The 288,358-nt window shown below is 33.3% G+C and overlaps 6 protein-coding genes across 14 annotated transcripts; 4 read left to right on the forward strand and 2 right to left on the reverse strand.

Moving 5' to 3' along the window:
- Positions 1–34,628: 34,628 nt before the first annotated feature.
- Positions 34,629–49,254, reverse strand: LOC144850811 (uncharacterized). Of its 3 annotated transcripts, none has more exons than XM_078708265.1 (17): positions 49,107–49,254; positions 45,082–45,214; positions 44,803–44,916; positions 44,263–44,444; positions 43,391–44,134; positions 42,899–42,985; positions 42,655–42,796; positions 42,008–42,231; positions 41,289–41,534; positions 40,827–40,962; positions 40,353–40,529; positions 39,697–39,820; positions 39,014–39,149; positions 38,018–38,149; positions 36,893–37,087; positions 36,597–36,769; positions 34,629–36,161 (listed from the first exon to the last, which is right to left on the reverse strand). In XM_078708265.1, the coding sequence occupies exons 1-17, from the start codon at positions 49,122–49,124 to the stop codon at positions 36,020–36,022; spliced, it is 3,105 nt and encodes a 1,034-aa protein (XP_078564391.1). In that variant the 5' UTR covers positions 49,125–49,254; the 3' UTR covers positions 34,629–36,019. The 3 variants fall into 3 exon arrangements, with proteins under 3 accessions (XP_078564391.1, XP_078564392.1, XP_078564390.1); XM_078708266.1 differs by having other exon boundaries at positions 38,018–38,146; positions 39,697–39,823; XM_078708264.1 differs by having other exon boundaries at positions 39,697–39,823.
- A 41-nt stretch (positions 49,255–49,295) lies between these two features.
- On the forward strand, positions 49,296–52,329 carry LOC144850870 (DNA replication complex GINS protein PSF2-like). 2 transcript variants are annotated; one of them, XM_078708363.1, is made up of 5 exons: positions 49,296–49,398; positions 49,827–50,062; positions 50,528–50,627; positions 51,058–51,184; positions 51,797–52,329. In XM_078708363.1, exons 2-5 carry the CDS (start codon positions 49,858–49,860, stop codon positions 51,899–51,901), a joined length of 537 nt encoding a protein of 178 aa, XP_078564489.1. In that variant the 5' UTR covers positions 49,296–49,398; positions 49,827–49,857; the 3' UTR covers positions 51,902–52,329. The 2 variants fall into 2 exon arrangements, with proteins under 2 accessions (XP_078564489.1, XP_078564488.1); XM_078708362.1 differs by lacking the exon at positions 49,296–49,398 and adding an exon at positions 49,406–49,480.
- Positions 52,330–53,181: 852 nt separating this feature from the next.
- LOC144850801 (uncharacterized) lies at positions 53,182–215,964 on the reverse strand. 5 transcript variants are annotated; one of them, XM_078708247.1, is made up of 20 exons: positions 215,894–215,964; positions 213,825–215,769; positions 187,943–187,969; positions 132,332–132,578; positions 117,771–117,875; positions 106,176–106,400; positions 101,142–101,314; positions 88,660–88,811; positions 86,720–86,917; positions 68,002–68,205; positions 67,240–67,421; positions 65,208–65,422; positions 63,546–63,631; positions 60,445–61,157; positions 60,020–60,235; positions 58,762–58,887; positions 57,870–58,298; positions 57,146–57,358; positions 56,770–56,873; positions 53,182–56,362 (listed from the first exon to the last, which is right to left on the reverse strand). In XM_078708247.1, exons 2-20 carry the CDS (start codon positions 215,766–215,768, stop codon positions 56,255–56,257), a joined length of 5,667 nt encoding a protein of 1,888 aa, XP_078564373.1. In that variant the 5' UTR covers position 215,769; positions 215,894–215,964; the 3' UTR covers positions 53,182–56,254. The 5 variants fall into 5 exon arrangements, with proteins under 5 accessions (XP_078564373.1, XP_078564372.1, XP_078564371.1 ...); XM_078708246.1 differs by having other exon boundaries at positions 57,870–58,295; positions 88,648–88,811; XM_078708245.1 differs by having other exon boundaries at positions 88,648–88,811.
- LOC144850373 (uncharacterized) lies at positions 199,892–202,534 on the forward strand. Its single transcript, XM_078707649.1, has one exon. The coding sequence runs from the start codon at positions 199,943–199,945 to the stop codon at positions 202,532–202,534; it is 2,592 nt and encodes an 863-aa protein (XP_078563775.1). The 5' UTR covers positions 199,892–199,942.
- Positions 215,965–217,847: 1,883 nt separating the features above from the next.
- Positions 217,848–225,408, forward strand: LOC144850850 (cytochrome P450 27C1-like). 2 transcript variants are annotated; one of them, XM_078708329.1, is made up of 7 exons: positions 217,848–218,117; positions 218,830–219,020; positions 220,203–220,423; positions 220,955–221,158; positions 222,000–222,163; positions 224,578–224,656; positions 225,277–225,408. In XM_078708329.1, exons 1-6 carry the CDS (start codon positions 217,878–217,880, stop codon positions 224,602–224,604), a joined length of 1,047 nt encoding a protein of 348 aa, XP_078564455.1. In that variant the 5' UTR covers positions 217,848–217,877; the 3' UTR covers positions 224,605–224,656; positions 225,277–225,408. The 2 variants fall into 2 exon arrangements, with proteins under 2 accessions (XP_078564455.1, XP_078564454.1); XM_078708328.1 differs by lacking the exon at positions 225,277–225,408 and adding an exon at positions 222,776–222,938.
- Positions 225,304–226,162, forward strand: LOC144850500 (1,25-dihydroxyvitamin D(3) 24-hydroxylase, mitochondrial-like). The gene is made up of 3 exons (XM_078707781.1): positions 225,304–225,436; positions 225,647–225,690; positions 226,040–226,162. The coding sequence occupies exons 1-3, from the start codon at positions 225,304–225,306 to the stop codon at positions 226,160–226,162; spliced, it is 300 nt and encodes a 99-aa protein (XP_078563907.1).
- The last annotated feature ends 62,196 nt before the right edge of the window (positions 226,163–288,358 follow it).

The raw sequence follows: 288,358 nt of genomic DNA on the forward strand, positions 1-288,358 counted from the left end.
GCCAAAATTTCCACTTTTTAAAATTCAATAATTATGCTATAATATAGCCATTTATGTACATATATTGTGTTAACATCATCTTATAGACACATAGTAACTAGTTATGTCAACAAATAAAAGGGTTGAAATTTGTCCATTTTTCGAAAAATTCGCTGCGGGGGACCATAGGATTTTTTTTCAAAAAATGGCAAAAATTTCCACTTTTTAAAATTAGAAATTTATGCTATAATATTGCCATTTATGCAAATATATTGTGCTAACATCATCTTATAGAGCCATAGTAACTAATTATGCCAACAAATAAAAGTGTCGAAATTTGGCCGTTTTTCGAAAAATTTTCCTGAGGGGGACCATAGGATTTTTTTTTCGAAAAATGGCAAAAATTTACACTTTTTTAATTTCAATAATTATGCTATAATATTGCTATTGCCACACATATATTGTGCTAGCATCATCTTATAGAAGCATAGTAACTAGTTATGTCAAAAAATAAAAGGGTCGAAATTTTGCAATTTTTCGAACATTTCTCTGCGGCGGACCATAGGAGTTTTTTCGAAAAAAGGCCAAAATTTCCATTGTTTAAAATTCAAAACTTATGCTATAATATTGCCATTTATGCAAATTTATTGTGCTAACACCATCTTATAGAGCCATAGTAACTAGTTATGTCAAAAAATAAAAGGGTCAAAATTTGGCAATTTTTTGAAAATTTCCCTGAGGGGGACCATTGGAATTTTTTCAAAAAATTACTAAAATTTCAACTTTTTGAAATTCAAAAAATATCCTAAAATATTGCCATTTATGCACATATATTGTGCTAACATCATCTTATAGAGCCATAGCAACTACTTACGTCAAAAGATAAAAGGGTCGAAAATGGAAAAAATTTTCCACTTTTTAAAATTAAATAATTATGCTATAATATTGTCATTTATGCAAATATATTGTGCTAACATCATCTTATAGAGCCATAATAACTAGTTACGTCAAAAAACAAAAGGGTCGAAATTTGGCCATTTTTCGAAAATTTCCCTGCGAGGGACCATAGGAATTTTTTCGAAAAATGGCCAAAATTTCCACTTTTTAAAATTCAATAATTATGCTATAATATAGCCATTTATGTACATATATTGTGTTAACATCATCTTATAGACACATAGTAACTAGTTATGTCAACAAATAAAAGGGTTGAAATTTGTCCATTTTTCGAAAAATTCGCTGCGGGGGACCATAGGATTTTTTTTCAAAAAATGGCAAAAATTTCCACTTTTTAAAATTAGAAATTTATGCTATAATATTGCCATTTATGCAAATATATTGTGCTAACATCATCTTATAGAGCCATAGTAACTAATTATGCCAATAAATAAAAGTGTCGAAATTTGGCCGTTTTTCGAAAAATTTTCCTGAGGGGGACCATAGGATTTTTTTTTCGAAAAATGGCAAAAATTTACACTTTTTTAATTTCAATAATTATGCTATAATATTGCTATTGCCACACATATATTGTGCTAGCATCATCTTATAGAAGCATAGTAACTAGTTATGTCAAAAAATAAAAGGGTCGAAATTTTGCAATTTTTCGAACATTTCTCTGCGCCGGACCATAGGAATTTTTTCGAAAAAAGGCCAAAATTTCCATTGTTTAAAATTCAAAACTTATGCTATAATATTGCCATTTATGCAAATTTATTGTGCTAACACCATCTTATAGAGCCATAGTAACTAGTTATGTCAAAAAATAAAAGGGTCAAAATTTGGCAATTTTTTGAAAATTTCCCTGAGGGGGACCATTGGCATTTTTTCTAAAAATTGCAAAAATTTCAACTTTTTAAAATTCAATAATTATGCTATAATATTGGCATTTATGCAAATATATTGTGTTAACATCATCTTATAGAGCCATCGTAACTAGTTATGTCAACAAATAAAAGGGTAGAAATATGGCCATTTTTCGAAAAATTCGCTGCGGGGGACCATACGATTTTTTTTCAAAAAATGGCAAAAATTTCCACTTTTTAAAATTAGGAAATTATGCTATAATATTGCCATTTATGCAAATATATTGTGCTAACATCATGTTATAGAGCCATAGTAACTAATTATGTCAAAAAATAAAAGGGTGGAAATTTGACAATTTTTCGAAAATTTCGCTGAGGGGGACCATAGGAATTTTTTCGAAAAATGGCCAAAATTTCCACTTTTTAAAATTCAATAATTATGCTATAATATTGCCATTTATGCACATATATTGTGTTAACATCATCTTATAGAACCATAGTAACTAGTTATGTCAAAAAATAAAAGGGTTGAAATATGGCCATTTTTGCGAAAATTTCCCTGGGGGGGACCATAGGAATTTTTTCGAAAAATCGCCAAAATTTACACTTTTTAAAATTCAATAATTATGCTATAATATTGCCATTTATGCACATATATTGTGCTAACATCATCTTACATCGCCATAGTAACTAATCATGTCATAAAATAAAAGGGTCAAAATTTGACAATTTTTCGAAAATTTCACCGAGGGGGACCATAGGAATTTTTTCTAAAAATTGCAAAAATTTCAACTTTTTAAAATTCAATAATTATGCTATAATATTGGCATTTATGCAAATATATTGTGTTAACATCATCTTATAGAGTCATCGTAACTAGTTATGTAAAAAAAAAAAGGGCCGAAATTTGACAATTTTTCAAAAATTTCGCTGAGGGGGACCATAGGAATTTTTTCGAAAAATGGCCAAAATTTCCACTTTTTAAAATTCAATAATTATGCTATAATATTGCCATTAATGCACTTATATTGTGTTAACATCATCTTATAGAACCATAGTAACTAGTTATGTCAACAAATAAAAGGGTAGAAATATGGCCATTTTTCGAAAAATTCGCTGCGGGGGACCAAAGGATTTTTTTTCAAAAAATGGCAAAAATTTCCACTTTTTAAAATTAGAAAATTATGCTATAATATTGCCATTTATGCAAATATATTGTGCTAACATCATCTTATAGAGCCATAGTAACTAATTATGCCAAAAAATAAAAGTGTCGAAATTTGGCAATTTTTCGAAACATTTTCCTTAGGAGGACCATAGGATTTTTTTTTCGAAAAATGGCAAAAATTTACACTTTTTAAATTTCAATAATTATGCTATAATATTGCCATTGTCACACATATATTGTGCTAACATCATCTTATAGAGCTATAGTAACTAGTTATGTCAAAAAATAAAAGGGTTGAAATTTTGCCATTTTTCGAACATTTCGCTGCGGGGGACCATAGGATTTTTTTTCCAAAAATGACAAAAATTTACACTTTCTAAAATTCGAAAATTATGCTATAATATTGCCATTTATGCAAATATATTGTGCTAACATCATCTTATACAGCCAGAGTAACTAGTTATGTCAAAAAATAAAAGGGTCGAAATTTGGCCATTTTTCGAAAATTTTTCCTGCGGGGGACCACAGGAATTTTTTTGAAAAATGACCAAAATTTCCACCTTTTAAAATTCAATAATTAGACTATAATATTGCCATTTATGCATATATATTGTGTTAACATCATCTTATAGAGCCATAGTAACTAATTATGCCAAAAAATAAAAGTTTCAAAATTTGGCATAGGATTTTTTTTCGAAAAATGGTCAAAATTTCCATTGTTTAAAATTCACAAATTATACTATATATTGCCATTTATGCAAATATATTGTGCTAACATCATCTTATAGAGCCATAGTAACTAGTTATGTCAAAAAATAAAAGGGTCGAAATTTCGCCATTTTCCGAAAATTTCCCTGCGGGGGACCATAGGAATTTTTTTCGAAAAATCGCCAAAATTTCCACTTTTTAAAATTCAATAATTATGCTATAATATTGCCATTTATGCACATATATTGTGCTAACATCATCTTATACAGCCAGAGTAACTAGTTATGTCAAAAAATAAAAGTGTCGAAATTTGGCCATTTTTCGAAAAATTTTCCTGTGGGGGACCATAGGATTTTTTTTCGAAAAATGGTCAAAATTTCCATTGTTTAAAATTCAAAAATTATACTATAATATTGCCATTTATGCAAATATATTGTGCTAACATCATCTTATAGAGCCATAGTAACTAGTTATGTCAAAAAAGAAAAGGGTCGAAATTTGGCCATTTTTCGAAAAATTTCCCTGAGGAATCGGAATTTTTTCAAAAAATTGCAAAAATTTCAACTTTTTAAAATTCAATAATTATGCTATAATATTTGCATTTATGCAAATATATTGTGTTAACATCATCTTATAGAGCCATCGTAACTAGTTATGTAAAAAAAAAAAAGGGTCGAAATTTGACAATTTTACGAAAATTTCGCTGAGGGGGACCATAGGAATTTTTTCGAAAAATGGCCAAAATTTCCACTTTTTAAAATTCAATAATTATGCTATAATATTGCCATTTATGCACATATATTGTGTTAATATCATCTTATAGAACCATAGTAACTAGTTATGTCAACAAATAAAAGGGTAGAAATATGGCCATTTTTCGAAAAATTCGCTGCGGGGGACCAAAGGATTTTTTTTCAAAAAATGGCAAAAATTTCTACTTTTTAAAATTAGAAAATTATGCTATAATATTGCCATTTATGCAAATATATTGTGCTAACATCATCTTATAGAGCCATAGTAACTAATTATGCCAAAAAATAAAAGTGTCGAAATTTGGCAATTTTTCGAAACATTTTCCTTAGGAGGACCATAGGATTTTTTTTTCGAAAAATGGCAAAAATTTACACTTTTTAAATTTCAATAATTATGCTATAATATTGCCATTGTCACACATATATTGTGCTAACATCATCTTATAGAGCTATAGTAACTAGTTATGTCAAAAAATAAAAGGGTTGAAATTTTGCCATTTTTCGAACATTTCGCTGCGGGGGACCATAGGATTTTTTTTCCAAAAATGACAAAAATTTACACTTTCTAAAATTCGAAAATTATGCTATAATATTGCCATTTATGCAAATATATTGTGCTAACATCATCTTATACAGCCAGAGTAACTAGTTATGTCAAAAAATAAAAGGGTCGAAATTTGGCCATTTTTCGAAAATTTTTCCTGCGGGGGACCACAGGAATTTTTTTGAAAAATGACCAAAATTTCCACCTTTTAAAATTCAATAATTAGACTATAATATTGCCATTTATGCATATATATTGTGTTAACATCATCTTATAGAGCCATAGTAACTAATTATGCCAAAAAATAAAAGTTTCAAAATTTGGCATAGGATTTTTTTTCGAAAAATGGTCAAAATTTCCATTGTTTAAAATTCACAAATTATACTATATATTGCCATTTATGCAAATATATTGTGCTAACATCATCTTATAGAGCCATAGTAACTAGTTATGTCAAAAAATAAAAGGGTCGAAATTTCGCCATTTTCCGAAAATTTCCCTGCGGGGGACCATAGGAATTTTTTTCGAAAAATCGCCAAAATTTCCACTTTTTAAAATTCAATAATTATGCTATAATATTGCCATTTATGCACATATATTGTGCTAACATCATCTTATACAGCCAGAGTAACTAGTTATGTCAAAAAATAAAAGTGTCGAAATTTGGCCATTTTTCGAAAAATTTTCCTGTGGGGGACCATAGGATTTTTTTTCGAAAAATGGTCAAAATTTCCATTGTTTAAAATTCAAAAATTATACTATAATATTGCCATTTATGCAAATATATTGTGCTAACATCATCTTATAGAGCCATAGTAACTAGTTATGTCAAAAAAGAAAAGGGTCGAAATTTGGCCATTTTTCGAAAAATTTCCCTGAGGAATCGGAATTTTTTCAAAAAATTGCAAAAATTTCAACTTTTTAAAATTCAATAATTATGCTATAATATTTGCATTTATGCAAATATATTGTGTTAACATCATCTTATAGAGCCATCGTAACTAGTTATGTAAAAAAAAAAAAGGGTCGAAATTTGACAATTTTACGAAAATTTCGCTGAGGGGGACCATAGGAATTTTTTCGAAAAATGGCCAAAATTTCCACTTTTTAAAATTCAATAATTATGCTATAATATTGCCATTTATGCACATATATTGTGTTAATATCATCTTATAGAACCATAGTAACTAGTTATGTCAACAAATAAAAGGGTAGAAATATGGCCATTTTTCGAAAAATTCGCTGCGGGGGACCAAAGGATTTTTTTTCAAAAAATGGCAAAAATTTCTACTTTTTAAAATTAGAAAATTATGCTATAATATTGCCATTTATGCAAATATATTGTGCTAACATCATCTTATAGAGCCATAGTAACTAATTATGCCAAAAAATAAAAGTGTCGAAATTTGGCAATTTTTTGAAACATTTTCCTGAGGAGGACCATAGGATTTTTTTTTCGAAAAATGGCAAAAATTTACAATTTTTAAATTTCAATAATTATGCTATAATATTGCCATTGCCACACATATATTGTGCTAACATCATCTTATAGAGCTATAGTAACTAGTTATGTCAAAAAATAAAAGGGTCGAAATTTTGCCATTTTTTGAACATTTCGCTGCGGGGGACCATAGGATTTTTTTTCAAAAAATGGCAAAAATTTACACTTTCTAAAATTCGAAAATTATGCTATAATATTGCCATTTATGCAAATATATTGTGCTAACATCATCTTATAGAGCCATAGTAACTTATTATGTCAAAAAATAAAAGGGTCAAAAATTTGGCAATTTTTCGAAAATTTCCCTGAGGGGGACCATTGGAATTTTTTCTAAAAATTGCAAAAATTTCAAATTTTTATAATTCAATAATTATGCTATAATATTGGCATTTATGCAAATATATTGTGTTAACATCATCTTATAGAGCCATCGTAACTAGTTATGTAAAAAAAAAAAGTGTCGAAAATTGACAATTTTTTGAAAATTTCGCTGAGGGGGACCATAGGAATTTTTTCGAAAAATGGCCAAAATTTCCACCTTTTAAAATTCAATAATTATGCTATAATATTGCCATTTATGCATATATATTGTGTTAACATCATCTTATAGAACCATAGTAACTAGTTATGTCAAAAAATAAAAGGGTTGAAATATGGCCATTTTTGCGAAAATTTCCCTTGGGGGAACCATAGGAATTTTTCAAAAAATGACTAAAATTTCAACTTTTTGAAATTCAAAAAATATCCTAAAATATTGCCATTTATGCACATATATTGTGCTAACATCATCTTATAGAGCCATAGCAACTACTTACGTCAAAAGATAAAAGGGTCGAAAATGGAAAAAAATTTCCACTTTTTAAAATTAAATAATTATGCTATAATATTGCCATTTATGCAAATATATTGTGCTAACATCATCTTATAGAGCCAGAATAACTAGTTACGTCAAAAAACAAAAGGGTCGAAATTTGGCCATTTTTCGAAAATTTCCCTGCGAGGGACCATAGGAATTTTTTCGAAAAATGGCCAAAATTTCCACTTTTTAAAATTCAATAATTATGCTATAATATAGCCATTTATGTACATATATTGTGTTAACATCATCTTATAGACACATAGTAACTAGTTATGTCAACAAATAAAAGGGTTGAAATTTGTCCATTTTTCGAAAAATTCGCTGCGGGGGACCATAGGATTTTTTTTCAAAAAATGGCAAAAATTTCCACTTTTTAAAATTAGAAATTTATGCTATAATATTGCCATTTATGCAAATATATTGTGCTAACATCATCTTATAGAGCCATAGTAACTAATTATGCCAACAAATAAAAGTGTCGAAATTTGGCCGTTTTTCGAAAAATTTTCCTGAGGGGGACCATAGGATTTTTTTTTCGAAAAAAGGCAAAAATTTACACTTTTTTAATTTCAATAATTATGCTATAATATTGCTATTGCCACACATATATTGTGCTAGCATCATCTTATAGAAGCATAGTAACTAGTTATGTCAAAAAATAAAAGGGTCGAAATTTTGCAATTTTTCGAACATTTCTCTGCGGCGGACCATAGGAATTTTTTCGAAAAAGGCTAAAATTTCCATTGTTTAAAATTCAAAACTTATGCTATAATATTGCCATTTATGCAAATTTATTGTGCTAACACCATCTTATAGAGCCATAGTAACTAGTTATGTCAAAAAATAAAAGGGTCAAAATTTGGCAATTTTTTGAAAATTTCCCTGAGGGGGACCATAGGAATTTTTTCGAAAAATGACTAAAATTTCCACTTTTTGAAATTCAAAAAATATCCTATAATATTGCCATTTATGCACATATATTGTGCTAACATCATCTTATAGAGCCATAGCAACTACTTATGTCAAAATATAAAAGGGTCGAAAAATGGCAAAAATTTTCCACTTTTTAAAATTAAATAATTATGCTATAATATTGACATTTATGCAAATATATTGTGCTAACATCATCTTATAGAGCCATAGTAACTATTTATGCCAAAAAATAAAAGAGTTGAAATATGGCCATTTTTGCGAAAATTTCCCTGGGGGGACCCATAGGAATTTTTTCGAAAAATGACTAAAATTTCCACTTTTTGAAATTCAAAAAATATCCTATAAAATTGCCATTTATGCACATATATTGTGCTAACATCATCTTATAGAGCCATAGCAACTACTTATGTCAAAATATAAAAGGGTCGAAAATGGCAAAAATTTTCCACTTTTTAAAATTAAATAATTATGCTATAATATTGACATTTATGCAAATATATTTTGCTAACATCATCTTATAGAGCCATAGTAACTAGTTACGTCAAAAAACAAAAGGGTCGAAATTTGGCCATTTTTCGAAAATGTCCATGCGGGGGACAATAGGAATTTTCTCGAAAAAAGTTCAAAATTTCCACTTTTTAAAATTCAATAATTATGCTATACTATAGCCATTTATGTACATATATTGTTTTAACATCATCTTATAGAACCATAGTAACTAGTTATGTCAAAAAATAAAAGGGTTGAAATTTGTCAATTTTTCGAAAAATTCGCTGCGGGGGACCATAGGATTTTTTTTTCAAAAAATGGCAAAAATTTCCACTTTTTGAAATTAGAAAATTATGCTATAATATTGCCATTTATGCAAATATATTGTGCTAAAATGATCATATAGAGCCATAGTAACTAATTATGCCAAAAAATAAAAGTGTCGAAATTTTGCCATTTTTCGAAAAAATTTCCTTACGAGGACCATAGGATTTTTTTTTCGAAAAATGGCAAAAATTTACACTTTTTAAATTTCAATAATTATGCTATAATATTGCCATTGCCACACATATATTGTGCTAACATCATCTTATAGAGCCATAGTAACTAGTTATGTCAAAAAATAAAAGGGTCGAACTTTTGCCATTTTTCGAACATTTCTCTGCGGCGGACCATAGGAATTTTTTCGAAAAATGGCAAAAATTTCCATTGTTTAAAATTCAAAACTTATGCTATAATATTGCAATTTATGCAAATATATTGTGCTAACATCATCTTATAGAGCCATAATAACTAGTTACGTCAAAAAACAAAAGTGTCGAAATTTCGCCATTTTCCGAAATTTCCCAGCGGGGGACCATAGGAATTTTTTCGAAAAATCGCCAAAATTTCCACTTTTTAAAATTCAATAATTATGCTATAATATTGCCATGTATGCACATATATTGTGTTAACATCACCTTATAGAACCATAGTAACTAGTTATGTCAACAAATAAAAGGGTTGAAATATGGCCATTTTTACGAAAATTTCCCTGGGGGGGACCATAGAAATTTTTAAAAATAAAGGACTAAAATTTCCACTTTTTAAAATTCAATAATTATGCTATAATATTGCCATTAATGCACTTATATTGTGTTAACACCATCTTATAGAACCATAGTAACTAGTTATGTCAACAAATAAAAGGGTAGAAATATGGCCATTTTTCGAAAAATTCGCTGCGGGGGACCATAGGATTTTTTTTCAAAAAATGGCAAAAATTTCCACTTTTTAAAATTAAATAATTATGCTATAATATTGACATTTATGCAAATATATTGTGCTAACATCATCTTATAGAGCCATAGTAACTAGTTACGTAAAAAAACAAAAGGGTCGAAATTTGGCCATTTTTCGAAAATGTTCATGCGGGGGACCATAGGAATTTTCTCGAAAAAAGGCCAAAATTTCCACTTTTTAAAATTCAATAATTATGCTATAATATAGCCATTTAGGTACATATATTGTTTTAACATCATCTTATAGAACCATAGTAACTAGTTATGTCAACAAATAAAAGGGTTGAAATTTGTCAATTTTTCAAAAAATTCGCTGCGGGGGACCATAGGATTTTTTTTCAAAAAATGGCAAAAATTTCCACTTTTTAAAATTAGAAAATTATGCTATAATATTGCCATTTATGCAAATATATTGTGCTAACATCATCAGATAGAGCCATAGTAACTAATTATGCCAACAAATAAAAGTGTCGAAATTTGGCCGTTTTTGGAAAAAATTTTCCTGAGGGGGACCATAGGATTTTTTTTTCGAAAAATGGCAAAAATTTACACTTTTTAAAATTCAATAATTATGCTATAATATTGCCATTTATACACATATATTGTGTTAACATCATCTTATAGAACCATAGTAACTAGTTATGTCAACAAATAAAAGGGTTGAAATATGATGATCATATAGAGCCATAGTAACTAATTATGCCAAAAAATAAAAGTGTCGAAATTTTGCCATTTTTCGAAAAAATTTCCTTACGAGGACCATAGGATTTTTTTTTCGAAAAATGGCAAAAATTTACACCTTTTAAATTTCAATAATTATGCTATAATATTGCCATTGCCACACATATATTGTGCTAACATCATCTTATAGAGCCATAGTAACTAGTTATGTCAAAAAATAAAAGGGTCGAACTTTTGCCATTTTTCGAACATTTCTCTGCGGCGGACCATAGGAATTTTTTCGAAAAATGGCAAAAATTTCCATTGTTTAAAATTCAAAACTTATGCTATAATATTGCAATTTATGCAAATATATTGTGCTAACATCATCTTATAGAGCCATAATAACTAGTTACGTCAAAAAACAAAAGTGTTGAAATTTCGCCATTTTCCGAAATTTCCCTGCGGGGGACCATAGGAATTTTTTCGAAAAATCGCCAAAATTTCCACTTTTTAAAATTCAATAATTATGCTATAATATTGCCATGTATACACATATATTGTGTTAACATCACCTTATAGAACCATAGTAACTAGTTATGTCAACAAATAAAAGGGTTGAAATATGGCCATTTTTACGAAAATTTCCCTGGGGGGGACCATAGAAATTTAAAAAAAAAAAGGACTAAAATTTCCACTTTTTAAAATTCAATAATTATGCTATAATATTGCCATTAATGCACTTATATTGTGTTAACACCATCTTATAGAACCATAGTAACTAGTTATGTCAACAAATAAAAGGGTAGAAATATGGCCATTTTTCGAAAAATTCGCTGCGGGGGACCATAGGATTTTTTTTCAAAAAATGACAAAAATTTCCACTTTTTAAAATTAAATAATTATGCTATAATATTGACATTTATGCAAATATATTGTGCTAACATCATCTTATAGAGCCATAGCAACTACTTATGTCAAAATACAAAAGGGTCGAAAATGGCAAAAATTTTCCACTTTTTAAAATTAACTAATTATGCTATAATATTGACATTTATGCAAATATATTTTGCTAACATCATCTTATAGAGCCATAGTAACTAGTTACGTCAAAAAACAAAAGGGTCGAAATTTGGCCATTTTTCGAAAATGTCCATGCGGGGGACAATAGGAATTTTCTCGAAAAAAGGTCAAAATTTCCACTTTTTAAAATTCAATAATTATGCTATACTATAGCCATTTATGTACATATATTGTTTTAACATCATCTTATAGCACCATAGTAACTAGTTATGTCAACAAATAAAAGGGTTGAAATTTGTCAATTTTTCGAAAAATTCGCTGCGGGGGACCATAGGATTTTTTTTTCAAAAAATGGCAAAAATTTCCACTTTTTGAAATTAGAAAATTATGCTATAATATTGCCATTTATGCAAATATATTGTGCTAACATCATCATATAGAGCCATAGTAACTAATTATGCCAACAAATAAAAGTGTCGAAATTTTGCCATTTTTCGAAAAATTTTCCTTACGAGGACCATAGGATTTTTTTTTCGAAAAATGGCAAAAATTTACACTTTTTAAATTTCAATAATTATGCTATAATATTGCCATTGCTACACATATATTGTGCTAACATCATCTTATAGAGCCATAGTAACTAGTTATGTCAAAAAATAAAAGGGTCGAACTTTTGCCATTTTTCGAACATTTCTCTGCGGCGGACCATAGGAATTTTTTCGAAAAATGGCAAAAATTTCCATTGTTTAAAATTCCAAACTTATGCTATAATATTGCAATTTATGCAAATATATTGTGCTAACATCATCTTATAGAGCCATAACAACTAGTTACGTCAAAAAACAAAAGGGTAGAAATTTCGCCATTTTCCGAAATTTCCCTGCGGGGGACCATAGGAATTTTTTCGAAAAATCGCCAAAATTTCCACTTTTTAAAATTCAATAATTATGCTATAATATTGCCATGTATGCACATATATTGTGTTAACATCACCTTATAGAACCATAGTAACTAGTTATGTCAACAAATAAAAGGGTTGAAATATGGCCATTTTTGCGAAAATTTCCCTGGGGGGGACCATAGAAATTTTTTAGAAAAAGGACTAAAATTTCCACTTTTTGAAATTCAAAAAATATCCTATAATATTGCCATTTATGCACATATATTGTGCTAACATCATCTTATAGAGCCATAGGAATTTTTTCGAAAAATGGCCAAAATTTCCACTTTTTAAAATTCAATAATTATGCTATAATATTGCCATTAATGCACTTATATTGTGTTAACACCATCTTATAGAACCATAGTAACTAGTTATGTCAACAAATAAAAGGGTAGAAATATGGCCATTTTTCGAAAAATTCGCTGCGGGACCATAGGTTTTTTTTTCAAAAAATGGCAAAAATTTCCACTTTTTTAAATTAGAAAATTATGCTATAATATTGCCATTTATGCAAATATATTGTGCTAACATCATCTTATAGAGCCATAGCAACTACTTATGTCAAAATACAAAAGGGTCGAAAATGGCAAAAATTTTCCACTTTTTAAAATTAAATAATTATGCTATAATATTGACATTTATGCAAATATATTTTGCTAACATCATCTTATAGAGCCATAGTAACTAGTTACGTCAAAAAACAAAAGGGTCGAAATTTGGCCATTTTTCGAAAATGTCCATGCGGGGGACAATAGGAATTTTCTCGAAAAAAGGTCAAAATTTCCACTTTTTAAAATTCAATAATTATGCTATACTATAGCCATTTATGTACATATATTGTTTTAACATCATCTTATAGCACCATAGTAACTAGTTATGTCAACAAATAAAAGGGTTGAAATTTGTCAATTTTTCGAAAAATTCGCTGCGGGGGACCATAGGATTTTTTTTTCAAAAAATGGCAAAAATTTCCACTTTTTGAAATTAGAAAATTATGCTATAATATTGCCATTTATGCAAATATATTGTGCTAACATCATCATATAGAGCCATAGTAACTAATTATGCCAAAAAATAAAAGTGTCGAAATTTTGCCATTTTTCGAAAAATTTTCCTTACGAGGACCATAGGATTTTTTTTTCGAAAAATGGCAAAAATTTACACTTTTTAAATTTCAATAATTATGCTATAATATTGCCATTGCTACACATATATTGTGCTAACATCATCTTATAGAGCCATAGTAACTAGTTATGTCAAAAAATAAAAGGGTCGAACTTTTGCCATTTTTCGAACATTTCTCTGCGGCGGACCATAGGAATTTTTTCGAAAAATGGCAAAAATTTCCATTGTTTAAAATTCCAAACTTATGCTATAATATTGCAATTTATGCAAATATATTGTGCTAACATCATCTTATAGAGCCATAACAACTAGTTACGTCAAAAAACAAAAGGGTAGAAATTTCGCCATTTTCCGAAATTTCCCTGCGGGGGACCATAGGAATTTTTTCGAAAAATCGCCAAAATTTCCACTTTTTAAAATTCAATAATTATGCTATAATATTGCCATGTATGCACATATATTGTGTTAACATCACCTTATAGAACCATAGTAACTAGTTATGTCAACAAATAAAAGGGTTGAAATATGGCCATTTTTGCGAAAATTTCCCTGGGGGGGACCATAGAAATTTTTTAGAAAAAGGACTAAAATTTCCACTTTTTGAAATTCAAAAAATATCCTATAATATTGCCATTTATGCACATATATTGTGCTAACATCATCTTATAGAGCCATAGGAATTTTTTCGAAAAATGGCCAAAATTTCCACTTTTTAAAATTCAATAATTATGCTATAATATTGCCATTAATGCACTTATATTGTGTTAACACCATCTTATAGAACCATAGTAACTAGTTATGTCAACAAATAAAAGGGTAGAAATATGGCCATTTTTCGAAAAATTCGCTGCGGGACCATAGGTTTTTTTTTCAAAAAATGGCAAAAATTTCCACTTTTTTAAATTAGAAAATTATGCTATAATATTGCCATTTATGCAAATATATTGTGCTAACATCATCTTATAGAGCCATAGCAACTACTTATGTCAAAATACAAAAGGGTCGAAAATGGCAAAAATTTTCCACTTTTTAAAATTAAATAATTATGCTATAATATTGACATTTATGCAAATATATTTTGCTAACATCATCTTATAGAGCCATAGTAACTAGTTACGTCAAAAAACAAAAGGGTCGAAATTTGGCAATTTTTCGAAAATGTCCATGCGGGGGACAATAGGAATTTTCTCGAAAAAAGGTCAAAATTTCCACTTTTTAAAATTCAATAATTATGCTATACTATAGCCATTTATGTACATATATTGTTTTAACATCATCTTATAGCACCATAGTAACTAGTTATGTCAACAAATAAAAGGGTTGAAATTTGTCAATTTTTCGAAAAATTCGCTGCGGGGGACCATAGGATTTTTTTTTCAAAAAATGGCAAAAATTTCCACTTTTTGAAATTAGAAAATTATGCTATAATATTGCCATTTATGCAAATATATTGTGCTAACATCATCATATAGAGCCATAGTAACTAATTATGCCAAAAAATAAAAGTGTCGAAATTTTGCCATTTTTCGAAAAATTTTCCTTACGAGGACCATAGGATTTTTTTTTCGAAAAATGGCAAAAATTTACACTTTTTAAATTTCAATAATTATGCTATAATATTGCCATTGCTACACATATATTGTGCTAACATCATCTTATAGAGCCATAGTAACTAGTTATGTCAAAAAATAAAAGGGTCGAACTTTTGCCATTTTTCGAACATTTCTCTGCGGCGGACCATAGGAATTTTTTCGAAAAATGGCAAAAATTTCCATTGTTTAAAATTCCAAACTTATGCTATAATATTGCAATTTATGCAAATATATTGTGCTAACATCATCTTATAGAGCCATAACAACTAGTTACGTCAAAAAACAAAAGGGTAGAAATTTCGCCATTTTCCGAAATTTCCCTGCGGGGGACCATAGGAATTTTTTCGAAAAATCGCCAAAATTTCCACTTTTTAAAATTCAATAATTATGCTATAATATTGCCATGTATGCACATATATTGTGTTAACATCACCTTATAGAACCATAGTAACTAGTTATGTCAACAAATAAAAGGGTTGAAATATGGCCATTTTTGCGAAAATTTCCCTGGGGGGGACCATAGAAATTTTTTAGAAAAAGGACTAAAATTTCCACTTTTTGAAATTCAAAAAATATCCTATAATATTGCCATTTATGCACATATATTGTGCTAACATCATCTTATAGAGCCATAGGAATTTTTTCGAAAAATGGCCAAAATTTCCACTTTTTAAAATTCAATAATTATGCTATAATATTGCCATTAATGCACTTATATTGTGTTAACATCATCTTATAGAACCATAGTAACTAGTTATGTCAACAAATAAAAGGGTAGAAATATGGCCATTTTTCGAAAAATTCGCTGCGGGACCATAGGTTTTTTTTTCAAAAAATGGCAAAAATTTCCACTTTTTTAAATTAGAAAATTATGCTATAATATTGCCATTTATGCAAATATATTGTGCTAACATCATCTTATAGAGCCATAGTAACTAATTATGTCAAAAAATAAAAGGGTCAAAAATTTGGCAATTTTTCGAAAATTTCCCTGAGGGGGACCATTGGAATTTTTTCTAAAAATTGCAAAAATTTCAAATTTTTATAATTCAATAATTATGCTATAATATTGGCATTTATGCAAATATATTGTGTTAACATCATCTGATAGAGCCATCGTAACTAGTTATGTCAAAAAAAAAAGGGTCGAAATTTGACAATTTTTCGAAAATTTCGCTAAGGGGGACCATAGGAATGTTTTCGAAAAATGGCCAAAATTTCCACCTTTTAAAATTCAAAAACTATGCTATAATATTGCCATTTATGCACATATATTGTGCTAACATCATCTTATAGAGCCATAGTAACTAGTTATGTCAAAAAATAAAAGGGTCTAAATTTGGCCATTTTTTCGAAAATTTTCCTGCGGGGGACGATAGGATTTTTTTCGAAAAATAACTAAAATTTTCACTTTTTAAAATTCAAAAATTATTCTATAATATTGCCATTTATGCACATATATTGTGCTAACATCATCTTATAGAGCCATAGCAACTAGTTATGTCAAAAAATTAAAGGGTCGAAATTTGACACTTTTTCGAAAATTTCCCTGCCGGGGACCATAGGAATTTTTTCGAAAATTGGCCAAAATTTCCAATTTTTAAAATTCTATAATTAGGCTATAATATTGTCATTTATGCCCATATATTGTGCTAACATCATCTTATAGAGCCATAGCAACTACTTATGTCAAAATATAAAAGGGTCGAAAATTTATGCTATAATATTGCCATTTATGCAAATATATTGTGTTAACATCATCTTATAGAGCCATCGTAACTAGTTATGTCAAAAAATAAAAGGGTCAAAATTTGGCCATTTTTGCAAAAATTTCCCTGGGGGGGGGGGGGGCGGGGACCATAGGATTTTTTTCGAAAAATAACTAAAATTTTCACTTTTTAAAATTCAAAAATTATTCTATAATATTGCCATTTATGCACATATATTGTGCTAACATCATCTTATAGAGCCATAGCAACTACTTATGTCAAAAAATAAAGGGTCGAAAAATGGCAAAAAATTTTCCAATTTTTAAAATTAAATAATTATGCTATAATATTGCCATTTATGCACATAAATTATATTGTGTTAACATCATGTTATAGAGCCATCGTAACTAGTTATGTCAAAAAATAAAAGGGTTGAAATTTGGCCATTTTTGCGAAAATTTCCCTGGGGGGGGGGGGGACCATAGGATTTTTTTCGAAAAATAACTAAAATTTTCACTTTTTAAAATTCAAAAATTATTCTATAATATTGCCATTTATGCACATATATTGTGCTAACATCATCTTATAGAGCCATAGCAACTACTTATGTCAAAAAATAAAGGGTCGAAAAATGGCAAAAAATTTTCCAATTTTTAAAATTAAATAATTATGCTATAATATTGCCATTTATGCACATAAATTATATTGTGTTAACATCATGTTATAGAGCCATCGTAACTAGTTATGTCAAAAAATAAAAGGGTTGAAATTTGGCCATTTTTGCGAAAATTTTCCTGGGGGGGGGGGGGGGACCATAGGATTTTTGTCGAAAAATGACTAAAATTGCCACTTTTTAAAATTCAAAAATTATTCTATAATATTGCCATTTATGAACTTATATTGTGCTAATATCATCTTATAGAGACATAGCAACTTCTGAGGTCAAAAAATAAATGGTCGAAAAATGGCAAAAATTTTCCACTTTTTAAAATTAAATCATTATGCTATAATATTGCCATTTATGCACATATATTGTGTTAACATCATGTTATAGAGCCATCGTAACTAGTTATGTCAAAAAATAAAAGGGTCGAAATTTGGCCATTTTTCGAAAATTTCCCTGCGGGGGACCTTAGGAATTTTTTGCAAAAAATGGCCAAAATTTCCAATTTTTAAAATTCAATAATTAGGCTATAATATTGACATTTATGCACATATATTGTGTTAACATCATCTTATAGAGCCATAGTAACTAGTTATGTCAAAAAATAAAAGGGTTGAAATTTGGCCATTTTTACGAAAATTTCCCTGGGGGGGACCATAGGATTTTTTTCGAAAAATGACTAAAATTTCCACTTTTTAAAATTCAAAAATTATTCTATAATATTGCCATTTATGTACATATATCGTGTTAACATCATCTTATAGAGCCATTGTAACTAGTTATGTCACAAAATAAAAGGATCGAAATTTGGTCATTTTTCGAAAATTTCCCTGTGGGGGACCATAGGATTTTTTACGAAAAATGACTAAATTTTACACTTTTTTAAAATTCGAAATTATGCTATAATATTGCCATTTATGCACATATATTGTGCTAACATCATCTTATAGAGCCATAGCAACTACTTATGTAAAAAAATAAAGGGTCGAAAAATGGCAAAAATTTTCCACTTTTTAAAATGAAATAATTATGCTATAATATTGCCATTTATGCACATATATTGTGTTAACATCATGTGTTATAGAGCCATCGTCACTAGTTATGTCAGAAAATAAAAGGGTCGAAATTTGGCCATTTTTCAAAAATTTCCCATACAAATTTTTTTGAAAAATGACCAAAAATTCCACTTTTTAAAATTCAAAAATTATGCTATAATATTGCCATTTATGCACATATATTGTGTTAACATCATCTTATAGAGCCATAGTAACTAGTTATGTCAAAAAATAAAAGGGTTGAAATTTGGCCATTTTTCGAAAATTTCCCTGCGGGGGACCATAGGAATTTTTTCGAAAAATGGCCAAAATTTCCAATTTTTAAAATTCTATAATTAGGCTATAATATTGCCATTTATGCACATATATTGTGTTAACATCATCCTATAGAGCTATAGTAACTAGTATTGTCAAAAAATAAAATTGTCGAAAAATGGCAAAATTTTCCACTTTTTACAATTAAATAATTATGCTATAATATTGCCATTTATGCACATATATTGTGTTAACATCCTCTTATAGAGCCATCGTAACTAGTTATGTCAAAAAATAAAAAGGTCAACATTTTGCCATTTTTCGGAAATTTCCCTGCGGGGGACCACAGGAATTGTTTCGAAAAATGACCAAAAATTTCACTTTTTAAAATTCAAAAATTATGCTATAATATTGCCATTTATGCACATATATGGTGTTAACATCATCTTATAGAGCCATAGTAACTTGTGAAAAAATAAAAGTGTCGAAAAATGGCAAAATTGTCCACTTTTTAAAATTAAATAATTATGCTTTAATATTGCCATTTATGAAATATATTGTGTTAACATCATCTTATAGAGCCATTGTAACTAGTTATGTCAAAAAATAAAAGGGTCGAAATTTGGTCATTTTTCGAAAATTTCCCTGTGGGGGACCATAGGATTTTTTACGAAAAATGACTAAATTTTACACTTTTTTAAAATTCGAAATTATGCTATAATATTGCCATTTATGCACATATATTGTGCTAACATCATCTTTTAGAGCCATAGCAACTACTTATGTAAAAAAATAAAGGGTCGAAAAATGGCAAAAATTTTCCACTTTTTAAAATTAAATAATTATGCTATAATATTGCCATTTATGCACATATATTGTGTTAACATCATGTGTTATAGAGCCATCGTCACTAGTTATGTCAGAAAATAAAATGGTCGAAATTTGGCCATTTTTCAAAAATTTCCCATACAAATTTTTTTGAAAAATGGCCAAAATTTCCAATTTTTAAAATTCTATAATTAGGCTATAATATTGCCATTCATGCACATATATTGTGTTAACATCATCTTATAGAGCCATAGTAACTAGTTATGTCAAAAAATAAAAGGGTTGAAATTTGGCCATTTTTCGAAAATTTCCCTGCGGGGGACCATAGGAATTTTTTCGAAAAATGGCCAAAATGTCCAATTTTTAAAATTCTATAATTAGGCTATAATATTGCCATTTATGCACATATATTGTGTTAACATCATGTTATAGAGCCATCTTAACTGGTTATGTCAGAAAATAAAAGGGTCGAAATTTGGCCATTTTTCAAAAATTTCCCTACGGGGGACCATAGGAATTTTTTTGAAAAATGGCCAAAATTTCCAATTTTAAAAATTCTATAATTAGGCCATAATATTGCCATTTATGCACAAATATTGTGTTAACATCATCTTATAGAGCCATAGTAACTAGTTATGTCAAAAAATAAAAGTGTTGAAATTTGGCCATTTTTCGAAAATTTCCCTGCGGGGGACCATAGGAATTTTTTCGAAAATTGGCCAAAATTTCCAATTTTTAAAATTCTATAATTAGGCTATAATATTGCCATTTATGCACATATATTGTGTTAACATCATCCTATAGAGCTATAGTAACTAGTTTTGTCAAAAAATAAAATTGTCGAAAAATGGCAAAATTTTCCACTTTTTAAAATTAAATAATTATGCTATAATATTGCCAATTATGCTATAATATTGCCATTTATGCACATATATTGTGTTAACATCCTCTTATAGAGCCATCGTAACTAGTTATGTCAAAAAATAAAAGGTTCTAATTTTAGTGATTTTTCGAAAATTTCCTTGCGTGGGACAATGGGATTTTTTTTTTAAATGGCAAAAATTTCCACTTTTTAAAATTAAGTAATTATGCTATAATATTGCCATTTATGCACATATATTGTGTTAACATCATGTGTTATAGAGCCATCGTAACTAGTTATGTCAGAAAATAAAAGGGTCGAAATTTGGCCATTTTTCAAAAATTTCCCATACAAATTTTTTTGAAAAATGGCCAAAATTTCCAATTTTTAAAATTCTATAATTAGGCTATAATATTGCCATTTATGCACATATATTGTGTTAACATCATGTTATAGAGCCATCGTAACTGGTTATATCAGAAAATAAAAGGGTCGAAATTTGGCCATTTTTCAAAAATTTCCCTACGGGGGCCCATAGGAATTTTTTTGAAAAATGGCCAAAATGTCCAACTTTTAAAATTCTATAATTAGGCTATAATATTGCCATTTATGCACAAATATTGTGTTAACATCATCTTATAGAGCCATAGTAACTAGTTATGTCAAAAAATAAAAGGGTTGAAATTTGGCAATTTTTCGAAAATTTCCCTGCGGGGGACCATAGGAATTTTTTCGAAAATTGGCCAAAATTTCCAATTTTTAAAATTCTATAATTAGGCTATAATATTGCCATTTATGCACATATATTGTGTTAACATCATCCTATAGAGCTATAGTAACTAGTTTTGTCAAAAAATAAAATTGTCGAAAAATGGCAAAATTTTCCACTTTTTAAAATTAAATAATTATGCTATAATATTGCCAATTATGCTATAATATTGCCATTTATGCACATATATTGTGTTAACATCCTCTTATTGAGCCATCGTAACTAGTTATGTCAAAAAATAAAAGGTTCTAATTTTAGTGATTTTTCGAAAATTTCCTTGCGTGGGACAATGGGATTTTTTTTTTTAAATGGCAAAAATTTCCACTTTTTAAAATTAAGTAATTATGCTATAATATTGCCATTTATGCACATATATTGTGTTAACATCATCTTATAGAGCCATCGTAACTAGTTATGTCAAAAAATAAAAGGGTCGAAATTTGGCCATTTTTCGAAAATTTCCCTGTGGGGGACCATAGGAATTTTTTGGAAAAATGGCCAAAATTTCCAATTTTTTAAATTCTATAATTAGGCTATAATATTGCCATTTATGCACATATATTGTGTTAACATCATCTTATACAGGCATAGTAACTAGTTATGTCAAAAAATAAAAGGGTTGAAATTTGGCCATTTTTGCGAAAATTTCCCTGGGGGGACCATGGGATTTTTTTCGAAAAATGACTAAAATTTCCACTTTTTAAAATTCAAAAATTATTCTATAATATTGCCATTTATACACATATATTGTGCTAACATCATCTTATAGAGCCATAGCAACTACTTATGTAAAGAAATAAAGGGTCGAAAAATGGCAAAAATTTTCGACTTTTTAAAATTAAATAATTATGCTATAATATTGCCATTTATGCACATATATTGTGTTAACATCATCTTATAGAGCCATAGTAACTAGTTATGTCAAAAAATAAAAGGGTTGAAATTTGGCCATTTTTCAAAAATTTCCCTACGGGGGACCATAGGAATTTTTTTGAAAAATGGCCAAAATTTCCAATTTTTAAAATTCTATAATTAGGCTATGATATTGCCAATTATGCACATATATTGTGTTAACATCATCCTATAGAGCTATAGTAACTAGTTTTGTCAAAAAATAAAATTGTCGAAAAATGGCAACATTTTCCACTTTTTAAAATTAAATAATTATGCTATAATATTGCCATTTATGCACATATATTGTGTTAACATCCTCTTATAGAGCCATCGTAACTAGTTATGTCAAAAAATAAAAAGGTCAAAATTTTGCCATTTTTCGGAAATTTCCCTGTGGGGGACCACAGGAATTGTTTCGAAAAATGACCAAAAATTCCACTTTTTAAAATTCAAAAATTATGCTATAATATTGCCATTGATGCACATATATTGTGTTAACATCATCTTATAGAGCCATAGTAACTAGTTATGTCAAAAAATAAAAGGGTTGAAATTTGGCCATTTTTCGAAAATTTCCCTGCGGGGGACCATAGGATTTTTTTCGAAAAATGGCCAAAATTTCCAATTTTTAAAATTCTATAATTAGGCTATAATATTGCCATTTATGCACATATATTGTGTTAACATCATCCTATACAGCTATAGTAACTAGTATTGTCAAAAAAAAAAATTATCGAAAAATGGCAAAATTTTCCACTTTTTAAAATTAAATAATTATGCTATAATATTGCCATTTATGCACATATATTGTGTTAACATCCTCTTATAGAGCCATCGTAACTAGTTATGTCAAAAAATAAAAAGGTCAAAATTTTGCCATTTTTCGGAAATTTCCCTGTGGGGGACCACAGGAATTGTTTCGAAAAATGACCAAAAATTCCACTTTTTAAAATTCAAAAATTATGCTATAATATTGCCATTTATGCACATATATTGTGTTAACATCATCTTATAGAGCCATAGTAACTAGTTATGTCAAAAAATAAAAGCGTTGAAATTTGGCCATTTTTCGAAAATTTCCCTGCGGGGGACCATAGGAATTTTTTCGAAAAATGGCCAAAATTTCCAATTTTTAAAATTCTATAATTAGGCTATAATATTGCCATTTATGCACATATATTGTGTTAACATCATCCTATAGAGCTATAGTAACTAGTATTGTCAAAAAATAAAATTGTCGAAAAATGGCAAAATTTTCCACTTTTTACAATTAAATAATTTTGCTATAATATTGCCATTTATGCACATATATTGTGTTAACATCCTCTTATAGAGCCATCGTAACTAGTTATGTCAAAAAATAAAAAGGTCAACATTTTGCCATTTTTCGGAAATTTCCCTGCGGGGGACCACAGGAATTGTTTCGAAAAATGACCAAAAATTTCACTTTTTAAAATTCAAAAATTATGCTATAATATTGCCATTTATGCACATATATGGTGTTAACATCATCTTATAGAGCCATAGTAACTTGTGAAAAAATAAAAGTGTCGAAAAATGGCAAAAATTTTCCACTTTTTAAAATTAAATAATTATGCTATAATATTGCCATTTATGCACATATATTGTGTTAACATCATGTTATAGAGCCATCGTAACTAGTTATGTCAGAAAATAAAAGGGTCGAAATTTGGCCATTTTTCGAAAATTTCCCTACGGGGGACCATAGGAATTTTTTTGAAAAATGGCCAAAATTTCCAATTTTTAAAATTCTATAATTAGGCTATAATATTGCCATTTATGCACATATATTGTGTTAACATCATCTTATAGAGCCATAGTAACTAGTTATGTCAAAAAATAAAAGGGTTGAAATTTGGCCATTTTTCGAAAATTTCCCTGCGGGGGACCATAGGAATTTTTTTCGAAAATTGGCCAAAATTTTCAATTTTTAAAATTCTATAATTAGGCTATAATATTGCCATTTATGCACATATATTGTGTTAACATCATCCTATACAGCTATAGTAACTAGTTTTGTCAAAAAATAAAATTGTCGAAAAATGGCAAAATTTTCCACTTTTAAAAATTAAATAATTATGCTATAATATTGCCATTTATGCACATATATTGTGTTAACATCCTCTTATAGAGCCATCGTAACTAGTTATGTCAAAAAATAAAAGGTTCTAAATTTGGTGATTTTTCGAAAATTTCCTTGCGGGGGACCATGGGATTTTTTTTTTTAAATGGCAAAAATTTCCACTTTTTAAAATTAAGTAATTATGCTATAATATTGCCATTTATGCACATATATTGTGTTAACATCATCTTATAGAGCCATCGTAACTAGTTATGTCAAAAAATAAAAAGGTCGAAATTTGGCCATTTTTCGAAAAATTTCCCTGTGGGGGACCATAGGAATTTTTTTGAAAAATGGCCAAAATTTCCACTTTTTAAAATTCAAAAATTATTCTATAATATTGCCATTTTGCACATATATTGTGCTAACATCATCTTATAGAGCCATAGCAACTACTTTTGTAAAAAAATAAAGGGTCGAAAAATGGCAAAAATTTTCCACTTTTTAAAATTAAATAATTATGCTATAATATTGCCATTTATGCACATATATTGTGTTAACATCATGTTATAGAGCCATCGTAACTAGTTATGTCAGAAAATAAAAGGGTCGAAATTTGGCCATTTTTCAAAAATTTCCCTACGGGGGACCATAGGAATTTTTTTGAAAAATGGCCAAAATTTCCAATTTTTAAAATTCTATAATTAGGCTATAATATTGCCATTTATGCACATATATTGTGTTAACATCATCTTATAGAGCCATAGTAACTAGTTATGTCAAAAAATAAAAGGGTTGAAATTTGGCCATTTTTCGAAAATTTCCCTGCGGGGGACCATAGGAATTTTTTTTCGAAAATTGGCCAAAATTTTCAATTTTTAAAATTCTATAATTAGGCTATAATATTGCCATTTATGCACATATATTGTGTTAACATCATCCTATAGAGCTATAGTAACTAGTTTTGTCAAAAAATAAAATTGTCGAAAAATGGCAAAATTTTCCACTTTTAAAAATTAAATAATTATGCTATAATATTGCCATTTATGCACATATATTGTGTTAACATCCTCTTATAGAGCCATCGTAACTAGTTATGTCAAAAAATAAAAGGTTCTAAATTTGGTGATTTTTCGAAAATTTCTTTGCGGGGGACCATGGGATTTTTTTTTTAAATGGCAAAAATTTCCACTTTTTAAAATTAAGTAATTATGCTATAATATTGCCATTTATGCACATTATATTGTGTTAACATCATCTTATAGAGCCATCGTAACTAGTTATGTCAAAAAATAAAAAGGTCGAAATTTGGCCATTTTTCGAAAATTTCCCTGTGGGGGACCATAGGAATTTTTTTGAAAAATGGCCAAAATTTCCAATTTTTTAAATTCTATAATTAGGCTATAATATTGCCATTTATGCATATATATTGTGTTAACATCATCTTATACAGCCATAGTAACTAGTTATGTCAAAAAATAAAAGGGTTGAAATTTGGCCATTTTTGTGAAAATTTCCCTGGGGGGACCATGGGATTTTTTTTGAAAAATGACTAAAATTTCCACTTTTTAAAATTCAAAAATTATTCTATAATATTGCCATTTATACACATATATTGTGCTAACATCATCTTATAGAGCCATAGCAACTACTTATGTAAAAAAATAAAGGGTCGAAAAATGGCAAAAATTTTCCACTTTTTAAAATTAAATAATTATGCTATAATATTGCCATTTATGCACATATATTGTGTTAACATCATGTTATAGAGCCATCGTAACTAGTTATGTCAGAAAATAAAAGGGTCGAAATTTGGCCATTTTTCAAAAATTTCCCATACGAATTTTTTTGAAAAATGGCCAAAATTTCCAATTTTTAAAATTCTATAATTAGGCTATAATATTGCCATTCATGCACATATATTGTGTTAACATCATCTTATAGAGCCATAGTAACTAGTTATGTAAAAAAATAAAAGGGTTGAAATTTGGCCATTTTTCGAAAATTTCCCTGCGGGGACCATAGGAATTTTTTCGAAAAATGGCCAAAATTTCCAATTTTTAAAATTCTATAATTAGGCTATAATATTGCCATTTATGCACATATATTGTGTTAACATCATGTTATAGAGCCATCGTAACTGGTTATGTCAGAAAATAAAAGGGTCGAAATTTGGCCATTTTTCAAAAATTTCCCTACGGGGGACCATAGGAATTTTTTTGAAAAATGGCCAAAATTTCCAATTTTTAAAATTCTATAATTAGGCTATAATATTGCCATTTATGCACAAATATTGTGTTAACATCATCTTATAGAGCTATAGTAACTAGTTTTGTCAAAAAATAAAATTGGCGAAAAATAGCAAAATTTTCCACTTTTTAAAATTAAATAATTATGCTATAATATTGCCATTTATGCACATATTTTGTGTTAACATCCTCTTATAGAGCCATCGTAACTAGTTATGTCAAAAAATAAAAGGTTCTAATTTTGGTGATTTTTCGAAAATTTCCTTGCGTGGGACAATGGGATTTTTTTTTTTAAATGGCCAAAATTTCCAATTTTTTAAATTCTATAATTAGGCTATAATATTGCCATTTATGCACATATATTGTGTTAACATCATCTTATACAGGCATAGTAACTAGTTATGTCAAAAAATAAAAGGGTTGAAATTTGGCCATTTTTCGAAAATTTCCCTGTGGGGGACCATGGGATTTTTTTTGGAAAAATGACTAAAATTTCCACTTTTTAAAATTCAAAAATTATTCTATAATATTGCCATTTATACACATATATTGTGCTAACATCATCTTATAGAGCCATAGCAACTACTTATGTAAAAAAATAAAGGGCCGAAAAATGGCAAAAATTTTCGACTTTTTAAAATTAAATAATTATGCTATAATATTGCCATTTATGCACATATATTGTGTTAACATCATGTTATAGAGCCATCATAACTAGTTATGTCAGAAAATAAAAGGGTCGAAATTTGGCCATTTTTCAAAAATTTCCCTACGGGGGACCATAGGAATTTTTTTGAAAAATGGCCAAAATTTCCAATTTTTAAAATTCTATAATTAGGCTATAATATTGCCATTTATGCACATATATTGTGTTAACATCATCCTATAGAGCTATAGTAACTAGTTTTGTCAAAAAATAAAATTGTCGAAAAATGGCAAAATTTTCCACTTTTTAAAATTAAATAATTATGCTATAATATTGCCATTTATGCACATATATTGTGTTAACATCCTCTTATAGAGCCATCGTAACTAGTTATGTCAAAAAATAAAAAGGTCAAAATTTTGCCATTTTTCGGAAATTTCCCTGTGGGGGACCACAGGAATTGTTTCGAAAAATGACCAAAAATTCCACTTTTTAAAATTCAAAAATTATGCTATAATATTGCCATTTATGCACATATATTGTGTTAACATCATCTTATAGAGCCATAGTAACTAGTTATGTCAAAAAATAAAAGGGTTGAAATTTGGCCATTTTTCGAAAATTTCCCTGCGGGGGACCATAGGAATTTTTTCGAAAAACGGCCAAAATTTCCAATTTTTAAAATTCAATAATTAGGCTATAATATTGCCATTTATGCACATATATTGTGTTAACATCATCCTATAGAGCTATAGTAACTAGTATTGTCAAAAAATAAAATTGTCGAAAAATGGCAAAATTATCCACTTTTTAAAATTAAATAATTATGCTATAATATTGCCATTTATGCACATATATTGTGTTAACATCCTCTTATAGAGCCATCGTAACTAGTTATGTCAAAAAATAAAAAGGTCAAAATTTTGCCATTTTTCGGAAATTTCCCTGCGGGGGACCACAGGAATTGTTTCGAAAAATAACCAAAAATTCCACTTTTTAAAATTCAAAAATTATGCTATAATATTGCCATTTATGCACATATATGGTGTTAACATCATCTTATAGAGCCATAGTAACTTGTGAAAAAATAAAAGTGTCGAAAAATGGCAAAATTGGCCACATTTTAAAATTAAATAATTATGCTATAATATTGCCATTTATGAAATATATTGTGTTAACATTATCTTATAGAGCCATCGTAACTAGTTATGTCAAAAAATAAAAGGGTCAAAATTTGGCCATTTTTCGAAAATTTCCCTGCGGGGGACCATAGGAATTTTTTCGAAAAATTACCAACATTTACACCTTTTAAAATTCAATAATTAGGCTATAATATTGCCATTTATGTACATATATTGTGTTAACATCATCTTATACAGCCATAGTAACTAGTTATGTCAAAAAATAAAAGGGTTGAAATTTGGCCATTTTTGTGAAAATTTCCCTGGGGGGGTGGGGGACCATAGGATTTTTTCGAAAAATGGCTAAAATTTTCACTTTTTAAAATTCAAAAATTATTCTATAATATTGCCATTAATGCACATATATTGTGCTAACATCATCTTATAGAGCCATAGCAACTACTTATGTCAAAAAATAAAGGGTCGAAAAATGGCAAAAATTTTCCATTTTTTAAAATAAAATAATTATGCTATAATATTGCCATTTATGCACATATATTGTGTTAACATCGTGTTATAGAGCCATCGTAACTAGTTATGTCAAAAAATAAAAGGGTCGAAATTTGGCCATTTTTCGAAAATTTCCGGTTCCCATAGGAATTTTTTTGAAAAATGGCCAAAATTTCCAATTTTTAAAATTCTATAAATAGGCTATAATATTGCTATTATGCACATATATTGTGTTAACATCATCTTATAGAGCCATAGTAACTAGTTATGTCAAAAAATAAAAGGGTTGAAATTTGGCCATTTTTGCGAAAATTTCCCTGAGGGGGGACCATAGGATTTTTTTCGAAAAATGACTAAAATTTCCAGTTTTTAAAATTCAAAAATTATTCTATAACATTGCCATTTATGCACATATATTGTGCTAACATCATCTTATAGAGCCATAGCAACTACTTATGTCAAAAAATAAAGGGTCGAAAAATGGCCAAAATTTCCACTTTTTAAAATTCAAAAATTATGCTATAATATTGCCATTCATGCACATATATTGTGCTAACATCTTCTTATAGAGCCATAGTAACTAGTTATGTCAAAAAATAAAATGGTCGAAATTTGGCCATTCTTCGAAAATTTCCCTGCGGGTGACCATAGGAATTTCTTTTCGAAAATTTGCCAAAATTTCCAATTTTTAAAATTTGAAAATTATGCTATAATATTGCCATTTATAAACATATATTGTGCTAACATCTTCTTATAGAGCCATAGCAACTAGTAATGTCAAAAAATGGAAAAATTTTCCACCTTCTAAAATTAAATGATTATGCTATAATATTGCCATTTATGTACATATATTGTGTTTACAACATCTTATAGAGCCATCGTAACTAGTTATGTTAAAAAATAAAGGTGTCGAAACTTGAACATTTTTCGAAAATTTCCCTGCGGTGGACCATAATTTCCACTTTTTCAAATTCAAAAATTATGCTATAATATTGCCATTCATGCACATATATTTTGCTAACATCTTCTTATAGAGCCATAGTAACTAGTTATGTCAAAAAATAAAAGTGTCGAAATTTGGCAATTTTTCGAAAATTTTCCTGCGGGGGACCCATAGGAATTTTTTTTTTAAATGGCAAAAATTTCCACTTTTTAAAATTAAGTAATTATGCTATAATATTTCCATTTATGCACATATATTGTGTTAACATCATCTTATAGAGCCATCGTAACTAGTTAAATCAAAAAATAAAAGGGTCGAAATTTGGCAAAATTGTCCACTTTTTAAAATTAAATAATTATGCTATAATATTGCCATTTATGCAAATATATTGTGTTAACATCATCTTATAGAGCCATCGTAACTAGTTAAATCAAAAAATAAAATGGTCGAAATTTGGCAAAATTGTCCACTTTTTAAAATTAAATAATTATGCTATAATATTGCCATTTATGCAAATATATTGTGTTAACATTATCTTATAGAGCCATCGTAACTAGTTATGTCAAAAAATAAAAGGGTCAACATTAGCCCATTTTTCGAAAATTTCCCTGCGGGGGACTATAGGAATTTTTTCGAAAAATGGCCAAAATGTTCAATTTTTTAAATTCTATAAGTAGGCTATAATATTGCCATTTATGCACATATATTGTGTTAACATCATCCTATAGAGCCATAGTAACGAATTTTGTCAAAAAATAAAATTGTCGAAAAATGGAAAAATTTTCCGCTTTTTAAAATTAAATAATTATGCTATAATATTGCCATTTATGCACATATATTGTGTTAACATCATCTTATAGAGCCATCGTAACTAGTTATGTCAAAAAATAAAAAGGTCAAAATTTGGCCATTTTTCGAAAATTTCCCTGCGGGGGACCATAGGAATTTTGTCGAAAAATGACCAAAAATTCCACTTTTTAAAATTCAAAAATTATGCTATAATATTGCCATTTATGCACATATATTGTGTTAACATCATCTTATAGAGCCATAGTAACTAGTTTTGTCACGTCAAAAAATAAAAGTGTCGAAAAATGGCAAAATTGTCCACTTTTTAAAATTAAATAATTATGCTATAATATTGCCATTTATGCAAATATATTGTGTTAACATTATCTTATAGAGCCATCGTAACTATTTATGTCAAAGAAAAAAAAAGGGTCAAAATTTGTCCATTTTTCGAAAAATTTCCCTGCGGGGACCATAGGAATTTTTTCGAAAAATTACCAAAATTTACACCTTTTAAAATTCAATAATTAGGCTATAATATTGCCATTTATGCACATATATTGTGTTAACATAATCTTATAGAGCCATAGTAACTAGTTTTGTCACGTCAAAAAATAAAAGTGTCGAAAAATGGCAAAATTTTCCACTTTTTAAAATTAAATAATTATGCTACAATATTGCCATTTATGCAAATATATTGTGTTAACATTATCTTATAGAGCCATCGTAACTAGTTATGTCAAAAAATAAAAGGGTCGAAATTTGGCCATTTTTCGGAAATTTCCCTGTGGGGGACCATAGGAATTTTTTCGAAAAATGGCCAAATTTTCCGCTTTTTAAAATTCAATAATTATGCTATAATATTGCCATTTATGCACATGTGTTAACATCATCTTATAGAGCCATAGTAACTAGTTATGTTAAACAATTTAAGGGTCAAAATGTGGCCATATTTCGATAATTTCCCTGTGGGGGACGACAGGGATTTTTTTTCGAAAAATGTCCAAATTTTCCATATTTTAAAATTCAATAATTATGCTATAATATTGCAATTTATGCACATATATTGTGTTGACATCATCTTATTGAGCCATCGTAACTAGTTATGTCAAAAAATAAAAGGATCGAAATTTGGCCATTTTTCGAAAATGTACCTGTATAATTCTTGCTTTCTATTTGTATATCTAAAATAACAAATCTACCATGTTCATCCCGACAATGTTATCTACAATCAAATCTTGGTTATGTTTAAACAATACGGCAATCCCTGCACTTTTTTTTTACCATGATTAAAACAGATTTTAGACCCCCACTCTTTCACCCAGTAATTTTCACAGTTTACGTCACTATGCGTTTCTTGTAGAAAAATGTTCCATAGCCATGAGAAGAGTTCTATCCTTTTGTTATTGTCTTAATCCCCGTACATTTAAGAAACACATATGAATATTGGTATTATCATTGGTATTATTCATTATCTTGTATAAGGTTGATAAAGCTTCTAGATTTTAAATTGCAGAATTGACACAAAAAAAAGGTACATAATAAGCATTACAAATACCAAACTGCCAAAAAAAACATAATAAAATCAGTTATAGTCGGGATCCGACCCGATAGTCCGGAACAAATGATCATTGTAATCCGGAGAAAAAAAAACCCGGCGTGCAAATCGCACCACCTGGTTTAAGAAAAAAAACTATACAATATGCAAAATAACCAGCTCTCCCCGGCATCTCGACGCCGTAAACAAAATGCCTCGCATTCTTATCTTTTCAAATCAATTAGAGCCAAGTATAAAAAAACAAAAAAAGAGAATATACCTTTGAACCTGTCCACCAGTAAAAGGGGCTCTCTTTTTTCCAATCCAACACTACTGTAGATATAGAAGTGAGTTCAATAAAATCATTAAAAAAAATTACGTACCTCCTAATGGTAATTTCGTCTTTGGCGTTAGTTATTTCTCCTGGTAAAACAAGTTATTTCTCCTTGTAAAGCGTTCCAAAACGTTTAATTCAATGGCCTGCCTGAACACATCGACTCTTAATGTTTTATTTTCTTCAGTTAATGTCTCAACTCTTTTCTTTAAATTATTAATAGCTTTGTCATATGAATCAATCCGGTTTCATTGATATTCTATTGCCTCTCCCAAATGTTTCTCTATACATTTTTGTCCTTCCATTACGGCAGTAAGTGTGTTCCGAGCTGACTGAACTCTTATCCGCGTCATGCGTGGTGTCCGGGAATGTTCGCCATATTGCCGAATATCTTGGCCTAGGTTTTCTGTTTCATTTTCAACTATTTCTTCTGCCTTTTTGGGTGGCATTTTACTTCTATGCAATCTCGTAAATTTCCAGGAATTTTTTTGAAAAATGGCCAAAAATGTCCACTTTTTAAAATTCAATAATGCGACAATATTGCCATTTATGCACATATATTGTGTTAACATCATCTTATAGAGCCATAGTAACTATTTATGTCAAAAAATAAAAGGGTCGAAATTTGGCCATTTTTCGAAAATTTTCCTGCGGGGTACTACAGGGATTTGTTTTCGAAAAATGGCCAAAATTTCCACTTTTTAAAATTCAATAATTATGCTATAATATTGCCATTTATGCACATATATTGTGTTAACATCATCTTATAGAGCCATAGTAACTAGTTATGTCAAAAAATAAAAGGGTCGAAATTTTGCCATTTTTCGAAAATTTCCCTGAAGGGGACTACAGGGATTTTTTTCTCGAAAAATTGCCAAAATTTCCACTTTTTAAAATTCAATAATTATGCTATAATATTGCCATTTATGTACATATATTGTGTTAACATCATCTTATAGAGTCATAGTAACTAGTTATGTCAACAAATAATAGGGTCGAAAAACTACAGGAATTTTTTGTCGAAAAATTGCCAAAATGTCCACTTGTTTTAATTCAATAATTATGCAATAATACAGTACTGCCATTTATGCACATATACTGTGTTAACATCATCCTATAGAGCCATAGTAACTAGTTATGTCAAAAAATAAAAGGTTTGAAATTTGGCCATTTTCGTAAATTTCCCTGGACTACAGGAATTTTTTCGAAAAATTGCCAAAATTTCCACTTTTTAAAATTCAATAATTATGTGATAATATTGCCATTTATGCACATATATTGTGCTAACATCATCTTATAGAGCCATAGTAACTAGTTATGTCAAAAAATAAAAGGTTTGAAATTTGGCCATTTTCGTAAATTTCCCTGGACTACAGGAATTTTTTCGAAAAATTGCCAAAATTTCCACTTTTTAAAATTCAATAATTATGTGATAATATTACCATTTATGCACATATATTGTGTTAACATCATCTTATAGAGCCTAGAATAAAAGGAGGGTCCCGTAATTTCACCTATTCTACACTGTATGCTGTATGTATACAGTATACTGGGTATACCATATGACACACAATATACAGAATTCAGCACTAGCAACATATTCTTCAGATCATAATCTTTTTCTGTAGAGGGATTTTCTACTCTTTTATTTTTTGACATAAATGGTTACTATGTCTATAAGATGATAACGCAATATTATTGCATAATAATAGTATTTTGAAAAGTGCATATTTGGTCATTTTTCGAAAAAGATAATAACCCAATAATATGCGCATACTGTATATAGTAATTTATTTAATGATAGTATTTATGTGGCATTACAAAGTTTGATGGACCTAAAATTATGATTTTGGTAGCCAGGTTGTTTTCGTACCAAACCGGAGGCGAAAAACGTGAATATATATATTTTGACTAGAAATGTATCTAAAACTGTGGGATCACACTCTACAATGGCAACCAATTATATGTGGAAACATGGCATAACATAAATAATAATAAAACATTTTTTTTTAAATAAAAAAGTAGTGCATACATTGAAATTTAATTACTATGAAGAAGTAATACGATACAATGACAATGGGTAATAATTATTAACTATTTGATTAGATTCTGATCAGCTAATATGTACAAATATTTACAAATAATAATAATAATAATATTTATTCGGTCATCAATGTAAAAATAACCAGGAATGATTATTATGGCAAAACCCCTTCTTTTCTTTACTCTCTATAAACATTTCCGATATCCTGTATTGCACAGATGTCAACCAAACGTTTCAATTTTCCTACTATTCAAGATGTATTGTCTCCCAAGAACATGAAAAATGAAGATTAATTAAATCGGACTTTGAATATTTTATAGTTTTAATCAAGTTAATCACTTGAATAGAAAAAAACCCGAAAAAATCATGTTTTCACTTATAAAATGACAAAATAAATGGTAAAATTCAACCAAAAATCCATCGACTGGTAGCCAATTTCAAGACCATTTTTTGCTTTAAATTACATTCTTTTCAGGTAAATACATTTTTTTTCGATCCAATTTTTTTGTCAAAGTGGATAACTATTATGTTACATTAAAATGGAATATTAAAAAAAAAAATTTTAAGAATTATTTTTTCAGGGGACAATACATCTTTAACCTGTCATACTTCAATCTACCTAACAAATTAAACACAATTATTTTCATGACCTTTTCCATAGAATACATGATCATACAATGCAACAGCTAATTTTTTTGGGTACAGTATTACATTTTGAATGCAAAGAGATTACATAAAACTTTCTAAATTATTTGTAAATTAATGGTATTAAAATATTGAATATAAACCAATTTTATGGCTCATTGAGAAGGGAAGCCAAACACTACTACAAAGGTCACACTAATAATTTTGCTTTGCCTAATACTACAATTAATAAAATAAGAATGTTAAAATATTATATATTCATAAATGTACTATGATTATGCATTATTAATGTATTAAAATAAGCCCTGTAACTGATATAAATTAACGCTAGTTGTATAGATCACATACTACACTGTACAGGTGTTATTTGCCAACACTAGATAGACTATCACTATGCTGTATGTGGTGGTACTATCTAATTCAATTCAAACATACAGTATATTGTCTATTCTATAATATTAGTTCAAAGCAAATGTTCAGAAACTTATTAACCAACCCTAATGTTCAATAGCTAGGCCTACTACTAGAAAATTATATATTATGTTACATTTTTTTACACCATTTTAAATTAATTTTTGATATAAGGAATAACTGATATTGAAAGCTGATTTACTAACCATTGCTTAACATACTACGCGGTGATGTATACAATATAAAAACTTGCACTAATTAAGTATGACACCCACAAATATAGATAGTGTAAATTGTTAATGTGTAATAAAATCTATAAATCTGTTTCAGATGGCTTAGGCGCATCGAGTGGTTTAGCAGCATCACGATTCCAAGTTCGAAGGTCAATAAGTGACTTGTTTAATTTGCGGATCCATTTTTCACGTTCCTCTTTACTATCAGCTGATAACCAGAATCTAAAAGGGAAACAGAAATACATCAGAGAGGATAATCATAGTACTGTACGTTATAATAAGTATCAATTATAATTTTTACACAAAGCAAATGGTAATGCATTCGTGGTAACAACAATTGCTAGGCCACATACCCACAGGGCAGTATATGAAGTGAGTAAGTGGTTAAGACAGTGGAACCGTAGTCATAACATCAGCAAGGGTTCGAGGCTTACTCGCTTTATGGTAAAATGAGTCTTCTCGGATAAGGACTATAAACCGTAGGTCCAGTGTACACATCTGGCTCATGTGCACTTTAAAGAACCAAGTACATCTTTCGAGACAAGTAGGGGTTACCCCGGTGTACTAGTACACACACAGCCACAGATCATAACTGGTCACGCAGTATAAATACATATTGAATAAACAGGCTTACTGACCTAACATGTATTCACTTACTTAGTAATGACAGTGGAGCCTTGTTGACTTTCCACTAGAGATGACTTATCCGCGTTAGTTGCTCGTCTCTTGGTCATGAGCTCAAATGTGTTTGGTCTAGCGCACACTAAACGTGTCAACAAGCTCACCTCTCGTGTCACACATTTCTTCAAATCAATCACATTGATAGGCTCCTAAAAAATTATAGAATAAGGTAATTCAAAAGTGAATTGAAACAATAAATAAATGAAATATTCTGCAAATCTGGAAAATTGACTTGACGGCAACAAGAAACGCTAACTAGGCCTACTACCCACCTTGCGTTTTTCATCGTCTGGATACTTCCAGTAGGCGATCTTGCTGCCAGCCAACACCAACCAACGTCTATGCCATGATCCAAATCCACTGATGTCATCAAACATCGTAATGAATCCACGTTGTATGACGCGAGACTCAGAGTGGCAACTCATTCGCAGGTGGATGTTACCTTCAATGGGCGCACCAAATGGTACCTGTACAATAAGAGTGAGGGAGTGTATACAATAATTAATTTAATTACAGTGATCAACAAATTTACACCCTAATTATACATCAATTAAACCCCTAAAAAAAAAAAATGTATGCTGCAGTCACTTATTTTCGTAAATACTTTGGTGCGGATTTAGGCGGGAAATGCTTTATTTACCTCCCCCCCATCCCAACTAAAATTGAACAGCTTGTTGTTTTTACTCTTTTTAAATTAAAATAAGTTGTAAAAAACATGGTCACATGAATAAGATTGTTGTGTGATAAACCACACGTGTGGGGTCCGTTTTAGATCGAGAGAGATGATACTGAAAACCTGTAAATGATGAAAAGGCAGTCAATGATTGACTGAAATTGCTGTTTTTGTGTGGAAGATTGTAATTATCATTTATAAAAATAAACAATCCTTAAATATTTCTTGAAAATTTTGCTCAGTATGATATTAAAATTACTTCATGTATATTAGTTTATATTTTAGGATCCCCCACCCCTTCACCAATACGGGATCCCCATTAGTACGTGTTGTATAAAAAGCATAAACACATGAGTTAAAATAACGATTGTGAGGCATTTGATAAATAGGCAAACTGCCTTAAAATGGCTTGACATGTTTCGTCATCAGAACAGAAAACAACGCCTAGAGTCCTTATATACCAATAAGACAGGTTGTATGTAAATGAGAAAGTAATTAGCATCATAAAACAACAAGGAACGTATAAACACATGGTAATGACTGATCAAGCAACAAACCTAGGCCTGCCGTTATACAATAGGGCCCACCTGCGGGGTGTGTACCCTGAAGAGAGATTGGCCATAGTGTAAAAATATACATTGCCTCTCGTTGGTTGCATAGGAAAGTGTCTCCTTAATAATAAATAGGGATGTCCAAAATAAAACAACAGAAAATCCAATAGTACCTTTGACAGCATGAAGCGTTCTGTGTTAATGCTGTTGAGACTCAAGCGGATAGAACCAGCCAGAATAAAGTTGCTTGTTCTTACTGCACCGGGACCACCAGGACTTGTTAGGTGTTGAGCTCTTCCACCCTGCTATAAATAAACATATTATGAAATGATGAGGCCATTCAATTTTGTGACATTTAGTTTGTAAAGTTTGCAGTATAACCTGTACGTTGTGAATACCTTTACGCTTCAGTTGTATTAAGCTGTCTACACTATCATTATCAAAAAAAATTGAGATGTGCCCAAATATGGTAGTGATATGCCCAAATATGGTAGTGTTATGCCCAAATAAGGCAGTGATATGACTTCATCATGTCCATATATGGGCACATCACATTAGGTTTTATAGTGTAAACAGAGCTTTACATCCTCCTTCTGGAGTAACGTGTCTTTCACACCTGCTCTGGTCAATAAAATCAAACCTCAATGTTTCGTTTTCACAATGGTCCACACAGCTATGCGGAAATCTTTTTACTTGATAAGCACACAGGCGCATGATGCTTCATTAAAATGAAGTCTCTAATGCTGTATGCATAATATGACTCGAATATGAACTGGAGCCGGAGCCAGGCCTTAATGCAAGGCAGTGAAGTTAAGGAGAATTCATGCAACAACAAAATACAGTACTACATACTAAACTGGTCTTATGTGCCCACGTGAGACTAAAAAAGTTATTAATCAAATGATTTTGTTTGAAATTTAAATATTTTGTACTTTTTTTAGATAAATTCTCCTCTTCATTTCAACATCTATTTTAGGTAGTGAAATATTCAATTTTATAATTAATACAGTAATTCCAATTATTTTTCACATATCACATTAAAAATCTAAAATAAACAATTGGCTAAAAAAAAACCACATCTTTTTTATTGTGAGAATGTGTTTATTTGTTATCGTACGTTTATTTGTTTTTTGTTCTGAGAACTGTCTTATTATGCATTCATTACTTACCCTAACTGACTTTAATTTCTTTGGGGTAATGTTGGAGAAGAATCCTTTAGACTTCTCAGGCACATCATGTTTAATTCGCTTTAGATTCAGTTGGTACACTTCGACCTCCAACATGAAATTACCATCCAGATCATTACTAAAAACAAAAAAATATACTATTTTAATAATATTAATTTTACATACGGTACGGGACCAAAAGACGTACATAAAACATGGGATTCGTTGACCTTAAATTGACTGACGTGTTTGCCTACTTACTTACTATATTTAGGCTACATAGGCCTAGCTGTGAGGACTAACTCGTCCCGTCCCCTCCAGCCTAACACAGCAGGCCTACCCACCAAAGCAACAACTAAATTTCTGTAAGTCTTGTTTCATTTCTTTCCTACACACCTACAAATCTTTGACCCACTCCACCTACAATTTTCTACATCTTTATAATACAACTATTTATTACAAATAATAATTATTTTAAATAATACTACAGCATATTGGTGTTACTAACTGGAAAATGATATTTGCTCTTATAATCACCCTTACCAACATTACATTTATTATTATTATTTTGATATGATGGAATAAATTAATACTTTAAATTGAAAAATCTTATAATTTTCATTATTATTTTTGTTAATTTTTTTATTTAGCTCTGAAATGTGAATGAATTTAGTTTATATACTTACAAGGCCATCATGTTAGAGAAGGGCAAACAATCCCCAGACAAGCCTTTACGTGACGACAGAAGCTGACTGGCTATCACCTTAGCTCCATGCTTCACAAGTACAAAGAAAAAGTGATGAGGACGGTCTACTAAAAAAAAAACCAGAAATGAAAATACATTAAAATTCAAAACATGTACAATAAATCAGGGTCCAGTACATTTTTTTTAAAAACCTAAGTTGGGGACTCCTTATGTGAAAGTTAGCCGACCTACTACCTAACATAACTTAACGCTCTAAATAATCTTTCTCACTATGAGTAAAAAGCATTCGACTACAGACGGAAAGCATTTGCATTAGCGAATTGTAGTTAGGTCACTGGAAATTTTAAAATTCCTTTAACCTACTAAGCGCTGCAGATGTGTCTAGCCATACATCATATAAATTTAATTTTAGATAAATAAATTTAGATGTTTACATTCTGTGGGAGCAATAGAAAGCCAACAACAAGCCATTAACAAATTATTTTTTATCTAAACAATTATAAATGAATGATATTTATTTAAAGTTTATTAAAAAATATTACAGTCACAGTTAAAATGTATAACATGTCAATGAAGAAATCATGAACAAACATAACACAAATTATAAAAAGAATTTGATAAATAAATAAACAGTACCTTGGCCAGAGGTTACAGCTAAGATATACTCAGTCTTGAGAGGAAGACGGATGTCACGGACTGTAATTGAACCTTGACATGGTGTCAATCCTTCCTCTTCACTTGAAGACTTGTGTGCACGTGATCCTTGATTCTTTAGCCGTTGTATCTCAGACAAACAAGCAAGGCGTCTCTGAGCTAAAGATTAACAATTTAGTTTATCATATTATTACTAATCAGCTCAGTAACCTTGTGTTCAGCCAATTTTTTTAATCAACTCCTTTAGTGGTTGGACACCCAGTTGTAAGAACCCTGTCAGACCGAAGAGGAGATAAGCACCACTGGGAGATATGGCAATGCCTGTATTACTATTGTATCTCATCTGCTACGCCCCTACGATCATCTACGTCATGGGACAACTAGAAATAGATAACAGTTATTGATAAAAATGTGATGACAATGGCGACATTTTGACAGTCACCTCAAAGTACTTACTGGCAATAAGAAGAAGCCTTTCTGCTTCAACTTCTTCCATAGTGCCTTTGTAGTCTGGTTTAGCGTTTATCAGATTTAATGCTTGACTAGTCTGGTGAATAATGCTATGCTGGGTGGATACCTCTTCATTCAATGCCTAGAACAGTACAAAAGTACAACAAAACAAACCAGTCAGAAAAACAGATAACAAGAAAGAGAATTACAGTAGTTGGAGACAAAATAAACATTTATAGTTCTATCTACCTTTAAGACCTGTCTACACTATCAAACTTTATGTGACAAAAAATGTGATGTGCCCATATATGGACATGATGTCATATTACTACCATATTTGGGCATATCACTACCATATTTGGGCATATCGCCACCATATTTGGGCACATCACACTTTTTTGTCACAGTTTGATAGTGTAGAGCGCTTTCTATTTTATGCTACAAGTGCTAAATCCACAATCCACATACTTTAACCCTTTCTCTGGCACTAAGTTGTTTGACAACTGGTGTAGTCGGTTCTGGTTCCTCCTCCTCTTCTTCTTGTATGGCTTCTGGTGATTTCATCACCACAGTTCGAGAAGATGGTGGCAATGTAAGTGCCTTCTTGCGTTGATTACGGTAGGTACTCACGCTGTATGTGAGTGGTTTAGCTTGTCTCGGTGGTGGGGTAGGTTCATGGCTAACTTCCTCATCATCATCTTCCTCACTTTGTGACTGAAATAAATTGATGAAATAATTATAAAAACGATGCGCAATAAGCCCACGGTATTTTGCATTTGCTTTCTAAAGTATTTTAACTTTGCTATCAAACTTGAGTTTTAAGATTTTAAAGTCAATTAATCAAAATTAAATTATTAGAAAAAATGCATGTACAGTAATAATAATAATAGTTCATTTTTATATATTAACAAACCATTTATATTAGTGCAAGTCAATAAATTCATTCAGGGAATCTAAAAATATGGTCTAACCACCACAACCACTTCATTCCCACTAGGACGCAAGGGCAACAAAACTAATTTAGCTAATCATGTCGCGATAGATGATTCATCAGTCATGATTGGTCAAATTACTATGTTGCACATACATAGTTGTGTTCTAGTGGAAACCTGGCTTTTTTTGCAATACTCCTGCCTTAACCTATAGTCTGCTCAACTCAAAATGAAGCACAATCAATACATACATACCTGCATTTCTTCCTGAATAATTTGTTGTTCTGTTTGCACCTCCTGCAATGTATTCCTTGCTTCCTCCTCCTCTTCCATGGCTTGTTCCTCTTGATCTAGGATGTCATCAATATCTCCAAGTACATCACTCACATTTAGATCATCATCATCCACTTCACTCCCATCCTCTTCTTCCTCACCATCTTCATCAACATCATCTGTAGTTTTACTCTCCTCAATTTCTTCTGAAAACAACAAAAAAATCATTAAAGCAATTTCTCACTTGTTCATGAGCGGCAGAGCCTGTATTCATACAGGAATCGTTGCTCAAGTACAGCATTTCATTTCATTTATTTCGTCTCACATATAACAAAAAATAACAAACAAAAGAGAGAGACAGGATTCCCAAAAGCGAACTAAATCAAAATATTAAGCGAGTCTCCAAAAAGCATGCACTACAGCCAACTCTCTGAAACCTCTCCCAAAACCAATTTCCTTGAGCTTCAAAAAGTCCTCTTTTTTTTAGTTCCATTAAAACACACATTCTGAATACCAGAATTTTGAAAAACCAGACATATTAGGCAAGAAAATGTCTGGTATTGGGACCAAGAATGTGAAATATAATAATATATATAATTATTATTATAATTATACCAACAAAGGTGTACCTTCAATAACTTCCTCTGCTGACATGTTATTCTCATCAATTTCTTCCTCCGATACCGTTTCATCTTCCTCTTCTATTTCAATCTGGTTTTTCTCCTCAATAGTTGGCGTTGTTGGCTCAGTACCTTGTTCAGATTCACTCTCCTGCGAGACAAAACGAAAAACAAAGTTTCGAGTTTGAAAACTTATCAAGAAAAATTAACAAAAAGGATAGACAATACAAATATAACCTGAAATAAATCTCACCTGTGAATTAGCACTCATTGATCTAGATTTATTACATGAATCTGCCCAACGTTGGCGAATAATCTCTAGCTCTTTCTTCCTTTCGGCCTGTGATTAAAAAATGTGTACGTTAATAACTTAGTTTTTTGTTTTCAAATTTGTAGAAAGAAATTTGTCATAAAATGTTTTTAAATGTTGTAAGGTGTGTCGACAACACAACTCAAAGAAGCTAGTTGTGCTAGTGCACTCATGTCAACATGGAATTGATTTAACTGGTCGTGTTCCTGTTTACCCATACTGCACGCGTTTTCAGTCGTGCTTAGTTCCTTTCAGTTCTGGAAATCAGAACATATACAACTCAACTGCACAAAGATGAACATTATATTTAGTTTTGGTCAGTTTTTGAGAAGAGAATTGAGAAGATATGCTTTCAGTTCGTTTGTTGATATAAAATTTAAAAAAAAAGCTTTCTAAAGTATAGAATAAATGAGATACAATGCATATATAATGTACCTGTATTTTAGTATTAATCTCGTTTTTCTGCCAACTATTCTGATGTTCTAGCAGACGTGTACGTATGGACATGGCCATTTCGCCGACGTGATCACTCACATTCTCTGGTGATTTTAAACCCTTTTCTTTTGCCGATATTTGAGCAACCATACGTTGGATCTTAGAAGGACCTTGCTTCAAAGGCGTCTTAGAAGGACTTTTAGGTGCTGCAGGAGCTTGTCTTTTAATGGCTTCTTTCTTAGGAACAGGCAAAGTTGCTGTTCTTTCTCTCGAAACCTCAAAGGTACATTTATTGATGGCATTGTATTGGTTGTTTGTGGAATGAGACGCTTCTTTAGCTGCGATCTTCTTGGGTTTTTCAACCTCTTCGCATATCTGGCGCTCTGGTTGTGGAACCTGTCGCAATGTAGCTATTTGAAGACCAGTTCTTGGGGCAGGGTTCGGGGTTCCAGTGACTGCAAACGCAACTGCTCTCTTTTTAGGGGAGGCTTTAGCTGGACTTTTCTTATAGGAAGCCTTTGCTGGTGACTTATTTTTGCAAGGAGAACCTCCTTGAATGTTCCTCTTTTTTGGCGAAGGTGCCGATACATCTTTCCTAGGAGATGAGGTTGCTTTTTCTGACATAGTCCTCTTCTTTGGGGATGGAGAAGGAGATTTCTTCATAGGTGTGTTACTTCTTGGAGCTGGTTTCGGTTGATCATCAGTTTTTGGTTCTGTGAAAAATTTTCGTGTTGGCTTTTTTGTCTGTAAAAAAACACCAAATTAAAATATGAATTAAATTTTTAAATATAAATTAAAATACGATTTTCTATTTTGTGAAGTATTATTCATTTGAAGGAATAGTGAATTAAAAATATTGAAATGGTTCTTACTACCGTTTCTTCTGCCCTGTGTTTCGGATGATCTGTATCATCAACCCAATTATTAATATCGGCAGCTAACGCTGCAAAGCGGGCTTTACGGGTCACAGGTTGAGGGGGCAACGCATCCAAATTTATTTCTGGTGTTCTGCAACTCTTATGAGGTGATGGAACATCAGTACCATCTGCATTTTCTGTAATGAAAAAGGTGCAAAAACAAAGTTACTATACAAAGAAAAATCTTTAATAATAGGTTGCCAATTTATCTCTATATTTGGTCCCAATAAATAACAAAAATAAATAAGTTGAATCAGAAATTAAAAACAACTCAAGTAAATAACAGGTTAACTTGAATCAATCATCACTGCATATTTGTTGTAATAGTTTTCTATAAAAATGTGTATATAATTATTTCATATTCATAATGCCAGTGATTTATTTCATTTATGCAACTTTATTTTTTTCTAATTTTAGAAACGATATACAGTACTGTACGTTCTAGAATTATATATAAAGATATTTCAAAAAGAAGGAAAGACAATTATTACTTACCTGAATCCCACACGTCTCTCGCGTGGGCTAAATGCTGCAAACGAGAACGAACTGAACGAATTGCTGGTGTGTCTGGTTTTATATCCTGGCTTGTTACTTTCTTTGTTGGTGACCCTATTAGTATTAAAATCATATTTTTTTGATAATTTAATTAATTTGGATAAAAATTAATTGAAATAAAGGTCTGTATTTTAAGTACAAGTATTAAAACAAAAGATTCTTTTAAGAATAAAGTATTACACATCACATAAAATAGACCGAGTGTTCTGAAGTACTCACGAGATTTGGTATTATTAGGTAAGCGTTGCATGTTTTCTGCAAGTGGTGCTTTTCGTTTCACAGGTGACACCGAATTCTCATTCATTTTCTTTGCAAGAATCTCCTTCCTTGCTCTTGTACGTTCTAACAGTTTCTGTAACATAATACAGTAAATAAATACTACTAGGCTTTTTTTTTCTTTTTTAAAAATTCCATGCCTGTCTTTTTATTTTGGCTCAAAATGTGAGGTAGCAGAGGTAGACTGCACAGATAGACAGAAAGTTACACGACACATACGGATGATGAAGTCTACACAAACTGTCACATGCAGCCTATTTTTCGATAGCAAACAGTCGACTGGCTTAAAAAAAACAAACAAGAACACAACGAATGACGGTACAATCTTCTCCAGGAAATTCTGTTTGCAATGTGGTATTCAACTGGAATTGATTCAGAATGTGTTTAACGTAACTACTTTTTTGTGATTATGCAAATATGGCAACACCATCTTAATCTTGTACACTCAAACTGGAGAATCATCAACTTACTATCTATCTAGGCCTACTGTATACCACACACCACTAATAAAACCAGTCGAAATAATCGATGTTAAAAACTTTATACATAAGTTTAGAAAAATGTGCATTCAACGAGCGATTTTCAATTGACCAATCAATTCTTTCTGTTCGGATATAACAGAATCCAATTCACTTTTCGTTAATAAAATTCTTAATTTAAAAATGTATAGCCTATAGACTAGACCTAGTAGGGCTAGGCTAGTCTCTAGAGGCCTACTCTTGTTTATATTCCTAGGCCTGGTCTAAATGGATTACGGTCAAAGCGGCCGCTAGTTTAATAACGGTAATTTGTATGGAACGCTGTGTGCGCTTTGATTGTCGTTGTTTTGTAATCTTTGATTGTCATTGTTTCGACAGGTTTTCTTTTTCTCGGACGTAAATAACAATCTACATTATTATGTAATTTATTCTCTTTATTTACAGATTGAATGTGATACGTTCTTTTAAACGAAATGGCGAATCGATGATTACTTTAACTGTTCTAAATGATAATTGATATATGTTTAAAAAATAAAATACACTGTTGTGTTTGTATTGTATATTAATATAATATATAATAAGCCAATTATTAAGTATAATGTATATATTTTTTCAATAAAGTGTATCAAAATATATAAATTTGTTATTGTATATTAAATAATTAGTAAAGTAACTACTGTAGTACGTGTTCGCAATCATAATTTAATTACAATAACATGATGACATAAATTTATTTATTTAATATTCGATAGTACAGTGTAAACGAAATATAAAGATTCGGCAATACCGTACGTAAATTATTATTGCAATACTGTATAAAGATTCGATCGTATGTAAATGAGATAAAGATTCGGCAATACCGTACTTAAAGTATTATTGTCAATACTGTATAAAGATTCGATCGTATGTAAATGAGATATAAATATTCGGCAATACCGTACGTAAATTATTAATGCAATACTGTATAAAGATTCGATCGTATGTAAATGAGATATAAATATTCGGCAATACCGTACTTAAATTATTATAATACTGTATGAAGATTCCGTATGTAAATGAGATATAAATATTCGGCAATACCGTATGTAAATTATTATTATATTATTGCAATACTGTATAAAGATTCGATAGTATGTAAATGAGATATAAATAATCGGCAATACCGTACTTAAATTATTATTGCAATACTGTATGAAGATTCGATAGTATGACGTAAATGAGATATAAATATTCGGCAATACCGTATGTAAATTATTATTATATTAATGCAATACTGTATAAAGATTCGATAGTATGTAAATGAGATATAATTATTCGACAATATCGTACGTAAATAATGCAATACTGTATAAATTTCGATAGTATGTAAATGAGATATAAATATTCGGCAATACCGTACGTAAATAATGCAATACTGTATAAAGATTCGATAGTATGTAAATGAGATATAATTATTCGACAATATCGTACGTAAATAATGCAATACTGTATAAACATTCGATAGTATGTAAATGAGATATAAATATTCGGAAATACCGTATGTAAATAATGCAATACTGTATAAATATTCGATAGTATGTAAATGAGATATAAATATTCGGCAATACCGTACGTAAATAATGCAATACTGTATAAATATTCGATAGTATGTAAATGAGATATAAATATTCGGCAATACCGTACGTAAATAATGCAATACTGTATAAATATTCGATAGTATGTAAATGAGATATAAATATTCAGCAATGCCGTACGTAAATAATGCAATACTGTATAAATATTCGATAGTATGTAAATGAGATATAAATATTCGGCAATACCGTACGTAAATAATGCAATACTGTATAAATATTCGATAGTATGTAAATGAGATAAATATTCGGCAATACCGTACGTAAATAATGCAATACTGTATAAATATTCGATAGTACAGTATGTAAATGAGATATAAATATTCGGCAATACCGTACGTAAATAATGCAATACTGTATAAATATTCAATAGGAGAGTGCTCAAGAAACGTCGGGTCAGTTCAACGTTATTTTTTCCCTTCACTGCCAATGTATTTTTTTATAATAAATAATACGTAAATGAGACATAAAGGTTCAATAGTACTGTAGATTATGATGCAAACGTAAATTATAAAATGATTCGATAGTATATGTAAATATATTTAGGCTACAGTAGGCCTAGTTAGTTAATATTAAAATACAAATAAAATATAGGCCTTGATTTATCGGCAGGCAAACTTAATTATTATAGAAATATAAAGATTCGATAGTACATGATTTAGCTTATTTATTGGTTTGACCATACATACAGCTGTAACTCAACTCGCCATAGGCCATGGTGTTGACAACGACAATCAAACAAAGATTAAAGCGCACATGACATGGCGTTCCATACAAATGATGATATTAAACTGGCGGCCGCTTTGACCATACTCCGTCTAAATAAATCTCCTTAACCTAGGCCTTAGCTACCAGCATATCTAGGCCTAGCTAGGCTCTAGTAGGCCTAACCTCCCCTACCTTTAGCTAGGCTAAGCTAGCCTACTAGCTAGCTAGGGCGAGGCCCCTAGTTAGGTCTAACTAGGCCGGCATATGACCGTTTCGGCCACAGACAATTTCGGCCACAACAAATTTCTATGGCGCGCCATTCACGCATATATTAGACCGTGCTATTGTTTTTGCTATTAGTTATCGAACCAGTGTTCCATTTACATCTTACAACATATTAATTCTTAATAATTATATACTTTCTTCAATTGTTTCTTCCGATAAAATAAATCGTATTCTTAAAGCACTTTATTCTTCCGTTTCTTATTCCTTCAAAGTTATATTTATTGTACCTCGACACATTCAAATTAGTATATATCCCTACGTACTTCAATTCGTTTTATATTTATAGAAAAATGTAGGTCTACATGGCGTTAATAATTCGACTTTACCGAAAACATTTAATTATCACTTTAGTAAATCTTTGTTTCTTATATTATAAATCTATTGTACCCTGGCGCATAAAATTAGTATCACTTAGGCCTAATTCAATTCATTTCTTTTATTTGTAAAAACTATACATTTTAATTTTCACCGTATTGTATTTTTTGTACTCTGAAATATTCGTTTCTTATCTCATCATGCCACCTTAGCTACAAAATACGTGTTCGTATTTTATTTTCATTATTAATTAATTAATTAAGTTTGTCGGTGTCCGTGTTTTCCTGTGTAAAAACAAAAAACAAAAGTAAAACACAATGAAATCGATAATCCTGTATTACATTGTCGTGTCTCATTGTTCCCCTATCAATGGCACTATGGGCGTTCCATAGATATTGTAGTATTATTGTCTGTGGCCGAAATTGTCTGTGGCCGAAGTTGGCCTAATCCACTAGGCCTAGGGCCTAGGCCTATCTAAAAATAACTGAAAAGGAAGTGGGTTTTCAAAGACAAATAATTGATAGAAATGTAAATATAATCACCGACTAACCTCAGTAAAATCGTCCATGATAAATCAAAATTACAAAATAAACGTCTATATAAGCTAAAAATGACTGGATAATTGAAAAAAGCAGAATAAAACACGAACGGTTACTAACGACATTCACTGAACTGTGTTACACACCGCGGCCGCGCTGTTTTGAATTTTTAAAATTTTCCGGGCAGCCGCAATGAATGATGGGAATGGTTATACTAATTGCTCATACTGCGCAAATGCGGAAGAGAAATTCCCCGCGAAATTGAAAGAAAATAAAGGAAAACATAAAAAGGATCCGACCGGAGTAAATAAACATTTCTTGCTTTTGAAACAACTCATCATCTAGCTTATATATAGCACTGTTTTAGATAAGATGTACTGTAAATGTATGAGTAATAGAGGATAAGGCCTGTCCGCCTAGCTGCTACTATCCTCTATACTCTAGCTAGCTAGGTTAGGCATATATAGGCCTATACAAACTACTAATCTATCTAGAATTCTAGCTAGGCTAGTAGAGGGGCTACTAGAGCCTAGTACTACTAGCTAGGCCTACATCATTAGGCCTAGTTAGACTAGTTGAATGTTAGTATAAACCGGGGGGCTTTTTTAGCCTAGCAGTGGCCTAATTTTAACTAATAATAGATAATAATTTTAGTGAGTGTATACTATATATACTAGCCTAACTAGTGTTACTGTTTTTCTTTCTCAAAATTGATTTTGAATCAAACGTAGATTACCACTACCAGTATAAATAATAGCTGACATGGATGTCTCCGATGTAGAGTTCCAAGCTGTAGAAGAACTCATTAGTGTAGTGCCTAATTTTTCACATGATAAACTGTACCTAATTAGTGGTGAAATCGGGCCGTTTAACCCTGGTCTGCCTGTTAATGTACCGCTGTGGATGGCGATGAATCTAAAACAACGAAGAAAGTGTAGAATACAAGCACCAGAATGGATGGACATAGGTAGGTGTCCTAACTGACCACCGCCGACATCCATTAGACAGTGTATACCACTATCAGAAAACACCCCTATTTGGGGCAATTCGTTCAACCTAAATTCGTTTTAATTGTCAATAACTAATTATCTAACTCAATTTAATTAGTAAACAGGATTCCATCAGGTGGTTAAAATCAGTACTGAAAGTACGAACCAACTTTATATACTATCAAGTAAACATTCTAGAAATAATGCGCGATTTACCGAATTTTGCCCTTACGTAAATTTATATATATATGATGTTCATACTACAAGCCCTCCATTACCAGTTGTTGGAGTCTAATTGTACAGTGCCATGGTTAGGCCTATTTACCATAACTCTCACTTTTGTCCCCAGTTGGAAAAGGGCACTTCAGCAAAAAGGCTACAGGCTTGAGTACCATTAATACTACAAACATCAATTAATATTTATTTTATTGTTTTCTTTGTAGAAAAACTTGAACAACATAAACAAGAAGAAAAAGATTCTGCAGTGTTTCAAGCAATGCCAAACCCACATTATATGGAAATCACTAAAATATTACTTATTCAGTATGTCCATTTTATTAAAATATTTAATGGCTAACTTGAAAATGCAAATTGGTTACACAATATTATTACCGCACAAAGATCACCTATAATTCATCAAAGTGACAAAATAAATTCTGGTCACTGTATTTATTGTTGTACTGAAAAAAGTTTTCAAATTTTGTTGCTGAATATGCCATTTTGATATTCCATCCATAATAGTTATTCACTTTGAACAAAAACATTATTTACCTGAAAAACTGTAATTTAAATTTAAAAAATAGTCAAATTGGCTGCCAGCCAATGGGTTTTTTATTTTTTAATTTAACTGTTTGTCTTTTTATAAGTGTACACATTTTTTTTTGCAAAATCTGATTTATTAATCTTAATTAATTTTGTTGTGTTTTTGGAGGACAATGCATCTTTAATTATCATTATTTCATACTTTTTGTAGTGCGGCTGATGATATTCCCAATGCTGATGAAGTTCATACTCTTGTGAAGGATGTATGGGATCTGAGAGCAGCTAAGTTACGGCACAGTATTGACACATTTGTAGCAGAGCAACAAACACATGCTAGTGTAGGTATTACCCACGATATTTGATTGGATAATCTCATATCACATGCCGTTCAATATTAGTTATATTGCACTCCATGATAACATTTCTATTAAATGGTTCTATTACATGTCTGCCATTTGTAAACATTAGTTCCATCTACACTACATGGTAAAATAGAGCTGCAAACAAAAGCTAGTGTAGGTATTACCCACAATATTCGATTGGTTAATCTTGTGTCATATACCGTTCATTATTAGTTCTATTGCACTCCATGATAACATTTCTATTAAATGGTTCTATTACATGTCTGCCATTTGTAATCATTAGAGGCTAGTGCCATCTATAACTTTAACTCTGCGGTGAAAATCGGAGCGATGCCTTTTTTTTTTAATGCCCTAGTCTTTCGTCTAGCTTTTGACATTGATTAAAGAGAGAAACAGCGGATTCATTCAAAATTTGTTTTTGTTTTGTAGTTGTTGAGTTGTTGAATGAGGATAATATTCTATTAAACTAAGCGCTGCCTTCTTAAATGGAACAGTCCAACTGTCAATTCAAAACATTATTTGTATAAATAATAAAATAAAAATTATATGTATCTGCCATGGATTATTACCAATTTTCTTTATTGGCAGCTTGACAATTTATCACTTATGGAGATTAACACCATCAGACCATTCCTTACACAAGCTCTTGACCACATGCACACGTTGCTCGCCAACACACAAGGTGGACACTGACCAGTACATATCACCAATATGAACACTGACCAGTATATATTACTAAGGTGGACACTGACCAGTACACATCAATGTGAACACTGACCAATATATATTACTAAGGTGGAAAATGACCAGTACACATTACCAATGTGAAAACTGACCAGTATGCATTACCAATGTGGACACTGACCAGTACACATTTATACCAACAATGTGGACACTGACCAGTACATGTTGCAAACAAGGTGGACACTGACCAGTACACGTTTCCAACAAGGTGGACACTGAACAATGGATATTTTCCTAATACTGTATAATTTGTTTGATTTAGAGGGAGAAACAACTTTTTCCAACCCACCATGGCAGGTGGGGTAGAAAGTGGGGTTTTATCAAGCATCATTTTTATCAAATAAATTGTTTTTGGTGGCATAAATGTCTTCGATTTAAAGTCTGTTATATTAGTACTGTATTATTGTTAGTAAAAATGTTATTGAAGTACAGTACAACAATAGTTTTTAATGAATGAATGGTGCAGCTAGTTAGAAAGGTGCACTCTGGTTTTATTGCTAAATAAAGGACAATCTACACCCTAGGGCAAGTACCCAATTGGACAAGTACCCCCTTAGACAAGTACACCCTAGAGCAAGTACCACATTGGAAAACTACACTCTAGGGCAAGTACCCAATTGGACAAGTACCCACTTAGAAATCTACACCCTAAGGCAAGTACCACATTGGAAAACTACACCCTAGGGCAAGTACTCCATTGGACAACTACACCCTAGGGCAAGTGCCCAATTGGTGAACTACACCCTAGGGCAAGTACTCCATTGGACAACTACACCCTAGGGCAAGTGCCCAATTGGTGAACTACACCCTAGGGCAAGTACTCCATTGGACAACTACACCCTAGGGCAAGTGCCCAATTGGTGAACTACACCCTAGGGCAAGTGCCCAATTGGTGAACTACACCCTAGGGCAAGTACTCCATTGGATAAATACACCCTAGGACAAGTTCCTCTAGTTGGAGTCCTAGAGGGGTCATAGAAACCTTTAGTAAGCAATACAATTCTGGCTATGTTTGTTACAAGTGCTATGATATACACAATGTCACTAGATACAGCATACATTTTCAATTCTTTTTATTCCATTGTGAGCACCCGTTTAGTGCTGTGCAAAAAAGTGAACACAACTTTGAACATAATTTTACAACAAGTTGGATGAAAGTTGTACAGCATGATAGCACTCATAATCGAGTGGCAAGTGGACAAAATAAAAGGCGTTATCCGTTTTTCAACTACAGATTCTAAACAGTGCGATATTACACCGATTTATCACTACACGATCACATTTACAAACAAAAATTAGATACAACATTTACATCAAATTCAAGGAAATTATTTGTACAAAATTTATATCTGAACAACTTATTTTCAAGTACTATTGAAAAATAATTTTAAGCTAAAATGACTTAAATCCAAGAACATCAGTATTGATAAATTAACTGCACTTTTATGTTTATATAATTCCGTGAACTGAGTCTTTTTTAAATACCAAGAATAATTTTAAACTGAAAAATAAAAATTGCCAATGTCTATTTTACAAAAGGGGAACATCTTAAACTTCCCTAAAATAAATATAAATTAATCAATATATTCATATTAAATTGTACAACATATATAAAGCTGAAGATACTTCAAATTTTGACTCGGCAACCTTTTCTGATTGGTCAACAGTCATAACAATCATTGATTGGTCATAATTATTATATTGCTATTTTTAAAGGGAAGGGATACTGTAAATTATTTTTCTTAAAAAACTGTTAATCATGTTATAACAGTATAAATACTGAATTTCTTTTGCAATGTATTTAACTATATAATTGGTATTACAGTAGAACCCCTCCTAGTAAGAGGAAACCCCTATTAAGGGGACACTCCTATTAAGGGGACACACCTATTAAGGGGACACACCTATTAAGGGGACACACCTATTAAGGGGACACTCCTATTAAGGGGACACTCCTATTAAGGGGACATTCCTATTAAGAGGACACTCCTATTAAGGGGACACTCCTATTAAGGGGAAACCCCTATTAAGGGGACACTCCTATTAAGGGGACACTCCTATTAAGGGGACACTTTCTTAGGTCCTGAGTGTATCTACTTAATAGGGATTCTACTGTAACAAGGACGTGTTATCAATTGGTATTAGATATAGGACAATTTCAAGAGATTCTTTTGATCAACAAAAGAAAATAAATTCCATATTGGTACCAGTTGTGAGAACAAGGTAAACTTGTCTGCAAAAATGTACTGTTTTGCTGATATTTCAACACATACGTTTTGTAAATTTAAAATGTTTTATTTATATTTAGTATTCCGATTGATTAATGAGGTATTTTCTCAGGGGTTTTAAAACACAAAATGATGAAATCGTAGTACTTTTTAAAAAGTGATATTTACAAAATTACACAACAATATCTAACCCTGTTTAAGAGTATTAAAACCTACTTCTTAAGGACTGAATAAACGTTAATTCACCTTTTGAATAATTTAATTCAGATTTAATTTATATAGTTTAACTTGATTACATAGTTATTTATACAAATTCATTTAGCACACTTTATAAAGCAGATAATATTTATTAGATATTTTCCCTCAATTGATTGAGCCCTGAGTGAATTGTACCAACTACAAGTTTTACTAAGAAAGATTTCCACTTCTGTTTAGCACACAACGTATAAAACAAAATACATACATTTGTGAAAATATTTTTTTAAAGAGAACAAATATTACATTTAATTATTTACAAAAAGTAGAGTTAATTAAGTTTGGCGTTTGGGGTACTGTATATGAACCATGTCAATTTAAAATGAATAAACACATGGAAAGTTTAAATTGTTGGGCTCAATGTTGGGCGCGTATCAGGCACTTACGAAAATAATTGACGACATTCAATGACAACACAATATGCACCAATGGGATGATAAACAACCAAATAATTTTGAATGAGATTATATACTCATCAGGCCTGGTTATGTTTCCAAGCTTGTAACCTAAAATTTAAGTGAATTAACAGGAATCCAAAATATTGTTGTTGACCAATAACTATAAGTATCTAGTCAATTCTCAGTACTATATCTATAATGTGTTCAGTCAAATTCTGTAATACAGTGTCACACGTGAAATGCCACAACCCTAACCTAACATTGTATTACAGAATTTGATTATGGCACTGTACATATGTGGAAATACAATACAGAGAATCTGGTGTAAGACCAAACAATAAATCACAAAAGCTTGAAAGTTCATTCAGTCCATAGCTAGCTTCTCTACCTAAAATTGTTTCACTAAACTGTATAAAAGAGGAAGGTATATGTCTGTGCCTGGGCAGACAATAAATAAAATGGTAGAACTTCTCAAATGAATTTTTTAAGATTCAGATTTACAATTGATCAAAAAAACATGAGAAGAACATGAAGAAAAATAAAAGAATTAATGTGATCATGATTAGTGTGATCATGATGAGTGTGATCATGATTAGTGTGATCATGATTAGTGTGATCATGATTAGTGTGATCATGATGAGTGTGATCATGATTAGTGTGATCATGATTAGTGTGATCATGATTTTTGTGATCATGATTATTGTGATCATGATAATGATGATACAGTCCTCACTTTACTACCTGAGGTTATATAAATTGGGGTTTTTTCATACCCTTTGGGTTAAAAATAAATATTAACATTACACAATATTTCTGATTTACATAGATTGTTCAAACACTAAACTGTACAATACCAGATAAGAAATAATAGTGTATATAACTTGTTATAATGATGTGTACTTATAACACTATTGGCCTTAACAGCTTCAATTGCATCTAAAACGAAACCACACACTGGATAAAAAACTGGGAACGAACTCTTATACAAATAAATTACCAAATGCTGTGTAGAGTACTACAGTGTAATTTGTTGCAACTTCTTTTAAACTTATGAATACAAATGAAAGACGAAACATACGCGAAAGCATTCACAATCTTGACCCATAATAATCAGTTGTAATACCCACAATCCCTCCCTATCCTCGACCTAGAGTATTTATAATTCCATGTAAATACTGTAGTCAAAATATTTATCAATTTGGTCCATGAATAAAAAATTGATAAATTAAAGTTTAACACAGTCATAATTTAAATTATTATCTCAATGTTTATATTAAGTTTTTTTTTATTAACAAGATTTAATTTTTATAACTTGGCGTGATCAAATATAGTTCCTCAATTTACAGACAACAAAGATGTGTATGTCCATACAACAAGTTTAACACAATTCCATAAAAATATTATCACTGATATTTATTAGTTCAGCTGCGAGGGTCTGCGCATTCCCTGGTAGATCGTTTCAACTGGTGTAACTCTTGTAATTGTCTATACTGATCTCTTTCAAGTCTTCGATGCTCTCCCTCGACATCCTACATAAAATAAAATTAAACATGATAAATTCACAGATTTATGTAAAATGCACTGTATGTGATAAAGATACTTTTACGCAGTCAGCTGCAACTGACTGAATTCTGTTTGTGAGCAGTTCTTTCTTTCTTTCATTCTTTCTCTCAATTTTAAAAACTTCATCAATAATAAAAATCATTGAGTGTGTAAAGCTTAGGATTAAAGGTCACAAAACTCAGACAGGGTTCAGGTTCTATGGAACATGCATCTCTAATTATTTAAAACATAAAACATTTGTCTTAGCATCTCTTCTCGGCTTCGAGAGATGGGATTAAAGGGAAAATTGAATGTTACGAATGTACATTGGATTTTGTTCAGCATCCAAAAAAATGTTTCATATTTGTGGCAAAAGTAGCTATATCTGCCTTACCTGTTTTTTAGATTGGACTTGCCCTGCTATTTTAATTAGCTCCGAGTTTTGTGCTTGTAATTTAGAAATCTGTTCATGCAAAACAGCTTTTTCCATATTGTGTTCTAAAAAAAGTAAACATACCATATTGTTTCAAATAATATATAATATTTATTGATTACATTTGTAAAACATATTGTGTATTCCTTATGTTTAATATTATATGAATAAATCATCAAGTTTAAAAACTAAATTTGCCAACTGCAGACTTTTGCAAAACATATTTTTTGCAGTTTGCTGAAGTTTCCCAAAGTTTGTCAACATTAGAAAACTTTTCTTGGCCAATGCCAAATGTTTGCCAGTGTAGACTAGGCTTTAGGATATACTGTAGGCCTACCATTCACATGTTTCCTGTAGGCCTCCATCAGCACTTCCAACCCTGGCCATTTAAAGCCAGGATCCTCACTTCTACTGCACTCTTGCTCCTGGTCCTTTTTAAACGTTGTTTCAGCAGACGACGCAGATTGTTGTGAAGAAAGGTTGATCACAGTTTCCCGCCTTTTTGTCTTCGGAGACTCTGCTCTAGGATGATAAACTACCGAATTCTGGCCTGCAAAATGAGTTACTTAGATATTTAATGTGTAAAGACGGTCATTTATTGAAGTTACTGGATTCTAAAATCATTTTGCTTAAACCTTGCCAATAAAGGAACCTAATTGTGTGTGTATTTGAACAGGTCAACAAGGATCGATATCAAAGATCAGACATAAATCAACTTCATACAAAATTGCAGCTAATATAATTTTCTCTAGGTCAAGTGCATCATTGGAATACTGTACAAAATTCATTACTAAACAGCAAAATTCAAGTGTAGGATGAGCAGTGTCAGTTCCTATATGACCTAAGCAGGGTCACTTTATAGGGCGTGAACAGTGTCTAGACTACTTGACTGGGTATGCTTAGGCCTATGATGTACATCCAAGCTTTTAAAGGAAGTAAATGAATGTTTTGTATTTAGTAGTAGATATATTTCCACTTTGAACTCTGACCCTCAGAAACCTCCATTACAGTTATACATCTACTATTCAATTATTTTGATATTTGTTTGAATTATTATTTACCTGACTTTTGATTAGCAAGTGACTCCTGGGTTGTCCTTAATACAGATTGGTGAAATTCTTGCACAAATTGTTCGGCCAAAGTCTTTGGTTTTGTTGATGAAATTGAGGGCGAGTGTCTAAACATATCTGGACCATACTTTAACGTCGCCCTAGGCTCAGGATCATACTGTTCTTTCTTAATGTCTCGCATGATATTGTTCGATTTGTGTCGCATAGAAGGAATAATTTTATCGTGCAACATTTTGCCATGTTGGTATTGATTGCTTAAACCATTGTCATCTTTGTTATCTCTTGGTGGCGCTATTTGTAGAAGAGGGCTGGGGTTTGATAAAACTGGACTTGCTGTGGAATGAGGTGGACTTGAAGTGGGTCCGTCACTTTCACATTCATGTTTGTTTGATTGCACTGGTTGTGTAGCATCAGCTGCTACTGAAAAAAATATTTAAAAAATACAATGATGAGGTCTGTGGAAAAGTAAGTACTGACAACAGCAACATTGACAAACTCCCAAACCTGGATACGAGATACAGGAAATACGAACAGCTACACTGCAGATAATGTGTGTTGATGTAAGCCATGGAAAGCTGGAATAGATTACCTACTATAGAAACTGTGCATATAGTCAATATTTGGTGTAGTGCTATCGGCACAGTAGACCATTTGTGATATTCATTGTTTCCTATTGCTAAAGTAAACCATGCACCTAATACCTTATTTTCTATCGGTAAGGTTGTATGTGTTCCCTAATTATGTGGATGGTTATCAAGGCAATATCAACAGTAATACTACAAATAATGTTAGAATTGGGAATTTATAAACGTACATTATATTTAATTTGTTTATATTCAACAAGACTGTCGAGCAAGTCAGTTGGGAAAATAAATATTAATACCTGTAATATTCTGATCGGTTTTCTTTTGAGAAACATCTACATTATTATTCTGTTCCTTCGCCTTTAGTTCATTTTCTCTTCTCTTGGCCCTGTATGCTAAAATTATCGCTTGTTCTTTATCCATTGCTAAAAAAAATAAAAATACAAATCTAGAACTTTTTTTAAAATTCTTTTTTAAAGTAAATTTATAATGAACATGCTATCTTTTTATATAAAATTATAAAGCAGAAAATATATAAAATTATAACTGTACATTCAATCATAATCATGTACTAATACTATACATGACAATAGAATATAAATTATATAAGATTTACTGCAATACAATAAAAACGTTGTTAAGAAGAAATACCCTAGCTGAAGACAATACGAAATTAAGAATGATAGAATGCAAGTGGACACGATTTGAAAGGACGCGCAGTTGTAATGATACGTCAACAAGATCACGAATAAACTCCCTTGTGGTGTTGAATCAAATGTCGATGATGTATGCGGATGACAGATGATTGACATTTCACCACACCCTTTCTGCATAACCTCAATAATACCACATTGTGCTACATTAATATTTGCCTTTTATGTACAGTATTACAAAAAACAATCATTAAATAATAATCCATACAGCGCATTTATTGAAATATGTATATATATTTTAGAAGTTGTTTTACATTGGTATTCCATGCTAATTAATAGGTCAGTAGAATTCTTTCTAAAAATATTACTATTCACATTGTCTTTTGACCAAAGATAAATGAAAACAAATGGAAATTGTGTGAAAATCAAGGCAGAGGAAAACGAGAGAAACGTGTCACTCTATCCCAGTAATTCAAGGACAAGTGTCTTCATTTTGTTTACGCTTCCTGGAATACATGTTGGATGTATACCTACACTATTGATACCAACTGTTGTTTTTTCAGGGTAGCAGCTACACACTTTGTTAAGTCTACACCTAGCAGACATTACCAACGTTTTGGTTTGCCACTGTGTTTTGTTGCTGTCTACTATTTTGTTCATCTGCAGGATCACAGGCCTACAAAGGCTGTTCGGCAAATCAGTTTGTCTGAAAGGTGCGTGGCCAAATTTATGCTAAGTTTGTAGAAGTTTGACCACTGGTCACACAGCAAACATTTGGGAACTAAACTAAAGTTTCCTAGCATAGACTATGGAGAGAAACTTATCACAAGGAACATTTTTTTCTAACCATCCAACTGTCAGGTGTGATCCAGAATAGAATAATAACCAATAACCACAAACTAACCTTTCCTTCTTTCAGGTACAACTACTTCTAGCGACAAACCACCAAAGAAGTGACATTTGCTCCTGTAGTCTGGTTGACATTCAAATTCAGATGTCGTGATCGGTAGTGGAGATGGCAACTCTCCTTTTGGCTCTTCCATTTTAAGAGATTTTGCTGGTGGTAGGCAATCTTCTTGTAGCATTATCCGTCTTTTTAAGCGTTTTTGTGATTTAAGTGCTAAAAATAGAATAGTATAAAAATGTCCCAAAATCGCATGAACAAGAAAACTAGGTCATTGTGAACTACATATTTTTATTTTCAACTTTATCTCCATAACCCTTTTATCTCCATACTCTTAAAAGTTTAATATATGCATCCTTACTATTTATTTGCAAAATCCTATTCTACTCTTCAAATAAATGTATATAATGCACTGTATACAGTACCTTCTTTCTTTCTTTGTGTTACAAGTCCAACCGTTGAAAATAAATTCATTTTGTCTTTTGACCTATCCAACGGAAAGCACGACTTGGTAGATATTTTTTCCATTTTCATTCGGTATCGTTCCTTCTTTTCCTCCACATCTTCCTCACTATCTGATTCACTGTCACTTGTAAAATAAATTCCAATTTGTCTCGACTTTTGCCGTTTCTTTTCTTCCAAATCTAATTTACTTAAAACATTATTTTCAGGTATCATCCACGAACGCGTGAAATTATTAACAGGCTGTGGTACAAATTCATTGTTTCTTTGTTTACGGTAATCATATGGGTAGTCTGTAGCGTTCGGTCGCTCTGGTTTATAAGAATGCCTTACTTTATCAGCTGGTGCGCTGGTTCTATCAGAATCCGAGTTGTGCAAGTGAGGGCTACGTGATAAACTATCATGGTTATTTTGCACACGTTTATTTGAAAGTGTGGTTGGTTCAATGCTGTTTGGCGGTAACCTGTCATATTCATATTGATTAGCCACCTGATGCAGATGATTTACAGTCCTACGATCGTATAATTTTTGTCGTAAAAGTTCTTCCTGGTTCGATTTGCTAGGTGATATCAGAGGTGGTGGCTTAGAGCTTGGTATATCAACTCTAAGAACCTTTCGCATATGTTCTGAATTACTTTTTTCTCTTTCACGTTCACGTTCGCGTTCTCTTTCAAGCCTACAAGATTAAAAAAACATGTTCTCATATTACCGTAATACACAAATAAATGTTGTTCCCTTTTGATTGATTTGTAGAATTATAAAAACGTTAAAGATGTATTGTCCCTTTGACCAATTCCAAAAAAAAATTTTTTTTTTAATTTCGAAAAAAAGTGGGTCATTTTGAAGTATCATAATAGTTATTAACTTTCACCAAAAATTAGTAAAAAAAACAATTATTTAACCGAAATACAGACATTTTTTTGTTCAAAAAATAACTTTGACTTCCAGTCAAAGTTTTCGATCAAAACATATCTCATAATGCAACGCGCTTGTTTGGCTACTCTGTATGCATAATCATAAAATTTCCTCGCGATCTGTGTGAAAACACCTTCTCAACCGCGACGAGTTGTAAACAATCCTAATTAGCATCATGTATAATGCATACTCCTGGTTTGAAATCTTTGTTTACTTTCGCTTGTGATGATTTTCCAGACGAAATGTAATCAAATTAATTTACCTGTTAATTACGTAAACTTGTTTTTTTCGGCTCGAATTTTCGACCTCAAGTGAATACCTTTAATATTACTTTGATATGGCCAATTTAAATTTAGAATTTTTTTTTTTCATTTTTTGTGTTTCAAGGGACAATACATCTTTAATATAAAGACAAAATAAATCTTCATATTAATCATATTCAGTGGTCTAAATCAAATTATTTCTAAATTAGTAACTTATCTGATATTTATAAATATTGCTTTTGACATTATCATAAATATCTTGACAACTTTCAAGGTTGATAATTACGTGAGTACTAACTAACACTGCTTTCATAATATATAAAAAAAACCACTCATTTGATCTACAGTTATAGTTCATAGGATATGTTGCACTTTTGTAGTTCTGATCTTCATTTCTCATCATTCTATAACCGTTAATGTTCCCTATGTTACATATTAGGTAACCAATTACCCTAGTTAATGTTTTTATATTATGATGTTCCCGGTAGAGCGACACCGAGATCATTAATATCACATATTGTATGATTACTATACCTCATTTGACTATGTTTATGATTACTTTACTGTACATTTATATAGAAATGTCAATTGACTTTATTTTTTCATAATGCAGTCTTCATATTTAAAAAACAAAAGAGCAAAGGACAAAGAATTTTAGGTTAAAAACAAATTGAAATAACTTATATTCTCAAAAAATTATCAGAAAATATTTGCTCAAAATTTATTTTCCAGCAGGGAAGATTTCAAAAGAAGGACAAAAATGACGGAATGGATGACACTGCAGCGGTGAATGTGTTCTAAAAGTGTAACATCTAGTCTAGAGAAATGAATGGGCTGCCAAATCTTAGAGTTTTAAATATATCAAAAATATATAGAGGATATGATATTTACAAAAGTGTGTGAATATTTGGTGTATCTTATGATTTTTTAATTGATAAGGATTTAATACTAGAATGTTTATTTCATTTGGCTATAACCTAATCGGAAAAAAATCAATGAAAAGCTGAACAGTAGTTTTCCGATTCATCAGACAGCTTGATAACTTTTTAAGAAGTTGTTTTTATTAAGTGCTATGTAGTTTGTGATAGTTTTTACAAGAACTGTTGCTAGTTTTATCGAATATTTTGCTACTTATAGCTATTTAAATACCCTTGGCATTTGACCATGTGTGGACAAATTGTCGATAGTGGTCTAATGTTGAAAATTGTCCCCTGGACGCTATCTGATTCATTGCATCTGTTCCAAACAGGTTCACACAGGAAAACTATCGTTAACCCTTCCAGACCTACTGCTCTCCGCGTGCTGTGACTTTCAATTTGGACACTTAAATCGCGTGTCGACAGATTCGTACAAATAAAATCTTTTATTTCAATAATAGACTTCGGTCCTAGTTGCTGTGGGTTGTGATCTGGTATGGGTGTTGGGTGATAAGAAATGATTACCAAACTTGAAGGAAGACAGTAGTAAAAAATAATAGATTGTATAGCTATATGAGTAAAGGTCTATGAGTACGTTAGGTTTATATACTTGGAAAGAAATCACACAAAGATTGCTTGATTAATTTCCAGAATATTGAAGTTTTTCATACGCATCGAACAGCAACTAACTTGCCAATTACAGGGTGTATACAGTCTCATTTGAGGCTTAGGGAGTGGAGTTGAACGAGTAAAAATTCTGGCACTAGGTCATGATTGAACTTTGGACCTTAGGATTGGAAGGCAAGCACGTTAACCACTAATCCTACAGCTCCACTGTATTTTAGCACATATCCAAACATCAGATATAATCCTAGTATTGCTTTAGGATTCGAACCAGGTAACTGGAATATCACTCAGCTTCAGTGCTGTTAGCCAGCATACTACTATAACAAGTATTCCTGTGCATACCTTTTTGCCATATGTCGTTCTTGTCGTAGCAGATGCTCACGCATTGTCCTTTCTTCAGAATTACGATGTTCACTTTTTGAAGAAGACTGAAAAATAAAAAGAAAACATTATTGAGAATTGGCATGTTATAAAAAAATATAATCTCTAGCTTATAACCGTAAAAAAATGTAAATCTTGTTATTGTTTTTTAGTGGACATTGTTTTTAAGTGGACATCGTGCTAGTACTGTACTCAATTGACACCTGCCACAATATTTCACAAAGACATTCTATCAGTTATTGTGAAATTAATATTTGATACTACAAATATGTTGACTTCTGTACATAATTCTGTTTATAGTTAATTGTATAAGAAACACGTACTGACATCTTCCATGACTCATGTGCTAGGTAGGGATTAAATACATACGGCTCAAGGTTTCCAATCTGGAGCTACACCAAAAAGGGGAAAAAATGGGAATCCTACTATAAATTTTGACTGGTTTGCGAGAACTGTGTTTAGCTCCATGCTTTTTCTGCCTCTGGTCATACTAACCTTCAGAATGTTATTGATAAACATATTAAATGTTTCCACATTCATAATTTTAACAAATCAAGCTAACTTTTATGTGATATTTAAAATAATTTTATTTTTATTATTTTTTTTTTAACTTTAAGAATATTGAAAGTTTCTGTTGCAATTCTTATGCTATAATTGATATGATTTAATTACTAATACTATAGTCCAGTATACAAAATAATTAATGTCTATGAATTGAATGATGAGCATGTTTCAACAAATGACAATATCCACCCCATTCAACGAATACAACAACATTTATTTATTACACATCTACTGTTTCAGAGTAGATTTTTATTGAATTACTTCATACTTCCAAGCCATGTCCATTATGAATCAATGTCCAAGGCTAGGCCATGCAATATTTAGGCCTACCGCTTGGCACAAAAATTAATTTTATTTTACAAAAAACTGGTCATTGAAATGGGAGAAAATGATACGAAATAGCCTACATAGGGCGACTAATTGTACACTGTAAAACCTGAATAATCTTAAAATAGTGTTAATTTGCTACCTTAAGACAATTTTGGTTGTTGGACAGATTCCAGTTTTGACTGTATATACGTAAAAAATACATTATTCTAACAAAAATGAAATTGCTTTTATGAGAAGAAGGTCCTAGTGTAAGGGTAGGCGCTCATCAGTCAAGGGTGACAAGGATCATTCACCATCTGTTTAGAAAGGAAATTAGTTGAGCCTTTATCTGCGGGTGAAGTGTATTGGGATATGGCTGTTATAGTGTCTACTACATCTACACGTCAATTTTGTCAATGTTGCAAAGGTAAAACGAATAAAACAAAAAAACATGAATAACGTTAAAAGTGTTTTAAATTAAGTAGGTGAAAGAATATATATCCAGAATTGTGATGCAAGTTTTATGTACTAAACGGCCTTGCCCATATAATACTAATTACTCAAGTGGAGGAATAAGATTGTTTTATATTTTTAATTAAAATGATGATTGATGATAGTTAAGATGGGTTTCAGTATAATACTATAGATACGAGCAGCCAGTTTATCTACACAGTACTAGACTGAAGGCTGAGTTTTACCTCTACCTGAGGTGTTTCCAATCGAAAAGTCCACCCTTGTCGTTTAACTTACTTCTTGCGACATAATTGAATTCCTATAATGTGGTGATACGCTATGACCTTCAGTGACCTCTTTCCTGTAATCAGTTGGTTTACTCGACCACTTCTCTTCTTTGATTCTGTGATGTTGGTGCGCCATGTGCACATTCATGTCCGAGTTGTGATGCGAAACACGATGGTGATTGTGATGGTTAGAATGAGATTCTTTAAGATGAGCTGGTGGCGGCTCTGTATTGCAAAAAACACAAAATAAGTTATTGAAATATATTATTAGCAATAAACCAACTGAACCGTAGCAATTACCAAACCAAATAAATACAGATGTGAGTAAAGGCCAACTCAGACAGCGTTGTATGACTAGGCCTGACGAGCGGACTCTTCGGTGGAGAAGTTCTACTTGAAAACTACGACTGGTCTATCTAAAGGCAACTTGTCATATTGGGATTCGACGCATCAAGACATTTCTTCAGGCCTCGTCGTATGAGTCTGTCTGAGTTGGCATAACATATTATAATATGGTCATCTCTAGTTGCACACTAATTAATTAACTGAATCATTTAGTAGCTCATAGTCTGGTTTTGGTACTGAAGAAACAATAATGCTTGGTAATAACCAGTCCAGATTATGAGCTGCAACCTAAAGTATTGGTAGGCATACTAACAAGATTATGACCTCTTTGTACTAAACCAGTCTAGATCTGGTATGGTAAGTATCAAGAAGAACAGCCTGTTGGTACTATACCAGATCATGAGCTAGTTAGTAAGAAGAGGAACATTATTCTCTGCTACAAAACCAGTCAAGGTCTGGTAAGTATGAAGAGAAACAACCTATTGGTACTATTAACCAGATTATGAGCTAGTTAGTACCAAAAGGAACAATCTATTGGTACTACTAACCAGATTATGAGCTAGTTAGTACCACCAGAATACAATCTCTATACTAATTAAACTAGATTATGAGCAAGAGAACAACATTATTGGAGGTGAAAGTTTCATTAAAATTGGCTCACAAATGGCATGGTGAATAGATTTAAGTTTCATTTATAAATCATCATTCATATTAGCAGAACCTTTAACCTCACTAATAACCCGAAAAGTATAATTTCTGATGCATATCCAATCTTGTAATATGACACATCACAGACATAGGTTATCTTGAAACGAAACCTACAATTAAATAATCAAGTTATCAACATTCACCATTTATACAATTAAAGAGTATAATTATAACATCGTTTGGATGAAATTTCATAATTTAGGAAGCATGTTAAGAACAATATCTCTCCCAAGTGATGGCTAATGGAGGTGACAATGCTATTTATACTCTGAGACTTTGGATAAGATGATAATGCTATTTATACTAGATACTTCTAATAGGCGTGGATATTACAGAATACAATATTAAATTAAAAGAGACAAAGAAGAAACTGTACAGTAGGGAGAATATAAAATATGTACTGAAATCTGACAATAGCCAGACATTTCTTGGTGAAATGGATGCTGTATATTCGCAATTAAACCTCATGATAAACCTTTTGATTATCAATATCAGTTATGCTAACGTAAATAATATTGTAATATTAATCAGTGTAAATTAAAAATATGATATTTTTCTGTGATATATTTTAAAATTCCAGCATACAAAAAACAATTTTTGTGTTATGTTGTATGTTTTTAGGATGAAATAAACATTTGGTTAAAAACAGTCGTAACACTGTTAGAATCACAATAATGTGAATTAAAAATATGAATGCCCATTTTCTAGCAACTGAAGTATGTGAGAACAAGTGTTGATTCATCATACCATGGAGATGATGTTAAAGAGCCGCTATCCAAGCGAATTTGAACAAGTGGTCTAATGATCTGCATATCATGCAGAAGGTTCCGGGTTCAAATCTTGGTTGGGATGGCTTTTTCTCGTCCTCGCAGATTTCCACATCTTTATCGTTTCTTAATTAATTTATTTATTTTTAGTATACCACTGGGCAAAATTGTGCCTGCTAATTGAATTAGTACAATACGTTGTGAACATAGAATTAATTTCACCTTTTGAGGAATGGTAATGTCGGTCTTCATCTCTTGAGCGCGGTCTATGCCGGTCATGAGCAGCTGCTGATCGAATCCTCTCTGATTCTCGTTCATCTCTCTCGCGTTCCTTTTCACGCTCCCCTCGTCTTGCATCCTCTGCAAGTTTCTCTCTCTCCCTATGTTCCAATATCATTTTTTCTCTGTTAAAAATTTGAAATAAGCAGTTTGTAATTCATACAGTATAAGATCTTATATTTTTACATCTTTTTATATTAGAAAAGAAACCTCTATTTTTCAGTCTCCAATTTCGAGATTTTGCAGTACAGTACTTATATAACAACACTTACTAACACTTGAAATACATTGACACCTGTATCAACAGGTAAATATAACTGGACACCTGGCGTTTTAACAGGCATTGTTTGTTGGTAAATAAATACCAACTGTGCTTTTATACTATATTTGTTTACAATTTATAGATTTGTTTGTTGTTAGAAGTGGATAAACTAAATGTTCAATAGAATGCTACTAATGTAGACACACAGAACAAGATTGCAAATGTAACACTTCTGTTTTTTATTGTTTTGTATCTATAATGTATAATAATCCTGGGAAGAAGGGGTGTTTTACTGAACTGAACTATTCAAATTAGAGACTAGCAGTGGAAAGTGATGGTAAATAGGCCTAACTGTCTAGGCCTACTCATGACCATTTCCTCAATTCTAGAAAAGGGAACCCTCCCTACTTGCTACAGGCTTGATGCTTTTTATCAATACATACCTATCTATAGCTAACAGATGATGAGAGCCTAGAGAGGCTGCTTGCAGGTTAGATGATTGCAATGATAGGTCCATGGGATGTCGTACCCCAAGCAGATGATGCATCGATGGATGAGGCATTGTTGGTAAGCCCGGATGTGTTGAAAGAGGGATGAAATGAGGGCGAAGAGCTGGATAACCATAACGATCATAGTGTTCATCGAGTCTGTTGAAATACAAGAAAAATAATTACTTTTTAACTTGGATTGTGGACTTTTCAAAACTTGGATTTTGGACATTTCCAAACTTGGATTGTGGACTTTTCCAAACTTGGATTGTATACTTTTCCAAACTTGGATTGTAGACTTTTCCAAACTTGTTGATATAGCTCTTTGGTATACAATGCCGTAGCCACAAGGATTAAAATGGTGCAGTGGTCGAAAAAAAGTTAACAATCAAGGGTTTGGTGGCTACAGCCTTGGATTGAGTTGAATTAAATTTTTAAACTGTTGAAAAAAAATGTTAATGGCTATTACATAAATACTAAATACATAGTAAATGCATACCAACAATACACACAGTATCAAGATTCTAAATATAGAATTCAATCATGATCATAATTTTGGGCATGGTGGGAAACCTTTTTTTCAGCAAATTTTATATCTATCTTCTTTTGTACATTTAAATTTAATGCATTTATTTGATCTAGTTACAGTATTATTATTATAATACAAAAATAAATAAGATATATCTTATTTATTTTGTATATTTTGTTTTCTTTTTTGCTACTTGATGCAAATATATAGGATACACTGCACCAGTATAAATAAAACATGAACAATTGCAAATAATGTTCAATATTTTTCATATATTTCATATAGCCACAGCCCTCTGACTATCCATAGCAACATATGGTTTAGAAGGCCACATACAAGTCAAAAATGATTTATTTCATCATAAAAATATGATTATTCATAAACGAAAGTCAATTTACATAATAATCGGTAAACTCTATTATTTGACCCGAGGTAAAGGCGATATTGAGATTCACAAATTTTCAGGAAAAAAAACATTAAAAAGGACATAAAATAGTGCCCTAAAAGGAATTTTTAATTGGTGCTGACCTACTGTATGACCTAGAAGCTAATTATGTCATGCAAATTAATAATTATGTGAGTGCAGGAACATTGGGATGTGTTCCTTTACTCTTTTTCGACTTTTGGCAGATTCTAACCAAAGACACAATATGCGTATATCATAGGTCGTCGGAAATTGAAACTTTCCTATTGATTGCCTACTATGGCAAATTCCCGGAGTCACTAAAAATGCTTTACTATACTACAATAAAAATGATGGTTTCATTTTATTTTTCTAAATTATTATTCTGAAAACAGGCATATTGACTAGTGATTTCATTCACTGTGTTGCCAACATTACACAAGAATGGTCTTTGAAAGTGGAGTTGGTTTTTGTCATGAAAAAAACTGTGCCAGACACAGTATCCTGGAAAAAAAAAAAAAAAAGGCAGTGGCTATCAAAGATGATCAATTTCATCTGGCCTCTAGTATGTTCCAGTTGATGCGCAGCGGTCGGCGATTTCGTTCTATTATAAGGCACGATTTACAAATAGTTTCTTTCCAGGAGCAATTAAAGCCTTAACATCATGTAGACACTTTTTGTAATGTTTTTGTTTTGAGTACATGTTGTGTCCGTTTGATATTGTGTTCTGCCAACAGAGCAAACAGAATTTCTATGTTTTTTTCTTAAAACAAATGACAATAAATGATACTGGACTTAACCACAAAGCTCAATTCTTAAAAAATCACCTTCTTTGTCCCCAGTTCTATTTTCTCTTTTTTTAGTGTATTGCAACGGAAATGTAACAGTGCACTAACAGTGTAAAGTCACTCGTTAACTTATAATGATACTATAAATACACAATTTACAGTGTAAGATGTGCTCTAATGCTGGTACTATAAGGAATTGTTCAATATAGTTACAACATCGTAAAACACTTATTGTTCTGTCCTTCCGATTCTCTCCCATCATAAAAAGTCAATGTACGAAATCAAATGTTATTATTTGAAAAAAAAAAATTATGGATTTGTTGTGGGTTGATATATTTGTACTTTAACATTACAGTACTTGTCAAAATGCCAAGTACATTAATTGCTTGTTTGTTTGCACGACAACGTCCATAATTGTTTCATAAAAAAAAAATAGGTATACCAAACAGATTATGCCTAAATGATTTTCAAGAAATATTGATGCATGTGCCGATCCAGTTTCATTCTGCCCTAGTTATCTGTATCTTCAATAGAGTCGAAATATTAAATATCGCGCCCTTTGCCATGCCCTTAAAGCTCAGATACAGGCATAAATTTAAAGTTTAAATGTAAATAAATTCTGTAATATAAAACAGAAATTTCTCTTAAAATGGTTAAATATAGAAGTTGTCAAAATTCTGCTATAAAAACTTCACTAGTCAACTAACCAACCAGAACATAATTTGTTGGTATACAGTGGATAATTTTTGATATAGTGGGAAAATAAAATACCAACAATTTTGTTAAATGTCTCTCTATTTACAACATTAGTGTACAAAAGAATAGGGATTTTACTGGGAAATTTGAAATATGCCTCATATGTGCTTTTACATTTAAAAAAAAATTCCCAAAACTTATGAAATCAATAATTATTGGAATGAATAATCAACCAAATGTTTTTGTCTGCACTTGGCCTTTAATTTCTTTTTTTCCTGATATGATTTAGTTACTGTTTATATGAGTATAGCCATGCTTACAAATAACGAATGTAAGTAGTCCAACATTCAAGTGGCTTTTAAGTAGTCCAACATTCAAGTATCTATGAATTCAACTTCAAGGATAACTGATGTGTGATTTGAATATCAACAGCAAATTTAGGTACAAATTATCAAGCAGTATCATTGGCAATGAAATAAATCAAATTTGACACTGGGTGAAAATGATGTGAATATTCTGGCAACAGTTATGATTCAAAACATTGATAGAATGGATGTAATAGAATGATTGATTACGATGGTGCTGTTTTAGTACTGGAAACACAGCTTAACCCTTTTGAATCATCACGTAGTCAAATCAAGTCTGACATACCCCATCATAATTCATCAATCTTGCATGATATACTGACAGTAATATCTTTTAATCTATAAACACAGCGGAATAAAAATAATACATAGTAATTGAAAGGGAAAAATAGCAAGAAATCTAAAATGGCATTAAATTTAGGTAGGCATGTTTCATTTGTCTGTAAAACTGCTATATTGTGATAATGCATCTATACAAGATCTGTACTGAACAAAAACAAAAACATTCTCCATACCTCTCAACCATTTAAAAAAAGAACAATCAGACCAATTTGTCAAGATCCACCCAGTAGAAAAAGGTAGAGCTAATCTAAGTATGCAAATATTTGATAAATTTTCTATTTCAGGTAATATATTTACTGTACTGAACTTCAAAAAAACAAAAAACTCGTTACTCAAGGACATAAAATTTAATGATTAATTAGAACTACAGTGCAACCCTTCTTAGCACACCCCCATTCAGTGTACACTTTCCTGAGAAACAAACTAGGGAAAATATGATGTAGTTTTCAACCCATATTTCGGTAACGCCACTAGTTTTAAGGGGCACTTTATTGGGTCCCAATTATGTTCCTTAAAGGGTTCTACTGTATTTACTATTTATTTTAATATTATTTCTTTTTTATTGCATTTTTAAAAATTTATATTTTTATTTATGACCAAGTTTGGAGACGCCTGGAGAGGCTAGATTGCCACATACAGTAGCTGTTTTAAGGCTATTGGCTAATAAAGCAGCCTCTCCTATTAAATAATCACAAAGACAAACATACACAAGATGCTCTACACAAACATAGTCTCTGTCATGAGAACAAACTTGAACCCAGGACCCTGGGTCCAGTAGCCTGTAAACCACTTTTCTAAATGATTCGAGTTGTTATTAAATTCAAAACAAAAATTGCTTTTGAATTTAATAATTAAAATGGTTCATTAATATAAACAGACTAGTAGTATATTAGAGTATTATTTTTAATAAACATGAGTGTTATTTTACAGAGTCTATTAACTGACATTTAACATTAGTAATATTAGATTTAATTGAAAGCAAAAACATTATCAGAGTATATCAGTATTAATTTTCAAATTTCACATAAATGGTCTACTTTATTTGAAAACTCCTCCATTTCCTAAAGATAATCTTCTAAGTTGCCATCAAAAATTGTAATAACTTACAAGTTGTTATATGTATATAGCATTTCTGATTTCATATGGAAAATTATGTGACACACATTGAGCAAGTGAGGTAAAATTGTCTGATCTATGTAGTTAGCATGAAGCTACTAGTGAGAAATAAGACACTCTGGTTATTCAGTGTTTGATAGCAAAATCAATAAAAGGCTGCGGCCTTATGTCGCACTGGGCAATTCCACGGTGACGGAATTACACATTTTCCATAATTTTACATTTTAATTCCTTGTATCTTTTTTAGTTTAACTCAGATTTCAAAACAAGTTTAATAGTTTAATAGCTAGTGATTCTACTAATTATTTCCACAAAAAAAAAATTAAAAAACCAACCATATTTTTTTATAATATCATAAAACATATATCGTGACGGAATTTCGCAGAAAAACCACCTCATTTTTACCCCTAAACATTTCATTAAAACTCTGTGAATTGTACTGGAAATTTTAAAAATTAATACATTCAATTTAGCCATTATTTAATGTAGTATTGAACATAAGTTTTTGTTTTTAAAAAAAAGTTTCAGTTTTTGATATATAGTAATAATTTGACACACGGTCCTGTGACGGAATTACAGTGACGGAATTACCTCTGAAATTGAAATCTGCAGACCATCTTTAAATTTATTTAATAAGGGTTTCTGAATAATTTTAAAGGCAAAACACAATATATTAAGAAAAAACAGTCTTACAAAATTGTTGCAATGTTAAAAAAAAAACTTTATTTCATTTGAACTAATGGTTCTAAAAACAGATATTAATATCACAAAAATATCAACTTATTTTGTTTTAATATATGGATTATATTAGAGTATTTTGAATTAGAAATATTACTAAATATAATAATGAACACATACCAATATCTGATAAGAATAAAATTACATTTTCTATTGTGATATTTAGGTGAAATATGAATATGATTACGGAATTATACAGTTGAATTAATGTTATTTACATGTTTAAGTTAACAGTGACTATTGACCGTATTCCAAAAAACATTTTATCCCATAGTCTGTGGAAGTGGTTCTTTAAAGTGATACCTTTCTTTAGAGTCCATCAATGGTGCTGGGAGTACAGATACAATTTGATCTCTATTAATTATCCCATAAGTCCCAACCAAGTCTTTAACAACAAAAATCTTCCCTTCTTTATCAAACTTATATAAATGAATAATGTTAAGTTCTGGTTTGTCTTTAGGAATGTCATCAACTATTGCAACATAGTTAAAAATTTTCTTGCTTCTTTCTATGGTATATTTGATAAGAACAAAATCTCCTTTCTGTGCGTTTATAGGTTCATTTGTCGGTTCCTTTGTCGGTTCCTTTGTTACAGACGTTGGTGCAGATGATGAGTCAGCTACTGATGTTGTGGCAACTTCATGGTCTTTGCTTGAATCAACTACTAAAGTGAACTCTTTCTTGTCTTTAGAAGAAGTATGTTGTGCATAGTTCACAGTATGGAGTCCTGTAGGGACTACATGATGAGTGCTGTGTGTACTTGGGAGTGATCTAACATTCTCCCAACGACTATCCATCTTTGCTCTATCTTTTTGAATGTCTTCAGCCGAAATGTAGACGACATTTACCCCCTTCACAGCTTCACTTGCAACTTTTGCGAAAGATTCAGCATCACTCACGAATCGGCCAAGTTTTATCTTTGAATGAACCATGCTCTTAATGACACCACCTATGCCATCTACCGCACCTTTTCCATGCGATGTTGCAAAGAAATTCCATGCACATGTGATTCCATAATCATCTTTAAAATACGTTATATTTTCAAACAAATATTTTTGTTTGAACTGGCTGGCAGCCCCGTCACTGTAGAAATTGATATGCTGCAAACTTGGTAATTTCAGCTTCAAGTCCTGTATTATAAAGTCCAAGTATTTCGCAACTTCATATTTCCCATGATTGAGTTCATTGCTTACAATTGCATATGAATATACTTTATCTCCAGCATGAACACAGCAGGTGAAGATGGTAACCTGGCTATGATTCCAGTGCCCGCTTTGTATTTCATTTTGATGAATGATGGAAAAGTTTTCAGCAAAATCAATCTGCACAACAGCCATTTCAGTTGAAGAACTCTTCTTGTGCGCTTCAAATGCTGCACTCTGTAGTCGTTTCACAAATGTATGAATCAGAAAGGCAGGAACTTGTTCCCGAAGGAGATCAACACATTCTAACAGTGTTCCATGTTGTTGAACCTTTTCCATGTGGCCTTCGACAGAAATCCACTGATGCCATACGATAGACTTGTCATTCATGTTTGGGAAACAGAAAAGGTCATTGAATTTGGATGAACAGCCATCACAGCTCTGCAGCATGCAAGCTTTATTTTCTTGGTCACATGTTATTGATCCAATAAAATTGCGAAATTCTGTGCTAACGTGCTCACACTTTGTTGCAGTTTTCACGACTTGCAAAAGAAGCTTCACATTTTCATGATATTTGCAAACACATAACGTATGTGGGAAATCCTTTGATAGGTTTACAAAAGCTGGTCTTAGAGAACAGAACTTAGACAGTCCAATAGGTTTATCTGGATGACTTAATAGATATAGAGAATGACATTCTCTGAGCGACATCAGTAAAAATCTTTTTGGCACATGTCTTTTCTCACCATCTGTCTTTATAACCATAACATCTTTGCGATTTGGACTCTGCCAAGATATGTCGTCTTTGCAGAAATATGCTTCAACAGTTTCCTTAACTTCCTTGCCAATACCCTGACAGCCAGTATTAATGGGCGTAGTAAGCTCAACATTGCAAAATTCTCTTGATAAAACTTGTACAACTTTAAACCGGAAGTCCTTACGAGGAGTCCCAGGCAGATTTCTTTTAGCATGCTTCACTGCTTTTCCAAGACTTTGCGCAGAATATTTGGCTCCGTCTTGTTCTTCCATGGCTCTTTTTTTAGCTCTGTGGCGTCTTGTATTTTCTCGCTGAGAACATTTCAATTTCTGCAAACTTCTAGGTGTAAGAGCCTCTCTTTTTGATTGCTTTCTCTGTCGATCTTTCTGTTTGTAGTCATCATGTTTTCCATTTTCCTTTAGACGCTCTCTATACCTCCTGGATCTTTCTTTAGATGATAACGGCATGACTGGTTAAGTTTCTATTGATTGCTTTTCCGATAATTGGTTGATAAATGAAAACAATATTACTTCAATTGCCTAGATATACCTATAGGTAAGAAGTCAGGTGTCACCCACATTATTTGTCACCCAATAGAAACAATGCAAATAAGGTAGGCGTTGTCATGAATAGCCAATAGAAATTTTAAAAGAATAGTTTATTCCGTACTAATGGGAGTTGTTCTTTCTGTACAATGGGAATTATTCTGAGAGTGCAAGTGAGTCACATGAATTAGTTTTAATTATGAGAAAAGTCTGGAAGTTATGTAATAACTTATTCTGTACATTGGACATTGTTCGCATTTAATTAATGGCAGGTGTGGTAAATAACAAAATAACTTATTACAGTTCCTAGGCCTGAGAAAAAAATCGAACAAAAGAAGCCATAGATCCATACTAATAAACAACCACATAAACTTTGTACAAATTTTGCTGGTAGCTGTGTTCATGCTGAGAAAAAGTTGCTTAAAAAATGTTTTTGCATCAATACTATGTTAAATAATAGTGTTGTGGAATTACGTAATTCCGCAACCAATGATTTGTGACGGAATTTCAGTTTTAAAACTTCAATAACTTAAGAAATAAAAAAAATTAAAAACAATAATTATCATAATATAATGTCTATACTCTTGCTTGATTTGCATTAGTCTTGATTTTTTACAGAAGTTATTATTTTATTAGAAATCCTAAAAAAAAACACTTTTTTGTGTCGGAATTACAAAAAATGATACATTATTGTTGGGCCAAAATTAATTAATGTAAAATCAGAAATTAATTTTTTTTTTGTCTTGTGTCTAAAATGTAATGTACTAAACTGAAATAACATGGATTTTAACTTTTTACACCACTCTGATTATTTATTACTGAAGCTAAAAAAGGTCATACATTTCTCATTTTCATTACATTTTTAGGTATCAATTTTTGAATCAAATTTTCCATATCATATCAAGGCGCTAATTTTTTTTTTTTCATATAACCTAATTCTCTATAAAATAATCTTTAATTTGATACCAAATATAGTTTGATTGGTATAATTTGAAAAAATGGAAAAAAATCCTCTGCACTATGGAATTGCCCCACTGCAAACAAAGGAGCAAGCATACAGTAACTGGGTTGGATATGTCAGTAACATAAAATATTGTTTAGGACCCAATTTAATATCAATTAATGATGTAATTAAAGAGAACTAAATATTCAATTTTAATACAAAAATAATACAATTTGATGACAAAATTTACAATTTTTAAGCCCCTTTTTTTGTTAAGGCAACTAATTTCAACATATCATTTCATCATTGATTTTATTTTGCTATAAAAATAAAAGTATTTGTAAATTTATTTTATGGTACAAACATTGGTAGATGAATAATAATGCTGAATGGTGGATCGTGGAATGCATCTTTTGGGTGTCTCTCTTCCTCTTCATCTGTTCACAAACCTTAAACCACTCTATGCATTGGTCCATGTCTGGTTTTTTTTTTCCAAAATTGTTTATTTTGCAAAAACAATTTTGAAAAAAAAACAAAACCTGATAGTGACGGAGTGGGATATCTTCACTTTATTTATGATTTAAATCATTTAACTACAAGTATTATTGACACTGACCTTTACAAATGACAGAATTACAGATCAGTTGCATATTATCATCCTAAAGTAACTAATTCAATTATTTTCTAAAAGGTAAAATGATCCAAATACGTGTATTTACAGAGAATAAAATACCCCTTAAAAACATTTTGATTGTGTATTATTCTGCAACCCTTTTTTCACATTTTTAACCATAGATGAAAACATGATCGCAATATGCCATATAGTTAGTGACTTTAAATTAGACTAGATTAGATTAGGGCAAGTGTCTTTAATTAATAAAATGTTAATAATAATAGTAAGCAAAAGCGCTGAAGGAGCGGAAGAAAAAAAAAACCCTAAAACAACCAAAACACAGCTCTGTAATAATGCCAACAACCATTTGTGACATTGTTTTTTTTCCATAAATAATCAATGTTGGACATACATTATAAATTCTATTTATAATTTGATATTATTTCATGTGCAATATTGATTTTGATATAAAGAAGTGGCATGTGATTTTTTTGTTATTGTTGGAATATGATCATTCTTTTACATTATTATCACCAAGAGCGTGTCATATTCAAGTCTGGGTTATTTATAGAACATCATGTAAAATGCATTGGCAATCACCAATTTCCCATCAAATCGTAATCTAGTTCAGTCCCTAATAAATAAGGCGGTATAATGATAATAGGAGGTAAAACAATCCCGCAACGAATTGATACCAATACGCCATATAACCTCACTTCTCTACAACAAAGGTTAGATTTACCATTTATGGTTTAAAAAAAAATTATCTGATCCGCAAATTATACGTATGTAATCAGTGAGCGCATGACGTACGCGATAGTCCTCATTTGTTGATTTGTAAAAAGCTTTACCTATTCATTTGAATAATTCTTGCAGGCTTTTGTAATTATTCGTCTCAATTTGAGCTACATTACAAAGTAGGACTGTATATGTGTATTTATTCATTGCAATCTCTTTCAATGCTTGCGGTACATATACATTCATTAACTGATGGATTTCACGTTCAAAAATTACTTCTACTTTATTTGTTTCTCATTAGTAAACACTCAAAATGTTTATTTTCATTTTTCTAAATAGAATAATTTGACTACAAAAAGCGTAAGATAATTTTTTTTTTTAATGTGCAAGAAAAATTGCTAAAAATATATCTCAATGAGCTTATCTAAAGCTCTGTCTACACTATCAAACTAGTTTGACAAAAAAAAGTGTGATGTGCCCAAATATGGTAGTGATATGCTTAAATATGGTAGTGATATGACATCATCATGTCTATATATGGGCACATAACATTTTTCTGTCAATTAAAATTTGATAGTGTAGACAGAGTTTACAAATAACATGCAGTTATTGTAACTATTAAAATTTTAAAATCAGGGTTATTGTTTTTTTTAGCAGTGGTCTTAGAATCAGTTCAACTGCGCTATCTTTATTTTGTGTTCATGCATATTACAGACAGGTCTATATATACTTGGAAAGTGGTCTTTAATTAGAATCAGTTCAACTTGGCTATATTTATTTTGTGTTCATGCATATTACAGACAGGTCTATATATATTTGGAAAGTGGTCTTTAATTAGAATCAGTTCAACTTGGCTATATTTATTTCGTGTTCATGCATATAACAGACAGGTCTATATATATTTGGAAAGTGGTCTTTAATTAGGAAGTTTATGCAATCAACGACTATTGTAAGAATATCAATGGACAATTCCAACCAATAGGAATCTGCCATGTCATAGGATTGCTACAAACATTAACAACATTACGTATTACATGTCTAGAGGCTAATTGCATATATCGTGCTCAAAGCATGGCAGTGCAAACCGTCAGCGCAAAGGTCTTCATGTTCCGCGTATCAAAGATAATCAAATGGTACGTAGTTTGATGCAAGATAAATTGGAGGCAGACAAGAAAGTTAAACTATGTTCTTTTTAAAGATAAAGCAGATTCTATTTATACCATCCTCTAAAAGATGCATATTACAAAAAGAATAATCAATATTTTTATATATTTTTTGTAGACAATATTCCATAATAAGTATCATAATAGACTCTTCTGAGATTGATGGCTTATAGTATGTGGAAGTTTAATTACTATTCAAAATAGCGGGGTCAATTAAAATATAATGAAAAAACAAAAGCTACGCACCAACCTAATAAATTATAGAATAATTAATGAAAAATGCCAGCAATTTTTTCATCACTTTTCGATGAAGAATTGTAATTTTTGAACAGTATTTGATAAAATTTAGAAGAACTTGAACGATTAAAAATCACAAATTTTAGTAGCATTATACTTAAATGTCATTTGAGATTACATTTATATTAGAAGATATTTACTATTCATTGCATGCGTTCAGAGTTCCTCAAACCATGGAAATCAAACCAATACATGAATAAAACATTAGCAAAAACACCTACATTGGAAAGAGAAGAATAAAATGGTTCAACAAATACAATAAAGAATAATAATAATAAGGAATAACATTTTTTTTTCTTGAAATGGCGATATAATAACCAACCAATAATGTTCAAACAAATCCAGATTATATTACAACGGAAAATTTATAATTAATAAATAATGTAATAAATTTAAAGAGAAGAATAAAAATGGATCAACAAATACAAGGAATATAATTTTTTTTTTCTTGAAATTCATAGTTATGGCAATATAATAACCAACCAATAATGTTCAAACAAATCTAGATTATATTACAACGGCAAATTAATAATTAAAAAATAATGTAATAAATTTAAAAAGAAGAATAAAAATGGACAACAAATACAAGGAATGAATGTGTTTTTCTTGAAATTCATAGTTATGGCGATATACTGTAATATTTATGAACCAACCAATAATGTTAAAACAAATCCAGATTACATTACAATGGAAAATTATTAATTAATAAATAATGTAATAAATTTAATTATATAAATATTTAACTAGAAGCTCACACACTATCCTCAAGGTCTGTTGACACTGATTAAAAGCATGTAGTATAAATACAACACAGAAGAACTTATCTAATTTCTTACTTTTGTTCTGGACAAGTACTTTATATTTCTAATCTTCATCCCAAGTTTCTTTGTTTATTATGTATATTTTTATTTATTTGCTTTTCTTTTTATTTCCTTTATATATTATTCCTCTTTCTTGTTTAGCATTATTATAAACAATTTTGTTGTTATTGTTACCATTATTGTTACATTAGTGTTGAATAAATGTTATTGAACTTGACTACCTTCTTGGGATATCTTGTGAAAAATGGGTTTTACATTTCACACCTGATTGAACTACACGATTTATAACAATCAATGTACGATGTCCAAGATGCGTATAATTACGCGGCACATTACATGTACGAAAAGAACTTCAAAGGCATGCTAAACAACTTTTTCCCAAGAGCTAATAGCATTCTGCTCTACTGAATTTTTTTCAGGCTGTTGTGTTTTAAAAAAGCATGTTACTACACCCTAATTAAGGGCTTGTTTTTGCTGAGCAAATATTTTAATGCTGAAAAACGGTATTTTTTTGTTGCAGGAAGGAGTCGACTTATAAAGAATCAGTTTTAAAATCCGCGATTGAATTTTTAAAATGGTTTCCGTAGAGCAATTTTCAAACCTTGTCAAAGATCAGAAGAATGGACATTCTTGCAAAATTAAAAATATCAAAGTAATTAGATTGATAGTTTATTATTATTATTATTGAACGTTATTTACATTTTCAGAAGTACATCATAAGACCAATTACTTTCTAAAAATCTATATTTTAATCAATACCATAAAAACGAAGAAAGAGCCAAATCATGTAATGAAATAAAATTTAGCTTTTCTAAAAATATCTGGGTGTGATGCACATTATACTATGTAATAAAGAATGATGGTAATGCAATTATTGATTTATAATTTCAAATCTTTATAATTTATTCAAAATAATATTGTAAAACTGGAAATTTTAAAGCCAAATAACCTAAAGCTCTGTCTACACTATCAAACTAGTTTGACAAAGAAAGTGTAATGTGTCTAAATATGGTAGTGATATCTCCAAATATGGTAGTGATATGACATCATTATGTCCATATATGGACATACCAACATCAACTTTTATTTATAGCAAAAACAATTCTTTAAAAAAAAAAATTATTGGTTTGTGGAACTATTTCTAATTTTAATATAAACCTTTCATTTACTTTATAGACCAACAAAGTATGTACAATTGGGCGAGGGAAATGGAGCTATTAGTTGTGCGTAACATTCACGGGCATATTGTATCAAAATAGAGGGAAAAAAAAGTTTTACAATTGGGAATAACTGAGTGACTAAATTTATCAAAACAACTTCAACAACGATGATCCATCACAGTAAATTTAATTAACCTCATCAATATAAAATTAACTGAAACTAAAGAAAATGTGATTTTAATCTTTTTTAGTCATGCTATTTAAATGTTGAGTTTTAGGTGTGATGGCAGACATGTATATCAAATGTCAAAGGTATAGCATAATACTGTACATTCATTAATTCTGCATTTAATTGATTGCTATGATCAGAAATCTTCAGTAAAGTTGAGTTAGTCTGTCGTGCAATAACAATTAAGAAATAATGTTTCTTTTTAATACATCAAAAACAAAATATGATTTCTAATAACTGTAATTGTTATTGTTGTTTGTTATAACCATAGATAATTATTTCTTTACATTACAGCAAATGTGTCCTTGCTATTTGATTGGTTGATAATTTATCACATGTCATGCATTATTGGATCCATCCTAACAATTACAGTAGGTGAGTAAATTGCTCGTTTGAGTTTGTGATATATTTTGAGAATTTTCAACTTGAGGCCTTTGTGTATTTGAAAAAAAAAACCAAACGGCTGTAAAATTACGACCAAATTCTGAGGGTCAAATTCTTTCTATGAGCTTGCTTTCGACATTCACAGTCACCAAATACTGAATGTTTATTTGCAACGAGTGAAATGGAAAGAGAATGTTGAAAAATTATCTAATTACTTGTAATAAAACAGTCTGTCTTTTAACTGTGTGATGAATTATTACATAGAATAACAGAAAAAAAAAAATGTTGATATTTTTGATATCAAAATGATAGGATTAAAGAATATGAGAATTTAATATTGTAATAGCCATTTGAAAATACAGGTTTATTGCTTTTAAAAATTAATATAAAAAAATCGTAAAAATTAATCAAATCTTATTAACAAAAGCAATAATATAATGGATAAAACCAAGAAAGGCTCTTCAAATCACAACTGTGTCAATTCTAGTTTGAATGCTTAGCAATAAATAACTGTCCGAGTTAATATGGACTTTTACAAGGAGGAAGTGATCCCTGACCATTGGCTATTAGTTTGCAATTGAGGCAGAGAGCTGTTCACTGGTCATCACGAACATGGCCTGGTGTCTATGCTAACAGACAACTAACGTGGGAATTCAACATGAATGTTAATACTAGATCAGATTTTCTGTCATAATTTGTTACGACGCGTGGGAAACATTATAGACCTCTGGTGCCTACTTCTTAGAACATGAATGCACTAGTGGATAATGTGATGGATATTTTTAAATATGTCAATCTTAAAATTCAAATGTGTTATTTAATATTTTGTTTGATCACAAAATAATAATCTGAGACAAATTTATTCCCAATATAGGTATAAAAAAATTATAATATAATCAAATTATTGTGAATTGAATTATTATGGTACTTTATATCCGTATAATTTCATTTTTACCAAGCCAAAGAATTTACAGCATTTGATATCAAAAAACCATTTCAATTTTCTATATTACTGAATTAAAGACTCTTAGCTGATTCCAAAAGAAAGCATTTTGGTAGCGGTAGGTCAGTTTAGACAACACAGGCTGGTTACACATACCTAACTGCATCACACAAAATTCTAAAATGTTTACTCAAAGCTGGTTGTATAATATAATAATGGTATAGATCTTTACCATGTAATAGTATATAAATAATGAATGTTTATGAATGCGATGGTACAAATAATTTCATGAGGTGAAAGATGAAATTCTATTTTCATGAGGCAAAAAGCCTTAAGAAAATAAAAACCTTCATCTTTCACTAAATTAATTAATAAGTACGTCTATCAGTATCAGACACCATGTGACCCACAATCATCCAATCAAATGAAATCAAAATCAATTTAGGTGTGTTATAAACAAAAACCTGATGATGTGATACGAACCAGATATCAAGGATACAACTTATTCTCTCAAATAAAACATGGAAATCAAGTTAAAATAATCAAAAGTTACATAGCTCACCAAGTTTTTGAATATGCTTTATAGAGACTGAGAATATTATGTTTTTAGTAGGGACTACATAACAATGGCGTAAGATATTTAACCAATAATTCTTTAAGAGTAGATCAAGGAATAACCGATTTTTTATTACACACACGAGTTCCAAGAAGTCATTTGATTACAATCGAACAGTAATTAAATTGACAACAATGGTGATTGTAACAAATTGTAAATGATTAAAAAAATCGTTTCTTAGTTACATCATATTCCTCCGTGGTATACGTCATACCGCAAAATAAATTTGGTATAGTATATAATACACTTAATGTACTATTCTGTAATTCTGTCAATTTTAATTGGGTATTAAATGTGTTCAAATATAATGAGACAGACTAGAGTATAAAAATAACTATAGAGCTTATCGACCGCGTTAGAAATTTACAAGAAAAATTGCAATTATCACAGTAAAAATATTTTTTGGAGGCTATACCTTTTATTAAATTATTATAAATTTTTTTTCAAAGATGAATGAGTTTTGAAAATATTCTGTAAATTGGTTTATGAATTTTAATAAGTTAGATAATAATTGAATTAGTTAGATAATAATGGTTGGAGGTGACAGTGGCTTAGGCTGCTTTTGTGCTTTCCTGGCAGCTAGTGACTATGATTTTATATTTTCTTCTTGTGTGTTTGTTTAATTTGTTGATTTGTATTATATTTTGTAAAATGTATATTTTGCCTGAATAAATAATAATAATTAACTAATTTGGCATGGCTACATTTTACAATGTATGCTGTCGAAGTATGATCAGAAAAGGTTTGATAAATAATTGCACAAACTGGAATACAGAGTGAAAGAAATATAATTACTGTAGTAACTGCAGTAGAATGATTTTGACATGGACCCATTACTGTATGCGCAAAAGTGCAATTTTAATACTTTGAACTACTTTTTGAGGGCGTCATTCCTGCAACAGAATCGAGTATCACATCTTTTTAATTACAATTTTACTAACATTGATTGGCAATATTTAATAAAAAGAACAGTGCCTTTACCGGTAAACATAAATTATGCATGTGCATAGACAAAATGGATTATTAAAACATTTTGAAATTCATAGATCATACAAAACACATTCATAAACATTACTAGGATTTATATTTGGAACAAGTTCATGTTCTCTCATAATCAACATGAATTATAATCATAATATATAAATATTATGAAAAGAAGCATAAAATATAAATTTATTCACTCGTGATCATCTATACATTAAATGATCAGTCAAGAACCGCGGCGCCTTTGATTAAGGTTTCAATGTGCGACTATTAATTTCGTGTTTTTACACACTAATTAATAATAAAAATTCCATTTTTCTATACTACACCAGTTTGTGTCTAACTGTGCTAATTAAAATGGTGAATTAAATGCTGTATGTTGTATAGTATAATGACATCATCATTACCTAGAGATAGTCAAAATGCCATGTTTCAATAGGCAAGAAATTATGTTTAAAAAATATGATTTTAAATTAGTTATTTCTGTACTGCATAGAAATGGTCAACATTACTTTAATTCTTGAGTATAACATCAGGATCGCACATCTGGTAACCAGAGGGATTCTCACCTTTTTAAACTAGAGAGGAACATATGATAATTGGCCTAATTAGCCTAGTTCTAAATATTTTGCCCCTTTTGTAGAAAAAGAACTCCATCAAGTCTAAAGCACTGTCTACACTATCAAACTAGTTGGACAAAAAAGTGTGATGTGCCCAAATATGGTAGAGATATTCCCAAATATGGTAGTGATATGACATCATCATGTCCATATATGGGCACATCATATAAAGTTTCATAGTGTAGACAGATGAAATGTTTGCTGACATCATGGATATCTTTGAAATGTTTCAAAGTATAACTTTATTCTTCCCCATTTATCAAATCTTCACTGAATTTAATTTAATGATGTCATGCAATAAGGTAAAGCACAAACATTATTCAATTTCATATTGAAATATCTACCTAAAATAATATCGTAAATGTCTATCATCTGGCGCCAACCATTTCCCTACGGACGTATCACATTTTGATATTGTAAGTTTTCCGTTATAATATTCAGAATGTGTTTTTACATTGTTTACAGACTTGTAAATAAACATTTAATTAAAGATTTTTAAAGCGATGCAACAGCGAGGTATCAAATTACATAACAAACTGGTTAACTAAATTCAACTTTCAATATCGGTCGTTTTACACACATTTGACGTAGGTAGGATCTGTATTGAAGTCGTTTAATGTACTAGGGCTAGACCTTTTGATCTATGGATTGATATGGCCTACACACGTGATTACAAAACTGGCTATTAATACATTAAAAGGGATATTAATTACCTCAGTATAAAATCCCCTGAGTGCTTTTGTATATTAGGAGAAGCAATAACATGCCATGTACAATCATTTTATAGTTTATAATCAATCAACAGACAATACAGATCAGTGTATGCACTGCTTTGATTAGAACTACAGTACACATACATTAGTTTCTTCAAATATAAGGACTCCTACAACACACAAATTACAATGAAGATATTCACTGTGTTAATGCTTCCGTTGGCTTGAAATCTAACCTAAATACATAGTAATACGAGTCCGTTAAATTTGAATTAGACTTTGTGCAAATGATAGGTTCAGATTAATAATTAGAAATTAACGAATCATTAGGATTGGATAACCTATAAGTAATGAGAATTCTTCACTCGCATTAAGTTCTCATTATTATCTAATAATATTAGCGTAATTGTAGCAGTAACCCCTCAAATACAGTGCAGCCTAAACAATCATGTCCTAAGGCTAGCCATGACGTCCTTTCGCCTTCATGTCTATGCCTAAACAACTTCTCATTTTCTCTACACCAGTAGGACCGAACCTAGAACGAAAGATCTGTCTACGCTATCAAACACTAAAAAAATATGATGATGATATGCCCAAATATGGTAGTGATATGACATAATCATGTTCATATATGGGCACATCAAATTGTCACATAAAGTTTGATAGTGTAGACAGAGCTTAAGCAAGCCAACAGACTACTTTTGAAATGCTGATCTGTGGGTGTAGCCATACACAAGATGATCATTTGAAAGTTGAGGCCATTTATTGGCCAAGTGGTTGGTTACAAGGAGGAACAATAATTTTCACCTTTTAAATTTAGTGAGGCATTGTTGAATATAACTGTAATGAAGTGATTGGTCTAGACCAGGGATCCACTATCCTGTCTCTGTACCCCTCCTTTTCAAAATTATGGTAAACGGAAAATGATACTGTGTGGTAGATATTTGTTGAATAGATGACACTGTCAGGAAACAAATAGTCATATTATAATAATTAAACTTGAATTTGAAAAACAAATAGAAACTCACCTTAAATGAGGAAACTGCATATGAGTAGGGGGTAGAAAGGCAGGGTGATATGGGTACCCTGCTGAAAGTACCGATGCACTACTGGGGTCATACTGCATATGTGTAGGTGCCAAAACCTTATGAAGCTCATCGGCATGGCGATAAGGATGAAAACCTCTGTGTACATCTTCTGGCTTTGATGCAAGTTGAGCTACAGGCCTAAGAATCAAACGGAAAAAAAAGAAGAAATTTGCAAATAAGAAAATTGTAGGAAAACATTAATTAATATACGTAGACAATTACATGATACAGTTTAACCTCCATGTGCAGACATCTCTTGTAAGTAGACCTTAACAGCATTCAAAAGCCTGTTTGTTAATCATATTGGCATTTGTAAGCACACACGCGTACAATACCACAAAGGAGTCCAATCTGGTTTTTTCCCCGACCTAATGAGGTTTAACTGTATCATCCTTATTATCATTTGTCATTATTTTCATAGTTGGTGTTACAGTACCTTTGGGTTACCCATTTAGGGAAAACTTTTCCATAAAACAAATACGAACAAAATATGTTTTAAGCCTTATGGACACCTATTTAGAGGACACTTTGTTTGGTTCCGAAGATGCAGTAGGAGGCAACACAAGAACGTATTGCAATGCAAGTAATCTACTGTAGTATCAAATAATCCATGAAAAAAAAAGAGCATTTCAACTTTATATGTGTAGATTTTGCAAGTAACCTATGTATTTGTAAGAAAAAGCCTAAAGTCCTGTTACAATCCTTTAAAGTCTCATGTTATTTGTCAAACTTGAACATTAAAGTCCTACCTGCCATGCATACTAACCACCTATTTATAGTGTCAAAGGAATTAGCTTTATATAACATACCATTACATCTCATACTAGTCGCTATTAGCTTATTTTTAACTATACATTTTTATGTCATCTGAATATTAATAATTTCAATTGGGTTTTACAATATCTGTATAAAAATGCTAAGTAGAATGAATCATTTTTAATCATATTGGATGATATAATGCTGTTCCAACCTTTTCTTTCCGATTTTTATGGGAGCCTCTCGCAATTTCTCCTGATTTTGGTTTAAAATAAATGTTTTTCTCTCTGATTTTAGAAGGTTATTTGTCTTTAATCTTTAATAATCCATTAATTTCTAAGATAGCGCGACACAGCTCTGTACTAAACACTGAAATGCCAAGGTATTTTTTAATGATGTAAAGTACAATAACAGAGGGAAAAGATCAACAAAAATAGTGTGCGTCAACAAGTGCTGGAATATATGTAAAATCTGTATCAGATCATCTGTCTCTTCCCCTTCCCCATCCCAGTTAAAGAAAAATTAAATTATTTGTAAAGCTTGGTTCCCACTAGAACACAACGCAGCGACGTATCGACGCAAAGTGATGTATTGTATAATCACAAGTGGGAACCGACGACGCAATAGTGCTGCAAACATCGCAGGTTTGATTTCACGCAGGCGGGGGCAAACACAATGATTAGAAGAGGATTTTTTTACGTTGCGTAGATTGCGTTACCACGCTCTAACCGGTTGTGGGTTGGAACATCAGTTTTTATTCAATTTCGTTTGTGATGAAGTAATACAGTAATATAAAATGAAAGCCATGAATTAAAATGAAATTTAAAAAAATTATATATAGATAATTGTGTTTACAGCAGGGGGTACTGTGATGTTAATAATCTACAATTCTATAGTAAAAATGCTAGGATATGGGGTTAAAAAGCACTACATTCAACAGATCCTTGCATACTAATTTTCAAGTTTACAACATATGCTGCTAAAGGTGAATTAGAATTGTGTTAATGTACCCAAAGTAGAAGCAGAAAACTAGAATAAGTATAATTTATATAGATGACATGAAAAACATGCATGGACGACAAATGATTCTGATAAAGTTTAAAGCGACCAACTTTTCATCCCACCTATGCGGGGCTGCTCCAGGACTATCCTTGTTGTTCCACAGCGAGCTGTGGATAGCGTGCGATGAGCTGGAGTGCGACGATTCGGACGGTGGTCTCATGTGATGCCGGTCACTTGATGTTGGTCGCCGATGATGATGATGGTGATCATGCTCCTGTAAGACAAAATGCAAAATAATAAGATTTAAATATTATGATGAATTTGTAAATTAATAATATATATAATAAGTTTTGTAACATAATCATCTTAATATCTTTAATAATTATTAATTGCAATGTTATTGTATTAGTAATGCAATACTACTACAGTACATGTTGTGTACCCTTTAATTAATTATTTAGCAAACACTCTTAGGATAATCATAGAGATATTATAGTGAACTATATAATCATAGACTCTGTTTATTGCAGAAAAGTTCCTAACAATCTATAGTACTATTGAAACAAACTAAAATCATACATCATTGCAATAAAAAATGTCATTACTGCAGTAATTGAAGTAAAATAATTTTGGTATGGTTTCTAAACTGAAAACAGATTGCACAAACCATTTACTTTTTTTGATACAAAACTTAGACTGTTATTTTACGTGTATGTACCATTCTCTTAATGTAAGTGTTTGAGGGCCTGCTTGTAAGCCTTTGCTATTTTGATCACCCTCATTAAGCAAAATTACATAAAAATTAAATAAATACATTTTGTTTTCATACTGTAGATGAAAAATGTGCATAGGTGCATTGGAACGAACAATAAACAACTCAACTAAAAACAGTTCTTTGTTTGGAAAATACTCAAAATAATACAATTAAATGAATAAGAGATGAGGTGGATGTACAAGGTTTGCCACCTACAGATTAACTTAAGTGCTTTTCCCGTTATCAATCTACAGAAATTAACACCATTGCTTTACAACTGACAATGATACAAATCCCTGTTTTTATTATTACTGACCTCTTCAATTTAACAAAATATTATTTACGGTTTACAGTATTTAATTTCATAATTTTGAAAATTAAATGCAGAATGGTACAGTAAGACCACAATGTTAAAGCTAGCACTTTTTTGTGTTTTGTGAATAAAGTTAAATAACAAATAAAAATGAAGATATATTTATTTTTTTTTTTAAATCCCTGCAATAATAATAATTTGCTTCTTTTAAAATTCATATTTAAAATTTTATATTTAAAAAATCAATTATGTTGTTTATAATTAGAAAATTATATTATTGTGAAAGTGAACAATTAATATGTGACCATGAATGGAGATAAAAATAAAATAAAAATTGTTGTTAAAACTATCAATTAGTACTGTATATACTGTAGACATAATAATATTAAAACAAAATGTTTTTTTAATATTTGTTATGATCACTTGATGCATAGGTGGCTATAGTCAAATGACACGGTTCTGAGCATGTACAAAAAAATGTCTTGATGCTAAACTAATGCAATTCTTAATTTGAACTACAGAATTTGATATCAAAAAAATAACGAGAACACCTGATGCCAATGGAGAGCTATTAAACTATGCTACACGCCACGGCTTGTATGATTTGTACAACATCGCCGTTGTCGAGCCGTTAAATGAAGCCACACTTGACGCAGTATATGTTAGATTTTTATTTTCTATTTGATGTTGTTATTAAAGTTGGAGGGCAAGCATTAAGGCTTACAGCATTATCGTCTTCCCAGCGGTATGATTGTCACGCTATAACGAGTGCGCGTCTACCACATCATTACGATACTCGTTTAAACCGATACTCAAACAAAACTTGTCACAAGCAAACTTTGACAATCAAAGTTTAAAGATTTAATTGTATTCTTCAAGTTTATACTTAATCTGACTTTATTAAACGGGAAATGTTTTGTGATTTTTTACTAAAAATTAATCATTATCAATCAATAGAATATTGATTGATAATCATTATCAATCAATAATGCATATCAATCAATAAAATATTGATTGATAATCATTATCAATCAATAAAATATTGATTGATAATCATTATTAATCAATAATGCATATAAATCAATAAAATATTGATTGATAATCATTATTAATCAATAATGCATATCAATCAATAAAATATTGATTGATAATCATTATCGATCAATAAAATATTGATTGGTTGTTTAAAATTATCTAAGTGTTTGACTACAAAAAAGAATTGCAATTTTCAAAATATTTTGTGATTTAATACTTAAAATAATTGACTACAAATTAATCAATATCAATCAATAAGGTATTGATTAGGTGTTAAAAATGATCTAAGCATTCAACATACTGTAAATAAATTGAAAACTTGTAAAATGTACAAATGTTTCAATCTGAAAGAAAAATATTTTGTGATTTACTTTTAATTAATCAATCACTTTTGAAATAATCAATATCAATCAATAAGTTATTGATTAAGTAACTTTTAAAATTATCTAAGCATTGAAATGTATAACAAATGGTTTAATCTTAGAAAATCAGAATTTTTTTTATATTTAATTAAATTGAAAAAATAATCAAGTTAAAGAAAATTGAAAGATGAAATGATGATAAATATTCAAGCCATGTATACTACTAAAGTATAGGCCAATTACACGATTTTATACTAAAGTAGCAATATTCAAGAAAATGTAGGTCACATTCTACGAAAAAAAAACAATGATAGTTAGAAGATGATTTGCCTACAAATATTAAGGGAGGAATAAAAATGGCCAACTCTGCAGGATGACACCCTTATGAACGACACAGAATCAGCATCTCCCCTGTGTGTCAAAAAACTTGTTTCTTTCGTAATGGAAAGAAGACAAACATAAAGTTTTATGTCACAAAAAACCATGTCGTGTATGTTATCACAAATCACAGCAAGTCACAATTACATGACTTATAGTGTTGTCCTACAACATTTAAATTATTCTTTTTCATGAGATGAAAAATAATATCAAAAGCGTCTGTAGCAATCAAGACTGAAAGTTGTATTCTATACACGTCTGCGACTAAATAACTTGAAGTTAGAAGATGTAGATAAACGACTGATTCTGATATCTATTAAATTTCCTGACTGCTGGTACGTTCAGTTACAATAAAAAACAACATTTTTGATTTGCTATTGTTTATATGATACTCATGACTGTGAACAATTTATAAACTTTACTCTTTTATTTTATTAGCTAAAACTTTTCCCCCATTTATGTACAGTAATATTTTGATCTTATTCAAAATGTACTTTATTTGCAATATTGTAAAATGCACGCCTGCATAAAATATCCTAAAAATAAATTACAGGAGAAGTCCTATCCCTCATGGCACATGCTATTAAGTGGAAAATAAAGAGAAAATACATAATTACTGTATTTTAACAATATGGCCAATTCTTGTTTTGGGGATACTCCTATAAAGTGATCACTGTATTTGGTTCAAAAGTTACATACAAAAACTAGTCAGTTATCCCCCCATCCCACCAAAAAAAACAAAAAAAAAAACAAGACAACCAGATCGGAATGTAAGGAGACATCAATCCTTTATATATTACTATACTGTAAAATCAATTTTATCATTTAAATAAGATAAAATGTGAAAATTAAGCCATAATTCTACTTTGGATAAATGTTTTCATACACAAATTTTATGTTTTTACTGCAAATGCATGAATTTATCCCTGTCAAATTATTAATCAATCAATCAGTGAGTTATAAGAAACGGGTATTAACTGTATAATGCGCTGTCCAATATAAATCATTTTTCTTATCTATATATGAGCAGCCACCAAGGCCAAAATAGAAAAAGAAATTGTATACAGAATAGAATGTAAGACAAACAAATACATGATGTATTATTATCTCAGCTCTTTATTAAGTTAACTTGGTGTTACCAACATTTTCACAGAGTAAAAAACAATTGCGCTACCTTTCCACCATTTTTATTTCCATCGCGTATCTCCTAAAATTGTGTTCAAACAACTATTTGCGATCATCAGAGTAGGAGGTTTGAAAGATGAAAACAATATAGGCATGCAAACAGATTCTTGTAAACAAATTCGCCTAGTGGAAACAGGTTTATATTCTGACTTACAACAATACAGGATTTTGTTTTATGTCCAAGTTATTTTTGCCATAATGGCTGCCCATATTGACCTTGCTAGATCAATCACTATCAGTCAGCATTCATTTCCAGATTATCTGTATGTACATTCTTTACTAGATATATATACCATCATCAATTAAACTTCATTCTAATACATTGAAATTCATATTAATTAATCAAACGCTATATACTAGCCCATTAACGTAGTTCTGTTGAGAGATTCATATGGTCGTCACATTATAGCAACCTATAACAAGAGTCTGAGTCAAGTTCTCCGTGTTGTAATCGTGTAATTTGATTCCTAAAAATGAGTATCGATACGTAGTATTCGTTTTATGTATAAAGTATATTAGGGTTAGAAACCGTATTTTACAGTTATGTCTAAATAATAAAACATAATTGAATTTTAATATATAGTATACTACTGTATAATAAAATACTAATAATATAGAGATCATTTTTAATAGTGAATTTGGCTAAAACTGTATTTTTTAAAAATAGTTTTATTGCTCAATTGGACAATTGCTTTATAATTCATATTTATAATGTAATTACTGATATCTAATATTAATATTATTAATTGCTGTGTGATTTAATTTTAAACTGTTATTACTAATTTTTAATAATATATAATCATTTATGGACTATGTTAAAAAAAAAATTTAAGAGTAAATCTGACTATTTTGTAGTTTATTATAATTTATTATATTAGTCTGTGTATACAATTTACATAAATAATTTTTTTTTTGGGGTAAATTTCAATTCCTAGGGTAGGCCAAGTATTATTTTAAAAAATGTTGATGAATATTTTTAAAACATCATTAAATTTAGCTGTTCTTTCGTGATATGCTTGATTAAATGTTACCTTTTGTTATGAGAATTTTGAATATTGGTAAATATGGAAATTGATTAAAATTATAATTTTTTAAAAAGTCACTACAAAACATGTGATATATTAATATTATTGTAATTTAATCTAAAAGCATCATTACTATTATTACTTTGTAATTGTTTGTTTGTATACTCAGAGCAAACATAATTTCTATGTATACTTTATATGCAAATGACAATAAATGGAAGTAATTTTCCACTGATAAATGAATGAATTATTATACTATTTTTCTATTATTTTATAAACAACATTGTTTCATTTTAAATATGTTGATTAAACATATCTAAAATCAATAGCTAAATCATTGTATTCCAACTACATTTATTTTTTGTATGTGGAATAGGCTACCAGCTGATATTAAAAATTAATGTTTCTGTTAAAGTTAGACAGCCTGGAAAATTTAATTTTAAATACGAACTAACTTAATATTAATCCTATTTAATTGTACATGTTCTGGCTTTTTTTTTTATTACAGAAGCTGTTGGCCTCCTTTCAAGCTGTTTGTTTGTAGGCCTACTCGTGTTTGTCGAAATTATTAAAATGCAAAAATTCATAAATATAAAAAAAGCACATAATTTTAATGAGTAGAATGGTAAACCTAATATAATATCGACATTTAAGTGATTTAAATGCGATAACCAAAACAAAAATGATAAACATTTTATGTAATTACAGAATGCAGAGCAATCTTTACAATGGCTTATTATCATTGTGAAAATCTATTAAAGAAGAGTAATTTAGCTTTTAATGGCTGATCGAGCAACCCAAGACCTCATTACTCATTCTAATGTTAGTGTCTAATCATTGCAAAAATGAAAATACAAAAAAAATGTTTTAAAATAAACTAAATGCATCTAATTTGAACAGTGTGGCCTTCACTTGGGAATTATTTACTAATGTTGTATCCATTTGTCAACCAATTTCTGCTATGACAAAGGCCGCGTTCAAGTTGATTTGCATGCAATTACAGGACTTCATTTAGGAACTATTTTAAAGAAACGCACAATAAACATCTATGTGAGAAACTAATAAAAGGCATTAGTGTTAATGAGATTTCACAGGCAATTAAGAAAATGAGGTGTAGAGTTAATTAGCCTGTAGTTTTGTATCTCTTAGAAAATATAATGACATTTTTTGCATATTATTCAAGAAAAGAAACCCTGTATTTTACTGTGTATACACAAGTCTTTGTATAGCAAAATGCTGTACAGAACCCGAGCTGTGTTGGAAAGTAGTATCTTACCCTATTAAGCAAACTGAGATAAAAGCCCATTTACACACTTGGTAAAATTAACGAGTCTCTGAATTAGTATCATAGATTTATCTATAAACGTTCTGTGTAACATCGCACATAAATCATCATGGTTTTTGGAAAGTCTTACATTTAAAGCAAAATATTAAAGCTTTAAATTATAATTTATTAAATACAAAGTGAAAAAAAAAAAAAAAAAAATTCTTACAAAAAAAAATGTGCAAAAATAAAAAAACACAAACAAGCATTTCTTTGAAGAACTCCCGGACAAGCAATGCCATTTAGTATTCAAACTTGTGATTACAAATCCCACGTAAATCTTCCATTAAAATTAATCTTATAATAAATGTATTCATTGACTATGCTAAATAAAGATTGATGAATTTACTACCTTGGATGACAATATTTAACTGGTCAATTTTATCTTCTTAGGAAGCAAATTTTGCAATCCATCAGTCAGTAACCAGATTACACAGTTCAACCTGCTAACCTTTTCCAATAATTCATGCAATAAAGTGGACAGTCTTGAGTAACAACAAAGATGTTTACAGGCTCTTTTCCACCATTGGAGTTTAATTGCCAGCCATTGGAGTTTAATTGCAGGCTATTGGAGTTACAATAGTGTATGTTCAGATGGTCTTACAGTATGTCTGGTCATGTTACATCAAACATGAAATGCGCATGTTACTTTCGATGAGCGTCCACACGATGCTTGTCTATTACAAAGTGCATTTTACTTTGAACAGTAATTGTGTCTACACAATGCTGTCCACTATCGCGTATCCATACTTCCCATGTGTACACGGAAGTAGCACATTTACTCTTGAGACTTCTCAGGAGTAAATTGTCTGTAGTAAAGTTTGAAGAAACTTCAAATACAAAGAGTGTGTTCACACCACACAGGTTTAAAACAAACAAATTGTTATTTCAAGGCTTATTCCGACTCGTCTGAAATTCTTGTCTATTGTTACGTCACCTATCAGAGTTATATTAGGTACATTGGAGTTAACGACATGGAGGTATAAAAGTGTTAAAACTGATCACACAAGAACTTTCTGCGTATCAAAAGTGTGAAGAAATCAGTAACATTCAACTAATATTCAATTCATCAAGTATCTGGAAACCAACCAATATCAGTAGCGTACATTCTGAAACACTGTCTACAAATGTTTAAACCATATTTTGGATAAGACCATGCTAATGCCACATACACGGCATGTCCTAGAGCCTGGGCCAAATTTTCTTGGATGAGAATACCAAATATTATCGAATTCGATTTATGCAAAATTTATGTATCTTGTTCTATGATTCTGGAAACCGAAGTTAGGTTTGATGCCACAATCATACTGCACATCACCTCTTCCAATACCGGACACCCTTGGGCTGGGCTAATATGGACCTTATACCACGAGTGTGTTTCAGTTATTGAGATAGTCAACTGTATCTTGTAATTAACTAAAAATAAGCTTTCTATATTTTTTTATTTTCCAACTAGTTCTTTGTATAGTACTATGGTTGTACTTTACTGGAATATCCTTAAAAGTACACAGAATATAATGTTACTGATATTGTTACTAAAATGCTGTTATGATTGACTAGGAATAAATAGTTAACATGACAAAGTACACAGTTACACCACAGGTCACAGGTCGGGCTGCTGCTGGCTATTAATCATTCAAGCAGAATTCCAAACCTGTCACTCAACCTAACTTTAGTCTGACCTTTGACATAAAGGGTCAATTTAATCAAAACACCCTGCTGGATGGGAGTGAACCATATAACTTAACAGCTCCTGTTCCAAAATTACAACCAACACCAGAGAGGTTGAAAGAGATCAGTCAACAACATAAAGAAAAAAAGGAGCTATTTTAAGGGCTTGTCACTGTCAGTGAGTTATTCTACTCACTAATCTGCTAGCTTTACTACTGTAGCTTACAATACATGTCATTGTACAAGACCAAATTACCATTATTTGCTAGCCCGAACTGACAATACATGTTGTACTAGCCAAAACTGACAATTACATTATATTGTACTAGTCCAAAACTAACATAGCATGATATTGTACTAGCCCAAAATTCACATTACATGCCAACTAGCCCAAACTGACATATTGCTTGTCCAACCTAACATTAAATATCATTGTACTTGCTCAAACTAACATTACAACACTGTAGTCTCGCACAGATCATGTTTAAAATGAACTATGGTTCCTACAGATCAGTATGCTGATTTTCCACATTTCCGGAATGGGCTATAGTCCTAAATCAAGTACTTTGAATCAGCCATAAAGATTGCTTTTGGCATTGGGAGAAACTGTATAAAAAAGATCAGACAAATCATTGAAAAATGTCAAGTCACTAACCTGTGATCATGTTAACCCTAATATATTCAATAGAGAAAACACAATTAATCATGGCTAATAAAAAGAATTGTTCAAATCAAAGAAATAAATCAAACATAAACAACATACACTTAGTCCTAAATCCATTATCTCAACTATAAAACACATAAAAAGTACCATTACCATTACATTAATGTGTTATGACCATTGAAAAAGGTTACAAATTTTCTGTAGCCTGAAAATGTATCATGTACATGTTACATTGACTAGTAATGAACCATTGATAGAAAATTAACTATTTGAAAATGAGTATCCACGCACAAAACTACTTGTATCGTTATAAATCTAGCAACGTAAATAATGTAAAATAGTAAAAATAACAGATTAATTTGGGATCAGTACAAAATCAATTTCTTCTCCTGCAGTTACTGCAGTAACTAGATTTTTTACTGCAACAACGCAAAACTTTAGTTTATTAGGTAGTCACCAAAAATGATTATACCCCACTCAACACTGCCTCACCCTTGTTAATTGCTGGTTATAGTGCTAAGTACTGCAGTAAGTACAGTATAGTATCATTTTGACATGGTCCTGTTTAGGCCTAAAAGCTTCTGCCAGGCCAAGCCTCTTTTATTCATTTATGGGCCACTCAGGAATAAAACATACAGCTAATACCCCTCATTGGGAATGGCTTAATGGCAAGAACTTGTTGAAAATTCATTTTGGTAATGTGTCAAAAAAATGCTTTACATCAACAAATGTTTTTAAATTTGATATTACAGAAAAATTTAGAAATCATATAACCTTTCAAAAAATGAAATCCCACAATGCAATTGGTGAACAGGGACTAATTCACATACAATATTGTTTCCATAGCAAAATATGATTTGATTGAACCATTAGTAAAATCTATTTTATTGCCATAAATTTAAGATTTTTTTCTGAACATCAATATCAAATTCATGCCAAAACAAATGGAACAAACGAATATATAGGATGAATTAATTTGTAGAAAAACCAGACACGTTGACGGGGACCGAGGTTAGTTGCTTATTAACAGTAAAATGTGGTAGCGAGCAAGTAAATTTGTAGTAGGGAAACAAGATGGTTCAGATAGTTGATTGCATGGTTTAAAAATAGACAATTAGTGAATGTTTGCGAGTGCAATGGTACAAATAATTTCACGAGGTGAAAATAGAACATCATCTGTCACTGAATGAAATTATTTGTTACAAGGCACCTATTTTATTGTTCAATCAGGTAGTTGATTGCATGGTTTAAAAATAGATAATTAGTGAATGTTTGCAAGTGCAATGGTACAAATAATTTCATGAGGTGAAAATAGAACATCATCTGTCATTGAATGAAATTATTTGTTACAAGGCACCTACGTTTAGCGTGAAGATAGGCCTATAAACAAATTAAAAATGCAGCTGCTCCAATTTTGGATGTGGGGTAGAACAATGATCAACAGCCTAGCTAGCTCATGGCGTAACTAGGATGAACGCGCATTAACAAAATTCAACGGACAAAAAGGAGATTGCACTCGCATATAACAACATTTTCTCTGGATGACATACAAGTTCAATGGAGTAGTTATTGAAATCATGTGACCCACAATCCTTCAATCAAATGACAAGAATCTATAATATAGTAAATATAATGACTCTTCTATAGAAACTCCTACATAAAAGATTTAGATAATTTATGAGTTTGTTATTGTGAGGAGTCTCTTTTGATAGTTTTAATCATTACATTCAATATGTTCTAATTTTTTAGATATCTACGAATGATATATGACCTGACTAACTAAAATATTCATATTATATAGCACATTTTTTTTCCTTATGATCGATTAAAAAAATGTATCGTAGGAGTTGAGCCAAAGAATAAAATAACATAATAAATTAATATTAAACAAGACAATACACGAACCTCGCATTTATTTTGAAAACTAATAATATCTGTATCACAGGCTCTAAGCGATAATTTGCTAGATTGGCCTTTAGTAGGCTGTTGCTTCTCATAGTCTTTGTTCACCTATCAGACAATAATGTTTAAATGTCTAAACACAATAGCGCTATAAAACATCTACAGTACTCAGGGAGGTCAGAGTAGCTGTTGCATCAATAAAGAAAGCTTCAAACACAAAGACATTGAAATCAATAATTACATATAATAAAGTGATATGAATAATAACAGTAAAGTAATATGTAAAATGATTTGGTAGATGTATAAAAATATGGACTGGTAGATTAGGAAAATTACATTTAAAATATATAATACAGTGTAGTAGTATCAAAATGCAATAAAGAAGGCTAGTTGTTTCCCTCCAATCTAAAATACGTGATGAGATAAGATGGAGATTTTTCTTTCAATCGGAATGCATCTACTGCACAGTATACACAATACAGTACAATAATGTAATTACATAAACGAAACTTGTAGTCATTTTACTATTGGCTTGCCGTTGTTTTATTCTTGTTTATTTATTTTAATTAAGCATTGTTTAAGTTTTGCCTACTCATGCTGCTTCTACTTTGCTTTTGAAAAAAAAAAACCCTATTCCTCAATTAAATTGCTACAGTTCTAACGTGAAAAAATTAATATTTGCATGTCCATACTAAAATAGTTTTCTCAAAATCAAATTAAGAATACTTCGGTCCAATTAAATCGGACTACTTGATTCTCCGACTGAATTATTTACATAGTGACAACAAGTGTCATATTTAATTATCAATTTAATTATTAACATTTAATATATTTTCTATCATAGATTTTATCATTATAAAATGTGAGAATGTTTTATCACAATGATTTTTAATAGAACATTCCATTGATTATTGAAATGGAATTAAAACGATGTTTCTAATTTGTTGATTAAGTCCAGTTGAACAGCACAATTTGAAATATATTTTTATCGACGTGTATGGGAGATATTAAATGGCACTTAAGGTGGGTGTTTTATGTATGGTTTTTAAATTTAAAGTTTATAGGTTTAATACCGATCTGCTCCTTTCTACTAAACAAGCCACGAACAAATAACCACCTGGGGACAATAATCAAATTTTAATTATCTTTTATTAAATCCTTTCGGAAATTCATTATATAGATAATAACCTATAAGCATGGGGGGGGGGGCAGTTTTTTTTATGTAGCTTTTCAATAAAATAAGTTTACATTGTGAATTACAATCCTATTTAATGTTTAAAAAAGAACTCAAAACAATTTACTACAGAGAACAAAAAAAAATAGGTGTGATAACCTTTAAGTATCTTTTATTGACTCATTCAAACCAGTGTACTGTATTTTTAAGAAATCTTTTTCTTTAATTCCTTTTCTATGGTTTTCATGGACACACCCACACTGGATCTGGACGCTCAATGTGCTATCAATAAACAGAGATTTGTATATGGTACACTTGCCACTCATATCCAGTTTTTAATCAAGTGCCAAGAGTCTTTGCACCATTAAAACCTTGAATCTAATTTAATAACATTATTATATTAAAATCACAATGTTGTTTATGACATCACTGTTTCCCCTTCTTGTCATTGACTAACACATGCTAATGAGGATAATGTTTGCTAAATTAGAGACTGGTTTACAGTAGCAATTTATCAAATATTACACCTTTAGGTAACCAAATATATTTTTATTATAATTGACAGTTATAATTAGACTCTAATGACTTGTATGAGAGAAAGTCTGTATAGCTTTGGTTTATGAACCATTGCATTGCTTGTATGTTTGCCTCTCTCCACCCAGTTGTACAAATGGGTACCTGGTAAAACTGCGCTGATTACTAAAGCTGCAACATGGGAGTATGTTTCTATATGCATTTGGTAAAAAAATGACCATGGTAATAATGTGAAGGAGGTTTTGTGCATTAGCGTTACATTAGAATGTTAATTGATACGTACCCTTTTGCTGTCCAATCCATGGTTTGCAGTTTGTGTTGGGGCGATAGTAACAACAGGAGGTGTACTGGTAGGAATCATGTGTTGTGGTGGCACAATGTGCGATGACTTCACGCTATGGGAAGGGGTGGAATTACGGCTTGCTGCAGAGGGCGACGTATCACATGCAGGTTCATCTGAAAGATTATAACATTTTCAAAACTGTTATTAGGGGGAAAAAACTTCTATGAGACCTAGCCTGGCCAGATAACTGTATCAATTATTATTAGCCTGCTCAACTAAATCCGTCTTAACTAAAGTCTGTCAGCAAGTAATATTAGGACTACTATTTCAGGCACCTCTGGCTGCTCATAGTTTTAACCAGAAACTCCCAAGGCAAAGTATATATTTATATATTAATACTAAGCACGAAGTACAGTAGCATCAATGTACTGTTAACTAACCAGTTTGGTAGTTAACAATTAAAACATTTGGTTTTCCAACCAGTTAATAACACTTAACCTAGTTAATTACTCTGTTAACTAGTAGTTACCATGTAGTTACCTATACATTAAACTATTATATTCAGCTTTTACATTAATTTACAACACAGTACACACTGCATAAACAATAGTAGCATTGTGTTCTTTGTTTCCCCCATTGTGTTATGTATTTGTTATGCTAATGAACATTTGCCAATAAAAGTCTTATTTCCTCCATAATTGTATAAATATTTTAGATATGATCCAACATTTTTGTAATAAATAGGTTTATATACCAAAGTCTAATAGATAAATTTTAGGGATGTTGACATTGACCCACTTAAAAACAAAACAAATCCAGCATACCTTTAAAATAAATTATTATTGTCCAGAAAAAGGTTCCCTTTGCTTTTAATATTTAAATAGTTATTTAGACTTTTCTTCCTCAAACCATCCCTTTTAAATATACATTTTAAACGACTTAATATCGTTTATGTTTAAGTTAACTGCGTCATTGGATCTTTCTCATTCAAACGCTAGCCCGCTTCCCCACCTAGATTTTTCATCATGCACCTAGAATATGGGTCGATTATAGTACAGTACATTTCAATGTGTAAAATTGTTACCAGCACCCTTAAATAAGATAGGTATCAGTTGAATGTTGACCTGTGACCTCAGACTAGTTCAGATACTGATTAAAGGAAGTGAAAGGAGACTGACAGCATGGAAGGTCAAAGATCACAGAAGAGGTCATAGACCAATACCCTGTGTATGTGATTAGAACTGGCATAGGTCAGAGGTGGGTGATATGATCATATTAGGAAAAGAACAGATAAACATTAACAGGAAATAAATTACAAGTATAAGATCTAAACACAGCCTTTGTTTGCAAGAATATATAATTTATAGTGTTAGGTTGACTTGAAGTATAAGGTGAAACAATTGTAGATAATGGCCTGCTGTAACAACTATTTAGATTTATTACCGACATAATTTTTCTTAGCTTTAAAGTTATTAATCTCCTGAATTCTTATTTAAATGAATATTCAGCTTCTGTTAATGACTTTGTTATTTTAAGGTATGTCATTTTTATGATTGTTTGAGTCACATAGATTGCAGAGTGCACAGATTGTTAGCGATTAAGTTCATAAATCATTTTTTTACAATCTGGCTTTATTTTTTATCATTACAATAAATGATATATGGCTACTTTATTGTAGTATATTAGTCCATTGGTTGTTTTAATTTATATTCATAAAGTTAAAGTTCATTAATTTTGCAACACATAATTTATTCTGTGTAGTCTGAATGTATAGATGACATGACCCTATTTTTGTTTATTCAGTTACTGTGTATTCCATAACAATGGCACACTTTTGTTTAATAAAACCAAAGACTTTTCCAAATTTAATCTTTATGTTCTTATATTTTTTAAACACATACCATTAGCTTGTAATGTAATACCACATGATAAATTTTATTTAAAGTTCTGTCTGCACTATCAAACTTTATGCGACAAAAAATGTGATGTTCCCAAATATGGTAGTTATATGCCCAAATATGGTAGTGGTATGACATCAATGTCCATATTTGGGGACATCACTTTTTTGTCAAGTTTGATACTGTAGACAGAGCTTTTAATTCAATAATATGGTATTACAAGCTAATGGTAGTAATGTGTAAAATATAAGAACATAAAGATTCTTTCACCCATTTTTTATCGTTTTGTAAACGTAATCAAGAGCCTTCATGTGACAAATGTTTAGAGAAAATAAATAAAAACATTTATAAATTTCTGAAAATGGTCGCATTTTATATTCTTTGTAAAATTTAGTGTTTTTTTTTCCATTTACTGTTAGTGATCTTTCAGTTATGCAGGCTGTTCATTGTGTAATATTTGGTTTTAAATTTTAATTGTTGTATCTAACCAAACTACAATCAAGTGCAATCATAGGTCAAGTAATATATTTTTCTACAATATTTTTTTATGCCGTTCTTTATCGTTTGTATTATAAATATTAAAGGCCAGGTGGGGGGAAAAATTTCTATTGATCATACTGTACATTCCAATAATTATCGATCAATAGTTTCCCTATGTTTCATATTTTTTTCAAATGACACAGTAAAATCTCTATTATTTTGTACACAAACGTTGTAAATAGAGAGGTATTTAAAAAAAAACTATGAAAAATAAACGGTGTGGTAAAAAATGTTACCAGATGTGAATATAGGTAATTATAACATTAATTTTAAGTTTCTGGTATTTTTATTCAACTTCATTTTCATGGTATAGCAAAAATTATCCACCGTATATCCACCATTTTTTCCACCTTCTAGGGAGTCACCAGACATGTTATTACATTAGGTTAACTACTGAAAAAAAGTCTTCCTGGTTTTTATAGCAGAATTTTTCCTAATTTTGTAGTTCACCATTTTAAGGGAAATTCATGTTTTTTCGTCTTGATTTCTATTACAAATATTCGATTTATGTACAGTTAACCAGATGTTATACTTAAAGATTTATTGTCCCCCTGAAAAAATAATTCTGAAACATTTTTTTGTTGAATATTCCATTTTAATGTAACATAATAGTTATCCACTTTGACCAAAAATTGGATCGGAAAAAAAATGTATTTACCTGAAAAAATGTAATTTAAAGCAAAAAATGGTCAAATTGGCTGCCAGCCAATGGATTTTTTGTTGAATTTAACCATTTATTTTGTCATTTTATAAGTGAAAACATTATTTTTTTTCGTTTTTTTTCTATGAAATTGATTAACTTTATTAAAACTATAAAATAACATATTCAAAGTCTGATTTAATTAATCTTAATTTTTCATGTTTTTAGGGGACAATACATCTTTAAAATTTATGCCGCTACCTGAGCTTTAATATTAAGATTGTTTAAAGGGGGGTTCCGGGTTTAAAATGAATAGCAAAAAATGTAAAATATATTTGTTTGTCTCTTAAACGGTAAAAGTTTCAATTTATATAAGCGCCCAGTGAAGCAGAACGAAGGCTGTGAAATGAGGCCAGATTACAAGTGCAGCTACGGCAAAATCACACTGTGGTTACAGAATAGGAAATTCGTGAAATGGTCAATCTTCCGACGACTCGTTATCATTAACCATGTCAATTACTTTTGTAAAATTATACTTATCTGATGTAATTTTAGTCGGTCTTCCCATTTATAAAGTCAATTTTTTATGAAAATCCATCAAAACAGTGAAAAATTAGATATGTTTGCACTTTACGTTTGCCGATTTTCGCACTGACTTAGGGAAAGCTTTCAAAATCAATGAAGCGTAACGTATACATTCCTGAGCGAGGAGAGCGAGAGACGACGATACACGTGCGCACTCTCTGCCCATGCCTGGCATCGTCACGTGATAAGCAGATACAATATACAATACCAAACTGGTCGGGTCGAGTATACCCCGTCTATAATCACAACATGAACGATGTACAGTATTTGATTGAAGGTCGACTCGACCTACCGGAATGGTATAGATAATATAGCTCGAATGAGAGAGTTGGAATATTTGTAAACATAAGTATTGCTAATTTTAACAAGTGTAGCCTATAGTAAAAGGCCTGGTAGTATCAATTCGCATAGGGTCTACTACACTAGCTAGCTCAATTTTTAACTGGGCCGGATCGGCTAGGTCTCCTTCCTACTACCTGGTCTACTTGCTTGATGCAGTATCCGCTTTTTTGGAGAGTAAACTAGGCCTATTTTAGGCCTACTTATTAGACGATCGGGACACCATACGTGCGGAAGGCGATCGGACCTCGTTTTGCCTCAATATTTACAGCCGATTTTGTAGAACGTTTTAGGCTTAGATTGTTTAGGAGTTTGGTTGATAGGATGGGTGTGGAATCCACTGAGTTTTGTTATTTATGGGCCAATCGTTTAGTAGTAGGCTAGCTAGGCCCATGATGGCCCCAATGTTTTAACGTAGCCATCGTGGCATGGAATCCCTAGTCAGAAATGGCTCTCACCCATGAATAAAATGATTTAGGCTAGGCCTAGCCTAGTACGTGAAGCCGATATACGATCTGTACTATTATTCGAGGTATAAAAATACTGTAGTATAATTTATGACTCCGTAAATCTGTACTACTAGTAAATTTTGTATTTCATTAAATGTCAAATAAATATATTATATGCTACTACTGTTATTATTACACTTATTATTTCACAATGATCGGGTGGTCGTCGTTTGACAGGGGAGAGAGCTAGAGATGCAAGTTGACACAACGTGTAAGCTTGACGTCGCGAGTTTGGAAATCCACTGATGACGTGATTTTGTGAATATCTCATGAATATTAATGAGCTTCCCTAAGCTGCTGAAAAACAGACTTTCCATGAATTTACCCTAAAATGTATATAAAATTTAATTTTTTTAATTTCTCGTTATTACTTCTTCATTCTGACATGTCTATATTGTTATAATATTTTTTATTTAATAAATAAACGATATTTAAAAGCAATTTTAAACCCAGAATCCCCCTTTAAGTAATTAAATTTTTATACAATACAGTAGTTAGCAAATGAATATAATTTAATAAATACCATGGATATCAGTTGCTTTCTTAGCAAGTTTACGTAAGGCTGCTGCAAAACTTGAAGTCCTCGTTGTACTCATGGCATTGTTACCGGAACTGTTGCCGCTAGTAACTGTCATCGTACTTGCCGATTGACTGAGAGGAGTTACAGTTGCTGTGGTGCGTGTTGGTTTGTTTGATGAGGCAGGTACTACTGTGAGAGGTGGAGGTTTGGCTGTAAGTCCTGGTCCACCTGTAAAAACAGAAGAAGGAATAATTAAAAATAACAAATAAATACCAGTAAGCTCAAATTATAATAGATATTACTATCTATATATTACTATTGCACAAAGTCAGCACAATTACTTATGATAAAAAAATTTTTTTTTCTGAATAGAATATTGTGTTCACACACGCATGAGTTACTGTAAGCTGATCCAAATTAACTCCAATATAGTGCCAGTTGTGTGATCAGTTTAACAAATGTTAACTCTGTAATACTACTAGAGTAGTATTACAGAGTAAAACTTTTCACGCCCATAACCAGGATTGTTATACTGTAGTAGGAAGGTTCATTTTACTTCAAACGGGGCATAAATTGTCATGACCAAGGCTAGTTTATGCTTATTTACCTTTACATCTTCTGCTAGTCTCTAGTTTGAAAAGGGCACTTCAGAAAAAAAAGAGGGGTCAGTTTGAACCCTTGGATCCCCATTGGCTACAAACTTGATTTTATAACCAATTCTTAAGCTTTGTCTACAAAATGTGATATACCCATACAGTACAGTATAATATGGACATATCACTCCCATATTTGGGCATATCACTACCATATTTGGGCACATCACACTTTTTTTTGTCAAACTAGTTTCCATAAATATGCTATTGAAATATTATCCACAGTTAGTCCCACATTCATGTTTCTAAATTCCACATACATTTGATGTTGCATTCTTTCTTCAACATTAAAACACATAATAGTAAATCATAATGAGGCAGATGATGATGAATGATTTAAATTAAGAGCCATGTCAAGAGGTCATGAGTTAGGCCAGCAAAAGAATTTAGCAAAGACTTTTTGGTAGTATCTGAACAAAGAGGTCTGGAGATCACATGTTCGAGAAAAGAATATACCGACTTTCCAATACATCTTGTTCCTTCAAGATCAATTTAATTATCGTCTAAATAAACAAAACACTAATTAAGCTAATCATAACTAAGTACAAAACAAAGAGTATAAATAAAGTAATAAAAAAATAAATCAAAAAGTATATATTATAAAATAAAGTATAGCTTGTCCAAAATAAAAATCTGTAATAGTTCCAATTATTAAGATCTTTCTCAACATGATATTTCCATAAAGACCACAGAATCAACAGACAATTGTTTACTAGTGTGCGAGAAATGAATTCACATAGATACTGTACATCTTTTCAACGCAATTTCTGTGTACTCCTGGCTACATATCAAACAGTATACCAGTTGGCAGTGTTAACTTGGTAACTTCCAAATCTCCCGGTCAACAGAAACATAACTGGTACCAGTTGAAATAAATGTCTGTTTCAAGTCAATTACGAGAGGCCAGTCGTACAAAAGTGCTTAATTAAAACTTTGCCAAGAAATAGCAATGATGATTTAAGAGCAATATGTATAATATGGCATGAACAGCAATAAAGTAATATTTCACAAGTGATAAATTTTGTAATGGCAGAAATCTTTTCAAAGTGAGTAACAATTACTGCTTTTGAGGACCTGGTCAAACTAAGTAACATTGGGGGCGATATTTGTACCTGTACATTCCCAATGACTTCTAAACCTCTGTCTACACTATCAAACTTTACTTTATACAAAAAAAGTAATGGGCCCATACAGATTGACATGATGATTTGGGAAAATCACTACCATATTTGGGCACATCACACTTTTATTTGTCAAACTAGTTTTTGCAGACAGACTGGTTTTTAATTCATTCGTCCATGGTTTTTTAGCAACATATAAATGTAGATTCTACAATTGATGGTAGATGAAGACTTGTTTGGTTACTTTTGGGGTAATTTGCACTCTGGATGCTTTGTGACCTAGCCTAGCCTGGCATGGTCAACTTTGGCAAAAATGCCTGTATCAGTTCCATAGCATTGCAATATCATTTGCTGATCTGTATAGTATCTGCATGGACAAAATCGTGAACATTGACTTTTAGGGTCACTTTAGTGTGTACAGTACGTGCAATAAAGATGAAATAGTCAAGTTAAAAACTTGGCTAAGAAAAGAAGTCTTTATTCGTTATACCATATTGTACATTATTATAAAATTTAAAACAGGTCAATAGTCTTCATAACTATTTATGAGTTTATGAATAATATACATTTATGTATTGTGTACCATAAACCAATCTATATAAGGACACCAGTTGGTATACAGTACATGAAATTATTTGTACCATCGCACTCATAAACAATCTTTCTATTCACAATATATTAAATTCATTACATACTTACTTGGCCATATAAAGTAAATGATCTAACATTCTCAGGTATGGCATTTGCCACTTCAGATGGAAAAAAAAAACACAGGAACAAAGAAGTAGAGCAACAACAAACTCAACAAGATAAATTACACAACTTATGATCAAAGAACAAAACCTAACTAGAATGAATTGTGACTATTTATTAACAACCACACGTTTGAGAGTGTATCAAAGAGAAAAAACAATTGAACATATTCAACAGCCTACGACTCAATCAATCTTACCATTGTACCGGTGTCATTACCTGTTTATTTAATAAGGATATAAGGTTTTATCTGAATTTCATTAATATTGTGTGGTTATTAGGAATATTATTTTGAATGAAGGTGCTGTCATTATTAAACAAGATGAATTAATGTTACAACAACACTGATTTGGAAGTTGTTTTAAAATATAAAATATAATATAATAATAGATATTGCTATTATACAATTTGGTCAATAAACAACTGTACATAATTATCCTTTCATGTGTATAGTAAGTCAGGCTAAGCAAGGCTATAATTTACTTTTTGTTAGCCACTATCGATCAAACCTTTGTTAGTTGTAAAAAAATGAAAAAAAAAAACTTAACTTACTAATAAAAATAGTACCTCAGTAGTATGAATAAAAAAATAAGTATCACCCCCACCCCCTCCCCCATAAAACAAACACAGTCAGTCAGTTGTCTTTATATACTTTAATAGACAGGTGCATTTGTGTTTATTCATTAACATAATTTTTAATTAGATTTTTAATAAAAAGAGTCACTTTGGGTCAACCTTTGTATTTAATAGGATTTCTTGCATACTTTTTGCCAGGTGTTTTGGACAGTACAGCTATCTTTGTTCCTGATATTTACAAGATAAATTCCAAGCCAGATTTAATTGGCATTCCTAGTATAAAACATGGATGCATTTTACACTGAATTATCCATTGGACTGCAAGTATATTTAATGAGATGCTACAGTATTAATTTAAATATAATTATTGGGCAACTTATTTAAGGCTAAATGAAAACAACATTTTTTTGTTCTACTACCATCAAATTTTACGCTACAGTTCTGTGAAAACAGATGGAGAAAAAAACATACAAAAATCATTTAAATGGAGTTGTATGAAAACAATAAATCAAGAACAAAAATGTTGCTATAATTTATTTGCATCAAATTATCTAACCTTATGTTTAAATTTTGAATAATATTCATGATATAATATCAAAATGTGTATAATTTATATCATGAGCTGGTTTGCCATCAACACACGGAAATCATAATAATGCAGTTTAAAAAATAAAATAAAGTTAAATATTCGAAATCCATTAGCAATCAAAATGTACCGCACAGTGATGTAACAAATGATGTAAATCAATAAACTCATCATTAATCTGTGAGAATGAGAAAAGGGTACCCCAACTAGGATTCGAACCTAGCTTGATATTCAGACATTACAATCATGGTACAGGTATTAGTAAATAAGATTAAATTTAATAACTCTTTATATAGTAATTCAGTTTTTCATAGACAACATTTTTATACAAAGAGGAGTGCACTGTACTATATTACTATGGCTGTTTTCTATGGCAAGGTAAAGTCATAGCATAGTTTATCCATGCAAAATACCATCACTGTATTCATCACACATCATGTACAATAGCTAAGAGTGATAAATCATCTGACCTCTTGACCTTGGCATTGACATTTAACCTATTGCATTTAATGGCATGCTTGCTGACTGCTCAAACCTAAATAGTGGAACCCAGTTGATCAGACAAGCCACGCGACTGACAGATGTTTGCTAATAAATCAGCCACAATTTGACTTGGAAATTCTACCACCATTAATGGGTTGAGTACTTCACACTTGATATGCTAAATATGGTAAATTTAATATTAATACAATTACCATCATTCTGTAGAAACTCTTCTACTGTACCTTAGAAATGTGCCAATTCTATTTCCAATCTGTGAGTTATACTGTATACTTATATACAGTATATTTCATTTCATTTCATTATTTATTTGGTCTATTTAAGTATTACAAAACAAAAAAAACTGAAATTGGGGAGACCAGGGTCAACCTAAGTGAACTTAATCACTGTAGCTGAGCTGGTTGACCCAACCCCAAAGTATATGTGAAAAAGTAATTCTAGAGTTTTCATGTGGAGGGAAAAAAATTAGATTTTATGTAAAATACGAATTTAATACTGTTTAAAGCCAAAAATGTTGGTCGAGGTAATTTAATAATATATTTCGACCAAAAATAAAATGTGTGTGAGTTATTGAAATTCAAGCCAGAAATAGTTTTTAGGAAGTACTGTATTGAGTACTGTACACAAAATACAGTACTACTGTACAAGCATTTTCCAGTACATGTGCGCCTACTACTGATAAAGCGATAGGTGTTTTGTTTGCTTTATCGCGTACTGCCATAAAGTACAGTACTCTACAATGATGAAATATCGAGAAAATGACTGATGTAACTGATTCGCAAAATGTTTATGTTGTGAAAGTTTCTGGTTTTACAGTAAACAAATTTAAACAAATAAATATGTGAAACAAATACTAAAAAAAGCAGTTAAAAATAAATAAAACATGACTCTTAAGAATATAAATGCTGCTTTAATTTTGAGGCCAAAGTATAAACAATGAATTTAAGCAATTTGATGTCCAAAGTACTCCCTACAATTGTATGCCAAGCTTCAACTGCTATGAAGAAAAGATAATATTGTATTTGTGCATAATAGCTCATTAGTAAACCAATTTATTGACTTGCTTAAAAACCGAAAACAACGGCAATTTAATGGTTAAGTAATAGAAAATGTTACATAATACGTTTGATGATGTCTGATGTGAACGCCACTATACTGTCTAAATGCTCTTCAAGGCCAAATCAATAAGCTGATATTTGATTTTTAAAAAACAGAAAAACAAACATAAGAAGCTAATTTTTTAAGAAGCAATCCAATTTATACACTCACAATGATCATCACCGAAACCAAAACAGGTTAATGATGAAAACCAATTTAGCAATAACAATAAGAATAGAAATTAAGACTATATGCACTCAGAAAAGTCCATAAAACATCGCGAGTGATGCAACATCCAATCACCCCATCACACGACTGTCACCGCCATTATCAAATTCCACATTCTCTCATATTACTCAAAACATACTAACAAAATGAAGTTAAAAACGTATGCGTTATTAACAAAAGTAGACAATAGCAAAATATTTATAAACATGCGTGTAGAAATCAATATTGTTGCGTTATAGTCGAGGGAATAATCAATATGTGATAGCTGTTCATAGACGATAGTGAATGCACGGTGCATTTAACCGGTGATGACATAAACTGGTTTAATGCTGCTACCCGACTACTAATGTGTTGAAGACACATTAAGTTGGGTTACAATGAGCATGCTCTATAATGCTTTGCTACTACTGACTTGGATAATAAGCTATCACCTGTACAGTGAGGTTGTATAATATGTTGTATTTGTATCGCAACAAATATTACGGGATATAAATGCTATTATGCAACATATATTTGAATAATGTATTAAACTGTGCTTCTTTATCCGATACTAAAGCTGTATGTAAAAATATTCCGTTCAAATGATGTAATCCTATAATATATTTCTACAGTACCCAATTCTTAGTGCTGTACTGGTATCTCAACAATACTGTACAATACAATATTTGTCCCTGAGATAATAGCAATATTATGGTAATACAGCATCTCATTTGTATCACATGTGGTGCATGTGTATCCTGTTATATGTTACAGTACTGTATATAAGTTGGTACAGTCTAATACTGTAGGTCTACAGCAACTCATTTCAAGTACAGTATAACATGTGGTGCATGTGTATCCTGTAAGGGTTGGTTATATGACACGAGGAGATACTGTACATGTGAAACACATGTGATGTTGTATTACCAACAATTCCTGTGATACTGGAGACATCTAGATACTGTACAGGTGCTGAGAACCGTGTGTCTACAACATTCAATAAACACTATTTTACAAACCTATTTTAAAATATCTGCTGAGTTGTATTGTATATGTATGTTTTGTTACAGTAAATACTTAGATATTTATTTTCTTAAGTGAAATACTTTTAGGCTAATATCCCATTTAAGTGTAAGTGGTTTAAACTGGATCTCGGTTTAACACTTCTTTTATTGGGTAAACTTGTTATTTAATTGCTTGGGTTTTTTTTTTTTGTGATTTATAAACTAAACGGTGGTCACTATTCATACATGGCCATGGGTGGAGTCTTACAGTATATCCAGTACTGTACGCCAACAGTTAGTACACATGTACAGTAACACTGTATACATGTATAATGAAAATCATGATCTGCAATCTATACCACTGTGATAAGATTAGTTATTGCTGTAATCTTTTTGAACAGTCTACAGCATACTGACAATAAATCAATGAATACAGTTGAAATATATCATTAAAATGCCATCATAAATTTTCACATCTTGTACATGTGATGTATTATAGTGAACTAATTGAAACGTTCCTAGAAAACAATTGATAATTAATGTTTATCTTAAAACATTGATATATTCAAGGTTTTAACCTATAGTACGTAAGGAATCAGCTTCATTTGGTAAGTCACTATATTGAATCTCTATGAGTTTATTAATTTTTGTTTTAAATACCAAAATTACTAACTCAAAATAGCATGACTGGATGAGCCTTCAATCTCTATTAGCTGAGCATCAGCTAATAAAACTTGCACAGACAATATCATAAAATGCTTAAGTATGCAAATGAGACACAATCAATATAAAACAATATCATAAAGCAACTATGACATTAGCATGGTTTTAGCAAAAAGCCTATGCAGTAAATCACCATTTTAAAATACAGTAAAATATAAAAATGTTCCTAATAACAGTACAGTATTAGACAAATATTTGTATACCTGGAACATGCTGGTTGGCACTACTGTAAATAACCGGACATACTCTCCTCAAAACAAAATGGCACCAGACAACAAAAGTAGCATGGTTTCCATAGAATTCTCATAAAATCTTTTGACTTCAGTTGTACCTGAATGTACAGTCTCAATTGAACATTTGCTGGGTCAAGTCCAGCCACTGAAGCCACTCTAAATCCAGACAGATCCAACCATTAAAAACTTGTCCTAAAAGCCCTAAAACTTCCAGTTTCGTAATATGCATTAATAAATATCACTTAAGTAAAATCTTTAAATATTTATTGACTTAAGTGAAATAAAGAATATTTAAGGGAAATACTATCTCACGATTGGTGAATGCGGCCACATACAGTAAGTACAGAATAATTACAGATTAATCAAACAGAAACACGACTAAATGTATATCATAATTTTGTGTTCAATATGTCAAACTGCAATGATTTAATAGCTAAACATGTCAATCTTTAATTTTTATAGTGTTGATTTCTCATCTTTTCTCACGAATACCAGTACTTTATTACACGCAACAGAAGCCAACCATTAAACAAACATCATGCAGATTGTCTGATACAAACTTTCCAATTTTATGCGGTTACTGATCCACTTTTAAAATAACCAGGTTCGGATTATTAATATAAAGATTGAACTTTGATTCAGTGTTAAAAATACTTAGGCTTATCAATGTAAATAATACTTTAGGTATTTTTAGAGTTTTGGTTACTGTAAGTGTAAAAGTGTACATTGTAGGTTACTTGTACACCAATACAAAGTGGAATTAAAAACGATTCCCTTCATTTGCCTACAGTAATTCAAATTCTCTTGTACATTTATTTCCAAACATTTGTCTTTATAGTAGTTTGTGAAAGTTTGTGAATACTACACATGATTAACTGCGTTATTAAAATCAGTTCATCAGAATCATAAATTAAGACTATTATTCTCATATGTATATGGATGCCATTGTACTACAGCACATTTGATTCAAGCTCAACTAACCAAATTATACCTCATATATATTAACTACAGAGTCCTGTAATCAAACAAATTTCTCTATAAAATACTGTAAATTTAAAGGGGTATTTTTAAAATGCTGGCAGTTTAAACTTTTTTTTCTCTTTAAATTATGTTTTTTTTTCAGGTAAATATATTTTTTTTCGATCCAATTTTTGGTCAAAGTAAATTTACTATTACTGTATCTGAATTTAACTATATTAAAATTTTTATGTTGATATAAAGTTTGTGGTACACCACATATATTAGTTCTGAAAAGAACTGTTATGTTTCTCGACGTTTCGATCAATATTCTTTGATCATCCTCAGGATAGAGTTTATTAAAATTACTGTACTGTACTGTACATTCAAAACTTGATCTTATTCAATCTTCATTTTTTATGTTTTTGGTGACAATACAGTATATATCTTTAATTGTCATATTTAAAAGGTGACTAATAATTCAACACCCACATTCAGAATTTGTTGTTGATGGTGATGTACAGTAGGTGATCTTACACATCAAATTGTATTTGTTAAAAATTTCTAATTATGAGAATTAAGATTGGGAGAAAAGACATTAAACCTACATTACATAATCATAAATGTGAGGAGAAATTTGACACACAAAAGCATCATCCTTCGTCATCATCGTTGATTGTGCTTTGTTATGCAAATCACCTTGATTATACTGTAGTTATTGCCACTCATATGAAAACCAACGTCTTGGATTCAAATTGATTTTTAAATTAAAACGGAAACGTCTACAAAAGGGCAGCGAAGGTGCTGTTAGTTTTAACGAGTAGGTCATGTCATGTACGTTCAATCTGCTCAAATTTAGAATGAATGTGATGTTAATTAGTCCATTCGGATCGTTAAAATGCTAGCTACTTTAGAATATGGAGATTATTGCAAGCAGATAAAATATCCTTCATATAATTTGAACTTGAATCTACAGTAGAGTAGAGAATGTCAAAAATATCATCACCATTAAATATTCAATTTATATGATACAGCAGGTACAGTATTTATTCTACATTCCAAATCTTATCATTAACAAATCTTAAATGCTACTGTATTCAAGTTTTGAATATTTCCGTTTGTTTATTTAACAATTAACAATGCTACATCAGTTAATAATTGTTTTTTTTAAACTGTACAATAACTATTATTTTAATAAGTGAAGCTTTACTAGCCATCTATCAATCAATTCCAAATATCAACTAAAAATATTACCATTTACAACAAAGGGGCTCTTTTGTTTTTTCCTTTTTCAGTAGTGTACAGTAGCAAAATATGTTTTAACCTTTTACATTATTACACTAAAGGAACATTAGAACCTTCTGATCACAAATGATTTTGTCACCAACCCTTTCACACTGTCAACTCCCTCCTCACCAAATACTATTACCAGTTACTTCAATATCCAAGAGTGTGTCACCAACCTTATTCCACTGTGACATCCATCCTAAGAAAGCAGACTGTAAACTATAGTAGTTAAAGATTTTGTCAACAATTTTATTCTACTGATGGTATTACCATGGAGGTAAAAAATAATTTATTTATTTTTTACCTCCATGGTATACTGTAAACCTGTATACTCTACAGTACCTACTATTACTAAGTTCAAGATGTTGTCACCAACCTTATTCCACCTTATTACCAAGTAAACCTTTCACCGTGTTACTCAACAGAAAATCAGTAACTGTAAAACTAGTCCTAGATTTGTCACCAACCTTATTCAAATGACGTCTACATTACTCTAAGTAAGCATTGACTACAGTATAGGCCTATTTAAAAACATTGTCATCAACTGTTTATTCTTTAGTACCCTCACCCTAGGGAAGCTGTAGCTAATTCAAGATTTTCACAACCTTTTCCACTTTGGCATCCCAAGAAAGCTCTACTGAATCTCTTAGATCTTATCACCAACATTTTCTTTTTCGGTACCCATCCTAATCTTTTTGACACGTCATGAGTCGGATAATCATAAATTTTAATGAAATACATTTACCATATTTTCCTTGTTGCTACCAGTATATTAAAACAGTACAACCTCACAAATTTACCTCCATTCTCACAGATTGTATAGACAAGAGTACTGTATGTACACAGTACAGTACCTTGTAGATATGATATGTAATATGCCAATTACTGCTCTTAAATTAAAACTACTACTGTACAAGGTTAAAAGCAGGAATTCAAAGAATGTAAAGATATGTAAAGCTTATTAAAATATTATTCAATACATTTTTTCTACACAATTGCCATTCCATAATCATGAATTAATAAGAAATTATTTGGCACAGTTTGTACTCCATACAAATAGGTCACTATCAAATGAGATGCAATGGGATTAGTCAATCAATGACCACTATTTACACCTTATTAACAGGTAATTATAAAAAACACACACTATTGAGCAACAAATCTTTCTTTTATTCTATACAACACTTAGTACAATACATGCAGCTCTGGTCAAGTGAACATGGTGTTTGGATAGAAGGTAATTTAAATAACAACACTGCAGTAAATTTGCTGGTAGATTTAGTAACAGTTCAGTGCAAAAATGGCTAGATTAAAAGAAGGGCATATTTCATACCATGGATACCTACCACCATTTTGATTTAACATACTGTAGCTACGTATGCTATTACATAGTAATTCATTCTGGTAGTTTGTGCAGCTACCTCAATTATGATCCCTCAGTTTTTAGAATTAACTTAAAGCTGTTTTCGGTTGATTGCTCATGAATGATTTTCAATGGCTGCAGTTGTTCATCGATTGTTTATATTCACTTGTGAGCTTTGTTATAACAATGGCTTAAAACACCATCATATTATTACGTATGAACTATATCTACCTATTGCACGTACAATACATCCCATATCCTTGAATACTAAGCCTAAATAAGTCATCCTTTTCCTTAATAATAGACCAGCCGCGTAAACGCAATAGCTATTCAGTATACAAATTTATACTGTATTTACAACCATACAGTTTATTATTAATCATAAATGCTCTAACGTTTTACTGTAACATTATGAAAATAGACAAAGGCTCACAGCAGAAGGTCAGTAGCTTTGAGACACAGATAACCTTTCTAATTAACAACAGTAGTGTTGTAGTTGTAGCATTTGTAGCATACAGTATACACAATTAACTTACCTCCTAAAGGTAAAGGTGCAGGGAAATACATGTACGGCGACTCCATGCCTCTCACGGGAGAATAAATATTTCCGTTATTCATTGAGCTGGTGGCAGTAACATTCTCTGATGTATAAAAATAAAAGGTGATATAGCTTCTAACTCACAATAGGCCTTCAGGCTTGCCTTGTATAGCTTAGCTTGTTCAGTCAGATTATCACTGTTATGGCCTATTGAATAGCTGTTCTGTGTACACAATTTACATGGCAAAGGTTGGAATAGTCCACTATGACATAGGGAAGTCAAGGCTAAGATGATCAGGAAGGAAGAGTACTTATGTTACTCGGATGTGTCAAATATTAAATAGTTTAATTTTTTAAGGTCAAATACAGTTGTTGATCTCAGTTGGTGATTGATCAAGGAAGTTTAGACACAATATATATCAAACAAACTAGTTTTAAAATATGTGAAATACCAGCTACCATAGTGTTGAGATCCCTGAGGTGTGTATGGTCTAATCTGTCTGACCACTCAAGTGCAAAAGTGATGGGCAGATGGCTATGTTCCCAACAGGCGAATGAGGAGTGGGGTCAGAGGATAGTAAGCGTTAGCTAATCAGAAATGCTTATGATGTTCTCAGTGAAAACAGGAGGGCATTAATCGCAGTTAATGCTTAGGTTTCTTATCATAATTGATCGCTATTCTGCTAGTCAGTATGAAAATTGATACGCAATACATGTTCTTTATGCAAATTAAAGTCTTACCGCAACTAGCAATTGTTATACGATAAATTTGATTACTCTGACTGTATCATAAATGAATTGTGAAACCACAAAAAAAATGGCTAATTATTATTCAAATTATTCACATCATGGAATTATTGAATTGAATAAATTATTTTATTTAATCATTATTTTACAATATTAATTTTGTATAAATGTCATGGTACTCTTTAAGAAAAAAAAACCTGATTGATTTAAGTGTCTTAAAATTGAAAATAAATAATCTTGTGAGAAAGATTAGTGTTGAGTGATTAAACAGATAATGTTATCCAAAAACAAAAGTAGTATCTAGGTCATAATACTATTTAAAACAATACAGCTTTACGGATACATTCTGTCCATTATATATCCTATTACTTACACAATACAAAGTATATAGCAAAGTATAAACAATGAATACATTGTTTGCAATTCCCTATTGATGTAGTTGTTAGTAATAATAAATAAATAAATATTTAAACAAATAAGACATTTTGACCTGTTTTTTAATATTTTTTGTTTGTTTCTGCTGCATTTATAGTGCCTAATAAATCTGTTAAACTGGCGATTTAAAATATGTTTTTTAAAAACATGTGTTTAACCTTTATTTACAGGATTCCATTTAATCGGTTATTCCTGTTTCATGCTGCAAAATTAGGTGTGGATTTACTCTCAGTTTTTTTCCTCAGCAGAAACTGGACCTCTCGGCACAGTCAGGGCCGTAGCCAGGATCTGTCAAGGGGGGGTTCGGACGTATTTGGGACACTGAGGTGGCGAAGCGAATTTTGTTAAATGACACCCCTAGATGGCCGGAAATGGTACTCTCGCACATAACATTCATGATAAATGGCACCTCTAAAGCTTGGTTCCCACTAGCGACGCAACCTACGCAACGTAAGAAAATGCTATTCCAATAATTGTGTTTGCCGCCGCCTGCGTGAAATTAAACCTGCGATGTTTGCAGCGCTGTTGCGTCGTAGGTTCCCACCTGCTGTGATTACCCAATACAGCACTTTGTGTCAATACGTCACTGCGTTGCGTTCTAGTGGGAACCACGCTTTATACAGCGAAGAAGGTATCGAGTTATTCACAAACGAGTTTACGAATTTTTCAATTTAAGCGTGGTTCCCACTAGCGACGCAACCTACGCAACGTAAGAACATTCCCTTACAATAATTATGTTTGCCCCCGCCTGCGTGAAATCAAACCTGCGATGTTTGCAGCACTGTTGCATCGTCGGTTCCCACTTGTGATTACGCAATACAGCACTTTGCGTCGATACGTCGCTGCGTAGCGTTCTAATGGGAACCACGCTTTATATACAGTGAAGAATGTATCGAGTTAATCAAGAACAAGTTTACGAATTTTTCAATTTACGAATAACCTTTTGTACTGTGGGGCACGTATTTGGAGGATTTTCAGAGATGGGGTGAGGTATTGGGCATGTCAGGGATGGGGGTTCGCAGTCGGTTAAGGGGGATTCGCTGTAAAGGGGGGGTTCGCCCGAACCATAAAAACCCCCCCTGGCTACGGTTTTAAAATCCATCTTTTAAAATCAATTGTGGTTAGTTTTTTAGCAATATTGAAAATATGGTTTTTGATAAGTGCAAGCTGCAATGCAAAGTTATTCATTTCATGCCATTAAAAATAGATTAATTTTATTAACTGAATCTAAAAAATGTGTCATGATTTATTCGGTTCTACAGCGGCCATTTTAAAGAGCTCTTGATCACCTCACATCACTGTCGCCTAGATGTTCGCATGAATTATATAAACTCTTTGAGGTCCATATTAATCTGAATGTATGTATGCAAATGATTTAAAAACACAAACGTATTCTTGAACATATTCCATTTTAAACATGGCTGATGGTATATGAATACCTTATAAATATGCATTCAAATATGGATACTTCAACGCTATTCAATGTTTGTTTCAAAGAATCAGGTTTACTTAATTTGTACTGATATGTTGCGTAAAATGAATATAAAAAATACTTTAAACTGAACTGACGATGGAAAATGAATGTGGAAACTTTATAGGCATTTTAGAATATTTAACGAATAAAAAAGATTGCCTCATTGCATTGCCATTCAATAGCAAAAATGTTTTTTTTTTATTTTTTTGTATGTCCCTTTTAAATTTTTTTTTTTTTATTTAAATGTTCCGTTGATGTGCAAAAGTTAAAAAGGATGGTGCTAAAGAAATAAAAGTATACAATGATATTAAGGAGATAAGGTTTTTTTTCATACCATAAGCAAGGCTGGGACATGGTCACATTAGTCATTTTATCATTTTTCTTTTATTTCGGAAACAGACGTTCATAGTTACAAAATCAGTAGTATATTGTAACAAGTCTATAAACAGTAGCTTTCATTCCAAAAATTCAATGCGAAACTGTTATGTACGAATTTAGGGTATGTTCAGATCCAAGGAGATTCTTTCGTATCACAAGCAATATCATAATGTTATGATTAGCATCGTAACATCAAAGTGTTCAGACTACCACCTATTTGGCTAAACATCTGGCATGTAGGAGTAAATTTGATTTGAAATTGATCATCAATACATGACTTATGTATCGTAAGCATCGTTTACTAATCTTTTCCTGGTTCAGACCTACGGAATTGTATGCCATGTACGATACGAATAACTCCATACTGTAGGTCTGAACAGGCCCTTAGTTGGTTATGTTGATGATTTGACTCATTTTTTTTTTAATTCATTGATAGGTTACTAAAATATTAGTGAGGCATTGTTACATTTTATTTTTAATCATTTGTTGATTGATGTTTTTCCTTTGTACAGAAATTGTATTTGTTGCAAAAAAATATCCAGGTGTCCATTTACAGGACGTCATACAAAAATATACATCATATCAAAAATCAAATTTTATGGTCAAAAGTGTTTACATGTCCATGCCTATAAAAGATTTACTAAATTCACTATAATAACTAAACTGAAATATTTTTGTGTATTAATAATCATTAGTTTTAATTTAGCCAAATTGATTTGATGATTTGCAATTTGATAAAGATATATGTTTAATGTGAAACAAACCAAGCTGTAACTGTTTGAAATGGTTGATATCTAATTACAAATTTAAAATTGCTTATGTAGAAGCAGTACACAAATATTGAAGCTAAGATTATTTTCTTGTAATGCTTTAAATTTGTTTTTTATTACTATGCTGTTGGATTAAAATAACAGTGATTGATGTCATTAATAATTCTGAAGTCCGATAGAGAATGAATTGGAAATATTTTCAATTTGCTGTAATTTGATTTGTATCTTCTCTGAATAAAATGATGGAATTTATTATGTTACAGATATTGAAGTACAGTATTCAAATGTATTCCTCGGTACATGAATATAGTATAGTGAGTAAATAAGATATAAAACAATTAGTGTATTATATAAAAAAATCTTGGTAACATCATTATCGAAATAGAAAAACTCATAGTCTACATTCATACAGTACGGTCCTGACCCAGATAACTTTGAACATATTTTATCGAAAATCAAACGAATACAAGGAGGTGATTGGCTATTAAAGAATCAGAGGTCAAATTACTTTAGAATGGCAAAATATCAATGTCGGATGACCTAGGTTATGTCTGGTCCCGGAATCTGCTAAAACTGTGATAAAGTAATTGAGTGGAAGCACATTCAAATGTCCCTGGCTATATACAACAAATGATGTAACTAGTTGTACAGTAGGTCGTAGGTCGTGGAAAATCAAGAGCTCTATTATTATCAACAACAGATATCATGGAAGATGACTATGCTATTGATGACAATGATAAATGAAATACAGTAAACCTTAGGGACCCAACAAATTGTCCCGTCAATAGGTGTGTCCTCTCAATAGGGGGTTTGGCCATAGTATAATAATATATATTATTTTCTCTTGTTTAATTGTTTCATAGGAAAGTGTCCCCTTAATAGGGGTGTCCCCTTAGTAGGGGTTTCTCCTGAATATCAAGGGTTTTATTGTAATTAAAGGTGATCAAGAAACAAAATTTAAATTTTCACTTCCCAATTTAGATCAAAAATCTTCCAGCTGTCGGGCTTCCAAAATTAGAAAAACAATAAACAACAATATTAAATGTTAACACTGAAAGCGGTCTAGATGAGCACAGGTGAATGGGTCAAAATAATACTGCCTTCAGATGAAATAAATACAGTATTAAGACTATCAAACTACTACTTTCTTCTGTTTGTAATTTTGCATTCAAGTGCTAAACAATCGTTTGACACGGATCATTCAGCATAAACAGGGCAGGGAAACAAGTGTGAAATACGCCATAGGCAAGTTCACTGAGTGTAATCAACATGGGGGAAAAGTGCTACTTTTGCATCATTCAAATCTTATACTACTTTTCTTATTGTTGTGTATTTAATGAAGTGTAAACATTAAAAACTAGGGACTTTTTTGGGGTCATTCATCCTTTTTTGGAGTATCAGTGTCATCAGTCATTTACTTGTCTTTTTCAAATTCTTTTCTTAAAGCTCTAGCTGTCTACACTATCAAACTTTATGTGACAAAAAAATGTAATGTGCCCATATATGGACATGATGATGTCATATCACTACCATATTTGGGCACATCACACTGTTTTGTCAAACTAGTTTGATAGTGTAGACAGAGCTTTAGACTCTGCAGATTACCTAGATTATTTTATTCATTTATTGACTAATTGATGTTCTATTCTTTCAATTTACTTTTGACTTATTAATCCAAATCCTGATCTAAATTGTTCTTGATGTGGTTTTGTCATTTTTTTTATATATATTCCATTCTGGATTCTAAATACAAAATTTAATAAAAAAAATTAAATAATAATGAAGATTTTTTTATATAGTAATGAAGATTATTTTCATTTACTATTATTTTTTTTTCTAAGGTACTGCTGTAACAGTAAGTGCGTAAGTAAAATTTGTATGAACATTATTTAATTTTGTTGCATTAACCTTTTTGTTTTTGACCAATCTGAAATTTCAACACATTCCCGACAGAGATACTACCAAGTCCTAAAAAAGCCATATTGGTAAGTTTGGATTTTTTTTGCCTTGTATAAAATCTAAAATTAATAAAAATAGTGGGCCTTATAGAAAATTCACTCACGCATAACAATTTAAATTCACTCATGCATACAATTTAAAATTCACTCATGCATGCAATTTTAAATTTACCCATGCATGAAATTTCAAGCCAAGCTCAATTACCAAAAAAAACTTTGGTTGGGCTTAATAGGCAGCATAATTTTGTTAACACTGCAAAACAGCAATAACATAGTTTATGAAAAAAACAACGACTTTGCATCTTCAATATTCAATCAGCCCAGAATGTTTTTTTTATTCAATTTATTAGATTAACTACACTAAGAGGCTTTCTATTTCCCTGATACAGTAATTAATTTTATCACTTACAGACTTGATTACATCCAACACATTAAAATCCAAAATAGATGGAAGCTGATTGTAATAGAAAATTTATTATCAATATCAAATTAAGTGATTCTAATCATTTCTAGTATAATGAAGAAGGTCTTAGTATTATTACGCATTGAATCTCGAATTACAGACTAAACCCATGGGTTATTAAAACTGCACAGGAATCAATCAACGTGATAATTTTCCAGAATTTGCCACGAATGAGAATTATCGCACACAACATGAAAATCAACTTGAAATGAAACATGGTTAAATGCACATAAATTTATATTTCAAGATGGCAAATAGTATACTTAAACTGCAATTAGATTTAATGAATATTACATATCTTACAGAAAGGTCAATTCAATCATTAATAATTGATGAGCGAGTGACGTAATAAATTAGGATAATATATTCAATAAAAAAACAAATCAACTTTAGATGAAGCATATTAATGATGTTTGGATTTTTTTTTTTATAGAAAAACTGATTGTAGAGGGCTCAATACTGAAACGGCTGTAATACACAGAAACCTGAAGTGACTGAGACCACAATCTGCCGAGATAGATGGCTCACTCCATTGGAAGTCACATTTCATATACCAACATGCTGTGCATACTACGTTCATAAGCTTAAATTGATGTAAAGTATTGCTAGCGTAGTACAGTGGAATCTAAGATATCTGACAGCCCAAAACAATATTATAAATACTGTAGTCACATAAGACACCAAAATATATGTGTGCCATTTGATTGGTTGGTTTGTATCACATGGCATAGTAAACATTTAATGGTTCTGTTCAACAGTCAACACGTTGCCTGCATTTTGAGATTACCGTGCCAAAAAATAATGCGACCAAAATCCAATATGTCTCTATAATTGTCAGCATCCAATAAGTGCTGCCTTATGGGTAGCCCTGTTTGATAATCAAACCAGAAATAATTGATATATTTAATAGAATGTTAATTAGGTGTATATTAAAACAAATAATGAATGTTCAATAACTGCTCCATTCAACTCCTATTCTCTGCTTCAATTCAATAAATACGAAACATTTCATTATTTGTATAAGAAAAAAAAAATAGAATAAAATTCACTATTTTAATTTTGACGCATGGACAATTAGATTTATGATGTTACATACATACATGCTTCATCGCATTTGTTTTGTGTTAATTGTTTCTAATACACAAAATTTGTCATTTCAACTATTACTGTATAAGTTTATGAATATTAAATTTTGACTATTCACCATAGCTATTAAAGGGCAACATCAATTGATATTTTTTAAAAGAGTCTTAAACAACATCTTTTCTTCTTCTTATTTTGGTAGGATAGTACAGTCAGATGCCTTTTTTCACTCGATCTCCTGAAATACTGGCAGGCGAGCTCTCATATGGAAGATTCAATTGCTGAAGAATAGAGTGGCGTAAGTGGTTCCTCTGCTTTTCTTCTTTTTTTTTTTGGTTTTCCGCAACGAAGTTGCAGGAAAACCTCTTGTGATTGTACGAAATCATCATCATCATCTTCTTTTTAGTTATCCGCATTCAGCGGATAACTCCTTGTAACTGTCCTGTTTCATCATCTTTTTTTTTTTTTTCTGTATTCTTCTTTCTTTCTGTCATTTTTGTGTCACGCGTAACTCAAAAACGTGTAAACATAACATTTTATAACTTTGTCAACATGTGGGCATTCACGTGAAGTTGTGCACCCGCTATTGTGAATGACGTCAGAGTTGCGCAACGTGACTTACGCGCGTTTTTATGAATTTCGCGTATTTAACATAGATCAAAAACCATATAACATTTTAATTTGAAACTTAGAAAAAGTTTAAGTTATATCTTGCGCTAACTGACTGTGGGAAAAAAATGGCATCTTTCACACGAAGTTACGCGCGCACGCGCGTTTAAAATTTAAAAATGCGAAAAATCAATTTCTAATCAACTTTCTACGCGTTTTATGTCATTTTGAGCATGTCAAAAATTCCCACGCGCGCGCATATTTTTACGCGCGCGGTGCGCACGTAGCGTTGGAAACAATTTTTTCCGCATGATTTATGTTTTTCCAGCCTTTTCTAGTAATTTTACCAACTTTTAAACAATTTCGACTTAAAATTAACGTCATACGAGCACGTCGAATTGGATAATTTACGTACGTTTTTGATGAAAACGTTCAAAAAATCCTTAAAATTTGTCAAAATTATACCTTTTTTAAAACAGTCGTAGTTTCTAAACTAAACGGTAAAAGTTATTTTTATTACGCATTCTGGAAGATGATGAGTTATAGATATCGTATCATGCATCAATATTGCTAACAGGACATTGTGACGTCATCGTATGGCCATGCGAATATAAAATATAGGATTTTTGTATCTTTCGTCATAGAGTATCACATTTAATAGAGCGCATCTCCACTTATCCGTTTTTCATTTTAACCCAGATTTTGATATTATCTATGTCAATCAACTACCTTTCGCATGGGTTAAAAATATTTTAATTTTTTTGACGTCATCATGTCTAAAAATGTAAATAACGTGGGTCACTTATTTTCATCTTTACAGTAACTTTCAATCTGTTATAGCTCATCAGAATAAAAAGCGGTAATCATGATTAAAACGTTTTCTGGAAGCTATTGGATTGTAGATACGAATTCATGTAAACATTTTGCCAATCGGATGTTGTGACGTCATCATATGGCCAGTTGAATAAAAAAAGTCGTATTTTCATATTTTGCGTAATAGTTCATCACATTTAAAAGGGCGCGCATCTATATTTTACGTATTCAAATTTCTTCTACACGGTAATATGTTGTTGCTGAGATAATATCCTTCCGAAATTATTATTTTAGTGTTTCATTTTGATACCGTCGCCATGTTAAAAAATGGAATAAATGGCGGGTCCCGTAATTTCACCTATTCTACACTGTATGTAATATGTATACAGATTATACTGTTTATACTGTATATACTATATGACACAAAATTGACAGAATTCAGCACTAACAACATATCATATTCTTCAGATCAGGTCATAATGCCATAATCTTTTTCTGTGTGCAAAATTCTAACGTATGACGTGCACGTGGCGTTTGTCGTGCGGATAACTAACTCGTCAAAGTGACGAGTTTCATGTCTAGTTTTTCATCTTCTTTCTTTCTGTATGATTTTTGTGTAACGCTTTTCTCTAAAACTTGCAAACATAACATTTTTTTAACTATGTTGACATTTTGACATTTATGTAACGTCGTCAAGCGAAGCTTTTCATGATGCTTACAATTGCGCAACGTGACGTACGCGCGATTTAACGATTTTCTCGTATTTAACATAGCTCGACAACCAAATAACATTTCAACTTGAAACTTTGCAAAAGTTTAATTTATATTATGCGCTAACTTTCTGTGGAAAAAAAATTGCGTGTTTTACACAAAGTTACGCGCGCACGCGCATTTAAAATTTCAAAATGCGCAAAATTAATTTATAATCAACTTTCTACGCGTTTCATGTCGTTTTAAGCATGTCAAAAATTCCCACGCGTGCGCACATTTTTACGTGTGCGGTGCGCACGTAGCATTGAAAACATATTTTTTTCGCGTAATTTATGTTTTTCCAGCCTTTTCTAGTAATTTTACCAAATTTTAAACAATTTCGACTTAAAGATACGTCATACGAGCACGTCGAATTGGACAATTTGCGCGCGTTTTTTATGAAAAGGTTAAAAAATTCGTTTAAAATATGCCTTTTTTTAAACAGTCGTAATTTCTAAACTAGACGGTCAACTTTTTGTGGATGGCATATTCTGGAAGTAGATGAGTTGTAGATATCGTATCAGGTATTAATATGGCTAACCGGACATTGTGACGTCATCGTATGGCCACGCGAATATAAAATTTAGGATTTTTGTATCTTTCGTCATAGCTTACCACATTGAATAGAGCGCATCTCCACTTATCCGTTTTCCATTTTCACCCCGATTTTGATATTGTCTAGGTCAATCAACTGTCTTTCGCAGGAGTTAAAAATATTTTAATTTTTTTGACGTCATCATGCCTAAAAATTTAAATCACGTGTGGCATTAATTTCATCTTTACAGTAAATTTTAATCTGTTATAGCTCGTAAGAATAAAATGTGATAATCACGATTAAAACTTTTTCTGGAAGCTATTGGATTGTAGATACAAAACTATGTAAAAATGTTGCCAATCGGATTTTGTGACGTCATCATATGGCCAGTTAAATAAAAAAGGTCGTATTTTCATCTTTTGCGTCATAATTCATTACATTTAAAAGAGCGCGCATCAATATTTCACGTATTCAAATTTCTTCTACACGCTAATACGTTGTTGCTGAGATAATTTCCTTTCGGAAATGCTACCTTCGCGTTTCATTTTAAAACCGTCAACATGTTAAAAATTGCAATAAATATCGGGTCCCGTAATTTCACCTATTCTACACTGTATGTGATATGGATACAGATTATACTGTGTATACTATATATGAATTTAAATAATAAAATTCAGCAATAACAACATATCATATTCTTCAGTTCAGGTCATAATGCCAACGTGAACACTTCCTTTTGTCCTCAACCTATCCCCTTAATGTTAATGTTGCACCACTTGCGCGGCGGATAACCAAACTCGTCAAAGTGACGAGTTACATGTCTAGTTTACATTGTATTATTGTAGATTGTAGATGGAGTTTAGAGTTTACGATTTTTTTTTCTGTTTATAAGTTTATTAATATGGATGATATTTCCGAAATAAAAAGAAATTGAATTGAATTAGGCGCTATATAAGACGTCCCTACCAGTATTATTATTATAGAGTGTGGTGAAAAAAAAAGTTCACTATGTAAAAATGAGAAGGAATTCTTTCTGTAGAGTGCCAAAATCATACAAGATTAATTTCACCATAGAGGTGTATGTAATCGATTGCGTATGTTTGTCCGTCTGTTTTTTGTTTGTTAGGATTACTCAAAAAGTTATTGCAATATCTTTACCAAAATGAAAATACAGATAAATATGTCATCAAGGACCACTCCATTAAATGTTGGAGGCAATCCGGACGACGGTCCCAATTCTGGACCACTTTTTATTATTATTTTCAGACCTGCTAGTGTTAAAGATAGGACAGATTTTTCAAAAGCCGGTGAACGGTCTTAAAGTAACAAGTAAACTGAATTTGCATTTTCTTGAGAACTACTTGTCCAAAAAACCTCATTTTTGTGCAAGAGGCAAGAGTTATAATTTGTGATTTGTAATTTTAAAACATAATTTGATTTAATGTACAGGTTTTTTGAAACCTATTTCTTTTAAAATTCACCTGTTTGTTTTTGGCTTTCATGTTCTATTGTTAGTCAACTGATACTATTGTTAGTTGAAAGGCTGGTTACACCAAACATGTAATAGTGAAATTAGCCTAAATCACACACAGAATTAAGACAACAACAAAATATATATAGATATTTTTCCGGAGAAATCTTATGTAGGAGAATTTTACAGTAGGCGGAGGTATGCACTCTCAGAGTGGCTTTCTAGTTAAATAAGAAACTAATAGTCTGAAGTTAATGGGTAATATTTTTCCGTACTTGGTGAATCACTTATTGGTTATCACGGTAGATATTAAAAAAAAACATGCATATATTACAAAATCAATCTAACAAATCTGTAAAAAAATTGATGAAGTTTGATGATACAGACTTACAGAAAAAATAAATGTATTAAACAAGACTTGATAATTAATAGTAAGTGATGCATATTAATTATATCACCTAATTAGTTAATTGGGTGAAGAAGTAGGTCAAGAATTGCAATTAAATCAATATTGTTATTACTGTCTCACTGAGACGCCATTCTGTCAGCAACAAGCTGAAATGAAATAGCAATATCGCCCTCTGTCATCTCCAATTTCTATCTGCTACTTATAAATGCTGCCACCTATAATTTTCAATCTAGAAATATATTTTTCCTGGATCAATGACAGTGTTTTGTATTACTGTTAATTTGAGTATTTCAACAAAATTATCATTCATTAATTATTATAGATGGTAAAATAGTAACAAACAACATAACAATGCAGAAGAGTTCTAAAAATTATTTTTAGAAAAAAATAATATAATTTAATAATAACTACTTTATATTAAATGTTTATAACATCTAAATAAAAAACAAATTTTAATATCTAAATACTCAATTTAATTAAAATTCCATATACAGCAAAATTACATAAACCAAGTATGTTAGTAATTCTCAATAAAATTAAACATATTGTAGAAAACATTTTCATACATAGACAAACATCATTGAATGCACCATACAACAAGTACACAGTGATATGCGTCTACTGCCCACAACCATCGACCAATGATGCGTGCACAATGAGTTCACAGCATCATATTATTCTCTGCACATTAATTGTCATCCATGAGAGACAGGAGTGCTAATCCACAACCATAACAAAAAACAGAATCATCAATTTCACACTGAAAGGCATAGAGGTCAAGGTTGAGAAGGCTAAATTACTAGGGTCAGACAAAGGTCAGTGGGTAATCAAACTATTGACTACAGCCAGACTGATAATCAACCACAATAAAAACAAACAACTCAAATGGTTTCTGTCCTTTCCATTTAACTCAATGCAAGTCATAAATTATAAAATAAAAATCAAAGTAAACAGAGAATGTTTCTTTCCATTTCTAAATAATACTTATAAGGTCATAAATTATGAAGCATTCTGATTTATAGGAACTTTATTACAGGATGTGAAATGTATATTATGGGATGTAATAATCTTAAATGATTTAGTGAGCAACGTGCCAGAAATATAATCACATTTAGATGTACCACCATGGAGAGAAATAATAACTTATTTCTCCATGGATGTTATACTTATATCCTTATGGAGCTATTTTTAGGAACTGGAGACTGGTTAATGATCCCTCTAATAGTAAATACAGAATATGGGTGGTATTTCATAAAATATAATTAAAAACGCACCAAAACTGTGAATAACCACTAAAAGTGAACAGTATAGTAGGTGGTATTATAAGTTCTGGAAGGTAGCAATTAGAGCATTTATGAATATATGGGCCTATTGCGATAATTTGTTTCTTCTTTAAATGGTTAAAAATATAAAAAGATAAGCCGATTCTAATAATTTTAGGCAGCACGCTATAATTACCAGCATGCATTGCACATACTGTAGATTGATATTTTTTTCGTTTTGCTTCTGTGATGCATCCACTCACTACGTTTGATCGATCGTGAAGGGAACACAAATTGAAGAACCATAAATGAATTCTTCCAAAAAAAGGGAAGACAATTAATTTAGTAACGAGACAACGCCGGGCTAGCTATCGTATGGTGTTCGTACATTACCGCTGTTTACCAGCTAGGCCTACAAAACTGCCTACAGTAGGTAGGTTAGGGCTAATTAGGCTAATTATGTCTAAGATAGAACATTCGACACAAGCTACTTGTTATCATAATTAACCATAGAACGTACATTTAAAACAAGGAATGACCTGGTTAAAAAAAAAATTACTATGCATTATTTTGACAAAACATCAGCAATAATTAGAATAATTGTACTGTATATTTAAATTAAGAATGATTTCAAAGCATGTAAAGTTTTAGGTTGCTTCTTCCAAACTACATACTATCTCAATCCCTATCCCCTAACCTTCAACCTCTTAACATCCAGTGCCAAAACGTTGCTGGAAGTTGATGTTTATGTTTTCGTGGCCTAGCATTGGTGATTCCACCCTAACAAATGATAGAATTTCAAGTATTTTTTGTTTAAAGATGTATTGTCCCTTGAAACACAAAAAATGAAAAAAAAAATATTCTAAATTTAAATTGGCCATATCAAAGTAATATTAAAGGTATTCACTTTAAGTCGAAAATTTGAGCCAAAAACAACAAGTTTACGTAATTAACAGGTAAATTAATTTGATTACATTTCGTCTGGAAAATCATCACAAGCGAAAGTAAACAAAGATTTCAAACCATGAGTATGCATTATACATGATGCTAATTAGGATTGTTTACAACTCGTTGCGGTTGAGAAGGTGTTTTCACACAGATCGCGAGGAAGTTTTATGATTATGCATACAGAGTAGCCAAACAAGCGCGTTGCATTATGAGATATGTTTTGATCGAAAACTTTGACTGGAAGTCAAAGTTATTTTTTGAACAAAAAAATGTCTGTATTTCGGTTAAATAATTTTTTTTTTTACTAATTTTTGGTGAAAGTTAATAACTATTATGATACTTCAAAATGACCCACTTTTTTCGAAATTTAAAAAAAAAAATTTTTTTTGGAATTGGTCAAAGGGACAATACATCTTTAAAATAATTTAAAAAAACAAAGAAAATTGTTTCTTACCAGAAGACTGAGGGCGTCCAGCACTCCCAGGCCTAGTACCGCTGGTTGGTAAGCCAACACTCACTGGCCGGCCTACACTAGCAGGCCTTTGTGATGGACGAGCCTGAATCACGCTCTGAGGAACAGATGCCTGCAGATGAGCATGGCTACGACGCGCCGCAAGATCCTTCTCACTATCGCTATCACTGTCGATAACAATCACAGATTCGCCTTTTTCTTTGATCTTTGAATTTTCATTTACCGATGGCTGTGAAAATACAAACATCAATATGGTTATTAAATAAATTCAATTTAATGAAATTGTAACTAGTAAAAAATAAGATTAGGCAGAAAATGTTGCGGACAAAAAGTTAAAAAAAAAATCAATAAAATAATGCATGTTGTCACAATATAAAAGTATATATAGTGTAAAAACGAATGCACTTTTTGATGACATATTGAAATGTAATTTTACAGAGATGAAACAAGAAGTTCATCTGTTATGGGTCAGTTATAAATAAGTCAATAAACATAAAAGTACATGGAACTGGCAAAACATATTCTTTATTCAAAGTACATTGGTCAAAGGGTACAGTGGCACATTGGAATATGCCAAGTCTCCAGAGTAAAGTACAAGTCACAACCCCTGATTAACCGTCTCCAGGCCTGATGAACCTTGCTGACCCTGTCCCCTTCAGCAGCTCTGCAGTTTCCTGATTGAAGTGTGGTACCATTTCTTAGTTAATCTGGAGCCTATGTAACTAGAGACATGCGTTTTAAATGTACATATTGAATTCAAAAGTTTGTTTTCTATTTACTATCAGCAAGTAAAATTCTAGTTCATGATTTTAAAGATACTGTATGTATTTAACCACAAAAATGAGCAAAACTTAATTAATGTACCTGTCATTTTACGTTTTTAATATTTGTCATATTTATTGGGTTGTCGACACTTTAATGTTGACTGGAATAAATTGAAAATGCAGACATAGGCGATAAGTAGTTAATTTTCTTTGCGTTCATTATATTACAGGCAGGTTGAAAATATTGAGCAAATTCAAAAGTATTGTTTACAATTTATAGCCTTTATATCTACTGAACCAATGGAATAATAGGTCCATTCCTTCCAAACAAAATGTCAGTTGGAAATCGGAAAAAAATGCACATTTAACCCTGTTTTAATATGTTTTGGAGATTTTAAATGTGAATTTTACTTTTATTTCAACACAAAGAAATCATGGTTGAACACATTTATGTAATACATTTGACTTCATCCCCCACAAGTGGCTGGATAAGTGAATTCATCTCTACATCCTGAAAGGACTGTTAGAATTATCAAATGTCTATCGATCATCCATTTCAACTGACAATCGCAAGGGAAAAATATCCAAATAAGGAAACAGATCAATTGATTGACAAGGCTAGATAGAGGACATAGGATGACTAGACAAAGTTGATCACGTGCCTGTCAGGACCCACTTAACGAAGAAACTAGGATCGGTTTAAAGCAAAGCTAATCAGACTATGATACAGGAAAGTTTTCAATATCAACCAAGACGTCCTGTAGGCTGTGTAGCCAGAAATGTCATTGCTAGGCAAACATGACCTACTTCTAGTGCGTTTCTCAGCACACGGACACATCAAACACGCATCAAAATAGCCCTAAATGTTGATATCGTTGTATCCATCTAATCCTCTTTTAATGCCCCTTCCCATGGGGTAGCTCACTTAATCGTCCACCTCAGCAAAATTTACTCGTGCACGTAGTATGTGTTATACAGTAGTTAAGCTTGGCATGTGCCTGATCTCATATACATAGATTGAACTTTTAGCTGGTGATCTGATGTGACCCATGTTGACCTCAGTATACGCTGATTGGTCATTTCACTGTATACCTTTTTTTCTTAACCATTACATTGATTAAGCATGCTATTCATAAATAATCATTAACATAGACTACGGTTTTAACATTAAAAACGTTCTTTTGCCAAAAGAAAAATCCAAACACATATCATGTGACTTAATCATCCAATCAAATAAAGAATGGTATGTAAGTCTGAATGATACCTTTATTCTTTGAAGATTTCAGAGGTCAAAAGATCACTTGAGTAAAAGACTGAATTGTACATTATAAAGAAGTGAACTCGCAATTGAAAATAAAGAATATTGTAATATTAAGTGTAATCAAATATTTTTGTAGTGTTTTATGGCACAATGGTTATGAATCGGAGGGACATGCCAGTCCTAGACAAGTCTGACCTTCCTCGATTTTAGATTAAAAACTGAGGATGATTATATAACTAAAATAAAAGAGCATAAATACAAGACAATTTCAATTTTCGAATTTTTTAAAATGCTGATCAAAATAAATGAGTCAATGAATTGTTGAACAATACATTCACTGCTATACATACTAATAGTACTATTGCTGCACTTTTTGAATGTTGTAATACATTTGTTGTACAGTGTGAATCGGGTTTAAGCTAACATGGATATTGATGCACTTTTTGAATGTTGTAATACATTTGTTGTACGGTGTGAATTGGGTTTAAGCTAACATGGTTATTGCTGCACTTTTTGAATGTTGAAATACATTTGTTGTACAAGTGTGAATCGGGTTTAAGCTAACATGGTTATTGCTGCACTTTTTAAATGTTGTAATACATTTGTGTTGGACAGGTGTGAATAGAGTTTAAGCTAACATGGTTATTGCTACTGTACTTTTTAAAGTTATGAATGACAGTACTCACAGAGTTCATTACTGTAGACACCTCATTCAAATTCATACTGGTATATAAGATATCAGTAATGCCTACTTAATTACAGTAAACATGATACAAAGAAGAACATGATATTTTAAACACAAACTTTTATAACTACTGGAAAACTGACATAGTGTAATAAAAAACATTGATAAATTGTGAGGGTATGTTGTATGAATGTCGGTTAAAATAATTCATGATTATATGACCTAGAATATTGGCATCGGCAATTAATATACACCATGTATGTATGAATGAATGTGTGTTGGCCTATGTACATTAAAGTGGTTTCCTGACTGTTATAAGCCGCAATTCATGTGGAATTTAGAAAGATCAGATTCAAGAAAAATCTTTCTGCTGTCCCCAACACAAACATTCTTGGCTTGGTAAACTTCAACAGTAACTCAAGATTATTGCTATGTAGACGATTTAGAGCCAGAATTTTTTTATTTTTTTTTGTAGGTGAAATTGGCGGTCTCAGTGACAGTCAATGAGTGATTAAGTCTTTTCATGGTAGTTTATTTATGATTAACTTTTTCAAACAGAAGCCTTGTACAAAAAAAAAAGTCTAGTGCGAATGAGGCTTAAGAGATTATATGACATGGTGCTGACATTTAACATACCAGTATGTTGAATGTACATGATCAGATAACAGGTGTAAGGTTAATGTAACATTCATGACACCTTGTTAATTGCTAATAATGTGTAATTTGAAGACTACCTTTCTGTGATTGATGTATCTTTGTGGATACACAGTAGCACAATAAAACAACCTAGCTATGATATGGAAAGAAATATAATACTTAAGGTAGAATAAAGTTAAAGCTCGGTTCCCACTTGGATGCAACGCAATGACGTAAGCGCAATGCAAGTAATTTGACCAATCACAAATGATGGATCATTGAGATTGTGTGGTCAATTTACTTATGTATTTGCGTTGCATCCTAGTCGAAACCAAGCTGAAGAAATCATATGATGTTATCAATCATGATATAAGGCAAAACAGTAAAATTCTATATCAATATTACCTAGGCATGACAGTAAGCCAAAAAAAAGAGAACATTTATAAAGATATGATGGGTTATGACGTATGGTAAAAGCACATCTATCTTTGCTGGACCTTAATGGGAACCAAATCTTGGACAGATGAAGATCTCATGATTTGATCTTTGAAAGATAAAGTTCTCATGGCTTGTTATCGGAGAGACAAAGATTTTATGGTATGATCAGACTAGAAGATGATCTCAGACTGACATTAACCCCATACAGAGGTCAGAGGTCAATACTCAATAGATTATAAGCATGAACAGAGGCATATTTCGAACAGAGGCACATTATTCTGGCGCAAAAATCTTAAATCAAGCCACGCTAACCTAAACTGAGGCCTATAAAAAAGAAGTCAACCTTGCAAATAATAAGTTATTTCAAAAAGATCCTATCACACTGCCCTCTCTCATTTAAAAATTGCATACAATAATAATTTTCCTGCTTTTAAATCCGTACATACTTTGGTTCGGTCACTCCTTATATGGTTATGCTTTAACAGGTTCTTTTTGTTTAATCTGCAGCAATAATTATATTAACAAATTTAATTTGTACAAAGGTGAAGTATTTTATATGTTAATTTGAATTATAAAGTTAAACATTCTTCTCACTGTTAACACTAAATAAGGATTGATGAAAACCAGATTTTAGAGAGTTTAACATGAAGCTAACAAAATGTTTCATTTTCATATTACATGGCGTACCAACATAAGCAGTCAGACAAGTTCACTCGCAAAGTTGAAAAAAGTTACAGTTGAACCTCCCATAAGCGGCCACCCTCGGTACCGGGAAAAGTGGTCACTTACGGAAGGTGGCCGTTTACGGAAGGTGACTGCTTACGGGGAGGTTCTTTCGAAATAATATATGTTCAGCAACTTTCAGCTACCGTTTATGTTACACATTCAGATCACAGAAAGGTAAAAGAAATCTGTCTATTAGGTAAAATGTTTGTATTTTTTTTTCTGTAGACTATCATGTTTTGGAAATAACAATAGATCAAGTACTATTAATGTGGATAATGGTGACAAAAGAACAATGACTACTCATGACAATACAACTGAATAACATATAGTACAATACAATTACATCAACATAGTACATAACACATTCATATAAATATAAATACCTATTATGACTTATGATTTTAATTCCATATGGTAAAATATAGATAGAAATTATTATATTGTACACACCTGAGTAGATTCTTGTCATTTGCTTGGGAGGATTGTGGGTCACATGATATTAAAAAGTGCATCGGCAAGAGTGCAAATTTCTTTATGTGAGTGCAATTTCGTTATATGTGAATGCAATTTTGTTATAATTCAAGTGAAATTTTGTTTTATGAGAGTGCATTTTCGTTATATGCACATATATTCATGTTACACAATGAGCAACCATGTGTGACACAAGGCTTAACTGATTGCATAGAAAATCAACCTGGGGTGTGCTCGGTCTATAATAACTCTGCGTCCAAAATTGTAGCGCTGCCTTCTCGAATGGATAGGCCTTGACCTAACCTGCTATAAAACAAATGTTTTATATTCCTTCATACAAATGGAACAATAATTTCATTTGGTAAAAGATGAAATGTTCTATTTCACCTTATGAAATTATTTGTACCATGTACTCATATAACATTCATTATTTGTATATTATTCAATATCCTATATTGCAATCAAATAAATACAATAAATATAAAAATATGTTAATTTATGGAAAATATTTTAATTTTATAGTAATTTAATTATTATTAAGTGTCTTATATTTAGGTTGGATGCATTGTAGTGTGACATCAGTTGTAAAGGTCAGAGTATAAATTATGAATCATAAAAAAGATGAATAGAATGGAGCAGAGAAGCCAAGTAGATGTGTACTTATTGGAGAATATAGGCCAGTTGAAATGGCTGCCTGACTGAATACTGAAATTACAATTATTAACACTTTTACATAGAGTTCAGCTCAACTGCTAAAATTAATAAATTTCTAAAAAAACTATATGACAAACTCTGGCCAAGCATCTCCTGTTTAAAACAAATATTTGGATGGAGGATGGTTGGAAGTAGTGTTGTGTTGATGTTTTTGGTATAAATTATTAATTTATAGATCAGTATCAGTATTTTGAAAGCTAGGATGAAATGGGCGACAGCAAGAGTTGATTTTGGCATAGGAATCCTTTCATCTAAAGCTCTGTCTACATTGTCAAACTAGTTTGACAAAAAAAGTGTAATGTGCCTAAATATGGCAGTGATATTCCCAAATATGTGTAGTGATATGACATCATCATGTCCATGAGCACATCACATTTTGTTGTCACTTAATTTAAATATCTTAATTGATAATGGATTTCGTAAATGCATTTTATGGTTTGTTTTTTTTGCATTTTTATACAAGATCATCATGATAGGCAAATATAATAAGTTTTAATCACTCTCACAACATACAAACATGAACCAAATCACATATTCCCATAAGATTTCTTATATCTAACCACATATCAGTATAAACAGAGGTAACCCATCATTTTAAATGTATACACATTGTATAGGGTTTAATGGCCGGGGAAAAATGATTAATCAATTTTTTCACCTTAGTGAGTAATCATTGTTTTCTGATTAAGGGCCTGTTCAGACCTACTGTACAGAGTTGTGCTTCCGTATTGTACGCGGCGTACAACTCCATAGGTCTGAACCAGGAAAAGATTAGTGGAAGCCACCTCGTACGACAGTACTCTTTCGTTCGTTACGACAGCTCAAGGTACAATATTAGTGAACGCCACTTACGATATGAAAGTCGATTAATAAAAATGATAACCTAATTGTAAATAGTCATCACAGGTTTTTTAACAATGTTTTCAAGATAGCCACTTACATAATTGTAGTAAAGGCTGAAATAATCTGTTTAAAAAAAAACACAATCGTGTCCGTTGATGCAGGACTGACACATGGTTGCTGCTTGCTGGAGAGAGTAATCCATATACCGTTGAAATTGTCCCTAACTAAGTTAAATGGCGACCTTTCTTCCCTTTTGTAGAATAACAAACTCCATAGAATCCAGGCTTAGGTTTAATATACAGTATCAGCAATTTATGAAACAATTTATCAAGTTTATTTCTTCATGTACCTGTATTTAGCTGTCTAATCAAAACATCTATTAATTTTCCTTTTCAATTCTGATGATACGTAACCATGTGATACGGTATGCGACCATATCATCTTCAAAAAATTCTAGAATTCTCTCATTATTTCAATCATCGTTCTACGCTATTGGGTAAGCAATCCCAATGCATGTCAGAAAATAACTTCTATGAACAAAATTTAAAAAATACTATCATTATTGCCATTTTGAAATGAATAAGTCTTCAAAATAGCTAGTTGGTTTGTAAACTGACATTTAAAAAATGCTTCAAAATTATATTGAAAGTATTGTCTTTAGTAATTTTTCACTAGTAATTCCATTTTATTAATTTTATAAACACATCAGGCATAGAACATTAATTCTAAACCACCCGGTGATATACTGACATTTAATTAATTAATTTGAAACGATAAAGATGAGGAAATCTGTGAGAATGAGAAAAAGTCGCCCCAACCGAGACTCGAACCCGGAACCTTCTGCTTGATATGCAGATGTCCTAACCATTAGATCATATATATATATAATTTGGATTGATCTATTTAATGAGAGGGGTATTTGGAGGGATGAAAATGGAGGAAGTTTTATAATTATATTCAATAGGAGTCAAAAACATATAATATCATATACTTTACATACACTCAAATAAAATGAACATTCATCTTTTTTGTCTTGTGTGTAATAACCTTTTCACCTTTGTCTTGGATTCCTTCAAGTTCACAAGCTTGTTGTAATCCAAACATCATCATAAAACATATCAAACACCATCATCAAGATATTAATGCTGGGTTTCTTTATTCAAAAACACATTACATTAATATAAATGCTGGTAACATATATGCAAAGATGCCAGTAAATTCTACAGTTGTTAACAAACTTTTCTAACAAAGCAAACAGATAATTATCAATGTATAAAATTCAAAGTGTAATACTTTATATAGTATGTGATTTTAAACTTTTGACCTTTTGTTTCAAAACCCTTGGCGCTATCCACCAAGTAACGAAATACAATGCTTAATCTGAAATATTGAGAAGCTACAGGCGAGAATATAATCAATATTTTGTCAAGATACTATCATCTGTTAAGAGAGTTTAGACATTTATGCCAAATCTACCAAGTTGACAGTAATTGTATTTTGTAAGGTCATTCTAAGTGTGTAATTAACACTAGCACTAAAAGTAATAAGTAATAATATTAATGATATTAATTAATCATCATTACCTAGTGTATTATCACATTTAATATGCTATATGCTCACTGACGAGCATCATTGGTAATTGTAGGAATAATATAATGTAATTCATAACTTTCATACTATACAGTAGAAGGCCTGTTTCTACATTATTTAGTTTTAAAAGAAACTAGTTTTAGTACAGTAGTAGTAAATATGTTTACCAACAAAGATTGTGTTTTAAGACTACTTTTTATTAGTTAGGTTTTTTTTCAGTTTCGTGGTCAAGCAATGACATTAAACATAATATATACTGTTGAGTAAATGTATTAATTTTGAGGTCATGGAGACAAGGACAAGATTAATTATCATTAATGTATATGATTATTATGTATTTTGTATTCTAAATGTTTATCTAATTCTCATACAACCAGGATTGCATTGCATATTGTTTTTAAAAACGATTCTTTTAATCTCAATAGGAACATGTATTTTCAATATAAATTGTTTACCAACAGCTAAAGTATGTATAAATGGTTGTTTATGAACCTCTGTATTTTCATTCAATCTTTCATTTCGGAATCTGTTGTCCATAGAAAGTAACATTACATTATACTGACTGACTTCAAAATAAGACGCTCTCATATATCCATATTTGCAACGTATCATCAAGTTTGTCTATTTCTAATCAAACATAAATGGGCACCTGGGAGATGTGTAAACCCTAGGGTGGTGGTTATGACTGCAACTTTTTGCAAGGTGCACTCTCCAGGGTCCTACCATTCCGTTTTCCCGATGAAAGGGGTAATAACATTTTGCACCTAGAGGCTACAATTTGCACTCTATATTTATAATAATGACAAATCAATGAAACGGCTTAACACTAACTTAACCATGATACATCATTAACAATGTGACCTACTTATTTTCCCAGAAGAACAAATATTTACATATAGTACATGTCATTACCAATGATATGTTGCATCTTCACTCTTCTCTTCAATTCTGTAAATAATCAACAATGCTACTAGTGCATTTTACTGAGAATATAATAACACTTTAAGAAAGTATGATGCTGAATATATTATAGTGTTTGTCCGAATAAAAGGTTAATGGTTTTATACAATTCATGAAGCTTTAATGATAAATCATAAATGACAAAGATTTTCTCATTAAGTTTATTAACGATGTTCTTTCCACAGACTTTCTTAAAATGAAAGCAAAATCAACATAATTGCTGCAAATGCTTATGGGTAAAGAAGAAATGTATTTGTTTTATTTTCAGAGCCTGAGTGACACGGATTGCGGTCATTGACTTTATTTAATAATGCTGTTTGAATGTATTAGATACAGCACACACGTGGCATGGCATGTAAAGTGACCGGTCATTGAATGTACGGTCGGTCATTTACAGACATGTTCAAGTGGTCAGGTTTCAAGAGTTGTTACGTCAACGATTGCTTTGAAATATACATATTTTAACTAGACACTTGAAATGGAAATGATGACGGTATTCAGTAATCCATAAAAAATGTGGTGGTCTATGTAGACATACTCACAAACCACAACTACATATTTTTTTCTCTATCAATATAATATTGTGTATATGACATTACTTTTAAAATAGTTAAATATTAATACTCGGCTTGTTTATACAAATGAAAGAACTGATTTAATGCTGTAATTTTGCAAGAACGTATTTATTTATTACTATTTATTTCCTTTAGAAAGCAAATGGATCCCACAAAAACATTATTATGTAATATTGCCCTAATGTACAACCTATATCTTTACTCTTAAAAATTGTTTACTAAAATTTTTTATTATTTTATTTATGTTTCACTTTATGTACACGTCAACTAACGATCAAATAACAGTTTTCTCATCGCAACTTGTACAAATTAATTTAGAAAACTACAACCATTTTTCAATAGACATACACATCATACTACGTACATTTCTACCCTAACACAATTTTTCAAAACTTTCTATTATTTAAAAGTCGAAGATAGCCAGGTCTAGGGTCCATTCTATTGTCGCCACAGATTGATATCTTCATCAGTACTTCTAAGAATGGATGATTAGGTGGGAACACGAACGCTAGCTAGTTGATCATACCCAGTACCGTTTTGATTGTACGATTAATCGGGAAACCACCTCACGATGTTATACAGGCCTAGGTGCCGACATAGATTTCTAGTGGGAGTATGTCATTCCTCACATTCAAAATCTTTCCTGTAACTAACAACCCATTCCTTTTTTTTCTATACATCCCATACTACTTATTTATATCCTACCATTATACCTATGTTATATATATATAATCAAAGCCCACACTCTTATCTCATATAGAATATGTTATTAATAGTAAAACAATCTTTTGAGATTGACTTAGGGCATGTTTTTGCTGCAAAAAATAACCGGTTAAAAACCTTGGGAGCAGAAACGGGACAATTTTGTCGTAACCGGTTAAAAGGCATCGCAAAATAACCAGTTAAAAACTTTGAGTGAACTACACTGCAGGAACGTTTGAATTAACCGCCAGGACCAACGATTTTTGTCAACGACCACCCACTGATTTAAACGGTTATTTTGGAGCAAAATTGAACAGAAATGCAGTCAATATAAAAATTACATTTTTGAAATAATCGGTTTATTCGGCGCTCTGCAGCAGAAATTGACCGTATATATTAGATAAGCAAGATAAAACCAAATAGTTTTGATCTGTATTTGTTGTGCAGTCAGTAAGTACTGCATAGTACAATGCAAGAAGGTTATTCAAAATCTCTGCAGCAGCTTGTACATCAACTTCGTTACGCACAAATCACTGTACAACTCAAGTTGTTAAACATATTCAACAAGCTTTTTGTAAATCTAACGACATACATTTTCTATTGCATCTGCGTATCGATCACATTACCAGACAATACAAGTATATGGGGCAAGGCCACGCACTACTCTGTCTAAACCGAATGTTGCTTTTATGTCATCACTCCTCTTACAGGTTGTAAATTTGACATCAATCAGACTGCTAGAAGGTGTTTGACTTTTAAATTATCATGTTATAATGTTGTGCTTGCTTGCGACATTTGCAACAAGACACCCTTGCTGATTTTTACTTTTTTTTTAATAGATTGAATAATTCATACGAACGTTTAAAATCATGATTGAACATTTATATTAAATCTCAAATTGAAAAAAGAAACAATGGCATTTATGACATTTTAATGTCACTAGACTTTTTGGTGATAAATAATTTTCTGTCATTGGACCTAAGTTATGAAATAATTTATGTATTAATGTACGTATAGCTCCAAGTGTACAAGAAATTGTTAAAAAGTTTTCTTTTCCCTAAGGAATAATTTAGATGTTCTATTTGTCTTTTTATACTGCTCTAATTATTGTACAGCGCTTTGGTCTTCTTTCTTTTGTTTTGGAAAAGCGCTTTATAAATCTATATAGTATAGCATAGTATAAATAATATATACAATATTTATATAGATTATATAATATAGTGTGTCACTTTTCACCCATTTTTTAAAATATCCAATTCAGTAAAGATTAATATATTTCTTAAACGTTAAATTACATTTTACATATTATTCAAATTTTATTTGAAGATAACCCTGAAATGAGCAAGACATTTAAAATGTGTTGCAGATTATGATCAGTTTACACTAGAATTCCTAGAGGGATAGATACAGGGTCTGCAAGAACCCATGTTCAATTAAAGGGTCAAGTATGGATATATACCAGACCAGTATTACAGCCAAAAGTCCCCAGCCAGGCCATCTGAGGTCAGGTTTAGACATAGACCAGGCCCCTCGGATACAGCAGGGTCCAGAGCCAGGCCAGCGGTAGAAATGCAATCATTCATAAACTATGTAATAGTGATTTGAAGTGACATATATGATTGACAATTCATGACATAATGATTGACAATAATTATATAGGTATATAAATAGATGAAAATAAGTAAAGGATATATACTTCTGTGAAAAGTTCAGGCTATTATAGTAAACTTGCACAAATGCAGAATAAAAATATTGAAAGTTCAGAATAAAATTTAAATATCATCAATACTTGAAGTATTAAAATATAAATTCTATTTCAAAATAACTATTGTATAGGCCTATTAATTAACTTTAAATAAGGTGTTTTTTTAAACAAAACCTACAAAAAAAAAAGTAATTTTTGACAAAATGTAACAATAACCGTTTGTACCAGGTGAAAGTGTGTATGAGAAGGGACTGTACTGTATATACTTATACAATAATCCTTAAATAATTTGATTCCATTTACTTAAAGATGTATGTTCACCCAAAACATGAAATAAAACTTTGAAAAGGCCATTAAAAAGAAAAGGTTCAATTATTTAAAAAAAATGTTATTCACTTTTGGCGAAAAACCCCCCAATCAAAATGAACTTATTATGAAATATATAATGCTTTTTAATCAAATAAACTGAGAGAAACGAAAAGTTAAACAAACTTTTTTTTAATCAAATAAAACAAACATGATATCTTGTAATTTAGACAATTAGCTCTTAAAGAAAATTAAAGCATTTTTTCTTGGAAATTACCTATAAAATCTAAACAAAACTAGCTTATAACTTACTAACTGAAGCCCTTTATATAAAGCTTTAGTATATAATAGGTACTTATAGCAAACAAGAGCATTTTTACAACTTACAATCATAAAAACCTTTATACAAAGGTTTATAAAGTACTTATCTAACAAAATCTGTCTACAAACTGGCCATGCACAATCACCAAGCTTCTACAAAATGCCAAAAGATTTGTCAAAGCACTTAAGTTGAAAAAAAAAAGATTTAATGTAAATGCAAGTTAAGAGTTGCATAAGAAAAGAATTGAAAATCAACAATTAAATTTCAAGTGTTAACTTATCAAATTATACAAACTATATATAAACTGTCAATAAAGGATACTTTAGCATTGGATAGCAACAAAATAGCTATGCTATCAATAGAGCATACTGTAGCTTCAAAAATAGCTGTGTAGATACAAGTATTTAGTATTACATTTCACCTATCACTATATGCAATGTTACAACCGTTAATGTAGAAAACGCCAGCTAATGTCGAAATAACCATTATACAACAACCACCACTAATGTAGTAAAACCACCGCTAATGTAGTAAAACCTCCAGCCAATGTAGAAACACCAACAGCTTATGTAGTAAATAAAAAAATCAACAGCTAATGTAGTAATGAAATTTGTCTCACAGCTAATGTCCTATAGCCAGCAAATATAGAAAATGTTTTTTGTTTTTACAAACCTATGTCTAAATCATGTGCAAATGCATCTCTTCACTAATAGCTATCAGTGCTCTCGTAAGCGACCAACTTTCAAAAAGCTAAGGATGCAGTTTATAATAAGGACGCATGTATATTTACTGTAGATTGTTTTCCAAATTCCAAATAAAAATTGTCTAGGTTTTTTAATTTTTAGAGAGTTTTTAATTAGCTAAAACTAATGTGAATATCAACATGAGAATGAAAGTATTTTTCCACACCTCAATGGTTGGAGCAAGACACAGTATTGCGCCTTAGTGAATGCAATTAAAATGTTACTGCATACAGTACCTCCTCCTACCTACAGGAATATTACAGATGGTGATAGTTAATGACAGTTTCTATATCAATATTATAAATTAATAGAAGATTGTATTACGGCTACTGGACTTCTTATCATAAGAATGCGAGTTTCAATCCAATGCTTGGCGCATTGCTTATGTCCTTCGGCAAGACAGTTTTACTTACGTTTGCCTCTCTGCACCCAGGTGTACAAATGGGTACCTGGTATAAATGTACAAACTAGCACAAAATTGCTAGCTACAACATGGAAGTATATTTCCATACATGATTGAAATTGACTGGGGTAAGAATGTGAAGGGCTTAGAGGCTTTGAGCATTAAGCGGTAAGAACGACGTATTAATATTATTATTTATAGAATGAGCTAAAATATACAGCAGTGTTTTTGAATTAGCATTTTGCAATCTGCTAAATTGTATCCTTACTGACATTTGTCTCCATCCCACACATCACCCACTCTGTAATCACTTCATTAATCTTGATCTAACAAGTAGATAACAATATACTACTTTATAAGTGGGTCGATACCATTGCTCTCTTTATAAACACTACATCACTCAAACTGTATATTGATAATAATGATGATCAAAATAAATCACAGTACTATATGTAAAATCTATCAGCACAAAAACTATTTACATAAAATAAAATAATTAAGATTTAAAATATTTTGTTGAATTACAGCACTATATTATAAGAGTCTTATAGGGATATTTTATTCCTTTTTGACAATCCGCCAGAATGGTGTCCTGGGTTTTTGTGTATCCATCACATATACTTGTTTTTGTTGTTGTTGTTGTGTTAATAATGTTTTCTGGAAAATAAATGAATATGAATATACTGGGTTTACTATGGAACATTTATCTTCTTGGATAAGAAGGACTATAAATCGTAGGCCCAGTTAACACAAAGATTGTCTTGTGCACTTTAAAGAACCTAGTACATCTTTCGAGATGAGTACATACAAGGATACCCGTTGTGCTAGTTCACATACAGCCACTGTCATGGACAGAGGAGACAGCGCCGTAGTTGGCTGCTCCTACAGGATTATATGAGTAAACATCTAAGCCCACGTACAGCTCATTCATTATGTACCTTTGAGCATGTTTATTCATGAAAAGGGCACTATAAATGTGTTGAATTACTATTATTAATATCTCAGAACATGTGGTTCTATTACGGACATACGGAAATGGAGAGTATACTACAGAAATACATACAAAAGTATGTACTTTAAAAATACACTATGGACAAATCAATGACCCACATGAAAAAAAAGCTCTTATTCTAGGTTTTCCACAACAGCACGTCAAAACACCTTGGTGACCTTTGCTTTCATGACGTGAAAAGTTACAAAACTTTGAAATCGGAAAATCAGTCTGTGCATTCTAAGAAACATGTGCATTTAGTACGACGTGTACATTTTCTATTACAATGGAAATTTTACTACCGAAATTAAAAAGCAAATTCACAGAATTTGGTAATATCTGTCTCAGTCCCATGAAATGAAAGACCTTTAAAGTATGTATTCCATTGTTATGGATATTGTATAAGACTGATCTTCATAGCCAGCCTTAATCATCACACTATACAGTTTGCCTAAAGCACTAAAGTAAGGTACACTGTACTTTTTTATAGGCTGCAAATCATCAAATTTGTAAGATTGAAAACTGCTGCACCTGACCTAAGACCTAAACCTTGGCCCCTGTTCAAATTGCCCCAAGACATGTGACCCATATCTGACCCCGAAAAGCGCTCAAAATATGAGAACCTTCTGACAACAAGAACCATGGCATGATTATTGTATTCATAGTGAATTAAAATCTGGGCGTTATGTTTGAAATTTTGTGAAACTTGTTTTATTTTTCTATACTGTTTTAACTATATTTCATTTAAAATGTGTACATGAAACATGTACAACCAAAAATAATCTACTGTTTTCTTTTGCTTAGTAAAAAAAAAAAATGTGTATTTTAAAAATATTGTATTTTCCCAAAGGAAAATTATTTTGTATAGTTTTGTTCCTGTGTGAATCATCTGTATCCATGCATTTAAAATTTAATTCATAACATGAAAACATAAAAAACGGACAAATTATTAAAATTCATTTTTTTTTTGAGTAAATGAAAGTGTATGTTTTAGTTGTGACACTTGGGAATAACATGTTAATGGAATTCTGCCAAGTTTAAAAAAAAAACAGCAGGGTTATCTTAACATCTGAACCCGGGTAACTAAAGGTCTTTTCAATGTACCCTTAAGCACACTTTATCTATCTTTATAAAACAAAAAAGCCATGGGGATAAAATCATGTGGAGCTTCGCAAAAATAAACAGAGTTGGCAGAATTATTTTAATAAACTTGAATCCTAAAAGCATCAACCAAAAACAAGTTACTAGAATCACGTAATCGTTTCAACTGCCGTTCGTCAATTAGCGTTAACGAAACCCAGGTACACAATGTCAGGACAAATCTACATTTATGCCTCACAGGAATCCAGGCATTGCCTGACCTAGTCCCGGTTTGGATACCAGCCAAACTAAGCACTTATATAGTCTGCTTTACGTTCCATTTCATTCTCCACTGGCATATTAGACACCTGGAAAAATGTAAAAGAGAAGCTGAAACAAAAACCAGTTTGAACTTGAAGACACTAAAGAAGATCTAGCTGGTATTTATTTAAGCCAATAGTACGATGACCCTCACTTTGACCCACTGGCCTTTTCAGGTGGCAGTTTAGTATTTTGATTCCTAAGAAATTATGATAGCTTTTACAGGTGATAGGTCAAGGAAAGTCTTTTGGCCTTCAGGAGGTTTGACAGGAAAAATAAAACTGGTTTCTTTTTACACACAACATCTTAGAATATCACGTTTAGACATAGAAAACGAAAACCCAACTGTGGGGGAACTGGGGTTAGTGTGAGCTAGACACATCGACGCAACCATCTAATGGAACCGCCGCCATGTACGTTAATTTATATTTCTTCAGACATGATCAAGGAAAAATTTTGGAGAACTGACCTCACGTTTTCCCATTAAAAATAGATTCCTGATGGACAGTTTAGTCTTTGGAATGACTGATGCTAAATAGATTTGATTTTCTATAATCTCAGATTTGAAAACATGCTAATTTCACTAAAACAGGTTTTGCTGAACAGAGAAGACGATTTGTCTAAATAATGAATTGTTGCCTTATAAATATAGTTTTACAGCACTTCAACTGAACCCATTTTTTTGTAAAAAATATAGATTTTAGCATACAGGATTAGCATATTTTAGTAGTAGAAAATTTATTTGGGCATTTTCCTGAGTGAGGCAAAATATATATACATGTATAGTCAAGTTTCCCAATATCAGACTCTTTGAAAACTGGAAACTCCCCAAATGCCGGACTCTTTGAAAACCGGAAACTCACAAAACAATACCGGACTCTTTGAAAACCAGAAACTGTCCCAATACCATCATATAAAAAATCATATATAAAATTATTTAAAAATAGAATCATCAGCAGTCATCCCTTAAGGTTACTTTTTTAGGCCTGAAGATATAGTTCTATAATACCCAAATTCAATTTTACTTTTACAAAGTTAGATCAATATTAAATTAGCTTTTATATTGCTAAATGTTTCTCACGAGATGTACTGTAAGCTTAGAAAGTTGTCAACGGCTGATAAAAATCCTAAAATACAATTTTCATCTATTTTACAAAAACTTTCTGATGATTCCTCTTATATCACAAAAAGCTTTAATCATTCAGAAAAGACGTATTGGAAATCAACCAATAAGATAATTAAATAAATTCTACAGACTGTCGCTAATAACTTCATCAACAATCTGATGTACGTCAAATGGATTTTAACTGTCAAATTTCAGTTTAACAAAGATTAAATGACTCATGAACTCATCTTGTGAATCCAACTTCTAAACTTCATAACCTAATTTTTCTTTTTAAGCTCTGTTTACACTATCAAACTAGTTTGACAAAAATGTCACATGTGTACAAATATGGTAGTAATGTGCCCAAATATGGTAGTGATAATGTATGACATCATCATGTCTATATATGCTCTGTCTACACTATCAAACTGATTTGACAAAAAAAAGTGTGATGTGCCCAAATATGGTAGTGATATAACATCATCATGTCCATATATGGGCACATCACATTGTTTTGTCTCATCAAGTTTGATAGTGTAGACAAAGCATTAGATGTTAGTATTTAAGATCATAGTACTATACACTGGGCCCTCTTTGACTGAAGAGGCTACCCAGTATAGAGAATAAAATAATATTTATTATACAAATATATTATTCTTTCATAACAAATTATTTTTTTTTGTATCAAGAAAATTCAGAAAGTATACAGTAACTTTCCAACATCAAATTTTAATAAATTTATATAGAATGATGTTACCACATCTAAAGAAGCATAGATAAATAAATTCTTTTTCGGTGTAAAAGAAAACAAAAACAATTGATAGAATATTTGTCAATGTATTATCTAGTGTACGTCAGTACATAAGCCAGTTTGTTGTTAAAAACATTACATCTGAATTACACTAGGCGACACCAATAACATTCAATATTAATGTTTCTCCAGTCAACTGGTGATCTGGAGTCTGCCTTTTGCATCTCCAATATGTGATTTGAATAATATAGAATGATAACTTCTTGGCCTTTTCCTTACCTGACTATTAAATGTTAGAGGTCATTTCTGTGAGCTGTAATCAATACAGACTACAACCACACAACAACATCAATTAGTTCAGAAAATGACCTAGTTTGACAGTGGAGGACTTAGGCTCTGTCTACACTATCAAAAAAAAAGGTGATGTGCCCATTATAAGGATACGATAATATCACATGATTACCTACCATGGGCATATCACGATTTGATGGTGTAGACAGAGCGTTACAGCTCTATTGAGAAGAATTGTTCTATATAAAAAAAAATTTCTTTTAATAATGCTGACAAAAATTATATTGTTTAAACAAATGGTTTATTCAGTCAGGTAAAATAAAGAAGAGTACTAAAAGAAGAGTACTAAAAAAGAGTACTAGGTATTAAATGTTTTTCAAAACAAACCTTATTGAATTGAACTGGTGTTAATTTAATAACAAGGATTCTAATATTACACACTGATTTGCTAAAAGAAAACACCTCCAAATAACAATTGAAAAGGTGTAAGGAATTACATATTTCACCATATAAACAAAAAAGATCTAAAAAGAGTCCAGGAAACTTTCACCACTCACCAAACCACAAATTATTTAATTAGATAACTTGACTGAGAAACAGCACAGGATCCCAGTGGGCCTTTTATTCATTTCCTATTTTATTCAATTGAAGTAAAATAGTATTAAGTACATATGTATCAAAGGTGTATAGATTTATTCAAACGGGTTTTTTTTTGTTCACAAGTTACATTCTATTAATGGATGACTTAAAATAAAGTGAATGTTAACCAAATTCGCTTGACATAAATTTAAATTCTGCCATGTATGTTGTATGCTAGTTAAACAAGCACAAGACACTTTCTCTGTTTTCCCACAGGAAAAATATTACTTTATTCATGATGTCTATATTATGTACGTACTGCTGGACTCAACTATGATAACTCGCAGTTTCAAGATACATGATACTAATAAAATTAGTACTTTATATTACCTAAGAGGACATAGAAAAATATATGAATATACTTTATTTAACTATATTGAACTTTTTAAACCACTATATAGATATCAATTAACAGTACTTACATACAATAGACCCTGTTTCAGTTGTATGTAAAATACCAAATTTATTGAAACAGATTAAAAAATTAAATGGATATTGACTGATAAGTTTATGTTTTAAAAAAAATATATATTGAGATGCAGCTAGTTACAGAGTGCTAACTGCTTAAATGACGTTCGAACAACAATCAATGCTTTTAATGATTATTTTGAGAATGTGATTTATCCGGTTACGTATTTAGAATATTTCCCGTTTCTGCTGCGAAAAATTGGTAATTGGTATTGGTAATATTATTTGTAGGTCTCGGAGTACAAAAAGCCCTTTTATAATGATACTTTATTTTTCACTTGGCAAAATGTAATATTTCAGTTGACCATTATTGTAAATTTAAAATGTGACATTCACCAATGGTGTGTTGATTCAATAATGCTTTTCACTCTTTGCTCCTCATGTGTCATGCTATATTGCCAGGGGTCGTAGACTACATGATAATGACTCACCCCTGACATTTACTAGAAGCTAAGCTCAATAAAGCGCATTATAGCACTAACTCCCATATGATTGCCACTGGTTCAACTTATGATTTGCCAACTGTAGATAGAACATTGTCTGATCCGTTTATATCGCATACTACTGTACCCTAACATTAACACGGCGGATCCAGGATTTTAAAATGGGATGGAAGGCTTTTAAAAATAATAAATGACACATTGAACCCAATTTCTTGGACAATTTGCTACTCTCGGTAACATCTGTTTCTGCTGCATAGCGCCAAATAAACCGATTCAAAATATATTTAAATTATAAAATTTTTATATTGACTGCATTTCTGCTGAATTTGTGCTCCGAAATACATAACTGAGACGGAAAAGGTTAGCAATACCCAAAATGCAATGGGCCCTGGCGGTCAATTCAAACATTACTGCAGTGTAGTTGACATCAAGGTAAGCGGCTGTCAATAAAATAACCAATTTTTTTTTTTAACATATATAAATCTACAGCAGGCACAGAATAAATTCTAAATTTTCGGTGATATACTGAAAATATATTATACTGTACAATTTTGCTTGGCAGCAAAAAGTTGCACAGCAGTAAGTTAAATTGCATTCTAACACCGAATCAATTAGGTGTTTTTTTTAACCAGTTACTGAAATTTTTTATGCAAATAAATTGGGGTTAATTTCTTCACACAAATCGGTTATTTTTCACAGTAGAAACAGGAGCTATCGCTATTCTTACAAGAATAATTGATAAATTTAAGGTTAACAAATTATTGTAAGAAACAAAGAGGATACAAAATGGGTATTTGTTCATTTCATCTTTTTAAAGCTATAGTACAGTATGAGCCCAATAGCCGCATAAACAAATTAGGAAAATGGGAATGTTAATAGAACCATTCACAATAATTAATTTTGGATAAAACATACATGAGTGAAAAAAAAATCTATCTTTTTTCCCAAATTTTAACTTTTCCTACTAAAATGTTACTTTTGAATTAACGATTCCTAATTCTTGATCTTCTAGGAACCTAATTGTTGATCTTCTAGAAAATTGTAAAATAACCAGACACAGTATGCAGATGGTAGACACTTTTATAATGACTCTACAAATAACATGTTGCATGATCAGAATAGGTTGTTGTTGCATGATTAGAATAGGTTATTATTGCAATTAACTGGTCCTTCTTGGAAACGGTCATGCCTGAAAGGTAAGGTACTACATACAATGTTTTTTTATGGAATTTCCTCTATAAAGAAAAGGTCACATATGTTTTTTTTTTGTGAAAAAAACAGCAGACAGTATTCATTATAATAGTTGCATAATATTTTTTGTAAAAAAATATATTGAGTCAGGATTCATTTATTATTTATAAGTGAATCCTGACTCAATATATTTTTCAAGTTTTAAAGATGTATTGTCCCCCCAAAAACATGAAAAATGAAGATTAATAAAATCATACTTTAAATAGGACATTTTGTAGTTTTAACAAAGTTAATCACTTCCGTAGAAAAAAAATCATGTTTTAACTTATAAAATGACCAAACACACGGTTATATTCAACCAACAAATTTGAATATTTTTTGCTTTAAATTACAATTTTTTTATGTAAATAATTTTTTTTCTGATCCAATTTTTGGTCAAAGTGAATAATAATTAAAATGGCATATTAAAAAAAAAATTGTAAGAAATTATTGTTGGCATTCATGTCACTAAAATATGGATATATAGCGTACACTTATGAATATTATAGCAATCATACAATGGTCAATAACTGACCATCTACTGGACATAATTGATTTAAAGAGACTTGTAAACCTATCTATAGTTCAACAGATTGATGAGGGTTCATTTGTAAGTACAACAACACAAAGATGGTTTGTGTACAGATAACAAAACTATATTACTCAAGAATCGTAGGATAAAATTCAAAGATACAGACTATAAACTTAGAGCCACCAAAAAAAAAACAAAAACAAAATCAGTATGCAAGGCCTAATAATTGTTTATTTGTAAAGTATACTGTAGTTTACTTGATTAGGTTAGAGCTTGGATGGGAGACCATCTTGGTGCTGTATATGGCGCTGGGGGTCCCGTTAGGCATTTGAAATCAGCACTGTTGACTCTTATGGCAGTCCCTGCATCTAGTATCTGCCTCAGACGTATTGGCTTATGCCTTTCCTCTAGTCAAGGAAGGCACTGGACCAATGAAGGTGCTTTAAACAGTCCTGGCTTTGTTTGTATCAAACATGTTAGTGGCGGTAATTATTGCTGTTGGTTTCGATTGAATAAAATAAAAAAATTAAAATAAAAAAAAAAACTTACTTTCTACACTTTATAGAGAAATGAAGTAGGGACAATTATATGTTTAAAACTAGATCCAACCACTAGTCAGGTGACACTTATCATATTGTTGATTCCAAAGGTGTCCTCTTAATAGAGGTTCTACTGTATAATTTAAAGATGTATTGTCACATAGTTATTCACTTTGACTAAAAATTGGATTAGAACATTTTTTTACCTTAAAAATACTAATTTAAATTTAAAAAATAGTCAAATTGGCTGCCAGCCAATGGATTTTTGGTTGATTTTGTTTTTTAAGTGAAAACATTATTTTTTCTGAATTTTTTTCTACGGAAGTGAGTAACTTCGTTAAAACTACAAAATTGCATGTTCAAAGTCTGATTTTATTAATCTTTATTTTTCCTGTTTTAGGGGGACAATACATCTTTAACTTTAATTTTACTTTAATTAACTTTTAATTTATTTAATATTATTAGGTTTATCTAGTTGGCAATTTAGCCAAGTTTATATTACATCATGTACATAGCCACTTTTGCCTAGATTAAGAATATCTATAATAGTTCAAAATAAATTGGCAGATGAGATGACTTTCTTGGCCAGACAATTTCCATTTCCATTAATTTTATCAATGATATTTATGAATTTTTATTACTGTCCCCTAGACGCACTGATGACCCATCTTAAACACGATAAGTTTCTTTAATTCAAGTGTCAGTAATGAAGTCCATTGTATGGCTGGCATTATCATTATATCGCTAAGTCAGATAAAACCTGCGTCATTAAAAATCCCCTAATGTAGTTCTTTTACCCAAGGGCTATTATAGCGATAAAGAAATTGTAATGAAATTCATAATACAAAGAAATATATAAGAATATACCTTGTTCACAAACTAATAAAAAAAACAAATTGTAAATATCACAAATATCATTACTTGCATTAAAAATTCCACGAAAAACTATGTGACTATAATAAAGCCTCATAAATACAAGCATTTAAAATTTTAAACTAACTCAATTCAATTCAATTTAATATTTTTGAATTGACTAAAAAAATAAATACTATATTGCACAGGTAGATAGATTCATGACGTTTGATGTACACCTTTATGGTCCTGTAGGCCCTACAGTATTTCATTAAAAAATAATTCCAAATTTTGAAAGTATTATTCATGAATGGAGTATCTAAGTTTATGCAGAAATGTAGAATTATCTATCGATCATTAAGATGACTTCTAGGATTCAAGTCATTTGCATTCTGCTTAATTGCCTCTAGTATTATGATCTTGTCTACCACAACAAAGCTGTGCTATAGTCCGGTCTATGCATGCTTATACTGATCTAAATCATATCCGAGGCGAGTTACATCCAAAGTACAGTAAGTGGGTGTGTGTGCGTTAATGGCAATATTCAAGACAATTACACCCCCTACTATTTTTGACGTTTTGTTAAAATAATGCATACACTTTAAAAACATTAAACCAGGTCATTCCAATTGTCTTAAATGTACGTTTTTGGTTGATTACTGTATGATAAAAAGAGAGAAACAATGCACTCCTACACAACTTTAAATGTCCTCTTGTGTGGATGTCATGGTCCTGGCCTAGCCTAGTTATTCTTAGTTCTGTAGGCCTACCTGGTAAATAGTGGTAATGTATGAATATTGTATGCTTGCTATGGCCTAGTCTGGTGTTGTCTAGTTGTTGCTGTTTTTGGCATAATCCGTTGATTAGGGAAGACCCGGTATTTTCATTGAAAAGTAATGATTCTTCCATTTGTTTTGGTCTTCACGATTGATCAAAGGTGGGTGCAACACAGAAGAAAAACTAAAATACCAATCCACCTGCAATGCATGCTGGTCTTTATAGCTTAAATTATTAGAATAAACTTATATTTTAAATTGTTAAGAAAACACTTATCACAACAAGCCCATATACTGTAAGTACTGTATTAATTTTTACATTTACAAATGCAGTATGTGACCTTAAAATAGATCGAAAATATGCAGGGAACATGTCTTTCAGAGGTACACTCCAATGAATTTAACAAGTATTGTAATGTATTGATACATTCCATTGGGGTATATCGGCATTTTAACAGGGAACAAGCTAAAACGACTATGTATAGAGAAAAGATGGTGTGAACATAAAACTACAGTACAAACAAATCTAAAAATCCATATTTTACTGATCCAGTTTGGAGTAAGAAAATTTATGTGTATCAAGATCAGAGTTACACATTAAATCCAAGTTTCAAGTTAAATGTCCAAACAATTATCATTTCAACATGAGAGTGAGCCAAAGAGTTCATGCTATGTCCTATATTCAAATGAATTGTTTATGATACTCGAAAGAAATTAATGTCTATATTTCAACTGGAGACGATTAAATCTTGGCGGCCATGACTCAAAATAACATATGATAAGATTTAGAACATAATATCACATATGCAAATTATTTTAAATATAATCTGATCTAAATGTGTAATGTTTTTTATCACCATTTGACCAAGATTTAAAATATTGATTATCAATCATCACCATTATTATTTATTAATTATTTATGATTTTGATTAATAGAAAATTGATGTTTATTGTATATATGCTTCTTTTAAACTGAGAAAATATAATTTAATCCATGTATGTATACATGATTCAAAATTGACTAATTAAACTGTATTAACTTTATCTGACCTCCATGGTTCAACAAAATTATAAAATCAATCACTGCAGTTTATCACCAATTCAAATATTTATTTTTATTTATCACAATTACATTAATCGAGAATCAATAGAATAAAGAAGTTTAAAATTTAATGTAATGTCATAATCACAAAACATTATTTAAGTAAAATTAACATTAACATTTATTCAAACTAAACCTTTTATGAGATTTGGCCAACTGTCTTAGAAAATCATGCCACATTTAAATTAAATACATTATTAAATGTCATGACCTTTAACCTTTGACTCAAATGAGCTTATTTACCTTTACAATCAATAATAACTTAAATGCTGTGATGTCAGGCACTAAACATTAAGCATAACAGATAATGTGTTAGATTAATTTGCTAATATGATTGCATATGTGACACTTGCTCACTTGAAGCAAAATCCAATTATTCAAAATCAAAGGCTACACGTAGTCCAACTGAATTTAAAGTATATTTAAATTAATCAGGGAGTATGCAAATTATAAAATATATGTTTTTATACCTCCTTAATTTAATAATTGGTAGAAAAGATTATACATTAAACTCATTAACGTTTGCCTCCCTCCACCCAGCTGTATAATTGGGTACCCGGTTAGATCAAGACACAACTTTGCGCTGATTACTAGCTGCATTATGGGAGTATGTTTCCATACGTGTTTGATGCAAAAATGACCGGGGTAATAATGTTCAGCGCCTATAGGTTTCACAACATTAGGCACTATATAAATCCAGGATATTATATTATTAAATCATATTTTTCAGTATTTAAACACTGTAGGATGTCAAAATGATTCTACTGCAATTACTGCAGTAACTAATGTGTTGTACTCATGCAACTTTGTTTAAAGTTTATTAATCAGTCACTGTAGTGTAATAACATTGTGTATGATGACCTCCCGAAAAAGGTTGCTTAAAAATATACAGTATTGCATAACAGGTCAAAGAGTAAAAAAAACATAGTTTACTTCAGTATGATTTTAACATGGTATCTTATGATAAAGGGAAATTAGCATGAGATTCATTAAAACACCTTTTTAATATTACATTCTTTTTTGCAAAACTCTATTCATATTTTTAACACTGGTGTCGCTAGAATGTAATTTGTAACTACAGTAGAACCTTCGTTTTACGTACCCTGATTATACGTTCCCTTGATTTTACGTACGCTTAAAATGACCGATGACGTCATCATTTTCTTACATTGAGGACGCAATTTAACAACAACAAAGCCATGGCTGTGTGAGGAACTCATGTGCATTCCCCTACAGCAGCGACTGTTTTTATTGATAGAAAATACAAGAACATGGATATTTTATTTATAACACTTTATTTAAACTAAATCCCACAGCCTGTATATACTATACTTTTCTAGGCCTCACATCTTGCTAGGCCTGCTAGCCTGGCCTAGATTAGTCTAGGCCTAGGAAGGGCCTAGCTAATCTAGTGACCACCTACATGCTGTAGGCAAACACGGCAGCCTTTTTAGCTACGATCTACGTATTTGGGGGTCAATTTAAGGTCAACCTGGATTTTACGAATCCCTTGTTTTACGTACGCCTTTCGGTCCCGTACCGTACGTAAAATGGAGGTTCTACTGTATATGTTATTAACCTTTTTAAAGATTTTTAATGTTACTATTTTATACAGTAATGTCATTTTTAGTCCGTTTATATGTATCTTTTAATCGGATTTGCTGACAACCGACATTTTTTTGTTTTTTCACGAAGACAACTAAAGTTTCTTGTATCTTGTATAATCCTGTATTAAAAATTGAATTTCTTATTTTATTTGTCCTCCATCTCAAGATTTTCTTTATATTTTCCTTTGTGATCTTTATCTTCAAACTTATAATAGTTTACTGTATTGTATAATATTTACTTATTAATATGTTACCAGTGAAAAATGTGTATATAGATGAAGCCTGAAGAAAAACGATATTCATCTATCTTTCTGTTTTCAGTGAATTTTGAAAAACAAATATAAATATTAATTTAATACAGTAAAACCCATCTCATGATGAGATTTTCAGATAACATATTATAATTAAGTTGACTGTAACTTATTTGTTAATTTTCTTCATTCCCAGATCATTTTTCATGTCAGAAAAAAAATAAATGAAATGTTATGTAATTACTCATGATTTCACCTTTTCAAAGAAAGGTGGTTTTATTACTAATCATCAATTAATGTGCATTGATACTTGTGTACCCATTTGAGTGCGAACCTGAGGCGATGTCAGCATGCGTAGCTGTTAGGAAAAAATGATTTATGAAGTCACAATGTCTACTATATTCACCAGGTTTACAGTCAAAAGACTACAAATGTCCTTGAACTACTTGTACATTATACCATAATGATCAAAATAATAATATTCTCCCAGTACCAAAGACGACCACGCACAAACAACGACAGCCTTACGTTTGATTGATTCTACGCTTGTCTGTCCATTTCTCCATTTCTCGCAATTCATCTTCAACAACGTACATTTTCATATGTGAAAACATGGTCTTTTATCATTTTCCTCACTTGGAATTGAAAGTAACAACCATTAGTCTAGACACTAGTTGAATAGTATAGCATTTAATGTATACATTTTAGTCAAATGTGATTAAAGAACACTGATAAATATAAATGTTTAAAATGTTTTTTTATAGGCAACATAATATTAATAGTAGTAATTTATCATTGCTAACTTTAAACCTTTGCTGTCAAGAACATTAACTATATTTTTTTATGAAGTGATAAACAAAATGTATACACAAAGTTCACCTGCGGAATTTAGTTCTCTGGCCTCAACCATGAAGAATGTGAATCCCCATCTCTGAATAAACTGTTAAGTTAAAAAATATAATGTTCAGACAGATCGCATTTCTGCTAAATTTGTGCTCCCAAATAACCGTCGAAATTAGCAGTTTGTCGTTGACAAAAATGTTAATATTACCCAAAATGCAATGCGAGGAAACTACAGCTGTCAATCAAATAACCATTATTTTGTGATTGATGGATAAATGGTGTTCTAACCTAACCTCAATCATTGGGTGTTTTTAATTGTTATTTTCATGCTGTCATTTAATTGGTTATTTAACATTTTGTCCTGTTTCTGCTGTCAACAAATTGTGGGTAAATATATTCACAGTTAATGTTAATCAGTTATTTTTTATATAACTTTCTTTAAATGAAATTGCATAGTCCAAGCCACTCTAAAATGTTTAGATCTAATTTTGGCATAACAATAATAAATCATAAAGAATTTTCATTCTAAATGATATGTGAAATAAATTTAAATCTAATACTACAATATCAGATATCACAACTCATTGTAAACATAATATCTTTGAATTTGGAAAGAAATACTCTTACAATTACATTTTTGTATATCATTTGCCCTAAATTTTGTTTAAAAACTAAATAATAAATTCTACAATATCAACACTCTGAACTGTATATTTTCCTTTGTTCTAAGAAATGCTTTTTCCCTTTCAGTGTCAATTTTAGCTATAGAATCATGACAAATGACTTGTTTCTTGGTGTGATGCAGAGCCTATGCTAAATAATGCTAATTGCCCTGCAGGATATATATACACTAATCTCTGTCTCTTGATTTTTCTTAGATTCTATCTATATTACTGATGCTGATTTCAGATCACAGTATCAGCTAGCCAAATATTAATGGCTTCATTTAAAATTGTAATTATATTTTAGTAGGCCTAAATATATAATCTATAATGGCATATTATTTATATATTGATTATAATTGTTATCAATCATTTAATGATTTAGTAGTAAAAGCACTGATATCAATAACTTTAAACCACAGAGGCAAAGATCAACTCATAGAGCCATCATGAATTACAACAATTTTAACAATCGTTATGTACCAGAACAATGTTATACAGTTGAAGAGAGCTGACCAATTAAACTTTGGTTCTCAGTCATCACAAACTGCCAATCTGATCACAATTTTTTAAGAGTGTGGGACCAATATCACTAAATTTAGATTATGAATGAGGCAAAAGTCCTACATACAGTAACAACATTCAGTATAGCCATGCCATACAATATAACGCACAACAATAAAAAATAGCACCACCATACTGCTTAAATGTCATAAAAACATTGGAATAGACTACTACTGTACAGGCACTTCAAAGCAAAAGTTCTAAATAGATACAATACAATATACAAAGAATGTGCTAATTTATTTATAGATCAAAATACTTGACTAAAAATAGTACAATTCACAAAAGATTATTTTATTGGTACACTTCCCATAGGATACCAGACAGAGTTCACATAGCAGTCAAATGAATTGAGGACAGAGATATGGCTATGAATAACACTGTAAATGATTTGTTGTGGATTTAATTCAGTTAGAAGTCTAGCTCTACCTAAATATTTTGGTAACACCTTACCATTCACAGTCAGGGGGAAAATGGCAAAATGTTTCTTACTTTCTAGGATTTTTATCAGAGAATCTATATTGTTTTAACTACTCTTGTAAGATAACATGCTCTATGTACTTTTATTGTCCAGTACTTATGGGATAGTTTGACGAACTGGTTGAGTTTGGACTAAAACATGTACCGATTAATGATGGTATACTACAAAACATAAGATAACATTAAAACCGTTTGGTATTGTTACATTGCGTCTTAATATGTCAAAAAGGGTTTTGCGATTGCAATCTTTCAATTTCGTAGCTAGGCTTTCAAAAATATCCGCATAAACTCAAACCAATGTACTTCTTAGTCACTTCCAGATTTGCAATATAGTCAGGCCAATTGTAATTTGCTATCAAATCATAAAACAATTACCTGTAAACATACATTGTACATTATATTTATTAACATGTATTTACATGTTACTACACTCCATACAATCACACTCATACCTATCACTTAATTTTACCAGCATTTACTGTTACTGTAGCTAACTTGAGGGTAACCAGGCAAATCAAGTACACCATCTAGTTATTATATAAGTTCTAGTTAAATAAGGTAAAAGACGAGAAGAAAGGCGTGTCCGTGGGTGCTTCAACCTAAATGTTGATGTTCAAAAGAGTGTGTGTTCAGTACAGTAATTTTCATTTGAAATCTATTATTGTTCTATAACTATATACTGTAAGTGTATAATGTTTGACAATTAAAATCACAAAAGTCCAAAGAAATTAAATAACAACACAAAAGTAAAACAACTATATTCAGATACAAATATTAGAGATGACATAATAAACAATACTGCACTATATATAAAAAATGTAAAATAAATTCTTTAAAAACCCTATTCAAATGTTTATTACAGAATCAACAATTATGAAAAATGTATTTTAAACTATAAATATTACAGACAGAATAAAGCCGCTATGGGCTTCGTAGGTTTACAGGTAAATGTCACAGTAAAATAACATAGGTTCAAACTGTCAACTCTAGGTCAACTACAAGCTACATTTTCATATGTAAAGCTTGGCTGGTTTTAAAGCAATATTCATTGCTGTGTGCCACAAGGGATAAAGCATAACATCGCTATGTTAATACAAATGTGTTTCATGAGGTTATATGTGTATTGTGTTAATAACATATTTTAACCAAATCTGTTTTTTACTCTTCTGTTTCGTAGATCACTATTTATGTAATGTGATCTTATAGAAATTGCCGAAATATAATACTATGTGTAAAAATTACCATAATGAAAAATTGTCTGGCTTTTCTATTTCTGTTTATTCTTTTTAAAGATTATAATTTTCAAATTGTTATGATATTGAGATAAAGTATTTTATTGTTATTTAAATTATATTTTTTGTAGAACAAAGGTTATTATTTACAAAAAAAAACTGAAAATGTATTATTTAATTTTTTTTTTTTTAAATTCAAATTATTGTTTTTTAATTAACACATATAAAAATTAATCATCAATCAATATTTTCAATCTATAGTATTTGTTTGAGGCCAAATAAAAAACTGGGGTTTTTTGGGGAAATCAATTTCGTTGGTGATATTTTCATCTGTCTTTTTGTGGCCTTTAAAAAGATTTTTAAGAATATCTGTAATTTGACAATTGCAAACAAACTCTGGACATAGACTAAGTGAATTAAATATGATACAATAAATATAAAGTACATTGAATACATCAAATGAAACTAATATCCTACAGTACACATATTTTATTATTAATACAATGTACCATCTGTTCACCATTAAATTTTGTTTATGAAAACTTCCCAGTAATAATAGGTAGAGATAAAGACAACTACAGTATGGTACATCTTTGTACATAATGTGCCAGCAGATAATAATGATCAGGGAAATTAGGCAAGCTAACTTCTTGTGGCCTTGGCCTTGGTGAACTCTTTGCTTGACTGCCTGTTTCTAAACTATTACATAAATCATACATACCTTGATCTTTTTCTAAATACATCATTCATGCTTCTTATGGTTTGGTTGGTGATAAATTAAACTGCATGAGAGCCTATGCATGTGTATTGTCATTAAAGGCTTGTTCACACTGTACTTGAAAATTATAAATTTAACCAAGGTATACTTTACCACAGGTTATAACAATGTAACTATTGTTCACACTCTTGCCTGCCAGTTATATTTTTGTCTGTGGTATTTATTTGTTTGTCTGTTTAGCAGGAAAACATCACAAATATAAAGGATATTTACTAAATTAAAACCACATATAGATATTGGTTGGCAATTCAGACCAGGATCCAAATTCTGGATCACTTCTTTTAAGTTAGGTTTTTGTTAATTTTAGACGGATCTTTACCAAATTCAAACCACTGCATATCTACAAATTTCTCCAATAAAATTTGGATCAGCAATCCTGACCAGAATCAAAATTTTGGACCACTCTAGCTGTTTGATAAAGGCCAACTGAAAACTACATACTGTACTTTTTATATAACATACACAAATATTACACATTTTATAGACAACTCCCTGTTTGACCTACATGTTAGTTGTATTTTAAACAGAAGAAATTTTATAACTGTACATTTTGGAGGTTTGCCCTTGGCGGAGGTTCATACAGTATCTCTGATTGCTCTTGTCAAGAATGTTTTATTTTTTAATTTTACAAAATTGGAGAAACACAAATTATGCCATTGCCATAATATTACTATTTTGTAATTTAGCATGAAGTTATGACAACATTTTAATAAATGTAAGTCATTTTTATCCCATTTTTCCCTTTTTTTGTATTAATCATCTATGTCACTTTTTTTTGTCATTATACTCCCCAAGGATAGCAATTTTATGAAAGACCACTGTTTCAAATTTGTAGAGTCACTTACTATAAAAAAAAATCTTTGGAAAAACAGATTGATTTATTTTTCCCATACCAAAAACTGAAGCATAAGACTCCCTGTCACAAATTTCAAACCCCTTCCAGGTATTCACCTCTAATCTAATTACCTTCATTTCCGCAAATAAAAACCATAAAAATATTAATCATATTTTTTTTAATACTTCAAAACATATCTACTTCAATATGTCCATGACTGTCATTATTTCTTGTTTGCATGGGAAAATGTTATGAGCACTTTTGTAGCTTCCTTTTTAAATCTTAAAAAACCTTCTTGCACTAGATGTGTCCATACAAGGCAACTTGCCCTGTGGTCTATGGCCCTGTTTCTGCTGCCAAGAAAATACCGTATTTTATACGGTATTTTTTGAATACCGTATTTATACCGTATTTTTTTGGCAGCAGAAACTGCGCTCATAAAAAAAATACCGTATTTTGTATACCGTATTTTCTCCACAAAATTTGTGGATAAAATACGGTATTTACAAATTTATACCGTATTTTTTGTACCCTTTTCTGCTGCCAATAAAAAATACCGTATTTTTTTTGACCTACGACATGAGGTCAACATCATGTTTTTATTTTCTGTCGCTGTCAGCTGTTTTACACACGTGTATAGATATATTCGGCGAAAATGTGGAGCGAAGACGTCACAATATTTACTATATAAATCGGTGTGGGGAAGGAGGGTGTGGGGAAGGAGGGGGAGGGGAAGCTAAATGTCCGGCCAACTAAAAGGTAATAAAAGGGACAACCACATTTATAAAGACATTTCTAAAAAAATAAAGCAAGAGTACGGAATAGAAGCAAGTTAACTCAAAGCCGAAGAGCCTGCGAAAGCAGTACAACATTGCAAAAGACAATAACTCGGGGAGGGTACGAATTACTTGTCCCCATTACGATGTTTTCTGTGCTCTCACAACATCTGTATTACAGGGCTAGCCTTCCTTTATTGCGACCTTTAATTATCGACCAAATAAATGAATGGCAATTTGGGTAAAAAGGATGAAATTTAACACGACCACCCAAGAAGTATTGTTAGCAGAAACGGGGTACTAAAAAATACGGTATAACCGGTATTATACCGTATATTTATACCGTATTTTGAGCAGTTGCAGCAGAAACAGGCCCTATGTGTATGGTCTATAAGTATATACAGAGTATATAGCTACTGAAAAATAATAGTAAGAGTAGCTACTGAAAAATAATAGGAAGCTACTAAAAATATGAGTTGTAAAAATGGTCCAAATCTCAATTTTCAACAAGATCAGCTATGACTCTTGAGACATCTCCAGAATAGTAAACTATCTTAATCTTCAGAGTAGTGTGCACACAATCAGCTACCATTCTGACAACTATATCAGAAATCCTGGGACATCTCCAGAACTATCATAATGTGTAGATGCCCACACCATCAGCTATCATTTTAACAACTATATCAGAAATCTTGAGACATCTCCAGAATGTGCAAACTATCATAATTTGTAGATGTCCACACCATCAGCTATCATTTTAACAACTACAATATCAGAAATCTTGAGACATCTCCAGAATGGTCAACTATCATAATTTGTAGATGTCCACACCATCAGCTATCATTTTAACAACTACAATATCAGAAATCTTGAGACATCTCCAGAATGGTCAACTATCATAATTTGTAGATGTCCACACCATCAGCTATCATTTTATTTAACAACTACAATATCAGAAATCTTGAGACAGCTCCAGAATGATCAAGTATCATAATTTGTAGTGCCCACACCATCAGCTATCATTTTAACAACTACAATCAGAAATCTTGAGATATCTCCAGAATGGGCAACTATCATATTTCACCGGAGTAGATACACACACCATCAGCTATTCCGAAAATACAGTACAAAATCAGAATCTTGAGAATGATCAACTGTCTTTTTTTACAACCCCAATATCTAGTCGCAAAATATGAAGAATGGTCAACTATTTTGGTTAGTACACCTGTTGAATAATAGTAAAGTTCCTTAAGATAAGAACCAACAAATTAAAATTTGAATAAAATGACAGGTGTTTTAACATCAATCAACATCTGCTTATTCTCATTAGCAAGGAGGTAAAACTAAATGAGTGATATTTATAAGTCATAAAACTGATTTTGTTGTAACAATTATTGTTTTGGTTTGTGTCGTCTATAGTATGGGAGACTTTAATTGATTTTATCGGGGTAGGCGCTGCACTGCTGTCTGCCGTGGGCCAGTTGAGGGGCTAATCTGAATGTACTCAGTTTCCAGTTAAGCTTGATGACGAAAATAAATATTTACTCATTTTAATTGGGAGATTTGAGATTTTCCCAATCAACAAGGTTTTTGATAGTACTTTAACAGCACTTCTTAAAACACTAAAAACCTTTTTACAGTATTAATAAAACCTTGATAAAGGGGGATTTCCTATATAATGTTTCACAGTAAAGTGGTTATCACTTCCCGTTTTGCAACCCCAAATTGATGATTAATTTGCTTGGTCACGCAAAAAAAAAACTTACCAACTTTGAGGATTGCAATACTAGATTTAAGAATTTAACAAGGAAAATGCTTTTCCAAAAACATGAGTCTATAAAATGTTTTTCCATTGTTTATTTCTTATTATAAAGAAATAGCATGATTTTAAAGTTTTACATGCATTGCTAATTATGAAATTGCGGTATACGTGGGAACACTGCCCTCTATTGAATTATATCCACCTAACCAATTTAAATAAGATTTCCTTCTTTCTATTAAGAAAATTCATTAATGTTATTAAATATAACCCTTGATACTACTAAAGGCTGTATGTGGCATGTGAACTATGGAGAAAAGAATACTAAAAGGTGCCTAAAGCCTCTAAATTAATATTAGTTGACCTCATTTATATAGGTTATAAAATTCACAATGTATTACATTTTATCAAATAAATCATGGTAAATTGTCCTAAATATTGACATAATGAGTCCGAGGTTATGAACTTTCAACAACAGAGTTCTTTTGTGTATCAAATACAAGCTTTGAGTTTTTAAGAGAGATACAGATACTGTAAACAGATTTCTTAATGTAGTAATAAATTATAAAAAATCTAAAATAGGATACCAATACATGCTTTGGTATTCAATTAATGTTTGCATACATTTTTACTGATTTTTTTTCCTTTTTCTGAATTTGCAACATTCCCAAATAAAATGTATTTAACATAGACATGGTAGTTTGTTGATTAGGACTTTCTCAAAATTGTAAGTGTTTAAAAAAAAAATTATTTCTGGTGAATTTCCAAACTTCTTGGTTTCCACTACTGTATCCATCCACAGCAAGGATATACGCACAATGCATTTAATTTAACAAATCAAAAGAGACAGTTTAGGTAATCCATTGCTTGTGATTGGTTGCTTTGTTTGAGTTGGAATAACATCCTTACATTTTAACATCCTTGTGGAAAGAAAGTTTGAGTGTTCATGTGTTCTTCTTGTGCTGTACAAAAGTATATAATTTGAAATGAACAGTAGTAGGGTATTAAAAGGGAAAGATCTTTCCATGACAGACTTAACAGTTGATCAAAGTCCTTGACCTTAAATTTGAGTTTATTAATATAATTTTGATTCCTTGAACTAATATGGAATGACAAAACGAAAGTAGTGGAAGTCTATTTAAGATCTTTCTGATTTAAAAATATAAACTTTACCATAACTAGAATAGAACCTAACTGTTTCTTTTAGATGATGAATAAAAGATAGTATTTAAACATCACAAACCATGTGTATTCGTTAACATTTAAACATTAAATTTTTAAATAAAAGTGGCATTTTGTTTATAATGAATGCTTATGCAGTTTTCGAAAATGGTAGAGTTTGCATATTTTATTGCTTCTATGAGCCTGTGTTGACCAAACTAATAAAAATCATATTTCTTTTATAAATAAAGAAAACAAAATCTGTCAGATTCATACTGAAAAAATATTGTGAATATTTTGAACCTAATGAACTTTATTATAGTGGATACCTTTTGTTTACTTTTTACAGAAGTGTACTCAGCATTATACAGGGCAGACACGGTACAGCCTTTGTAGTGGCTCCCACAATAAAGCTAAAACTTCTAAATTTAGATCCTATTGCCACTAATAAGCTACTTGCACTCTTGCCCTTTTCATAGAAATTTTAATTTTAGGTTTAAAATGTTAAAAAAGATGAGAGTTCAACAGGATTCATTCAACGATCTCGCTGTTTTCTGAGAAATTATAGTAGGATTAATGAAAGAAATAAATGGTTTCTATCAAAAGGTTATAAAGTATGATATTCATAAATATGCATTGAATAAAATAACATTCCTGCTAACTCATATGATACTATTAGTACATACTCCTATAAAAGAAAAGCATGCATTTATCAAAATTTAAATATCAATAAATTGTGTTTTTACAAGAACCACCAGTAAACAGACCAGACATTTGGGGTGATTTTGATGTTAATGGTTTATTTTATGTCAATTTAGGTCACTCTAGTCATATTCACACCATGTGGCAATATTGTGATAAAAAAAGTCGTTGAGAAGGTATATTTTGGTAAATTTACAGTTTCATGTGTGAAAGGAGTTTATCACACCTCATGCACTATACATTTGGGTTTTTCCATTCATTATGTAACACTAGTTTTGCTATGTGCTCTTATATACGCAGAAAGTCATCAGTGGCGTGAGGGTCTAGAGCTAATGAGGCCCTCCTAAGCAGGACTCGGAGGAAAAAGGGCATTAAAATATGTTGAAAATGCTAAAATGCCCCGGACCTCTCCGTTACACTACTAAATGTCATTACCTAACACGGAGGACTGCAATTGGCTTCTTTCATAGAAACTTAAAATATAATTTTCTTCAATCATTACAAAACAAAGTGTACAAAGTAATGCTATTTCACATGTGTTAACATTTGTTCTTTTAGAAGTGTTATATTTCAGAATTCACAATGGAAATTCTGTAATTTGTAAAAGATCTGAAATCAAGTAGGAGAAGGCAATTATAAATAATAGGATCAAACTACAGGAATATATTGAGTTGTATGTATCATATTTATCATCATTATCATATGGATATAAAATCATTTTAAATGATACTAAACATGCTATTGCTAAAGATTTAAATAAAAAATATTTTATATTGTATTAAAAATATATCTATAGTAGAATTAAATACAGTAACTATACCGAGCATAACCTAGGATCTAGGTCACAACTTTAACATGCATTGCCTAAAACAAATTATTATTCATAATATCAATATGCACTTTTTTAGGAAAATGTTGCTGGCCCAAATGATGCAATAAGGTACTTTTATTTCCTATTTCAATATGATGAGCATTAAACTTAAAAAAATAATAATATTGGAACGACCATTAACAATATAATTCACCTTTTAGTTTTACTGAGTACAAAGATATGTCCGTTATTAATTAATATATTTTCAATTTTCCAATATTTTTATTGAAATGCTTCAATTTCTTTTCATATCATTCAACAATACAATTACTATTCATTAAATGTAATGTATTATTTACATACAGAAGACAACAACATTTTAACAAAGGCCAGATATAGGATAGCTATTAATAAGGAAGTTTTACATTGATTGAGTTATACTTTTATATAATATATAAATAGTTATTTACAGTATATTATACTGTAAATAACTATTTCTGTGAATGTTTCTTCAGCCTACTGTACACTGTATTCAACCTGTACTACACTTGTCAACCTAGTCAACCTACACTTTTGTGTCAACCATGAAACCTAGTCTATAGGAAGTACTATAGAGCCATTGTGTAGGCCAGTACTAGTGTCAAGCTAGTAAACCTGTACTGTGTCAAGCTAGTAAACCTGTACTGTGTCAAGCTACAGTAGTAACTGAACCAGTGTCAACCTTGATAACCTGCACTTTGGTATAAACCTACACAGTAATCATCCTGGATAGTAGTATACTACAGTACAGTAGTGTTAAGTGTAGTGTCAAGCTAGTAAACATGTCCCAATGTCAACCTAGTCAACCTGCACTTTGGTGTTAACTTAATCAAACCTGTGTAGTACAGTAGTTAAAGTACTACAGTAGTGTCAACGTGTACTACTAGCTAATAAACATGTACCAGTGTCAAGCTAGTATAGTAAACATAGCGTGAACCTAATCAAACCTGTGTAGTAGTAGTACAATAGTTAAAGTACTACAGTAGTGTCAACGTGTACTAGTGTCAAGCTAGTAAACATGTACCAGTGTCAAGCTAGTATAGTAAACATAGCGTGAACCTAATCAAACCTGTATAGTAGTAGTACAATAGTTAAAGTACTACAGTAGTGTCAACGTGTACTAGTGTCAACATGTACTACAGTAGTGTCGACGTGTACTAGTGTCAAGCTAGTAAACATGTACCAGTGTCAAGCTAGTATAGTAAACATAGCGTGAACCTAATCAAACCTGTATAGTAGTAGTACAATAGTTAAAGTACTACTGTAGTGTCAACGTGTACTAGTGTCAACATGTACTACAGTAGTGTCGACGTGTACTAGTGTCAAGCTAGTACAGTAAACATAGCGTGAACCTAATCAAACCTGTGTAGTAGTAGTACAATAGTTAAAGTACTACTGTAGTGTCAACGTGTACTAGTGTCAACATGTACTACAGTAGTGTCAACGTGTACTAGTGTCTAGCTAGTAAACATGTACCAGTGTCAAGCTAGTATAGTAAACATAGCGTGAACCTAATCAAACCTGTATAGTACAATACAGCTGTTAAAGGACAACTTGACCGAGGACCATATTTTAACAACGTATAAATAGGGATGTACATATGATTTCAGAACCATCGTGAGATTAAGGATATCGCCGCACACGCTTCGTAAACTGTATCTCTAAATTTTGGTGGGTACTGTAGGTCACCAATTTAATTAATTCATTATTTTAAAAACATGTGTAAGTTTGAACATGCTTTAATGTCAAAAATCTTGAAATAATACAAATAAAGATTCAAAATCTAAAATGCTAAATATATGATAATGACATCATCAAATAATATTTTTACTATTTTATTTTCTAAGAATTATAAACATTAAGATTTCTTGAACCCTGGGGAGTTGAAAAGTGCAAAGTAATCAATATTTAACGCTCATAACATTTCTTATTGTAATAACATACTTTTATCATACAGTAATGAATATAAATACAAACAGTGTAATGTTGATTAATAAATTTGTTTCAAGTCTATGAAAATGAAAATGTCAAAGATCTTAATCAATGAACTTTTGTATTGGAGGTCAAATATGGGATGTAATATAAGATGGAAAGGTCAAGAAACTTTCTAAAAGCCTTGACCTGAAACTGAGGACAAAAGGGCTGCAAGCTAGCATTGCATGACATTCTTATGCTGTCTGCCTGAAGGCAAGTATATAGAAATATAAACATACTCTGTACTACCATGGAGGTATATACCTCCATAATATTACCACAATATTTAAATTAATAAAATCCTTGACATTACGAATTTAGATTATACAACCAATACCCTAGGTTTCAAAGCTAACACATCTTGTATTGACAATAGACAATTTCACTAAATTTATGTTGTCACAATTCATTAAAAAGCAAATTCATATTTGTAACCAATCGTCTGGATTGATAAAAAATTTCCAGCAAAAAAATCACTATTTAAACAAAATATTTTATTTCTATATTTATACATAAAATGTTGTTGTATTGTTGAGACTCTTTTCCAGATGCTGAGGCACAGTAAATGACATTATTTCATTATAAATAAACTTATTATTTTAATTTTAAATGGTTCCTCACATTGCTTTTCATCGAATCGCTTGTTTTGTTGAGTATAGAGAATTTTATTAGAGAATATAGGTTGGTATACAAGCTTGGATGAAGTAATTATTAAACCCTAGCTAAATACTCAGAAAGAATATAGACTGTTTTATAGCAGGGTGGATACTTCATGAATTATAAAGCAACAATTAATTCTTGAAATTTCATTTGGATCATTGCGAAACGCAAATACAATACTTTGTATTTAATAATAATAATATCCTGGATTTATATAGTGCCTAATGTTGTGAAACCTCTAAGCACTGAACATTATTACCCCAGTCATTTTTTCATGTATGGAAACATACTCCCATAATGCAGGTAGTAATCAGCGCAAAGTTGTGTCTTGATCTAACCGGGTTCCCATTTATACACCTGGGTGGAGAGAGGCAACGTAAGTAAAGTATCTTGCCTAAGGATATACAAGCAATGCGGGGAGAGTTGGATTTGAACCTCGATCTCACGATCAGTAGTCGAACATCCAACACACTGTGCCACACGCCCTTACATAAGGTTTTTTCACTTTTCGATTTTCACACTTTTTGATTTGTTGGATCAACAGAAAGGAGAATTCACTCTTACATTGCAGTAGTTGTAGTGACACAGGTCTGGTAGGTTGCAAAAGCCCAGGCTAAAAACGGCTAAAACTTATAACGAAATTAATAGATGAGTGTGGATATATTAAATTATAATCAGTATTACTTGTATAAAGTGTATAGTAAGTTGTACATTAGAATGTTACTATATATAACATAATTATCAAATTAGAAAATGAATTGTAAAATGTAACCACTAGACTACTGATCAAGTAAGCTTTCAATTAGTCGGACGAGGTCACATAATAAAATGATAACAAATAGGACACTGAACAAATTAACTATGTGACTCAAAAGTATTACAACAAATCTAACTACATCTGAAGAGATTATGAATGAAAAACATCAAAGTTTGCATTAATCTTAAATGACCACATTTTACACCAATCTGACCCACATTATAATCACAACTCATCCTTTTAGCCGATTTACATATAATATAACCTTTCTGGATTATTGGCAAAGTCTACCACATAATCCTCCCTTTGCTTAAAATTAAAAAAAATAAATAAAATCTAATGTTTTGCCAATCATTGGTGAAGCAACAAATTATGAATGACCACATTTTACACCAATCTGACCCACATTATGATCATCATCTTTATCGATTATGCTATACAATATATAACCTTCTAGATTTGCAAAGCTAAATATATTAATCATAATTAAATGCTAGACTTTTATTATTTTTTTTAAATAACTTTTTTCTTATCATTTTATAATCCATAAAACCATACAGTATTCTATCATACTGTAAATATTATTAATTTTCAAGGACAAAATAATAACTATTTCGGGGTTAATCAAAATAAACATACATACCTATAATTCTAAAATCAATCATAGAAACATAACATAACATATTGTGTTAACTGATTTTTAATGTTTTTATCATTATCCACATTGAACAATATGAAACTCAAGGACAAGAAACACAAACAACATATTGTTTACTATAATTAAAACAAACAGTGGAAATTTATTGGTTTTAATAAGCAAAATTCTTACCTTTTTCTGTAAGTCTCGATTATAATTTTCCTGTATAACAGAATGTATGTGTGCATTACCCATTGTTTACTATAGTGACATTACAACAAATCAAGGTTAAAAAAGGCAAAAGCCATATAGTCCTCTATCAACCGCTAAACTCGTATATCTCGGTATTATTTTGTAGACGATAAAAGTAAAGTCCCAATGTATGGTATGTTCTCCAGTATAAGTATTAGCTGTTCGTTGGCATGCAGTTGTACAGCCAATGTCAACAGCCTAGTAGCTTTTATCAGCTGAAACTCCACGACAATATTACAAGTAAGCATGTAAATGAGCCTGACCTGTGCAGACCTGACGCAAGTCAACAGCCACTGCTAAGGTACACTGCTTGTGAGCAGCTTCACTACCTGTTTCATACATGCTGGGACTGTAAATAAGTGGGCAGGTCATGCCACAGGCCAGATTCTACTACAGATTTCAAGAGGTCAATGTTGGACCGATCAATTATTTAAAAAGGGAAGGAAGTCGTTGAGAGAACAATGACTGTTCGCGATGATTAAACAACTATAGCATTGAAACATCAGTTAATAATTAACACATGAAACACTTCAAATAATTTGAACGAGATAAATGTAAGATTTTTAAATAAATAAATAAATATAAATGTTAAATTCCATGTTTATTTTCAACTTTCATTTTTTATCTTGCTAAATTTTTAACAATTGCATTTTGGTTTGGTTTGGTTTTTCAGTAATTTTCTTTGGTCAAAAGTCATTTAATACATATAATTAATAAATATCTTAATTAAATGTTTAAGTTTACATTATGTTGTTTATTTAAAACCCACACATAATTTTACATTTAATAATAAGAATAAATTAATATAACTTCATTAAATTATTAATTTCAATTAAGAAACCTGCAATTATTACAAAAATGGTTTCAACTTTAATCTGATGAACTATTTGATGTTTGTTTTAGGTCAATGACCTTTTTTCCTTATTAAACTTTAGATATTAATTCTTTATACTTGTGTGTGTATATTTATTTGGTAATGGTTATGAAATATATACATTCTTTGTCAATTTATATCTGTAACTTCTATTATGTTGGTGAAACCAAGATAGTTATACTGAATTTTGTATTTTAAAATAAAGCAAAAAATATTGTCACTTTTTTCTTAATAAATACAATGTATTCATAACTATGTCATGACTTTTTTAATGGAGTAAGGTTAGAAGGTGATACAAAACTGCAGTATTGTTGACTAAATGATTGATCGATAAGATCAAGACAAGATGTATAACACCTATACAGGAACATCTTTATGATTGCGATAATATAGGGTAAAATACTGCATCTAGTAACCAAATCAATCATACTTGTCACATATCATGTTTTACTGATCGAAGCTCACAAAGACAGAGGCGAGCAAATTATCACCTGCTAAACAGTGTAATTTTTCAATATGAAGGAAGCATGACAATATAACAAACGAGGGGTGGCTAGAAAATGAGTTACACTGTAATAACCTACTTTTTATTTATGAACTAGGAAACAAAGTCAGAGTGACATTGTTATAAGAACTCTAGTGCAACATTTATTTTGCATTACTGTTATTTCCAACAAAAATTCCTAACTAAAGAGATACTAGGTAGCTACATGTTTCAGGTTGCCAGAGAAAATAACAAATGTACAAAATAAACAGGGGAAGGGGAGGGGAAAGTGAGAATGAGTGGAGCAAGGAAATAAAGAAAAGGCTGATGACACAATATGGTCATATGATCCGTGTCAAAAATTAAAGAAGCTCAGGGAAAGATCAAAAGGAAGACCGATTACAACATGGATGGCAAACATTCAGAGAGAATGGACCAAACTTTTCACACACGGACCTACAGTATACTGTACACATACTTGCTCAAAACTCACAAAGTGGCAAATACAGGTGAGACGAGCGTTGTATAGACAATTATCGAAGATGCATTGTGCATATACATTGCATTGACATTGTTCCATCTAAGCGGAAACCAGAGCTTTAAAGGGCATTATAAATTAAATACTGTATAGACTGGACCTGGATCCTAAATTTTTCTAAGGAAGATTGTACAACGTGCCGATTATATTGCTACGGTTATGGCGCCTTTGCTTTAAAATAAAATATGAATAAATTGATAGAAACATTTTATAATGAACGACCATTTTTTAATATTATAAAAGAAATTCTTCAGTTATAACTTGATTGTTCATGTTTGAAAATGGATAAAATCAGTGACCAAACTAAAAACTTTAACCTTTTGAAACTGAAATTGTCTGAGCCTGTGGATATCAATGTGCTGAATTGTTCCTATTAAAAAATGTGTGCCAACAAATGAGGCAGGTTATCAAAATACAAATTTGTCAATACTAAAAAAAAGATAAAAAACATCATATCCTCCCAGTTGTATAGCATATTGAAACAAAATTTCAATTAGAAAATATTGGTTCTGTAAATAATTGGTTTAGACAACAAAATTTAGAAAAATGATTATGACATTAAGGAGCACAGAATGTGTTTAAACGTGACAAAATACTGTAACTAAGATACAAAAAGCATTGTTGATGGTTCATCAATATATGCCTGTCCTTGATAATAATGTGGAATAGGGAGTCATGTATTGAACATTTTTTCAGCAACACCTCATAAAATACAAACTGAGTTGTGTGATAATATCTTATATGCTTTCTTTAATACACCAGTTAAATATTGAACAAAACATCTTATAAATTCAACAATGGTGGCGCTATTCTGATTCTAGGATGACCTATCACGTACTGTACAGAACCTTTATATTGCTTTAACATTTTGAAATTAAAGTGTTATTGTATTAATTAAAAAAATTAAGTATATAAATACAGACGGACAGCAAATTTAATACGTATGATATTAAAATAGTTCTAATTGTGGTGTATCTGTCAAAAGTTGATAAAATTCTAGGAAAAATGTTTTGTAGAAGTTTGTGGATATACGATAGATAATTTTTTTTTATCTAAAGTGCAAAAATAAATCTTAAATGAAAGTATAAGAATTAATGTTTTATTCTGTATAGTGATCTAATATTCAGGCCTAGCGCGCTGCAAAACAATTTAAACAACCTGTTTAAACAACCTGGTAACAATAAAAATTTGAGACGGCAAAACAAATTAATTTTTCAGTATGTTATATATCAAAAGTAATGAAGATCTAATTAATATTGTGATAACAAAAAAATGCTCACATAATTTAATATTTGGAACATTAGGCTCTTCACTATAATAAATATACAGGTCACCATGATTAAGAAATTAACCTTACACTTGATCTAAATATTGCAAAAATAACATTTTCATTTTTCATCTTATGATGTGAAAACACTATTATTCTTATGTAAATTTGCATTATTGAGCATTTTGAACATTTCGCATTAAACCAATTGTATTTGTACTTTTTACAAAATGTACAATTTGTTAGTTCTGAAATATAAATAGCTATAAATAAACAATGCCACATGCACTGACAAAAGAAACATTATTGATTAAAAAGGCGGCAGGGTCACAAGAACTTTTGAAGCTAAGCTAATGTTGACCTGGAACAACTGTAAATTCAACGAACTACAGTACTTCGGCAAAAGCGCTTTGTCAACTTCCAAGCAACAGAACGGTGAACTAAAAAGGAACAAGTATGCGAGTACTATGTCTACATCTCACTGATCGGTATAGTCACGGTCACCTACCGCGTCATGATGCGATTTAATTATTTTTGCGTTTGGCTCCTTTAAGTTAAGGAAAACTAGAACACGTTCAACTCAACACAACACAACTGCGTTTATATCAATATATTCAGTTGAGGTCAGTTGTCGGAGCACAGAGTTGAGTTGTGTCAAGTTCCATGTCGACATAATCCTACATTTAAACAGAATTCAATTGGATTTCTAGCAAAGTTGTTTGGGTCTATACAAATAACGCTATCTAATTTTAGTACAAAATAATCACTTTGCATCTTTATCACAACAATCATATATAGTTGGATACAGTCATGAATTTGTAATTAGCCTTGCTGCAATAATCTCTGGGATCATTGGATGAAGTGATCAACTGAAAATGAATGGCGTACTATATTTAGTCATGAAGGCATACAATAAATTTCCATTAAATTAATAATGTTCTACAAAAACTGGAATATGAACACATATTATAGCATTGTGAATTACTTTTCTAATCCAGGAAACGACTGGAAAAATAAAAATTGTATTATTTTAATATTTATTTTTGATATGATATTAATATTTAACATTGAAACACGGTCTTTAGTTTGATATTTTGTAATACATAACATAATACAATATTATAACATTATTATACACTTCAGAAAATTAATAAACTGTAGTTCTAACAAAATTGTTGCTCAGACACAGCATAAATTAATTAAATAAATTTGGAATAAAACAACATTATACAAATTGTTTGGTTTGCAAGCCCGGCGCACACTGTACTGTAGCTATCGGCTGATTCAACTGGCACAAATAACACTTTGCTCACAAAAGAAATTGCCGAAAACTGTGATCGCGTTCAATCGGACAGATGCTAAACACATTCAGTACGCGATTTTCTGATTGGATATTACTCACTACGCTATACGGCGCACGCTGACATATTATAATAAATCAGAACATGTCATGTGCAGTGGAATTTTTTAGTGAACTGTTGGCGCACACTTGACGAAAATGACACATGCAACAAAAAATATTAAACACGATAGATATTTTCTTCAGCGGCATGCATTCCTCACGAATTGTCCGGCGCACACTGTGAGCAAAAGTGCTTTTCGTGCCAGTTGGCTCAGCCGACAGCTATAGTGTGCACCAGGCTTAAGATACTACTGGTCAAAAGTCTAAAATAAAACAATAGAGGGCGCAATGCATTTTTTTTTTAATCGACTATAGATTTGATAATCGGTCGGGCTTTTTCATAATTCTTTTTTAGGTGTTTCATTCATTTATATTATTCTAGATACCAATGTCCAAACAAATTATTAGTGAATTGAAATGGATTGTTTTTATTAATTTGCTACTGTAAATGTGAACAAATTTACTACAGTATGTTACACAATAAATACAACATTAGGTTGTTTTAACTGAAATTGTAAATTGCAAATTTTACATTGCCTATCCATCTGATATAATCACTACTAAATTTCTGATCGAGGCAGAATCAGGTTAATGAGTTGTGCTTTCAACTACTTACGTTACTTTAATCAATTGACACAAAGTGCAAAAACATAGGTCAAAGCAGATGAAAAGTTCAATTGATGGGGAAAAAAACACCTCAGAATACATTAAACTAGCTTTTGTACACTTACAATGCTATTTTAGTGAAAGTCTGCATAAATCTACAACAGGTAAACTAGTTAATTAGGTTAAGTACAATTTTTATATATATACAAATTAGTGAAAGCTGATAGCAGTTTAATTTTCAACAGGTTAAAAAGTGCAAAATAAACATAATTGTGACTACTTCACAAAAAGAATTTAAACATTTTAACTTCTTACAAGGCACTAACTTTCCACTCCTCTGAGTGTTATGTTTATAATTTTATGAGCCGCCATACTCCCACCCACCCACATATTTTAATCGCACCATTCACTAGGCCCTCCCTGTCCCTTATTAGTTATTTTTGTTTGTTTTTTTTATTTTATACGCATTCCAACATCGAGTGTTTCGAGGATGGACAAAGTATTTCATAATTTATTGTGATTATAACTAAGGCTATGTTCAGACCCATGGCGTTAGACCGTTTTAGCGTACAACGTTACAAGGTCACATTACAAACCGCAGAGAAAAAAATGAGGTGTTCAGACCCATAGCGTAGGATTATCTTTACAACGGAAGTGCGTCATTGAGGTTGTTTCTAGTTGCATATTCATGTGCTCTTACCCACGTGTTTTCATCATTATTTCCACTGTATATAGGCCTAGATCTCAGCCCTACAACTTTGAAAAAACTTGCCGTAAATAAAACATACCTCAGCATTTATTTAAGAAAAATATAGTAAAGCCAAATTTCTGTTTCTATTGTTTTATTTTGTAGTAAAAAACATTTTTCCCAGGCTCTTGTGTTACGAAAATAAAGCAGGCCTCCTAATGACATGAAGATGGAGATTGTGTTAACCAGTCAGTTAAAAAACCCTTAACTTTGCTAATAAAAATGACACAGCTCCCCTTGTTTGGCATTAAACTTGTCCAGTCTAGTCTGCCTTTTATATATGAATGAGTGACTTGATGATGTCCCACCACGCTAGTTTTTAGCTTGAATGAAATGCGTGAATGGCTCTTAGCTAGGCCTAGGCCTAAAAGGGGACGGGATCGTAGTCACTATGTTTAAATACAAGGTGCATTTATTTTATGTCATTTGTTAGAAAATATAATGGTAATCAATTGATACATGTAGTTTGTAGCCTAGTTTTTTTTAACAGTTGTATTTGTAGCCTAGTTAGGCCTTATTTATTCTGGCCTTTTTGTTGTTGAAATCCATCTCTCACACACGACGATACAAGATGTCAGCCTAGGTCAAACCTTGTTTCGCGTCATAACAGGAAACATTCTGATTGGATACAACGTTGACTTACAGTAGCGTCGTACGCTAAAACGGTACTATCAACCGTTTTCCACTACAACGCTACAACCGTTGTACAACGCGTTGTACGCTAATCCCCAACTGTTCAGACACACATTCTTTTAGCGTCGTACGCTAAAACGGTCTAACGCCATGGGTCTGAACAGGGCCTTAGGTCAGGATTGAACCCTGGACCTTGGGATTAGCAGGCAAGCTCGTTTACCACCAAGCTACAGCTCCATTACAAATATTTATTACTCCTAACTACTAGATCTCAGTGAAATTATGATTTAGTATAGAGTAGCCTATCTCCTTTCTGAACATCTGCTTTGTGAGAAGCTTGTTAAAAAAAAGTATGTAATTACTGTAGGACACTGATAACCTTGACTTTATGCTAACATCATGTTTACAAAGTTTACATGCGATAATAATTACCTTGATTTGAATATAAAAGTCAAAAACATGAATAATAATTCATTCACTTTTCAAATTATGAATCTCATTTGAAAGAGATTGGAGATTGTAAAGATTTTTTACTTTTTGGAAAAGGCTGATGAAATTGGTGAGAAATTAAATATAAAAGTAGTAGAACAAATTTAGCTAATACTGAGAGCTAAATTGTGGGTCCAAAATGGCATGATTAAACATTTTTAATTTTAGAAAGCAAATTATTTATTTAAATAATTATTCATTTTCCTATTTTGTTTTATTTTTATCTATTTAAAAACAATTACTGACTAAACAGGTTTTCAGAATAATATAAAAAATAAATTTAGTGGCACTTAATAGATGTATTTTTTCCAAGCTCATAATCAGAAATGTAAATAATATAGCAAAGGTAAAGCATATTATTATTAGGCAAAAGCGCTTACAAAAATGTAAACAATAATAATAAATTTATAGAAATTTATCTTAAAATACTAGTTAGAATCTTCTAATTGACATTGTGTGGAACATAAGTCCATAACGAATCTTCTGTCCATATACAGTACAGTAGACCAAAATCTTTAAAGATTGTTACAAGGTGGTTTACTTTTCCACAAAAAGGAAAAATATGAGCAGGCTAGTTTGGCCTACAGTTCTAGTCCGGGTGTTTATTTTGAAAAGGTTCATGAAAGGAGGGGTTCTTTTAAACCATAGAACCCTACTGGTTACAGTCTTGCTATACTGCATAGAAACCCACCCCATCAAATTTATGATGATACGAAAAACAATCTTGTTTGTTACATCATTGAATGATGATACGAGTAGTCTGTTGAACAATTTTTTTTTTAAACATGTTTGACATTTTCATCCTAAAAATTATGTGAAATACTGTATAAATAATTAAAATCTTACAAATTATGTCATTAAATTGATGTCACACAGCATCCGTGCAGCTGCCACACAACCTCGACTTGCTTTTATCTAAACTATATTGACCTATAAAAATGTAACTTTAATAAGAAAAATTTAATAAAAATGTATAACGAAAATTACAAAACTGAATACTAAGATAATGTAATATTCTAGCCATTCCCTCTTTCTAACCAAATGGAATAATAAGGTATCAAAATGATCAGAATCCTAGTGGGAAGATTTTAAATAACATTTCAAAAATGTAGTAGTACCTGTTCAGGGCAACTGTTTTATGCTTGTGAAATATCAGAATCAAAGGAATATTACTGGAAAAAATGATAATAGAGGTTATAAGATCTCGATGGAATCTGTAAGAATAGAGCTAAACTAAAAGCGCCAGAACCAAGCTTTTGTATTTATAACACTTTATAACACTTTATAATTAAATCCTTCATTAGAGCTAAATTCATTCTAATTATATATAACTTTATATTGTAGTATTTTTTAAAAAAGGGTTTTTTCTTGGGGAGAGAGAGGAAGGCGGGTGTAGTCGCGAGTGACAGTACTGTCATTTGATTTATTTAATTTCAGAAAACAACAAAATATTACAAACAATAAAAACAAACAAAACATGTATTGGACTGTTTTAAAAGAATTATTGTTGAAGACCAACAATACTATTCAAGAATTGTCTCCCCTCCCAGAAAATAGAATAATCCATTTACTTTTAAAACATTTATTGCAGGAAACTACATTAAATTGCCTTAAGAACCAGGAGCAAACATAGTCTCATGGGAGTTACAGGGGTCAGCAATGTTAGTGACAAAAAGTTAACCAGTTCAACCAATCAACTAACCATCTGGTATTAGGCATCATCTAAAATTGACTGTCAGAAAAAACATAAATTGTATCCCCATGTTGTAATTGATTTATGCTGAAGTTTTGGCATTGAACAATATCTTATTATTTTCATATGTTCTTTACAATTATTCCAAAATGTTTGTAATATTCATTAAAATTAAACAACAAAAATTAATGCCTCAAAGGAAAAAAACAATCGTTTATAAAAAAAAAATTATTTGCAATATGTTTATGGTTGAAAAAATTAAATTTAGCTTCACAAAACAAATGACAATGGTACAGTAGTTTTGGCATGGCATTCTGTCTGGCTACTGTACACCTGATAGTGATACTGTATTGTGATTGGCCAATAGTTTTATTTTTTAGGGAGCATTCCATATCATTATCGGGGGATAAGCAAGCATAATGTGATATGTAGACTGATTATAATTACAAGTATACTTATACTGTGTACCCATTTATCCAACTAATTATAAAATATTCGTTTCTCAAGAGTGCCTTATCCCAAAGAACAAAATTAAAAATGAAGAAATACCCATGTCCTAATGGAATATTCCCTGGTTATAAGTACATGCATCATTTTGCTAGTTTCAAGAATTACACAAAATATATAACTCATAATGGATTCTACTGTTAATTATAACGACAATCTCTTAAAATTTCTATTCCAAGAATAAAAACAATGGTATATTCCCTGGTTTTATACTGTACTATAGTTATATTTAATAAACTAGAAGAAAAGCACCCACAATAAAAATGGTATATCCCAAACAGGTTCATTCAACAATAATATTTGAATCTCTGACCTCATCAATGTCTACATGATGTAATGGAGCTCAGGCAATAAATAAAAGTCACAAAATATCAAATATATAATCTTTATGATCTATAGAATAAATGCTGGCAGGCTATAAAATGATAAACATTTATATTCACAAGGCTGCAAAATAATCTTACCAGTAGTTATGGGTTCAATGAAATCAAATAATACTCTCAAACACTTTTACACAAAATCAATACAATATGTTGATTTTTAAATAATAATTAGTATTTTAAAAATATGATATAATATTCAGTAAATTATTTTAAAAGTTCAAGTTCAACTAATCTTTATTATGTTTTCAACAACTGGTATAACACAAATTCAGTTGCTGTTATGAGACAGAGAAACGGATACCAATTACAAACATATGAAAATCTATAATGAGGCATAAAACAATTTACCAAAGAAAAAACCAGACAACCATCAAATTGTTTAAAAAAAATAAAGATAAAGTATTTAAACCATACTCATATAAAATTGTTTCAATTAAAATTATTTTTGAATTCAGCATTATAATTAATAAGCCCATTTTCAAGCAACTAGACTTTTCTTTAATTTATTTATTTTGTTATATTTATTTGTTCGTTGTGGAGTCAAGTGGCTGAGCCGTTTTAAAGGCAGTGACTACAATCACCACAGGTTCAACAAGTCACTCTTAAAACATTTTGGATTAAGTCTTAAATAAAGAAAAAATCTGGCTTGTGTGCACTTTCAGAAGAGTGGAGTGTACTGATCCATTCAGCCCCTGTCGTTGACAGATGAACGAGCGATGTTTGGTGGCAGCACCCGAGACAAAGGGACTCTTTGGGGGCAAAAAGTGTCTTTCACACATGTACGCAATTCAGCTCAGTTAGGCTGTAAGACACAGGTTATTCCCCCACATTTACTTTATTGATTAAATATATTGCAGTAAAAAAATATAGCTATACTGCAATAGAATAACAACATAATCTCTAACCTTTTGTTTTAAGATGTACCCTAATACTGTAGTTTGATACATGTATTTTTTAATTATCTATAGTGCCTCTGTATTTCCTATTTTTCCCCTATATTTTAACTATATTAAATTTATTCAATTTGTGAGTACATTAAACTGACTTATATTGGCAACGGGTCTAAAACCGTATTTTCATCGCCAATAGAAATAGGTCTATGTGTAAAGAAGAAGCCTTGTAAATCTATAACAATACAAAACATCATTTGTCAATGCTTAAAGAAAACAAGCTATAAGATGAGATTAAAGATGTGACGTCAACTCACAGATAACTAATACCTACTAATACGCTGGGGTAGGCAAAAGTTCATTGGTACGAAAACATGTTTAAAATGGAATAATTTACACTCAAACATGATGTTATTGTATTTGTGATAAATTCAGTTTATGTAATATTATTAGGTTAAACTCTTCATTTGAATTGATGTAAATCATTAGTACAGTACTGTTAAAGTTAAGAATGTAATCTTATTTTAATTCCAAATCCCACACAAATTTATTAATAAATACAGTAAGTATTATGATGTGTCAATCTTATAATGTATTTTTAACTTAATAAATGTATTGACTTTCACTTTTGCACTTTTGCACTTTTAACTACAAAAAATATCTGTTATATCAATTGATATCCAATGTTTACTGTATGTGGGTGCCACATGGACAAGGCACAAACCAAACCAAACCAAATATGGTAGTGATATGCCCAAATAAATATGGTAGTGATATGCCCAAATATGGTAGTGATATGTCCAACTACGGTAGTGATATGCCCAAATATGGTAGTGATATGACATCTTGACACATTTTTTTTGTCACATAAAATTTGATAGTGTAGACAAGGCTTTATACAGTACTGTACTTTATCTACTATGTCTGACCTAACAAAAATAAATGTGTTTAATATCTGTGATTTGGCCGTGTACAACTCCTACACCTAAACACTATACTGTACTGTATCAGGTGATGAAGATTTTTAGAAAAAATTTGTGGTATATATTTGTTGTATGTTAACCTCTGTATTCCAAATATTTCAAGCAATCAATTTTAAATGTTGTTAGTTGTTTTATTCTTTGAACTTTCCTTCTGATAAAAGATCTCGTACACTGAGTCATGGGCAAAAAAAAAACATGATTTCGTATAAAGAGTCGCCAAGTAGGCTAGTCAAAAGTGACTAAGTTACCTAGTGTATACCATAGAGACAACACTTTACACTGATAAACCCATTTTATAATTGACAAAATATCAACTTTCTTTGTCTTAATGAAGAAATATAAATGTTAGCATATCTATGTTCCTTTGAGTATAATGTTTGACACACAGGTTCTAGGGGAAATGTTTAGGTCAATTTAATTTGACCTTTTACACTTGACTTCCTTCCGTAACACCTTCTTTATGTCATGTTTTAATAGACATTTGAAATATAATCACCTTTCTTTTTTAATGTCATGTCTTTTTGTGTAAAATTTTATTTTTTATGAAAATATAATTTTTTGTACACCGGCCTACTGTATTCAGTAAGCAATAAAATAGATCTAAACAAATTAATTAAAAGTTAAACTAAACAAAATTTAAAGATGGTTTAGTTACAGTTCATTAAAAAGATCTATTTTAGTTTAACTACAGCATGTTTTTTTTTTTTTTTTTAATACTATAAATAAGGCTATGATTTATTTATTTATTCATTCATTTAAAATAAATAGAGGGCATGCTTTTTATTTCAGCAGTTTCTTGTACTTCTAATAAAATGTAAACTATAGAGGGCTCATTGCAGTAAGCTTTCATTTCTTTTTCTTAGCCAGATTACTGAATTTTTTATTTATTTATACTGGGTATTTATACAGTTGATCAGTGGCTGTGTGTGTACTAATATAGGGGATAATATGGGGAATCTCCTACTCATCTTGAAAGATGTACTAGGCTCTTTAGTGCACATGAGCTAGATGTGTACACTGGACCTACAGTTTATAGTCCTTATCTGAGAAGACTCATTTTACCACCAGAACCATGGAGCAAGTGAGTCTAGAACCCTTGCCGATGTTATGGCTAAGTATTTACGGTTCCACTGTCTTAACCGCTTGGCCACTCACTCAACAGTACATGTAAAAAATCATCTAAAAGTACTCCTTTTTTATACAAGTTCTAAATCAATAATTTTGGTGGATATTTGTTGGTATAGAGCAGCTCTCCTTTTACATAATAATAGAATTGAAACCTAAACAAATTTGAATGATATAGGAAATAAATAAGATATTTCAATTAATTATAAATACATTGAAAATATTTCTTTGTCTCCTGAAATTGTAGTTGGTTGTACAGTATACTTGACAACAGTATTTAAAAAAATGAAATATTTACAATAAATTATTTCATATCTTCTGATATACATTAAAACATATAGCCTGCCCTCATATTTACATCCATTTACATTACTGACAAAAATATGGTATTTATACCTCCATGATAATAAAACATTTTTTGTTTTGTTTTTTGTATGGTCCTCATTACAGTTAAATTCCAGAATTTTAAAATTTTTAAAGGAAAATTATTTTATTATTTTATCTATTTATTTTTTGCCAAAAGTCAATACTAGAAAATTACCAATTTAAGTTTGTTTAACATTATTATTTACTGTTTATGTTTTCGGAGAAATCTATTACTGTTGTTTTTTAAGAGCTAATTTAGGCACCAAAACACTTTTTTGAAAAATAAAAACACTGTACCTTTGAGTTTTACTAAAAAAAAAATGATTTGACATATTGTCAATTTATTAAATTATAATAATATAATTATATTTATCTGTTATAATCCTTTTAATAATTATATTTTGTAATTAAAGAAAACTGATTTTAGGAACATCTGTACAGATTAATACAGATGGCTTACTCAAGGATAATCTTGAACCTGTCCAGGTCAGATGAACTCTAGCCAATGAAATTGGATCACAGAGGCAATACATTTAGACAGCCAATCACAGTTGAGCCTGTGCCCTGCAACATGTATACATATTACAAGGACCAGCAGACTTTTTCAGCATACTGTATTTGTGTGAACTTTGGGCAAATATGCTAGAACAAAGCTGGTTAAAAGCTAGAGTGAATTACAGGCTACTTATGAAATCACTGTATATCGGGTAACAATTGATCTACTATGGTAGTGTAAACAATCTTACAATTAAAACTTGTTGCCATTGATATTAAACAATTAAAGAGATTAATCAATTGAAATAAAACAGTGTTTTCATCAGAAGTGAATTATTAAAATATTATAGATAATTAAAATCTTACCTTTAATTGATTCCCCTGCTCCTTAACCTGTTAGGAAAAAAAATACTGCTATTAAAAATCTGTTTTAGAAACAAATGGTATGAATGAGCTGACAATAATTAAAGAATATTAATTAATTAAACATAATTATCAAAATTCATTATATAACTGAAATTGTAATTTATAGAAAATTATAACAAAACAGACAGATAACAAATAAAATATGTATGGATTGTTTAATTGAACTGGAAGTAATTTTCTATATAATTTTCAACATAATATTCCTTGATATAGTGAATTAATTATCTTATTTGTTCGTAGCCATTGATTTAGAAGTTCACATTTGAAAGTATAGAGACAGACATAGCTCTGTCTACACTATCAAACTTTGTTGTTACCAACAAATTTGATGTGCTCTTAATTATATGGACAGGATGGTATCACTACCTTATTTGGGCATATCACTACCATATTTGAGCATATCACTACCATATTTGAGCATATCACTACTATATTTAGGCACGCATCAAACTGTTTGTGTCAAATTAGTTTGATAATGTAGACAGAGCTTTAGAGAGGAAAATATGAGTGAAAAGTCATTAGATCAAACATGGTCCAATTGTGTCAGTACAATTGTGTTTGACCCTACCAGATGCCCATTTACAAAAAGAGGCAATCGTAAGTAAAGTGCCTTGCTTAAGGGCACAAGCAAACAAACACCTGATATGGCGACCAGAACTCTGACATTTATTACACTAGGCACACCCCCTGGTAAGTGGGTGAAACTTCAGGGTTCAGGCCACATCCCCTTGGTAAGTGGGTGAAACTTCAGGGTTCAGGCCACACCCCCTTGGTAAGTGGGTGAAACTTCAGGGTTCAGGCCACATCCCCTTGATAACTTCATGGTTATTTTAATTTTTAAGCACCTAGAACTTGCTGCTGGCACTAGAAAACCAGACCATTCTCAAATCTAGTCAGCAATTTACGAAAAATGAACAGCACCGAATAAAAATTTAAATTTTTGGTAAGTATAATGAAATCCTTTGTTTATCAAGATGACTACACAAGGATCGGTACATACCCTGCAAATTTGCTGGGTCAACTCCGGCCTAAAAAGCCCTGCTAATTCAGACGGTCACTCGTTTTTATAAGAAATGATTAATTACCCAGTTACAAAGTTAAAACCAACCCTTTTAGAGACTCTTTTTTCCCATATGCTTGTCATCTATATAATGTACATTTTTCAAGATTTTTTATATTGTGTTTTAAATTGTATTGTATCTATGTTTCTAATTTCATGTATGTAATAATTATTATGTGACAATAAATTGAATCTTGAATCTGGAGTTTTCCTGGGATGTCAACGGAAATTCAAATTTTGTAAACGCACCCTAAGAGGAAAGTTACTAGGTTGTTTGCACAGGAATTTCTTAAAACTTACCATTTGATCAATAGGTCATGCAAAATCTTTTTTATTTTAATTGACTTAAAATAAAATAGTTTCATTAAAAATGTATTTAACAATGCTACAATACTTTGTGATGCATCAATGATAAGAATATTGGGCCCTAGAGGTACTTTACAGTTACTTTTTGTACCACACATTAACATTAAGATCATTATTACTAAATGGTGTATTTCTTTACATAGCAAGAGCAAGATGGCAGATTTCAGTCATGAACTTTTAACATATAATCTTTCTGTCAACTCTATACAATATTGTTTATTTTTGTACTCACTCCTTTTATACCACCCAGAAAACCATGTGAACATTACAGTCAAACAGGGGATAGGTATTCCAAGGAAACAGTAAGTCACAAAAACATAAAACATTCACGTTTTTCCCTTTAATATTGCATAATATTTAAATCAATTAAATTGAATAATTATTCATATGATAATTTGCTTATTTATTACTTTTAAAATTCATATTTTATGATTATAATATTGAGTATTGTTTGGGAATAATGATTTTTTTTCCTAATCAAGTTGATCTAAATTATACACTACAATTGCAGCATCAAATTTAAATCAATTAAAAATTGAATAAATCTTTCAATTTGCTTATAATTTACTTTACTATTATACAGTATACCATATTTATTCAAATAAACGCCTCGCTTTGAATAACGCCTCCCTTGAGCAAGACATATCCTCCCCACCCACCATAGAACATCGATAAACGGCAACTTAAAATAATAAATGTTTACTGTATAATCACTTTTTAAAGTTAATTGTGTGGAGAATTTATTTGATTATAGTATACTGTGTACATGTTAAAATATTACACCCAAAAAAATAAACACCTCCCTCAAATAAACGGCCCTCTAAAAACCCTCTACAACAATAAATGCCCTTAACCTCCATTAAAGGGAATCAACTTTTGGACTCAAAAAGTGTCCCCTATAGTACAAGGGTTTCCCTTGAATAGGGGTTGGTTGCAGTGGGTTTTTTTTTATCCTAATATCATATATTTTACAGGACGCTGTCCTCTGGGGTGTCCTTTTGAAAAGGGGTGTCTCAAATGAGAGTACGGTCTCTATTCATCATCATTCATATACATCTACAGTATGTTGTTGTTTATTGCCGGTCCGCCAGATAGTCTGATGACTTTCCCGCCTCGGCTGCTTTGCTTATATCTCAGATTGCTTTTCTCCAATCCTGTCTGTTTTCTGCTATTCTCCGAATCGTTTCTATCTTTTATGCTATTGATCCTAAATATGTCTATGTATAAACTAATTCAATGTCTACTAGACACATTGACAGATGTACATACTGTCATATACAGTAGCTTATGATGAGCATGCTTATAGTTATTCCCTTACTAATGAATGGCAGGATACGCAAGCAATTACATTAATCCAACAACATCATGACTACGTTCTGATCTGATATTATACATTATTACACATTACATGCACACAAATAGAATGTAACAATGTGAAGAACTAAATCCTTTGGATTATGACAAGTTTATAAAGCAAATTAATTAAATTAATTTTGATCTATATAGTCTTATATTATTGCTTAAAGGATCTATAGAAAATACAGGTATGCAATTTTAGTATATTATTATTGTGAAAGGATCTCAATGGAAATAAGCTAATAAGCGTTTTGGGCTACCCTGGAAAATCTTTTATAATATATGTAAGTAATTTATGTTATTACTTTGTATGTATTTTTTATGATGCTTTTCCTAATAAATTCAAATTTTTTTTTTTTTTTAAATCATATAATAGTGTACTAATAATTATTATTCAAATCAAAATTCAAATTACTGAAAAAATGACAATGCTTCTGCTGGATGTCAATGGAGATAAACTAAAATATTAAACAAAAAATGTAGTAACACTAAAGCCTTCCTCAGTAGAAGAGTACTATGAGATAAGTGACTAAATATTATAATAATGTATTATCTCACAAAACACGAAAAATAATAAAGATAAAAAAGGAATAGACCATTTTGTATTTTTATTAAGTCATTCATTAACCCAGAAAAAACTTGATTAATATAATTTTATTATAAATTTATAATAGTATAATAATTTAAGTGATAATGTATTTAAATCTTTAAACATGTTATATAATAATATTTACAAATAATAAGCCCTGTTATCACAATATCATAATCAAACATGCTCAGCTGTTACTACGGACAACAAGCTTTAATTATGATTGCATCTTGGATCTTCTCTATTGGCTGTTGAACAGGTTATGTGAAATACTGCATTAGACCAGACAAAAACTATTTTATATAGAACTAGAAAGCCACTCCGAGAGTGCATACATTTGCCTACTGTAAAATTCTCCTCCTAAAAAAAATATATATATTTGTGTGTGTCTTAATGCTGTGTGTGATTTAGGCTAAATTCACTACAAGCATGTGTATGCGAGTTTGGTGTAAAAGGTTTCAACTAACAATAGTTTCAATTGACTAACAATAGAACAGGAACCAAACCAAAAACAAACGGGTGAATTTGAAAAGAAATAGGTTTTTTAAACTACTCGCATCAAAAAACCTGTACATTAAATCAAATTATGTTTTAAAATTACAAATCACAAATTATAACTCTTGCCTCTTGTATAAAGAGGCAAGATAAATGCAATTTCAGTTTACTTGTTACTCTAATTTTAAAATTCTGTCTTATCTTTTAACAATAGCAGGTCTGAAAATAATACGAATTAAAAAAGTGGTCCAGAATTGGGACCATGGTCCAGATTGCCTCCAAAATTTAATGGAGTGGTCCTTGACCACATATCTATCTGTATTTTCATCTTGGTAAAGATCTTGGATTAACTTTTTGAGTCCTGCTAACAAACAAACAGTTAAACCTATTGTAAAACTTGGAACAGAAATACCTTGTGTATTATCCTAGACCGAACTGATTAAACCGATTTCATGAAACTCATGGTTATTTAAACATATTTTTTTTCTGCAAGAGTAGTCCTAACTAATTTATAAGCAAATGGAGTAAATTTGCTCCTACAAGCCTGTGTCTGTGAACATACAGTATTATTGGATAGCAAATTGTGTTGACACACAAAAAGGGGAAACTAAATTAAAATACAATATGTAAATTTAAAGCGAGATTAAAAAACATATAAATATTTATAGATAATTTATAAACATTAAATTCATTGATGTTTGACAATATATGCAAGCTGTTTAAAGATTTTTATGTGAACATCCGAAGTAGGCATTTCGGCATTGAATATGGTTGAAACGTAGGCAGTTGACTGATTTGGAACAATACTCCACCAAGATCAGCTGTCACTAGCCTGATTTGTGTATTGGAACAGATGTAAAAAGGAGGACAAAGGATGTGTGCTCAGAATGTGAATAGTATTCCTTATGTATATTAATAAGCTGAAACCATGTGTGGTTAAATAGGTAAATGAATTTAAAAGCAGTCTGCTTTACACGAATCAAGCTAGAATATTGGAAGCAACCTGTTGTGCTTCAAATATTTTGTTGACAATATTGATTCAATTATTTTAAAGCTCTGTCTATACTATTAAACTAAATTTTACAAAAAGAGTGTGATGTGCCCAAATAAGGTAGTGATATGCCCAAATATGGTAGTGGTATGACATCATCATGCCCATATATGGGCACATCACACTTTTTTGTTGCATAAAGTTTGATAGTGTAGACAGAGCTTAACTATAAAATTTCTATCTTATTAAAGTCTAGTTTGAGTCATAAATACATCCACTATACAGTATTAGGTAAAATTATATGAAATAAAGTTAAATCTGAAAACCTCTAGATTTCCTTTACAATTCACAAGCTTTCGGTCATTCTTATGGCCTTGGTCAATGTCCGAAAGCTTGAAAATTGTAAGCATTACCATCCAATATTATTCAGTTTAAACTTTATTTCATTCAAAAAATTTTCATTAGTTTTTAAGAATGGTGAGACCAAGAATGTTACAAGTTATAATTCAGGGGAAACAGATCCATTTGTCCAGTTGTGACATTGTATCAATATTTGTGCTCTTAAAACTCAAGTATAAATGGGTACAAATAAAGGTGAACGAGTGGAAAGTGATAGGGCTACACAAGGTGCAGTCGGAGAATAGGCTCTACAAACAACAAGATTGAATCATCATTGTCAAGTAGAATCTAATTTTATGCACAGCTGCTCGGCAATAATCTATGAGTGAAAGAAAAATGATCTTTTAGAAGATGTAATAATACTTCTGTTCTGTAGATCTTGTGGAAAATACATAGAGATACAGTATGTACAGCAAATCATGCATGTTCACATACTGTACAGTGGGTGGATCCAAGGGGAGCCCAACTGACCAGAGCCTCCATCATGTGCAAAGTTATACTGCAAAAGATAGGTTTATATTTACCACTTTTTACATTATCTCGGATCTGTCACTGGCTCATAATCAAACTGAGTAGGCAACAATATTTTCAACATTTAAGCTGCATAATGTTCTACTATGTGCCTATTTTTGCTGCAGAAACAGGACCTTTAAAATAATTAGTATTATGTCTATGGGCTTTGTGAAGTTTAGTTTTGCTTTTTCATTTCATTTCATCTTTTATTTTGGAAAAAAGAATACAGAGTACAAGATTCTCCATAGCTCAAGAACAAATTACAAGTCTCTACATTATTATAAATATAAAGAAAAAAAATAATCGTACCACGCCAAGAATGTTAATGAGTCGCTATCCAATCGGGTTTGATTGAGGGGCCGAGAGGTTAAGGCAGTAGAATCGTAATCCATAGCAATAACATCGACAAGGGTTCGAGGCTCACTCGCTCTATGGTTCTGGTGGTAGAACAAGTCCTCTCGGATAAGGACTATAAACTATGCATATTGCTCGTGTGCACTTTAAAGAACCTAGTACATCTTTCGAGACGAGTAGGGGGTTACCCCAGTGTACTAGTTCATTCACACTGACATGGAAAGACGTAATGGCGCCGATGACACGATGTGACCTTTAGGGGAGAAGAATGTTGCTGAAAAGGTTTAACATCTAAGTCCACAGCGCTCTGATATTCATGAAATAGCGCTATATAAATGTTGCATTATATATGATGGAAGAACAAGATCATAAATGCATTTCATGACCATATTTCCTGTCCTCCCCAACCTGCACAACATGCCATACACCACCTTACGCTGTAGTTCATAGAATGAGCAAATTTGGTTTTTTACAAACATGGATAGATTATTACAAACCAGCAATATTAAAAGATTTTCATTCACATATTTCTCTCATGATTTTACCATTTATAGAAAACAATGCTCTATTTTTTCTGTTTTTTTTTTTAAATACTAATAATATTTTTATTATGCACACTACATTGAGTACAATTAACACAAATTTGAATCATTTTCATAATGTTTTTCTCATTTATAAAACATGCTAAATTTTTTCAGGGGTTTTTTAATTCTTAAAATGTAATGGGCTTTTAAATATTTAATTATTCTGTAATTGCCTTGAGTAGATTAATAAACAACAAAGGAATATTAAGGAGATCACTATCATTTATATTATTTGTAATGTAATGTTCTGTACATAACATCTTGACTATGTCGAAGCATCTGTTTTCAGAATCACTTGGTCTGCATAACAATAAATAGAAGAACTTGTATATTACTACAATGCTAAGGCACAATGAACCTAAGATATGGATTTTTTCTCTGCAGGTTCTAATCAAATATTCACTGCCTGTTACAGTATGAAATGAATCAATAGGTTTACAAATTAATGTGACATTATCATTTTCAAACAGTTATTATAAAATATCATTCTAACTTTATCAAATTGATCATGGCTATAAAACCAATCAATCTGTGAATATTTTATTTTTTAATACTTGTGTTATGTACAGTAAGTCTGAACTATTAAGTTTTGCATAACAATGGATTATCAGCAATAATCATTACAAATACAAGTTATAGAGAATACTGCAAGTTAGAGCTTAAGCTTAAAATATTAATTGATACCTAAATACTGTACAAAAAATAATTTAAAAAAACATTTATTGAATAGGCCATTTTAATTTCATAATTTATAAATTCAAAAATGACCAAAAATTGTATCTAAAATAACAAACAGTACAGTGCCTTAATCTAAATTTAAAATAGCCAACCAAAGCCTACAGTAATGGTCTGTTAATTTAATTTTAATTTATTATTATTTAATTTATATTTTTTTTAAATTTGACGTTATTAAATAAGACACAATCCCTAGTCACTGTTGGGACATACAGCCCCCACACCCCCCTGTTTGAACATTCACTTTTTAAATGATAAAATGTTTATGATAGTTTTTGTCAAAAGTTGGCAAATATTTTTAACAAATATCAAAAATTGTCTGAAATTATAATAATACAATATTTTACATTGGTAGTAGGGCCTACAGTACACTAGGCTCTAGATTGGAACATTATTTCAATATTTTTTATCTACAGTACAGTATACATTTAATCTATACAGTAGCAATTACAGTTTTTGTAGTCATTTAATCATTTTCAGTAATTCTTTCAAAAATAATAATAAATTTATATTTTCATTCTTATATTTTGCATGATGATGACAGAGATGTTTATAATCACACACAGATGGCCTAGTAGGAAGGGTGACGTTTGATATCTGATTTGTAAAATAGCGCTCTATTTGTTAGACATTTTTTAAGACTCAAAATCCCCATCATATAGGTGGCCAGCATCTTTTATTTACTGTAAAACCCAGAAACTTCATAATCACTTGTAAAAGTACTTAAATAACTCGTGGCAATCGTTGTTGACTCTACTATGATCGGCTGTAATAACAACCAGCCCAGGTGTCTCACCGTAAATCCAACTAGGCTCGCATTTCATTTTCAGCAAAGTTGACTCGACTAATTTAAACGTGTTAAAAAGACTTAACTGCTGATGAAATTAAATAAAGCTACAGTATGACACTGTCTGATGTTTATAAAATAATTGGTTATTATCACTATCAGTTTAATAGTACTGTAATAGTATACAGATAGTAATACTGTCATGGATGGTACACATAGGCCCACAATGTGGTATTAGGGTAAAAAATTACACAAACGAAAAAACAGTGCTGTTCAATATGTCTACAGTTACTACCTGAATGAGTAGCCGCATCTGGATAAACCAACATACTGTACAGCATGAGGACTATACAAAAACAATTATTTTTTAGTGGAACATACCTACCCACTAATGAGACAGTCTGCTAATCCGCACTCTAGTGAGCATCCTAAACATTCATTTTTTTTTGTATCATTGTTGCAAATGTACACTAGACAAAAGAACTGAAGATTTTAGAGAATGTGGTATGGTACACTATCTGCATTGATTACGGTTGCCATAATCATCAACAAAGCGGACGTACACTATACTTAATAGCATTCTTAGGCCCTGTTCAGACCCATGGCGTTAGACCGTTTTAGCGTACGACGCTAAAAGAATGTGTGTCTGAACAGTTGGAGATTAGCGTACAACGCGTTGTACAACGGTTGTAACGTTGTAGTGGAAAACGGTTGATAGTACCGTTTTAGCGTACGACGCTACTGTAAGTCAACGTTGTATCCAATCAGAACGTTTCCTGTTATGACGCGAAACAAGGTTTGACCTAGGCTGACATCTTGTATCGTCAATGTGTGAGAGATGGATTTCAACAACAAAAAGGCCAGAATAAATAAGGCCTAACTAGGCTATAAATACAACTGTAGGCTACAAACTACATGTATCAACTGATTACCATTATATTTTCTAACAAATGACATAAATAAATGCACCTTGTATTTAAACATGGTGACTACGATCCCTTCCCCTTAGGCCTAGCTAAGAGCCATTCACGCATTTCATTCAAGCTAAATATTAGCGTGGTGGGACATCAAGTCACTCATTAATATATACAAGGCAGACTAGACTGGACAAGTTTAATGCTGAAAACCCCCTAACTCCTAAAAAATCAGTAAACAAACAAGGGGAGCTGTGTCTTTTTTATTAGCAAGTTAAGGGGTTTTTTTAACTGACTGGTCTGGACTAATCACAACAAATCAATTTTTCCACCCATGTGGTTAACACAATCTCCATCTTCATCATTAGGAGGCCTGCTTTATTTTCGTAACACAAGAGCCTGGGGAAAATGTTTTTTACTACAAAATAAAACAATAGAAACAGAAATTTGGCTTAAATAAATGCTGAGGTATGTTTTATTTACGGCAAATTTTGTCATAATTGTAGCACATTTAAATATGAATCATAAATGAAAGTCATAAATTTCAATTATTATACCAATGTATCCATGTTAGTGCCATAAAATGTGTTCATTAAATGTTATTAATCCTAGGTCACTAGACGCTTTATTAATCTTGTACAGCAAACTGCAATGTACAATTATCATATCAGTTTCTCGTTTATGTTAATAATATTTATTAAGGACTTTTGAACAAATTATCTTAATTATTGATCATGTGGTAACAGAGCAGTATAACCTTCATTTTATTACATATGGTACAGGACCAAAAGATGTACCTAAAACATGGGATTTGTAAAATCTAGGTTGACCTTAAATTGACCCCCAAATACGTAGATCGTAGCTAAAAAGGCTGCCGTGTTTGCCTACTGTATGCAAGTGGTCACTAGAAAATTGTGATTAACTTTGATTGAAATGACAATTTATGTTATTTTTGACAATTTATGTAACTACTTTGCTTCAAACACTTTTTTGTCTGAAAATTTCCAAATAAATAATAACAAAATACATTTTACAGTTTAGCCAAGTTCTATTTTTAGAATTTCCTGTGCTTGATTCAGTATCATGGTATGTTTAAATTTGGCACATACTGTATTCCCAAATATTCTTGGCAAATCATTCTAGAAAACTTGTTGACAAAGCCATGTTTATTCTACAGTATATTTTGATAAATTTGGAATTTCATGTCAACATACAGTAATGCTTTTTGGGGGGTTTGTGCAAGGTTGTGCAGTTTTATAAGCTTAAGCTCTATCTACACTATCACATTTTATGTGACAAAAAACGTGATATAAATGTCACAAGTGACATAAAGTTGTGTATATATTTTGCAAGTCATTCTTACTTTTCCTTTTGTTTTCACTATTTGAACCTTTCTTTTGTTTTAGGAAGCTATTGTGTGAAGCCAGTGGAGCAGAGTTTTTGTGTTGCAGAGAAGGATTGTGTGGTGTTTGCTGATTGGAGGAGAGGTATAAGAGTTAAGTTAGTGTGTGAGTTGCTGATTGGTGGAGAAGGATAAGGTGGTGATATGTGGATAATTGAGGGAATTTTGAGGTAGATGGAAATTGAGAGGAGACAGAGAAGGAGGGCTATGTTATGTTAAGCCAGAAAGGGATAGGTGAATATTGATATGAGAAATTAAGACGTACAGGAGAAGAAGTAATTGAATTATGGTGATATAGAGCTGAAGCAGAAAGGAAATAAAGAGATATACATGAAGTTAATAAATTGTGAGTTGGAGATAATTATGGTGATATAGAGCTGAAGCAGAAAGGAAATAAAGTGATATACATGAAGTTAATAAATTGTGAGTTGGAAGTAATACTATAAGGCTGTACTTAAATGTGGAACTGTTAATTGTTGAGATTACTGAGGATTAATTGAAATTGTGAATGTAAATTGACGGAAGAAATAACTGTTGGAAACAGTAGAAGTTGTTGCATGTAAAGAATTGTTTGGAAATACTGAAGAGTAACTGGATTGATACTGATATTATTTTACGTGGGAAGGAGAAAGGAATAATTGGTCGGGGAGCGGATTGCAGTGCAGAACGACATCAAGAAACATTGTAACTTTATATTTGATTTATTTATATGTCAGAAAATAGGAAGAATTATAATTGATAATACAAGCAGAACGGGAGCAGAGGCGTGGGAGTTGTTTATTTGCAGAATCGTTGTAACTTTTATCTTTCTGATTTGTGTTTTGTGTCAGCGTAGGAGAGAAGGCAAGAAGGAACGATATTGTGGACATTTATTATTGTTTAACTATTCATCTTGTGATATTATTGTATTTGAAAGGGGGGGTTTCGGGGATTTATTTAAAAATAAGAAGATTGTTGATATTTTGTTTGAAAGGATTGGGAAATTTGGGGAATTGCATAAAGTGTGTGGGGAATAGGAATACGGTATCATTGTTTGAGAATTGGTTGGGTTTTTTTTGTGGGTTTTTTTTTTTGGGGGTTTGAATTATAAAAGAAAGAATTGGTTGTCAAAGATTATTATTAAATTTTACTTTTTACATTTATATGTGTACAGTTGTGGCTATTTACCGTTGTTCACCGTTGGTTACCAGCAATTACATGTCCGAAAGAGCCGTAATTGCGGCTGTGTGACATTTATGGGGGCTCGTCCGGGAAACTTTGTAACCTAGCGTGAACATTGGTAGATGAAACAATTGTACGTGATTCTTGGATTGTCTATTTGCCATATTATTGGCATACTGTATACTTATATTGGATACTTATATATATATATATTTTTTTTGTTTTTCTTAAGAAATGGATCTCACTAAAATTGTTGACGCAGGAAAAGCGTTGGGGTTAGATGGAGTGGAATTAAGAGAGTTTGTGGAAAAGAGAGAGGAAGCTGCCAGAGAGAGAGAAGAGAGAGCACTAGAGAGAGAAGAGAGAAACAGGGAGAGAGAGGAAATGGAGCGAAACAGAGACAGGGAAGAGAGAGCACTAGAGAAGGAAGAGAGAGAGAGAAGAGAGGCACTAGAGAAGGAAGAGAGAGAGAGAAGAGAGGTACTAGAGAGGGACGAAGCAGAGAGAAAAAGAGCGAGTGAAGAAAAAGAGAGAGAAAACGAAAGGGCGAAAGAAGCTGAGAATCAGGCCTATCTTATAGAAATGCGAAGGTTAGAAATCCAATTAGAACAAGAAAAGAATCGGGCACGGCCGGGTGGTAGAGTATTACCCAATCCTGAGTCACGGGTTAAGGCCAGTAAACCTAAATTACCCCCTTTCCATGATCGAACAGATGACCTAGATGCCTATCTGAAAAGGTTTGAACGGTATGCGACTAGTCAGGAGTGGAAAGAAATTGAGTGGCCGGTTAACTTAAGTGCCCTACTAACTGGGAAGGCTCTCGAGGTTTATTCCAGGTTGTCGTCAGCTGAAGCTAACGATTACAAACTGTTGAAATTGGCTCTTCTAAAACGGTTTCAGTTAACCGCCGATGGATTTCGACATAAGTTACGAACAGCTAAGCCCGAATACGGAGAAAGCGGCCCGCAATTTGCTGCGAGGATAAGCAATTATCTTGATAGGTGGATTGACCTAGCAGAGGGGGAAAAAACCTTTCAGGGGTTAAAAGATTTATTGCTGCGAGAGCAGTTTACCGATGGGTGTGGGAAGGACCTAGCTCTGTTCCTAAGGGAACGTCAACCGAAAACGATACAAGCGATGGCTGAAATTGCGGAGCAATATTTGGAAGCTCGTGGGGGATTATTTGGTAAACCAATAGAGTTTAAACAAAAAGAGCCAAATTCTCCTCAACTCTCCTCTAATAATGTTCCCAGTACATCCTCATCACAAAGCCCTTCTAGTTTCCGTAGTCCAACTTGTTTTATATGTCATCGTGTAGGTCACCTAGCTAGAAATTGCAGAGCCTCAACTATGCATAAGCCAAACTCTCCTCCAAAATGTTACAGATGCTTAAAAACAGGACATATTGCCAGAAATTGTAGACAGGACGCCAACAGTTGCGCTGGGTTGTCTACTTCACCACAAACAGAGTCTGATTGCCCGAAATGTACAAAACAACACGAATGTAAAGCCAAAGAAGAAATTCCCGATGTGGGTGCCAGTATGGTTACGAAAATGTCAGAGTCTTTAAATCAATGTTGTATCAATAATGATGGTGATAAGGTCACTCTTCAATGTGGGCACTGTCTTCCAATTATGACAGCGGCTCTAAATGATTCAATTAGTAAAATGCCCGTTTATACAGGTTGTGTTGGGTCACGCTGCGTCTCTGTTCTTCGGGACAGTGGCTGTAGTGGGGTGGTTGTGAAGAAAGATCTTGTATCAGCCGAACAACTTACTGGTAAGGAGAAAACCTGTGTGCTGATTGATGGCACGGTCCGCAACTTACCGGTTGCATTAATACATGTTAATACTCCATTTTTTTCAGGAAAGACGTATGCACTATGTATGAATAACCCTATTTATGACTTGATATTAGGTAATATTGCAGGAGTACGAGCACCAGGAAATCCAGATCCCACATGGACAGAGCGAAATCTTCAAGGATGTTCTGTTGTTACCCGGTCTCAAGCTAACACTATGGATAAACCATTCAGAACACTTAAAACTACAGAAATACACAAGCAAATCATCACAGCGGGAATTATGAAAACCGCCCAGCAACAAGATATCAGCCTTGCAAAATTCAAGGATCTTGCAGAGAAACAAACTACAACTGTGAGTAACAAACAAGTCGAGTTTCTTGGCCATGTGGTAGGGAAAGGACATGTTCAACCTCGAGTGGAGAAGATACAAAGCATCTTGTCAGCCAAACAACCAGAAACAAATAAACAACTCCGGTCATTCCTTGGGATGACCAACTACTATAGAAAGTTCATTCCTAATTACTCTGTGATTGACAAAACGAAGAATCGGGAACCTAACCGAATATGTTGGGAGAAGGCCCAGGAAAGTGCGTTTGTTAAACTTAAGGAAAAATTAAACAGTACTCCAATTTTATGCCTTCCTAATTTAAACAAAGATTTTATTTTGAGAACAGATGCGTCCGAATATGGAGTGGGAGCGGTTCTGATGCAGCAGTATGGTGACGTGAAGTTTCCCGTGGCGTACGCTAGCAAGAAACTGCTTCCTCGAGAAAAAGCATATTCAGTGATGGAAAAAGAATGCTTAGCCATTGTATGGAGTGTACGAAAATTTGAGTCTTATTTATATGGACGAAACTTCACGTTGGAAACTGATCACCAGCCGCTTGTGTTTATGCACAGAGCGAAATTGTCCAATGGGCGAATTATGAGATGGGCCCTGGCTCTACAACCGTACAAGTTCCAAATAGAGGCGATTAAAGGCAGTGAAAATGTAGGAGCTGATTATTTAAGTCGAGTGTAAATAGGACCCGTCACGGTATGGAGAAAATGTTGATACATTATTCTTTTAGAGGGGAGTAAATGTCACAAGTGACATAAAGTTGTGTATATATTTTGCAAGTCATTCTTACTTTTCCTTTTGTTTTCACTATTTGAACCTTTCTTTTGTTTTAGGAAGCTATTGTGTGAAGCCAGTGGAGCAGAGTTTTTGTGTTGCAGAGAAGGATTGTGTGGTGTTTGCTGATTGGAGGAGAGGTATAAGAGTTAAGTTAGTGTGTGAGTTGCTGATTGGTGGAGAAGGATAAGGTGGTGATATGTGGATAATTGAGGGAATTTTGAGGTAGATGGAAATTGAGAGGAGACAGAGAAGGAGGGCTATGTTATGTTAAGCCAGAAAGGGATAGGTGAATATTGATATGAGAAATTAAGACGTACAGGAGAAGAAGTAATTGAATTATGGTGATATAGAGCTGAAGCAGAAAGGAAATAAAGAGATATACATGAAGTTAATAAATTGTGAGTTGGAGATAATTATGGTGATATAGAGCTGAAGCAGAAAGGAAATAAAGTGATATACATGAAGTTAATAAATTGTGAGTTGGAAGTAATACTATAAGGCTGTACTTAAATGTGGAACTGTTAATTGTTGAGATTACTGAGGATTAATTGAAATTGTGAATGTAAATTGACGGAAGAAATAACTGTTGGAAACAGTAGAAGTTGTTGCATGTAAAGAATTGTTTGGAAATACTGAAGAGTAACTGGATTGATACTGATATTATTTTACGTGGGAAGGAGAAAGGAATAATTGGTCGGGGAGCGGATTGCAGTGCAGAACGACATCAAGAAACATTGTAACTTTATATTTGATTTATTTATATGTCAGAAAATAGGAAGAATTATAATTGATAATACAAGCAGAACGGGAGCAGAGGCGTGGGAGTTGTTTATTTGCAGAATCGTTGTAACTTTTATCTTTCTGATTTGTGTTTTGTGTCAGCGTAGGAGAGAAGGCAAGAAGGAACGATATTGTGGACATTTATTATTGTTTAACTATTCATCTTGTGATATTATTGTATTTGAAAGGGGGGGTTTCGGGGATTTATTTAAAAATAAGAAGATTGTTGATATTTTGTTTGAAAGGATTGGGAAATTTGGGGAATTGCATAAAGTGTGTGGGGAATAGGAATACGGTATCATTGTTTGAGAATTGGTTGGGTTTTTTTTGTGGGTTTTTTTTTTTGGGGGTTTGAATTATAAAAGAAAGAATTGGTTGTCAAAGATTATTATTAAATTTTACTTTTTACATTTATATGTGTACAGTTGTGGCTATTTACCGTTGTTCACCGTTGGTTACCAGCAATTACATGTCCGAAAGAGCCGTAATTGCGGCTGTGTGACAATCAATTCACTATCATATTTGGGCATCACTACCAAATGTTGTCAAACTACAGTAGTTTGATGATAGTGTAGACAGAGCTTTTACTTGACAAAATGAACGTTTACGAAGAGAATAAGTATCTTGAGTTGGTTGGGAATCTTGGTGTTCATAACAAATAACAATATGCATGCAAAACAGTCAGTAACGGCTATGAGCGTTCTCTGGCTAAACCTAGGAGCCCCTGAGCAGTAACCAGAGGAAAAAACAGGCATTAAAATATGTTAAAAAGGGCTAAACGCCCGAGGCATTGGAGGGCCACTAGGGTCCCTACACCAGGAGCCTCAGGCCTGTATGCGCGGCCATTAGGGCCGAAATCGCCAATTTGTCCTTACGCCAATTTTTGTCTTTACGGCAATTTTGTCCTTACAGCAATTTTTGTTCTTTCTGCAATTTAACCATACGGTAATGTGTGTCCGTATGGCAATATTTGTTTTGTCAATCTAGGAATGTCCTTAACACCATTAGTTTGGCTTACGTGAGCGGAATTGGCCCTAATGGCCGCCCATACGCCTGTGCATTACGCCACTGAATACAGTACAATAGGTTTTCGTATTCAAATGTACAACAGTACTGTATGAGGTTATTTTTTAACAATGCAGTAAACGTGGTAATAACAGGTTGTAAAAAGCAAAATGTGAGAAATACTATAGTGTATGAGTTGGACATGTTGATGTCATCCAGAACATCATTAAAATTGTGGTAACTGGTGCATACAAATTGAAAACATCTGTACATCACTGTAATGATACTAAACACTTTACACTGCTAGTGTACTGGACCAAGAATCTAGAACAATTTGCCATTTAATATTAAAAATGACTATAATTATAGCTTTTAAAATAAGACTTTCGATTAAAACCAATGTTATGACAGTACAGTATGAGCTTATCATAGAAATGTGGCTAAAAAGTACAGTAAGTATTAATGTTAAAATGTTATAATGTAGGTTGAAAATAAAATTTTTAAAAGATACTTCAGCAGAAAACTTAATAGTTTGATTGATTTTTAAATATTTTGTAGAATATGCTGTGACTTCGGAAACAAATTTATTTGTTTTTGTAGAGTCCTGTCCACAATAAAACCAGCATTTACACTTTTACAGTAAAATAAAAGGGATCTGATTTGCCGTCTTGCTGAATATTTACTTTGTTTTTTGAAAACAGCTTGACAATTATAACATCTTGAATAGATTCGGCAGAGGCAAGGTACAGTATGTCTCGTAAGTATTTTAGTTTAATAAATTGCGCTACTATAAACGGAAGCCGCCAAAAACTCAAAGGAAAAGGTGTTAAGAAGTAATTCACTGCAAGATGAGAACCAGACCGATCCAATCCACAAAGTAGGTGCAGTGTTTTTGAATGATTTTTAAACAAAATAATATTAATATTTTATTTCCTCACAAACAACACTTGATTCACCTGTAGAGGCAATTGTTTTGCATAATTAATTAGCAGGTGTTACGTTCACCTCGTTCTTAGAAAATCTTTTTCTTTGTCTCGCTCTCTCTACTACGGACCATCGAGCAATCAGGACATATTGTTACTACACTAGAGATGTTATATTTTAGCAAACAAGAAATTTAGCGTATTCGGTACATGCACAGTACTGTTTATAGAAGTAAAGAAAGAATAAATAGTGAAACAGAGCCAAACTAGAAGAAATTGATTAAACTGGAACTAACACAACTCACTAAACACTCAAGGGTGTTTTTAATCAAGGCCACACGGCCGAAAAGTTATGAAAATTAACAGAAATTTAATGTTAAAAGAAAAGTAGTAGCCTACAGTAGTATTTTCAATAACTGTTATAAATGCAGAACTATACCAAGTTATTAAAAGATTCTTCTTTTTTTGTTGTTGATATCCGTGGGTATGCTGAACATCGGAAACACCCGAAAACCTAAAAAGGCATAGCAAACTCAATCAAACCAACATAAAAGCTACTGAATCGTGTAGTACTATCCAGAATTTTTATTTCATTAGACTTTTAACGTTTTTTGTGCATTATCACTGTATAGTATGTCATCAACTATGATGGAAAAACAACATTTACTTCAATCAAATTCTGTAAAGGCTTGGATGACCAATCCGTCAGGAATTATCTTTTGGATCCGATCCGTTTGGAACAGAAGGCAATTTTGTAGACATCCTGACAGGAAAGTTATACAAAACATGGTGCATTGGGACACAAACCAACATCTTCATTGTCAACGTAATTGACTCAAGTTAAATACTAACAAACGCCAGACTTTACAATTAAAGTTTATCTGTCATCCTTAGCCCAAACTTTTGTTCAAACTGCCAACATTAATTATAGCAAGAAAATTGTTGATTATAATATTGTTTAATCTCACAACATTTTACAGTTAGTGTCTACTACTTAAAACCGTATTTGATTTGGCCAATAAGGCCAAGTAAAAAAGAGTTGTTGTTCGTTCTCTCCTTCTCTAGTGTACTCGAATAGCTCACTGGAATTCTACTCAGATTTTCTGTTATTTTGTACTGTAGTTTACAAGACAGGGGCTGAATGGACCAGTACACTGGGGTAACCCTGTACTGTACTCTTCCGAAATATGAACTGGGTTCTTTAGTGCACACAAGAAGACTTGTTCTACCACCAGAACAATGGTCACGGAGTGACTTGAACCTGTACTGATTGTATCTACTGTAGGTACGGTTTGCGGTGCCCCTGTCTTAACAGCGCCATGTACAGGTAGTAACAACATGGCCACTTGACTCAATTTCTTAACTAAATTTAATTGTGACATGATTTTAATAATATGAGGCCTGTCATCACAAAAGTGGCGCAGAGTCGCAACCCAAACTTTTGAGATATTTAGCATTAAAGTTCAGAATGTAAAAAACGGCTTAACCTATTCATTTTAAAATTTCAATAAACATATCAAACTCTTGTTAATAAAAAAATATCACAAGTATGTGTATTTTGCAATTATTTAAGTCTTTTCCATTGAAAAACATTAGGAAATTGTATTTTTGTTCACTCAAAAATCAACTTTCTTTACGGCGCTTTTGTAAACAAACCGCTAACTCGAATCACGTCATGTTTGGTACCTATCTGTTCGAAAATATATCAGCTACTACCATAATTTTTAACAACCTAAAAGGGATTTTTTTAATCTAGCCAATGGAAATTGGTTTTATTAAGGTGTTAGGTTACTGAAATTTCTAACAAGAATTTGTGAATCCTTGCCTGTGATTGGCTATAAAGTACGCTCTCTGATTGGCTGACGCTTTTGTTTACGATGAAACAGCATGGCTTCCACCGTAGTTTTTTGAATGAACGTTTTAACATTTTGTGAATATTTAGGAAGTTAATCATTACTTTTATCCATATATTTTTAATAAAATAACAAAAAATATAATATTATGTACCACACAGTGATATATTTTCGACTAGTTTGCCGTTATTGAGAAGAAAATAGAGAGTTTTGTCGCGTTGATCGGCTGGCTAGGCTACAGTAGGCCAAGCTATGTTTTCATCAATAACTCTTCATATAATAAACCAATTATAATAAACAATGGCTCATTTTTATTAAATATAGGTTACGAATATAAAAATCTAAAATGTGTTATTTCCGACACTACGCCGATTTTGTGATGCCATGCCTCGTATAGAATAAAATAATAATAAATATCTTTTTTTCTACCTATATTTTGCCAATCCGTACTGTGCTACTCAGTTGATTGAAGGTCAAAGAAAGATCAAATAATAATAAACATCAAAGTATGTAAATTTATACAGTATAATAGGTAGATGAATAATAATAATTGTGGACATTGCTTTCAACTTTCGATTAGTCAATTTCCACTTGTGGGAAATCATAATATGTAGTACACTTTATTGTACATGTACTAATTTGATTTGTGAATGTTAAATAGTTTATCTACAAAGTTCCATTAACTTACAATCTCCAATGATTTCAACAAAACAATTATGTTTGTTGTCAATGTTTTCATCATAAAATTGCCCTGTTGATACTTTTACACAATTTATGAATGTTTACAAGTTGAATGGAGAATGTTTCATGAGTTGGGCAGAGCTTTGACTTTGGATACAGGTTAGAATACAATGTTTTACTAACCGCACACTACAGTAGATTGATTTTTTTCATATGGCACAAATTCTCCAAATTTTCTATTTTCACCACAAATGTCAGTTTTCCGTTCAGTAGAATAAACTAATCGCAATGGCAAGGAAGCATTGAGATGTTTTATAAACAAAATACATTACATTTCAGCATAAATACAGTAACCAAACTTAATGGGCCTGTTTCTACAGGGAATAAAACTTTAGTACAGTAGGCTACTGTTTTAAACAAAAGTCATGTTGTAGCTTTCTTTGTACTTTTGGTGGTATAGTGGTTGGTATGGTTGTGTAACAACATTACTATTATCGACAGACATTTTAAATGTTTGCGCAATTCAGTGACCCAAGATGAAATCAAACTGAGACCACAATTTAATGCAATTTAAAAATTTGGTTGAAAACTCAGTTTTAAAAATATTAAAAAATGTACTGTTAAAGAAACTTTCACACAGGTCCCAAATCATTAATTACTTACTTAAACACTGTAGAAAGATAGATTATTACTTAAAATACAGTAAATGTAGTATAAAAATGTAATATTTAGTTATAATTAATACAGTTCTCACAAATGAAATGTGATATTTTTCAAAATTCAAATATTTGGGACTATTAGTATCAGTGGCTAATGTACTGTGAGTTGCAAAAATGTAGAAAACAGCCAACAGCAAAAAATAAATGATGAACAGATATTTTCTTTCAATACAGCACGACATTTGGAAGTGGGTCGCATGAAGTTAAAATGGGGTAGGTGAACTTTCATTGGAGACTGGGGATATCAAGCTGGTTGTGTTATGACCTGGGGGAATACAAAGACCTCACATGATTCATCACAGTATGCTATGTACCTGTTGCTTTACTCCCAACGATTAAACAAGTTGTAGTATATTCTGCTTACAGTCATCCAAACCATATGTTTAGATACAATAATCTTTCAAAAATAGAAAACTGAAAACAAATATCAATGGAAAAACTGTGTACGATTACTAATAATAGCAGAGTACAGTACTTTATTGCATTTCTCCAAATAATTAAAAAAGTTGTAGAGTAATTGCTTCCAGTCATCCAAACAATTACTTACAAAAATAATCTTTCTAAAAAAAACAACTTAATAATAATTAATAATAATACTAATTATAGTGTATTTGTTGCTTTTTATCTTTCCAGATTATTAAATAATTTATAAAACCTTAATTTAAATCTAAACAATTTCAGGAGTTTAATTAATGTTAACAAATTTGACACATTTTAATGGATTTTATATGTTTTCAACGGATTTGTTGCATTTACAGATTTGACGCATTTTATTTACATTACTACTACTGTCATCACAAAATATCTCGCGCAATGTGTACCAAAGGTACATTGTAAATTCTAGCAACTAATCAAATGTTTCAAACAAACAAAATCAGACAGTAAAATGGCTTTGAAAGATGTTTTTATCTTCTTGTTCCAAAGTTTCAGGAGATTTTTTTTAAATATTCGGAGATCGGGAAATTGGACGAACATACAGTATGGGAGGCTCCCAGAGAAATTAGAAGGGTTGGAACTGATCTACAGTACAGCAAATTACCATTAATTTTTTTTTAAATTGAAAGCCTACAGTTACTATAGTTAACCACTGCAGTAAAATTTTAAATTGGGCTGCAATCTCAACCTCACAAAACTGCTGTGGTGCTTCATCATTTCTGAAACACTCTGTATACAGTACATCCAGTTTATATACTATTCTCTCAGCAAAAAATAAATATTAAATATAGACTACTACAGTATCATATACCTAACACTCAATATAACACTCCCTTGAGCAGACTTATCATAATTCAATACTTTCAGCTCACACATTTTCCAGGGCAATTAAGGTTGCAGAACAGACACCCTCTTTAATTCGTAAACATGAATCAAAGATTTTGCAATGCCGGCTGTTCGGGACATGAACATTACTCCGACAGCTATTTCACGCTAATTCAACTTAAATTATTTCCAACATTCTGCGTGCAAATTAGCCAAATGGTCGTTAGTTTCACTTTCTTTTTTTAACCAAGTTCCTGATCATATTTTTTCTGTTTAATGTAAATGTTTTGGAAGTTTGAATTTTGGGTAGCATCTTCTATAGAAGACTTTTACTTTAAAAAATGTGTACTGTTACAGAATAATTTTTTTTATATAAAGAAATAATATAAATATAAAGAAATTTGTTTTATAGGCCACATAAATTGTTGGTACTCTACTAACTTTGAAGGGCCAAATAGGGGCTATTATTTTCGGGTATGACCAAGTTAAAATACAATTAGTTTTTGTTACCACTCCAGTCACCATTTACTGCACACACTTTAAGCTCTGTCTGCACTATCGAAGTTTGACAAACAAATGTGATGTTCCCATATGGACATGATGATGTCATATCACTACCATATTTGGGCATATCACTAGTATAGTATTACATGCAAGGGTACATCACACATTTTGTGTAGACAGAGCTTTAGAGAACACTGTATGATTGTACTCACACAATTTCAATTCTTTATTTTTTTACTGAAAAGGTTGAAACCATGGAGAAATAAATTTCTAACTTATTTCTCCATGTGCTGAAACTACTACAGTATATGTTGTTTGGCTTGTTGCACACTTCCTAGTGTAAACAGGAAATGTTATAAATAATCCCATTTTTACAAGTCAGGTATAAGTCAGTATCAAAAGCAAGTGGGCAGTCCTTATGTATGCTCATTTAATTAACCATCACTATTTAAATAATACAATTTAAAAATTAAACAATATTGATACAAAATGTTATGTACAGAATATTTACAAACGAAAAGAAAGTAAACTTTAACACAAGGTGTTAATCATTTTATTAACATTAGAAGGAAATTAAAAGCAAATTTAATATGCCAAAAAACACCTAAGAATCAACTAGCAGGGGAAGAACAACATTCACAAGCCTAAAATGCAATACAACAGTAGGCCTATCAATTGATTTCGCAAACTCCATTAAGGACTGAGATTAGTACATCACGCTTGTCTAGCCGCAGTACTATTATACACAGATCTCTGTGTATGGTTGGTCATAATGGCAGTTTGAGTGTTAAAAAACATAAGGTACAAAATGATTGATTTATCAAAATGATGAAAAACATCATTTGATGCGTTTATTTTTGTCTACAATGACATCCAGTACATGATGAACATGCCGTTTTAATTTTGCACCTTTTTTAGCAGCAGACCAACAAACTTATTATACTTGTTTAACTGCATACTTCATATCCTCGGTAACATTTTAAACATGAAAATGACTAAACAGGCCTATCCCAATAGGCCTGGCACAGCTTATCACTAGGTTTCCTTCATCTGACAACTCACCGCATCTGTTCGCCATAATCAGTTCACACAAAATCTAATGCACACTGGCAGTTTTAATACACAGTGCACTGAATCCAGATGTGAGTATACTGGCCAGAACAGCCGTGCAATACACTGTTTTAAGTTGCAAAATTAACTCCATTTCCTGAGTAAACTGTAACTTGGGGCCAATTTGTTCCTCTGGTAACAGAATATTTTTTGGGGGAGATATTTTGTAAAGTTCAAAGGTTACTATCAATCTACAGTAGTAGTACATAGGTAATTATAAAATGCCTTGTTTTCAGGACTAACTGCTTTCAGCTGTGCAAACAAGTTTTTACAAATTTACTATTCAGTTGTTCACTGTACAGTACCCTTATACTGTAACTGTACAGTGCATAAGTCTGTATAGCTCAGACCTCCTAGCTATCCTGATAAATCATGATTCAATTCACCCTCCCAAAAAATTCCCAATAAATCTAAATGTCTTAAGCTCTGTCAACACTATGAACTAGTTTGACAAAAAAGTGTGATGTGCCCTTTATATGGAGTATTATGATGTCATCATGTCAATATACGCATGTATCACATTGTTTTTTCACATAAAGTTGATAGCTCAGATAGAGTGTTAGTCTCTACTGTACTGTACATACCCCCACTTTTTCTGCATAATTCTGCATTGACTGACTATGGTTTCAAAGATGTTTATGAATCTCATTTTTTTTAATTTAAATTTTTTACATACCTAATTTAATTTCTCGTATAGTTTTTCAACTTCAATTCTCCCGATATTTAATTTTTTTTAAATTTAATTTAAAATTCAATTCTCAATCTAAAAAAAAATGTTTTCTAGTAATGACTGTATAAAGTTTCAAATAATAATTCTAAAATACACGGCGTTAATAATTGGATATTTCCTTATAGCTGGCTTGGGTATACACAACTACAGGTGTGTGGCTGCTCATCAAAATGCATGTTAAATTGACGGTAGTAAACTGTAGTCAAAATGACATACACCACTACTGTAGTATTTAATACTAATACTCTAAAGACGATAACACATTAAAGTGCAATAAGAAAAAGTAATCTTATTAAGCACTCAAATTTCATCCATTGGCAATTCTCTTAAAGTCAGTTTTAGAGTCGTAGCAAATAAAAATGTTAAATTAGCAATATTGACCAGAGCACCAGCTGTGTTCAAAAGACAATGATAAGAAAATGTTATAAACTGAGGAGAGAATTTATTGCAGAACACAATCTGCTGAGTGAGGCTTAGTAGAGCTCATTTACAGTATCTGATAGAAGATGGTCTTAAAAAATGATTGAATGTTTTATTTACTGTACAGGACCTGTTTTAAATACTGTACAATATTTTGAATGGTATTCTTTTGTCTTTATGGGTGCTTATAAAAAAAAAACAAGTGCAAAAATCATAGTTTTTGTCTTCTTAGTGTTACAGTACTTCATAGTAGTCGCATTGCAATTGTATTTCTACTTCGTTCTGAATATTTAATATTCATATATTTGTATTTTTGTTTATGTTTAATTGAGGTACCTTTGCTTTTAATGATCAGTTCCTTTACTGGAACTGGATTGACCATCCTCATTAAAGATGGTACTGTTAGTACTAGTAATACAAAATAAATAAACCAATCAAGGAAAAAAATGTTTACAACGTACAGTACAGTTATACGGCCATACTACGCTGGCTGCCGTGGGTCCGTGGAGGGCCTAATCCGAAATTCCTCAGTTTCCAGTTAAGCTTGAGGACAAATATAAATACCTTTAACTTTAACAATTTACACATTTGCCCTGCCTACTGTATATCTGTGCACAGCACATTCAGTATAAAATTGTATTGTACTGTATGTGAACGTAAAATATGTTTTAATAGAGCTGTATTACTATTATGTAGATTTAAAATATGTTGTATTGCCAACTATAGCTTTAAAGCTATTAAGCTGATATTGATAGTTTTGACTAATTGAATGTACAGTAAGGGAATAAACACTAAAGTACTGTACAGTACCTTGTTTTAGTACTGTATGAAACTGTTACAGTAACATTAGTAGCAATAAAACATTTTGGGCAAATACTGTACACTGTACTAAATTTGTTTACTTGAAACTTGACATAGCTTGGTTTTAAGTAGACAGAATGAGATGACCAATCACAAGTGACAGAAAGATGATCTACTCTAAAACCTCGAAAATAAGCCCATCTCAAAAAGAAGCCCCCTCCCACTTTTTTTGACCATCGCGAAATCAAGCCTATGTTAAAAAGAAGATTACTAAAAAAAGTTTTTGAGGTTTTCGGTATTCTATCGTGGTTGGTCAAACTAATTGAAGCAGTACGTCTGCTGCGCTACGTTTTCTCTGAGAAAGTGAGTGTTATTAGTAATTTTTATTAAAATTTAAAAATGACGTACCTCTTTGTTGTCTACATTAAATAGCTGCTCAGATTCAGGTATACCCATAAGCATCAAATCTTTCTTCTGTTTATGAAGAGATTTCTCACATGGTTTACAAACAACTACAATTTGGCCATCTTCGATGAAAATCGCGCCAAATGGTTTACGCAATCTAGCAAGGCCGTTAAATTTTGTAATATTCAACAACTTTCGACAACTGATATCCGCAGCTTGGCTACATGTGAAACAGGTAAACTTGCGCATATGATATGGTCGCAACCAACGATTATGATCCATTAACGATTCTGAATTCTCGTAATCATCCCATTGAATAACCATATTGACGTAACAAAACGTGCACGCTTTCACCACTCCACTTGTGGTAGCGATTTCAGAATTGTGGCTAGCTTTCGGGTTGGATAAAAATGGGAAAAAGGGGATACCTTCTTCCTCATTTGATGGATAACAATGAAGATCGTTCAGTTCAGACGGCGATTCATTTGAGCCACAGATAAAACATGTATCAACAATATCTCCAACAGCAGCCATTTTACTACAACTAGCTGTCTCTATATTTCCATTTTCTTGTACTATCGGTTTAAACCCTTTATCAAAGCCATTTCTGTCAGATTTTTTCCACTTTGTTTTCAAATGGTTAAAGCAATCATCACAAACATGAACTTTTCCTGAACTGTCAATAGCCATCGCCTTTGAAGGACGTTCAAGATCTCTTATGAACGGAAAAAACATTGTATGTTCCTCCTCTGCAGAAGTATTAACTGAATGAACTGACAAGCTTTTAACAGATTTGCTACAAATATAGCAAACTTCTGTCGTTGCTTTCTCTAAATCTTTGTGTAATTTTCTACTTTTTAATTGTAGTTTGTGCGTATATCCAACTGGCTTATTATTGATGTGGTAAATACGATTTTTAAAAGGCGTTTCAGTAACTTCATGTGCATTCCATTGTTCATATAGGGATGCGGCACATGAGTTACATAACTGTGCAACCCCGTCTCTGGACAGAGATGCACCTTTTGGTGCAATGCATCTTTCCAAACATGGAAAGAATGGACCTTTATTGAGATCAGCATGTGAATGTACTAATTGCATGTTGTTTACATTCGATTTAACACCACAAGTAAGGCAAACCATTTTACTTGTTGATTCTACAAATAGTTTTTCCTGTGTTGATCGCAACCGGTACTTCCTTTTGTGCAATGGTGTATTATTTATCTCAAACGTCTGCCATTGCTGCAAAAGGTAGTTCGCACAGGGTTCGCACATGAGAACGCGTCCAAGATTATCAACAGATCTGGCTCCACTTGGGGGTGTATGACCCAAGATGCACGGAAAGTAGGGTGACTCGGATTTTGACCAATGGCTAGTGTGAACAACACAAATCGCATTACGTGATGTCATTTGACTGCAACAGTAGCAAACGCTGAACTTGGGTAAATCGATAGGAGCATCAAAATCGTCGTGCTTCTTTTCAATGTACTCAGTTTTCGCAAGTAAATCTGGCGAATCAAAATGATCATCTACAAAAGCCGGGTCACGGATATTTAATTTATACATTTCTTCACGCATTTGTGGGCTTACTTGCATCTGTGGGTCTGGACGGTTAGTACCAGGCGACCCACAGCTCTCAAGACGTTTCAACCAATATAGTCGTTTGACAATAGGTGTTCTAGATTTTTCAAATGCATACCATTGTTGTAACAAAAAAGCATAGCAAACCCTACATGCGTCCACTGTCCCATCTTTATTTATGCTCACTCCAGATGGTGCTTCGTGATATTCTAGAAAGGGAAAGAAAGACTCCTTCCCGTGGGGTCTAACTCGTAGGCGGCATTCCGCACTTTGAGCCCCACAGACGTAGCAAACTGTACTAGCAGCAGCTGGCCTCATCGAAGACGATAGCGACTGGATCCCTGCATTTCTCCCGGCCTTCGAAGCCATTCTGATAATAAAGAAAATCGAACAGCAGATGCATCACAAAAAAAAATAATATAAGTAATTCGTGTTCCGTCGATGAATTGATGATTTAATATAATTAATTTAATGAGTTTTAATAATATACTTACGTGCTAAAAACAGTATAAAATCTGCGTTTAGGCTGTTTTTGTCTTCCCAGTTGAGCAACTACTAAGCACAGTCTCCATTCATTCACCACACACAGCTGTCATCGCCCATAATGCTTTGCTGTGCCCCGAATCGGAATAAACAATACCGACGAAACCCACGTGCTTTTGTTTACAAGAAGAAATTCACGTGAATTACATGCATTATGTAAACATTGCGACACAAAAATCTTCCAATCGACTATTACTATTATTAAACCGGACCGTATTCGAGCCCAGCGTTTGCTAAAAATTAAATGGCCAAACCAAATAGTTTTTTTTAACGCAAGAAAGTATGTCGTTCGTAAACTACAATTCCATGGTTGATGATTTAATACACATTATTACTGTACTCCTGTATATTATTCTAACTTTTTGTGTCTATTTTTATTTTCATAACTTACTGTTCTGAATATTATCATTCATTCATTCGTTACATCATTGTTCCCACTACTAAAGACTCAATAAGATGGTCAAGGGATGGTCAAGGGATGGATAGTATTCGAACTCTCGATCGTCATTGGTCAATCGCTTCTGGAGTTTGCGCTGTGTTTTTGTGGTTCAAACCAAGTATGCTTGCGCTTAATTGTTGTTATGTGCGAAGCGACACACAGAAACCAGGAACAAAATATAGTCAATCTTTATAATGTAGGCCTATTGTCCCCCAAAAACATGAAAAATGAATATTAATAAAATCAGACTTTGAATAACCCACTTTGTAGTTTTAACAAAGAAAAAATAATGTTTTCATTAAATAGGCTAAACTGTTCAATTCAACCAAACAGATTGACTGGCAGCCAATTTGACTAATTTTAAAAATAATTTTGTTTTCGATCCAATTTTTGGTCAAAGTGAACAACTATTATGTGACATTAAAATGTCATATTAAAAATAAAACTAAACATTATTTTTTCAGGGGGACAATAAATTATAATATGAACTGATCGTGTCACATCCACAGATATTGATGACTCTGACGCACATAACTTTTTTCCAATGTTATACCATTTTTTTAATACGTCATTTTAATGTCACATAATAGTTATTCACTTTAACCAAAAATTGGATAGAAGATTGTTCTTTGTTTTTCTAAAGGAATTGAATAACCTTATTTTGTATACTGCATATTGGCCTTTTAATTTTATTAATCTTCATTTTCATGTTTTTGGAGGACAAACATCTTTAATTACAAATAGTTTATATTTACATATAAACTTTATTCAGATAGTAGTAGCATAATAGTAGTTATTTTATTTATAGGCCGGAATATTGATGTAAGTATTTATTTATTTATTCATAGGAATCACCTTTAAACACCGCGGTGGCACACATTTATCAGCTAATGGTGCATCCAATTAACAGACAAAATTACAAATAACATAAGCCACAACGTTCTAACTAATACCGGACATAACCAAATATAACAGAAAACAAATTGTAAACTAATTAATTAAATATGTATGGAAATTATTATATAATACTTAAACTGTACAATATATATAACTAAAAACAAAAGTAAATAAAAAACAACAAAAAAAATAGATATAATTAAAATAAAAAATAATAAAACTTACAAATTTACAGATACATACTCATAAAGACATCTGTAGATTTTTTTCTATTCATTAATCAATTTGTTACGTGTTGAGAGAGGTAATGCTGTAGATCTAGTATCCCATTGCTTTCATTAAATATCTTTTACAATAAAAATCAAACATTTCTCCTAATGTTTCATTTTCAGTGAATAAATTGTAAACACGGTCTGTTGTCATTATCACTTGTGCTCATTTTGAAGGAGATTTGACCGGACGACAATTAAATCCTTTGCGCATGCGTTATGGTTTTAGTTCCAAGGCTATGTAAGCTTCCAGCACAATAGAATAATAATGTAGATAGTATTTTGCAAAAGGTTGGACGCTGTGTGTAGGCTTTTTTCTAAGTTCAAACAATGTTGACAAGATACCGTTTTGTGGTAGCTACAAATATACTCCGTAGTACGATTGCCAGGCGTCCAAAACAAAGATGTAGGTGTACTTCTAGGACGGAACCTCACTCCTCGAGCGAAGATATCTACAGAGAAGACAGAGAATTAAAACCATACAAAAGTATTCCTTTAGTCGGATTGCCATTCATTGGAAATATTCCAGATATAATCAGGAAAGGCTTTGGGTCTATGCATTTGAATCAGGTAATAGTTACTGTGTATATTTTGAGTGATAGGTCACGTAGCATAGGCCAAAACAATTGTATAATCAACACTTTTATTGTTCTTCAGATTATCAGCTCTCTTTTTAAACTTCTAGTAACCCATAAAATGGCCTTATAAAATGAATAAAGTAACTAAAATGATGATATGATACAATTTTTTTCCCCTTCAATAAATGCAAAATTACCAATTCAAAGTCTGATTTATAAAATAATCTTTATTTTATGATTTTTGGGGACAATACATCTTTAACGTAAATAATATCTCCTGCTTCCCTTATCACAAAAACAATAATTTAACAGTTTGTTATTTTAAAATTAAGAACAATAATTTTATTTTCTTTTAAGGGAAAAATGAAACAATCTGTTTATACTGTTGGTAGATAATGTTCGCATGACCTAGTACGATTATATAACCGTCCTTGGATCAAAGCTTGAGGCATGACAACAATTCTGTTTCCTAAAAAATGTCCTACAAGGCCATATAATACATGGCTGCAGTCGCGTGCTCAAATTTGAGTTAGTGTTTCCCGACCGACCGACCGACCAACCGACCGACATAATGAGATGTAGAGTCGCGTTTGCACGCGACTAAAAACTACTTCTAGACGATGGAGCATTGGGGCAAATTTCTCAATACTCAATACCGTATTTATTTTGATAACTAGAATAAATAAAACTTGTTTCCAATTCAGATTGAACTGCGCAAGAAACATGGTGTGTTGTTTCGTATTCATGCTGGGCCAGAGGAAACGTTAAGTATTGTTGATCCGACCCTTGTGAAGGAGTTGATGCACCAAGAGGATAGAAATCCAATTCGTATTAACATTGGACCATGGAAGGCTTACAGAAAATTAAGGGGTGTTGAATGCGGATTAGTAACATTGTGAGTAGCAAGCCATTCAATCGTGACGCGTTATTGTGATGACATGGATGGAGTTGTTACCGTATCCTTTTTATATAATTTGCGAACATTCCGTGCTTTGTTTTTATTTCCAATTTTTTCTTTTGTATAAATTCCAGTCGCCTAATAAATGTTCTTATTGTTGTTAAATGTAGAAGTCTGCTATAAAGTGCTTAATACACACATTTTTCACTCGGTGACGAAAGTTAAGTATTATCAACACTAATATGCACCCGATCTCGGTACTGTATCTATATTTCTCCAGTAGGCATATAGAAATATTTGTATGTATCTCCGGATATCCTATTATCTAACCTAACCCTTAACCTAACATTACATGATACAGGCACTGCATGTGAAAATGAGATGATGTATTAGGCCGACCAAACATACCTATGATCATTATACTTGGCAAATATTGTAGGTGGAGACACACCACTGATTATACTGACATTATAATAATTATAAGTAAATAAATAACATACATTTATATTTAAAGTTTAAATTCCAGGCCTACTATTAAATATCATTTTTCTTCATTTTTATTACAAATAGGGCCTACACCGAGATAACATTGACCTCATCTGGTATAAGTTCAAATTATAAACGACATGTACATGTTGAAAATATTCTTTCTTTTGCACAGTTGTGATGAGGCTCATAATAATGAACAAGGCCATACATGGCTGCAGTCGCGTGCTCAACTTAATGTTTACCGACCAACCGACCGACCGACATAGTGAGATGCACGCGACTAAAACAATAATAAATGGAAAATATTTAGAAAAAAAATGTCCCATTTCAAATCATGTTATTGATTGGACTAGTTGATATCAGCCGCCATATTTATAACACGGCTTAGCAGATGCTTGTGTCACGGACGCCAAAACAAAACATACAAAAGCAAACAAAAAATATAGATATATATATAAATTACAAAAAAAGAAAATTGGGAAGAAAACAAATTCACTATTACCAGTGCTCATTGGTCTTGAAAAAATATATTTAAACATTATAATAGACTAAATATTAAAATGTGATTTTAAAATTGTTCTCGCCATTTAATGAAATAAACATTCATTATTTTGTTTAACTAAATAGCTGCTAAATATTGAAAGGTTTGTAAACGAAATAACAAACATGTTTTTTTTTCTTTTAAATCAGAGATCATGAGCCATGGCGAAAGTCCCGAAATGTCCTCAGCAAGCGTATGCTACGACCAAAGGAAATTACACAATACATGGGAAAATTAAATGTTGCAGCGGACGATTTTATTGATAGAATGATAAGACTGATGGAACATGAAGGAGATACAATAAACCTTAATCAAGATGGCGGCATCGTACCAGAGATTAATAACGAATTTTACAAGTGGGCAATGGAATGTAATGTGTAATCTTCTTGTTATTATTTGTTTGTTCTTCTCTCTTGTTTAATAATTTTTTTCGGTAGTTGATCATTATGTTTATTAGGTCCTATACTACAAAGATACAATTTGGCCGCCATGTTGGATCCACGATGGCGGAGAATTCAAATGTAATGTATACAAACCTCCCCACTACAATTCCGGCCATTTGTATACACAATGCTTGCATACATAAACACGGTGTATACTATAGTATCTGAAATAGAACACTACCTATAAACGTATGCGCAATGCAGAGTAGGCGAGAAGAATGGGCCATATTTCAACGTAACACACAGCATGCATGTAACGTTTTCGACTGGACAAATTAAGATAGTATTTAGAATCAAGGATTTCTAGAGAAACTAAATATGTAAATATACCTGTCTATATAAAATGCACGGGAATGATACCACTTTATCCGTCATCCAACCTCAACTTTTCATTTGACAATAAAACCTATATCACGTTTGTTTAAAGTTAATGAAAATATTTCCATTTTTACCACCAGCTGTGGCAATTGTTCTTTTTGATGTTCGTCTCGGATGCCTTCAAGATCCTATTCCTTCTGATGTACAGACGTTCATAAATGCTATTAATGATATGTTTTGCAGTTTAGCACCACTTTTTCTTTTACCACTACGTTGGCATATTTCACTGAACACAAAATCTTGGAGGAAGCAAGTGGAATCATGGGATACTATTTGGAATACCGGTTTGTAAACACAATGATGATCGAATAATTTTCGCATTAATAATTAAGAAAAGTATTACAATTTGTTATCATTACTTTACTGTGATAGATAGAGTATATAAATATGATTTAACATAATTAATATTCAGTAATGGGTTGGATAGCCAAGTGGTTAGGACACTAGACTGTCATACAGATAGACCCGGGTTCAATTCCCGACAACTCCCAGTCCACTCAGCTGTAAATGAGTACCTGGTTGAAAATGCTAGGGAGAAAAAAGGCGGCGTGGAAAGGAACTAGCCACCCTACCACATAATGCCGAGGCTTAGTACAATGAGCTCCTAACAGCTCATTCCCATATACATGGCTGCAGTCGCGTGCTCAAGTTAGTATTTACCGACCAACCGACCGACCGACATAGTGAGCTGCTGAGTCGCGTTACACGCGACTTAAAATATGACATTGAATGAATAAAGTTGGTGGTTATCCACGAAAGATAAAAAAATGATGTTCGAATTTTCCATTCGAATTTAAATTAAATATAATTTAATGTGTTGGTAGGTAATACGAAGATATAAATAAACCTAGTAAAACCAATAGTTACTAATTATAATAAGAACGTGAAATGGATAAGCATAAGTCTATCTGAAGATCGTTTAACGTGAAATACCGTGTAATAGACGTCCGTGTTCCACCTACTTTATAAATACATATATATATAATTTAACCAACCTGAAACATTAATTCCATTAACAAAAATGTGAAGTTGGTATTGTGAAATTTGTCGTGCAACAAATAATGGCAATTTGTAGATTCATTATAAATTATTATTAATGTTATGTTTTTTATGTTATTTTTTTAGCTATGAAGTATATCAATCTAAAGTGTGAATCTATCAGTGAAAATAGCAACGTAAATGAAAACCAAGAAGTAGATCTGCTAACATATCTAATAACCAATGACAAGCTTTCAATGAGTGAAATATGCGGCAGTCTTGTTGAATTTATGCTTGGTGGTGTGGACACAGTAAGTCCTACAGTGGTAGCTAGATTCATCTTGTCATCTCAGATTTAGATGTTAGAATAGAAAGTACAAGGCATCTTAATCGATTCATATTGTTTGGGATGCATACCAACACCAATTCGTGATTCCAAACTCTCATTCAAACAAACTTGCCAGGAGTTTAAATCAATTTCACACAAAAATACAAACATAACAAAAACATACGAAAGAAAATGGTGGAGAAACAAAACAAATAATAAAAATAGGCAACTTAACAGGAAACTATTGTAATATATTATATGATGAATTTGGTGTTCGCTCCTAGAGAGGGAGAAATTTCTTCAGTTGGATATATTCATAAGAAAGATAAAAACAAAACAGTTATAAGTAGATTGAAACTTCACGGATTGTAGTACAGTACTACATACAATTAAAATTGAATTGTCATATAATTATCGAAGTTTGTACTGTTAATTAAGTATGTTCTGTCATTGAGCGTAATTTGAATTTTAATGAAGCACATTCAAAGTCAGTGTTATCAACTGATCAATTATTTGCCATTGTTGTTTTTTGCCTCCTGTATTATAAGTACTAGTATTAAAATACTGTCAAATTGGCTTTTTTTATCGCCTACAGACATCAAATACATTACTGTGGGCCATGTACGAATTGGCTAGAAAGCCCGAGTGTCAGGAAAATTGCATAACGAGTTAGTAAGTGTTTTGAAAGGGAAACCCTTGACAAAAGACAACGTACAGAATCTTCCATACCTTAACTGCGTCATCAAAGAAACGTTGAGGTACCTTTTACAATTTTACTTAATTATTTACTTTTTGAGAAAGAGTGATTTATTATATAATACTTACCGAGTATAAGGAGATATTCAAGTAGGAGAGAGACAGAAGTATAAGTGAGAGATGAGCCGAGTGCAAAAGAGAACCGGGTCCTTATCCAAGAAGACTTGTTATACCACCAGAACAATGGTCGAGGAGTTACTTGAACCTATGCCGATTGTATAGCTATGGTTTGCTACAAGAAAGAGAGACGAGTGAACATATTGATAGGCAAGTACATGAAGGAGCCGAGTGCAAAAGAGAACCAATTACACGAGCTAAGTGCTGTAGAGAGTCAAGTATAAATGTGAAACAATTTGAGAGAAAAAGTGACCGAAAGAGGCGAGTGCAACAGAGAACCGAGTACAAGAGCCAGATGCTGTAGAGAGTCAAGTGTAACTTAGAAACAAGTAGTAGAGTAATTGAGTACAAGTGAGAACCGAGTACAAGAAGCAGGTGCAATAGAGAGTCAAGTGTAAGTGTGAAATAATCGAATGAAATGAAAGTAAAGTGTACGGAAGAGGCGAGTGCAACAGAACCAAGTACAAGAGACAGGTGCAGTAGAGAGTCAAGTGTAACTTAGAAGCAAGTAGAGTAGAGAGTAAGTGAGTGCAAGTGAGAACCAATAACAAGAGCCAGGTGTGCAGTAGAAATTCAAGTAACTTAGAAACAAGTAGAGTAGAGAGTAAGCGAGTGCAAGTGAGAACCGAGTACAAGAGCCAGGTGTGCAGTAGATAGTAGTCAAGTGTAACTTATAAACAAGTAGAGTAGAGAGTAAGCGAGTGCAAGTGAGAACCAATTACAAGAGCCAGGTGTGCAGTAGAAATTCAAGTAACTTAGAAACAAGTAGAGTAGAGAGTAAGCGAGTGCAAGTGAGAACCGAGTACAAGAGCCAGGTGTGCAGTAGATAGTAGTCAAGTGTAACTTAGAAGCAAGTAGAGTAGAGAGAGTAAGTGAGTGCAAGTGAGAACCAATTACAAGAGCCAGGTGTGCAGTAGAAATTCAAGTAACTTAGAAACAAGTAGAGTAGAGAGTAAGTGAGTGCAAGTAAGAACCGAGTACACGAGCCAGGTGTGCATTAGAGAGTTAAATGTAACTTAGAAACAAGTAGAGTAGAGAGTAAGTGAGTGCAAGTAAGAACCGAGTACACGAGCCAGATGTGCAGTAGAGAGTTAACTGTAACTTAGAAACAAGTTGAGCAGAGGGTAAGAGTAAGTAATGCAAATGAGAAGCGAGTACAAGAGGGAGTTTTGCACTCAAGTGCAATAGAGAGTTATAGATGAGAGAGAGGGGATAAAAGAAGAAGAGAGGTGGGAATTGGAATTGTTTGAAAGGGGAAGGATGGAAGGAGAGTCGACACATGATTTTCTAACAATCCTCAGTGTACAGTACAGTATTAAATACATTGCATTTGTGATGAGCATGTTAGGCCTACTGTATATCCGAGGTGGTAAATGCTTAATTAAATGTTGCCAAGTTTTTGCAAATAGTATTGACAGACACTAGCGTCCAAACAAACTTTTTTGTTGCAATATTCTACTAAATATACCTTTATTAAGCAAAGTATTTGCAGATTCAGTATAAAAAGAAGTAATACTTTTACAGGTTGTATCCAGTTATCCCAAATCATAGCAGAATACCACAGAAAGATATAACTATTGGAGGCTATAATATTCCAAAAGGAGTAGGTATAATTTTATTTGTAGTCACAAAAATACGTATTTTAACCGACCGATATAACCGGCTAACGGATCCATTTTAGTACTACTAACCCTTCCCTTGATTAACAAGACCATACACATTGCTGCAGTCGCGTGCGCAAATATGAGTTAGTGTGAAAAGTGTTTATCGACCGACCGACCGACATAGTGAGCTGTAGAGTCGCGTTTGAACGCGACTAAATATAGAATTTGTCCTAGTATAGTTACGAATTGTATACTTCCTTTTTTTTCTACTTCAACCAGACGACCGGTTCCTGAATTATTAGGGATTTTCGACGACCGAGGACGACGACCCTACGGTCACGTCAATCGATGTCGTCGCCTGGTCCTTAAACCATCAAATGTTGAGAGACACACGTTCCAATATCTATGCACTATGAAAAAGAATTAGCATGACGTAGTTTGGTCGTCGGTCGCAAATCGAATGGCCATTTTAACACTTATAAGTGTAAAAAAGAAAACAGTTACATTCACAATGTACTAATCATGGACCTGGCTTCAATGTGAATGTAGTTTTGAAATTGTTCTCTATACAAAAAATTATGGTACAACAATCTGCTATTTATTTAGTAATATTTTCCAGACAAATGTTCGAACAGAAAATTATGCTATGTCCAGGAGTGAAGAGGTGTTTGAGAATGCAAACGAATTTCAGCCTGAGCGATGGCTTAGGGAAAATGTTGACAGCAAGTTAAATGCATTTGCGTCACTTCCGTTTGGTTTTGGAACCCGTATGTGCATTGGTAAGAAAACTTTTTTTTTTAAACAAAACAAGTTCAACTATTACAGTACAGTATTTATAAAAAGAGAAAACAAAATCAAAAATTCTTATGAGCAAGACAATTTCTATTGAGCAAGTTGCTATATTTCAATTACGCGTGTCTGGTGAGTTGTAAATCTACATCATCGGTAAGAAACCAATACGTATACGGTATTTTTTATTTTGTTTTTAGGAAAACGGCTTGCTGAAATGGAAGTCAGAATTTTACTTGCTAAGGTAAAGGAACTATCTTTTGTACTGAATATAAAACATTCCGAAGGGACACAAATACTACCGAACATGCCACTAACATTACAGTGCCTATTCCAATATATTATTCTGGCAAGAATTTGTAGGCATACACATCTAGCATCACTAAAATATAAGGTCAAAAGAACAAACATCCATTTTACTCCGGCCTAAAGGTTTATTTACACTAGACACCGATAAACGATAAATAGTTAATATGCATATTTCTACATGAAACAAAAGAAATATAAAATGTTTTCACCATAGAATTTCTTTTGTTTTATATAAGAAAAATGTATGCTAAGATATATTCTACATCATACATTTTTATTTTCAGATATGTCAGAAGTTCTTAATAAAGCCCAACAGTGACGAAGAGCTTGTTGGAAATTTGAGAATTATATTGATTCCAGAGAAAGATGTTCCACTCAGATTCGTGATTAGAAACCAACACGATTAATTTTTTTTTAATCACCAAAGAAGAGAATGAATCACCAAATGAAGAGAATGGTGAAAATAGATAATATGGCACGCCAAACTGATTGATTAAAAAATAGGTATCTTAGCAAGTATAAATGTCAACTTGATGTGTCATAGACCTAAGCTCTTTAGTAAATAACTCAATGTAAAAAAACAGTAGGCCTAACGGTGAAATTCCCACTTCGGCGGATAGAAAAATAACGAGATCGTCGAAATTGTTATTGGGAAGAAAAGATTGTAAATATGTTATGCACTTATAATGCAATAAAATATAATGAAGAATTAGGTATTGTTTTAATTAACATGCACGTTTAATCAATAAAACAAAAGGCAACCTGGACAGAACAACGCAATAGTATAGAATATATAGTCACATGCATACTTAATATAACGGATGTCCAAAAAATACATTTTAATTGTAACACAACCTTGGCGGCCCTATGCATATGTGTATGAATCTTTCATGAAAATAGCATAAAAGAGATGGTCATTCTTAAAACTTTCTACACAGGTAAATTTAAATTTACATTATACAATATAAAATATTATTCCTCCTCCGAATTAACGCCGCCAACCCCACCCACCGCTAAAAACCCTCCTGAGCGATAAACAGGTGCGTTTGTTCGATTAAATACGGTATTTTTAAATGGAAAAAATATCTCGTAAACTAGAGACTACTCTGTATAAAAATCATTTTCTTCATAATTTATAACAATGTGTTCCATGCGAGTCAATTTGGAACCGCAGAACACAATGCTATATAAATACGTTTCTTCATATTCTACAGCATTGTGATCAAGAGGTGCTAATTTCGAACCATAGAACACAATGCTATATAAATACGTTTCTTCATATTCTACAGCATTGTGATCAAGAGGTGCCAATTGGAACCATAGAACACAAAGCTATATAAATACGTTTATTCATATTCTACAGCATTGTGATCAAGAGGTGCTAATTTGGAACCATAGAACGCGATGTAATATAAATACGTTTATTCATATTCTACAGCTTTGTGTTCCATGGGTGTCAATTCGGAAGCATACACATTGTGCGATACCATACCCATTTTGGTTGCATTCGCGCACAGTGATAATAAATATGATCTCGTTTATCACTGTGCGATACCATACCCATTTTGGTTGCACTCGCGCACAGTGGTAAAAAATAGGATTTAGTTAAACACTGTGCGCTACCATACCCATTTTGGTTGCACTTGAGCACAGTGATAATAAATAGAATTTAGTTTATTACTGTGCGCTACCATACCCAATTTGGTTGCACTCGCGCACAGTGGTAAAAAATAGGATTTAGTTCAGCACTGTGCGCTACTATACCCATTTTGGTTGCACTTGCGCACAGTGGTAAAAAATAGGATTTAGTTTAGCACTGTGCGCTACCATATCCATTTTGGATGCACTCGCGCACAGTGATAATAAATATGATCTCGTTTATTACTGTGCGCTACCATACCCATTTTGGTTGCATTCGCGCACAGTGATAATAAATATGATCTAGTTTATCACTGTGCGATACCATACCCATTTTGGTTGCACTCTCGCACAGTGGTAAAAAATAGGATTTAGTTAAACACTGTGCGCTACCATACCCATTTTGGTTGCACTTGAGCACAGTGATAATAAATAGAATTTAGTTTATTACTGTGCGCTACCATACCCAATTTGGTTGCACTCGGGCACAGTGGTAAAAAATAGGATTTAGTTCAGCACTGTGCGCTACTATACCCATTTTGGTTGCACTTGCGCACAGTGGTAAAAAATAGGATTTAGTTTAGCACTGTGCGCTACCATATCCATTTTGGATGCACTCGCGCACAGTGATAATAAATAGGATTTAGTTCAGCACTGTGCGCTACTATACCCATTTTGGTTGCACTTGCGCACAGTGGTAAAAAATAGGATTTAGTTTAGCACTGTGCGCTACCATATCCATTTTGGATGCACTCGCGCACAGTGATAATAAATAGGATTTAGTTTATAACTGTGCGCTACCATACCCATTTTGGTTGCACTCGCGCACAGTAATAATAAATAGGATCTAGTTTATCACTGTGCGCTACCATACCCACTTTGGTTGCACTCGCGCACAGTAATAATAAATAGGATTTAGTTTAGCATTGTGCGCTACCACATCTATTTTAATTGCACTCGCGCACAGTGATAATAAATATGATTTAGTTTAGCACTGTTCGCTACCATACCCATTTTGGTTGCACTCGCGCACAGTGATAATAAATATGGTCTAGTTTAGCACTGTGCGCTACCAAACCCATTTTGGTTGCACTCGCGCACAGTAATAATAAATATGATTTAGTTTAGCACTGTGCGCTACCATACCCAATCTGGTTGCACTCGCGCACAGTGATAATAAATATGATCTAGTTTATCACTGTGCACTACCATTTTGGTTGAACTTGAGCACAGTGAAAATGAATAGGATCTAGTTTAGCACTGTGCGCTACCATACTTATTTTGGTTGCGCTCGAGCACAGTGATAATAAATATGACCTAGTTTAGCACTGTGCGCTACCAAACCCATATTTTGGTTGCACCCTCGCACAGTGATATTAAATATGATTTAGTTTAGCACTGTGCGCTACCATACCCAATTTGGTTGCACTCGCGCACAGTGGTAAAAAATAGGATTTAGTTTAGCACTGTGTGCTACCATACGTCCATTTTGGTTGCACTTGAGCACAGTGATAAATAGGATTTAGTTCAGCACTGTGCGCTACTATACCCATTTTGGTTGCACTCGCGCACAGTGATAATAAATAGGATTTAGTTTAACACTGTGCGCTACCATACCCATTTTGATGGCACTCGCGCACAGTGGTAAAAAATAGAATTTAGTTTATTACTGTGCGCTACCATACCCATTTTGGTTGCACTCGCGCACAGTGATAATAAATAGGATATAGTTTAGCACTGTGCGCTACCATACCCAATTTGGTTGCACTCGCACACAGTGATAAGAAATAGGATCTAGTTTATCACTGTGCGCTACCATACCCATTTTGGTTGCACTCGCACACAGTGGTAACAAATAGGATTTAGTTAAACACTGTGCGCTACCATACCCAATTTGGTTGCACTTGAGCACAGTAATAATAAATATGATCTAGTTTATCACTGTGCGCTACCATGCCCATTTTGGTTGCACTTAAGCACAGTGATAAGAAATAGGCTCTAGTTTATCACTGTGCGCTATCATACCCACTTTGGTTGCACTCGCGCACAGTAATAATAAATATGATCTAGTTTAGCACTGTGCGCTACCAAACCCATTTTAGTTGCACTCGCGTACAGTAATAATAAATATGATTTAGTTTAGCACTGTGCGCTACCATGCCCAATCTGGTTGCACTCGCGCACAGTGATAAGAAATAGGATCTAGTATAGCACTGTGCGCTACCATGCTCATTTTGGTTGCACTTGAGCACAGTGAAAAGAAATTCATTCATTCATTCATTCATTTTATTTATACAAAGCAAATTTCAAAATATGTTGACAAAATATGAATCAAGTTAATATAAATGCATTGTATCAAGGATCTAGTTTAGCACTGTGCGCTACCAAACCCATTTTGGTTGCACTCGCGCACATTGATAATAAATATTATCTAGTTTTTTACTGTTCGCTACCATACCCATTATGGTTGCACTCGCGCACAGTGATAATAAATAGGATTTAGTTCAGCACTGTGCGCTACTATACCCATTTTGGTTGCACTTGCGCACAGTGGTAAAAAATAGGATTTAGTTTATCACTGTGCTCTACCATACCCATTTTGGTTGCACTCGCGCACAGTGATAATAAATAGTCTCTAGTTCAGCACTGTGCGCTACCATATCCATATTGGATGCACTCGCGCACAGTGATAATAAATATGATCTAGTTTAGCACTGTGCACTACCAAACCCATATTTTGGTTGCACTCGCGCACAGTAATAATAAATAGTATCTAGTTTATCACTGTGGGCTACCATACCCAATCTGGTTGCACTCGCGCACAGTGATAATAAATATGATCTAGTTTATCACTGTGCACTACCATACCCATTTTGGTTGCACTTGAGCACAGTGAAAATTAATAGGATCTAGTTTAGCACTGTGCGCTACAATACTTATTTTGGTTGCGCTCGAGCACAGTGATAATAAATATGACCTAGTTTAGCACTGTGCGCTACCAAACCCATATTTTGGTTGCACCCTCGCACAGTGATATTAAATATGATTTAGTTTAGCACTGTGCGCTACCATACCCAATTTGGTTGCACTCGCGCACAGTGGTAAAAAATAGGATTTAGTTTAGCACTGTATGCTACCATACCATTTTGGTTGCACTTGAGCACAGTGATAATAAATAGGATTTAGTTTAACACTGTGCGCTACCATAACCATTTTGATGGCACTCGCGCACAGTGGTAAAAAATAGGATTTAGTTGCGCACAGTGGTAAAAATAGGATTTAGTTTAGCACTGTGCGCTACCATATCCATTTTGGATGCACTCGCGCACAGTGATAATAAATAGGATTTAGTTTATAACTGTGCGCTACCATACCCATTTTGGTTGCACTCGCGCACAGTAATAATAAATAGTATCTAGTTTATCACTGTGCGCTACCATACCCACTTTGGTTGCACTCGCGCACAGTAATACTAAATAGGATTTAGTTTAGCATTGTGCGCTACCATATCTATTTTGATTGCACTTGAGCACAGTGATAATAAATAGTCTCTAGTTTAGCACTGTGCGCTACCATACCCATTTTGGTTGCACTCCCGCACAGTGATAATAAATATGATCTAGTTTAGCACTGTGCGCTACCAAACCCATTTTGGTTGCACTCTCGCACAGTGATAATAAATATGATTTAGTTTAGCACTGTGCGCTACTATACCCATTTTGGTTGCACTCGCGCACAGTGATAATAAATAGGTTTTAGTTTAACACTGTGCGCTATCATACCCATTTTGATGGCACTCGCGCACAGTGATAATAAATATGATCTAGTTTATCACTGTGCTCTACCATACCCATTTTGGTTGCACTCGCTCACAGTGATAATAAATATTATCTAGTTTTTTACTGTGCGCTACCATACCCATTTTGGTTGCACTCACGCACATTGATAATAAATATTATCTAGTTTTTTACTGTTCGCTACCATACCCATTTTGGATGCACTCGCGCACAGTGATAATAAATAGGATTTAGTTTATAACTGTGCGCTACCATACCTATTTTGGTTGCACTCGCGCACAGTAATAATAAATAGGATCTAGTTTATCACTGTGCGCTACCATACCCACTTTGGTTGCACTCGCGCACAGTAATAATAAATAGGATTTAGTTTAGCATTGTGCGCTACCATATCTATTTTGATTGCACATGAGCACAGTGATAATAAATAGTCTCTAGTTTAGCACTGTTCGCTACCATACCCATTTTGGTTGCACTCGCGTACAGTGATAATAAATATGATCTAGTTTAGCACTGTGCGCTACCAAACCCATTTTGGTTGCACTCGCGCACAGTAATAATAAATATGATTTAGTTTAGCACTGTGCGCTACCATACCCAATCCGGTTGCACTCGCGCACAGTGATAATAAATATGATCTAGTTTATCACTGTGCACTACCATACCAATTTTGGTTGCACTTGAGCACAGTGAAAATGAATAGGATCTTGTTTGGCACTGTGCGCTACCATACTTATTTTGGTTGCGCTCGAGCACAGTGATAATAAATATGATCTAGTTTAGCAGTGTGCGCTACCAAACCCATATTTTGGTTGCACTCTCGCACAGTGATAATAAATATGATTTAGTTTAGCACTGTGCGCTACCATACCCAATTTGGTTGCACTCGCGCACAGTGGTAAAAAATAGGATTTAGTTTAGCACTGTGCGCTACCATACCATTTTGGTTGCACTTGAGCACAGTGATAAATAGGATTTAGTTCAGCACTGTGCGCTACTATACCCATTTTGGTTGCACTCGCGCACAGTGATAATAAATAGGATTTAGTTTAGCACTGTGCGCTACCATACCCAATCTGGTTGCACTCGCGCACAGTGATAATAAATATGATCTAGGTTATCACTGTGCGCTAATATACCCATTTTGGTTGCACTCGCGCACAGTTATAATAAATATGATTTAGTTAAACATTGTGCGCTACCATACCCATTTTGGTTGCACTTAAGCACAGTGATAAGAAATAGGATCTAGTTTAGCACTGTGCGCTACCATACTTATTTTGGTTTCGCTCGAGCACAGTGATAATAAATATGATCTAGTTTAGCACTGTGCGCTACCAAACCCATATTTTGGTTGCACTCTCGCACAGTGATAATAAATATGATTTAGTTTAGCACTGTGCGCTACCATACCCAATTTGGTTGCACTCGCGCACAGTGGTAAAAAATAGGATTTAGTTTAGCACTGTGCGCTACCATACCATTTTGGTTGCACTTGAGCACAGTGATAAATAGGATTTAGTTCAGCACTGTGAGCTACTATACCCATTTTGGTTTCACTCGCGCACAGTGATATTAAATAGGATTTAGTTTAACACTGTGCGCTACCATACCCATTTTGATGGCACTCGCGCACAGTGATAATAAATATGATCTAGTTTATCACTGTGCTCTACCATACCCATTTTGGTTGCACTCGCGCACAGTGGTAAAAAATAGGATTTAGTTAAACACTGTGCGCTACCATACCCATTTTGGTTGCACTTAAGCACAGTGATAAGAAATAGGATCTAGTTTATCACTGTGCGCTACCATGCCCATTTTGTTTGCACTTAAGCACAGTGATAAGAAATATGATCTAGTTTATCACTGTGCGCTACTATACCCATTTTGGTTGCACTCGCGCACAGTTATAATAAATAGGATTTAGTTTAACACTGTGCGCTACCATACCCATTTTGATGGCACTCGCGCACAGTGATAATAAATATGATCTAGTTTATCACTGTGCGCTACCATACCCATTTTGGTTGCACTCGCGCACAGTGGTAAAAAATAGGATTTAGTTAAACATTGTGCGCTACCATACCCATTTTGGTTGCACTTAAGCACAGTGATAAGAAATAGGATCTAGTTTAGCACTGTGCGCTACCAAACCCATATTTTGGTTGCACTCTCGCACAGTGATAATAAATATGATTTAGTTTAGCACTGTGCGCTACCATACCCAATTTGGTTGCACTCGCGCACAGTGGTAAAAAATAGGATTTAGTTTAGCACTGTGCGCTACCATACCATTTTGGTTGCACTTGAGCACAGTGATAAATAGGATTTAGTTCAGCACTGTGCGCTACTATACCCATTTTGGTTGCACTCGCGCACAGTGATATTAAATAGGATTTAGTTTAACACTGTGCGCTACCATACCCATTTTGATGGCACTCGCGCACAGTGATAATAAATATGATCTAGTTTATAACTGTGCTCTACCATACCCATTTTGGTTGCACTCGCGCACAGTGGTAAAAAATAGGATTTAGTTAAACACTGTGCGCTACCATACCCATTTTGGTTGCACTTAAGCACAGTGATAAGAAATAGGATCTAGTTTATCACTGTGCGCTACCATGCCCATTTTGATTGCACTTAAGCACAGTGATAAGAAATAGGATCTCGTTTAGCACTGTGCGCTACCATACCCATTTTGGTTGCACTCGCTCACAGTGATAATAAATATTATCTAGTTTTTTACTGTGCGCTACCATACCCATTTTGGTTGCACTCACGCACATTGATAATAAATATTATCTAGTTTTTTACTGTTCGCTACCATATCCATTTTGGATGCACTCGCGCACAGTGATAATAAATAGGATTTAGTTTATCAGTGTGCGCTACCATACCCATTTTGGATGCACTCGCGCACAGTGATAATAAATAGTATCTAGTTTATAACTGTGCGCTACCATACCTATTTTGGTTGCACTCGCGCACAGTAATAATAAATAGGATCTAGTTTATCACTGTGCGCTACCATACCCACTTTGGTTGCACTCGCGCACAGTAATAATAAATAGGATTTAGTTTAGCATTGTGCGCTACCATACCCAATTTGGTTGCACTCGCGCACAGTGGTAAAAAATAGGATTTAGTTTAGCACTGTGCGCTACCATACCATTTTGGTTGCACTTGAGCACAGTGATAAATAGGATTTAGTTCAGCACTGTGAGCTACTATACCCATTTTGGTTTCACTCGCGCACAGTGATATTAAATAGGATTTAGTTTAACACTGTGCGCTACCATACCCATTTTGATGGCACTCGCGCACAGTGATAATAAATATGATCTAGTTTATCACTGTGCTCTACCATACCCATTTTGGTTGCACTCGCGCACAGTGGTAAAAAATAGGATTTAGTTAAACACTGTGCGCTACCATACCCATTTTGGTTGCACTTAAGCACAGTGATAAGAAATAGGATCTAGTTTATCACTGTGCGCTACCATGCCCATTTTGTTTGCACTTAAGCACAGTGATAAGAAATATGATCTAGTTTATCACTGTGCGCTACTATACCCATTTTGGTTGCACTCGCGCACAGTTATAATAAATAGGATTTAGTTTAACACTGTGCGCTACCATACCCATTTTGATGGCACTCGCGCACAGTGATAATAAATATGATCTAGTTTATCACTGTGCGCTACCATACCCATTTTGGTTGCACTCGCGCACAGTGGTAAAAAATAGGATTTAGTTAAACATTGTGCGCTACCATACCCATTTTGGTTGCACTTAAGCACAGTGATAAGAAATAGGATCTAGTTTAGCACTGTGCGCTACCAAACCCATATTTTGGTTGCACTCTCGCACAGTGATAATAAATATGATTTAGTTTAGCACTGTGCGCTACCATACCCAATTTGGTTGCACTCGCGCACAGTGGTAAAAAATAGGATTTAGTTTAGCACTGTGCGCTACCATACCATTTTGGTTGCACTTGAGCACAGTGATAAATAGGATTTAGTTCAGCACTGTGCGCTACTATACCCATTTTGGTTGCACTCGCGCACAGTGATATTAAATAGGATTTAGTTTAACACTGTGCGCTACCATACCCATTTTGATGGCACTCGCGCACAGTGATAATAAATATGATCTAGTTTATAACTGTGCTCTACCATACCCATTTTGGTTGCACTCGCGCACAGTGGTAAAAAATAGGATTTAGTTAAACACTGTGCGCTACCATACCCATTTTGGTTGCACTTAAGCACAGTGATAAGAAATAGGATCTAGTTTATCACTGTGCGCTACCATGCCCATTTTGATTGCACTTAAGCACAGTGATAAGAAATAGGATCTCGTTTAGCACTGTGCGCTACCATACCCATTTTGGTTGCACTCGCTCACAGTGATAATAAATATTATCTAGTTTTTTACTGTGCGCTACCATACCCATTTTGGTTGCACTCACGCACATTGATAATAAATATTATCTAGTTTTTTACTGTTCGCTACCATATCCATTTTGGATGCACTCGCGCACAGTGATAATAAATAGGATTTAGTTTATCAGTGTGCGCTACCATACCCATTTTGGATGCACTCGCGCACAGTGATAATAAATAGTATCTAGTTTATAACTGTGCGCTACCATACCTATTTTGGTTGCACTCGCGCACAGTAATAATAAATAGGATCTAGTTTATCACTGTGCGCTACCATACCCACTTTGGTTGCACTCGCGCACAGTAATAATAAATAGGATTTAGTTTAGCATTGTGCGCTACCAAACCCATTTTGGTTGCACTCGCGCACAGTAATAATAAATATGATTTAGTTTAGCACTGTGCGCTACCATACCCAATCTGGTTGCACTCGCGCACATTAGTGATAATAAATATGATCTAGTTTATCACTGTGCACTACCATACCAATTTTGGTTGCACTTGAGCACAGTGAAAATGAATAGGATCTTGTTTGGCACTGTGCGCTACCATACTTATTTTGGTTGCGCTCGAGCACAGTGATAATAAATATGATCTAGTTTAGCACTGTGCGCTACCAAACCCATATTTGGGTTGCACTCTCGCACAGTGATAATAAATATGATTTAGTTTAGCACTGTGCGCTACCATACCCAATTTGGTTGCACTCGCGCACAGTGGTAAAAAATAGAATTTAGTTTAGCACTGTGCGCTACCATACCATTTTGGTTGCACTTGAGCACAGTGATAAATAGGATTTAGTTCAGCACTGTGCGCTACTATACCCATTTTGGTTGCACTCGCGCACAGTGATAATAAATAGGATTTAGTTTAGCACTGTGCGCGACCATACCCATTTTGGTTGCACTCGCGCACAGTGATAATTAATAGGATTTAGTTTAACACTGTGCGCGACCATACCCATTTTGGTTGCACTGGACCACAGTGATAATAAATATGATCTAGTTTAGCACTGTGCGCTAATATACCCATTTTGGTTGCACTTGAGCACAGTGATAATAAATAGGATCTAGTTTAGCACTGTGCGCTACCATACCCAATTTGGTTGCACTCGCGCCCAGTGATAATAAATAAGATCTAGTTTAGCACTGTGCGCTACTATACCCATTTAGGTTGCACTCGCGCAAAGTGATAATAAATAGGATTTAGTTTAACACTGTGCGCTACCATATCTATTTTGGTTGCACCCGCGCACAGTGATATAAATAGTCTTTAGTTTAGCACTGTGCGCTACCATACCCAATTTGTTGCACTTACGCAAAGTGATAATAAATAGGATTTAGTTTAGCACTGTTCGCTACCATACTTATTTTGGTTTCGCTCGAGCACAGTGATAATAAATATGATCTAGTTTAGCACTGTGCGCTACCAAACCCATATTTTGGTTGCACTCTCGCACAGTGATAATAAATATGATTTAGTTTAGCACTGTGCGCTACCATACCCAATTTGGTTGCACTCGCGCACAGTGGTAAAAAATAGGATTTAGTTTAGCACTGTGCGCTACCATACCATTTTGGTTGCACTTGAGCACAGTGATAAATAGGATTTAGTTCAGCACTGTGCGCTACTATACCCATTTTGGTTGCACTCGCGCACAGTGATATTAAATAGGATTTAGTTTAACACTGTGCACTACCATACCCATTTTGATGGCACTCGCGCACAGTGATAATAAATATGATCTAGTTTATAACTGTGCTCTACCATACCCATTTTGGTTGCACTCGCGCACAGTGGTAAAAAATAGGATTTAGTTAAACACTGTGCGCTACCATACCCATTTTGGCTGCACTCGCGCACAGTGATAATAAATAGGATTTAGTTTAGCACTGTGCGCGACCATACCCATTTTGGTTGCACTGGACCACAGTGATAATAAATATGATCTAGTTTAGCACTGTGCGCTAATATACCCATTTTGGTTGCACTTGAGCACAGTGATAATAAATAGGATCTAGTTTAGCACTGTGCGCTACCATACCCAATTTGGTTGCACTCGCGCCCAGTGATAATAAATAAGATCTAGTTTAGCACTGTGCGCTACTATACCCATTTAGGTTGCACTCGCGCAAAGTGATAATAAATAGGATTTAGTTTAACACTGTGCGCTACCATATCTATTTTGGTTGCACCCGCGCACAGTGATATAAATAGTCTTTAGTTTAGCACTGTGCGCTACCATACCCAATTTGTTGCACTTACGCAAAGTGATAATAAATAGGATTTAGTTTAGCACTGTTCGCTACCATATCCATTTGGTTGCACTCGCGCACAGTGATAATAAATATGATTTAGTTTTACACTGTGCGCTACCATACCCATATTGGTTGTACTAGCGCACAGTGATAGTAAATAGGATTTAGTTTAGCACTGTGCGCTACCATATCCATTTTGGTTGCACTCGCGCACAGTGATTATAAATAGGATTTAGTTTAGCACTGTGCGCTACCATACCCATTTTGGTTGCACTCGCGCACAGTGATAATAAATATGATCTAGTTTAGCACTGTGCGCTACCAAACCTATTTTGGTTGCACTCGCGCACAGTGATAATAAATATGATTTAGTTTAGCACTGTGCGCTACCATACCCAATTTGGTTGCAATCGCGCACAGTGTTAATAAATATGATCTAGTGTAGCAGTGTGCGCTACCATACCAATTTTGGTTGCACTTGATCACAGTGATAATGAATAGGATCTAGTTTAACACTGTGCGCTACCATACCCATTTTGGTTGCACTCGCGCACAGTGATATAAATAGGGCTTAGTTTAGCACTGTGCGCTACCATACCCATTTTGGTTGCACTTGAGCACAATGATAACAAATAGGATTTAGTTTAAGACTGTGCGCTACTATACCCATTTAGGTTGCACTCGCGCATAGTGATAATAAATAGGATTTAGTTTAGCACTGTGCGCTACCATATCCATTTTGGATGCACTCGCGCACAGTGATAATAAATATGATTTAGTTTAGCACTGTGTGCTACCATATCCATTTTGGTTGCACTCGCGCACAGTGATAATAAATAGGATTTAGTTTAGCACTGTGCGCTACCATACACAATTTGGTTGCACTCGCGCACAGTGATAATAAATATGATCTAGTTTAGCACTGTGCGCTACCATACCCATTTTGGTTGCACTCGCGCACAGTGATAAGAAATAGGATTTAGTTTTACACTGTGCCCTACCATACCCATATTGGTTGTACTCGCGCACAGTGATAATAAATATGATCTAGTTTAGCACTGTGCGCTACCATACCCATTTTGGTTGCACTCGCGCACAGTGATATTAAATAGGATTTAGTTTAGCACTGTGCGCTACCATATCCATTTTTATTGCACTTGAGCACAGTGATAATAAATAGGATCTAGTTTAGCACTGTGCGCTACCATACACAATTTGGTTGCACTCGCGCCCAGTGATAATAAATATGATCTAGTTTAGCACTGTGCGCTATCATACCCATTTTGGTTGCACTCGCGCACAGTGATAATAAATAAGGTTTAGTTTAGCATTGTGCGCTACCATACCCATTTTGGTTGCACTTCAGCACAGTGGTAATAAACATGATTTAGTTTAGCATTGTGCGCTACCATACCCATTTTGGTTGCACTCGCGCACAGTGATATAAATAGGGCTTAGTTTAGCACTGTGCGCTACCATACCCATTTTGGTTACACTCGCGCACAGTGATAATTAATAGGATTTAGTTTAGCACTGTGCGCGACCATACCCATTTTGGATGCACTCGCGCACAGTGATAATAAATATGATTTAGTTTAGCACTGTGCGCCACCCTATCCATTTTGGTTGCACTCGCGCACAGTGATAATAAATAGGATTTAGTTTAGCACTGTGCACTACCATACACATTTTGGTTGCACTCGCGCACAGTGATAATTAGTAGGATTTAGTTTAACACTGTGCACTACCATACCCATTTTGGTTGCACTCGCGCACAATGATATAAATAGTCTTTAGTTTAGCACTGTGCGCTACCATACCCAATTTGTTGCACTCACGCTAAGTGATAATAAATAGGATTTAGTTTAGCACTGTGCGCTACCATACACAATTTGGTTGCACTCGCGCACAGTGATAATAAATATGATCTAGTTTAGCACTGTGCGCTACCATACCCATTTTGGTTGCACTCGCGCACAGTGATAATAAATAGGATTTAGTTTTACACTGTGCGCTACCATACCCATTTTGGTTGCACTCGCGCACAGTGATATTAAATAGGATTTAGTTTAGCACTGTGCGCTACCATATCCATTTTGATTGCACTTGAGCACAGTGATAATAAATAGGATCTAGTTTAGCACTGTGCGCTACCATACACAATTTGGTTGCACTCGCGCCCAGTGATAATAAATATGATCTAGTTTAGCACTGTGCGCTACCATACCCATTTTGGTTGCACTCGCGCACAGTGATAATAAATAAGGTTTAGTTTAGCATTGTGCGCTACCATACCCATTTTGGTTGCACTTCAGCACAGTGGTAATAAACATGATTTAGTTTAGCATTGTGCGCTACCATACCCATTTTGGTTGCACTCGCGCACAGTGATATAAATAGGGCTTAGTTTAGCACTGTGCGCTACCATACCTATTTTGGTTGCACTCGCGCACAGTGATAATTAATAGGATTTAGTTTAGCACTGTGCGCTACCATACCCATTTTGGTTGCACTCGCGCACAGTGATAATTAATAGGATTTAGTTTAGCACTGTGCGCGACCATACCCATTTTGGTTGCACTCGCGCACAGTGATAATTAATAGGATTTAGTTTAGCACTGTGCGCGACCATACCCATTTTGGTTGCACTGGAGCACAGTGATAATAAATATGATCTAGTTTAGCACTGTGCGCTAATATACCCATTTTGGTTGCACTTGAGCACAGTGATAATAAATAGGATCTAGTTTAGCACTGTGCGCTACCATACCCAATTTGGTTGCACTCGCGCCCAGTGATAATAAATAAGATATAGTTTAGCACTGTGCGCTACTATACCCATTTAGGTTGCACTCACGCAAAGTGGGTATGGTAGCGCACAGTGCTAAACTACCATACCCATTTTGGTTGCACTTGAGCACAATGATAACAAATAGGATTTAGTTTAAGACTGTGCGTTACTATACCCATTTAGGTTGCACTCGCGCATAGTGATAATAAATAGGATTTAGTTTAGCACTGTGCGCTACCATATCCATTTTGGATGCACTCGCGCACAGTGATAATAAATATGATTTAGTTTAGCACTGTGTGCTACCATATCCATTTTGGTTGCACTCGCGCACAGTGATAATAAATAGGATTTAGTTTAGCACTGTGCGCTACCATACACAATTTGGTTGCACTCGCGCACAGTGATAATAAATATGATCTAGTTTAGCACTGTGTGCTACCATACCCATTTTGGTTGCACTCGCGCAAAGTGATAATTAATAGGATTTAGTTTAACACTGTGCGCTACCATACCCATTTTGGTTGCACTCGCACAGAGTGATATAAATCGGATTTAGTTTAGTACTGTGCGCTACCATACCCATTTTGTTTACACTCGCGCACAGTGATAATAAATAGGATTTAGTTTAGCACTGTGCGCTACCATATCCATTTTGGATGCACTCGCGCACAGTGATAATAAATGTGATTTAGTTTAGCACTGTGCGCTACCATATCCATTTTGGTTGCACTCGCGCACAGTGATAATAAATAGGATTTAGTTTAGCACTGTGCGCTACCATACACAATTTGGTTGCACTCGCGCACAGTGATAATTAGTAGGATTTAGTTTAACACTGTGCGCTACCATACCCATTTTGGTTGCACTCGCGCACAGTGATAATAAATAGGATTTAGTTTAGCACTGTGCGCTACCATATCCATTTTGTTTGCACTCGCGCACAGTGATAATAAATAGAATTTAGTTTTACACTGTGCGCTACCATATCCATTTTGGTTACACTCGCGCACAGTGATATAAATAGAGCTTAGTTTAGCACTGTGCGCTACCATACCCAATTTGTTGCACTCACGCAAAGTGATAATAAATAGGATTTAGTTTAGCACTGTGCGCTACCATACCCAATTTGTTGCACTCACGCAAAGTGATAATAAATAGGATTTAGTTTAGCACTGTGCGCTACCATATCCATTTTGGTTGCCTCGCGCACACTGATAATAAATAGGATTTAGTTTTACACGGTGCGCTACCACCCATATTGGTTGTACTAGCGCACAGTGATAATAAATAGGATTTAGTTTAGCACTGTGCGCTACCATATCCATTTTGGTTGCACTCGCGCACAGTGATAATAAATAGGATTTAGTTTAGCACTGTGCGCTACCATACACATATTGGTTGCACTCGCGCACAGTGATAATTAATAGGATTTAGTTTAGCACTGTGCGCTACAATACCTATTTTGGTTGCACTTGAGCACAGTGATAATGAATAGGATCTATTTTAGCACTGTGCGCTACCATACCCATTTTGGTTGCACTCGCGCACAGTGATATAAATAGGGCTTAGTTTAGCACTGTGCGCTACCATACCCATTTTGGTTGCACTTGAGCACAATGATAACAAATAGGATTTAGTTAAAGACTGTGCGCTACTATACCCATTTAGGTTGCACTCGCGCATAGTGATAATAAATAGGATTTAGTTTAGCACTGTGCGCTACCATATCCATTTTGGATGCACTCGCGCACAGTGATAATAAATATGATTTAGTTTAGCACTGTGTGCTACCATATCCATTTTGGTTGCACTCGCGCACAGTGATAATAAATAGGATTTAGTTTAGCACTGTGCGCTACCATACACAATTTGGTTGCACTCGCGCACAGTGATAATAAATATGATCTAGTTTAGCACTGTGCGCTACCATACCCATTTTGGTTGCACTCGCGCAAAGAAATAATAAATAGGATTTAGTTTAACACTGTGCGCTACCATACCCATTTTGGTTGCACTCGCACACAGTGATATAAATCGGATTTAGTTTAGTACTGTGCGCTACCATACCCATTTTGTTTACACTCGCGCACAGTGATAATATATTGGATTTAGTTTAGCACTGTGCGCTACCATATCCATTTTGGATGCACTCGCGCACAGTGATAATAAATATGATTTAGTTTAGCACTGTTCGCTACCATATCCATTTTGGTTGCACTCGCGCACAGTGATAATAAATAGGATTTAGTTTAGCACTGTGCGCTACCATACCCAATTTGGTTGCACTCGCGCACAGTGATAATTAGTAGGATTTAGTTTAACACTGTGCGCTACCATACCCATTTTGGTTGCACTCGCGCACAGTGATAATAAATAGGATTTAGTTTAGCACTGTGCGCTACCATATCCATTTTGTTTGCACTCGCGCACAGTGATAATAAATAGAATTTAGTTTTACACTGTGCGCTACCATATCCATTTTGATTGCACTCGCGCACAGTGATATAAATAGAGCTTAGTTTAGCACTGTGCGCTATCATACCCAATTTGTTGCACTCACGCAAAGTGATAATAAATAGGATTTAGTTTAGCACTGTGCGCTACCATACCCAATTTGTTGCACTCACGCAAAGTGATAATAAATAGGATTTAGTTTAGCACTGTGCGCTACCATATCCATTTTGGTTGCCTCGCGCACACTGATAATAAATAGGATTTAGTTTTACACGGTGCGCTACCACCCATATTGGTTGTACTAGCGTACAGTGATAATAAATAGGATTTAGTTTAGCACTGTGCGCTACCATACACATATTGGTTGCACTCGCGCACAGTGATAATTAATAGGATTTAGTTTAGCACTGTGCGCTACAATACCCATTTTGGTTGCACTTGAGCACAGTGATAATGAATAGGATCTAGTTTAGCACTGTGGGCTACCATACCCATTTTGGTTGCACTCGCGCACAGTGATGATAAATATGATCTAGTTTAGCACTGTGCGCTACCAAACCTATTTTGGGTGCACTCGCGCACAGTGATAATAAATATTATTTAGTTTAGCACTGTGCGCTACCATACCCAATTTGGTTGCAATCGCACACAGTGATAATAAATATGATCTAGTTTAGCACTGTGCGCTACCATACCCATTTTGGTTGCACTCGCGCACAGTGATAATAAATATGATCTAGTTTAGCACTATGCGCTACCATATACATTTTGGTTGCACTTGCGCACAGTGATATAAATAGAGCTTAGTTTAGCACTGTGCGCTACCATACCCAATTTGTTGCACTCACGCAAAGTGATAATAAATAGGATTTAGTTTAGCACTGTGCGCTACCATATCCATTTTGGTTGCCTCGCGCACACTGATAATAAATAGGATTTAGTTTTACACGGTGCGCTACCATACCCATATTGGTTGTACTAGCGCACAGTGATAATAAATAGGATTTAGTTTAGCACTGTGCGCTACCATAGCAATTTTGGTTGCACTCGCGCACAGTGATAATAAATAGGATTTAGTTTAGCACTGTGCGCTACCATACCCATTTTGGTTGCACTTGAGCACAGTGATAATGAATAGGATCTAGTTTAGCACTGTGGGCTACCATACCCATTTTGGTTGCACTCGCGCACAGTGATAATAAATATGATCTTGTTTAGCACTGTGCGCTACCAAACCTATTTTGGTTGCACTCGCGCACAGTGATAATGAATAGGATCTAGTTTAGCACTGTGGGCTACCATACCCATTTTGGTTGCACTCGCGCACAGTGATAATAAATATGATCTAGTTTAGCACTGTGCGCTACCAAACCTATTTTGGTTGCACTCGCGCACAGTGATAATAAATATTATTTAGTTTAGCACTGTGCGCTACCATACCCAATTTGGTTGCAATCGCGCACAGTGATAATAAATATGATCTAGTTTAGCACTGTGCGCTACCAAACCTATTTTGGTTGCACTCGCGCACAGTGATAATAAATATTATTTAGTTTAGCGCTGTGCGCTTCTAAACCCATTTTGGTTGCACTCGCGCACAGTGATAATAAATAGGATTTAGTTTAGCACTGTGCGCTACCATACCCATTTTGGTTGCACTTGAACACAGTGATAATGAATAAGATCTAATTTAGCACTGTGCGCGACCAAACACAATTTGGTTGCACTCGCGCACAGTGATAATAAATATGATCTAGTTTAGCACTGTGCCCAACCATACCCGTTTTGGTTGCACTTGAGCACAATGATAATTAATAGGATCTAGTTTAGCACTGTGCGCTACCACACCCACCATTTTGGTTGCACTCGCGCCCAGTGATAATAAATATTACCTAGTTCAGCACTGTGCGCTACCATACCCATTTTGGTTGCACTCGCGCACAGTGATAATAAATAGGATTTAGTTTAGCACTGTGCGCTACCATACACATATTGTTTGCACTCGCGCACAGTCATAATTAATAGGATTTAGTTTAGCACTGTGCGCTACCATACCCATTTTGGTTGCACTTGAGCACAGTGATAATGAATAGGATCTAGTTTAGCACTGTGCGCTACCACACCCACCATTTTGGTTGCACTCGCGCCCAGTGATAATAAATAGGATTTAGTTTTACACGGTGCGCTACCATACCCATATTGGTTGTACTAGCGCACAGTGATAATAAATAGGATTTAGTTTAGCACTGTGCGCTACCATAGCAATTTTGGTTGCACTCGCGCACAGTGATAATAAATAGGATTTAGTTTAGCACTGTGCGCTACCATACCCATTTTGGTTGCACTTGAGCACAGTGATAATGAATAGGATCTAGTTTAGCACTGTGCGCTACCATACCCATTTTGGTTGCACTCGCGCACAGTGATAATAAATATGATCTAGTTTAGCACTGTGCGCTACCAAACCTATTTTGGTTGCACTCGCGCACAGTGATAATGAATAGGATCTAGTTTAGCACTGTGGGCTACCATACCCATTTTGGTTGCACTCGCGCACAGTGATAATAAATATGATCTAGTTTAGCACTGTGGGCTACCATACCCATTTTGGTTGCACTCGCGCACAGTGATAAAAAATATGATCTAGTTTAGCACTGTGCGCTACCAAACCTATTTTGGTTGCACTCGCGCACAGTGATAATAAATATTATTTAGTTTAGCACTGTGCGCTACCATACCCAATTTGGTTGCAATCGCGCACAGTGATAATAAATACGATCTAGTTTAGCACTGTGCGCTACCATACCCATTTTGGTTGCACTCGCGCACAGTGATAATAAATATGATCTAGTTTAGCACTGTGCGCTTCTAAACCCATTTTGGTTGCACTCGCGCACAGTGATAATAAATAGGATTTAGTTTAGCACTGTGCGCTACCATACCCATTTTGGTTGCACTTGAACACAGTGATAATGAATAAGATCTAATTTAGCACTGTGCGCGACCAAACACAATTTGGTTGCACTCGCGCACAGTGATAATAAATATGATCTAGTTTAGCACTGTGCCCAACCATACCCGTTTTGGTTGCACTTGAGCACAATGATAATTAATAGGATCTAGTTTAGCACTGTGCGCTACCACACCCACCATTTTGGTTGCACTCGCGCCCAGTGATAATAAATATTACCTAGTTTAGCACTGTGCGCTACCATACCCATTTTGGTTGCACTCGCGCACAGTGATAATAAATAGGATTTAGTTTAGCACTGTGCGCTACCATACACATATTGTTTGCACTCGCGCACAGTGATAATTAATAGGATTTAGTTTAGCACTGTGCGCTACCATACCCATTTTGGTTGCACTTGAGCACAGTGATAATGAATAGGATCTAGTTTAGCACTGTGTGCTACCATACCCATTTTGGTTGCACTCGCGCACAGTGATAATAAATATGATCTCGTTTAGCACTGTGCGCTACCAAACCTATTTTGGTTGCACTCGCGCACAGTGATAATAAATATTATTTAGTTTAGCACTGTGCGCTACCATACCCAATTTGGTTGCAATCGCGCACAGTGATAATAAATATGATCTAGTTAAGCACTGTGCGCTACCATACCCATTTTGGTTGCACTCGCGCACAGTGATAATAAATATGATCTAGTTTAGCAATGTGCGCTTCTAAACCCATTTTGGTTGCACTCGCGCACAGTGATAATAAATAGGATTTAGTTTAGCACTGTGCCCAACCATACCCGTTTTGGTTGCACTTGAGCACAATGATAATTAATAGGATCTAGTTTAGCACTGTGCGCTACCACACCCACCATTTTAGTTGCACTCGCGCCCAGTGATAATAAATATTATCTAGTTTAGCACTGTGCGCTACCATACCCATTTTGGTTGCACTCGCGCACAGTGATAATAAATATGATTTAGTTTAACACTGTGCGCTACCATACCCAATTTGGTTGCACTCGCGCACAGTGATAATAAATAGGATTTAGTTTAGCACTGTGCGCTACCATACACATATTGTTTGCACTCGCGCACAGTGATAATTAATAGGATTTAGTTTAGCACTGTGCGCTACCATACCCATTTTGGTTGCACTTGAGCACAGTGATAATGAATAGGATCTAGTTTAGCACTGTGTGCTACCATACCCATTTTGGTTGCACTCGCGCACAGTGATAATAAATATGATCTCGTTTAGCACTGTGCGCTACCAAACCTATTTTGGTTGCACTCGCGCACAGTGATAATAAATATTATTTAGTTTAGCACTGTGCGCTACCATACCCAATTTGGTTGCAATCGCGCACAGTGATAATAAATATGATCTAGTTTAGCAATGTGCGCTTCTAAACCCATTTTGGTTGCACTCGCGCACAGTGATAATAAATAGGATTTAGTTTAGCACTGTGCCCAACCATACCCGTTTTGGTTGCACTTGAGCACAATGATAATTAATAGGATCTAGTTTAGCACTGTGCGCTACCACACCCACCATTTTAGTTGCACTCGCGCCCAGTGATAATAAATATTATCTAGTTTAGCACTGTGCGCTACCATACCCATTTTGGTTGCACTCGCGCACAGTGATAATAAATATGATTTAGTTTAACACTGTGCGCTACCATACCCAATTTGGTTGCACTCGCGCACAGTGATAATAAATTTGATCTAGTTTAGCACTGTGCGCTACCAAACCCATTTTGGTTGCACTCGCGCACACTGATATTAAATAGGATTTAGTTTAGCACTGTGCGCTACCATATTTATTTTGATTGCACTTGAGCACAGTGATAATAAATAGGATCTAGTTTAGCACTGTGCGCTACCATACACATTTTGGTTGCCCTCGCGCACAGTGATAATAAATATGATCTAGTTTAGCACTGTGCGCTACCAAACCCATATTGATTGCACTCGCGCACAGTGATAATAAATATGATTTAGTTAAGCACTGTGCGCTACCATACCCAATTTGGTTGCACTCGCGCACAGTGATAATAAATATGATCTAGTTTAGCACTGTGCGCTACCATATCCATTTTGGCTGCACTTGAGAACAGTGATAATAAATAGGATTTAGTTTTACACGGTGCGCTACCATACCCATTTTGGTTGCACTCGCGCACAGTGATAATAAATATGATCTAGTTTAGCACTGTGCGCTACCATATCCATTTTGGTTGCACTCGTGCACAGTGATATAAATAGAGCTTAGTTTAGCACTGTGCGCTACCATACCCAATTTGTTGCACTCACGCAAAGTGATAATAAATAGGATTTAGTTTAGCACTGTGCGCTACCATATCCATTTTGTTTGCCTCGCGCACACTGATAATAAATAGGATTTAGTTTTACACGGTGCGCTACCATACCCATATTGGTTGTACTAGCGCACAGTGATAATAAATAGGATTTAGTTTAGCACTGTGCGCTACCATATCCATTTTGGTTGCACTCGCGCACAGTGATAATAAATAGGATTTAGTTTAGCACTGTGCGCTACCATACCCAATTTGTTGCACTCACGCAAAGTGATAATAAATAGAGCTTAGTTTAGCACTGTGCGCTACCATACCCAATTTGTTGCACTCACGCAAAGTGATAATAAATAGGATTTAGTTTAGCACTGTGCGCTACCATATCCATTTTGTTTGCCTCGCGCACACTGATAATAAATAGGATTTAGTTTTACACGGTGCGCTACCATACCCATATTGGTTGTACTAGCGCACAGTGATAATAAATAGGATTTAGTTTAGCACTGTGCGCTACCATATCCATTTTGGTTGCACTCGCGCACAGTGATAATAAATAGGATTTAGTTTAGCACTGTGCGCTACCATACACATATTGGTTGCATTCGCGCACAGTAATAATTAATAGGATTTAGTTTAGCACTGTGCGCTTGTCACAAGTGACATAAAGTTGTGTATATATTTTGCAAGTCATTCTTACTTTTCCTTTTGTTTTCACTATTTGAACCTTTCTTTTGTTTTAGGAAGCTATTGTGTGAAGCCAGTGGAGCAGAGTTTTTGTGTTGCAGAGAAGGATTGTGTGGTGTTTGCTGATTGGAGGAGAGGTATAAGAGTTAAGTTAGTGTGTGAGTTGCTGATTGGTGGAGAAGGATAAGGTGGTGATATGTGGATAATTGAGGGAATTTTGAGGAAGATGGAAATTGAGAGGAGACAGAGAAGGAGGGCTATGTTATGTTAAGCCAGAAAGGGATAGGTGAATATTGATATGAGAAACTAAGCCGTACAGGAGAAGAAGTAATTGAATTATGGTGATATAGAGCTGAAGCAGAAAGGAAATAAAGAGATATACATGAAGTTAATAAATTGTGAGTTGGAGATAATTATGGTGATATAGAGCTGAAGCAGAAAGGAAATAAAGTGATATACATGAAGTTAATAAATTGTGAGTTGGAAGTAATACTATAAGGCTGTACTTAAATGTAAGACTGTTAATTGTTGAGATTACTGAGGATTAATTTAAATTGTGAATGTAAATTGACGGAAGAAATAACTGTTGGAAACAGCAGAAGTTGTTGCATGTAAAGAATTGTTTGGAAATATTGAAGAGTAACTGGATTGATACTGATATTATTTTACGTGGAAAGGAGAAAGGAATAATTGGTCGGGGAGCGGATTGCAGTGCAGAACGACATCAAGAAACATTTTAACTTTATATTTGATTTATTTATATGTCAGAAAATAGGAAGAATTATAATTGATAATACAAGCAGAACGGGAGCAGAGGCGTGGGAGTTGTTTATTTGCAGAATCGTTGTAACTTTTATCTTTCTAATTTGTTTTTGTGTCAGCGTAGGAGAGAAGGCAAGAAGGAACGATATTGTGGACATTTATTATTGTTTAATTATTCATCTTGTGATATTATTGTATTTGAAAGGGGGGTTTCGGGGATTTATGTAAAAATAAGAAGATTGTTGATATTTTGTTTGAAAGGATTGGGAAATTTGGGGAATTGCATAAAGTTTGTGGGGAATAGGAATACGGTATCATTGTTTGAGAACTGGTTGGGTTTTGTTTGTGGGGTTTTTTTTGGGGGTTTGAATTATAAAAGAAAGAATTGGTTGTCAAAGATTATTATTAAAGTTTACTTTTTACGTTTATATGTGTACAGTTGTGGCTGTTTACCGTTGTTCACCGTTGGTTACCAGCACTTACATGTCCGAAAGAGCCGTAATTGCGGCTGTGTGACAGCGCTACCATACCCATTTTGGTTGCACTTGAGCACAGTGATAATGAATAGGATCTAGTTTAGCACTGTGGGCTACCATACCCATTTTGGTTGCACTCGCGCACAGTGATAATAAATATGATCTAGTTTAGCACTGTGCGCTACCAAACCTATTTTGGTTGCACTCGCGCACAGTGATAATGAATAGGATCTAGTTTAGCACTGTGGGCTACCATACCCATTTTGGTTGCACTCGCGCACAGTGATAATAAATATGATCTAGTTTAGCACTGTGGGCTACCATACCCATTTTGGTTGCACTCGCGCACAGTGATAATAAATATGATCTAGTTTAGCACTGTGCGCTACCAAACCTATTTTGGTTGCACTCGCGCACAGTGATAATAAATATTATTTAGTTTAGCACTGTGCGCTACCATACCCAATTTGGTTGCAATCGCGCACAGTGATAATAAATACGATCTAGTTTAGCACTGTGCGCTACCATACCCATTTTGGTTGCACTCGCGCACAGTGATAATAAATATGATCTAGTTTAGCACTGTGCGCTTCTAAACCCATTTTGGTTGCACTCGCGCACAGTGATAATAAATAGGATTTAGTTTAGCACTGTGCGCTACCATACCCATTTTGGTTGCACTTGAACACAGTGATAATGAATAAGATCTAATTTAGCACTGTGCGCGACCAAACACAATTTGGTTGCACTCGCGCACAGTGATAATAAATATGATCTAGTTTAGCACTGTGCCCAACCATACCCGTTTTGGTTGCACTTGAGCACAATGATAATTAATAGGATCTAGTTTAGCACTGTGCGCTACCACACCCACCATTTTGGTTGTACTCGCGCCCAGTGATAATAAATATTACCTAGTTTAGCACTGTGCGCTACCATACCCATTTTGGTTGCACTCGCGCACAGTGATAATAAATAGGATTTAGTTTAGCACTGTGCGCTACCATACACATATTGTTTGCACTCGCGCACAGTGATAATTAATAGGATTTAGTTTAGCACTGTGCGCTACCATACCCATTTTGGTTGCACTTGAGCACAGTGATAATGAATAGGATCTAGTTTAGCACTGTGTGCTACCATACCCATTTTGGTTGCACTCGCGCACAGTGATAATAAATATGATCTCGTTTAGCACTGTGCGCTACCAAACCTATTTTGGTTGCACTCGCGCACAGTGATAATAAATATTATTTAGTTTAGCACTGTGCGCTACCATACCCAATTTGGTTGCAATCGCGCACAGTGATAATAAATATGATCTAGTTAAGCACTGTGCGCTACCATACCCATTTTGGTTGCACTCGCGCACAGTGATAATAAATATGATCTAGTTTAGCAATGTGCGCTTCTAAACCCATTTTGGTTGCACTCGCGCACAGTGATAATAAATAGGATTTAGTTTAGCACTGTGCCCAACCATACCCGTTTTGGTTGCACTTGAGCACAATGATAATTAATAGGATCTAGTTTAGCACTGTGCGCTACCACACCCACCATTTTAGTTGCACTCGCGCCCAGTGATAATAAATATTATCTAGTTTAGCACTGTGCGCTACCATACCCATTTTGGTTGCACTCGCGCACAGTGATAATAAATATGATTTAGTTTAACACTGTGCGCTACCATACCCAATTTGGTTGCACTCGCGCACAGTGATAATAAATTTGATCTAGTTTAGCACTGTGCGCTACCAAACCCATTTTGGTTGCACTCGCGCACACTGATATTAAATAGGATTTAGTTTAGCACTGTGCGCTACCATATTTATTTTGATTGCACTTGAGCACAGTGATAATAAATAGGATCTAGTTTAGCACTGTGCGCTACCATACACATTTTGGTTGCCCTCGCGCACAGTGATAATAAATATGATCTAGTTTAGCACTGTGCGCTACCAAACCCATATTGATTGCACTTGAGAACAGTGATAATAAATAGGATTTAGTTTTACACGGTGCGCTACCATACCCATTTTGGTTGCACTCGCGCACAGTGATAATAAATATGATCTAGTTTAGCATTGTGCGCTACCATATCCATTTTGGTTGCACTCGTGCACAGTGATATAAATAGAGCTTAGTTTAGCACTGTGCGCTACCATACCCAATTTGTTGCACTCACGCAAAGTGATAATAAATAGGATTTAGTTTAGCACTGTGCGCTACCATATCCATTTTGTTTGCCTCGCGCACACTGATAATAAATAGGATTTAGTTTTACACGGTGCGCTACCATACCCATATTGGTTGTACTAGCGCACAGTGATAATAAATAGGATTTAGTTTAGCACTGTGCGCTACCATATCCATTTTGGTTGCACTCGCGCACAGTGATAATAAATAGGATTTAGTTTAGCACTGTGCGCTACCATACACATATTGGTTGCATTCGCGCACAGTAATAATTAATAGGATTTAGTTTAGCACTGTGCGCTACCATACCCATTTTGGTTGCACTTGAGCACAGTGATAATGAATAGGATCTAGTTTAGCACTGTGGGCTACCATACCCATTTTGGCTGCACTCGCGCACAGTGATAATAAATATGATCTAGTGCAGCACTGTGCGCTACCAAACCTATTTTGGTTGCACTCGCGCACAGTGATAATAAATATTATTTAGTTTAGCACTGTCCGCTACCATACCCAATTCGGTTGCACTCGCGCACAGTGATAATAAATATGATCTAGTTTAGCACTGTGCGCTTCTAAACCCATTTTGGTTGCACTCGCGCACAGTGATAATAAATAGGATTTAGTTTAGCACTGTGCGCTACCATACCCATTTTGGTTGCATTTGAACATAGTGATAATGAATAAGATCTAATTTAGCACTGTGCGCGACCAAACACAATTTGGTTGCACTCGCGCACAGTGATAATAAATATGATCTAGTTTAGCACTGTGCCCAACCATACCCGTTTTGGTTGCACTTGAGCACAATGATAATTAATATGATCTAGTTTAGCACTGTGCGTTACCACACCCACCATTTTGGTTGCACTCGCGCACAGTGATAATAAATATTATCTAGTTTAGCACTGTGCGCTACCATACCCATTTTGGTTGCACTCGCGCACAGTGATAATAAATATGATTTAGTTTAACACTGTGCGCTACCATACCCAATGTGGTTGCACTCGCGCACAGTGATAATAAATATGATCTAGTTTAGCACTGTGCGCTACCATACCCATTTTGGTTGCACTCGCGCACACTGATATTAAATAGGATTTAGCTTAGCACTGTGCGCTACCCATATCCATTTTGATTGCACTTGAGCACAGTGATAATAAATAGGATCTAGTTTAGCACTTTGCGCTACTATACCCATTTTGGTTTCCCTCGCGCACAGTGAAAATAAATATTATCTAGTTTAACACTGTACGCTACCAGACCCATATTGATTGCACTCGCACACAGTGATAATAAATATGATTTAGTTTAACACTGTGCGCTACCATACCCAATTTGGTTGCACTCGCGCACAGTGATAATAAATATGATCTAGTTTAGCACTGTGCGCTACCATATCCATTTTGGCTGCACTTGAGCACAGTGATAATAAATAGGATTTAGTTTTACACGGTGCGCTACCATACCCATATTGGTTGTACTAGCGCACAGTGCTAATAAATAGGATTTAGTTCAGCACTGTGCGCTACCATATCCATTTTGGTTGCACTCGCGCACAGTGATAATAAACAGGATTTAGTTTAGCACTGTGCGCTACCATACACATATTGGTTGCATTCGCGCACAGTGATAATAAATATGATCTAGTTTAGCACTGTTCGCTTCTAAACCCATTTTGGTTGCACTCGCGCACAGTGATAATAAATAGGATTTAGTTTAGCACTGTGCGCTACCATACCCATTTTGGTTGCATTTGAACATAGTGATAATGAATAAGATCTAATTTAGCACTGTGCGCGACCAAACACAATTTGGTTGCACTCGCGCACAGTGATAATAAATATGATCTAGTTTAGCACTGTGCCCAACCATACCCGTTTTGGTTGCACTTGAGCACAATGATAATTAATATGATCTAGTTTAGCACTGTGCGTTACCACACCCACCATTTTGGTTGCACTCGCGCACAGTGATAATAAATATTATCTAGTTTAGCACTGTGCGCTACCATACCCATTTTGGTTGCACTCGCGCACAGTGATAATAAATATGATTTAGTTTAACACTGTGCGCTACCATACCCAATGTGGTTGCACTCGCGCACAGTGATAATAAATATGATCTAGTTTAGCACTGTGCGCTACCATACCCATTTTGGTTGCACTCGCGCACACTGATATTAAATAGGATTTAGCTTAGCACTGTGCGCTACCCATATCCATTTTGATTGCACTTGAGCACAGTGATAATAAATAGGATCTAGTTTAGCACTTTGCGCTACTATACCCATTTTGGTTTCCCTCGCGCACAGTGAAAATAAATATTATCTAGTTTAACACTGTACGCTACCAAACCCATATTGATTGCACTCGCACACAGTGATAATAAATATGATTTAGTTTAACACTGTGCGCTACCATACCCAATTTGGTTGCACTCGCGCACAGTGATAATAAATATGATCTAGTTTAGCACTGTGCGCTACCATATCCATTTTGGCTGCACTTGAGCACAGTGATAATAAATAGGATTTAGTTTTACACGGTGCGCCACCATACCCATATTAGTTGTACTAGCACACAGTGATAATAAATAGGATTTAGTTTAGCACTGTGCGCTACCATATCCATTTTGGTTGCACTCGCGCACAGTGATAATAAACAGGATTTAGTTTAGCACTGTGCGCTACCATACACATATTGGTTGCATTCGCGCACAGTGATAATTAATAGGATTTAGTTTAGCACTGTGCGCTACCAAACACATTTTGGTTGCACTTGAGCACAGTGATAATGAATAGGATCTAGTTTAGCACTGTGGGCTACCATACCCATTTTGGTTGCACTCGCGCACAGTGATAACAAATATGATCTAGTTTAGCACTGTGCGCTACCAAACCTATTTTGGTTGCACTCGCGCACACTGATATTAAATAGGATTTAGCTTAGCACTGTGCGCTACCCATATCCATTTTGATTGCACTTGAGCACAGTGATAATAAATAGGATCTAGTTTAGCACTGTGCGCTACCATACCCATTTGGTTTCCCTCGCGCACAGTGAAAATAAATATTATCTAGTTTAACACTGTACGCTACCAGACCCATATTGATTGCACTCGCACACAGTGATAATAAATATTCATTCATTCATTCAGGCTTATCGCCTGACTTTATTTACTTTAGGCCTCTGGCCCCTAGTAATTAACAAAATAATAATTACATTGAAAAATAAAGCAATTTATGGTCACAAGATAAATGAATTAATTAATTTCGTTCTCTAAGCAAAACATATATCTTAACTTATAAGCATGATAAATATATTTAGATAGATTAGCAATAATTATTGGATCCTGTGATGACATTAAACGGCAGAATTTAAAAGTATTTGGATTTTCAAAAAATAAAGAAGGTATAAATTTTTTTCTGATTTCCTTGTAACGAGAGCAAACAGTAACAAAATGATATTCATCTTCAACTTCATTTATATTACATATTTTACATAACCTATTGCTGCGCTCTATTCTTTTCCATCTTCCCTTTTCTACCTCTAGTTGAAGTGTGCCCAGTCTTAGTTGACTTAAAGCTCGCTTATATCTAGTATCAAGGGTCTGTAGTAAGTATCCATCTACTCCGAAATTGTTTTTGAACATTTTATAATATCTTAATTTTGAAGAAATATTTATGCTTTCATGAAAGGATTGGCGTTCCATATCGGTTAGCCTTTCTTTTATTTTATTAATTATATAACATTTATCAAGGACATTATTTTGTGAAAACCATATGTTTCCATGACCAATAGAGCATAACATATGCTTTACATCGCTTACCCAACAATTACTATTATTTTGCGCTTTATGAAGTTGAGATTTATAACATTTCTTCGCATATTTGTCCTCGTTCATATTTACTAGTCTTACCCAATAACGAATAACATTGAGTACACTTTCGATTGATAAAGAGAATCGTCCACATTCTCCTCTAATTGAAACATTTGTGGCTGATTTCCCGATCCCTAAAACATATCTACAGAAATTATTTTGAATATCATCAATTTTGTTGTTGTTTAGTTTTCCCCATATTTCACTACCATACAGTATAATTGGGTTTATTTTAACATCAAATAAGTAGTTCCAAATATTCACTGGTAGATGTCCATATTTCTGATATACTATATTTTTGAGTGAGAAAAGTGCTTTATTAGCCTGTGTATTATTTTGTTCTCTGGCCTTTTCCCAATTTCCTGAACAATCGAAAGTGACTCCAAGATATTTAAGAGATTTTACTATTTCAATTTCTTTACCAAGATAATTCCACTTTTCGTAGTTCTTAAGTTTTCAATTTTTTTAAATACTATTATTTTACTTTTGTCAATGTTAAATACCAATCCCCACCTATTACAATAATATGCTAATTTATTTAAAAGATCTTGTAATGAGTACACTGTATCACTGATTAAAACTAGATCATCTGCATACAGTAGGTGATTAATATTTATGTTATCAATTTTTATTTTGTTTCGATTTTCAGCAGTATGTAATAACTCAGTTATATCATTAATAAAAATATTAAATAATAATGAAGATAAAGGTGACCCTTGTTGTATTCCTACTTCACATTTAAAGGATTCTCCAATTTTGTTGCCAATCTTTACATGCCCTTTTAGTTTACTATACATTGTTTTTATAACTTTGATTATTTTACCTTTTATACCAGATTTTCTTAGTTTACTTATAAGGAAATCGTGTCTAATAGAATCGAAAGCGCGTTTTAAATCTATAAACGCCATGTACACAGTTCCTCGTTTTTTTGAGAGATATTTGTTAACAATTGTGTCTAAAATAAATATGTTATCAATAGTACGACAATCTTTTCTAAACCCTCCCTGTTCTTGATGTAATATTTCATTTTCTTCTGTCCATTTGCTTAATCTATTGCTTATAATGTATAAAAACACCTTGCCTAAAGTGGATATTAAGGATACGCCTCTATAATTTGCTGGTTGATCTCTTTTACCCTTTTTAAATATAGGAATAATAATGCTTGTTGCCCATTGTTGGGGAAAATTTCCAGAGGTAAAAATACTATTAACAATTTTCTTAATTGCGCTAATAGCAGCATTTGGCATACAAGTAAAAAAAAAAAAAATCAATTGGGAATCCATCTATACCTGGAGCTTTACCCCCTTTCTGTGATTTAATTGCATAAATTACCTCTTCTCGGCTGATTTCTTCATTGTAACAATCGTTATGTTCGCAATTGTTATCGTTATCGTCTTCTATATTGATTTCTTGTATATTATTTGTTTGATTTTGGAACATTGTTTTAAAGTAATCATGCCATTTTTTAAGTGTAATGTTTGTCACGTTTTGTTGTCGTTTGGTTTTTAGGTTTTTCCAAAATGTTGTACTGTTATGTTCCTTTATTAACCGGATTAATTTTTTTTGTGATGAATTTTTATGTTTTTTTTTTTAAATTTTATTAATTTTTTATAACTCCTTTTCTTTAACAGATATTCAATTAATAGGGTGTTAGTTTTGTATTTTCTATATTTGTTAAGAATGCTACGAATAATAATTTTCTTTTTTATGCATTGACGATCAAACTATGTATTCTTGGGCAATTTTGTGTATATTTTTTGTATTTGTGTTTGTTTTTTTGAATTTATGTAAACATATTCTTCTTTACAATGACTTAATAAATTAGTTCCATATTCATTGACTATTTGATCTTCATTACTTCTAACACCTATATTACTATCTATTTCATTATCTTCTTTATATATATCATTATCCCAATTGAGTGGACATTCATCTTCTGTAATAAAATCATTCATTGTACCTGTTCTTCCATTAAAATCTCCCATTACATATATATTATTTCCAAACTTTTTTTTGTAATTTGTTAGGTCATTTGAAATAGTTCCAAAAAAATCTTGATTATTTATAGCATGTGTTGAATTAACTGGTGGTCTATAAACCACTGCTAAGGCGATATTTTCAGAATTATGCTTGATATATAACCAACATATATAATTTGATGTACTGGGAAGTTCTTTAACGTCTAAATTTGTTTTATAATAAATAATAATACCGCCACTCTTTCTACCCCCTGCTTTATGTCTTATGGGCAACTTACTAATACAGTCGTATCCTTCTATATAACAATCCCGTCCATGTTTCTACTAAACATACAATATCATATTTTTTAATATAGTTCACAAAATCAGAGTCGTTTATTTTATTCTGTAAACCGTTCACATTCCAAGTTATGATCAGTAATGAAGTGCGTTTATTTGTTCTCCTATCGCTATATGATTTAGTTTAACACTGTGCGCTACCATACCCAATTTGGTTGCACTCGCGCACAGTGATAATAAATATGATCTAGTTTAGCACTGTGCGCTACCATACTCATTTTGGTTGCACTCGCGCACACTGATATTAAATAGGATTTAGTTTAGCACTGTGCGCTACCATATCCATTTTGATTGCACTTGAGCACAGTGATAATAAATAGGATCTAGTTTAGCACTGTGCGCTACCATACCAATTTTGGTTGCCCTCGCGCACAGTGATAATAAATAGTCATAGTCATAGTCATATATACTTTATTGTCCATTTAAAAAACAGAAATAATAAATATGATCTAGTTTAGCACTGTACGCTACCAAACCCATATTGATTGCACTCGCGCACAGTGATAATAAATATGATTTAGTTTAGAACTGTGCGCTACCATACTCAATTTGGTTGCACTCGCGCACAGTGATAATAAATATGATCTAGTTTAGCACTGTGCGCTACCATATCCATTTTGGCTGCACTTGAGCACAGTGATAATAAATAGGATTTAGTTTTACACGGTGCGCTACCATACCCATTGTGGTTGCACTCGCGCACAGTGATAATAAATATGATCTAGTTTAGCACTGTGCGCTACCATATCCATTTTGGTTGCACTCGCGCACAGTGATATAAATAGAGCTTAGTTTAGCACTGTGCGCTACCATACCCAATTTGTTGCACTCACGCAAAGTGATAATAAATAGGATTTAGTTTAGCACTGTGCGCTACCATATCCATTTTGGTTGCCTAGCGCACAGTAATAATAAATATGATCTAGTTTAGCACTGTGCGCTACCATACTCATTTTGGTTGCACTCGCGCACACTGATATTAAATAGGATTTAGTTTAGCACTGTGCGCTACCATATCCATTTTGATTGCACTTGAGCACAGTGATAATAAATAGGATCTAGTTTAGCACTGTGCGCTACCATACCCATTTTGGTTGCCCTCGCGCACAGTGATAATAAATATGATCTAGTTTAGCACTGTACGCTACCAAACCCATATTGATTGCACTCGCGCACAGTGATAACAAATATGATTTAGTTTAGCACTGTGCGCTACCATACTCAATTTGGTTGCACTCGCGCACAGTGATAATAAATATGATCTAGTTTAGCACTGTGCGCTACCATATCCATTTTGGCTGCACTTGAGCACAGTGATAATAAATAGGATTTTGTTTCACACGGTGCGCTACCTAACCCATTTTGGTTGCACTCGCGCACAGTGATAATAAATATGATCTAGTTTAGCACTGTGCGCTACCATACCCAATTTGTTGCACTCACGCAAAGTGATAATTATTATGATCTAGTTTAGCACTGTGCGTTACCACACCCACCATTTTGGTTGCACTCGCGCACAGTGATAATAAATATTATCTAGTTTAGCACTGTGCGCTACCATACCCATTTTGGTTGCACTCGCGCACAGTGATAATAAATAGGATTTAGTTTAGCACTGTGCGCTACCATATCCATTTTGGTTGCACTCGCGCACAGTGATAATAAATTGGATTTAGTTTAGCACTGTGCGCTACCATACACATATTGGTTGCACTCGCGCACAGTGATAATTAATAGGATTTAGTTTAGCACTGTGCGCTACCATATCCATTTTGGTTGCACTCGCGCACAGTGATAATAAATAGGATTTAGTTTAGCACTGTGCGCTACCATACACATATTGGTTGCACTCGCGCACAGTGATAATTAATAGGATTTAGTTTAGCACTGTGCGCTACCATACCCATTTTGGTTGCACTTGAGCACAGTGATAATGAATAGGATCTAGTTTAGCACTGTGGGCTACCATACCCATTTTGGTTGCACTCGCGCACAGTGATAATAAATATGATCTAGTTTAGCAATGTGCGCTACCAAACCTATTTTGGTTGCACTCGCGCACAGTGATAATACATATTATTAAGTTTAGCACTGTGCGCTACCATACCCAATTTGGTTGCAATCGCGCACAGTGATAATGAATAAAATCTAATTTAGCACTGTGCGCGACCAAACACAATTTGGTTGCACTCGCGCACAGTGATAATAAATATGATCTACTTTAGCACTGTGCCCAACAGTAGCCGTTTTTGTTGCACTTGAGCACAGTGATAATAAATAGGATCTAGTTTAGCACTGTGCGCTACCATACCCATTTTGGTTGCCCTCGCGCACAGTGATAATAAATATTATCTAGTTTAGCACTGTACGCTACCAAACCCATATTGATTGCACTCGCGCACAGTGATAATAAATTTGATTTAGTTTAGCACTGTGCGCTACCATACTCAATTTGGTTGCACTCGCGCACAGTGATAATAAATATGATCTAGTTTAGCACTGTGCGCTACCATATCTATTTTGGCTGCACTTAAGCACAGTGATAATAAATAGGATTTAGTTTTACACGGTGCGCTACCATACCCATTTTGGTTGCACTCGCGCACAGTGATAATAAATATGATCTAGTTTAGCACTGTGCGCTACCATATCCATTTTGGTTGCACTCTCGCACAGTGATATAAATAGAGCTTAGTTTAGCACTGTGCGCTACCATACCCAATTTATTGCACTCACGCAAAGTGATAATAAATAGGATTTAGTTTAGCACTGTGCGCTACCATATCCATTTTGGTTGCCTCGCGCACACTGATAATAAATAGGATTTAGTTTTACACGGTGCGCTACCATACCCATATTGGTTGTACTAGCGCACAGTGATAATAAATAGGATTTAGTTTAGCACTGTGCGCTACCATATCAATTTTGGTTGCACTCGCGCACAGTGATAATAAATAGGATTTAGTTTAGCACTGTGCGCTACCATACGCATATTGGTTGCACTCGCGCACAGTGATAATTAATAGGATTTAGTTTAGCACTGTGCGCTACCATATCCATTTTGGTTGCACTCGCGCACAGTGATAAAAAATAGGATTTAGTTCAGCAAAGTGCGCTATTATACACATATTGGTTACACTCGCGCACAGTGATAATGAATAGGATCTAGTATAGCACTGTGGGTTACCATACCCATTTTGGTTGCACTCGCGTACAGTGATAATAAATATGATCTAGTTTAGCACTGTGCGCTACCAAACCTATTTTGGTTGCACTCGCGCACAGTGATAATAAATATTATTAAGTTTAGCACTGTGCGCTACCATACCCAATTTGGTTGCAATCGCGCACAGTGATAATAAATATGATCTAGTTTAGCACTGTGCGCTACCATACCCATTTTGGTTGCACTCGCGCACAGTGATAATAAATATGACCTAGTTTAGCACTGTACGCTTCTAAACCCATTTTGGTTGCACTCGCGCACAGTGATAATAAATATGATCTACTTTAGCACTGTGCCCAACCATACCCGTTTTGGTTGCACTTGAGCACATGATAATTAATATGATCTAGTTTAGCACTGTGCGTTACCACACCCACCATTTTGGTTGCACTTGCGCACAGTGATATAAATAGAGCTTAGTTAATTTAGCACTGTGCGCTACCATACCCAATTTGTTGCACTCACGCAAAGTGATAATAAATATTATCTAGTATAGCACTGTGCGCTACCATACCCATTTTGGTTCCACTCGCGCACAGTGATAATAAATATGATTTAGTTTAACACTGTGCGCTACCATACCCAATTTGGTTGCACTCGCGCACAGTGATAATAAATATGATCTAGTTTAGCACTGTGCGCTACCATACTCATTTTGGTTGCACTCGCGCACACTGATATTAAATAGGATTTAGTTTAGCACTGTGCGCTACCATATCCATTTTGATTGCACTTGAGCACAGTGATAATAAATAGGATCTAGTTTAGCACTGTGCGCTACCATACCAATTTTGGTTGCCCTCGCGCACAGTGATAATAAATAGTCATAGTCATAGTCATATATACTTTATTGTCCATTTAAAAAACAGAAATAATAAATATGATCTAGTTTAGCACTGTACGCTACCAAACCCATATTGATTGCACTCGCGCACAGTGATAATAAATATGATTTAGTTTAGAACTGTGCGCTACCATACTCAATTTGGTTGCACTCGCGCACAGTGATAATAAATATGATCTAGTTTAGCACTGTGCGCTACCATATCCATTTTGGCTGCACTTGAGCACAGTGATAATAAATAGGATTTAGTTTTACACGGTGCGCTACCATACCCATTGTGGTTGCACTCGCGCACAGTGATAATAAATATGATCTAGTTTAGCACTGTGCGCTACCATATCCATTTTGGTTGCACTCGCGCACAGTGATATAAATAGAGCTTAGTTTAGCACTGTGCGCTACCATACCCAATTTGTTGCACTCACGCAAAGTGATAATAAATAGGATTTAGTTTAGCACTGTGCGCTACCATATCCATTTTGGTTGCCTAGCGCACAGTAATAATAAATATGATCTAGTTTAGCACTGTGCGCTACCATACTCATTTTGGTTGCACTCGCGCACACTGATATTAAATAGGATTTAGTTTAGCACTGTCCGCTACCATATCCATTTTGATTGCACTTGAGCACAGTGATAATAAATAGGATCTAGTTTAGCACTGTGCGCTATCATACCCATTTTGGTTGCCCTCGCGCACAGTGATAATAAATATGATCTAGTTTAGCACTGTACGCTACCAAACCCATATTGATTGCACTCGCGCACAGTGATAATAAATATGATTTAGTTTAGCACTGTGCGCTACCATACTCAATTTGGTTGCACTCGCGCACAGTGATAATAAATATGATCTAGTTTAGCACTGTGCGCTACCATATCCATTTTGGCTGCACTTGAGCACAGTGATAATAAATAGGATTTTGTTTCACACGGTGCGCTACCTAACCCATTTTGGTTGCACTCGCGCACAGTGATAATAAATATGATCTAGTTTAGCACTGTGCGCTACCATACCCAATTTGTTGCACTCACGCAAAGTGATAATTATTATGATCTAGTTTAGCACTGTGCGTTACCACACCCACCATTTTGGTTGCACTCGCGCACAGTGATAATAAATATTATCTAGTTTAGCACTGTGCGCTACCATACCCATTTTGGTTGCACTCGCGCACAGTGATAATAAATAGGATTTAGTTTAGCACTGTGCGCTACCATATCCATTTTGGTTGCACTCGCGCACAGTGATAATAAATTGGATTTAGTTTAGCACTGTGCGCTACCATACACATATTGGTTGCACTCGCGCACAGTGATAATTAATAGGATTTAGTTTAGCACTGTGCGCTACCATATCCATTTTGGTTGCACTCGCGCACAGTGATAATAAATAGGATTTAGTTTAGCACTGTGCGCTACCATACACATATTGGTTGCACTCGCGCACAGTGATAATTAATAGGATTTAGTTTAGCACTGTGCGCTACCATACCCATTTTGGTTGCACTTGAGGACAGTGATAATGAATAGGATCTAGTTTAGCACTGTGGGCTACCATACCCATTTTGGTTGCACTCGCGCACAGTGATAATAAATATGATCTAGTTTAGCAATGTGCGCTACCAAACCTATTTTGGTTGCACTCGCGCACAGTGATAATACATATTATTAAGTTTAGCACTGTGCGCTACCATACCCAATTTGGTTGCAATCGCGCACAGTGATAATGAATAAAATCTAATTTAGCACTGTGCGCGACCAAACACAATTTGGTTGCACTCGCGCACAGTGATAATAAATATTATCTAGTTTAGCACTGTACGCTACCAAACCCATATTGATTGCACTCGCGCACAGTGATAATAAATTTGATTTAGTTTAGCACTGTGCGCTACCATACTCAATTTGGTTGCACTCGCGCACAGTGATAATAAATATGATCTAGTTTAGCACTGTGCGCTACCATATCTATTTTGGCTGCACTTAAGCACAGTGATAATAAATAGGATTTAGTTTTACACGGTGCGCTACCATACCCATTTTGGTTGCACTCGCGCACAGTGATAATAAATATGATCTAGTTTAGCACTGTGCGCTACCATATCCATTTTGGTTGCACTCTCGCACAGTGATATAAATAGAGCTTAGTTTAGCACTGTGCGCTACCATACCCAATTTATTGCACTCACGCAAAGTGATAATAAATAGGATTTAGTTTAGCACTGTGCGCTACCATATCCATTTTGGTTGCCTCGCGCACACTGATAATAAATAGGATTTAGTTTTACACGGTGCGCTACCATACCCATATTGGTTGTACTAGCGCACAGTGATAATAAATAGGATTTAGTTTAGCACTGTGCGCTACCATATCAATTTTGGTTGCACTCGCGCACAGTGATAATAAATAGGATTTAGTTTAGCACTGTGCGCTACCATACGCATATTGGTTGCACTCGCGCACAGTGATAATTAATAGGATTTAGTTTAGCACTGTGCGCTACCATATCCATTTTGGTTGCACTCGCGCACAGTGATAAAAAATAGGATTTAGTTCAGCAAAGTGCGCTATTATACACATATTGGTTACACTCGCGCACAGTGATAATGAATAGGATCTAGTTTAGCACTGTGGGTTACCATACCCATTTTGGTTGCACTCGCGTACAGTGATAATAAATATGATCTAGTTTAGCACTGTGCGCTACCAAACCTATTTTGGTTGCACTCGCGCACAGTGATAATAAATATTATTAAGTTTAGCACTGTGCGCTACCATACCCATTTTGGTTGCACTCGCGCACAGTGATAATAAATATGACCTAGTTTAGCACTGTACGCTTCTAAACCCATTTTGGTTGCACTCGCGCACAGTGATAATAAATATGATCTACTTTAGCACTGTGCCCAACCATACCCGTTTTGGTTGCACTTGAGCACATGATAATTAATATGATCTAGTTTAGCACTGTGCGTTACCACACCCACCATTTTGGTTGCACTTGCGCACAGTGATATAAATAGAGCTTAGTTAATTTAGCACTGTGCGCTACCATACCCAATTTGTTGCACTCACGCAAAGTGATAATAAATATTATCTAGTATAGCACTGTGCGCTACCATACCCATTTTGGTTGCCCTCGCGCACAGTGATAATAAATATGATCTAGTTTAGCACTGTGCGCTACCAAACCCATATTGATTGCACTCGCGCACAGTGATAATAAATATGATATAGTTTACCACTGTGCGCTACCATACCCATTGTGGTTGCACTCGCGCACAGTGGTAAAAAATAGGATTTAGTTTAGCACTGTGCGCTACCATACCCATTTTGGTTGGACTAGCGCACAGTGATAATAAATAGGATTTAGTTTAGTACTGTACGCTACCATATCCATTTTGATTGCACTCACGCACAGTGATAATGAATAAAATCTAATTTAGCACTGTGCGCGACCAAACACAATTTGGTTGCACTCGCGCACAGTGATAATAAATATGATCTACTTTAGCACTGTGCCCAACCATACCCGTTTTGGTTGCACTTGAGCACATGATAATTAATATGATCTAGTTTAGCACTGTGCGTTACCACACCCACCATTTTGGTTGCACTCGCGCACAGTGATATAAATAGAGCTTAGTTTAGCACTGTGCGCTACCATACCCAATTTGTTGCACTCACGCAAAGTGATAATAAATATTATCTAGTTTAGCACTGTGCGCTACCATACCCATTTTGGTTGCACTCGCGCACAGTGATAATAAATATGATTTAGTTTAACACTGTGCGCTACCATACCCAATTTGGTTGCACTCGCGCACAGTGATAAAATATATGATCTAGTTTAGCACTGTGCGCTACCATACCTATTCTGGTTGCACTCGCGCACAGTGATAATAAATATGATATAGTTTAGCACTGTGCGCTACCATATTCATTTTGGCTGCACTTGAGCACAGTGATAATGAATAGGATCTAATTTAGCACTGTGCGCTACGATACCCATTTTGATTGCACTCACGCACAGTGATAATAAATATGATCTAGTTTAGCACTGTGCGCTACCATACCCATTTTGGTTGCACTCGCGCACAGTGATAATAAATATGATCTAGATTAGCACTGTGCGGTACCATACCCATTTTGGTTGCACTCGCGCACAGTGATATAAATAGAGCTTAGTTTAGCACTGTGCGCTACCATACCCAATTTGTTGCACTCACGCAAAGTGATAATAAATATTATCTAGTTTAGCACTGTGCGCTACCATACCCATTTTGGTTGCACTCGCGCACAGTGATAATAAATATGATTTAGTTTAGCACTGTGCGATACCATACACATTTTGGTTGCACTCGCGCACACTGATATTAAATAGGATTTAGTTTAGCACTGTGCGCTACCATATCCATTTTGATTGCACTTGAGCACAGTGAAAATAAATAGGATCTAATTTAGCACTGTGCGCTACCATACCCATTTTGGTTGCCCTCGCGCACAGTGATAATACATATGATCTAGTTTAGCACTGTGCGCTACCAAACCCATATTGATTGCACTCGCGCACAGTGATAATAAATATGATTTAGTTTAGCACTGTGCGCTACCATACCTATTCTGGTGCTCCAAAAAAAAGCTATTCGCCTCATCTCTGGTGCGTCACGCCTAGATCACACTAGTGAGCTTTTCTCTGACCTTAAATTATTAACTGTCCAAAACATCAATATCCTCCAACAATGCACCTTCGTCTATGAACATGTCAACTGTCTACTTCCAACTAAACTTTCTTGCAGCTTTATAAAAAATAATAGTATTCATACCCATAAAACTAGATCCTCCTGTAACCTCCACCCTCCCCTTACCAAATTAACATTAATGCAACATAATATCCGTTATAGTGGCACCAAATTATTTAATGATCTCCCCGACGAAATTAAATTGGCACCTTCAAAAAATAAATTTTCTTTTAAACTTAAACAAATTCTACTCCATAAATGACTAATAATAATAAAACAACATATTTATTCTGGTTTTTCTGTGCTTCCATAGTATTATATTATTATTAACTTGTCGTTGTCTTGTTTTGTTTCCGTTTGATTATAACTTTTTAACTGGCTACCCGTCACAAGTTTTTTTGGAGGGAAACCTCCAAATGTTATTACTTTCTGGGCTTTGCCTCTTAATTATTTATATTTAAATTGTTATTTTGTTTACTTTGAAATGATAAGAAATAAATGTTATTATGAATGAATGAATGAATGGTTGCACTCGCGCACAGTGATAATAAATATGATCTAGTTTAGCACTGTGCGCTACCATATTCATTTTGGCTGCACTTGAGCACAGTGATAATGAATAGGATCTAATTTAGCACTGTGCGCTACGATACCCATTTTGATTGCACTCACGCACAGTGATAATAAATATGATCTAGTTTAGCACTGTGCGCTACCATACCCATTTTGGTTGCACTCGCGCACAGTGATAATAAATATGATCTAGATTAGCACTGTGCGGTACCATACCCATTTTGGTTGCACTCGCGCACAGTGATAATAAATATGATCTACTTTAGCACTGTGCCCAACCATACCCGTTTTGGTTGCACTTGAGCACATGATAATTAATATGATCTAGTTTAGCACTGTGCGTTACCACACCAACCATTTTGGTTGCACTCGCGCACAGTGATATAAATAGAGCTTAGTTTAGCACTGTGCGCTACCATGCCCAATTTGTTGCACTCACGCAAAGTGATAATAAATATGATTTAGTTTAACACTGTGCGCTACCATACCCATTTTGGTTGCACTCGCGCACAGTGATAATAAATATGATCTAGTTTAGCACTGTGCGCTACCATACTCATTTTGGTTGCACTCGCGCACACTGATATTAAATAGGATTTAGTTTAGCACTGTGCGCTACCATATCCATTTTGATTGCACTTGAGCAAAGTGATAATAAATATGATCTAGTTTATCACTGTGCGCTACCAAACCCATATTGATTGCACTCGCGCACAGTGATAATAAATATGATATAGTTTACCACTGTGCGCTACCATACCCATTGTGGTTGCACTCGCGCACAGTGGTAAAAAATAGGATTTAGTTTAGCACTGTGCGCTACCATACCCATTTTGGTTGGACTAGCGCACAGTGATAATAAATAGGATTTAATTTAGTACTGTACGCTACCATATCCATTTTGATTGCACTCACGCACAGTGATAATGAATAAAATCTAATTTAGCACTGTGCGCGACCAAACACAATTTGGTTGCACTCGCGCACAGTGATAATAAATATGATCTACTTTAGCACTGTGCCCAACCATACCCGTTTTGGTTGCACTTGAGCACATGATAATTAATATGATCTAGTTTAGCACTGTGCGTTACCACACCCACCATTTTGGTTATACTCGCGCACAGTGATATAAATAGAGCTTAGTTTAGCACTGTGCGCTACCATACCCAATTTGTTGCACTCACGCAAAGTGATAATAAATATTATCTAGTTTAGCACTGTGCGCTACCATACCCATTTTGGTTGCACTCGCGCACAGTGATAATAAATATGATTTAGTTTAACACTGTGCGCTACCATACCCAATTTGGTTGCACTCGCGCACAGTGATAATATATATGATCTAGTTTAGCACTGTGCGATACCATACTCATTTTGGTTGCACTCGCGCACACTGATATTAAATAGGATTTAGTTTAGCACTGTGCGCTACCATATCCATTTTGATTGCACTTGAGCACAGTGAAAATAAATAGGATCTAGTTTAGCACTGTGCGCTACCATACCCATTTTGGTTGCCCTCGCGCACAGTGATAATAAATATGATCTAGTTTAGCACTGTGCGCTACCAAACCCATATTGATTGCACTCGCGCACAGTGATAATAAATATGATTTAGTTTAGCACTGTGCGCTACCATACCTATTCTGGTTGCACTCGCGCACAGTGATAATAAATATGATCTAGTTTAGCACTGTGCGCTACCATGTTCATTTTGGCTGCACTTGAGCACAGTGATAATGAATAGGATCTAATTTAGCACTGTGCGCTACGATACCCATTTTGATTGCACTCACGCACAGTGATAATAAATATGATCTAGTTTAGCACTGTGCGCTACCATACCCATTTTGGTTGCACTCGCGCACAGTGATAATAAATATGATCTAGATTAGCACTGTGCGCTACCATACCCATTTTGGTTGCACTCGCGCACAGTGATAATAAATATGATCTACTTTAGCACTGTGCCCAACCATACCCGTTTTGGTTGCACTTGAGCACATGATAATTAATATGATCTAGTTTAGCACTGTGCGTTACCACACCCACCATTTTGGTTGCACTCGCGCACAGTGATATAAATAGAGCTTAGTTTAGCACTGTGTGCTACCATGCCCAATTTGTTGCACTCACGCAAAGTGATAATAAATATGATTTAGTTTAACACTGTGCGCTACCATACCCATTTTGGTTGCACTCGCGCACAGTGATAATAAATATGATCTAGTTTAGCACTGTGCGCTACCATACTCATTTTGGTTGCACTCGCGCACACTGATATTAAATAGGATTTAGTTTAGCACTGTGCGCTACCATATCCATTTTGATTGCACTTGAGCACAGTGATAATAAATAGGATCTAGTTTAGAACTGTGCGCTACCATACCCATTTTGGTTGCCCTCGCGCACAGTGATAATAAATATGATCTAGTTTAGCACTGTGCGCTACGATACCCATTTTGATTGCACTCACGCACAGTGATAATAAATATGATTTAGTTTAGCACTGTGCGCTACCATACCCTTTCTGGTTGCACTCGCGCACAGTGATAATAAATATGATCTAGTTCAGCACTGTGCGCTACCATATTCATTTTGGCTGCACTTGAGCACAGTGATAATGAATAGGATCTAATTTAGCACTGTGCGCTACGATACCCATTTTGGTTGCCCTCGCGCACAGTGATAAAAAATAGGATTTAGTTTAGCACTGTGCGCTACCATACCCATTTTGGTTGCACTTGAGCACAGTGATAATGAATAGGATCTAGTTTAGCACTGTGGGCTACCATACCCATTTTGGTTGCACTCGCGCACAGTGATAATAAATATGATCTAGTTTAGCAATGTGCGCTACCAAACCTATTTTGGTTGCATCGCGCACAGTGATAATAAATATTATTAAGTTTAGCACTGTGCGCTACCATACCCAATTTGGTTGCAATCGCGCACAGTGATAATGAATAAAATCTAATTTAGCACTGTGCGCGACCAAACACAATTTGGTTGCACTCGCGCACAGTGATAATAAATATGATCTACTTTAGCACTGTGCCCAACAGTAGCCGTTTTTGTTGCACTTGAGCACAGTGATAATAAATAGGATCTAGTTTAGCACTGTGCGCTACCATACCCATTTTGGTTGCCCTCGCGCACAGTGATAATAAATATTATCTAGTTTAGCACTGTACGCTACCAAACCCATATTGATTGCACTCGCGCACAGTGATAATAAATTTGATTTAGTTTAGCACTGTGCGCTACCATACTCAATTTGGTTGCACTCGCGCACAGTGATAATAAATATGATCTAGTTTAGCACTGTGCGCTACCATATCCATTTTGGCTGCACTTAAGCACAGTGATAATAAATAGGATTTAGTTTTACACGGTGCGCTACCATACCCATTTTGGTTGCACTCGCGCACAGTGATAATAAATATGATCTAGTTTAGCACTGTGCGCTACCATATCCATTTTGGTTGCACTCTCGCACAGTGATATAAATAGAGCTTAGTTTAGCACTGTGCGCTACCATACCCAATTTGTTGCACTCACGCAAAGTGATAATAAATAGGATTTAGTTTAGCACTGTGCGCTACCATATCCATTTTGGTTGCCTCGCGCACACTGATAATAAATAGGATTTAGTTTTACACGGTGCGCTACCATACCCATATTGGTTGTACTAGCGCACAGTGATAATAAATAGGATTTAGTTTAGCACTGTGCGCTACCATATTCATTTTGGTTGCACTCGCGCACAGTGATAATAAATAGGATTTAGTTTAGCAAAGTGCGCTATTATACACATATTGGTTACACTCGCGCACAGTGATAATTAATAGGATTTAGTTTAGCACTGTGCGCTACCATATCCATTTTGGTTGCACTCGCGCACAGTGATAAAAAATAGGATTTAGTTCAGCAAAGTCCGCTATTATACACATATTGGTTACACTCGCGCACAGTGATAATGAATAGGATCTAGTTTAGCACTGTGGGTTACCATACCCATTTTGGTTGCACTCGCGCACAGTGATAATAAATATGATCTAGTTTAGCACTGTGCGCTACCAAACCTATTTTGGTTGCACTCGCGCACAGTGATAATAAATATTATCTAGTTTAGCACTGTGCGCTACCATACCCATTTTGGTTGCCCTCGCGCACAGTGATAATAAATATGATCTAGTTTAGCACTGTGCGCTACGATACCCATTTTGATTGCACTCACGCACAGTGATAATAAATATGATTTAGTTTAGCACTGTGCGCTACCATACCCTTTCTGGTTGCACTCGCGCACAGTGATAATAAATATGATCTAGTTCAGCACTGTGCGCTACCATATTCATTTTGGCTGCACTTGAGCACAGTGATAATGAATAGGATCTAATTTAGCACTGTGCGCTACGATACCCATTTTGGTTGCCCTCGCGCACAGTGATAAAAAATAGGATTTAGTTTAGCACTGTGCGCTACCATACCCATTTTGGTTGCACTTGAGCACAGTGATAATGAATAGGATCTAGTTTAGCACTGTGGGCTACCATACCCATTTTGGTTGCACTCGCGCACAGTGATAATAAATATGATCTAGTTTAGCAATGTGCGCTACCAAACCTATTTTGGTTGCACTCGCGCACAGTGATAATAAATATTATTAAGTTTAGCACTGTGCGCTACCATACCCAATTTGGTTGCAATCGCGCACAGTGATAATGAATAAAATCTAATTTAGCACTGTGCGCGACCAAACACAATTTGGTTGCACTCGCGCACAGTGATAATAAATATGATCTACTTTAGCACTGTGCCCAACAGTAGCCGTTTTTGTTGCACTTGAGCACAGTGATAATAAATAGGATCTAGTTTAGCACTGTCCGCTACCATACCCATTTTGGTTGCCCTCGCGCACAGTGATAATAAATATTATCTAGTTTAGCACTGTACGCTACCAAACCCATATTGATTGCACTCGCGCACAGTGATAATAAATTTGATTTAGTTTAGCACTGTGCGCTACCATACTCAATTTGGTTGCACTCGCGCACAGTGATAATAAATATGATCTAGTTTAGCACTGTGCGCTACCATATCCATTTTGGCTGCACTTAAGCACAGTGATAATAAATAGGATTTAGTTTTACACGGTGCGCTACCATACCCATTTTGGTTGCACTCGCGCACAGTGATAATAAATATGATCTAGTTTAGCACTGTGCGCTACCATATCCATTTTGGTTGCACTCTCGCACAGTGATATAAATAGAGCTTAGTTTAGCACTGTGCGCTACCATACCCAATTTGTTGCACTCACGCAAAGTGATAATAAATAGGATTTAGTTTAGCACTGTGCGCTACCATATCCATTTTGGTTGCCTCGCGCACACTGATAATAAATAGGATTTAGTTTTACACGGTGCGCTACCATACCCATATTGGTTGTACTAGCGCACAGTGATAATAAATAGGATTTAGTTTAGCACTGTGCGCTACCATATTCATTTTGGTTGCACTCGCGCACAGTGATAATAAATAGGATTTAGTTTAGCAAAGTGCGCTATTATACACATATTGGTTACACTCGCGCACAGTGATAATTAATAGGATTTAGTTTAGCACTGTGCGCTACCATATCCATTTTGGTTGCACTCGCGCACAGTGATAAAAAATAGGATTTAGTTCAGCAAAGTCCGCTATTATACACATATTGGTTACACTCGCGCACAGTGATAATGAATAGGATCTAGTTTAGCACTGTGGGTTACCATACCCATTTTGGTTGCACTCGCGCACAGTGATAATAAATATGATCTAGTTTAGCACTGTGCGCTACCAAACCTATTTTGGTTGCACTCGCGCACAGTGATAATAAATATTATCTAGTTTAGCACTGTGCGCTACCATACCCATTTTGGTTCCACTCGCGCACAGTGATAATAAATATGATTTAGTTTAACACTGTGCGCTACCAAACCTATTTTGGTTGCACTCGCGCACAGTGATAATAAATATTATTAAGTTTAGCACTGTGCGCTACCATACCCAATTTGGTTGCAATCGCGCACAGTGATAATAAATATGATCTAGTTTAGCACTGTGCGCTACCATACTCATTTTGGTTGCACTCGCGTACAGTGATAATAAATATGACCTAGTTTAGCACTGTACGCTTCTAAACCCATTTTGGTTGCACTCGCGCACAGTGATAATAAATAGGATTTAGTTTAGCACTGTGCGCTACCATACCAATTTTGGTTGCACTTGAACACAGTGATAATGAATAAAATCTAATTTAGCACTGTGCGCGACCAAACACAATTTGGTTGCACTCGCGCACAGTGATAATAAATATGATCTACTTTAGCACTGTGCCCAACCATACCCGTTTTGGTTGCACTTGAGCACATGCTAATTAATATGATCTAGTTTAGCACTGTGCGTTACCACACCCACCATTTTGGTTGCACTTGCGCACAGTGATATAAATAGAGCTTAGTTTAGCACTGTGCGCTACCATACCCAATTTGTTGCACTCACGCAAAGTGATAATAAATATTATCTAGTTTAGCACTGTGCGCTACCATACCCATTTTGGTTCCACTCGCGCACAGTGATAATAAATATGATTTAGTTTAACACTGTGCGCTACCATACCCAATTTGGTTGCACTCGCGCACAGTGATAATAAATATGATCTAGTTTAGCACTGTGCGCTACCATACTCATTTTGGTTGCACTCGCGCACACTGATATTAAATAGGATTTAGTTTAGCACTGTGCGCTACCATATCCATTTTGATTGCACTTGAGCACAGTGATAATAAATAGGATCTAGTTTAGCACTGTGCGCTACCATACCCATTTTGGTTGCCCTCGCGCACAGTGATAATAAATATGATCTAGTTTAGCACTGTGCGCTACGATACCCATTTTGATTGCACTCACGCACAGTGATAATAAATATGATCTAGTTTAGCACTGTGCGCTACCATACCCATTTTGGTTGCACTCGCGCACAGTGATAATAAATATGATCTAGATTAGCACTATGCGCTACCATACCCATTTTGGTTGCACTCGCGCACAGTGATAATAAATATGATCTACTTTAGCACTGAGCCCAACCATACCCGTTTTGGTTGCACTTGAGCACATGATAATTAATATGATCTAGTTTAGCACTGTGCGTTACCACACCCACCATTTTGGTTGCACTCGCGCACAGTGATATAAATAGAGCTTAGTTTAGCACTGTGCGCTACCATACCCATTTTGATTGCACTTGAGCACAGTGATAATAAATAGGATCTAGTTTAGCACTGTGCGCTTCCATACCCATTTTGGTTGCCCTCGCGCACAGTGATAATAAATATGATCTAGTTTAGCACTGTGCGCTACCAAACCCATATTGATTGCACTCGCGCACAGTGATAATAAATAGGATTTAGTTTAGCACTGTGCGCTACCATACCCATTTTGGTTGGACTAGCGCACAGTGATAATAAATAGGATTTAGTTTAGTACTGTACGCTACCATATCCATTTTGATTGCACTCACGCACAGTGATAATGAATAAAATCTAATTTAGCACTGTGCGCGACCAAACACAATTTGGTTGCACTCGCGCACAGTGATAATAAATATGATCTACTTTAGCACTGTGCCCAACCATACCCGTTTTGGTTGCACTTGAGCACATGATAATTAATATGATCTAGTTTAGCACTGTGCGTTACCACACCCACCATTTTGGTTGCACTCGCGCACAGTGATATAAATAGAGCTTAGTTTAGCACTGTGCGCTACCATACCCAATTTGTTGCACTCACGCAAAGTGATAATAAATATTATCTAGTTTAGCACTGTGCGCTACCATACCCATTTTGGTTGCACTCGCGCACAGTGATAATAAATATGATTTAGTTTAACACTGTGCGCTACCATACCCAATTTGGTTGCACTCGCGCACAGTGATAATATATATGATCTAGTTTAGCACTGTGCGATACCATACTCATTTTGGTTGCACTCGCGCACACTGATATTAAATAGGATTTAGTTTAGCACTGTGCGCTACCATATCCATTTTGATTGCACTTGAGCACAGTGAAAATAAATAGGATCTAGTTTAGCACTGTGCGCTACCATACCCATTTTGGTTGCCCTCGCGCACAGTGATAATAAATATGATCTAGTTTAGCACTGTGCGCTACCAAACACATATTGATTGCACTCGCGCACAGTGATAATAAATATGATTTAGTTTAGCACTGTGCGCTACCATACCCAATTTGGTTGCACTCGCGCACAGTGATAATATATATGATCTAGTTTAGCACTGTGCGATACCATACTCATTTTGGTTGCACTCGCGCACACTGATATTAAATAGGATTTAGTTTAGCACTGTGCGCTACCATATCCATTTTGATTGCACTTGAGCACAGTGAAAATAAATAGGATCTAGTTTAGCACTGTGCGCTACCATACCCATTTTGGTTGCCCTCGCGCACAGTGATAATAAATATGATCTAGTTTAGCACTGTGCGCTACCAAACCCATATTGATTGCACTCGCGCACAGTGATAATAAATATGATTTAGTTTAGCACTGTGCGCTACCATACCTATTCTGGTTGCACTCGCGCACAGTGATAATAAATATGATCTAGTTTAGCACTGTGCGCTACCATGTTCATTTTGGCTGCACTTGAGCACAGTGATAATGAATAGGATCTAATTTAGCACTGTGCGCTACGATACCCATTTTGATTGCACTCACGCACAGTGATAATAAATATGATCTAGTTTAGCACTGTGCGCTACCATACCCATTTTGGTTGCACTCGCGCACAGTGATAATATATATGATCTAGTTTAGCACTGTGCGATACCATACTCATTTTGGTTGCACTCGCGCACACTGATATTAAATAGGATTTAGTTTAGCACTGTGCGCTACCATATCCATTTTGATTGCACTTGAGCACAGTGAAAATAAATAGGATCTAGTTTAGCACTGTGCGCTACCATACCCATTTTGGTTGCCCTCGCGCACAGTGATAATAAATATGATCTAGTTTAGCACTGTGCGCTACCAAACCCATATTGATTGCACTCGCGCACAGTGATAATAAATATGATTTAGTTTAGCACTGTGCGCTACCATACCTATTCTGGTTGCACTCGCGCACAGTGATAATAAATATGATCTAGTTTAGCACTGTGCGCTACCATATTCATTTTGGCTGCACTTGAGCACAGTGATAATGAATAGGATCTAATTTAGCACTGTGCGCTACGATACCCATTTTGATTGCACTCACGCACAGTGATAATAAATATGATCTAGTTTAGCACTGTGCGCTACCATACCCATTTTGATTGCACTCACGCACAGTGATAATAAATATGATCTAGTTTAGCACTGTGCGCTACCATACCCATTTTGGTTGCACTCGCGCACAGTGATAATAAATATGATCTAGTTTAGCACTGTGCGCTACCATGTTCATTTTGGCTGCACTTGAGCACAGTGATAATGAATAGGATCTAATTTAGCACTGTGCGCTACGATACCCATTTTGATTGCACTCACGCACAGTGATAATAAATATGATCTAGTTTAGCACTGTGCGCTACCATACCCATTTTGGTTGCACTCGCGCACAGTGATAATATATATGATCTAGTTTAGCACTGTGCGATACCATACTCATTTTGGTTGCACTCGCGCACACTGATATTAAATAGGATTTAGTTTAGCACTGTGCGCTACCATATCCATTTTGATTGCACTTGAGCACAGTGAAAATAAATAGGATCTAGTTTAGCACTGTGCGCTACCATACCCATTTTGGTTGCCCTCGCGCACAGTGATAATAAATATGATCTAGTTTAGCACTGTGCGCTACCAAACCCATATTGATTGCACTCGCGCACAGTGATAATAAATATGATTTAGTTTAGCACTGTGCGCTACCATACCTATTCTGGTTGCACTCGCGCACAGTGATAATAAATATGATCTAGTTTAGCACTGTGCGCTACCATATTCATTTTGGCTGCACTTGAGCACAGTGATAATGAATAGGATCTAATTTAGCACTGTGCGCTACGATACCCATTTTGATTGCACTCACGCACAGTGATAATAAATATGATCTAGTTTAGCACTGTGCGCTACCATACCCATTTTGGTTGCACTCGCGCACAGTGATAATAAATATGATCTAGATTAGCCCTGTGCGGTACCATACCCATTTTGGTTGCTCTCGCGCACAGTGATAATAAATATGATCTACTTTAGCACTGTGCCCAACCATACCCGTTTTGGTTGCACTTAAGCACATGATAATTAATATGATCTAGTTTAGCACTGTGCGTTACCACACCCACCATTTTGGTTGCACTCGCGCACAGTGATATAAATAGAGCTTAGTTTAGCACTGTGCGCTACCATGCCCAATTTGTTGCACTCACGCAAAGTGATAATAAATATGATTTAGTTTAACACTGTGCGCTACCATACCCATTTTGGTTGCACTCGCGCACAGTGATAATAAATATGATCTAGTTTAGCACTGTGCGCTACCATACTCATTTTGGTTGCACTCGCGCACACTGATATTAAATAGGATTTAGTTTAGCACTGTGCGCTACCATATCCATTTTGATTGCACTTGAGCACAGTGATAATAAATATGATCTAGTTTAGCACTGTGCGCTACCAAACCCATTTTGATTGCACCCGCGCACAGTGATAATAAATATGATTTAGTTTAGCACTGTGCGCTACCATACCCAATATGGTTGAACTCGCGCACAGTGATAATAAATATGATATAGTTTAGCACTGTGCGCTACCATACCCATTTTGGTTGCACTTGAGCACAGTGATAAGAAATAGGACTTAGTTCAGCACTGTGTGCTACTATACCCATTTTGGCTGCACTTGAGCACAGTGATAAGAAATAGGATCTAGTTCAGCACTGTGTGCTACCATACCCATTTTGGTTGCACTCGCGTACAGTGATAATAAATAGGATTTAGTTTAGCACTGTGCGCTACCATACCCATTTTAGTTGCACTCGCGCACAGTAATAATAGGATTTAGTTTATCACTGTGCGCTACCATACGCATTTTGGTTGCACTCGCGCACAGTGATACTAAATATGATCTAGTTTAGCACTGTGCGCTACCAAACCCATATTTTGGTTGCACTCGCGCACAGTGATAATAAATATGATCTAGTTTAGCACTGTGCGCTACCATACCCAATTTGGTTACACTCGCGCACAGTGATAATAAATAGGATTTAGTTTAGTTCTGTGCGCTACCATATCTATTTTGATTGCACTCGCGCACACTGATATTAAATAGGATTTAGTTTAGCACTGTGCGCTACCATATCCATTTTGATTGCACTTGAGCACAGTGAAAATAAATAGGATCTAGTTTAGCACTGTGCGCTACCATACCCATTTTGGTTGCCCTCGCGCACAGTGATAATAAATATGATCTAGATTAGCACTGTGCGCTACCATACCCATTTTGGTTGCACTCGCGCAAAGTGATAATAAATATGATTTAGTTTAGCACTGTGCGCTACCATACCTATTCTGGTTGCGCTCGCGCACAGTGATAATAAATATGATCTAGTTTAGCACTGTGCGCTACCATATTCATTTTGGCTGCACTTGAGCACAGTGATAATGAATAGGATCTAATTTAGCACTGTGCGCTACGATACCCATTTTGATTGCACTCACGCACAGTGATAATAAATATGATCTAGTTTAGCACTGTGCGCTACCATACCCATTTTGGTTGCACTCGCGCACAGTGATAATAAATATGATCTAGATTAGCACTGTGCGCTACCATACCCATTTTGGTTGCACTCGCGCAAAGTGATAATAAATATGATCTACTTTAGCACTGTGCCCAACCATACCCGTTTTGGTTGCACTTGAGCACATGATAATTAATATGATCTAGTTTAGCACTGTGCGTTACCACACCCACCATTTTGGTTGCACTCGCGCACAGTGATATAAATAGAGCTTAGTTTAGCACTGTGCGCTACCATGCCCAATTTGTTGCACTCACGCAAAGTGATAATAAATATGATTTAGTTTAACACTGTGCGCTACCATACCCATTTTGGTTGCACTCGCGCACAGTGATAATAAATATGATCTAGTTTAGCACTGTGCGCTACCATACTCATTTTGGTTGCACTCGCGCACACTGATATTAAATAGGATTTAGTTTAGCACTGTGCGCTACCATATCCATTTTGATTGCACTTGAGCACAGTGATAATAAATAGGATCTAGTTTAGCACTGTGCGCTACCATACCCATTTTGGTTGCCCTCGCGCACAGTGATAATAAATATGATCTAGTTTAGCACTGTGCGCTACGATACCCATTTTGATTGCACTCACGCACAGTGATAATAAATATGATTTAGTTTAGCACTGTGCGCTACCATACCCATTCTGGTTGCACTCGCGCACAGTGATAATAAATATGATCTAGTTCAGCACTGTGCGCTACCATATTCATTTTGGCTGCACTTGAGCACAGTGATAATGAATAGGATCTAATTTAGCACTGTGCGCTACGATACCCATTTTGATTGCACTCACGCACAGTGATAATAAATATGATCTAGTTTAGCACTGTGCGCTACCATACCCATTTTGGTTGCACTCGCGCACAGTGATAATAAATATGATCTAGATTAGCACTGTGCGCTACCATACCTATTTTGGTTGCACTCGCGCACAGTGATAATAAATATGATGTACTTTAGCACTGTGCCCAACCATACCCGTTTTGGTTGCACTTGAGCACATGATAATTAATATGATCTAGTTTAGCACTGTGCGTTACCACACCCACCATTTTGGTTGCACTCGCGCACAGTGATATAAATAGATCTTAGTTTAGCACTGTGCGCTACCATGCCCAATTTGTTGCACTCACGCAAAGTGATAATAAATATAATTTAGTTTAACACTGTGCGCTACTATACCCATTTTGGTTGCACTCGCGCACAGTGATAATAAATATGATCTAGTTTAGCACTGTGCGCTACCATACTCATTTTGGTTGCACTCGCGCACACTGATATTAAATAGGATTTAGTTTAGCACTGTGCGCTACCATATCCATTTTGATTGCACTTGAGCACAGTGATAATAAATAGGATCTAGTTTAGCACTGTGCGCTACCATACCCATTTTGGTTGCCCTCGCGCACAGTGATAATAAATATGATCTAGTTTAGCACTGTGCGCTACCAAACCCATATTGATTGCACTCGCGCACAGTGATAATAAATATGATTTAGTTTAGCACTGTGCGCTACCATACCCATTCTGGTTGCACTCGCGCACAGTGATAATAAATATGATCTAGTTCAGCACTGTGCGCTACCATATTCGTTTTGGCTGCACTTGAGCACAGTGATAATGAATAGGATCTAATTTAGCACTGTGCGCTACGATACCCATTTTGATTGCACTCACGCACAGTGATAATAAATATGATCTAGTTTAGCACTGTGCGCTACCATACCCATTTTGGTTGCACTCGCGCACAGTGATAATAAATATGATCTAGATTAGCACTGTGCGCTACCATACCTATTTTGGTTGCACTCGCGCACAGTGATAATAAATATGATCTACTTTAGCACTGTGCCCAACCATACCCGTTTTGGTTGCACTTGAGCACATGATAATTAATATGATCTAGTTTAGCACTGTGCGTTACCACACCCACCATTTTGGTTGCACTCGCGCACAGTGATATAAATAGAGCTTAGTTTAGCACTGTGCGCTACCATGCCCAATTTGTTGCACTCACGCAAAGTGATAATAAATATGATTTAGTTTAACACTGTGCGCTACTATACCCATTTTGGTTGCACTCGCGCACAGTGATAATAAATATGATCTAGTTTAGCACTGTGCGCTACCATACTCATTTTGGTTGCACTCGCGTACACTGATATTAAATAGGATTTAGTTTAGCACTGTGCGCTACCATATCCATTTTGATTGCACTTGAGCACAGTGATAATAAATAGGATCTAGTTTAGCACTGTGCGCTACCATACCCATTTTGGTTGCCCTCGCGCACAGTGATAATAAATATGATCTAGTTCAGCACTGTGCGCTACCATATTCGTTTTGGCTGCACTTGAGCACAGTGATAATGAATAGGATCTAATTTAGCACTGTGCGCTACGATACCCATTTTGATTGCACTCACGCACAGTGATAATAAATATGATCTAGTTTAGCACTGTGCGCTACCATACCAATTTTGGTTGCACTCGCGCACAGTGATAATAAATATGATCTAGATTAGCACTGTGCGCTACCATACCTATTTTGGTTGCACTCGCGCACAGTGATAATAAATATGATCTACTTTAGCACTGTGCCCAACCATACCCGTTTTGGTTGCACTTGAGCACATGATAATTAATATGATCTAGTTTAGCACTGTGCGTTACCACACCCACCATTTTGGTTGCACTCGCGCACAGTGATATAAATAGAGCTTAGTTTAGCACTGTGCGCTACCATGCCCAATTTGTTGCACTCACGCAAAGTGATAATAAATATGATTTAGTTTAACACTGTGCGCTACTATACCCATTTTGGTTGCACTCGCGCACAGTGATAATAAATATGATCTAGTTTAGCACTGTGCGCTACCATACTCATTTTGGTTGCACTCGCGCACACTGATATTAAATAGGATTTAGTTTAGCACTGTGCTCTACCATATCCATTTTGATTGCACTTGAGCACAGTGATAATAAATAGGATCTAGTTTAGCACTGTGCGCTACCATACCCATTTTGGTTGCCCTCGCGCACAGTGATAATAAATATGATCTAGTTTAGCACTGTGCGCTACCAAACCCATATTGATTGCACTCGCGCACAGTGATAATAAATATGATTTAGTTTAGCACTGTGCGCTACCATACCCATTCTGGTTGCACTCGCGCACAGTGATAATAAATATGATCTAGTTCAGCACTGTGCGCTACCATATTCGTTTTGGCTGCACTTGAGCACAGTGATAATGAATAGGATCTAATTTAGCACTGTGCGCTACGATACCCATTTTGATTGCACTCACGCACAGTGATAATAAATATGATCTAGTTTAGCACTGTGCGCTATCATACCCATTTTGGTTGCACTCGCGCACAGTGATAATAAATATGATCTAGATTAGCACTGTGCGCTACCATACCTATTTTGGTTGCACTCGCGCACAGTGATAATAAATATGATCTACTTTAGCACTGTGCCCAACCATACCCGTTTTGGTTGCACTTGAGCACATGATAATTAATATGATCTAGTTTAGCACTGTGCGTTACCACACCCACCATTTTGGTTGCACTCGCGCACAGTGATATAAATAGAGCTTAGTTTAGCACTGTGCGCTACCATGCCCAATTTGTTGCACTCACGCAAAGTGATAATAAATATGATTTAGTTTAACACTGTGCGCTACTATACCCATTTTGGTTGCACTCGCGCACAGTGATAATAAATATGATCTAGTTTAGCACTGTGCGCTACCATACTCATTTTGGTTGCACTCGCGCACACTGATATTAAATAGGATTTAGTTTAGCACTGTGCGCTACCATATCCATTTTGATTGCACTTGAGCACAGTGATAATAAATAGGATCTAGTTTAGCACTGTGCGCTACCATACCCATTTTGGTTGCCCTCGCGCACAGTGATAATAAATATGATCTAGTTTAGCACTGTGTGCTACCATACCCATTTTGGTTGCACTCGCGTACAGTGATAATAAATAGGATTTAGTTTAGCACTGTGCGCTACCATACCCATTTTAGTTGCACTCGCGCACAGTAATAATAGGATTTAGTTTATCACTGTGCGCTACCATACGCATTTTGGTTGCACTCGCGCACAGTGATACTAAATATGATCTAGTTTAGCACTGTGCGCTACCAAACCCATATTTTGGTTGCACTCGCGCACAGTGATAATAAATATGATCTAGATTAGCACTGTGCGCTACCATACCTATTTTGGTTGCACTCGCGCACAGTGATAATAAATATGATCTACTTTAGCACTGTGCCCAACCATACCCGTTTTGGTTGCACTTGAGCACATGATAATTAATATGATCTAGTTTAGCACTGTGCGTTACCACACCCACCATTTTGGTTGCACTCGCGCACAGTGATATAAATAGAGCTTAGTTTAGCACTGTGCGCTACCATACCCAATTTGTTGAACTCACGCAAAGTGATAATAAATATTATCTAGTTCAGCACTGTGCGCTACCATACCCATTTTGGTTGCACTCGCGCACAGTGATAATAAATATGATTTAGTTTACCACTGTGCGCTACCATACCCAATTTGGTTGCACTCGCGCACAGTGATAATAAATATGATCTAGTTTAGCACTGTGCGCTACCATACTCATTTTGGTTGCACTCACGCACAGTGATAATAAATATGATCTAGTTTAGCACTGTGCGCTACCATACTCATTTTGGTTGCACTCGCGCACACTGATATTAAATAGGATTTAGTTTAGCACTGTGCGCTACCATATCCATTTTGATTGCACTTGAGCACAGTGATAATAAATAGGATCTAGTTTAGCACTGTGCGCTACCATACCCATTTTGGTTGCCCTCGCGCACAGTGATAATAAATATGATCTAGTTTAGCACTGTGCGCTACGATACCCATTTTGATTGCACTCACGCACAGTGATAATAAATATGATCTAGTTTAGCACTGTGCGCTACCATACCCATTTTGGTTGCACTCGCGCACAGTGATAATAAATATGATCTAGATTAGCACTATGCGCTACCATACCCATTTTGGTTGCACTCGCGCACAGTGATAATAAATATGATCTACTTTAGCACTGAGCCCAACCATACCCGTTTTGGTTGCACTTGAGCACATGATAATTAATATGATCTAGTTTAGCACTGTGCGTTACCACACCCACCATTTTGGTTGCACTCGCGCACAGTGATATAAATAGAGCTTAGTTTAGCACTGTGCGCTACCATACCCATTTTGATTGCACTTGAGCACAGTGATAATAAATAGGATCTAGTTTAGCACTGTGCGCTTCCATACCCATTTTGGTTGCCCTCGCGCACAGTGATAATAAATATGATCTAGTTTAGCACTGTGCGCTACCAAACCCATATTGATTGCACTCGCGCACAGTGATAATAAATAGGATTTAGTTTAGCACTGTGCGCTACCATACCCATTTTGGTTGGACTAGCGCACAGTGATAATAAATAGGATTTAGTTTAGTACTGTACGCTACCATATCCATTTTGATTGCACTCACGCACAGTGATAATGAATAAAATCTAATTTAGCACTGTGCGCGACCAAACACAATTTGGTTGCACTCGCGCACAGTGATAATAAATATGATCTACTTTAGCACTGTGCCCAACCATACCCGTTTTGGTTGCACTTGAGCACATGATAATTAATATGATCTAGTTTAGCACTGTGCGTTACCACACCCACCATTTTGGTTGCACTCGCGCACAGTGATATAAATAGAGCTTAGTTTAGCACTGTGCGCTACCATACCCAATTTGTTGCACTCACGCAAAGTGATAATAAATATTATCTAGTTTAGCACTGTGCGCTACCATACCCATTTTGGTTGCACTCGCGCACAGTGATAATAAATATGATTTAGTTTAACACTGTGCGCTACCATACCCAATTTGGTTGCACTCGCGCACAGTGATAATATATATGATCTAGTTTAGCACTGTGCGATACCATACTCATTTTGGTTGCACTCGCGCACACTGATATTAATTTAGTTTAGCACTGTGCGCTACCATATCCATTTTGATTGCACTTGAGCACAGTGAAAATAAATAGGATCTAGTTTAGCACTGTGCGCTACCATACCCATTTTGGTTGCCCTCGCGCACAGTGATAATAAATATGATCTAGTTTAGCACTGTGCGCTACCAAACACATATTGATTGCACTCGCGCACAGTGATAATAAATATGATTTAGTTTAGCACTGTGCGCTACCATACCTATTCTGGTTGCACTCGCGCACAGTGATAATAAATATGATCTAGTTTAGCACTGTGCGCTACCATATTCATTTTGGCTGCACTTGAGCACAGTGATAATGAATAGGATCTAATTTAGCACTGTGCGCTACGATACCCATTTTGATTGCACTCACGCACAGTGATAATAAATATGATCTAGTTTAGCACTGTGCGCTACCATACCCATTTTGGTTGCACTCGCGCACAGTGATAATAAATATGATCTAGATTAGCCCTGTGCGGTACCATACCCATTTTGTTTGCTCTCGCGCACAGTGATAATAAATATGATCTACTTTAGCACTGTGCCCAACCATACCCGTTTTGGTTGCACTTAAGCACATGATAATTAATATGATCTAGTTTAGCACTGTGCGTTACCACACCCACCATTTTGGTTGCACTCGCGCACAGTGATATAAATAGAGCTTAGTTTAGCACTGTGCGCTACCATGCCCAATTTGTTGCACTCACGCAAAATGATAATAAATATGATTTAGTTTAACACTGTGCGCTACCATACCCATTTTGGTTGCACTCGCGCACAGTGATAATAAATATGATCTAGTTTAGCACTGTGCGCTACCATACTCATTTTGGTTGCACTCGCGCACACTGATATTAAATAGGATTTAGTTTAGCACTGTGCGCTACCATATCCATTTTGATTGCACTTGAGCACAGTGATAATAAATATGATCTAGTTTAGCACTGTGCGCTACCAAACCCATTTTGATTGCACCCGCGCACAGTGATAATAAATATGATTTAGTTTAGCACTGTGCGCTACCATACCCAATATGGTTGAACTCGCGCACAGTGATAATAAATATGATATAGTTTAGCACTGTGCGCTACCATACCCATTTTGGTTGCACTTGAGCACAGTGATAAGAAATAGGATTTAGTTCAGCACTGTGTGCTACTATACCCATTTTGGCTGCACTTGAGCACAGTGATAAGAAATAGGATCTAGTTCAGCACTGTGCGCTACCATACCCATTTTGGTTGCACTCGTGCACAGTGGTAAAAAATAAGATTTTAGTTTAGCACTGTGTGCTACCATACCCATTTTGGTTGCACTCGCGTACAGTGATAATAAATAGGATTTAGTTTAGCACTGTGCGCTACCATACCCATTTTAGTTGCACTCGCGCACAGTAATAATAGGATTTAGTTTATCACTGTGCGCTACCATACGCATTTTGGTTGCACTCGCGCACAGTGATACTAAATATGATCTAGTTTAGCACTGTGCGCTACCAAACCCATATTTTGGTTGCACTCGCGCACAGTGATAATAAATATGATCTAGTTTAGCACTGTGCGCTACCATACCCAATTTGGTTACACTCGCGCACAGTGATAATAAATAGGATTTAGTTTAGTTCTGTGCGCTACCATATCTATTTTGATTGCACTCGCGCACACTGATATTAAATAGGATTTAGTTTAGCACTGTGCGCTACCATATCCATTTTGATTGCACTTGAGCACAGTGAAAATAAATAGGATCTAGTTTAGCACTGTGCGCTACCATACCCATTTTGGTTGCCCTCGCGCACAGTGATAATAAATATGATCTAGTTTAGCACTGTGCGCTACCAAACCCATATTGATTGCACTCGCGCACAGTGATAATAAATATGATTTAGTTTAGCACTGTGCGCTACCATACCTATTCTGGTTGCACTCGCGCACAGTGATAATAAATATGATCTAGTTTAGCACTGTGCGCTACCATATTCATTTTGGCTGCACTTGAGCACAGTGATAATGAATAGGATCTAATTTAGCACTGTGCGCTACGATACCCATTTTGATTGCACTCACGCACAGTGATAATAAATATGATCTAGTTTAGCACTGTGCGCTACCATACCCATTTTGGTTGCACTCGCGCACAGTGATAATAAATATGATCTAGATTAGCACTGTGCGCTACCATACCCATTTTGGTTGCACTCGCGCAAAGTGATAATAAATATGATCTACTTTAGCACTGTGCCCAACCATACCCGTTTTGGTTGCACTTGAGCACATGA

Source organism: Antedon bifida, chromosome 8, assembly GCF_963402885.1.
Source record: "Antedon bifida chromosome 8, ecAntBifi1.1, whole genome shotgun sequence".
NCBI lineage: Eukaryota > Metazoa > Echinodermata > Crinoidea > Comatulida > Antedonidae > Antedon > Antedon bifida.

What these genes read in the sequence shown, in the direction of transcription:
- LOC144850373 (XM_078707649.1), top strand. Translation starts at nt 199,943, where the DNA reads ATGGATCTCACTAAAATTGTTGACGCAGGAAAAGCGTTGGGGTTAGAT.
- LOC144850500 (XM_078707781.1), top strand. Translation starts at nt 225,304, where the DNA reads ATGTCCAGGAGTGAAGAGGTGTTTGAGAATGCAAACGAATTTCAGCCT. An exon ending in TGGAACCCGTATGTGCATTG is followed by an intron (nt 225,437 to 225,646) that starts GTAAGAAAACTT and finishes TTTTGTTTTTAG; the next exon opens with GAAAACGGCTTGCTGAAATG. An exon ending in TCAGAATTTTACTTGCTAAG is followed by an intron (nt 225,691 to 226,039) that starts GTAAAGGAACTA and finishes TTTTATTTTCAG; the next exon opens with ATATGTCAGAAGTTCTTAAT.
- LOC144850870 (XM_078708363.1), top strand. Translation starts at nt 49,858, where the DNA reads ATGGATGTCTCCGATGTAGAGTTCCAAGCTGTAGAAGAACTCATTAGT. An exon ending in ACCAGAATGGATGGACATAG is followed by an intron (nt 50,063 to 50,527) that starts GTAGGTGTCCTA and finishes TTTTCTTTGTAG; the next exon opens with AAAAACTTGAACAACATAAA. An exon ending in ACTAAAATATTACTTATTCA is followed by an intron (nt 50,628 to 51,057) that starts GTATGTCCATTT and finishes TACTTTTTGTAG; the next exon opens with TGCGGCTGATGATATTCCCA.
- LOC144850801 (XM_078708245.1), bottom strand. Translation starts at nt 215,768, where the DNA reads ATGGCTTCGAAGGCCGGGAGAAATGCAGGGATCCAGTCGCTATCGTCT. An exon ending in GAAAGCAACTGATATCCATG is followed by an intron (nt 101,315 to 106,175) that starts GTATTTATTAAA and finishes ATAATCTTTCAG; the next exon opens with ATGAACCTGCATGTGATACG. An exon ending in AACACAAAGAAAGAAAGAAG is followed by an intron (nt 60,236 to 60,444) that starts GTACTGTATACA and finishes TTCTATTTTTAG; the next exon opens with CACTTAAATCACAAAAACGC.
- LOC144850850 (XM_078708328.1), top strand. Translation starts at nt 217,878, where the DNA reads ATGTTGACAAGATACCGTTTTGTGGTAGCTACAAATATACTCCGTAGT. An exon ending in GGTCTATGCATTTGAATCAG is followed by an intron (nt 218,118 to 218,829) that starts GTAATAGTTACT and finishes TTTCCAATTCAG; the next exon opens with ATTGAACTGCGCAAGAAACA. An exon ending in GGATACTATTTGGAATACCG is followed by an intron (nt 221,159 to 221,999) that starts GTTTGTAAACAC and finishes TTATTTTTTTAG; the next exon opens with CTATGAAGTATATCAATCTA.
- LOC144850811 (XM_078708264.1), bottom strand. An exon ending in AGATTAATACTAAAATACAG is followed by an intron (nt 42,986 to 43,390) that starts GTACATTATATA and finishes TTTTAATCACAG; the next exon opens with GCCGAAAGGAAGAAAGAGCT. An exon ending in AGAAATTAAAGTCAGTTAGG is followed by an intron (nt 38,150 to 39,013) that starts GTAAGTAATGAA and finishes GTTTATTTATAG; the next exon opens with CAGGGTGGAAGAGCTCAACA.